Source organism: Acinonyx jubatus, chromosome B4 (genome assembly GCF_027475565.1).
Source record: "Acinonyx jubatus isolate Ajub_Pintada_27869175 chromosome B4, VMU_Ajub_asm_v1.0, whole genome shotgun sequence".
Classification (NCBI taxonomy): domain Eukaryota; kingdom Metazoa; phylum Chordata; class Mammalia; order Carnivora; family Felidae; genus Acinonyx; species Acinonyx jubatus.
This window is the reverse complement of record NC_069387.1, coordinates 73,288,264-73,508,792: the sequence shown is the minus strand read 5'-3', so window position 1 is coordinate 73,508,792 and position 220,529 is coordinate 73,288,264. Positions and strand designations below refer to the sequence as shown.

The 220,529-nt window shown below is 44.7% G+C and overlaps 5 protein-coding genes, 1 long non-coding RNA gene and 1 pseudogene across 19 annotated transcripts; 4 read left to right on the top strand and 3 right to left on the bottom strand.

Annotated features, from left to right (window-relative positions):
• Positions 1-13,629: 13,629 nt before the first annotated feature.
• Positions 13,630-16,761, bottom strand: CCDC184 (coiled-coil domain containing 184). Its single transcript, XM_027036008.2, has one exon. The coding sequence runs from the start codon at positions 15,464-15,466 to the stop codon at positions 14,879-14,881; it is 588 nt and encodes a 195-aa protein (XP_026891809.1). The 5' UTR covers positions 15,467-16,761; the 3' UTR covers positions 13,630-14,878.
• Positions 16,310-41,043, bottom strand: LOC128311022 (ERO1-like protein alpha; annotated as a pseudogene).
• A 466-nt stretch (positions 41,044-41,509) lies between these two features.
• ASB8 (ankyrin repeat and SOCS box containing 8) lies at positions 41,510-50,008 on the top strand. Of its 5 annotated transcripts, none has more exons than XM_015065818.3 (4): positions 41,511-41,667; positions 44,492-44,655; positions 46,108-46,212; positions 48,057-50,008. In XM_015065818.3, exons 2-4 carry the CDS (start codon positions 44,527-44,529, stop codon positions 48,687-48,689), a joined length of 867 nt encoding a protein of 288 aa, XP_014921304.1. In that variant the 5' UTR covers positions 41,511-41,667; positions 44,492-44,526; the 3' UTR covers positions 48,690-50,008. The 5 variants fall into 5 exon arrangements, with proteins under 5 accessions (XP_026891807.1, XP_014921304.1, XP_014921305.1 ...); XM_015065819.3 differs by having other exon boundaries at positions 41,520-41,667; positions 44,496-44,655; XM_053226167.1 differs by having other exon boundaries at positions 41,575-41,662.
• Positions 50,009-51,078: 1,070 nt separating this feature from the next.
• Positions 51,079-94,611, bottom strand: PFKM (phosphofructokinase, muscle). 3 transcript variants are annotated; one of them, XM_027035994.2, is made up of 24 exons: positions 94,521-94,611; positions 93,747-93,869; positions 71,269-71,361; positions 65,028-65,101; positions 64,107-64,184; positions 62,287-62,476; positions 61,910-62,075; positions 61,137-61,181; positions 60,603-60,711; positions 60,415-60,510; positions 60,088-60,180; positions 59,350-59,475; positions 58,131-58,195; positions 57,570-57,639; positions 56,668-56,817; positions 56,178-56,248; positions 55,729-55,816; positions 55,502-55,654; positions 54,850-55,014; positions 53,763-53,824; positions 53,422-53,533; positions 52,021-52,120; positions 51,834-51,939; positions 51,079-51,609 (listed from the first exon to the last, which is right to left on the bottom strand). In XM_027035994.2, the coding sequence occupies exons 1-24, from the start codon at positions 94,600-94,602 to the stop codon at positions 51,465-51,467; spliced, it is 2,562 nt and encodes an 853-aa protein (XP_026891795.1). In that variant the 5' UTR covers positions 94,603-94,611; the 3' UTR covers positions 51,079-51,464. The 3 variants fall into 3 exon arrangements, 2 of the variants coding, with proteins under 2 accessions (XP_026891795.1, XP_014921301.1); XR_003413078.2 differs by lacking the exon at positions 51,079-51,609 and adding an exon at positions 52,354-53,057 and having other exon boundaries at positions 51,922-51,939; XM_015065815.3 differs by lacking the exons at positions 93,747-93,869; positions 94,521-94,611 and adding an exon at positions 74,694-74,807.
• A 1,007-nt stretch (positions 94,612-95,618) lies between these two features.
• SENP1 (SUMO specific peptidase 1) lies at positions 95,619-145,304 on the top strand. Of its 6 annotated transcripts, none has more exons than XM_027035996.2 (19): positions 95,620-95,930; positions 99,660-99,707; positions 101,156-101,286; positions 102,994-103,078; positions 103,931-103,972; positions 108,486-108,645; positions 112,731-112,902; positions 119,610-119,713; positions 119,796-120,082; positions 121,587-121,641; positions 126,019-126,057; positions 126,922-127,006; positions 127,242-127,397; positions 128,477-128,608; positions 140,652-140,855; positions 141,684-141,763; positions 142,705-142,789; positions 143,308-143,403; positions 144,354-145,303. In XM_027035996.2, exons 1-19 carry the CDS (start codon positions 95,717-95,719, stop codon positions 144,414-144,416), a joined length of 2,238 nt encoding a protein of 745 aa, XP_026891797.2. In that variant the 5' UTR covers positions 95,620-95,716; the 3' UTR covers positions 144,417-145,303. The 6 variants fall into 6 exon arrangements, with proteins under 6 accessions (XP_026891798.2, XP_026891797.2, XP_053082134.1 ...); XM_015065816.3 differs by lacking the exon at positions 95,620-95,930 and adding an exon at positions 95,942-96,565 and having other exon boundaries at positions 144,354-145,302; XM_027036001.2 differs by lacking the exon at positions 95,620-95,930 and adding an exon at positions 95,942-96,510 and having other exon boundaries at positions 144,354-145,301.
• Positions 145,305-145,349: 45 nt separating this feature from the next.
• On the top strand, positions 145,350-168,107 carry LOC128316392 (uncharacterized). Of its 3 annotated transcripts, none has more exons than XR_008300229.1 (4): positions 145,350-147,078; positions 150,400-150,527; positions 151,021-164,232; positions 164,530-167,520. It is a non-coding gene; the product is annotated as an uncharacterized LOC128316392 (long non-coding RNA). The 3 variants fall into 3 exon arrangements; XR_008300230.1 differs by lacking the exon at positions 164,530-167,520 and adding an exon at positions 167,571-168,107 and having other exon boundaries at positions 145,353-147,078; positions 151,021-158,534; XR_008300228.1 differs by having other exon boundaries at positions 145,356-147,078; positions 151,021-151,198; positions 151,472-167,520.
• Positions 168,108-186,829: 18,722 nt separating this feature from the next.
• COL2A1 (collagen type II alpha 1 chain) lies at positions 186,830-218,041 on the top strand. The gene is made up of 54 exons (XM_027035991.2): positions 186,830-187,082; positions 191,194-191,400; positions 192,815-192,831; positions 193,265-193,297; positions 193,404-193,436; positions 193,535-193,588; positions 193,755-193,856; positions 195,072-195,149; positions 195,795-195,839; positions 195,943-195,996; positions 196,428-196,481; positions 197,242-197,295; positions 197,715-197,768; positions 197,887-197,940; positions 198,234-198,278; positions 198,823-198,876; positions 201,518-201,562; positions 201,996-202,049; positions 203,528-203,626; positions 203,936-203,980; positions 204,074-204,172; positions 204,368-204,421; positions 204,771-204,878; positions 205,274-205,327; positions 205,409-205,507; positions 205,664-205,717; positions 206,154-206,252; positions 206,646-206,699; positions 207,076-207,129; positions 207,465-207,518; positions 207,732-207,785; positions 207,985-208,029; positions 208,214-208,312; positions 208,495-208,602; positions 208,923-208,976; positions 209,216-209,269; positions 209,645-209,698; positions 210,045-210,098; positions 210,396-210,503; positions 211,099-211,152; positions 211,647-211,700; positions 212,436-212,597; positions 212,788-212,895; positions 213,132-213,239; positions 213,575-213,628; positions 213,802-213,909; positions 214,098-214,151; positions 214,299-214,406; positions 214,685-214,738; positions 215,141-215,248; positions 215,604-215,892; positions 216,367-216,554; positions 216,752-216,994; positions 217,454-218,041. Exons 1-54 carry the CDS (start codon positions 186,998-187,000, stop codon positions 217,598-217,600), a joined length of 4,464 nt encoding a protein of 1,487 aa, XP_026891792.1. The 5' UTR covers positions 186,830-186,997; the 3' UTR covers positions 217,601-218,041.
• The last annotated feature ends 2,488 nt before the right edge of the window (positions 218,042-220,529 follow it).

Sequence of the window (220,529 nt, the reverse complement as noted above, 5' to 3'; positions counted from 1 at the left end):
AAACAATAAGAGACTCTTAACTACAGAGAACAAACTGAGGCTTAATGGGGCAGGGAATGGGTGATGGCATTGAGGAAGGCACTTGTTGGGATGAGCACTGGGTGTAGCGTGTAAGTGATGAAACATGGGAATCTACTCCAGAAGCCATGAACACACTGTATACACTGCATATTAGCTAGCTTGACAACAAATTATATTAAAAATAAAATAAAATAAAATAAAATAAAATAAAATAAAATAAAATAAAATAAAATAAAATAAAATAAAAAAGGGATGGCTCCCAGGTCATTGAGAAAGACCTTCCCTGGGTCTGGAAACTAGCAAAAGGCTTTAAAGGAGATTCATATACATTTCAAAAGGGGCACAGAAAGATTGGCAATTACAAGTTTTCTAAAATAAATGCTCTGAGAAAAGGGGCCAGGGGCCTATACTTGAGATGAAACCTGTCTAAAGTTGTCAAGCAGAAAGGGAAAGGATAGGGCCTTCGTGGTCACCATGGAGAACAAAAGAAGTGCTTATTCTTCCCCCTAGGATCTCAGCTTCTTCTCCAAGTTTGAGAATTCCTATCTCAAAGAGGCTTTAAGAGAAACAAACAAAAAAGTAAGAAAGGAAAAGAAGAGGGTGCTTTTTGCAAAGTTTTCCAAGAAATTTCTTGGCTTTACATTTGCCCAACACTTTGTACGCTGACATTGTAACAAGACACAGTTCTGGCTTTTAAGCTCAAAGTTTAATAGGGCAATATAATATAATATATTAATGGTAATATAAAGAACAAACGTTATAAGGGGCCTATACAAAGTATGTTGGGAGGGCAGATAATAACAGCAGCTCACATTTATCAAGCACTTATGTTCTAACAGCTCTACATTTGATCTTCACAATACCCTGGAAGTACATTACCTCCATTTTAAGAGGCAAAACTGGGGCTCATAGAGGTTAATTTGTTCAAAATCACACATTTCAAATGGCATTTCTAAGTGGGCAGCAGTTCCAGAGCCCACATTTAGCCTAAGGATGTAACTGAATAACTGTCCCAAAGAATGGAGCAGGCTTTATACTGAGGAGATGGTATTAGAACTAAGCCTTAAAGAATAAGCAGTGAATTGTAAAGTGGGGTGGGGTGGGGCGGGGAGGCTAGAAGCTGGGGTTGAGTAACTCCAGGTATAACGAACTGCCTGATTCCTTGTTGAAATGCTTTCAACGTGGAAGGTGGAGGGTGAGTATGGCCAGGAATGTTGTAAAATCGGGATGAGCGACCTAAACTGTCTTCTCAAGGGCGAGCACTTTCTCATTCAAGGACCTGGGCTCTGGGAGGCTGGGGCACCAACGGACCTTGCAGGGGCAGGGGCGCGGAGGCAGCGCTCCAACGCCAGACAAGCCGACGCCTTGGTGGTGTCTCCTGCTTCAGCCTCTGCCCCGGTTCCTGAGCCCGGGAGGCACACGAAAAGCCCCCAGAGACTGCGAAAACGCACGTAAATGCAACAACCAGAAATCACTCCGAAATGACCGTCTCGTCCCAGCCCCCTCACTATCCGTATGCAAAACCACTTGTCGCGGGAGGATGCACGACAAGCCTCTAAGGTTACCACAGTTCAGCCCATGCCCTGAAAACGTGGGGAGGGAACCCAGGAATTCTAGCTCTGGTTCCAGCTCTTCCAGCCTTCAGGATCCCTCCTAAAACCGACGCCATGTTTCCCAATCTAGCGTGCCCAAACTACCCATGAGGCTTTGGGCCCTGACCCGATTGCGGAGGGTAAAGAAGATGGGCGTGGTCAGCACTAAACAAACAAACAAACAAAACAAACCTGCGGCCAATCACCCTTCCCCAACTTCTCGGATCACCGTTATGGCAGCCAATGAGCGTCTTCTTGGCCGCGCTGGGGCGGGATTGCGCTAACCTGAAGACCTCCCGGGAACACGAGCTATTCTGGGAGACTAGGCAGCAGCCGGGCCCCGCGGTAGCTGCGTCACTTGGGTTTGGAATACCCTCCCAGCTGAGTGGAAATGCTGAAATGCCGCTCCCCTTTGGTGGAGGATGGGATGCGCTGGGATGGGATGGGATGGGGGCGGAGCAAGGTTGGAGGCTGGGCTGAGCATAGATCTTTGCCTATCACGTCGAGTTCTCCTACCTCCTAGTCTAGTCCACCGATCTGTAGCTTCGATATTTTCAGTGATAGTGAATCATTGTTGGGCTCCTCCTCCCTTCTAGACAACGCCGGTGTCTTCGGAACTTCTTTACCTCCCTTTGCAGTTACTCCAGGAAGCCTTCCTTGACTCCTTCCCCTTTCTGGATTCATTGGGCTTTATTTGGGTTCCCTTCATAACCAATGCATTTTCCTAACACTGTACTCTTACTTCTTTACTTCTCTGTCTTCCCCACTGATTTATGATTCATTTATGCGTCCTTAGCATAGTACCTGGAGGTGTTGTAGCGCTATTTTCTCAATGTAGCAGAATCCTGATGTTTTAAACCAAAATAGCAAAACTCTTCTAGTAGGAGTGGAGAGGGAGTGTGCAGAGCTTTGAATCCCCCAAGGAAGCCCCTGAGGCATTCATCATTAGTGACTTAAGCTAAATATTCACTTTAATATCTAGAAATATGGCTTACCCAGGACATGAAAATTAAACATGTCTAGATCCTCTATAGGGAACTCTTAAAGTCTTATCTTTTTGGACTTCCAATTTGATTGCACGTTTGTTTCTATTTTCTAGTCTACAGGCCTAGATATCTCTTTGCCTCTGCAGATCAATTCCTGGCCCTCTTTACCCAGCTCTGGGCTTGGGAGGCTGACCTGCGTGGAACCAGGTCAACAGATCCCCTGACCCCTGGCTTTCTATTGGGTTCAGCCAATGAGTAGTATAGGCAGAAGATTAGAGGGAAGTAGGAATGTGAGGTTAGGCTATTTAATCCTCTGGCTCTTTCCCTGTGGCATTGTGGCAAGCTCACTTGAGTCCCTTTAGGTAAGATCTCAGCTCTTGTCATTGTAGCCTTCTCTACCTAGTTATCTATTTCTAAGTGCTGGAACTGCATCTCCCATTACCTCTTCAGGCTTAGCCCCTCTAATACCAGATTTGGGGTACTGTAGCTCTGCAGTTTCCCTACAACCTACCCACACCGTTATAAATAAACCTTTATGAAATTCCCCAAACTATCCTAATTTGAATATGCCATCTGGTTTCTGGAGATACCCAATATAAGACCATTCTCTTTTACAGAGGTAATGAAATCAGTTTTTTTCAAATGGAAACATTTTGGAGCTGTATGATGTAGTACAAAGAGCATGGGCTTTGAAGTTAGAGAAAGCTGAGTTTCATGTCATTCAATTATTCATTTGTTTGGCAAATATTCCACAGTCCTATTGGCCATGGGAGATACTTTAGAGGGTGCTATGGCACTCAGCCCATTCTCCAAGAACCCTCTTCTTCTCCCACTGGGGTGAACCCTGGCAGTCAAGTTAGTACTATGGAACACCACACCCCATTATCACCACAATCAGTGCAGCAAAGCTAGATTGATTAAGTCCTCTTTCCTAGGAATTTGGAATTGGTATGCAGCAGATATACCCACTTTGGGGCTGGAACAGGCAGATACTCAGATATGGAGCCATTGTCTTCTTCCATGTATGTGAAGAAGCAAAGAAAATTGGCAGGTAGGGAGAATAGATTGAAGTCGGAGGACAGAGAGAAGCAAAGATAGAAAACCATACCTTCAGAGAAAGAGCCTGAGATAATGGTTGCCCTGGTTTCGTCAACCTTGGAGGGCCAATTGCATTTTTGCTCTTGGGTTTTGGAGATAACCTGGCGTCTTTATAATAAACTTTTTTCCCTCAAAATTATTATAGATAGGTTTACATTTCTTGCAACCAAAAAAGTTCTAAGATATCTACCTCATGTGGTTATGGGGATTAAATGAGATGAGGTATTTCAAACATCTAAAATCAGTGCCTCCAAAAATGTATATAGCACCCCATGTGTTCTGAGCATCAAAGGTATCAATTCTTTGTATTTCTTTTTTGGAATAACAAGCCTATTTTGCTGTCAGTATTTTTACAAGTTTTTCCTCATTTCGGCTTTTTCTTCTCTAAGTGCTATTCTGTTCATGGTTTAGTGCTGATAAATTTGTGTTTGTGTTTTCCTGTGTTTTGTTTTGAAGTTTTTGTTCCTTGAAGGATTGAGTTCATCATACTCCTCAGTTCATGGTACACCATCATTGTGCCTGCAAGGAAAAACCCTCGTTTTATGTCTTTATTTCTTTATTCCATCTTTACATTCTATCTCCACTCCCATTCTTCCCCAACAATAGGCAATTTTCTGATGTGTTTAGTGTGTATATTTCTGTTTAAATGTGTTCTTAGAAAATAGTTATTATTTGGTAGGCATGTATTTTTAAATGTATTCCAAAGCTACTGAGTTATAGGTCTCATTCTGTGTCACGTTTTTCACTAAGCACTGTTTTTCATCTCCATCCATCTTGCCATATGCTAACATTTAATCTGTTCTTTCACACTGATGCCATGGTGTGCATTTGCCATGCTGTACTTCTCCACTACTCCAGTGATGAACACCCACATTGCCCCCAGCTCCACTTCACTACAAATAACTCTGCAATGAACATCCTCTTATTAGCCCCCTTCTGAACTTGTAAAGAATTTGTTTTATGTTATTTAAGAGAGAGATTACAGGGTTATAGGGTATGAATCTATTTAATGTGTCCAAGTAATGCCAGCTTGCTTTCCAGAAGTGGTGAAACCAATCTTGTAGCAGATTTCCACATCCCTGACATCTGTAACTCTCTAGATTTCTAATTTTTGCTGGTGTGATAGGTATAACCTAATATATTATTGTTGGTTCAATGTGCTTTTGATTATTGATGGTTTTGATCAAATTTCTATATGCATATTAGCTTTTTCCTATTTTTTAAATTGCCTGTTGATATCTTTTGCACCTTTTTTTTTCTATCTGGTTGCTGTTCATTTGTAGGAGATCCATATCTATTCTAGGCTATTATATCCTTGTCAGTTTTAGACAAAGCAAATAGTTTCTTATTCTGCCATCTACCTATTAGCTTTGTCCACGCTGGCCTTTGTAGAACATAAATCTTTATTTTGTAATCAAATCCCCCAGTGTTTGCCTTATAGTTTGTGCATTTGAAAGTATTGAAATATATGGACTACTCTCTTAGTTATGCCTACTCTCTGCCTGACATCTCTAAATCTGAGTTCATTGGCAAGGTCCCTGTGATCATTCATTCCAGTCCTCTTCATTGGACTCCAAAGCAATTGTACTGACTAAATTTTATTCTTAAGAGAATGCCATCTTCTTTGAGCCTTTTCCCCCTATAGAGTTGCAGGCTATAAAAATCATACCTTCTAGTTACTTGAAGTCAGGCTTCAAGTAGCCCTGGACTACCTCTTACCTTACTTCCTTGGCTATCAGGAAGAACCAAAATGCAATAGTTACTTTCAATATTTTCTTCACCCTCATTTCACCAATCAATTCCATCTTTGTGGGTCAGAATCTGACCCAGAATCATCTTTCCTCTGCCATCTTCTTCCTTCTGAAGGATTCTATTACATTAAATCAACTTCCCCTCACTTCTGGAACTTCTTTGTGCCAGTTTCATAATTTGTTCCTGGGATCTATAATCCAGTTCATCTGTTTTGGTGGAATCTAGCACATTTTTACAATAATATTGCTTCTTTTCCTCTCCTTTACCTTCACCTAAATAATTCATTTCCTGTTTCCACTCTCAAGGATATAAAATCCCATATAAGACTGTCTTCATGATGTAAAGTGCTACTCTTTTATCATTTTCTTTGTTTTTTATTGTATTCCTCCGCTTACTTTCTTATGTCTCTTTCTTTCTTCCATTCCCTACACTTTTTCTTCCTCTTTTCCTTTCTGAATTTTATAAATGCTAAGAGCAGGGGCTGACTTTCTGTAGATCACAGCAAAGAAGCTGCTTATGTTCCCACATATATGTGGTGTGGATCACATGACTGCCAATTCCTTTCCAGCTGCACATCAGATCCCAATTGTTTATTTGGAACAATGTACCGCACCTTTTCTCACTGCCGTGTCCCAGACATGAGTCCCACCCTACCAAGTTTCTTTATATCTGTGAGAATTTATTTTTCTCATTGTACAGAATCTCAGGTTCTATTTGTATATTACCTGTACTTTGTGCACTGGTGTAGAGGCCATAAGTATTTTTCCCCAACCTCTTTCTACTTACTTTTTCCAGAGAAGTATGAGATGCCAGCTCAGCTACTGCTTTTCTTCCAATGTTGTACTTGATGTCCTCTGTAGTATAAATTTTTGTGCGTTTTCTCAGCGTTTCTTTACTTTTGTCCTCTCCATTTTACCTTGTTTCCCCCACCCCCTGGCCCCCATCACACACATACACACCATTTCCATTTTAAAATTGAGGTACCTTAATTCAGTTGACAATGCTCAAAGAAAACAGATTTTCCCTTCAATATTCTGAGAAGTACTCTCTCCCAATTTGAGAGAACACCATTCCCTTATCATTAGACTATGAGAAACTTAAGGGCAGAGACCATGACTTCTTAGAGTCTGCCCCAGTGCCTACCACCTTCCATGATACATAGTAGGCAGTTGGTAAATACTTGTTGGCAAATTGACTCAGTCATGGTTTCCTTCTTGGGTGTCTTTTTCCTTCATGCTTATAAGAATTATTCACCTGCTCTAAAGGAATGTTGACTTGCCCTTTTTATTATTGAAGCTGAACCACCAGTTAGTATATTATAACTACTAATAGCAGAGACGGGGCACCTGGGTGGCTCAGTCGAGAATCCTACTTCAGCTTAGGTCATGATCTTGTGGTTCATGGGTTTGAGCCTGCTTCAGATTCTTTGTCTCCATCTCTCTCTGTCCCTCCCCCCCCCCTCAAAAAACAAATAAACATTTAAAAAGAACTACTTGTAGCAGAGAAATGTGCAGTACCATTTAATGGGTTAAAAAAACAACACTGATCTATATAATTTAGACAGAGTTCTGGTTCTGATATTGTCATTAACTATGAAACCTTGGGTATGTCATCTCATCTATTTCTTTAGTTATATGCAATGGCATCATATATTCACTGCAGGAGACTACACTTTTTTATAAAGTGCTTGGAGTAGAATAAGGTAAATTTCTCTCATCCAGGCACTAAATGGGAGAGAAACTATTTTTCTCAAAATAAGAGAAAGAATTTGCTTGTTACTCTGGAGCAGGCAGGAGGAAGAAGAGAGTAAAGGAAGGATAGGGTAGAGGAGCCTGTGAAAGGCATAAACTCCTCAATGGGAATTCTCCTTGTGATCACTTCTCCCTCATCTTTTTTTATTCAAGTCTACAGTAAAAATTTTTCAGTGCCTAGTAAGGTTATATTTGTTATTGAAACCAGTGAAAGGGCTGTTTTATGTGTCCCAGAGCTGATAAGAAGTCAAACTGAGGCAGCTTGCATGGACTCAGGATTGTGGATGCAGAAAGAAGCAAAAGCAAAATAAACCATAAGATGCTACAGGCATGTATGGAATCCTGTGGAATTCCCAGATTTTGGCATTTGAATTTGGACCAAATTTAATCAGATCTCTAAGGGACATAGCAGCCTCTTCAGACATCTGAGTTATACATAAAATGGTTATATTGGGGTGCCTGGGTGGCTCAGTCAGTTGATCATCCAACCCTTGATTTTGGCTCAGGTCATGATCCCAGTGTCCTGGGAATGAGCCCCACGTTGGGCTCCATGCTGAGCATGGACTTAAGACTCTCTTTCTCTCTCTCTCACCCTCTCTCTCCCTCCACCCCTCTCCCCTGCTCATGTTTGTGCTCTCTCTCTCTCTCTCTCTCTCAAATAAAATAAAAATAACACATAAATAAATAAAATGGCTACATGATCATCACTAAGATTTCTTTCAGCAGTAACACTTTTGAAGATTCTAAGAGATGGGGACATATTTTTTTATTACCAGTTCTAAAATTCTGTATTTTTTTAATTCTATATTTAAGGCTCAAACATTTATTTCTGATTATAAGGAAGCTCCCATGCTACTTATTTCATCAATTCCAATTCCCACTCCCCCATTTTAACACTTCTGAAATGGGATGTGTCTCATAATCAGTAATCAATGTCAGCTTACAATTACTGTTGGCCAAGCAGCAGTCATGACATTGTTGTCATTGCCTACACATGCCTGGGCCTAGTTGTTATTCTAGGTGGTATGACTGGAAATCTACAACCCCTTGGTGTTTCAGTTAATTGACCATTCAAGGACCATTTGAAGGAATATTAGTTCTGGTTGTTGTCTGAAAATATTCCTTGAACACTTTCTGGCAAGATCAAAAAGTTCCAGCTTTAAAACTTGCAGAATAGATTTTTTTTGGCCTGGAATAAATTGCCAGAGACAATAGCGAAGCTCTCTTTTTAAGAAATGCTGCTTCGCTAACACTCAAAATGACCCAGAGAATATAATATTTGGAAAAATAACAGACATCAACAACCTTGAGTCAAAAGTGATTCAGAAGTGTCAGACTAAATATGAAGAAATTATAAGAATACCATAATGACTTTAAATTATATTTGTGTGCTTTGGAGTGATACAAAAAAAAAAACCCCGTCTCTTTCTAAATAAGTCTTTCTAAATAAACTTTTTAAACGGAATAAAATTTTTAAATAAAATTGATAAAGCATAGTGAAAGTTTAATTGGCAGTGTTTTTTTTCTTTCTTAATGGCACCTAAAATAATTATGTGTCACAATTGATGATGCCTTAAAGTCAATAACATATGGTAAATACTTAAGAGAATATAAAAATTAGAAAGAAGTTCCAGCCCTCAAGATATTCATAATCTGGAAGGGGGGATAACAAGCACATAACAGAAGTGAGTAAATAAACAATAGAAGTAAGGAAAATATAATAATTATCCCCAAAAGAATTACCAACAAAAAGATTTGGATATTCATGGGGTGCCTGGGTGGCTCAGTCAGTTAAGCTTCTGACTTCAACTCAGGTCATGATCTCACGGTTTGTGGGTTCAAGCCCTGAGTCCAGCTCTGTTCTGACAGGTTGGAGCCTGGAGCCTGCTTGGGATTCTGTGTCTCCCTCTTTCTGCTCCCCTGCTCATGCTCTGTCTGCCTCTCTCTCTCAAAAAAAATAATAAACATTTTTAAAAGTTTAAAATAAAAGATTTAGATATTTAAAGGAGGAAGAGATCACATTAGGAAAGACTCCATGAAGGAAGTAGCATTTGAGAAGGACCTCAAAGAACTGGTAGGATTCCAACTGGCAGAGACAGAATGGAGCAGGAAGAGTAAAGAGAATGAGCAAAGAATCAGATGTGGGAAAGTGGGAATTTCTGGGGAATGGTAAATAACTTATTTTGACTACAGGGTTTGTTTAACCTTTCCGTTTTATAGGTCTCTTTAAGAATTGGATGAAAGCAATGAATTGAATTCCTAGAAATAAAAGCACAAATTAATAATCAAAAAGTTTTACATACCCCTTCTGGGGACTTAACCATTTGCAGGTAGCATAAGAGAGAGAAGAGGGAAAAGCAGCCTTCCCAGACCCCATGAGAAACTGGTACAGGTGACCAAGGCTGCAGAAATCCCTTTTCTAGAGGAGATATTTGCATCTGACTGCACTTGGGAAGAATGACTAAGAGAAATGGAGTCAAGGGCCAGGAGGGACTCGTCCAGTCTACTCATCCAAAGATTAAAAGAACTGGGATACCCTTGGGAATCATTTCTAGCTGACTGGATAATACAGACTTCCAAAGATGGAATGATGGCTAGAAAGCGTACCTGGGAAATAAATGTATGGGTTAAAAAAAAGTATGCCAGGGTCTTATCCAAGGGGACCTTGACTCCCTACAACCACTGGATTTTATACTTAATTCAAGAAGTAATAGGGACATGATGTAGATTTCTGAGGAGGATAAATGTTCAGAGCTGTGGTTTAGGAAGACTTACCTTCAGGATTATAGGTATGTGAGAGGCCAGGGGAGACCAGTTAGGAGTTTATTGCAGTTGGGTTTTATATTGTTCAAATACATTCTATTTATTCAGCTTCCCCTGCCACCCACTATTTGGCAAAGAGCCAGGCCTTTAGTAAGCATTTGGTAGGGCTTGCTGAATTGAAAGCCATAAATTCAGAGGGTCTCCTTGTAATGTCCCTATTCCTCGCCAGGTGGCACCATGACAGCATTATTTACAGAGCCGACTTCCTTCCACAAGCACAGTGCTTCCAAGCAGAAAGGCTGTGCTTCTGTGAGGGAATTTACCTTCTGGGGACAATCTAGAAGTTGGGGGGAAGTGGTAGTTGGGATAAAAGATTCAAGAATACTCTTTTTGTACTTCTATATAATTTCTTACTGTCACAGAGTATTTTGGCTGAATTTCTATCCCTAGGCATGTACCTGTGGAAAGGTGCCTAGGAAAACCTGCCTTTGCAAAGATGCAGTTTTCTGTCTTGCAAGAAGTATAAAATTGAGTATATAGGGGAAAGAACTGTTTCTTAGTTCTGGGAAAACTTCTAAGTGAGCCATTTCATTACACATATCAAGCAGAGACCATAGTCTGTGGTAACACATAAAAATGCATATTTATGTTGGAGGCCATTTTGTATCTCTTATAAAAATAAGTATTGGGGTGCCTCGGTGGCTCAGTCAATTAAGCATCCAAGTTGATTTCAGCTCAGGTCATGATCTCCCAGTTCGTGGGATTGAGTCCAGCATCAGGTTTTGCACTGACAGAGTGCAGAGCCTGCTTGGGATTCCCTCTCTCCCTCTCTCTCTCTGCCCCTCCTCCGCTCACATGCCCATGCTCTCTCGTGCTTGCTCTCTCTTAAAACAAATCAACACTTAAAAATAACAATAATTATTTCTCTAGAACAGAGTTTAGTTGTACCAGGCTCAAGTTGTACCTTATTTCTATGAAGTTGTAGGTCTTTTCATTTTGAGATTAAGAACTAACTCTGAGAGATTTCCCTTAGAAATCAATATCCGCAGCAACAGAGTTATGGTGAGTTACATGCAGTGCCATGTTAGGCCCCAACATAAAGTGCAGCACAAAGCTTTGGGGGGACAGGGTGCATCTCCTCACCTTTACACATCAGCAGTGCTCTGGCAAACTCCCAAGTATGAGAAGACTTGGAAATAATGGGAGACAGGATTCTTAGCACATTTTAATGTGTGTTGATATAATTTGAACTTGTTGCATAGGTGGTGAATAATCAGATTTATGTGAAGATTTCAATTCAAAGTAGGAAATACTCTGGAGGTCCCAGGAGGCAAAGGTGCAATACAGTACCAGTTCGGCAGGGTAATTTCTTCTTTGGTATTTTTCAAGTTAAAAAGCCTCATTATTCTTTAGCTCAGTGATTCTTTTTTACTTAATTCTTACCTTTAAGAATTACATTGAAACAACGGATCTCTCTAAGGAATATTGATACTTACAGAATTTTGCATTCAATTTCAAGAAGCCGTGTCCCGGCGAAGTTCAACAGGGACCCTGTCCATGAGTCCCAGGTTAGGAATCTCACCTGAAACTCACTCATCAGGAGCACCCCAAAGGAGAAATGCAAGAGGAGGATAGGGAATAGGGAGAAACAACTGTGCTGCCCCCCCTAGGAGATGCTGGTGCAGGTGACTTTAAAAAGCTGAAGGACTGTTTTTTTCTGGGGAGATTTTAATCTGGACTTGGGAGGAATCGCTGGAGAACTTTTAGGAGGCCCAGGCCTAAGGGACTTATGACACATTTAGGACAGTGGGCATAGGAAGGAGAACTGAAATGGAGCCAAACGGTAAAGAGCTCAACCAGACCTATAGAGCCTAATGGGCTAAACTGCTTGTGATTCCTGTCAGACTCTGCAGAATCTGAGCCACAGGACACAGGAAAGAGGCACAAGAATGAAGCCATGGCGGGGAATACCCGGGAGCATTGGCTCCTTCCTCTCAAGAAGCAGGTCCGGAAGGCCATCTTCTCAGTGCCATCATTATGTTATCATCCACCAGACTCTGATGAGAGCCACTAACCAAAACTTGAACTTCCATTTCTTATTCTGAGAAGATGAAAAGAGACCAAACCTAATGCTATTTCCTTTTCAGGACTCTGAGACTCTTGACTGGGGAAATAAGGGGCCTGAAGATCTAAATAACAGAGCAATTAACATAGCAGTTCCAATTTAGGGTTCTTTAAGTCAGAAGACCTGGGTTTAAGTCCTCGTTCTTAAAGCCGCCGGCTAAGCTAAGCCAAGCACTAGCTGTGTGACCTTGAGAAAGTCTTGGCGTCTGTTTCTGAAACTGTTAAGTGAGAATAAAAATAGTGCTTCCTTCTTGTTGGAGATAAAAGTGAACAGTGTCTGGCACACTGTAAATGCTCAGTAAGTGACAGATGTTATTGTTATTGGTGTTAAATGCTGGAACTATAACAGGAAACTATCTCCCAGCCTTTGGGGATAGTTCCCCACAAATATGCTTCAGCTACCCTCTCTAGGGCCCCAGCACACATTCCCCAACCACTGAACAACCCACAGCTTCCTCTGGTTATCCTATGTATACAGGGCTGGCCCCGAAAATCTTTCTGGCCTGTAACTGCATGACATTTATGATGAGGCCCATATCTCCTCGGGAATCTTATCATACGCCTTTATTTGATTCTCCTGAAAGTTAAAGAGTTCATTAGACAGGGAAGGATTATATAAAAAGAGAGCTTCTAGCACCTTCTCAAGGTAGTTTTGTTTTCCCAGAGGAGCCAGTCACTACCATCCCCATCCCAAGAAAACTATAAAAAAACTAACATTTGCACAAGAATTTCTACAGGTCTAACAACTTCTTGTCCCCATTTTACACACGCAGAAATTAAGTCTCAAGCAGTAAACCAAGTCTCAAACAGTCATTCAGTGTTGGAACTGAGATTCAAACCCAGATCTGTGATTCCAGTGCTCTTTCAACCTCTCCACAGCAACCAGTAGCAAGAACACACACACACACACACACACACCCCATGCACACCACATACACACACAGAGCATTCCAACTCATTCTTCTCCCAAATTTGTTTGGGACAGCCTTGGGAAATTCCATTGCCCAAGGGAGCAGACTATAGCTGATGTCAGTCTAAGCTCCACGGGGAATACCTTACCAGCGGTCTCCACTAGAGGCCTGAGGCAGTTATTCGTGGTTTCTTTTGTGATGTGTCACTCTACTCCCAGAGATCCCGGGCAATCCCTCCCAAACAATACCCACAATACCCCATCTCTAACCCTCCCATGGAACAGGTGTCATGCCTGCCATTCCAGGACTCAGATTTGGAAGTCATCTCCCAGGGACCAGGTGCTTCACTGAAAAGAAGTCACTTGCACACCTGGAGTTCAGCTACTAAAAACTGCTGTTAGTTTGGGAGTCTCAACACATACCCTCTCCTTCTCCCCTGTCCAGCTTGAGTTCAAGGTCCAGGATGGAAGGGAAAGTAGGTTGAGTTGACAGTGCGTGTCCTGACCAGTGCAGGGTCAGTCAACTCCTTGGAACCGGAGGTAAGGAGAGAGGAGGGAAGGCATGGCTTGTGCAGTCCCAACTAAGCCCTGGTCCATGTAACGGGCCCAGAAGCCCCACCCTGACATCCCCCTAGTACCAGTCAGCAAGGAGGGGAGATGACGCCTCTTTATTAAGGTTAACACCAAGGAAAGCATTGAGAAGGAATACACAGTGGAGGAGAAAGGGCACACAAAGTCACTACTCGAGGAGGTGGAAGGGAGGCACATCAGTTAAGAACCTCAGGACAGCCACATGCTCCATGCCCTGGTTGTGAGGGAAAAGAGGAAAGGAGAGGGGAAAGCGCCATGATAGCCTGGGGCTCACAGAAGGGTCTGAGGCCCCCTGAACCTAACATCAGAGCCACAAGCCCTGCCCCTCAGGGCTCACACACTACTGCACAAGTCGACATACGTAACACACACAAGACATTATGGAGGCAACACCAAGAGGCAGCGGGCAGGGACAAATTGACAGGAAAAGGAACTGAAGTTAAGCAGGTGTAGCCAGGAGAGAGACAGTTTTTGGCTGCAGCCTCCAAGAGTCCCTCAAACGTCCCCTAAATCTGGGCTGCTGCTGAGCACCCCCAAGTCTCTGCCTGTGTACTGGGCTCTTTGTTCTCTAAGCCCCAGTGAGTGGATAAAGCAATCCCAGATGAAGTCAGTGACAAGGCAGGATCCGCTCTGCATGCAAAAATCCTAGAGGTTGAGCTATTATGTCTTCATGCACATTCATAGCCAGCTCCTCCCAGCCCAGGGGCCCTTGGAACCCCATTCACTTAGATTCCTAGGGCTGCAGTTCCCTCCTCAAGCTTCCTTTACCAATCAGCAGCCGCAGAGATCTGTGAGGGGGAGAGGCTTCTGCAGAGCGCTGAATATCTTGGATTTCAGCAGAAGGGTAAATTTTCTGTTGCCAGAACAGAATACCCCCAATTCCTTAGTTTCTAGGTAAATCGTTAAGAGATTATTTGCCATAGTCCTAGATAAGTCCTTTTTCAGAATAGAAAAAGCAGAATTTTATTTACACAATTCAGGGGTTCTCCTGTTGGCCGGGGAGGGGGAATGGGCAGGGTAGGGGGTGGAAGGGAGTCCAGAGATGGGCGCTTCCTCTCCCGGAACCTCACCTTTCCGCAGTTTGCTACGTCTCCCTCGGTTGGGCAGAAGGGATTCTTGACGCTCCCAAAGTCCTTCACCCTATAAATCCTTCCTCGAGGGAGTCTCTGCCTGACCCACATGAGCAGCGGTCGGAGTGAAGCATGCTGCACCGCACCGTTCAGTCCCCTCGCGTCATGCACTCGGAAACCCAAAGCCAGCCCGGGAAAGTAGTGCCCCCTCGGAGTCCCCTCACAGAGAGGCCTCGCCCTCCAGCTGCAGCAGGGTAATGTCGGGCAGATCGAGGGGCTCCACAAGTGGCCCGTCCCCCCCAAGGAGACCAGCACAGGGGCTCTCGGGGCGCTCACAGTGACTAGTGGGTGTGGCGGAGCTGGGCATCTCCTTCTCCTCTTCTTCATCGTCGTCCTCGTCCTCAGGATCGCGACCCAGCAAACCGCTGTCCCCGATCCCAGGCGAAGGGGTCTCCGGCTCTTGGCGGGCACCCGGGAAGCTCCCCTTGCCGCCGACCACGCCCAGACCGCCCTGGCGGGGCGCCGTGGTCATAATCTGGCACATGGAGACGATGGCCCGCTGGTTGGCGCACACGTCGTCCGAGAGCACCTGGATGTGCGAGGCCTGCTCGTCCAGGGCCCCCCGCATGGCCCTCACGTCCTCAAACAGGGCCTGCAGCTGGGCCTTCAGGTGCTCCATCAGTTCCTTCATGCCGCCGTTGTACTCCCCGGAGATCACGTCCCCCACGGCCGGCACGGTGGACACCTCCAGAGGTGCCGGCATGTCGCCGCCGTCCTTGGTCATGATCTCCAGCAGACCGTCCTCCATTGAATGGCAGAAGCGGGCGGTGGCGGCTCTGGGTCCGGTCCAGCCCGGCCTCCGGGGTTGGGGGGTGAGGTGGGGGAGAGGGACGGGGAAGGGGGAGAGGTCCCCGGAGGGGCGGGGAGGAACTGAGGGCAGAGGAGGCTCCCGAGAGGGCGGGGAGCCGACGTGAGGAGACGAGTCCCGGGCGGAGGGCGCGGGCAGGATCGGGGGAGGCCGGAAAGAGCCGGCGGGACGAGGACCCGGCGAGAGTCCCGGGCCGGCGACTCTCCGGCTTGCCCCGGGGCGAAAGCGCCCAGACCTGCCTCGCCTCCCGAACTGCGCCCGTGTCAGCGCCGCTCTCCCGGCGCCACGAGCTGCGAGGACCCGCGGGTTCTCTGGGTCACAGAAGCGCTCGCGGAGGGGCCCGGGCGGAGGCCAGCAGCGGATACCGCTCGGGAATACCCCCGGCCATTAACTGGCAGCGCCCGCGAGTGTGCTTGGAGTGGCAGGGGCGGGTCTCCCGGCCTCGCCGCGGATGCTCCCCTGTTTCCAAGGCGACGCACGGCACGTAAATGACGTGTGTCTCCATGGCAACCAGGAAGTAGGGAAGAAAAGGAAGGATGGTTGCGAAGCTGCAGTGGGGCTCGGGAGTCGGAACGGGCGGGTGGGGCTGGAGGGGAGGGGACGCCGCAGTGGCCTCCGCTGAGTGGAAAGAGCGTGTGGCTGCGATGTTTAATCGGGCAGCATGAGAGAGCAGTTTGCTGCATGAAACCCCAGGTCGGGGAGACATCGTCCCTCCCCCCGTCTGGGTGCTAGACCCTGAGCGCGACCGCCTTGGAAGGATTTTCACCCACCCGCAATCCTTTCTCAGAGGACGGCGCCAGAGCCGGGTCCTGCTTCTGTGTCCTCCAGCCGTCCGCAGGAGAGCAGAGAGGGTGGAGAGGCCGACGCTGGTCCCAGACTGGAACTGGGGCGCCGCGGCGCCCCGGCGGTGCAGAGGGTGGGGAGGGCACTACGCAGGGTGTCTGTCGCCTTTCCCTCCGGCTCCTTCAGTGAATCAGCCCTCGCCGCGTGGTTAGCACAGAAGCTAAGAAACGGTGGGATTCCCTCCCGTCTGAGATGAGCCCCAACCGTTCCTACCGCACTGGGAGTTTCTGCAGGATGGTGGGGCAAAGTATTTAAGTTTTGAGAACGAAAGCTCCATAAGGGCAGAGATTTTGTGTCTCCGCGCCCTCAACCGCGGAGTCCCCAGCACCGAAAATAGTGCCTGGCACGTAGTAAGTAAATGCTCTCTGTGTATGTTGAACGAATATTTTAACAAGAACCACCATGCCCCCGTTCCCTCATCCAGAACTCCGCAACCCACACAGAGTTGAGTTTAGGAGACCTGAATTCAATTTTGTTTCTGCCATTTAATTCAGAAGCCTTGGATAAATAATTTTCCTGATCTGTTAGGGCATTGGACTGGGTAATCTAGATTATTCCTAACTCCGAATAACATTCTGCATCAGCTCACAGGTAAAAGGGTAAACTGTTGGCTGTGTGTGGAAGGGATGGGTAAGGACATGGGGGGATGGGTGTGAAGGCAGTTTCCCCTCCGCAGGCCCAGTGGCCACGTACAGACACCCACTGAGTGTCTCAACCTTTGTGACAACTCCTTTCCCTATTGGAGAGGTGGAGTGGGGAAGGGGGGTGGGTAAGAAAGAAAATTTGAATTTAATATATTTACAGATGACTTGAGATTGAGAAGCAAAAGCACCTGGTCAGCAGCATACTAACTAGTAAATGACCCTAGTAAATTGGAGACTCCAAGTGGCCGGAAACTAAAAATGAATTTCATGAGAAGAAATAAATCTAAGGAGGAGAAACAAACTGTATCACTTCAAGATGGGGAGGAGCTAGGTACAGCTGAGTGTTTTGCACACTAGTAGTTCAGCCTTAGCAAACGTGTTACCTTTGGGTTTCCCTGGTAAGGAAGAGTGGGGCTAACCCAAAGAAACTTTCCCAGCGCTAAAGAACCGTTTGGCTTATGCCTGTTTCACTATTAAAATAGAAATAAGTGGGGAAATAACCTAAAAGTAGAATATTTAACCTAAGGCATTGCCGATATAATCAAGTACTTAACAGCCTTTAGAAATTTGTTTTCCCAAAACAACTATATGAACAAATCAAAACCCCTACGGTGTGATATTTCCTAAAATAAATGATGCAGTCCTATTTGCTTGCTCATTCCTTTGTCCATTCCCCAAACTTGTGGCTCTCTCACCTTGGTTATTACTTCTGCCTCCACCCTGTTCCCCACGGGTTACTCCTAAAGCTTAGGAGACGACAGAAATATTTGGCTTTCCTAAGCACAGCCAAAGTGGACTAGTATTTACCAGAAAAAAAAGACTTTTACCAGAAAAACTATAGGAAATAGAAACAGAGACAACACACACACACACACAGAGAGAGAGAGAGAGAGAGAGAGAGAGAGAGAGAGCTGAGCTTCTACAGCATAAGCTTCTAATCATAAGATAGCAAGCATATTCTCAGGCATACAGGTTCAACCCCACTGTTCATCCTTTCCTGGAGAGTTCTGCTATAGCCAGAAAAGACATGAATTTCAGGTTTTTTTGCCAGGGTCTGTGACTTCACATTCTTGACCAGCACTTCACGTGGTTGATTGCATCTTGCCAGCTTTCTCACCTTTCAGGTGGGTCCCTGCCTTCTACCTGTAAAGAGTAACCCTGTCCCTAGTATAGGGCCTCCCATCTTAGCTTTAATCTTACATTAAACATAGTCCCCATATAGTGAGAGCTGGGTTATGTCATCATATAGGGCTTTTTGCCACTATTGTTGAGGATACCATGTATGTTAAGGCTTTTAAGCATAAGATTACATCATGCTGCCCAGAGATGTTAGCATGAAGTCTGCTGAGAGTACAGGGGGTCTGAGCCTAGAGGGAGGGGAAATTATTGGAGAAGCACAAAAGAACATGTGAGACAGATGCAGAGATCAAGGGGTGTGACTGATCCAGTCAAGTTCCAGGTCAGACATTTGAGAGCCAAGGGTAGGCGGGAAGTTGGGGAGTAGACTAGTAGCAGGACTTGAAAATGTAAGGAGGAGACAATCGGTGCATCAGATTCAGAACCAGATCATTTTAGGAATTGTGTGTAAAAATGGGACTAGGGAAAATGGGAGAAGGGTCTAGCCTCTGAAAAATAAGAGAGACAGATGCAGAGAGTGAAGGAACCTCAGTCAACTGGCCGGGTTTCAGAGCTGGGACCTCTGGACACCAGTGCCCTAGGGTTTGTTGAGTGGGTCCATTCCCATGCAAAAGAGGGCTGAATGGGTACTCCGGCCATGTCATTAGAGTATTCACACATATCCTGTATGCCACATAGCAAAAAAAAAATAATAATAATAACCCCTTATGCTTCCTGTCTTTCTCTTACCTTCCAGAAACCACCTTAGTTGTTCTATTCCTTCATCCCAGTCTCATGAGCCAGTGGAGTGAAGAGATTCCATGGAGCATAGATACAGGTCTCCATCAGGTACACCTAGTTCCAAACATCACAGCCTCACTAGAATGGTAATTGTCAGTAGTCTGCCATTTTCCTCTAACTGGCATCCAGTTTATTTCCAGTTTCTCTTTAATATAGCTGGTATACTTTTTGCACTGTAACTCCAACAGCCATGATGAAGATGCTCACTTGACCCAGATCTAGAGTGGTGATCAAAATCAAAGTAGAACTGACTGCTATACCTTAGGTCCATGATCCCAGACAGTACTCCCCAGATGTAAGTCTTACGGCATTGAGTTGCCTTATGGCATCTCAGCATGATGTCACATTCAAAAGAAACCCATCCAATAGCCAAAAAGAATTAAAAAGCAATTTATATTAGTCTCTGGGACTTTATTATAGTTTTTTATTCTTTATTTATTATTCATTATAGTTTATTATAGTCTCTGGGAAAACTCTAAAGGAATTTGCATTCCCAGCACAGAGCAAAAGATCTTCAACTTTTCTTCCCTCCTTCTCTATTCATCCTGTACATCGTGACATAGCTGTAGCTGCCATCCCCTCTCCTTTCTCTGCAGACACCCCCAAACTTTCTGTCAAGCCTAGCCTTTGTTTTCTCATTCCCCTGCTTACTTCACTTCTTGGATGTATTCTTCTTCTCTTCTGCAGGAAGGAACTCCTGGTCCTTGTTTCAGCTCCTTTGATTTTTGTTCTCCATTCTGCACCATTCTCAGTGACAGGGGTCTCCTTCCTAGGGGGCAAGAAAGACTGAGAACACCCATTGTTGTGAGTTTGGTCTCTTACCAAACTCTGCCTGGTGTTACAGACAGCCTGTTTTGCTCATTTCCTTTACTCTTGTACAGAGAAATGGGCATGGTAGTTTGCAAGGACCCTGAGCTAGTATGAGCCTCCAGCTTGGAGAGGGTGTCCAACCATCCACACTCTCAAGAACTCCATTGTCACAGACATGACCATGAGGTTAGACACACACACACACGCACCTACGCACCCACACCCTCACTTAAGTCTGAGCAAGACTTTCAGTGGCTTGCTCTATGCCCTTGAACTATTTTTAGGAGTCTTAAAAAGACCATTCCCCCTACATTTCTTTCTCTTCCATATCAGCTTTACTCAAAGCAAGAATTCCAGGGGACCTTCCAACTTCTTATGCAGTCCGAATTTCCACTACAAATAACCCGTCATTCCAATTAAACTTGTTGTGCTGGTGTTCACCCTGTCTCCCCTTTCTGCATTACCCACTGCAACAGCTTCTTTGTGGCAACACCAGCAGAGGCTTATTTCTTGTCTCAGTGTATTATGTCCAATCATTTATTATGTGCCACTCTGGCAGGACTAGTTCCAGTCCAAGTGTTGCTGGGTAGTTGGCCACAGACTGGCATTTGGAGCTCTGGGGCCACCCATGATGCCTGGTACAGGGCCTCATGCACCCTCCATCATTTCCATGTGTTTTCTGCACCCAGAAAGTTGCCAACAGCTCAGGGACTGGTTTGGCCCCAAGTCAGAATCCTCAACAGGCACTGATGATGCTTTACCACCCGAGAACACTCATAAATTTTTGGTGCCATAGGACAATTTTGCTTGACAAATTGCCTCTCCCAGAGTATCGGTCCAATTTGGAGGAAACTCTGTCTAAGCATCTGGGCAGGGTATGGACTCTGGTATGTCTGCCCTTCCATTTAAAGGAATGTATAGAAATATAGTGTTCCTCTATACTGACTTATGCAGACTTCCCAGCCTCTTCCCGCCTGTTGTATCCTGAGCAAGTCTGTAGTATTCTATTGTAGACAACTCATACAAAATGTTGTGGTCTCACTCTTACTGTTACATCTAGTTATGCTCTCTCTCCATGCCTCTCAGAGACCCTAAAATAGTATCAGAGGTAGCTTCTACCACTTCCTTTTTGCTACGAGGTAGTATCCCAAGGATAAGCAAGGCATTGCCAACTGCATTTTAGCAGCGACTATGAGGGTGCACTATGCTTCCATTCCATTACACACATGTGGGGACCACACTACTATTCGTGATGGTGTCACACACTGGGTCCCCAAAAGGTGTCCCACATCCTCAAAGTACTGCAACAGTGCGGGATCTTAGACAGAAGTGAGGAGAAGGGTCCTCTCCCCACCTTTTTCACCCAGCCCCTCAAGCCACTGTTTTAAAAAGTCTTACGTGAAAACAGCTCCATCTTCTATGGTCAACCATAAGTTTCACGGTTTACAGGCCCAATGCCTGCTTTGTTTTCTTTAAGGTGCAAGGATCCCCTTCACTCCAGAACTCTCTAGTCCTTTCATTTTGCTTTACTTTGCTCCATAGCAGTTAACATCCATCATACTGTATTTTACCTGTTTGTTTGTTTGTTTATTGCTTTTCCACGAGGGAGTGAGCTCCATTGGGGCAGAGGTTTGACTTTGTTTGCTGTGATATCTCCGACACCTAGAATAGTGCCTGGCACATGTGCTGAGCTCAAGAAATACTTGTCAAATAGATTAATGAATGAAGGCTGAATCCACATCTAGGAAAAGAAACATCTCCCTTAAGGACATGTAGCCAGCAGAGCTCCAACTCTGGCTTATCTTCGAGAGCAGCATCGTTTTTTGTTTGTTTGTTTGTTTGTTTTGGTTCCAACCATTTACTTTCATGATTTGTAGCTTATGTTCACCCAATTAAATGGCCCTGTTAGTGACTTATTTCTTTGAACAAAGATACTTATTATCAGATACATAGAAGTAGCCACTTCCTGCAAAACAAGCGTTTGTGGCTTTGAAATGAGAATTATCACCTGCCTACCCACGTGAACCCCCGGTGGTATATTCTACCACTCTCTCCATCTCTCAAAAATAATGGGGCCAAGTTTTGGTCAGAACTTAAGGTCAGAGGACTGCATGCTCTCTCCTCCCCTCAATGTTGTTTGAGAATGGGATGATGCCAAGCAGTGTATCCCCATCCTGTATGTCAAGGAGAGCTCCTGATTTATACTCTTAATCTACTGGAGACAGGCTCCAAAAAAGTACCAAGCTACTGGTTATAAGATTGATAGCTAACTGAGAGGGGTGTTATAAACAAAAGGGTTGCTGTGCTTTAAAAACTAGTGTTTCTCTTCTGTTTGAGTTCCTGAACTGGTAGACTAGTAACGTAGGGTAATGTTAGCCCAGGATACTTTTTACTGTAATAAAATGTAAGCCTTTTTTTCCCTCTTGTTTGTGCCTGCTCTACTTCTAAAACCAAATCAAACCAACACAAAAATTCTCCACATTCATCAAATACATAACAAAGGAGATCTAAGGATCAGTCTTTCTAGAACAGTAAAACCAAAGTAAAATGAAACGTCACACATGGATCAGAAAAACAATATTCCAGAAATTGAGGTTAGTCTCTAAAACAACCCAAGGAGAACAATTTCAATAAGATCTTGCTTTTCTCAACAATGTTGTCTAAGTCTCTAAGAAGCAGAGGGAAATTTTATGTGAGTTCACTGGTGATTGCCAGAATGAATGCACTAAGCTGGGGCTTAGTTTCCCTTAAAGTACGATCCTGAGTTACATATCTGTTTTCCTATCTATCTCAGTTCATCCATCACTGTATCACACAACTGCTCCCAGTTGCTTCTTATATTACTAAAAATCAGTTCCCTCCTACCAATGGCCCTAGTGGTTTTTGCTGCTCTGCAAAATAATGAGTACCATTCAAGACACCTGCAGGTGTGATAACTAATAAACTGCCCACAATTTCACATGATTAGAACATTGAAATTGCTGATGTTTAATTGTAATGAGGTCTGTGAGACCCCTAAGTCTCCTCTACTTCATACTTGTGGACTTTTATTAGTGTTTAGGAGGACATTCTCGTCATTGGAAAGAGTGCTTATCAAGAAAGGTTCTTTGGAGTGGAGCACGAGATGATGCCAGGGTGTAATTTGAATTTAAAGTCTAATGGAGGAAAGGAAATAATCAACAGAGATGTGAGAGAGAGGGAAAGGCTAGAAAGAAATTCTCAGTAAATTTTTAACTCTGAAACAAACTAGCACAGAGAATAGGTAGCAGCATCACTCCCTGATCCACTGTGCGGGCAAGACACAGGATGAGGCATTTAAGTCAGATTTTTTAAAGGGCTGCTTTCTTTTTTTCACGTTTCAAGTTTTTATATAAATTCTAGTTAGTTAACATATAATGTAATATTAGTTTCAGGAGTAGAATTTAGCGATTCACCACTTGCATTAATACCCAGTGTTCATCACAAGTGCCCTCCTTGAAACCGACCACCCATTTAGCATCCCCTGCCCACCCCTCCTTCAGCAACCTTCAGTTTGTTCTCTGTAGTTAAGAGCCTCTTATGGTTCGTCTCCCTCTCTGTTTTTTCCTTCTCCTATGCTCATCTGTTTCATTTTTTAAATTCCACATATGAGTGAAATCATATGGTATTTGTCTTTCTCTGACTGACTTATTTCACTTGACATAATACACTCTGGGTCCATCCACATTGTTGCAAATGGAAAGATTTCATTCTTTGTGATGGCTGAATAATATTCCATTATATTCCATACACACACACACACACACACACACACACACACACACACACACAACCACATCTTCTTTATCCATTCATCAATCCATATACATTTGGGTTCTTTCCATAATTTTGCTATTGTTGATAATGCTGTTATAAACATTGCGGTGCATGCGCCCCTTTGAATCAGTATTTTTGTATCCTTTGGGTAATACCTAGTAGTGCCATTGCTGGGTCATAGGGTAGTTCTATTTTAGTTTTTTGAGGAAGATCCATACTGTTTTCCAGAGTGGCTGCACTAGTTTTCATTCCCACCAACAGTATAAGAGGGTTCCTCTTTCTCTGCATCCTTGCCAACATCTGTTGTTTCCTGTGCTAATTTCAGCAATTCTGACAGATGTGAGGTGGTATCTCATTGTGGTTTCAATTTGTATTTCTCTTATGGTCAGCGATGTTGAGTATCTTTTCATGTGTCTTTTAGCCATCTGTATATCTTTGGGAAAATGTCTATTCATGTTTTCTGCCCATTTCTTAACTGGATTATTTGGGGGGGGGTTGGTGTGGAGTTTGATAAGTTATTTATAGATTTTGGATACTAATCCAGAATACTCCAGAGACTTGTCTAGTAGGAAGTTGCTACAGCCAGTGTCAGAAAAGTTGCTGCCTTTTTCTCCTCTAGAATTTTTATGGTTTCCTGTCTCATGTTTAGTTCTTTCATCCATTTTGAATTTATTTTTTGTATGGTATAAGAAAGTGCCCCAGTTTCATTCTTTTGCTGTCCAGTTTTCCCCACACCATTTGTTGAAGAGACTGTCTTTTTTTCCACTGGATATTCTTTCCTGCTTGATCAAAGATTACTTGGCCATATAGTTGTGGGTCCATTTCTGGATTTTCTATTCTGTTCTATTGATCTATATGTCTATTTTTGTGCCAGTACTGTCTTGGTGACTATAGTTTTGTAATATAGCTTGAAGTCCAGAATTGTGATGCCTCCAGCTTTGTTTTTTTTCTTTTTCAAGAGTTCTTTGGCCATTCAGGGTCTTTTGTGGTTCCATATAAATTTTAGGATTGTTTTTTCTATCTCTGTGAAAAGTGCTGGTGGTATTTTGATAGAGATTGCATTAAACATGTAGATTCTATGAGGCCAAGCCTTACCTTGATTCCAATATCAGACAAAGACCCTAGTGAAAAGGAGAATTACACGCCAATATCCCTGATGAACACGGATGCAAAAATTCTGAACAAATTCTAGCAAATTGAATCCAACAGTACATTAAAAGAATTATTCACCACGATCTAGTGGGATTTATTCCTGGGCTGCAAGAGTGGTTCAATATTTGCAAATCAGTCAACATGATATACCACATTAATAAAATAAAGGACAAGAATGATATGGTTCTCTCAATAGATGCAGAAAAAGCATTTGACAAAGTACAACACCCATTCTTGATTTAAAAAGAAAAAAAAACCCAACCCTCAACAAAGTAGGGATAGAGGGAACATACCTCAACATCATAAAAAGCCACATCCAAAAGACCCACAGCTAATATCATTCTCAATGGGGAAAAACTGAGAGCTTTTCCTCTATGGTCAGGAACAAGACAGGGATGTCCAATCTCACCATTGTTATTTAACATAGTGCTGGAAGTCCTAGCCTCAAAAATCAGACAACAAAAAGAAATAAAAGGCACCCAGATTGGCAAGGAATAAGTCAAATTTCTTTGAAGATGACTTTTCTACATAGTTTGTCACATATTTATACAACCCTAAACAAGATAGTGTGATTTTGCCTGTTTTTGAATTTTATATGATGGAATCACAATGAATTTGTTCTCTTGAACTTTATATGAATGGAATCACACAATTTATTGTTTTATGTCCTGCTTATTTTCCTCTTTTTCACAATTCTAAATTTGTGAAAGTCATCAGTTTTGGGGGGGTACCTGTGCTTCATTCGTTTTCATTGTTTTACTGTATTCCATTATATGAACATACTGCAATGCATAAATATTTGTATTCTGTTGTGTTCTACCATTGATAGTTCAGTTGTTTTCAAGTTTAAGACTATTACTACAATACTGCTATAAATATTCTAGTACATGTCTCATGGTACATATAACAAGTTTTTCTAAAATAGAAGTTTTTCTAAAGTTTATACATATGGATGGACTTGCTGATCATAGAATATGCTTATCTTCAGCTCTACTGGAAAATATCAAATTGCTTTCAAACATGGTTGTCATAATTTACACTCCACCAACACAGTAAGAGTTCTCATTACCCCATATTTTCTCCAACCCTTGGTGTGTCAGACTTTTAATTATTACCTTCTCTCTGATATAATCCCAGGTGCCTAGAACAGTACCTGGCTCATAGTAAGTATGCATTACATATTTGTTGAATGAATCAATATTTCTTAATTAACATGAGACTTTTCTAATTGTCTTTTTTGTTATTAATAGCTTAAATTAATTGTAGTTGAAGAATACTTACTATACAATATGAACCTTCCAAAATTTGTTGAAATTTGCCTAATAGAGAAATTTTTATTTATAATCACTACATACATACATCATGAAAGAATATGTGTGTTGCATTTGCTGGATGCAAGTTTTAGATATATACATTAGTACAAATTTTTAAAGAGATTTATAAAGTGTTTATAAAAATTTTCTATATCCTAAGTTATTTTGCTACTTATATTACAAGTTACTAAAAAGGGGTTATTATAATCTTCCACTATATTTCTGAATTTACCTTCTGATAACTGATATTTTTTTCTTTATGTATTCTGATGCTATGTTATAAGTGTAATCTAAATTTTTTAATTGCCATAATTTCCTAGTGAATTGAATCATTTTCATTATTAGGTGGTTTTCTTGTTCACTAATAATGTTTTTTGCCTTAAAGTCAATTTTGACTGACATTAATAAGAGTTGCACCCGCTTTCTTTTGAATGGGGTGCATGATGTATCCTTTTCCATTCATCTACTTTCAACCTGTTTCCTTAAGTGTTTTATTTGTTTGTTTGTTTGTTTGTTTGTTTGTTTTGAGAGAGGGAGCACAAGCAGGTAAGGGGCAGAGAGAGGGAGAAAGAGATTCCCAAGTAGGCTCCATGCTGTCAGCAGAGCCCCACATGGGGCTTGATCTTACGAACCATGAGATCATAATCTGAGCTGAAATCAAGAATCAGATGCTCAACTGACCGAGCCACCCTGATACCCCAATGTTTCCATAAGTTTTAGGTATTTTTCTGGTAGGTAGAATATAATCAGATTTTGTTTTGTTTTGCTTTTTATCCATTTTGACAGCCTTTGTCTTTTATCTAAAGCATTTGGTCTAATTATATTTAATATCAATACAATTAATATTTGGTTTAAACTATATTTGTAGACTTATCTATTTCTAATGTCTATTAGATCTTACTTCCTATATTTTGAAACTCTTTATTAAGTGATGATTGTTATGTTCTTTTGCTAAACTGACCACTTTACCATTATGAAATGGCTTTTCTTTATTCCTGGTAATATCCATTGCTCTAATATTTACTTAATCTCTATTAATAAAGCCATTTCAGCTTTTTAAATTAGCATTTGCCTGGCATATCTTTTCCATTTTTTTCTTTTGTCATATGTATGCCTTTATGTTTAGAATATACTTAGGTCTTACTTTTTATCTAAACTGACCATCTCTACCCTTTAATTGGGATATTTAGACTACTTACATTTACTACAATTATGATAAGATTGGTTTTCAATCTCTCATCTTGCTGTTTGTTTTCTGTTTGCCCCATCTGTTCTTTGTTTCTTTCTTCTTATTTCCATTCCAGTGTTTACATTACTTGAATTTTAAAATGATTCCTTTTTACCTTCAATACTGACTTAATAACTCTCCTCTTTTCTTTCTCTTTTTCTCTTTTGCTTTGCTGCTAGTATTGCTTTAGAACAGTGCTTTCCAATAGAATTTTCTGAGATGATGGAATTGTTCCATATTTTCAATGTTCAGTATGGTGACTACTAGCCACATGTAGATATTGAACACTTCAAGTGTGGCTAGTGTGACTAAGGAACTAAATTTTTAATTCTATCAAATTTTAATTTTAATAGCCACATGTGGCAAGTAGCTACTGTATTGGACAGTGGAGCTATAGAGTTTATAATATAAGCCTGCACTTTATTACAGTCAACCTTGAAATAGTGTTAAGTACCTCACAACATATTTTCATTTCCTCCTTTATATCCTGTGTTTTTGTTGTTATATCTATTAGTTGTACATATGCTAAAATATCAGGTACATTTTTATTATTTTTACATTAGTCACATCTTTCCAAGAGACTAATATGTGGGAAATATTTTTTATATTTTATTTTATATTTCATCTTCTGTTTAAAATGCTCTTTATTTTACATTTGTTTTTGAAAGATATTTTTGCTGAATAAAAACTTCTGGGTTGGCCTTGTCCTCTGCCTTGCATAGTTTTTATAAGAAATATGCTGGCATTATTTTCTTTGTTCTTCTGTAGCAGAATGGCAAACTTTTCTGTAAAGGGCCAGATAGTAAATCTTTTAAGCTTTGCAAACCATAAAAGCCTTTCAGACCACTGCAACTACTCAACTCTGCCATTGTAGCACAAAGCAGCCATAGCAAATACATAAATGAGTGTGTGGGGCTGTGTTCCAAATAAACTTTACTTACAGAAACAAGAGATGGGCCAGATTTGTCCCACGGGCCATAATTTGCCAACCCTTGCTCTATATGTAATACGTCTTCTTTATCTGCCTGCTTTTAGAAATTTTTTCCTTACCCTTGGTTGTTAGCAGTTTGATTAATATGTGCCTTGGCATGTTTTGTTTAAGTTCATTCTACCTGAATTTCGTGCGCTTTCAAATTTGGAAATTTTTTAGCCTTTAAGTTTTATTTAAATATAATTTTAGCCCCCAACTCCTGAAACTTAAGTTGCATATATATTAAACTGCTTGATACATCTCAGAGATCACTTTTTCTCTGACTCTTTCTTTTTCAGCCTTTTTTCTGTCTGTATTTCATTTTAAATAGTTTCTATTTCTGTGTCTTAAAGTTCTCTAATCTTTTCCTCTGTAGTCTATAATTTGCCATATTCCTCCTGTAAAATTAAACAACTTTTATTTATTTTTAAAAAATGTCTTAGGGGTGCCTGGGTGACTCAGTCGGCTAAGCATCCGACTTCAGCTCAGGTCACGATCTCGCAGTTGGTGGGTTCGAGCCCCGCGTGGGGCTCTGTGCTGACAGCTCAGAGCCTGGAGCCTGCTTCAGATCCTGTGTCTCCCTCTCTCTCTGACCCTCCCCCGTTCATGCTCTGTCTCTCTCTGTCTCAAAAATAAATAAACGTTAAAAAATGTCTTTAATATTTATTTAGTTTTGAGAGAGAGAGCAAGACAGAGACAAAGTGTGAGTGGGGGAGGGGCAGAGAGAGATTGAGAGAGCCACAGAATCCAAAGCAGGCTCCAGGCTCTGAGCTGTCAGCACAGAGCCTGATGCGGGGCTCAAACCCACAAACCGTGAGATTGTGACCTGAGCCGAAGTCAGACTCTTAACCGACCGAGCCACCCAGATGCCCAAAATTTAAAAAATTTTAAATTTGATAATTATGATTTTGTTCAATATTACATTTGAAAATTTGTGTCACTCAAGGTATTATTTGACTCACAGTAACATTTTACATATTTAAATTCAATACAACCACAAAATAAAACTATTTACTTAAACAGTATAATTCTCCTTTCATAGAAGTGGCTTTGTGTAACAAGTTTGATTTCAAACTGTCATTACCATTCCGCTCTTTGGCCCCCAATGTCCAGAGACAGGCACATTTCAACTCATTTCTGTAATGAATATTTTGTAACCAGCTCCCGAAGTTTGCCATTTCCTTTACCCTTGTAGAAATTCTTTAAAATGCATTAAACAGGGATACTATTTTTTGTCTGGTTAGATGGAATCCATAAGTGGACCCACTTTCTGGCATGTCCGCTATCAATTTCTCTGAAAACAAGGCCTTCAAAGCAGTGCCCAAACCCTGAGTCGGAATACTTCCCTACAGTTGACCTTTAAGCCAACAAACACAATCCATAATGTTTGAAACATTTCTAGAAGGCAGCCTAAAGTCGCCTTTAGTTAGCTTGCTCCTTTTTCTATTCTAAGCAAAAAAAAAAAAAAGAAGAAGAAGAATTTGTATAAGAATGCAAAAGAATGTATTTAACTTTATGAAATATTTCTAAGAATATCTACTGAATCTTAAACCTCGTTTCCACTGAACAGGTGAAAATTTGGGTGCTCAGAGAATGGTAGCACTTGAGATAAAGGCCTTAATTCGTTCATGTAGAGAACGTACTAGTTCTTGAAATTTCCATCAAAACCACTGGTGAAATTCTATAATGTGCATCCCTATTTCTTTTCCAAACAGGTATATTGTGAGGTCTGCCTTACACTCGGATGCACATCAATGCTTGCAGGCAATCCAGATATAAGTTTATTAAATGCCCCTGCCCCTTTCTTTTACATGGAGCCCATCTGTGAAAAATGTTCTCTTCACATTTCCCTCGGCCAGAAGCTAAAATATTTAAAAGTATTAAACAATTTTCTTCATAGATGATGATACTCCTTAACTTCCAAGTGTCTGATCCTTTATAACTGTAATTCTGTAATGCTCAGAATTAAGAACAATCTAATTTTCAGTATCAGGGCACTATATGTCATCAGCTTCACAGGAGTTGTCTGAGGAATCGTGAAGTTCGGCCCACGGAAGATGTCTGTGATCCGTCACTCAAAGATTCATCCATAGCTCTAAGTCATTCAGCTTGTTATTCTTCAGTAAGATTATTGCCTTCTTCAGAATATCTATGGCTTACAGATTTAATTTAACACTCAATTTTTAACTTATTTGATTTTACATTTTTATTACTTCTTACACTGAACTTATTTTTATTTGCGTTCTCCTATACTGTACATAAAATGTTTCATGATACCAATATTGGTATTAACAATAAAATTACAGAATGTTTAGGATTCTTCACAGTTTGTTTTATTAGGATATATTCCACCAAGGAAGGACAAAGTCTTGCATTCAAAGGTCATTTGAAAGAAATCTTTTGTGTGTGTGTGTGTGTGTTACCAATCACACACTTAGGTTTACTTAATTTGTTTTCAGTTTCAGGGATTGCCCTTTTTTCCCCCCTCTTTTTGACTTAATTTACTTTTTGAATATGTAAAATAATTACATGATTCTAAAGTCAAAACTATATCAAAAGGTTTACTCAGAGGAGTCTCTCTTCTAATCCTACCCCTGATCCTGGTTCCCCATCTCCACCCACCTATAAGTAACTATTGTTATTCATTTCTGGATTATTCTTTAATGTCTAATTTTATATAAGAAGTAGCTATGACAAACATGGATGGAACTGGAGAGTGTGATGCTAAGTGAAATAAGCCATACAGAGAAAGACAGATACCATATGTGTTCACTCTTATGTGGATCCTGAGAAACTTAACAGGAACCCATGGGGGAGGGGAAGGGAAAAAAAAAAAGAGGTTAGAGTGGGAGAGAGCCAAAGCATAAGAGACTCTTAAAAACTGAGAACAAACTGAGGGCTGATGGGGGGTGGGAGGGAGGGGAGGGTGGGTGATGGATATTGAGGAGGGCACCTGTTGGGATGAGCACTGGGTGTTGTATGGAAACCAATTTGACAATAAATTTCATATATTAAAAAAAAGTAGCTACGACATATACTGCTCTTCACCTTGCCTCACATAATGTATTGTGATGATCATTTCATAGCAATGCAAAGAAATATTCCATAGTCTGTATGACTATGTCTACTATGTACTATAATTTACTGAATAGGTAACTATTCAGTTCCTCTCTTAATGGCATTTGGGATATTTATAGTCTTTTGCCATTAAAAATAATGCCACAGTGAATAACCTTGTGCATGTATCATTCCAAATTTGTACAGATGTACTTTTAGAATAGATTCCTAGAAAATGTGCTTGCTGGGTTAAAGGGTGAATGCATCTATTTGTAATTTTGCTAGATAGTACCAAATTCCCTTCCTTGAGGGCTAAATCATTCTACACTTTCAACGGTGGCATATCAGTATGTCTCTTTCCCCTGTCCTTCGGCAACAGTGTGTTCTCAAACTTTTGGATTAGTGCCAACACGGTAAGAAATGCTACCTCAGTGTAATGTAATTTGCTTTTCTTTTTTTGAATGAGCGGAGTATGTTTTACTACTTTAAGGGACACTTGCATGAATTTGTTAGCTATGTTTATGTCTTAGTATCTACGTGGATGTGGAAAATACATGATTTATGTCTTTTTATTTCTAGGAGTTCTTTATATGTCAGATTAACTTTTTCCCATGGCTTAAGTTGCAAATATTTTGTCCAGTGAAACCTTTGTCTTTGGCCTTACATGTGGTATTTGAGTCATGCAATTTTTAAAAAATACTTATGTAACAGAATTTATGTCTTTTATTGATTCCAGATTTTGAGACACAGAAATGCTTTCCTACTCATGTTTTCTTCTATTATTTTTAAGGTTTCCATTTTTGTTTGGTTTGGTTAACTAATCCATGTGGAGTTTATCTTACTGTGCAGTATAAGCTATGAATCCAATTTTACCTATGTCCAAATGGTAGCTGGATGTCTCAGCAGCATTTATTACAAAGTCCATTTCTTCATTGTTTTTGCAATATCTTTATTATATATTAAATTCCTTTATTACTGGATTTCTATTATGTTTCAGTAGTGTATCTTTCTCTTCATGTACCAGTTCTACACTTTTAATTATGAACACTTCATTGTATTTCAAACGTCTGGTAGGACTGGCCCCTCCTCATTGCTCTTCTTTTCAGGGCTTTTTCTTGGAAAGTTTTGTTTATACAAAGATAAACTTGTTTATTAAAAAAGTTTCATATGAACTTAAGAATTGATTTATCTAACTAAAAAAAAAACTTGTTAGAATTTTTATTGGAATTATATTAAATTTGCAAATTAAGGTATGTCTTTCATTTGTTAAAGTCTACTTTTGTGTTTGGGGGGAGTATCATAAAGTTTCCCTCACTGGTTTTTACATATTTCTTAACTTTATTCCTAGGAATCTTATAATTATGGCTGCTATTGCAAATGGGATGGGGAAGTTCTCTTCTACGTTATTGTCTCTATCTCTCTCTCTTTTTGAGTTTATTTATTTACTTTGAGAAAGAGAGAAAGCTGGGAGGGGCAGAGAGAAGGAGAGAAAGAATCTCCCAAGCAGGCTCCATACTGCCAGCGTAAAGCCTGATGTGGGGCTCGAACACCGCACAAACCGCGAGATCAGGACCTGAGCTGAAATCTAGTCCGGCGCTTAACCCACTGAGCCACCCAGGTGCCCCACTTCTACGTTATTTTCTGCTGGTTCTTCCCTGTATGTATGATGCCTACCAACTTCTGTAAATTGCTCTTTTATCCTGCTACCTTACTGGATCATCTTTTTATTTACAGTAGTTCTCCCATTGCTTTGCTTTCATTTTCTAGACACACCGTCATATTATCTGCAATTCTCATACATCTAATTGTTTCCTCTGTATCAGTGCTGTGGCAAACACCTCCAACCCCATGTTAGATGTTATAGTAACAGTGGGCATCCTTGTTTTGTTTCAAACATGAGCAGAAATGCCTCCTGTGTTTTCCCATAAAAATAATAAGATGCTGGTAAGCAAGATGCTTTATGATATTAGGAAAAAACTCTTTTATTCCTCTTTTCAAAATTAGTTTTATTAGAAATATACCTTGAATTTTCTCATATATTTTTTCCAGAATCTATGGAGATAATCACAAGACCTTTCTTCTTATATATAATAATATTAATAAATATATTAATGTATTTTTTAACATTGAAACATTTTTGCATTCCTAAAACAATTTCCACTTGGTCATGACATACTGTGCTGTTTGATTCCATTTGCCAATATTTTATTTAGGATTTTTGCATTGATTGGTCTGTAGCTTTTTTTTTTTTTTTTTTTTTTTTTTTTTGGTCTGTGGCTTTATATTTTGTATAACCTTTATCAGATTTTGGTTTCAATGTTATATTTATTTCATTAAAGAATTTTTGAAGTGGTCCTTTTACTGTGCTTTGGAATGGAGTTGGGATTATAATTCTTTAAAGAATCCTATTTGAAACATCTTGGGTACTTTTAAAGGAGATTTTTAAAAAATATTCTATCCAGTATTTCAATTGTTTTCAGCAGATGGCTGAATCAATTCCTTCTTTTTCCGAGAGGAAAAAAAAAAAAGTCCACCTTTCTTTACCTTACTTACCCCTAATCCTTTAAGGCTCTGTTCAGTTATAATCTTCTCTAAAAAGTCTTCTGTGAGCCCTCCAGGTTGTGCTAAATTGTCCCTTTTCTGGGCTTCTATTGGGTGGCATTTATTCTTGCATAGCTGCATAATACTGAAATAACTCATTAATATTATCATTATCTTCCATTAGTCAAAAGTTTCTTGTGGCAGGAATCCTGTATTGCCTCCATTGAAAATAAATTTTTTTTAATATTTATTTAATTTTGAGAGAGAGACCGAGCGGGGGAGGGGCAGAGAGAGGGAGACATAGAATCCTAAGCAGGCTCCAGGCTCTGAGCTGTCAGCACAAAGCCTGACGTGGGGCTCAAAGTTGCAAACCGCGAGATCATGACCTGAGTTGAAGTCCAATGCTTAACTGAGTGACCCACCCAGGCTCCCCTTGCCTCCACTTTTTAATTTCCAGTGTCTAGTGCCAAACACACTGACTGAAAGTTAGTAGGAGCCTTAATAAATATTTCATGAACTGATCTTTGATCAGATCCCCTCCCAACACACATACACACACACACACACACACACACACACACACACACACACACACCTGTTTCCTCTCAAGTTCCTACCTTTGTTAATGGCTTCTCAATTCACCTAGGAGCATACAGAAAAAATCTAAGAATCACTGTTGGGAAACTGTACCCTCTCATCTTCAGCCTGTAGTCAATCACTCAGCCCTATTAATTCTAACCTAAAGTATTTCAAATTCACTTTTCTCCCTTTATATGGCCACCACTCTAGTCCAAGTCCCCATCACTTCTTGCCTAGATCACTTAATTGCTATTTTTCCTATTTTAGTCTTTACTCTGACCCTTCTATAATCCATTCTTCATCAGAAACTCAAAGTGATCCTTTAAATACATAGACATGATTATGTCACTTGCATAAAACCTATCAATAGCTTCCTATTCTTTTGGGATAAAGTTTAGAACCCTTAACATGTCCACCAAGACCCTGCCTGATTTGGAACATCTGTTCCTTTTTGGCCTCAACTTGTGCCCTTGGTCTCCTTATCATTCTGGCTTCTTATTCTTCTTCCAATTTCGTAAGCTTTTTTGCTGTCACAGTCTTTGAATACTCTTGTCCATTTGCTGCAGTGCCCACTCCCTTCACCTCTGATCCATAGCTTTTATCTGGTTATATCCATTCATTTTCCAAGTCTGTGCTCAGGGAAGTTTTCCTTTACCTCCCACTGTTATAGAGGCTCTCTATTGAGTGACCATATTACCCTCCATACTTTCCCTTTATAGAACGCTGTCTAGGCATTTGGGTGATTCTTTATCTAATGTTTATTTCTGACACTAACTATAGTTTCCCTGGAGGCAGGGACCATGTTGATCTTATATTCAATTGTATCTTAAGAATCTATAATAAGGAACAGCACAGTAATAGAATTTAATAAGTATTTATTGAATGAATGGTTGAATGATGCATGAATGAACACAGAACTACTTGCTGAACGCTGAGCAAGAAGCCTGAAGGAACAAATTTTCTATTTCTCCTCTAGGGGGAGACCTACTCCTACTAGAAATAGCATGGACCTCAAGAGAGCACAAAATCATGAAGTTAACAGTTAGTAAGCTTCTTAAATCCCTGAAATTGATTCAGAGAATCCAATCATTCCTTGCTAGTAGAACTCTCCAGATCAGTCTGGACCACCCAGTGGTACCATAAGAGTGAGCATTTCCTGTGTTAATTTCCCTTCCTTGAATGATCTTAAAATCTCTCCTGCTAGTTGTCTATTCCAGTCTTGGTTTGCTAGGTGATTTAGCTGTAACTGATCACATTCTTGGAAAAATAGTATCTATGTATATCTAATTTATATATTATCATTAACATTGTTATTTGTATTTTTACTGCATTCCCCCCTTCCAAATCCCTCAAGCGTTCTTTCTCTGTGAAGTCTCAAAATGTCTTAAAATTATTCTGATAGTGTAAAATATTGGTAACCTATAAGGCCAAAGTAATTTTCAAAAAGTAGTTATTTGTAAATTTCCCTGAGCCTCTGGGGAAAGTTAAAGGGAAAAAATAAAAGAACAGTGTGAATATTGGGAGCCTGTCTGCCTCTGAGCAGATTCTGAAAGAAGTTCTTGTTTAATCCTGATGACATGTCTTGAGAGACTACCCCTGCTGCACATTAATTCGGTTCTTTTCTCTGCTGAACTACTTTCTCTTGGACAAGGTTTAAGTGTATAAAAAGCTTCAGGAGGCTTATATTTCTCTGAACTTTTTTTTTCCTTTGCTCTATTTCCAAAGTTCCTTTTCAAATTTCCCTTTAAATGTAACTTCTGACATCTTTCTTGGGATCAAGGACCAGTACGTAGAGGCATTCTACTATTCCTGTCTTTGGGAGGTCAGTTCACTTTAGTTCAATCCTGTTTACATTTATCCAATACCTACTGTGTGCTGTGGGGAAGGGAGCAGTGAGTGCAGGAAATCTAGATCTGTGCCTTAGAGGCGTTTATGGTGCAACTGGGAGAACTAGACAAATACAAAATATTACAAAGATGACATAGATAAGAACCAACATTTATATAGCTTACAAAACCACCTTTCACAAATGTGATCTAAGTTTTGTGAAATTAACTCTTGGGGTAAGTGTTGTTACTCTTGTCCTGTACAGATGAGTAAACTGAGATTTAGGTAGTGTAACTTGCTTAGACAAGCAAAGTAACTGGAACTACTGTCAGAACTGGAAACTTAGTCCCTATGGCATTTGCAGATTATGATGTCTCTAAAATAAGAGATATGCAATAAACAATAGCTCTAAAAACTGAAGAAATTCAAAGAGAAACACTATTATATTAATGAAGCAACACTATTTTTCCTAACTAGTCTGACACTTAGATCTTATTTTTTCTTACCCTACTTTGTTAATTTTGACTGATCCCTTCTCTCTCTTTGGCTCTTAGGATATCACAAACTTCCTTTTGGTTCTCCTCCTCTTCCCCACCCCCTCCCCCACTTTGGTGACAAAAGCTCATTTGAAGAAATTACTTCTTACTTAAGTCACTTTCTCTAGGAAGCGTGTCAGGAAAACTTTGCATCAACATTAGCTAAGTGGCCCCTGAAGAAAGATGAGTCCTTTTCAGACAGAAGAGGAAGAGATAAGCTCTGGCCAGAAGCCAGAAAACTGTTGTGAAAGGCTTTGCGTTACCACTTACAGAAGCTGCAAGACAGAATTCCTCTCCCCCAGCACACTGTCACTCTAGAGGATAGCACTCAAAATCAGGAAAACGTTTGGAGCCAGCAGGTGAAGAGAGGAGTTTTTCACTCCAAGAAAAGGAGTTGCACAAAGCCTGTGCCTGTTAGGTAGCCGCCAAACTCAAAAAGTAAGACACCCAGATCTGTAACCTGGGACACTTCAATGGCACCTACCCAGATACCGGACGCTAATACATGTTGAACAGCAATGGCATCAATCGTTACAAGCAAAACAGCATTATCAAATTTCTAGTTACGTTTATGCCAAGGTCTGAAAATAGGAACACTAGCTGTACTGTCAATCAACACCATCTAATGAACACTTCTTGAGAGCAGGACTGGAATTAGCAGGGAAGAGAAGACAACATAATGACCTAAAAGTCGTATGAGAGACACACAACACATTTAAAACAAGCAAAAAAAACCCAACTCATTTGTAATCAAAGCACGAAGATCACAAATAACAGACTAAAATGTATAGGGATGGAGCTGGAATGTTGAATGCAAAATTCACGGATGTGATCAAAATGCCATCTTGGTTTTTGGCTTTTACCATCTTTTAAAGATACGGGGAAGGGATAATCTTCCCCTGCAATTTTCCCTGAATGGAAAATTGGGCAGATTCCCTGACTTTTTGGTTCATTCTTTGATAACTGACAATCCTTTAAGTAAGTCACTTTAAGTCAAGAAAGAGTCTTGATTTGGTATTTAGAATGTTTCCAGTCCAAGATGGCAATCAAATACTTCAGTCTTCATTCTAAGCACTAGTTTAAGACTTCTCCTCCCCCTTCCCCCACATAAGGCTTCTTGTGGCTGGTGGCTGCCTGCCTTCAGCTTTCTCCTTAACCTACCTCCTCCCCCTCTAGCTAGCTGCTGTTTGACTTGCTGTGTAAAAGTGGGAAGCAAGACAGCTCAGGGATATGACAGATCTGTACTACCTGGGCCAGGCAGATGATTTAAGTTGAAATTTTCCTGTAGGGTACTTTAAAGGTTCTTTGCAGATTGCTCTCATCAGAGACCTCTCACTCCAGTCTTTTTGGCCTAAATAGATGCAGATGGTTGCCTCTGACATCCTCTGGGTATTCTAGGATTCCTATGTTTGTTCACCTCTAACTTCTGGTCACTGGGTCTCTCCACACCTCTAGACAAGCCTTTTTGAGTAAACCAAAGGCAACACCATGCTGACTGTCTTCTGTATGGCCCATATCTGATCTTGGAAACATTCACACATTCGTCACTGCTTTGAATCTGGGAGTGCTGCAGATCCCTCTGCAGCCACCTCCGTCTTGTGGCTACTGCCTTTAAATTTTAGGCAAGAGCTGGTGCAGGCCACTGTGTTTCACAACTGTGGGAAACAGTTGCCAAGTTCTCTGGTCCCACAGAAATCCCTCTCTGGTCTGGAGGGCAAGGATGCAGCACCAGCACTATGTCTCCTTCTGGGTGGGAAGGTAGTGGGAACAAATTGAAGAAGCAAATTGTTCCTCAAGCAGAAACAAATTGTTCCTCAAGAAACGTCTTCACAGACCCTTCCCCTCTACTATTCTTTTGATCTCACTCTGAAGTAGAACTGTTCTTCACCATTGACTTTGCACGTGAAAACTTTATTGAAATTATTATCCTGAATTGCAACTGACTGTTTGCAAATCTATATCCAACCCCTGAAAATAAGGGAATGTGTTTCTCCATCACTGTCTTCCCTGCACTGTGAGCCCTGAGCCTGGAACAAGATAGGTGCCAGCAAATGTTTGATAAATGTATGAATGAATGGACCTGAAACTTCCTTTGGTTGTGCAGTGGATTCTCAGAAACATTATGAAATAATCTGCATAGATGGCCTATGCGAGTCTCCCTGGGAGACAAATAATTCTATATTTATAAGATGTTGGGAGTTTCGCAGAGTTTATACACCTCAAAATTTACCAGTGAAGAAATTTTGAGAAATGAGACAACACAGGGAAAAATTCATATTTTTCAAGGAAGAAATGGATAAATAAACATGAGATAGTTCAATTTTTAGAAAACTTATGGGATGTCAAATCAAAACATCCCCCCAAACTGTGAGAAGTGTGGATATTGTCTGAATGGTTTAACTAAAAACCCTAAAGCTGAACAAAACAACAAAGAAAAAAATGATTTAAAATAATTGGCAAAATGTTACTGTGTTAAATATAGATGATGGATAGGAGTTCATCATACTATTCTCTCCAGTTTTTTCAGTATGCTTGAACATTATATAATACCAATGACATTTAAAAATTGGAAGCTTGGAAACAGCACTGTCTTTACCTTGCTTTAGAAAGGAGGCAACAGAAGAAGCAAAAATGGAATGGAAACTATGTAGACTTTGGCATCCTATAATTAAGACTTCAAAGGTCCCATTAATATAGTAGTATTATGATAGTCATAAAACTGTACTCGTTTGATGAAAGTAAAAAATTTTGGAAGCAGGAACTTTTGCTTAGGAATTAAATAGATTCGGAATTATAGAAATGGAAGGATATTCAGAAATGATTTCAGCCAATGCTCTCACAATGAGAAAACAGATGCCCAATGAAATGGAATGAAATAACTATCAGTCTCAGAGCCAGGACAAAAGCTAGACCTTCTGTACTCTGGGTACAGGATGTACTCCACCATCCTGGGTAGTATATGACATTGAACAAAAGCAGCCTGCAGTCACCATCCCCTCAATAGGTCAGTTGTCTGAAGCTCATTCTCCACTTAGAGAAAGCTATGGATGGTGCCAAGCAGAGCATCACTTTACTGGATCTAGACACAGGGAGACTTAGCACACCTGGGCCCACTGCATGATGCAGTGGAATTTATTACACATCTGACTCTCACCTCATTAATTCCCCAGCTAAGTAGGATTCAAGGGGATTTGGAGGAGAATATACCATTGGGGTATTAATGTGAGTCACACAGTTCTAGACATAGGGATGGGAGTTTGAGAGGTACTAACTGAACCGAGGTTAGGTTTGACAACACATGTAGTGGCTTGATTTTTCTATGATCTTCCCTGCTGGTGGCCAGGAAGGGTTTAGGTTCACAGGATGAACTTACCCATTTGTGATTAGCACCAACACAGGTATCTCTTGCCCTTGTGTTTGGAGATTTAACAGTCTTTAGAGCCCTAATACAAATTTCTGGTTTAGAAGCAATGGGCACAGAATCAAACTGTTTCCATTCACTGAATTTGATCAAATGCTTTAGAGCAGCTTGCAGGGGAGGGGGGAGGGGTCTAGCCTCCTTCAAGCTTTCCTAAGTAAATCTATGAATTAAAAGCAATGTAGTTAATATGTAGCTACAGCTTCAAGTCAACTCCCCAGAACCCCTCCCAATCAGAGAGCTACCCCTAAACCCTTCTTCCATAGAGCTGTCAATGACCAAAGCAGCCTTTAATCCCGACCAAAGCAGCCCTTTCTTTAGAGTATAGAATTGATGGCTTACAAGGCTGAATGTTGCCTGCTTTCAAAATGATTTTTTTTTTTTAATGTTGCCAATATTTGCAACTTGGAGGATTCAGTTGTTTAAAAAAACTGGGTATCAGCTTCTTTGGAAAAATTGAACAACCTCACCACAGCAGAGTGGCAGAAGGTGGGGGACACATTCCTGCATGGCAAAAATCTTTTGAGTTTGGAACGCAGGGGAGGCTCACTCCTCAGACAAGGCGTGAGATTCTCCAGTTCACCATCCCCTCATTGATGTTCATGAACTGTCTGGGCCCTGCTTTATTCTCAAACTGGTTGATGCTGCTGCTTAGAACAAGCTTTGGGGAGTAGGTGTTGGCTGTTCTTGGTTAAACAGGCAGCCAGGTAGATCACTGCACTTAGAGTCAGCCTGTGCAGGCTGCTTCACTCTACCTGCACCACTACGTGCTGCTGGCTTCCAATGTTTATGCTTTTGCTTGGGAAGGACGTCACTGAGACGCTGCAGCATCTCTCTGGCTGGGAAGGGTTACTGTCAGCGGGTACATCGTTTTCAGTCTTCGACATTTGGACTACTACGCCTCTTAGGCGGTTTATTTTCGGTATAGTTCCCTTTGAGGAAGGGTGGACACTATCCAGGAGGTTTCAGAAAGCACACGTTTCCAATATTATGAATAATGATGGAAGTCTCTTTTATTTTCCAAAGACACTTCTTACTAACAGTTTAGTCTCCTAAGCAACCGAACCAATGTAGCAAGGTTAGAAATGAGGTGCCCAGGCCCTGTCTCAGCTGGAGACCGTGGGAGGCAGCGGAAAGCACGGAAGGACCCACTACAGGCCTGGTCCACATAGGGGCGGCCCCACAGACTCGGCCCAATAGCCGGGGGCGGTGAGCTTTTTGCCTAGAGCTGCGGACCCAAGACCCCGGGCAATGGCAGACAGCGCTACATTGCGCCGGCGCACAAACCCTCCGGCAGGGAAAGAAAATAATCCGTTAACTATGCCTGGGTAGGACGGAGGCTGCCTCACGACTCTGCGCAGGCGCCCCCCGCCTGCAGCCATTGGCCGGTGCGCAGGTGCCCCAATCGCTCTTCACATCCTGTAAACAGAGGCCAGCTGGAGACGCCAACTTCTGTTTCCGGGTCACACCTTGACAGCGGCTTTCACCGCCCAGCTCTGCCCCGAGGTTCGGTGAGTGCGTCCCTCGCTGCGGGCCTGCCTGCAGCCAGGTTCCCTAACCCGTGGCACTACGCCCAGTAACTCCTCCGTTCCCCGCTCGGGTTTCGTTAGCCCTCGCGGCAGAGACAGGTTCCCGGCCTTGGGGAAATCAGGGAGGGGGGTGGTTAACCTCCGGGGCTCCACCGGTGTAGGTTGCGCGACCCTCTTTCACCCCTCGTTCCGGGAGACCTGCCGGGGTTGCTGCGATCTTTTCGGATCCCATGCGCAAAGTAACACCACACGTCCTCGCATTTCGTGTCCTTGCCCTTCGGCCCTTTGCCTCGGCAACACGTAGCGGCCGCGAGCTCTCCCCCTCAGCAGGTGTGGTGGGGTTGGGGGCGCCTCTGACTAGGCTGAGGGTCTCTCAGCTCGGGCGGAAGCTGAGGCGTCACTAGCACCAGAGCTGTTGAATGTCGCCTCTCTTCCACTGTGCTTCTAGCATCGCAGTAGAATACCTCTTGGTGTTTTCTTTGGATCCGAAGTGAAAGAAAATGTGGGAGAGAGGACTCTTAGTTCCAGCAGAGGAAAGGGGCCACTTGGGGTCAAACCGCGCACGGGCTGCTGTCGGAAGATAGGTCAAGTTTACATTGCCTTGACCCTTCCCGACAGTGCATATCGTCAATGTGCCCCGAAGTTTCACTCTTTACCGGGAACTTCGATGCAGCAGCAGAAGACCACTGGTCATACCCTGACTTAGGAGTTCTTAGCCTAGAGTCCCAAGAACGCCTCGAAAATGATTGCAGGGTTTAGTTTCTTCAGATCATCCATTGCCCAGAAACGGTTAACAGAGCCAAGTCCAGTCTAAGCCTTCCACTTTAGATGCTCTGTCTTCTGCCCCCTTGCTTGGGATCTCTAGTTCAAATGCACCGGCTGCTTTTTTTCTCCTTTCGCCTTGCAACAAAGAAGTGTAAGATACACACCCTTGTTTCTGAGTTTAGTGGCTGTTAGATTAAAATTATGTCAAGTCTAAATTATCTAGAAAGTTTCAGAGAGACATATAAACAGGTGTACATGTAAGCTTATTCATTCATAATAACGTAGGGGAGAAGAATGCCTGATATGAATTATTGATACCTATGAATTGACTATTTTAACTTGCATTCTATTAATTAATACTATACAGTATAAACAGATACTATACAGTTTAAACAGATAAATAGTAAAATAGAAACTATTCAAGTATAAGGAGATACTTCATTACAAAAAGCAAAATTTACATAATTTGAAATGACCAAAGTCATTTTAGGTTTTTTCCCCTTAGTCTAAGTCATATACATAACATTTTTGATTATGCAAGTCTTGAATTTTTAAGGATCTAAAGTAATATTTTTTACATTAACTCAACAAATATTTATTGATAAACTGCCGTGTGCTAGGAGCTATTATATTTGGGGCACCTGGGTGGCTCAATCGGTTGAGCATCCGACCTTAGCTCAGGTCATGATCTTGCAGTGCACCAGTTCGAGCCCCACGTTGGGCTGTGTGCTGACAGCTCAGAGCCTGGAGCTTGCTTTAGATTCTGTATCTCCCTCTCTCTGCCCCTCCCTTGCTTGCCCTCTCTCTCTCTCTCTCTCTCTCTCTCTCTCTCTCTCTCAAAAATAAACATTAAAAAATTTTTTAAAAAAAGAAAATAACACTATATTTACCCCCAAGGAGCTTATAGTTTAATAGGAACACTTATTCCTAAGCAGTTACACCTAGAGAGCTGATGCTGCATAGTATATCTTCTCTGCAGTTTTTGATATATGCCTTTTCATGTAAATGTTCCACCTTGTTTGTTGTAATTTTAAATGTTTCCCAATTAGCATATGGCTCTTATATAGCCAAAACTTCTATCAGTTAAATTTAAGTACATTGCATTATGTTCTTTTCCATGCTAGAACCCTCTGTCATATTGTGGTTTGAACATATATTTGCCCAAATCTATTTCTCAGTTGTCATGAATGGCCAATTATTAAAATTTTTAATTCATTTTGCACTCTTAAATCTGCTTGTTTTCCTGCAGCTACAAACATATGTCGTTGGTGTGAACTTTGATTTTTTTTCTTATCTACATGACTAATTATATTTTGAGTTTTTTGTTTTAGAATACCACTTCAAATATTTCCCACTTTTTTCTTTGCTGAAGACATTTTAAACTGTTTCACAGATGTCTTGCCATTGTTAACATACATGTATTTGTTCCATAACCTTTTCCCTCTCTTCTCACAGGTATCGATCACTTCTTAGCCTTTAGTCAATCAACCGGTATTTATTAAATACCTACTTTTGTGAGCCTCTGTGGCTGGCCTTACATGGACAATAATATAGAAGACAGGGACCTCGCCTTCTAATTGATTACAATTTAGACGAGAAACAATATAAACATAAATATACTGCAGGGCCAATTGTAACAAGTAAGCTAAAGGTGATGCTGATCGTAAAGACCACAAAGTCCAGAGGAGGAAAAGAATGTTTTGTGGCATTTTCTGCCCTTAAAAAATATCTTCTTCCTTGCCTGGTCTTGTTTGTAAGCTACACAGAGCTCCATAAGGGTCCTAGGGCCTCTTGAGGAAATCTTGTTCCAGACTATTCAGAGAGTAGAATTGAGGTGCTGAGGGTCAAAACATTTTCGTCCAGGTTTACCCAGCGCCCTGAACGACTATTGTAATCTATTTCTCTGTGATTAAGAAAAAATATTAATTCATCATTGACCTCTTTGAAACCTACTTTTACTATTGGGAGGGCCTCAGAGAACTAATCCCAGGGACAGGTATGCTCAGTGATATTGTATATGCCTAAAACTTCTTTGTTTCAGGCAGTTTGGAGCATGTGAACATACTCTGAGCCTTGATGAGTTCCAGTATGTGGTATATTATGCAGAGCATTCAGAGCAAATACTCTCTCTCAGAGCGCTTAATCCGAACAATCGCTGCCATTCGTTCCTTCCCACATGATAATGTAGAGGACCTCATCAGAGGGGTGAGTGTGCTGTATTGATGGAGAGTACTTTGGGAGGTGAAGCGGGAAGGTTCCTGGGGAATCGTGATAGATTACAGATTTGCAGCATTGACTCAGCGCAAGATGACAAGGAGTTTTTACAGTCCTCATACATGTATTAACTTGACGATGCAAATACATTTTCCTTGTGTTTTGCTTCCCTTTCCTTCTCCCTTTCACTTTGTGCATCTGATATTTTTCTTCAGGAAATATGTTCTGGATGACCCTAGTGTCACGTTCTTTGTAAAATCTCTGTCTGGATATGATGCATATGGGATCCAGCAAGCTCAAAGTCTCCTACACGTGTTCTACTAAGGGAGGAAGGAGACGAGCAAAGCAGAAGCAGTTTTCAAATCCTTGTGGTTTATAATAATCACATAGAGAGATATCACTTGCCGTCTATCTTAACAACAGCTACCGCTTTTAATTCTGTAAGGAATGTCAACCTTTAAATGCAGGGTAATTTTTGACTTAAGAAAGCATCTTAACATCTTTAACCACTGCCATTCAGTGACTGTTATACAACTAGTATCCTAGACAGTCTTTGAGATCTTTTCCTGAGTATTATTCCTGCTGAAGAGAAGTTACAGGGTAATTTTTTGATCACTAGAAAATGCATCCAGATGGTTGCTTTTGTACATTTCTTTTCAACAGCAGTGGAATCCTTCTTTACCGCCTGGAGCTCTGTAGCTGCTTCAGGGTTGTGTGGTGCAGCTTTGAGAAGGAATAGTCATACAGCGTTAACTTGTTCTCAGCAAAAGTGGTACCAGAGGATTCAGCAGTAGGAAGTTTGTCACGTTCTAATTCTAGCTCTGCTGCTGAGTCATTCGGCGACTTTGGTCTGACTGTGAGATCCCCATCTCCTTACATCACATTTGAAAGAGCCATACCTCCGGAGGCTAGGTGGCAGAGAATGCCTGTACTCAGAGGCTACTTTGAAGATGCTTATAAACAAAAAGATAACGTTAAGATGACCTTACTATTAGTGATGGTCATCCGTTGAATGACAAAGAGGGTGCCAGGTCTCCTGGTTTCAGTCTGACCGACTCACTTTCTGGACTTTTGTAGAGCATGGCAGCCGTAGAAAGTGGATCGGTTTTCCAGCTTTCCTGAGTGGTGAGAAGTTTCCCATTGCTTTTGCACATAAGGTTATGTCCTCAGTGATGCCTAGATGGCCATCTGGCAAGTTACCTTGTGGAAAAACTTAGTAACTTGATCTAGGGAATTGATAGCTTCTTTTTTTCATCTTCAGTGTGTTCCCTTGGTTTGGATATTAGCATTGTATTTTAATATGTAGTAGAAACCGAGACTAGTAGTATGTTTCCACCACAGTCAGAGGTAGAGCCGTCTTCCACCCTGGACTCAGTTCTGAGTCTCATCCTACTCAGTGAGCCAGAGCTGAGCACACTCACTGAAGTTTCCTTGTGCCCGTAGGGAGCAGATGTGAACTGTACCCATGGCACACTGAAGCCACTGCACTGCGCCTGCATGGTGTCAGATGCTGACTGTGTGGAGTTACTCCTGGAAAAAGGAGCTGAGGTAATGTTTTTAACACTATCGCGTTAATGAGCCACTACAACTTGAGCTTCACGTTTTCTTAAAATTTCTGTCTCTTCTCCCGTCCCTTCCCACCTTCTAGCCCATGGTAACGTTGGCATAGCCAATATCAAAGCAGAATGTAATGGTAAATATATATGTAGTGATCCAAAGGATTTCATCCTTTGCCTTTCTTTCTTAAGTTGTCCCGGGCTCCAGGAAGAGGGAGTTTTATCTCCCCTTTTTCTCTCAGCCTTCTTTCTGGAGTTGCTTGCATTTCCATTCAGTGCTCTCACGGCCTGTTGACTGTCCAGGAGCTCTAAGTACCGAGGCCCCTGGAGTGATTAAATCTAAACCATTTGACACCTGCTACCAGACATGCACTTCTAATACCACTGTTTCTGGGGGATAGATGTCATTAGGTAACCCATTCCTCAGGATTGGGCTACTTGTGCTAGTTCTGCCCACTAATTATTTTCCGTTTATTGTATCCTGTTCCTGTCTTCTTTCTGACGTATCTTAAGATAAGAAACCTAGATTAATTTATATCGGCATCAGCAAGAAGCAGCATGGTATAATGAAAGGTTAAAAGAATAGACTCTGGAGCCAGACTTCACGGATTTGAATCCCAGCTCTATCACTTCCAGCTGTGGGACTTTGAACACGTTACTTAAGTTTTCTTTGCCTCGGTTTCTCCATCCGTAAAACGGGGGTGACAATGGTATCTTCTTCATAAGGTTGTGAAGTGTTTAGTACACTGGCATGTAGTAATTGCTAAGTAAGTGTTTGTTAAGTAAATAAATAAGTAAGCAGTTTTGACTGTTTGTAAGCAATCTGGAAGTTGCACGTGCTGAGGCGCCAATTGGAATCAGACATGCCGCGAAGCTGGTGTGCAGGCCCCAAACATATTGGTCAGTAAGCCTAAGGGGCCAGCCCGCAGCACCATCCACCCAGCCATGTTGTTCTCTACTTGTCATTATCTGTTACATAACTCTTGTGAGTGACCCTGAAATGAAAGCCAGTGATTTAATGTCAGTGATGAAAACTATCCCCGGGGGCGTGGAAAGTTTTTAGCTAAATAGAAAGTTGAACTGAGTTAAATATATCAGCTTATTTTTATTGCATTTTATGGGGGAAGATAATATGTTAGTCTTAAGTTTGGGTTTTGGAGTCTTTATTATAGGGAATGTTGATTTGTAGCAAGTCAGCTGCTTTTGCAGTATTGCAAGGTTGTGCTCTTCTCTTCACATGCCTTTATTGAGGTTCTCTTATGACTGCATGGCATAGTTTTGCAAGGGGCTGATCGGATTAACAATTTGAGCTTCTCGGTATGGTTAAAGAACGCGGCAAAGCTATATGGGTGGAGTTTGGCCTCATTATTTTTCAATCTGGTTGCCATCAGCCACAGGTTAGAGTGAGGTGGGATAAGTAAAATAATTCAAAACCTTTACTCTGGCTCATGTGTTGAAAGTACTTTCCAATAAATATCTCCCAGAGTAGTTACAAGGATTTAGACGTCATCTACTCTTTCTTTACCCTTTACCCCATGGTAGAGATCCTAGTGAATAGTAAAGAATGTAGCAGAAAAACCCTAAATAATGCAGGCCAGCTGATCAGTGCACATAATAGAGTGCTGGTTGTTTTGAGACCGCTCTCTTCCTATTTGCTCCGAAGCTCCTGACATCTCTCCGTCTCGATCCCCAAGACTCCCTGGGAATTGCTTGTTGATTCTCATATTCAGAACATGACAGAGCGCAGGTCGTGGATAAACACATGCAAGCTTCTTTGCCCACCCATCTTCCTCTCAGTAGTCTAGCTACTGTCATATAGTTCCTCCGTCTTTACAGGTGAATGCCCTGGATGGTTACAACCGAACAGCCCTCCACTATGCAGCTGAGAAAGATGAGGCTTGTGTGGAGGTCCTCTTGGAGTATGGCGCAAACCCCAACGCGCTGGATGGCAACCGAGATACCCCACTTCACTGGGCAGCCTTTAAGAACAATGCTGAGTGTGTGCGGGCCCTCCTGGAGAGTGGGGCTTCTGTCAATGCCCTGGATTATAACAACGATACCCCGCTCAGCTGGGCTGCCATGAAGGGAAATCTGGAGAGTGTCAGCATCCTTCTTGATTACGGAGCGGAAGTCAGAGTCATCAACCTAAAAGGCCAGACGCCCATCTCCCGCCTGGTGGCTCTATTAGTCAGGGGACTTGGAACAGAGAAAGAAGACTCTTGCTTTGAGCTTCTCCACAGAGCTGTTGGACACTTTGAATTAAGGAAGAATGGCACCATGCCACGGGAAGTGGCCAGAGACCAGCAGCTGTGTGAAAAACTGACTGTTCTGTGCTCAGCCCCGGGAACTCTAAAAACACTGTCTCGCTATGCTGTGCGCCGGAGTTTGGGCCTCCAGTATCTGCCAGATGCAGTGAAGGGCCTTCCACTGCCAGCCTCTCTGAAGGAATACCTCTTACTTGTGGAATAGGCTGGAGAAGTTGTTTGCACCATCAGGCAGGCAACTCTGGGTGAGATTTTTCCCTGTGGTACTGTCTCTTTGTCTTGGAAAACAGGAAAAGCAGTTGTTCCTGTTGTGTGGTTTATATTTAGAGGCAACATGTCACAACAGTCACCTCCACACCACCTCCCCTCCCCAAACCAAGCAACCAAACAAACAAACAAAAAATCCCTCACTTTTGTTTTCTCTTTATTGCTTACTTGGCTTTTTATATTGCACCCTGCAAGCGAAGAGGTCTCCCCCTACCCCCCTCCCCCGTTTAGGGAAAAAGTCAGCAATGCCACTGAATTCTCTAGGAAGATGAAGAGTATTTAAAGAGTGTGTGTTTAGTTTTCCTTTGGGAACATGATTAACATTTCAGAAGAATCCCTCTAGAAACATTTTAACTGGTCAGTGAAGAAGTCTAAGAAAAGTCCAGCTAACAAATGTGGCCCAAAGGTGAAGATACTAAAAGCTCAAATGGTGTGCAGATTCACAGTTGGGCTGGATGATATTCCTAGAGTGCCACGTCATGGAGCATTCAGAAGGGACTGGCCCCCTCTCTCACCATCAAAGGAAACAGCGGTCTTGGCCTCTTTTCCATGGGTGTGCCTGAGGGTTCCAGTAGTTCAGCAGTGTTATTTCAGAACTAACATTTTCTTACTGCTTTCCACATAGTAGAAGAGGTAGCAGGTTCTGAGCAGTCCTAAGAACTTTTCTAACGCAGTTCTTTCTCTTGGTGAACACCAGTTTGCGCCAATGGGCTTATTAGCAGGTGCTCTTGCACCTTAGATGAAGGTGTTTACTCTAGCAGGGAAGGAGATGGGCTGGGCTGCCTTTTCCCATGGGTCGTCTTCATTTCCCTTTAGGGAATTCACACTACTAAGGTTCAGAATTATTTTCCTTTCAGTTGTTTTGGCAACTTTGCTTTTTACGGATCTATACAAGACTTTCGGGGAGGCCAGCGAGTGGGGGAAGAGCATTATAAGAGCTGCTTTCAAGCTGGCCCACCTACTCAAAAAGGAACTGTTTGAGTGAACCATACTTAGTCAACGATACTCTTCCTTTTCATGTTCCTAAACTAGATCAAGTAGTTATTATCTTGGATGACCCAGATGCAAATTTGAAAAACTTTTTTTAAGTTGATCGGGAACTACAAATAAAAATGACTGCAATCTGCTGACACAGCTAATTTGAAAAAACATGTCTGCTTTTGCCCTTTTGCCATTGGTGGGTTTTTTTTTTGTTTTTTTGTTTTTTTTTTTTTTTTTTTGCTCACTTAAAAAAGAAATAAACACTTCTAAAAGCAAGTTTGGCAGTTTCTACTGTTCCTGCTTTTCTCCACATTGTTTAATCACCCGGAGCCCCGTTGTCCGTAACTTTGAAATGGGCTGTCACCACCTCTCTCATAAGCTGTTTTGAGGATGCAGTGATACCAGGGCTTAATATTTACTGTTAACTTTTCTTCCCCTTAATGAACTGCACAAAGAGCATTTGGCTGCCTTAAGTCTGGACTCCTGACAAGCCTTCTCAGTTGCTGTTCAGAACTGTTTTCAGGGTGTAAAGGTAATACTTTGGATAGCCAGCAAAAGTGACATATTAGAGATCATCATTCCTCCACGGCTGGTAAAACCTTGAACCTCTTCCTGCTTCATCAGGCAGGTGAGGAAACTGGGTTGGGAGGAGTATGTACGCTTGTGCTGAGAGTCAGGATCTGGTTATTGGAGGCTAAGCTTAAACTTGGCATCAACAGGTGCCATCCTGTCAATTTGGGTAAAATCTGCGGTCTCGCTCCTGAAGACCAACTACATTACATGGTTACTTGGCTGATGAGGAAGAAGCTGTTGTTATGGAATAGAAAACAAATGGAGCTGAATGAGAACTGACCGCTTTCTCAAGCAGTATTTCAGCCAGCCCACCAAACCGGGTCCAGGAGTGGGGGTCTCTTTCCCAGGCTTTCAAAATGTGCAGGTCTCCCCACAAATGGGGTCTGCGTTTCATCTAGGAAGGAATAACAGGGGAAGAGTTGAGAAGGAAGAACCCTGAGTTGTCAGAAGAGAAGTAGAGATCATGGAATGGCTGGAAAAACCCCTAGGTAATGGGTATATGATCACGAGGTGAAACACAACTTCATGCTTAAGGGAGACTGGCAGGGCACCTTATGGCTACAGAGGATGCAGGAGGGACTAGTGTGCGATAGGGGGTAAGGACCAGTATATGATGTTCTAGGACCATATATGCAGAGCCAAGAGATGGAGAGGAGTACATGGGGTGATCATATGGGCTGCATTTTCCCACATGTCTGTCTGAGCAGGGTCTGGTGCTTTGGGTTGACAGTATGACATTCTACTTACAAAAGTGACAACAGGAGAACCAAAAGCACAGTGACCAGTTGGCCTTTATTAGTGTTACTGCAGTCAGAGTAGTAGAGGAACCAAGACTTTGTTATCACAAGAAATAAATAGAGCTTATTTTTAGGAAGATTCTAACGGAGTAGTTGAAATCTAGCAGTAGCACTAGAGGAGCCCAGTCTTGTGTGACAGATGAAGCTGGGGTAGAAGTGATGATAAATTCTACCTCAAAGGACCTTCTACGCACTGCCCACTGCCTCAGCTCCCTGGCCAGAGCTGGTCATGGCTACAGGTGCAGATTAAAAGGAAACCTAATGGAAAATGGGCTAAAACACTTGAGAATGCATGGACTTGGATCTATCAGGGGGTGAGCTGACCATGATCAGACAATCCATTACCCTCACTCCAAAGAGGGTTAGACAGACGCTTCTCCAGATCGCTTCCGGCTGATGTGCTCCAGGTGGGCGTGCTCTGAGGTGTCCAAGTCAATCTCATACTTGGCTAGGATTTTGAGGATGGGCCTCAGCTTCAGCCACCACTGCTCCTTGGGGATGCGGTGGCTACAGAGGAATGAGACAGATGATTTAATCTTTCAGCACCCCAACTGATTTCTATCAAAAGCTTATAGGAACAAGTGGAGCAGAAGAGGCTGGATTTTAGGACCTGGCCTAAGATCCGAAACGGGTATGAGTCCAGGTGTTACTCCTAAGATAAAAGGATCGAAGACAGCGAACAGGTTGGGAAGAGCAGATCCTGAAACTACCGGGGAAGTAGATGCACTCACTCAAAATCCGTCTGCTCCTTCAGCTCAGTCACCGGTTGAAAGACCAGAGCCCTCTTACGCATCCCCAGAACACAGCCTGAGTCTGGTGTATTGGCGAAGATCCTCCCTGCAATACAGGATGGTCAGTAGGCTTCTATAATGGGGAACCAGCCACTATGGGGGGGTCTTACCCTTTTACCCCACCTACCATTACGGTAACTCTCTTTGATTTTCCCAGACATCCAGTTCATAGCCTTGGCACCCATCTTAGTGGCAAAATTTCTGTCAAACGGAGTTGGGCTTCCACCCTGGAAAAAGAATCATAAAAATTACAGAGGGAAGGACTCTAATGAAGTGGCAGAGATACCTGAATACACACAGAAAAAAGGAAAGTACAGGCCCCAGGTTTGCAGCTGGAAACAGGAATCCAAAAGTCTAACCATGAAGGAAATCCTGAGACAGCGCTGAGAACAGAGTGAGCTGGCACAGCTTATTTGGCCATTTACCAGGGGTAAGAGTAACTAATTAGATATGGGGGGACCTGGTCTCACAACCGCCGCCTCTAGCTCCACAGCTGCCAGATCCTGTTCATTCACTTCCAGTCTGATTGGCCAGTCGCCTCCTTGCCCCTCTTCAGCCTAGCAGCTTTTGTCAGTCACCATCATCGACAAAAGTGTTCCTTGTGAACCAACATAGATGTCCTTGGTAGCACCTCAGAATAATATAAAACATCATGCAGATTTTCTCTGAACTAAGTGAAAGGAGGTGGGAAAGTGGGGAATAGATCGCCATGCTTTATCCAGTCAGACCCCATTCCTGCAGGGGCTAATAAGCTCATTCAAGTTGAGGATACTGGGAATTCATAGGTAGGTAGACAACGGTCAAAGGTCCATACTTAAGCAGAATCAGCTTTGGGATGGGGAGGCCTAAGACCACCAGTACCGTCTGTGAGCGAGGCCTGCCGTAGGTGGGGATTGAATGTGGATAGCAGAAGGGAATTCGTTTCCCCCGGAAACCCCGGTTAGTGCAGACAGAGCCCAACACCAGCAAGGTGGCTGTACTTCTTGCACAGGAAGGCAGCGTGGCATGCTGGGAAGAGCACTGGAGTGCATTCTGGCTCTCACCCAAGTTTGATGAGCGGCCCTAAAAAAGTTGTTTCTCCCGTCTGGGCCTCATTTTCTTCATCTGAATTAGTGGTTCTCAACTGGAGATGATTTTGCCCCCCAGGGGACATTTGGCAAAAGTCTGGAGACATTTTGTATTTGTTACAACTTAGGAGGGAGGTGCTACTGGCATCTAGTGGGTAGAGTCCAGGGATGTTGCTAAAGCATCCCGCAATGGCACAGAACAGCCACCCGCAACAAAGATTTATCCAGCCCCAAATGACAATGGTGCCAGTGCTGAGAAGCCCTGCCCTAGGAGGGATCACATAACCTCGAAGGCCATTTCCAGGGTAATGCTGTTTCGATTCTGCGACAGTAAAAACTGCAGGCTCGTGCTCTGTGGTGGCACCGACAGCCTCCAGCAGATTGGGGACCAGTGGGAGACCCAATGGCTATCGGGGATTGTGGCCGTCTGGTGAAGGGTATGACTGGGGTGTCTTCCCGACCTGCTGCATGTGCCCAAGCACATTCTTCCTGCTGTCAAATATGCCCTTCCCCTCCTCAGAGTACAGGTTGAAGATGAAGTCCGTGGTGTAGTTCTCATTGCACTTCTCATTCCTGCCAGGTAGAGACCAAAAGCCTGTGACTTTGGTTGTCTCCCCATCCCTCCCAACCCTTTTCTGCGTCAGTAGGCTTTGTTCTTCCCTTTTCTGTCTCCTCCCATGGCTCCAGTTCTCTCACTGTGTCCCCAAATTCCTCAGGGCATCCCAACCATGGATTCATTCTGTGGGCTAGAGCCAAAGCCTAACTGTTCTCTTCACTTAGAAACACACCATGGATGAGGTACCTTAACACCAAGCCCCTTTTCACAGTGGTTTTCATCTTATGCACCAGATGTTCAACATTTGCCTGAAAATAAGAGAGTAAATGTTAAGCCTTGCCAGGAGTGGATAAGGCCGGGCAAGTGCACAGATCTCTTGTTCCCCACCAGGCCTCTCCAGATGGGGAGAGAGACTGGAAGAGAGCTGTTTACAATCTGTGCCTAGTCCCTGTGAGAAGTTCAGTGCATGCTGCAGTGTGAACAAAGACTCCAAACGAGCCAGGCAGAACTGGGAGAGGGTGAGTTAAGGACAGCCATGGTAACTGCCGGTCTTCACCTTTCCACCTGCTCCCAGTGTTCCCTTCCCTCAGAGGGGCGGGGGGGGGGGGGGGCACTGCTCTCAGTGTTGGCCTTTGAATGGGTTGCTTGTCGGTGCAGCTTGGGAGGAACCAGTTCCTTCATCTGGGCTTTGAGCTGGGGGTGAAGGAGGAAGACTCCCACCTTCCATATCTAGCAGGGACTTGAGTTCTTGCATGAGGGAGTTCCCTCAGCCTGCTGCCCCTGCACTTTGTGGCTCTTCTTCCCTCCAGTGAACTGAGATCTTAGAAAACTAGGATCATACAGCCCCTCTGAGAAAAAGGAATCAGAGCGCCCTACCCCAACCCTGGAAGGGACAGGAATGAGAAGAGTCTGCTTTGGTAGCAAGGGAGCCCAGGGCGGGTGGCATGATCAGTAGAGACACCACCGACTTTCTCTGTTAGTTAAACCTACTCACAAGTTTAGAAAAGTCTTTTAACCTCTCTAAATCTTTCTCGTCTGTAACACGGAGATAATAATAGCTCCCTTGCACATGTGTTTTGAAGACAAAATGCAAAAATATGTTGAGAAGGGCTTAGCAACGTGGGGCCTTCGAAACGAATGCTCCAGAAACAGCAGCTGTGGTCATGCGTGCGAGGTTACACCGGAGATGCCCTCTTGCTGCTCTTTCTAGTTTCCTCTCAGGGCCCCAGAGACCAAGCAGCTATCCTCATCTTGAGCTCTCACAGCTCAAGATGCTGTGGGGACAGACTAGGGCAGGGGAGAGCTGCATAACAGGCTCTGAGTGACCATCTACCTGTAGGTCCCGAATGGTGAAGGGCTCCTCAAAAATGTAGGCAGCATCGGCCCCAGCTGCCAGTCCTGCCATGGTGGCCAGGTAGCCACAGTAGCCACCCATCGTTTCGATGATAAACACCCGACGCTTGGTGCCTGCCGCTGACTGCTTGATGCGGTCACAGGTCTGCAAAGACAGCGGAGTCTCAGTTAGAAAGACAGAGTCCGGGGTCTGATCCTTGTCACTTCTCTGGCCCTTGCCATAAACCGGCCCCGGAACGCCACCCTCCCCGGCTCAGCCAGGCCCCTATGCCTCATCAAGTTCTTGCCTTAGGGGGTGGCCGGCACACCTGCCAACTGCCCTGTGGAACTCGCCTCCTGGGAAGGAAGCTGTACTTACCCTTTGTAGAGTTCAGGGCAGGGAAATTAGGCTATCTGACCTCAGGACGGAAAAAAACATTTGGGACGCAGAGTACTGATGCGTTGGAGGCTGACAGGTGAGAATGAACACCGTAGCGTGGAGAAATAAAGTGCGTTAAGGGCCTGGGCTCGAAGAGGCACCGTTCGAACACTGTCACTTGGTTAGTACAAAAACAGTAGCTCACTCTCCAGTACACGTGGTCCAGGGATTACAGAGCTGGCCAGAGGCCTGGGAAGCGGGGGCGGGCTCTCACCGTGCAGATAGTATTGAGTGCTGTGTCAGTCCCCACGCTGAAGTCCGAGCCGGGGACGTTGTTGGAGACCGTCGCGGGGATGACCACAAACGGGATGCACAGCTCATCAAACAGCTTCCTGCCCTCCATCAGTTCCAGGCCCCCTGTGTAAGCCTGAGAAGGAGGGTGGCAGCCATGAGGGGAGAGGGAAAAGTGGGGAGGAGGGGAACAAACGGGAGGGCACTCACCTCAAAGCCCCCAATGATGACAAGGCCCTGAATGTTAAACTTAGTGATGTTGGCACTGATCTGCTCAAAGCTCTTCTTGGGTAGAGTCCTAGTTGATTGGGATGAGGCGGGGTGGGCGATGAGGTGATGGAATTTGGAGAATTAAGCAAAGTTGAGGGAGAAAAAAAGCTACAATTAGAATGTGCTTTATGTATAACTTCTTGACCTGTGCCCCCTTCCCTGCCACCCCTCTCATGGCTGTGTAAGTACACATCCTGGGGCTTAAAACTGCTAGAGCTGCTAAGAGATGTCTAGATATGCAGGCCTTCCCTCACTGAGGCAACTGTGAGCTTGGGGACAAAAGATGCAAACTACAGCAGTGTAGACGCTGACCTAATGAACTGACACCCACATTCCAAGGGACATCTTTAGGGGTGACTAGGAGGAGGTGCTTCCAAAATGCCACTTACCTTTTAGTCCCAAGTTTGGAACCACCTTGGCCAGTCCAGCCCCCAACATAGCTCCAGCCAGCTTCCTCGATCTGCAGGAAAAGATCACACAGGTCTGCCTTGTGGACTGAATGCTACTTCCTGAGTTCTGATCCCACCCCGACACCCCCCTGGCTGGAAGAGGAACACCACGCTTCGGCTTTTCCCCACCTCAGTGAACTTCCTCTGGTCTTATTGCCCATTCACAAATAGTAAGCACCTACTTATGCCAGGCACTGCACTGAGCTTTGGGACAGAGAATTAAACAAGGTGTGTTGCCTGTAAAGGGTTCATTTCAGTGGCTCCTGCCTACTCATACTGCCCTAAAATTAAGCATCTACTTCTGCTCAAACCCTGAGAGGAAAGAAAGGGAGAGAGAGAGAGGGGAGGGGCCAGGAGAAAGAAAAAGACCGACAGGTCACCCCTGCTACGTGCCTCAGAGTACGTGCCCTCCTCCTTTTAGTCCCTGTACCTGACCCTTGGCCAGGCCCTCGAAGCCATCATGTACAACCAGCACCCGGTTGCCCTGGATGAGGCCAATCCTCACGGTGGAACGGACGGCAGCGTTCATGCCTGCGGCTGGGGCCCCCACGTTCATCACGGCCACTGTGTGTATGCTACTCTGGGGAGAAGAAGTGGAGAGGGAGCAGGGCGAAGAGGGGGACAGGTCAGTAAGGGAAGCTGAACCCTGTCTCCCTCATGGTCCTAGGGTCAGGACATGTGCCTCTGGACAATGTACCCCCTCTCCAGGAATGTCAGCACAGCCTGTTCCCTCATCCTGTGGAAGCAAATTCTTTATCACAAATCAATAAGGAAAACCGCTGTCCCTGCCCGCAGATAGCATTACGTAACGAATGAGGCCTTCCAGAGCAGCATTTCCCAAAGTGTGATATTTGGACTGCCTGATCTAGGGAGCCTGTTAAACCAACCTATTCCTGGCCGCAACCCCAGAGCTAAATCCTCTCTGAGGGAAGGATCCAGCAATCTGCACGTTAAATAAGCAGCCCAGATGATTCTGATAGACACTCAGTACCAAGAACCACTACTTCAGGGGAAGAAGTGGCTGAAGTACACTCATATGCTCATTCCCAGGTCTGCCCAAAGGATTAATCCGTAAATCTCTTTCCCAGTCCTTGCACGCTACCTCGTCGATCCTAAATTGGATGTGGGCCTTGGGGCAGAGACGTCCGGGGCACATTAAGAACATGGGGCTGGTATCTGGGGGGCCTAAGAGAAAATTTCTTAGTAGGGTCAGGGACTCGGCACTGGAGATTTTAGTGGGGCGAAGAAGCTGGCCAGGCTCTAGGTTATACGAGTGGAGGTGGCACTTCATGGAGGGAGACTGAGAGACAGAGTCAAAGGGAGAGAACTCACCGGTCCCTTAGAGACTGGGGGTCTGACATGAGCCAGAAGCTTGTACACTTCCCAGTTGTTCATGAAGCTCCTGGAAAAAGTACAGGTGGGGTGGGGGGTCTTCAGGCCGCTCCTCACGGCCAGCAGCCAAGGGGATCTAAAGTTCTGTTCCCAGTGTGAAGTCCAGCTGGGCAAACCTCAAAGGACATAACTGGGACCTGGCAGGGATTGGGCAGGGGCTGAAAAGGGGCCAGTGACCTATCAAACCCTCCCTGAGGACTCTTCTCCCAGGCACTGCACTCAGCACGACACGCTGTCCCTTGGCTAGAGAAACTGAAAACCTGGCTGGAACCCACACAAAAACCACCGGATTACAGCAGGCCAATCCCAGGAAGAGCATCCCTGGGACAAACTGTGCCTCCTGGTCACCTCACAACCAACTCTCTCAGGAAGGAACTGTCACAGAGACAATAAGAACAGGGAGGGGCAGAAGCTCTTATATTGGGTATGAAACCATGTCCGTTTTTTGCTCCATTCCAATATCTGATTTCTGTAGCTAGTGAGCTTCCAGTCATTCCTCACCGGCCTCTCAGCTTCAAGGCTTCATCAAATTTCCTGTCGTTCATGGCCTTGGTCACATCTTTGGTCTGAGGGAGGAGCACAGCAAGAGTCATGACTACAGGGCAGGGTTCTACACAGCTGGATTCCTAGCCCGTGGTAACGCTCTGTCTCAACTCTTATGCCTGGATCCTACCCACCACGCCTCCCACCTTTGCTATGCTCCCCAAACATTCACAGAAAGCAGCATCTTTGTTTTTCCTTAATTTTCGGAGAAATGAGCAGCCAAAGGAAGGAGCTGATTCAATGCTCTACTTATTCGAATATTTTTCAGAGTGGAGGAGTGCTCACAGATAAAATAGCATCTTCCTCCATTCCGCAACCTGAAAGTAGCCTCTAAACTGAGTGTATGAAGAAGACCCTATGGATCCCAGTTAGGAAGAAAAGCTGATCCCTGCCGTGTGTCTCCCAGCTACTGATTTCTGCTCTGTGAGCCCGCGCTTTAGCTTTTGGGATACATAGTTCCAAGCAAGGCTGGAGCCTGTCTAGGCTGTAGGTTTCTGGGACTCCCAGTTTGAGGGAGAAGCAGGCCAGGAAATGGGGAGCCAGCCCTGAGCATGCAGGCCAGTCCTAAGAATCAGCCAGACACCTCAGCCCCAGACACACTGCTCTGTGGTATCACAGGAGTGATTCCTTTGTAATAAGAGCCATTTCCTGAGCACCCGGTATTTTCCAGATACTGCATCAGACCTTCTACAAAGCTTCCCTCTGCTCCTTACAGTAGCCCTCAGGGTGAGTGTTAGGAACCTCACGTTGTTTCAGAGAAACCTGTTCAAGGTAGAAATCATAGAAACATACGAGCTAGCCAGCCAGACCATAATACTATTCCCTGCTTTTAATAACGTTTGGAGACATACTCCGTTTCTTTTCCAACAAAGACATGGCAAAAGCATCCGAGGCTGGATATTGTGCGACGTTGGGTCTCACTACTTGGTAAGATGTAGCGTCTCCCACGTTTCTTAGGAACATTTAACAGATGGGGACACTGAGGCTTAGAGAGGGGACAGCTCCTATGCAAAGCCTACTGTGCCCTTTCCTCATTTGACTCTTACCTACACCATGCTGCCTTCCCATCTCCAACAGGAGTTCCAGTGCCCTTCGAAGTTGGTCTCTTTCCCTCTAAGCTCTAGCTCAAAGACAGGGGCTTGGGCTGTTAGGACGGGGAGCTGAGGTCGGTACTTACCATTTGGACACACTCCATGAGGGGCAGGCGCACAGCCTGGTTCCCAGAGAGGCTCACCACACAGGCTGGGGTGTCTGGAGTCCCTTCCAAAAGTGCCATCACTGCCTCCACACCCATCCTGCTGCCCTGCAGGAACCCAGGCAGCAAAGACAGTCTGGTTCAGGCCTCCCCATCTGGACTGGGCCTGGAGAGCCAGGGCACCTGAGGCCCTTCCAGATCACAGGGTTGAATTGCACATTTAAGGACTACAGCTAAGAGCTTATGGGGCTTTATCTCCCTACCCAGATTTCATCTAAAGCTTGATTCTTCATCCTCTTACCATTAGAATTCTATTTGGTTCCAGAGAAGCATGTCCATTGTAGTAATCAAGATTACTGAGGCTTAATATGCCCTTCTTATTGATAAAACAGGGGAGAGTATTGCCTCTCTCTTCTAACGAAAGTAGGATGAGAGGGTTCAACCTGAGTGTCTAAGGTTAGATCTTAATAATTTTACTAATGATCAAAGCTGAGATATTAGACCTCACTATTTGGAGAGCATATAATTTCCCATCATTTTTTGCAACAGAAGAGAACTCGGGTGGATGGGAATGAGTCAAGGGCCACTGCAGTCCAGAAGCTGGAGGGAGGCGGCATGGCCAATGGTGTAAGCCCCTGTCCTGGGAAGTGGGATTCTGCAGGGGAAGGACAGCAAGTCCTGGGTTCTAAGACGCAAGGGCCACAGAACCCCATGACTTACCAGGATCCGGTCAAAGGCTGATGGTGTCCCACCCCGCTGCACATGCCCCAAGACAGTGACCCGGGTGTCATATCCCAGACGCTTCACCACCAGCTGAGGACACCAAAAGAGGGACAGAGAGATACAGAGTCAAAGAGAAAAAACAAGCAGAGGCTTAGATAAACCACGATGGCTTAGCCTCTTATCTTATATCTTATCTTCCTGGGAAGCCAGGGGGCAGGAAACCTGGGGAGAGATGTACAGAAGGACTAAGGGGAGACTCAGAAGTCACTGGAGAAGGGGGTGGGGGGTGGTGTCCAAGGCCTCTCTGGTTTCATTCATACTAACATTCTTGATGTCTTCTGAGCTTATGGGTTTCCCAGTCTTGTCGATGGCACCCTCAGCCACAATGATGATGTTGAGACGAGAACCACGGGTCCTTGTCTGGTCAAGAACAAAGAGGAAAGATGGAGGGGAAGTGCATCATCAGTGAAACAGGCGAGTGGTTTTTCAAGGGCAAAATAAAGTGCCAGTACCTCGCTGAGCCGGCGACAAAGATGTTCCTCCCAGTTGTCATCCGGTGGACACTCAGGAATAAAAACCCAGTCAGCCCCACAGGAGAGAGAGGTGACGAGGGCCAGGTATCTGAGATGAGAGGCAGAAGCGTCACACTAGGAGCCACGCTCCACAGACTGCCTAACCCGTACCTGGCAGGTCTGCCTGTTCCCATAGGTGGTGAAATGTGTGAGGATCTGTGCTTTCATGCTTGGGGTGAGGGTAAGAGCACCGCTGAGACAGCCTCTCAGTGAAGTTTTGTCCCTGAAGGGCACCGTCTCTTCATGCTCACCTGCCACGGTGGCTTCTAATCTCAGAGCGGTGTCTGTCCTGTGCACGGGCACACAGGCACACCCTTGCACGCATGGGTACGGGGGTGGGGAAAGGGGGCCATAACCGAGACAAGCATGGACACCTCTGAATCTGCTATCCCTGGGAGACCTCTTTGGACTCTCTGGGGAAGAGAAGGCTACTGCTGGCTCCACAGAACAGATGAGTCGAGACGGGGATCTTACCCACAGTGCCGGCCCATCACTTCTAGCACAAATGTCCTCTGGTGGCTGCAAGAGACAGACACAGAACGTTTACAGTCCAAGTGTCCTGATGGTCCCAAGCCGCCACCCACATGTAGGCCGCAAAACCTCCCTGGGAGACGCATTTATATTGTTAGACCTCCCAGCAGGTGTCTGGAGAGACCAGGAAGACCAGGCTGACTAAAACATAGCAGTAAAAGGTGTCAGTACTGTGGCTCTGTTCCAGGGAGCAATGGGGTCCAGGAAAGGAAAGAGAAAATAGGAAAAGAAGTGAAGAAGTGAGGACTCGACCAGCATCAGCCTGGAATCCCCTAGGATGACCCTGGCAAACTGTTACCTTCCGCCTCCCATTCTCCCACACTGCCTCCCTAGGCCGCCTATTGAGCAGCGGCAGTGACGGCCTCTACAGTCTACACTATCGCTGAAAGGGTGGCTAAGGTTTGGAGCTCCCTGGATTTGTCTCAGGTTGGACACTGATCATTTGGGAGACCCTACAGGTATCAAAGCCCTCAGAGCTACACTGGACAGTGGGCAAGAGAGTGACAAGGGGCAAACATACGGCCTGTAGACAGCAGTGCAATTTCAGGGCTTTAGGGAGGCTTCTTCATTAAAGACAGTGTTCCCACCCCAGAAAACGGGTCATTGGGGGTCTAGAGCCCAAGGGCATTAATCTTCTCTAGACGCCCTAGCCCTGTAGCCTGCCCCAGCTGCGATCCTCCTCCACTGCCCCACCTGCCCCCCGCAAGTCCCCTAACCTCTGAGCAGTGGTGGTGATGGCGTCCACAATCTCTATGATCCGGTGCAGGGCGGAATCAGTGCCAATGGTCATATCAGTGCCACAAAAGTCATTGTCAATTGAGCCCACCAAACCCACGATATTCAGATAGCTGGACTTCGTAGCCTCCTCCGCTGTGATCTTACCTGGCAATGAGAAGCAAACCAGGAGCCACCTTGACATGCCTAAAGAGCAGATGACTGGAGAGAGAAGGAACTGCAGCCAATGGGAAGCATAAGCAATGGCAGAGAAAGGAGGGCAAAGACCTCCCTTTTGTGTCTGGGTGATGATTTCCTCCAATGGGAGGAGAGGGGTGTGTGTGCATGCGCACAAACAGTACTTATGACAATGTCTCACCCGCTTTCTGGAGGTCACTCAGTAAGTCACTCCACTCAGAACGGAAGGTGTCAGCCCCAGTGAGGCTGCCATCACCTCCGATGACACACAGATTAGTAATCCCACGCTTCACCAGGTTGTGGGCAGCGCGGAGTCGTCCCTCTCGTTCACGGAAGTCCTTGCACCGGGCACTTCCAATGACTGTGCCTCCCTGTGGGGAAGAAGTAGAAGTCAGCTCCCCAGATGACACAGCCAAATTTGAGGTCGACATGCTAAGATTTCCCCTATTCCAAAATCGTGATGAGCTGTCATAACTACCTGGCTTTCTAGGAAGTGCCCTGACATCCTTAAGAGTCATTTGTCCTTTCTAGGGGCATCTGGGTGGCTCAGTTGGTTAAGTGTCCGACTCTTGATTTCAGCTCAGGTCACAATCTTGCAGTTTGTGGGATTGAGCCTTGCCTCGGGCTCTGCGCTGACAGTGCAGAGCCTGCTAGGGATTCTGTCTCTCCCTCGCTCTTTGCCCCTTCCCCACTCACAACTCTCTCTCAAAATAAATAAATAAACTTAAAAAAAAAAAAGGCATTTGTTCTTTCTAAAGGAAAGGGAAATAATTCTGGCTGAGCTATCATAGGGTCATTCCTATATTCTGCTACACCTCTTAGAAGACTGCTAAGATTAACCCATTTCATTGAAGGCTTTGTCATCAAAGTGATTATCCTCAAGGAGAGCAAAGGAATACATACATGCTGTTGGCTTTTGGACAATCTCCATCTTTCACATGTTCTTAGAAATGTAAGATGTAGCACAGACTTTAGTCTTTGGAAATTCTCCCCAGTGGCCTGACTTTATTGGATTGTGTCCACACTATAATTAGCAGTTCATCCCAACGTGCTTGGTCATCCCAATGTGCTTTCCCTCTTGAACTCACTGATTTCTAATTGTAACCAGGCCCTGCCAATCCTTTCCCCTTCACTCCTCGGGATCTATGGTGCTCGTGGAAGGAGACACAATATCCACATATTCACAGGAAAAGTAGTTCTGAGTATAGAAAGCCTTAAATCCCCAGGGACTTATAGATGCCCCAGGAGAGGTAAGTATACTTAGGGTTTTCACAAATCGTACAAGCTTCTGGCATTCATGCCTTTGGGAGTACTGATAGAGAATTCTGACTCATTTTCAGACCACTTAACAGCAGGCACCATTGCCTATAAAGAATCTTCGCTAAGTACTGCATATTGTATTTCTTCCCATGGATTTTTAGAGGACTGCGGTAAAGAATGGGGGTACAAATGTAATTTGTGGATTTTTCAGTAAATCAGAAAATAGGTATATAATGACTTACGGAAAGTAGCACAAAGGGTTATGGATACAATCCGCATAATCTTAAGGTATTTTTGGAAACTCTAAAAGGCTGTGCTGGTTCCTTCCTCCCTCAAACAGTGTGGTTTCAAGTGACCTTCTCACCATCACATGAGGACCGGCAGATTTCAGCTCTACTTCTGGCTCTGGCTCCAGGCCTCTGGGAAGGTTATTTTCCTGGCCAGACCCTCCCTGTGACTCCAGAGCAACTCCTGCTTACGTGCCAGTTCCTTAAGTCTTGCCTGTGACCTTTCCATAAAGAGCAAACTGTCCTGTGACCGCATCCCCACCCCCATGCCACCCTAGGAAACCAGGGTGATGTTTTCAAATGCAAAGAGTAAAGGGCAGTCGTGGCACCTCTCTTGTCACAGAACCCTTCACGTTGAGCCACGTGGGGGGAACTTGAGCAACCATGAGGCCAAACCAGAGTGGGGTGGGACAAGGACAGGACAAATAAGGAACAGGAGTCCTCTGGAACATACCAGCTGAAGCATCATCGACACACTCTCCCAGGTGGCTTCCCTGATGTTATCTCCACCATCCACCAGGCCTTGATAACCCTGTGGAGCACATTACACCCATTCAGCTTCTGCTAAGCCAGTTTTCCCTAAACCCCCATGATTAGGACAGGATCTCTGGGAAGCAGTTCTCTGAGAATCAAGTCATCTCCTCCCATTACTGATCCCTGGATGCCCATGACACTGTCATATTTAACACAGTCCAAGGAAGAAGACATCAACTTTTCAATACCCTCTTCTATTTCCCTGCAATCTCAAAAGGTCAGGATGTCCTTCCTAATATTTCATCCTAATTCTTCTTGCTTCTGGTTTATCCCATGTCCTCCAATCTGCTTTCCCGGGGAACTAAATAGCAGATAGTTTTGATAACAGTAGAGGGAAAAGAGAAGGGTGGTGGAAGAATGGCAGGAGAGAAATGGGACTTGAAAAGATACAATTTAGGAGAAGGCAGATAAACCTTACAGGGAAAAGAGTGGGCAAAGAATGAGAGGGAAGGGAGAGAAGGAAGAGGAGTTAGAACTTCAGAAGGTACAGCAAACTGCAGAAATCTGATGAGACTTTGTTCTTTCCAAAGGCTCTGTCTCAGGACATACTAAATTTTCTCTGAAATACTCATTTCAGCTTCTCTCTTTGTTTTGGTGGAGGTAAGGGGAAGAGAGAGTTACTTCTTCCTTTAAATTGAACGGGCAACATGAGGACCCAATCTGTAGATCCCTATATCCTACCATCATTACTGGAGACTGGAGTCAGGGAGAGACACTCTTGGAGACAGGGAGCTGAGATAGGTCAGGCATAGCATGTAACTGGGAGGTGAGGAAACAGGAAGTAGGGAGGGGGGAGCATAAAACAGAGAAAGAATGATGGAGAACAAAGTAGAAAACGAACCTCATGGACAAAGAACACACGGGCACCAGTAAAGATACCAACTCGAACCACAGCCCTGACAGCAGCATTCATACCTGAAAGGAGGGAAGGAAGACGACAGGAAGAGGTTACTCCTGAGAAAAGCAGCCTGGACTACAAGATATCTCAGTCCTTCTCTTAGGCTTTTCTCTGAATCTAGAATACTCTTCTCCTCCAAGTCTTCTGGCCTCCACCCCCCCCAACACTAAATTATCGTGTTCAGTGTTAATGTAGCTCCACATACCTCCAATTCATCTCCCTTCCCCCCCCAATCCCATCTTTCTTAAGACCTTTCCCTGCCAGGGCAATCTGGGGAATAATAATCTTGAATGCTTACAGTAGGGTTAGACACTGCTAAACGCCTGTCAAACCTCATCTCATTTAATCCTCTCCACAACCCTGAAGTTACCTCCATTTTACAGATTTGGAAACTGAAGTTCAAAGAGGTCAAGGTCACAGAGCCCAGTCTCTCCACTGGGAGATAATCAGGACTAAAATTAATTAGGACTAAAACAGAGAGGAGAGCCTTTCCCCTCTCTCCCATGTTAAGTAGTCTCCCTTTCCGGTAGCTACTCAGTGACGAGAACTGTCTCTCCCAAGAGTACTGTGGAGGAACCACCCTGCACAGCACACAACACAAGGGGGAAGCTATAACGTCCTCTGTATTAGAAACAATGCTACTGATAATTGTGCTGAGCAGAACTTCCCCAGTGAGACATGGAACGCATACCTGGGTCTTGATCCCGGTAACCCCATCCTGCCCTGTCATGTGAGAAGGGGCTCACGGTGATGCTCAGGGAATCTCAGAGCCCTGATAGATCAATTTCTTGTGAACCATTTTAGCCACCTGCCCTCAGATACCCCAGAACATTTTTTTGTTTCAATCTACAATCTATTCCTAGGGTCCTTAACCCTGCCTGGAGAAATATCATGTGCCAGTGAGCACTAGAGAAACCAGTAATTAGAAAAATCTTCTAAAATCCATCATGAACTACTGTAAATTCCAAAGCTACCTGGAGCAGAATAGAACCAACAAAACCAAAATGTCTATTTTGGAGGGTTTTTTCTGCAGGCTGACGAAAGTTGGTGTTAGATGACTATAAGCACCAAATCAAATTGAAGGCCCATTCACTCACTGAGCAAATATTGACTAAATACCTACCATACTCCAGGCACTATCTAGGCACTAGGGAAACAGCAGTTGAATGATACAGTCTAGGGATGCAAAGATACAGGAGACGGTAATGGTCCTCAAGACTTGTGAAGAATATAACATGGTTACAATATGGATCCCTATGAAGGAGATTTGTACAAAGTGCAGTGGGGACAAGGAGAAGGAGCATCCAAGCTGCCAAAAAGGAAGTCAGAACAGGTTATACAGAAAAGACAACATTTGACCTGAGACGTAAAGGACAATTTCCTTATAAATCTTTTATGTCAGGTGGCCACTTTGGGGGACAGTGCTCTAGGCAGGAAAATAGCACAAATAAAGGTGAGGGTCAAGAAACAACCTTAGGTAACTGGGTATTACAAAGGATAAAACGTAAGACAGGAAGTGGTGAGCAGTGAAGCTTCAAAGGTAAGCAGGCACCTGTATGCCACGCGAGGAAGCCTGGCTCTTATTCTGTAGGCCAGGATTTGATTGGGGATCCATGGGTGATGGTTTCAGGAAATCCATGAACCCATGAAACTGTATGAAAAGTTTTCTGGGCACGGGAATTTCCTTTGGGAGAAGTTCCACAGCTGTCATTTGATTCTTAAGGAGGTCTTTGGCCTAGAAAACAAAAGTTGCAAATGATGGAGAATCTCTGAAGAATTTTGAGAGTGGAGAGACATGACGCTATCTGTATATCAGAAAAGATCACTGGTGGCAATGTGGAGGACGCTGGGATAAGATGGCTCTCTGGCAGCCTAGATGAAATGAGGGCCTAGACTGAGAGAGTGGCATTTGGGACAAAACAGAGACACTGGACAGGAGGCAATGGGGAAAGAGAAGCACAGCACTGTGGTTAGATTTCAAGGTGTTGGAGAAGAAGATGGAAAGGCCCCATGACTGACAGGCAAAGAGTAAGACTGAGGTGCAATTAACTAAGCAGAGGCAAGTTTTGATTCAGGCAGGTAGGGGTGTGGATGATACATTCGTATTTGGATATGTTGAGCTTGAAGTTCTTGTGGGACACCCATGTGGACTTGGGAGAGATGGTCTCACAAGAATATGTAGAATTAGAATGGGAAAGGCAAGGAATGGAACGCTGAGGAAAACCAATGCTGAGGGAATGGGCAGGGGATGATGGGTTCCATGAAGGAAACTAAGGAGCAGCAAGAAAGGCAAAAGGAAACCCAGGTCTTAGCCATGTCTTGGAAGCCAAAGGGAACAGTTTTGAGAAGTTGTAACACTGCCAAATGCTTCCAATAATCAATCTAAGATAAGAACGGGAAGGTTGGGCTTGCCAACAAGAGGTCACTGGTGAGCACTGCTGTCAAAGCCCACTTCTGCCATCACTAAGGCAAAGTCACCTAAGTCTAGAAGTCTAGGTTCACATCCTCAAACTGAAGGAATCAAAATGGAAAACTCTGTGATGGGAGCAGGCTTCTCAGAAGCTTTAGGAAAAGCCTGCGTGTATGAAAAGAACAAAGTCAGGGTCAATGCAAAGCCATCAGTGCCTTAGTAAGGATAAATCAGTAGGTCAGAACAGAAATGAAACTATTGTTGATTTATTTTCTAGACTTTCACAATGCCTGTGGGCTTGTCTATTGGATACCTACAGTTCTGGAGTATGAATTTGTAATCTTAAGAAATAAGGAAAAAACACTACTGAAATTTATAGGTTGGAATGCTGTTTCCTACTCCTGAGTAAGGGTAGGGAGAAAAGATTTAAGAAAAACAAATGACTTAAAAGGTTTTAAGTACAAAGTAAACAATACATGGCAGGTAGGAAATATCCAAATCTATTGGGCAGAAGAAAAATCCCACAAAAAAAGAAGATTCTTTCTCTTCTCTCATCCCTTTTTACCTTCTTACCTCAGTCTTATCAACCTCCAGAGGTCATCCTGCCTCTAAGCTGGACAACCGTTTTCCTAGAAATCAAGTTTTAGGACCCTAGTTGTCCCCTATACCTGCATTTCAAAACCCCCAGTTCCCTAGAATTCACCGACCAGTATGTATACACATAACTTATGCTAGGGAGTCCCAGTAATTCTTTGGGCTCTTCTACTTAACATCACTGGCCTATTCTGGCCTCAGACCAGTCCTGGCCAGGATCTCCTTAGCCGTACCATGTTGCCCTAAATAACTCTCTATTCGCAGCTGTCTGACTTATTAGAAGCAAGACGAAGGATAAGATTACAGGCAACACCCAGGGGGTATTCTGGGTACAGCCAGGAGGGGCTCTGGAGAACATCAGAAGCACATACTTTGGAGTTTCTAATTACAGCCTGTAGGCAAGAGGCTTTGGGGAGAACTATGGGTAATGAGTCTCTATGACATGAGATAGAAAAAACTAATAAATGACTTGGTCACTATCTTTTTGAAAGCAGATGTTAGAAAGTTTCTACCTTAATTGAACTTTGAATAGGAAAAAAAAATCCTTTAATTCCAACATGAAAAATAAATGTTAGATCTGAATTACACTTCTGACAAATATGTAATTAATATTATGAATCCTAGAATAGCAATCCAGAGAGGTAATAGAATCCCTGTTCCTGTAATCCTTTAAAAACAGGATAAACATGTATTTGGAATGGACTGCCCATCTGAAGGCAGAGGGCTAGAGCGATGACTGAGATCCTTTCCAGCAGAATAAGCCAATGTTGTGTGGGCAAATGTGGTATGGTTTAGCAGAGCTGGGGCCATTCCTGGACTGGAATTTGTATCTACTCAGCCCAGTTTCTGAGCTCAGGGTGTCTGAAATCTGGCCTCTCTTCTGCTTTAAGAGGTTTTTGGCTTTGCTAAGCTCAGGGAATGACAGAGCTGTGGCCTCTGTGGATTTTACAGAACCCAACCTTCACTTTCCCATGTGGCCCACAGCCTCTGGGTTAAAAGTCATTTCTGTGCCCTCTCCCTCGGAGAACTGAAGATCATTAAACCTATCTCTGGGCAGGCCACTACTTTATTTGAGCTGCTCCTTCAGCTGAGACCTCTCAACTCTACTTTGAGTTTTCTGCTTTGCTTCCCTGTCTCCCTTAGTTTCTTCCTGTACCACCTGGTCACATGCACCTGTGATGTTATGTGGCCTCACAGTGGGATATTTCCCTGGGTACACTGTGCCTGTCACAGGATCCCCTAGGCCTTGGTCCAGCTGGCCCTCCAGAAATCAGCTTATGCTAGCGCCTGCCTCCAAGAATGATCTTCCCTTAAAGCAGGTGATGGTCCCTCTAGAATAAGAGGGTTTCTGTGCTCAGGATCAGAAGCTGAAAGAGCTCTGCTGCTCTTAGACCCAAGTTAAATCCTAGCTCTCTCTCTCTCCCTCTCTTTTTTTTTTTTCCTCTTTCCCTCTCCAGAGAGCCCTTCTTTTTCATAAATTCTTAACTTTGTATGCCTCACTTGGATTTTTAGCAGGCTCTTCTTGCTTCACTTAATCCAATTTCACAGGCCACCCTACCAAGGTTTTAGGATCAACACTCAAGAGTTTGTGGAGCATGGGATTCTTTCCAGGAGAGAGCAGAGAAGCAATCGAAAAGCGAGGTCAGCCTCAAGTAGGGCTCTGCATTCCTAATCTGGCCACTCTTCCTGAACTCAGACCTCTGTGCCCCTCTTCCTAAGTGTCCTCATTCTGGCATTCTCATGTTCATAATACATATCACAATTACAATTAAATATACATTAGATAAAAAATATACTTAAAGCCTAGATTTACTAACATATAATGAGGATCATAAGAACAATGTGTAACTTTTTCATTGATGTATCCTTAGTGCCTGCCATTCTGCTTGAAATGCAGGTGCTCAATAACGTCCTTTGCATTTAACTAAGAATACGTTTATATAGCACCTACTTTGTACACCAGACACTGTGGAATGAAGAATTCATTCAATGAAGAGTTCAGTCTCTTGAAATCTACCTTCTCTGTGAACTCTTCCCTGGTTAATCCAACCAAAGCCTGTCTGTTCATTATAGAAGTGGGCTCTACTTGGTTAGGCACACTTGATTCTTGTTATTTATAAGCCTTACATAAGAATTCCAGTAATGTATGCTATCTTTTCTCCTAAAACTATAAGTTTCCAAAGGAAATTAACTTCTTCACAACATACAAGGCAGGGCTCTAAGCAAAGTGGGTGCTTAACACAAAGTTTAGGAAGCCTACAGAGAGTGGTGCAGAGTGAAGGGGAGACTGGCTGAAATCTCTTTCCTTCTCTATTTTTCTCAGCACAGTCTCCATGTCCTGGTATCCCTCTCAAAGAGATTCTGAAGGTAGATTTCAACGTATTATAAATTACAATATACAAGATCATCAGGAGGAAAAAAAAATCACACATTCCCTATCTCCCACTTCATTTTTCCATATACCTGATTTCCCTGACTTCCAGGCTTCTGGGACTCAACCCAGAAAGGGGTTCTCTCTGGCTTTGCTTTCTGCACCCCCCCCCACCTCACCCCATGGGTCTGTACCGATTAACTGCTGTTATTCCTGCTTATTCGAGGGACAAAGGAATGGAAGAAGAGGAAAGGCCAGAGAAAACTAAGCATGAAGCAGAACTGTGCCCAGTAGAAGGAAATGTGCTGTAGGAGTGTGGTGCCGGACCCTGGTTGGTGCAGAAACTCTACGTACCTCAGAGGTAACACCTAAAGATCTAGCTAGGGCCCACCAAATACCAATTTCTGCATCTCCCCCTTTCCCCACCATTTTCAATGTATTTGAAGTGAATCCACCTACTGCTTTCTCAACAAGTTTATCTCTTTAGTCTCTTTCTTCCTAGTGATGCTTGAGAAAACACCAGTCTTTTAGGTACCAAAGGAACAAAATGGTCCCAAATCTTCAGAGAAACTTAGAAAGAAGTTTTATAAAGATTTGAGTAAATTAAGGTAGAGGAAATAATATCCAGAAGCACTTGGGGACTTAGACCTGACAGAGACTCTTGGGAAAGCCCAGGATTCCAGTGTGAATCTACAGCAGGAGGACATTAAGGACAGTGCTATTCTACAGGCTAAGGGAGTTAAGAAACTCAAAAGGGCCTACCAGCCATGGTTTTTTTGTCCCTCCCCAAGCAGGGCCTTCCTCCTTACCTTGGGCATCTCCACCAGAGGTTAACACGGCGATGGCTTTGCCAATCCCCAGGGTTTTGGCTGCATGGTGCTCTTCATGGGTCATGATCCACTCTAGAATTCAAGAGCACGATCAGTTAAGACACAGGTGGATTGAAGTGCTCAGGAAATGGCTCTGTTAGACTGGCTAGAGCCACCCCAGTCAGGCTCTCCTACTATACTAAGTTTGAGCTTTGCAGCCTGGGTGTTTTGGACTTCTTCCAGAAGAGGGCCACGCCCCCACAAACCGACAAGCTGAAATGTCACAGTAATCAAACCCAAGACTGCAAAGGTCCCGGCTAATCCCTCCCACCTGAATTGGAGTCTATTTGGAGAACAAGCTAAGGTCAAGGGGAAGGGCAGTTGACTGAACAGAAATGAGAAAAGAAGGAGGAAAGTTAAGGTGGCCTCAAGGATTCCTTCTTTTAATGAAGGGAAGGGCTGCTGCAGACGGTAGGAATCGGGTGAGGTTTGGGGCACTGATGAGAACCAGCCAAGTGGAAGCAGAAAAGTGAGGGAAGGCAGGGTTATGGTGAAGATGATGGTTTCGTTTTATGGAATTGGGCTAAGCTGGAACTGGGGTTTGAGGTTTTACATGCACATTTGAGCCTGCACAAAATGATGGTTCAGGCTCAGGAATGGTTAAAGACATTCTATGCCTTCTCCCATCGCTCTCAGGCTTCCTGCCTCCTGAGCCTCTCTTGACTCATCTTCAGGCCTTGCCCTTCACACTACATGCTATCAAATGGGAAGAACAACACAGAATCATAGCCAGATATACATAGATTATGTACACACGCCATGTGAACACCTTCCTATTATTGTCTTTAGGGCTTATCTCTCTCAAAGGAACACACAAGACACACTTTTGTGTCCACAAAATGTCAAAGGAGTCATCACTCTACCAGTTATCCAGGTTAAAATCTAAATTTTTAAATTGATCTCCTCCTTACTCTGAGAGTCAAAAGTTACCAAGTCCTATTCTTCTCCCTTACTATCTTCCCTTATCCTTCTCTTATTTGCGATCCTCGGCGCCTCTCTCCACCTGAATTGCCTACTACAATAGCTGGTCTCCGTTTGTGTTTCCCTTCTCCACTCTACAAGAGACATAGAATAAACCTCTACGGGTAGGTCATAGGACCCTGAGGATGCATTCACCTGAACTGGGCCAAATCACTTGAACCGGGGCTGATGACCTTTATGCACAGCTCATGTTTCTGCTGTGAATCTGGGGAAATCAGGGTAGCCGCTGATAAAGACACAGGTCACATAAACACACAAATCTGCATACATACCAATAAAGTACATGCAATGAGACACTCGTGAAGACATACAAACACAAACATATATAGCATTATTATGGGACACAGCTTCACAGACATACTACATATAATCCATTCTGATGGATAAAGTCCAAATCCTTGAGTTGGCATTCAAAGCTTCCATGATCTAGCCCTTGCCAAAGCTTGAACCTTTGTTCCCATGAATTTTCTGTCCCATCATCACCTGAACATTACTTTGCTCCTTCCCATTTGTGTACCTGGGCACACTGCATCCCTCATCCAGAAGGCCACCTTGGCCCTTTCACAGATATCCCACTCCATCATTTAAGGCCAGGCCTAGCTGCAATCCTATGAATATTAAGACTATTAACTCTTCACTGATTACCATAGGAGGGATTCTTTGTGGACCTCCTCTAATCACATACTGTCTGGTATTAGATCATTCATTTAGCACTTAATTACTACTTTATATGGTATTTAAATTGCTTCTTATATATTGACAATAAGGTTGGACTGGATCAGGGGTCAACAAACTACAGAGCACAGGCCAAATCCAGCCCTTTTTTTGGTTTTGTATGGCAGCAAACAAAGAAAGGTTTTTACATTTTTATTTTTCTTTAAGAAACTTTTTTTTAGAGAGAGAGACAGAGAGAGAGAATATCTCATACAGGCTCCACATTCAGCAAGGAGTCTGATGCAGGGCTTGATCCTACAACCCTGGGATCATGACCTGAGCCAAAATCAAGAGTCAGATGCTCAACTGACTAAGCCACCCAGGTGCCCCAGATTTTTACATTTTTAAATGGTTTAAAAAACCATTTCAGGACATGTGAAAATTACATGAAATTCAAATTTCAGTGTCCATACCATTCTCATTCTTTCACACATTATCTGTGGCTGCTTCTGTGCTACAACAGAGTAGATTATTGTGACAGAGACCAGATAGCCTGCAAAGACTAAAATATTTACTCTCTGGCTTTTTACAGAAAGTTTGCAGACCCCTGGATAGATGACTGCTACAAGCCACTTTCCCTAACTAGACTGAACAATCCTCCAGGGAGGGATCACGTTCATTTTTTTAAAACTTTCCCACAGCTTAACCAAAGCCTAGTGAAGTCCATGCACATAACAGTTCAATAAATCCTTGTTGAAGGCATTAGTGAACTGACGAACAATACAAAACGCACACAGACCTATGAAAGCTTTTATTTAGTATGCTTGGATACAGACAGCTCCATATTCTATTTCTAACGCATAGAGATACAAATAGGACTTAAGAAAGCATATAGTGACAGTGAAAGGAATGTAATAAACACATATGGATACAGACACTCTCCTATTAACTGGAGTGTTCATGTCCAAATTTCTGCTGTTCTCAAGAAAAGAAAAAAGACTAAGTCACTGGTGCACATAAGAAGGCAAACATTTGGAAATGAAAGAAGAAAACATGAGTATGCTGATCCCATTTTCCTTGAGTTTTTTCTTCTCATTCACTCTGGGAGCTCATCACTGACAAACTCACACAGGGATCTGCCACCCATGGAGTTTTCAGTGAGGGAGAGAATTCACCATTAACAAGGGGGAAGGTTAGGAGTGCTGACCTGCAAAAAAGAACCTTCTCCTGTATCTCTAAACCAGTTATAAGAGGCACAGGACACAGAAATGCACGCAGATTCATATATAAGCAACCTTTATAGATCCACAGTGACACACACATAGAAACACACAGACATAAAACCTAAATATAAAATCACATGTGTGAAGATAAGCAGGCGGGAGGGATAAATACAGGGAGGCAACATCATAGGTGCACTGATTTGAACTGGCTGAGTGCCAGGATAGGAGTGAGGCAGCCAGGGGTAACGAGGTCCGAGCACCACCCACCCATCCCTGCTTCCCAGGGGCGGGGGCTGTGCGTGCTAGCGGAGGGAAATGAACCGAAGGGCTAGGATTCTTCACGGCTCCCCTACCCATCCCCCCTCTTCGCTCCAGCTTCTGATGCCATACCACCTCTTCTTTTCCCATCCGCTCCTTCCAGTTCTCCCCAGCGCCTCCTCCCAGCACGGTCATCCCCACCTCGCTCTCGGCTTTCCCCCGCGGTCTTTACTCCAGGGCCCCTCTTGCCTTTTAGTCTTAGCTCTCCTCCGACACGGCTTCCTTGCAGACTGTCCTTGGGGAAGGGGGAGGGGAGCTTGGAGAACGCGGGGAGGAGCCAGGTGGAGGCAACAAGGGAGGGGAAAGAGGAGAGGCTTCCTAACCTCCACTAGCTGATGCTGGCCCGGAGGCTCCGCCTCCTCCTGCTCCTCTTTCTCCACCCCTCCCTCCTCCTCCCAAGGACAGCTCAGATATGGCATCAGCTTCTCCTCACTCCCCAGAAGGTTCTCGGGTCCCCATCTCTGTCTCGGGAGCCATCAGCTCCTGTACATAGTGGGAATCAGAAATTATTTAGTTGCCTCTCATGTTGTCTGCCGAGACAACTGTTTCCTAGCCAGACTGAGACTCCTTGCATTCAAACATCCTCAACAACTAATACTAAACCCCCACTGGCCTTATGCATTATCTCACACCTCTGTCACTCTTTGAACGAGCATTCGTGGAAAGTCTTTGCGCCAGGTTTTGTATTAGGTGCTGAGGATGAAAAGATAAATGAAATAGAGTCCCTGCCCTGGAGGAACATTGAACACCGGTATTATCTGTAGAGGGACGCCAAAAACTCCTTTTATATTTATGTACCTTTCTCTGAGAAAATACAGGGCTACAAAGCAAACAGTGTCCGTGGAGGCAACATGGGCCAAGAACTCCCAGAGCTAAGGGTGCATCCTTTCCTCAGATCCTCTTTACTCTTTCCACTTCACCCAGGTCTTTGTTGCAATGCCTCTCCACAGGCATCTCTCCTCTCCTGACTTCCTATGCCCTCCCTCTTGCTTACTTTTTTTCTGCCCCTGCATATTCTGGCTGCAAACAATAAGAATAAAGATAAAACCACTGGAATACACAAAAGTAACTTTTGTGATGCAAATGTTACCATCCAAAGACAACCTAAAGAATGGAAGAAAATATCTGCAAATCACATATGTGATAACAGATGGATAGGTATCCAGAATATATAAATTACTCTTGCCACTCAATAATAAAAAAGATAATAACCTTGGGGCACCTGGATGGCTTATTCGGGTTGAGCATCTGACTCTTGATTTTGGCTCAGGTCATGATCTCACAGTTCATGAGTCTGAGCCCCCCCTCACTGATGGTGAGGAGCTTGCTTGGAATTCCCTCTCTCTCTCTCTCTTTCTCTCTCTCTGCCCCTCCTGCATGCACACTCTCTTTCTCTCTCTCAAAATAAATAAACAAAGAATTTTTTAAAAGATAATAACCCAATTCAGAAATGGGCAAAAGGTCCGAACAGATACCTCACCGGTAAAGATACACAGATGGCAAATAATCATATAAAATGATGCCCAGCATCGTATGTCATCCGGGAACTGCAAATTAAAACAGAGAGGTACTACTACATATTGTTAGACTGGCTAACATCAAAAAAATTAATAATAAACCTGATAGTACCAAAAGCTGACAAGAATGTGGAGCACCAGGAACTCTTATTTTTTGTTGGTGGGAATGCAAAATGGTACAGTCACTTTAAAAGACAATTTGGCAGTTCCTTACAAAGCTAAATAGAGCCTTACTGTATGATCCAGCAATCACATTTCTCTAAGTATTTACCCAAATGAGTTGAAAACTACATCCACACAAAAACCTGCACACAAATGTTCATAAGAGCTTATTCATAGTTGCCCAAAACTGGAAGTAACCAAAATGTCCCTCAAAAGGTGAATGGATAAACTGTGATGCATCAATTCAATGGAATAGTATTCAGCAAGAAAAAGAAATGACCTATGAAGCCAAGAAAAGATATAGAGGAAACTTAAATACATATTGCTTAGTCAAAGAAACCTGTCTGAAAAGGTTACATACTATATGTTTCCAACTAAGTAACATTCTGGCAAAGGTAAAACTATAGAGATAGTAAAAAGATCAATGGTTTTCAAGGGCTTAGAGAGGGAATGATAAATATGTAGAGCACAGGGGGCTTTTAGGCCAGTAAACCTATTCTGTATGATGCTATAATGCTGGATACATGACATGGCATATTTGTCAAAACTCATAGAACTTCACAACACCAAGAGTGAACTTTAACATAAACTATGGACTCTAATCAATAATAATGTATCAATATTGGCTCATCAACTGTAACAAATGTACCTCACTAAGTAGTAATAGTAAATGGAAACTGACCACAGGAGAGGAAACTCTGTGTGCAAACTGCTCAACTTTCTGTAAGACTAAAACTTCTGTAACAAAAAAAGTCTACCAATTTAAAAAACATATTCTGTTCAGTGAAATATCTAATAAAATTGTAATATTAAAAAACAAAAAATGGGCAAGGGTTTAGACATTTCTCTAAATAAAATATACAAATAACCAATAAACATATGAAAAGATGTTCAACATCGCTAATCACTAGGGAAATGCAAATCAAAACCACAATGAAATTCCACTTCACATCTATTAGAATGACTATTTTAAAAAAAGGAAAATAACAAGTATTGGAGAGGATGTGAAGCAAGTGGAACTCTTGTGTCTTGCAGGTACAAGTGTAAAGTGATGTCGTCACTATGGAAAACAGCTTGCCAGTTCCTCATATTAAACAGAGTTACCATATGACCCAGCAATTACACTCCTAGGTATATACCCAAGGAAAATGAGCACATATGCATACACACACACACACACGCACACACACACACATGCACACACACACATGCACACACACACACATGCACACACATACAAATGTGTACACCAGTGGTCATGGCAGCATTATTCATAATGGGCAAAAAGTGGAAACAGGCCAAATGTCTCCCGTGATTAATGAATAAATAAAATGTGGCATATCCATATAATAGAATATTACTTGCCAATAAAAAGAATGAAGTACGGATACCCTGCAACCATAAAAACATTACGCTGAGTAAAAGAAGCTAACACAAAAGACCTCATACTATATGATACCATTCATATGAAATAGGCAAATTTATAGAAACAGAAAGCAGACTAGCAGTTGCCTAGCACTATGGGGAAATGAGAAGTGACTGCTGGTGAACACAAGATGTCTTTTGCAGGTGATGGAAATGTCCTAAACTTAAAGTGACTGCAAAACTCTATGAACATAGTATATACCATTGAATTGTACACTTTCATTTTAATGAAGCTGAGCTTATCAATTGTAGTTGGCCCTTGAGTCATGTGGCCCCTATGCAATCAAAAATCTGTGTATAAATTTTGAATCCCAAAAAACTTAATTGCAGTTCACCCTTGAACAACATGGGTTTGAACTGCATGGGTCTACTTGTGCATAGTTAATAGTTACTACTGTTAGTAATTAACTTTTGGGGGAGTCAAAAGTTATACGCAGATTTTCAACTGCATAAGGGGTTGGTGCCCTTAAGCCCTGTGTTGTTCAAGAGTCAACTGTACTAATAGCCTACTGTTGACTGGAAGCCTTACCAATAATGTAAATAGTTGATTAATATGTATTTTGTATATTATACATATTATACTGTATTCTTATAAAGTGGGCTAGAGAAAAGATTATTAAGGAAGTCATAAGGAAAATACATTTATAGTACTGTACTGTAAAAAAAACAAACAAACCTGTGTATAAGTAAGTGGATTCACACATTTCAAACCTGTGTTGGTCAAGGGTCAACTGAATTTCCTTCATGAATAATGTCTTCGGTATTGTATCTAAAAAGTCATCACCATACCCAAGGTCACCTAGGTTTTGTCCTATGTTATCTTCCAGTAGTTGTATATTTTTTCATTTTATATTTAAGTTTATGATCCATTTGTAATTAGTTTTTGTAAAGGGCATAAAGTCTGTGTCTAGATTCACTTTTTTGCACATGGATGTCCAGTTGTTCCATCATCTTTTGTTGAAGAGACTATCTTTGCTCAATTGTACTGCCTTGACTCCTATGTGAAAGATCAATTGATTGTATTCATGAGGGTCTATTTTTGGGCCCTCTATTCTGTTCCACTGATCTAGTTGTCAATACTTTGACCAATATCACAATGTCTTGATTAGCTTCACAGTAAATCTTGAAGGTGGGTAGGGTCTGTCCTCCAACTTTGTTCTTCTCATTCAATATCACGTTGGCTATTCTGGGTCTTTTGTCTCTTCATATAAAGTTCAGAATCAGTATGTTGATACCCATAAAATTACTTGCTGGAATTTTGATTGGGATTGCATTTAATCTATATATTAAGTTGGGAAGAACTGACATCTAGACAATATTGAGTTTTCCTATCTGTGAACATGGAATATTTCTCTATTCAGTTCTTCTTTTATTTCATTCACCAGAGTTTCTAAAATTTTCCTCATAAAGATAATGTATATATTTTGTTAGCTTTATCCTTAAGTATTTCATTTTGGGAGTGCTAATGTAAATGGTAGTGTGTTTTTAACTTCAAATTCCATTTTTTCATTGTTAGTATACAGGAAAACAATTGACTTTTGCATATTAACCTCCATCCTATAACCTTCCTATAATCACTGATTAGTTCCAGGAGTTTTTGTTAATTCTTTGAGATTTCCTGTGCAAACAATCATATCACCCATGAACAAAGACACTTTTATGTCTTCCTTCTCAATCAGTACAGTTTTTATTAGCTTTTCTTGACTTGTTGCACTAGCTAAGACTTCTAGTACAAGGTTGAAAAGGAGTAATGAGAGGAAGCATCTTTGCTTTGTACCTTATCTTAGTGGGAAAGCTTCAAGTTTCTCAATATTAAGTATGATTTTAACTGTAAGTTTCCACTGATATTTCTTATCAAGTTGAGACAGTTCTCCTATAATCCTAGTTTACTGAAAATTTTTATTATGAATGGGTGTTGGATTTTGTCATATGCTATTTCTGTATTTATTGATATGATCATGTGATTTTTTCTATTTTGATCTGTTTATGTGATGAATTATATTAATTAATTTTGAAGTGTTGAACCGGCCTTGAATACCTGTGATAAATTACTCTTGATCATGGTATAGAATTCTTTTTATACTATTTTGGATTCAATTTGCTAATTAATTGATTTTCAAATGTTGAACCAGATCAAATGGCTTTTGATCATGGTATATAATTCTTTCTATACTTTATTGAATTCAATTTGATAATATTTTATTGAGGATTTTTACATCTGTGTTCATAAGAGATGTTGATCTGTAGTCTTCTTTTCTTTTAATATCTTTGTCTGGTTTGGGTATTATGGTAATGCTGACCTCGTCGAATAAGTTAAATGTATTCCCTCTGCTTCTATCTTCTGAAAGAGATTATAGAAAACTGGCAAAATTTCTTCCTTAAATGTTTTATAGAATGCACCAGGAATCTATCTGGGCCTGGTGCTTTTTTGAAAAGTTATTTATTAGTTCAATTTCTTTAACAGATTTATGCCTATTTGGGTCATCTGTTTCTTCTTGTGTGAGATTTGGCACATTGTATCTTTCAAGGAATTGGTCCATTTCATTTAGGTTATCAAATTTGTGGGCACAGAGTTGTTCATAATATTCTTTTGTTGTCCTTTTAATTTCCCTGGAATCTGTAGTGATGTCCCTCTTTTATTTCTGATAGTAGTAATTTGTGTCCTCTCTTTTTTCCCCTTAGTTAGCCTGTTTAAGTCTTACTGATTTTATTGATATTTTCAAAGAACCAGCTTATGGTTTCATTGATTTTTTATTTTCAATTTTATTGGTTTCTGCTCTAATTCTTATTATCTCTTTTTTTCTGCTTACTTTGGATTTAATTTGGTCTTCTCTTATAGTTTCCCAAGTTGGAAACTTCAGTAATTGCTTTTAGACCTTTTTTTCTTATATATGCACTCAATACTATAAATTTCCCTTTAAGCACTGCTCCCACTACATCCAACAAATTTTGGTAAGTTGTGTTTTAATTTTCATTTTGTTCAAAATATTTTTAAATTTTTCTTGATATTTCTTCTTTAATCTATGTGTTATTTATGTGTTGTTTAGTCCCCATGTATTCAGGATTTCCAGTTTTCTATTATTGGTTTCTAGTTTGATTCCATTATGGTCTGAAAACAAACATTGTAGAATTTCTGTTCTTTCAGTTAAGGTATGTTTTATGGCCCAGAATGTGGTCTATCTTGGTGAATGTTCCATGTGAGCTTGAGAAAAATGTGTATCCTGCTGCTGTTGGATGAACTGTTGATGTCATTTATATCCATTTGATAGATGGTGTTGTTAAGTTCAACTATGTCTTTACCTATTCCCTGTCTGCTGAATCTGTCCCTTTCAGAAAGAAGAGTGTTGAAGTCTCCAATTCTGATAGTGGATCTATTTCTCCTTTCACTTTTGCCTCAGGTAGTTTCATGCTGTGTTGTTAGGTGCATATACATTAAGAAGTTATATCTTATTGGAGAATTGACCCCTTTATCATTATGCAATGCCCTTCTTTATATTTGATAACTTTTTTTACTTTGAAGTCTGCTCTGTCTGAAATTAATAGAGCTATTGCTCCTTTTTAAAACTAGCGTTAGCATGATATATTTTTCTCCCTCTACCTTTAATCTATATGTATCTTTATATTTATGGTGGTTTTCTTATAGTTAACACATAGTTGGGGCATGTTTTTGTTTAACTCTGACAATACATTAATTGATGCATTTAGACCATTGACACTCAAAGTGATTATTGACATAGTTGGGTTAATATCTACCACATTCATTTCTGTTTTCTATTTATTGCCCTTGTTCTTTGTTCCTATTTTTGTCTTCTACTCTTTTTCTGCCTTTTGTGGTTTTAACTGAGCAGTCTATATCATTCCATTCTCCTTTCTTAGCATATCAGTAATGCTTTTTTACTTTTTCAGTGGCTGCCCTAGAGTTTGCAATATTTATGTACAACTAATCTAAGTCCACTTTCAAATAGCACTATACCACTTCACGAGTGGTGTGAATACCTAAAATAACAAAATAATCCTAATTCCTTTTTCCTATCCCTTGTACCATTGCTGTCATTCATTTCAGTTATATATAAACATACATAAGCATATACAGTTGATCTTTGAGCAACACTGGTTTAAATTGTGCAGGTCCACTTATATGCAGATTTTTTACAGTACCGTAAATGGATTTTTTATTCCTTATGATTCGCTTTTTTTCTTATGATTTTCTTTTTTTTTTAATTTTTTTTTCAATGTTTTTATTTTTTTTATTTTTGGGACAGAGAGAGACAGAGCATGAACGGGGGAGGGGCAGAGAGAGAGGGAGACACAGAATCGGAAACAGGCTCCAGGCTCCGAGCCATCAGCCCAGAGCCCGACGCGGGGCTCGAACTCACGGACCGTGAGATCGTGACCTGGCTGAAGTCGGACGCTTAACCGACTGCGCCACCCAGGCGCCCCTTTTCTTATGATTTTCTTAATAACACTATCTTTTCCCTAGCTCACTTTATTGTGAGAATATAATATATATAACATACAAAATATGTTAATTGACCACTTATGTTATTAGTAAGACTTCCAGTCAACAGTAGGCTATTAGTAGTTAAGTTTTGGGGCAATAAAAAGTTATACATAGATTTTCAACTGTGCCCTTAACCCCCAAATTAGCAACAAATTCCCTCAATTAGTCTGAGAAAGTCTATTTCTTCACTTTTAAACAATAGTTTTGCAGGGTACAGAATTCTGGTTCTGATTTATTCTCTCTACATTTCAAATGTTTCACTTCACTCTCTTCCTGGTTGCATAGTTTCTGAGAAGAGGTCAGATGTAATTCTTACTTTGCTCTTCTATAGGTAAGGTGTTTTTTTCCTTTGGCTTCTGGTACTTTTTCTTTATCTTTGATTTTCTGTAATTTGAAAATAATATACCTAGGTGTAGGAGCTTGATTTTATTTATTTATTTATTTATTTATTTATTTATTTATTTATTTAGCATATTACTGAGCTTCCTGGATCTATGGTTTGATGTCTGACATTAATTTGGAGAAATTATCAATCATTGTTGATTCAAATATTTCTTCTGTTCCTTTCTCTCTTTCTTTTCTCCCTCTGGTATTCTGATTATGTGTATGTTACATCTGTTGTAGTTGTACCACAGTCATTGGGTATTCTGTTATATGTTCTTCAGTCTTCATTCTCTCTCTCTCTCTTTTTGGTTTTTGAGAATTGTACTGATATATCCTCTAGTTCAGAGACTCTCCTCAGCCATGTTTAGTTTACTAATCCAAAAGGTATTCTTCATTTCTGTTATAGTGGTTTTTTTTTTTTTTAATTTCTGGCATTTGGGAGGGGGTGCTTTTTCTTAGGATTTCCATCTGTCTGCTTACATTGCTTCTCTGTTTTGCATGCTATTTTATTCATTACAGTCCTTAGTACATTAGTCATAGGTGTTTAAAATTCCTAGTCTGCTAATGCCAACATCCCTGCCATGTTTGGTTTTGATGTTTGCTCTGTCTTTTCAAATTGTGTTTTTTGCCTTTTTATATGCCTGTAATTTTTTCTTGATAGCCAGACATGATGTAATGGGTAAAAAGAAGTGCTGTAAATAGGCCTTTAGTCATGTGGTGGTAAGATGTAGTGAGGAAAGGAAGCATTCTATAGTCTTATGATTACATTTCAGCTTATGCCTCTAGACTGTGAACTTCACAAGCATTTCTCAGGTTTTTCTCCCTTTAGGTGGGACAGGATGGCTAGAATGGGCTAGAGTTGGGTATTTCTCCTCCTCAGGTCAGTTAGGCCCTGGTTAACTAGTTTCCTCTGAAGGCGGGGCTTGTTAACAGGAAAAGAATGCTCTCATGTATTTCAAATGTTTCCTTTTCTCCTCACCCTGTTGGAAGTTCCAGGGGATTTTTCTGATATTGCTGTGAGAATCTAATTGAGCTCCTGAAAGTAAATCTCACAGTATTATGGGGACTCCCTTTGACTCGGTCCCCCTGTAGTTTTTAACTCTCGGAATTCTACACTGAGCCTCCAACAACTTGTTACCTCATCACTGGTTCCGAGAAGACATCCGCTCATGGGTCTCTGCTCTAGGAACCTGTGATTAACTCTACTTGCCTATCTGTCTCTCCAACTTTGGGGCTAGCAGTTTCTTATGAATCCAAGAAGAACTGTTAATATTTCAGTCTTTTTACTTTTACTTATTACTTATTGATGTGGTGATGACTTCCAAGCTACTTACATGAGGAATGAGAAGTTGGAATTCCAAAGCCCAAATTATATACTTTAAGTAGGTGAATTTTACGATATGTGGACTATATCTCAATAAAGATGTCAAAGTTTTGGGAAAGGAAAAGCTGGAAAAGTTCCCCCTACATTCTGGAGTTTCTAACTTTAACATAAAGATTGAAATTTGAGAAGAAATCCATTCCTGCCTCCTTCTACCAAATACCAACTCTTTATTTATTTGTTTGCTTGTTTTTTAACTGTTTATTTGTTTTGGGGGGAGAGACAGAGAGACAGAGAATAAGCAGGAGAGAGGCAGAGAGAGAAGGAGACACATAATCCGAAGCAGGCTCCAGGCTCTGAGCTGTCAGGACAGAATCTAATGCAGGGCTCAAGCTCATGAACCATGAGATGATGACCTGAGCCAAAGTCAGATGCTCAACTGACTGAGCCACCTAGGCACCTCTCAACTCTTTTTTTAAAAAAATATTTTATTATTAGGGGTGCCTGGGTGGCTCAGTCGGTTCAGCGTCTGACGTCGGCTCAGGTCATGATCTCGTGGTCTGTGAGTTTGAGCCCCGCTTCGGGCTCTGTGCTGACAGCTCAGAGCCTGGAGCCTGCTTCAGATTCTGTGTCTCCCTCTCTCTCTGCCCCTCCCCTTCTCATGCTCTGTCTTTCTCTCTGTCAAAAATAAACATTAAAAAAATAATAATAAAAAAACTTTATTTTTAAGTAATTTCTATATCCAATGTGGGGCTCAAACTTACAACCCCAAGATCAAGAGTCACATGCTCTACCAACTGAGCCAGCCAAGTGCCCCTACCCAAAACCAACTCTTAAGTCTTCATTGAAAGTGTATTACTGTACATTGAAAGTGTATTACTTCATTGACTTACTGTATTAATTAGTCTACTTTAAGTAGGTAAAAGCAAGGAAATGTCACTGTTACTTATAGTCTTATCCCAAGACACTTGATCCTTTAGACTCCTTTTTCTGTCCAGGGATCAATCATGCCCAGGAGTTTCTGGAAAACTATGTAAGCACAAATCAAGGAAATACTATCTCAAAAGGCACGTAGGCCACTTTCAAGTCAGTTGGGGGTGGGAGTGCCAGAACAGAAGCATTTTCTCAGAAGTACTTAGGCCTTGCTTATGGTCATCTTAGTGCAATCTCCAAACTTGAAGATGTTATTTTCTGAGAATTATGCTAGTAAAAACCAACACAAAATAGAGACAGCTGATGGGAAAAATACATCATATTGAGAAATAGCTATAAATGTCTTCCACTTTTTAAAATGACTTTAATTAATTAATTAATTAATTAATTAATTAATTAAGAGTGTGTGCAAGCAGAGGAGGGGCATAGAGAGAGGGCAAGAGAGAATCCCAAGCAGGCTCCACACTGTCAGCTCAGAGCCAGAATCAAGAGCCATCCAGGTGCCCCTATATAAATGTCTTCCTAATAAGAATCTTGAGAAATCCCTATTCATTATTAATTCATACATTCAACAAACATTTATTGAGGACTCATTATATGCTAGCCACTGTGCCAGGTAATGAGTTATAATAAACTCTTACGAGTTTAAATCTGGAGGGACTATCAAAGGTTCACAGGAAGTTTACATTTCACTGGACCTGGGATACAATTAAAGAAATAAATAACCCAACTAATAATTATAATGTATCAAATTCTTATGACATGAATATATTAGTTGAGGGTAAATGAATTAAGAGAAAATAGAACCTGGATAGTAAGAATTTGGCACTGTTTATTTGTACTGTTCCTGAGTAAAACACTAAGGGATACAAATATTCCAGCATTAGAGAGATGGATGAGATAATGAAACAGTGATTAGCTCTTTAAAAATAGATTTTCTTATCAGGAGACTATAGATGCTGGAGAGGATGTGGAGAAACGGGAACCCTCTTGCACTGTTGGTGGGAATGCAAATTGGTGCAGCCACTCTGGAAAACAGTGTGGAGGTTCCTCAAAAAAATAGACCTACCCTATGACCCAGCAATAGCACTGCTAGGAATTTACCCAAGGGATACAGGAGTACTGATGCATAGGGGCACTTGTACCCCAATGTTTATAGCAGCACTCTCAACAATAGCCAAATTATGGAAAGAGCCTAAATGTCCATCAAGTGATGAATGGATAAAGAAATTGTGGTTTATATACACAATGGAGTACTACATGGCAATGAGAAAGAATGAAATATGGCCCTTTGTAGCAACATGGATGGAACTGGAGAGTGTGATGCTAAGTGAAATAAGCCATACAGAGAAAGACAGATACCATATGTTTTCGCTCTTATGTGGATCCTGAGAAACTTAACAGAAACCCATGGGGGAGGGGAAGGAAAAAAAAAAGGAGGTTAGAGTGGGAGAGAGCCAAAGCATAAGAGACTCTTAAAAACTGAGAACAAACTGAGGGTTGATGGGGGGTGTGTGGGGGGGTGGGTGATGGGTATTGAGGAGGGCACCTTTTGGCATGAGCACTGGGTGTTGTATGGAAACCAATTGGACAATAAATTTCATATATTGAAAAAATAAAAATAAAATAAAATAAAAATAGATTTTCTTTAATTTTAATCCTAAATTCCAAGACCATATGTTTCACTTTTACCTACTTTTCTGTTTATCAACCAACTTTTAAATTTCAAATATAGTTTCTAAGGAATGTGAACAACTTGTAAAGGGTATTTTAGCTGGCTATGGTTGATTTATCTTACATATCAAAATTTGGATACATAATTTTATGGTAGATTGATGATGGGAGAGAATTTTGAGATCTGGGCAGTTGTAGGAAATATGATATATGTCCAACCCTCATCCCTCTAATGCGGGAGGCTGAGAAGCATCCCTCAGAACAGGTACATGAAGCCTACAGGTAAACACAGTATGGTGGCTAAGGAAGAGGGGGTTGAGGAAGAGGTCTAAACATTGCCATACAAACTAGGGTGCCTAAGAAAAGTGTCAGGAGTAAATTGCACAGCTTATTAGAGTTTAGGACCAGGAATTACAAGAGCAAAGCAGCAAGATAGATAGACAAAAAAAGAGATGAGACCAACAAATTCTCCAGGCAAACAAACTAAGCCAGCAGCTGAATTTGAACTCATTCCAAGATTACTTTCATTGCTGGTGTGGTTTAATGGGGCTGAAAAAGGATACCCTGGACACTTCCTCTAAAGGAGAAAGCTGAAATGTCCTCGGTTTGCACTGGGGCCCTCTGATAGGCTTCTCAAGGGGGCCTATGCCTGTTCTAATGATTTAGGTAACTAGGGGGCTGGTGGAAATCTAGAACTTTGTCCAACTATAATCAGCTTTATTCAGTTGTTGCGGTTGGTAGCTAAAATTCAGAATTTAGAGGACTTGGCAGACAATGACGGGAGAAAAAAAGGACTGAACCCAAAAGAGGGCCAGCTGGACTGAGAAGCCCATGTGGTTAAAATCCACTATTTCTTCTTTCTTGTACTATCTGGTGGTGGTCTTCCTGTTTTCAGCATGTCAGGAAAAGCTAATATGCACATAGAAATGCCAAATGATATCTCACCTCATATGTCATGCCTTGGTAACAAACAATGAAAGGCATATTCTTTATATTAAACAGGAAGAACAGGAAGGTATTTAGAAGGTCCTCTTGGACTTCACAGAACTCTCCAGATACCAGTTAGCTACTGAGATGTTGGCATGAAGTCTAGGCAGAGAGTAGGTGCAAAAATTATAGTTATTATAAAAGAAGGCATTCTGGAGGAGAGAAGTGTCCAAAGATGTTTAAAGACAATTCTGCAACACCTAGATAGGTGCTTTGCTCTGCTTTATTTTTCTTCAAAGCACTTATCACTACTTGATTTATTTGTTTATTATCTGTTTTCCTCACTAGAATGTAAGCTCCATGAGGACAGATCTTTTTTTTTTTTTTCCATCCTGGATCCCCTTGAGTCTAGAACAGTGCCTACCATGTAATAGGTGCTCAGTATTTGCTGACTGAATGTGTGAAACCTAGAGTAATGCTATTTCCTATTCTTCTGGGTTAGAGTCATATCTGGACAACTGCCATACCTACTTCTCATTCCCAAATGTCCTGGTACACCATTACTAGCATCCTGAGCTAGTAGGGCACTTCAGTAAACCAGCTGAAGTATTCTAAAGTATGTGGTTCATATGCCCTGACCATTAGCTCTGCTAAGTAGTGGGTAGGTAAATGAAGATATAGAAAGCTTTGGACAGTACCCTCCAAACCAGTATAAAGCTAGACATTATTACCAGAAAGTTGAGTAGATCATGAAGACAGAACATCTCTTTGACAATGATTACCTAACGCTGGCACAGATTGGGGGGGGGGGCAATAAAGAGGATGATGTATGCCATACTCATGAGCCCATTCATTACCACAAGGATGGTGTCATGACTATGGAATGGGTACAGATCTACATTTAGACCACTGTGATGAGATGATGAAGATGATGTTAAGGATGCTAGTAATGGTGTACCAGGACATTTGGGAAAGAGAAGTAGGTATGGCAGTTGTCCAGGTATGACTCTAACCCAGAAGAATAGGAAATAGCATTACTCTAGGTTTCACACATTCAGTCAGCAAATACTGAGCACCTATTACATGGTAGGCACTGTTCTAGACTCAAGGGGATCCAGGATGGAGAAAAAAAAAAAAAAGATCTGTCCTCATGGAGCTTACATTCTAGTGAGGAAAACAGATAATAAACAAATAAATCAAGTAGTGATAAGTGCTTTGAAGAAAAATAAAGCAGAGCAAAGAAGCAGAGTGACAGGGGCACCTGGGTGGCTCTGTCAGTTAAGCATCTGACTCTTGGTTTTGGCTCAGGTCATGATCTCGTGGTTTGTGAGTTCGAGCCCTGTGTTGGGCTCTGTGCTGGCAATGTGGAGCCTGCCTGGGATTCTCTCTCTCTCTGTCTCCCTCTCTGCCAATTCCCTGCTGTACACCTGCTCCCTCTTAAATAAGTAAACTTAAAAAAAAAAAAAAGCAGAGTGACAGAGGTGCTATCTTAAATAGGGTGGACTGGAAAAACCTTGCTGAGATGACATTCTAGGAAGAGGTTTGAACATACAAGAAAGAAAACCATGCTACCTTTAGGGAACAGCTTTCAGATAGGGAGAATAGCAAATGCAAAGGTTCTAAAGCAGGAATAAGGTAGGAGTGTCATACCAGAGGATCACTAAGATTTCCTTTGGACTTGACTCAGAATTGGAAATGGGCTACAATGATGTGGTGGGTTGATGTTGTGAAATACATGCAGCAATTGGGTATGAGCCTCTCTCTGAGTTGGAACATCTATCTGGTCCTCTCACTCCTACAAAACTCCTAGATCTCATCTAGTAATTATCTGTTTCCTTCCACCAGAATGGAAAACTCCTTAAGGAGAGACCCTGGGCATAGACAGTAAACCACTGTCTGCACTGGAGAGTCATCTTTGGCTCTGGCTGGGAGAGGATGACTCCTGGAGACAGAGCAGCCGCCACCAGCCACTGATACTAATGTTTCTGATGTAGGGCACTGGTTTTAAGACAATGCCAGTCTAGCAGATTCAGCATCATCTGGATATTTGTCAGAAATGCAAATTCTTGGGTCTGACCTGGAACCTACTGAATCAAAAACTCTAGGGGTGGGGTCTCAGCAATGTGATTTAACAAACCCTCCAGGTATTCTGATGCACGATAAAGTTTGAGAACAATTGTTCCAAGTTGTGGAGGTCTGAGAACACCATCACTTGAAAAATGAACTTGCATGCCAAAAAGGCTTGAATAGGTCCTATGAAGTCATTTTCACCAATTACTATCAAATTCTTGGGAAAGCTAGCTCAGGAAAGAAGTCACAGGTGTCCAGATGACCTCTACTATAGGCTGAAGGCACTAACTTCAAGCCTTAATTAAGGCAGAGGAAAATAAACTCTTCAGCTAAGATATGTAGCCTCAAGCTTAGACCAGATAAACTTTTTCTTTCCTTAAAGAGGTAAGCTTTGGGGGGGGGGGGGTGGGTATCAGAACAGAGAAGACAAATAATAATTACATAAGACAATCCTGGGAGTCTTCCACTTCAGATCTACTAATACCTCATCAAGCATGTGAAAGGGTTAGATGTCTTAGTAAGCACTATATTCCAAGGAATATATATTTAGTTCTTAAATCTATTTATCTGGGTTGACTTGAGAGGCAGTTTGATAGGGGACCTAAGAGGATGCATGAGATTTTTCTCTATTAATCAATAAAAGATGGGGGGAAAAAGTGTTCCACAGGTCTAATGGTATCCTTGCATATTTGACTGAAAGAAGAGAGTTTGTAAGGCTATTTTCTTACTCAATGATCTTCCCAATTCAGTTTACATTTGAAGAGCCCTGAGAGTTTCAGCTTCATGAAAACTTAAGTTCTCTGCAGCTAGTCCTAGAAGGTTGGGATCAGGAGATCAATGTTGAATGGCAACTAGTTGAGACTAAGATGATCTTTATAGAGGCAGAACCCCCACTGATTTTCCTTCAACAAGGGTACAGGTTCTTGGATCACTTATAACATGGCATCTGTATATGGAGAATCTTGTGTCTGATGCAGAAAACAGTATAACCTGCTTGGAAGAAACTTTGGCTATGGTGACATCTTTACGTATCAGTTGCATTCACAGTGTTGGAGAAACTTTGCATCCTGGTCTGCATAAACCAGGGCGTGAGCAGGTTTGATGGTCTCACTGTTAAAAGAACAGAATGATGGGGGGAACTTCGGCAATGCTGGTGACAGATAGCCTAACTGAAGTGAGGAATCTGGTAGTAAGGTCTTACCCTTCCAAGGAGAAGTGGTAACACGGGGGCAGATGGGTGTCTGGTATGCTCCCTCATTTGCAGCCCAATATGTAGTCATCTCAGGAGTCACAGGTTACTAAGGCCGGCTGTCCATCAGTGAACAGGAGTGGTATATGCAGAGGAGAGGCTCTAGGTCTAGTGGGCAGCTGGATCCGCTGGACCAGAGTCTGGCCCACAAAGCTACCTGCTGCCCATGAGCCATTCTGCTGGAGATGATGGTCTTATACTCTCGGCTCCCCGGGAATTCTAACCACCATTCTTTGCAAAGGTTAGGGCCTAGGTGACTCACTCCTTTGCTGTGCCCCAGTGTGGGAACCAATGGCTTCCCTATGTTAGGAACTGACCCTCTAAAGGCCAGAAACACACACACACACACACACACACACACACACACACACACACACACACAGCCTGCCTCATCATAGTACGGGCAGAGCTGTCTATTCTAATGTGCAGGGATTTGGAGAAAATAGTAACTGCAGCTGCTTCCCTGCCAAGTGTGAGATTAGAAACAAAATGTGTTCCATTTTTCTTCAGGATTAGAGCTCAGCATGTCCACATATAGCTTCACTTGGGGCAAGAAGCTGACCATCCTAGAAGAAGTCCCTATGCATTCTTCAGGCTGGCAGCAGCAGCAGCAGCTGAGGGACGCCAGGCCAGGTTTTGGGGGTGTTTTGGCATCAGTAGCTCTGGGCTCACCTCTGCCAACCATGCTATTTGATGGCATGATTTCCTCACTCATGCCCTACGTGAGGAATGGAGCAAGGCAGTGACATTTCCCATCCCACCAGATCAGGTGACCACTCTTGCCCCCTCCAATTCATTCTTCAACCCAGGGGCCAGACCTGTCACTCTTCAGTGATTTGACCTGGAAGGCATAGCATGATTTGGCTTTTATACTATCCTTATAGTTCACTCTCCAGCTACTCTTCCCTCACCCAAGTTCTACTGGTCTTCTCTATTCCTCTAATGAGCCAAACTCCTTCTCAACTCAGATTCTACTGTCCTCTTTCCCAAAAAGCTTTTCTACCCCCTCTTCCTGGCTAAGTCACACTCATCTTTCAGGACTTCCTTAGAAAAGGTGTTTCCAACCTCTCAGGCCAGGTTAGGTACCCTGTTTTTACATTCTAATTATGTGATATTATTGTTTTCCATGGTACTAGGACCATTCGAATAATCCCACTGTGTGTGATTATGTGATTACTTCTTACTCCCACAAGACTAAAACTTCATGCAAGTAGGCAATGTACTTGTTTTGTTTGCTGCTTTATTCCCAGTGCCAACTATAGTGCCGGACATAGTATGCGCTCGACCTATTTTCTTGGAAGGAATAAAAAGAAGGAGGGAAGTAGAGAAGGAGGAAGAAAAGGAGGAAGGGAAGAAGGAAGGAAGGAAACAAAGGGAAGCAGGCAGGGACAGAGGCAGATAAGGAGGAACAGAGGTCCCAATATTGATTCTTCATCTCTAGTGGGAAAGCTGGAAGGATTCACTGTAGCTCTTACCTGGGGTCTCAGTGCTTAAAGACAGAAGTTAACATCAGAATTTTTTTCCATGGGATAATGCTGAGTTCAAACCACAGAAGCAGGTCCAAATGAGTCATCAGAGCTAAGGGGGTCTGAAGTGAGTATTAGGTATAGAGCAAAATGAGAATGAGAAAAGCAGGGAAGATAAAGGAATAAGAAATAATCTATACAAATTCAAGGAACTGTAGGACAAGGCCACCAGCTGGGCTTATTTCTTATACCTAACAGCTGTTTATGGATGGGCAAAGCAAGTCTGATTAAAGGGACACAGACCCCACATCGTTGTCATATATAGATACATATTACTCCAAAGTCATCATAAGTTGATATTCTTGTGTATAAACCATTTTCTTGTGAGTATGGTTAACTCTAGGTTCACTTATGAGACTGAATTAAGCTATAGTTTATGCATTTCAAAGCTTAGGACTGGCTCTTGGACCATAGTGCCCTGCCTACATGGTGCCCTGCTAGAGTTCAGTGAAGCTCTGCCTAAGCAGTCAGTTGGTCCCTCCCTTCCCTACATCTCTGTGGCATCCTCTTTTGAAATTCAACATTTTGAACCAAAGGTATCCAGCCCTTCACTTACTTACTTCACTTACTCACTCGCTCATTTCAAACCAAAGGTATCAAGCACTTCACTTACTCACTTACTCAAAACTATCAAGCTCTTCACTTAACTCCCTTCTTGATCAGAGGCTCCTGGGGGAAAGGGAAAATGCTAGTTTATGTTCACAGCTATTGAGCCTAGAATAATGACTTTGAATAGTAACTGCTCAAAAGATTATTGGATAAATGCTGCAATATATTTCACAGGTACTGAGAGTGATTATTCCAATGAATTTAAGTTCTTGAGGAAGATCACTTTAGACTTGAATTTCTCCCTGAAATATAAGGAGTTGGACTAAATAATCTGGACTAATCTGTCAAACTGTAAACTATTAGAAAAATGACAAAGTTATGTCTTATATGTATAATTTGTACAATGTCTCTATCATTTCTAGTCTATTTTGGGGCACATGTGGGAATGCAATGTTTGCAGTGAACTGACTCCAATATAGATATATTTCATTTGAGAGGAAACCTAGGGATGTGTTTCCAATGTTTCATATAAATTGTGAGTTAAACACTATTTAAAATATACAACAGAAATTTGTTACTAAATGGATTCCTAAGGTGAGTAGTTTTTACAATATTTGGAATCACTTTGCAATATAATAACTCCTTTATATAATCCATTGAGTTTCACATTTTTACATATCCAGGTTGCTAATAATAGTATAACTAGATTAGTGCCTTACAGTTATGAGCCAGTTGAATTACTATTGACTAAATTAAGGTGTTCTTCATAGAGAGAACTGTCCCTCTTTCTAGTTTCCCAGATGATCTCCTACTTTCTCTATGTCCCCTCCACCACACACACACACACACACACACACACACACACACACACACTTTCTCCCTTGTGTCTTAATTCATATTTCAAATTTGGTAGCTGTATCCTAATTTATAATGTATGCATAAACTTCATTTTCCAACACTCCTTTCCACCTCTCCCCACCCCCTTGTTTAACTACATGCCTCACCAGTTTTCAAAATAGGTATGCCTTCCACAGTGTCTGGACCATCCGTAGCATGTAGATACTTCATGTTGTCTATCTCAGGTGGTGGCTTTTGTATGAGCATGCTGGAAGTTGAAGCTTCTCTCCCTGAAAAGCAGTATCTCTAGGTTACTTGAGGTTATCCTCAAGGTGGGATTCAGGGAAGGAAGTGCTACTTATTCTCCTTCATTTTCTCTGTAACTCTCAGCTGTCCAGGGCCTTTTTTCCATAATTCAGTGAAAAATTAGAGAAGTGATGACTTTTCTCAATATTATCTTACCTTAAAAAGGTTCTACTCCTTTGACATAAATGAGAGAAAAGCAGAACATATCTCTAGATACTTTGAGACTGAGATGTAATAGAAAGCCATTTTTCTTTGGGACTCTATCTTATAGGTTTTAGAGTATCAATGACAATTGTAACCAGGACTCCCACAGATGAGCCCAGAAAAGTTAAAATAATTCACAAAGGACAGAGAAATCAACTACCAGGTGATGTGCTATAAATTTTGTTCTTCCTTAACTCCCAAGTCCTCCTTACCTGCCTGGGCCTATTTCCACATATCAGACCAAAATCTCAGCTGATACTTGTGCAAGGAAGAGACATGACTCAGTGACAAATATTTTACGATAGTGGGGGTGGAATAAAGTCAGTTGACCCCTAAAGCCTACATTTAGACTAGTAAGTTTTACATCCTGTATCGAAATTCCTGCAAGAGAACCCATTTGTCACTGGTGTATAATCAGGAGACAATGGTACCTGTGCTCTGAGGAGTCCTGACTAACCCGCGAGATTGAATCACACACATGAAAAATTTCAGATGAAATTCCTCCTTATGCATCGCTGTCTCCTAGAAATAGAGACGGAGTTTAAGCCATATGAACAGATCTATGGAATGATTTAAGATGGACAAAACTGATACGGATCAGGTATGCCCAATACTACATGACAATATGTAGTATCAGCATGTGACGTGATGCAAATAATCTACTTTTATGTATTTGACAGGGCAAGATCTCCTGAATTCAGCAAGCATCTCCTTTTTTCCAGAGTAGGTAAGAGGCTGGGGCCTACAGAGACTCCCGTTCTTTTAATAAAGTCTGAGCTCAGACTTCTGAGGTCTAGAGGGTCTACTCGGAAGCATTTCTCCAAGACTTCTAGACAGGGCCTGAGTCCAGAGGCCAAGTTGAAGGACTTTGTAAAAAGTCTGAATGAATAAACATATTTCTTCCAATTTTTTTTTTTTTTTTTTAAGTAGAGCACAGATTGTATGTTAATCCATTCAGTCACAGGAGCAACACCAGGGCCATTTAGTTCTTCAGAGGGCAGACTCCTGGATCCTTTTCTATTTTTACTCGGAAAAGTAGGTCTTTGGTGGACCGCCAATAGCTTTCCTCACACCTCTCCCTATGTTTCAAACTCTTCCAGAGGTCTGTAAAGTGCCACAAGTTTCCAGAATCTAACTTAAACTAATCCCAAACTGCTTTTTTTTTTTCTTCTCCCGAATGGCCAATCAAGCATGATGTAGTGCAAAGACTACAGGCCTGCAAATTAAGAAACTTGTTTCCTAGTCCCAGATCTCCCATGCACTTTATAACTTTGGGAAATGACTTCACTTCCCTGAAACCGTTAGATTAAAATATTTCCTACAAGCACTAACGTTCCGTGATTCTCAATGAAACACGGTATAGAGCTCGAGTTAGCTCTCAGGTCCACATCCGTCAAAGTGGCCACAAGTTTCCTCCGATTGACGGCCACAGCAAAAAGCTGCCATGGAAACCTGAGCGAGAGCAAAAATCGCCAAGCGGAACCAGAAGACGGCGTGCAAGGGGATCGAGGGAACAGGAAAAAGCGAAGGACGACGGGCACACTAACAGTAATCCGAGAACGAGAACGGGAACGAGAAAAAATCCCAAACTGAAAGGGGAACAGGGAAATTATGACTTCAGCCTTAGATGGTCCCCGGGCTTCTGAGGCCTGGCCACACTGCGCAGGCGTCCCCCGAGTCCTCAACTCTGCTCTTTGACCTCCCGCCCCACCCCCGCCCCTCCACAGCCACCGGACGGCTCTTCCGGTGTTGTGGAGGCTGTTCCGGTTCGCGGCGGTTCCCGGGTTTTGCGTTCCGCGCCCGGCCGGAAACCCCTTCGCATAGCAGCCGGTTCCGGTTCGGTGAGTGGCGGCGGGAAGCTGGGGGAGGGGTGAGGATGGAGGGAGCCTGGGCCGGGAGGCAGTGCCGGTCCGGGCCCAGCGGCCTGGGTTGGGCTGGGCGGAAGCTGGGAGGGCTGTGGGGACGGCGCTTTTTCCTCTGCCCCGCCCCCTGGGACCACCTCCCCTCCCCCCGGCTATCCACCGGCCGGGATGTGGCCGGCGGCCGTTAGTTAGGCTTCCCGAGGCCGTTCCTTCAGGCCTCTTTCTCCCGGGCCGGCGAGAGGCCGTCTCCCTTGTCGTTACCACAGGCCCCATCTCGGCGCCCAGCCCTCCTGGGGGCAAAAAGGCCGGTTGGGATTTCGGGGCTTTCCCGCCCGAGTAGGGTCTTCTCTCACGGGAAAGCTGTTTTCACCGGGAAGCTCAGCTTTCTGTTACACCTGCTTCACCTCCCGCCTTCCTTGAGACCTGAGTGATATTTCTCGACTACTTCTGCGTCTCACGTAAACATTTCTCCAACTCTTTTACTCTGTGGTATCTCCCTGAGACGTGATATCGCTAGTGTGCCACCACCAGAAAGAAACGTCTGGACCCTCCTGCCCAGGTTATGAAAACCCCCTTAACTGCCACGGTTTGCTTACCTGGCTCATCGCCTCCTGGTAATTCCCTTGAACCGTCTCTTTCTTGGTGTGCCCTAACGTGGTCTCTCTGGGCATATGTCCGGCTTCTCTTCAGTTTGGTGATTTCTGTTTATCGGTGCCTTTGCAGTATTTTCACTTATCTCGTTGGCAATAACTTACTCCTTTATCACTTTCAAGTCAGCCTTGTTGAGGTCATTTCACTTCACGTTTGGTACACTTATTTGGGGGGGGGTGCTTATAAAATTTATATAAAGCCTTATAGAGGCTACCACTTACTTTACTTCGCGTCTTTGTTCTAATTGGATATTCTGAATGGAGTAGATCACACCATCTCCTCAGTCTTTGTGGAGCTAGTTGGTGTCACGGGCTCCTGTTGAAAGGTAGATTACACAGAATTTGGAATTACAGTTACAGTGAAACCTTATGCATCTCTCTCTTAAGCATGATCCCTGAATCTTCTTCCAATTTAGAGATCCCTTTTTCCCCTTTAGTCCCAGTCTGGAAGCCTCATTTCATTTTTCTCTTGAGAAGTCTCTTTCATTCTCCCCCTTCCCCCCCATTCCAATTCATCCCGACTGCAGACATGGTCTTCATGTCACCCATCTGATGAGTTAAGTCTAGAGGGAGCAAATGGATTAAAAAACAGGTTCTGCCACTTCAGGCCAAGGTGATGTAACTCGACTACTGCTTTGAAAGTCTTTTCTTTACCTGACTCCCACGCCTCCTACCAATTGCACTGGCTTTATTTTCTTGCTATGAGGATCTTTTTATGGATCTGTTCCCCCCCCCCCCCCCTTGACAGTGTTTCAGCAGCAGGGACCATGTCTTACTCATCTTTGTATTCCTAATACCTTGTATGTAATTGGTACAGAGTAAATGTTTGTGTATGAAAGGAATTGAATACTCAGTGTTTTAAGGCGTTACAGTGTTGAGGTGTTAGAGTCTAACTGGGAGAGATGGCACGTGAAAATACGAGAAACACAAGCAAATACGTGGTGTATACTACGAACTGTACCATATACATATCCAGAGTTCAGACTAGAATGATTCACTTGGTCATTTCCATATTTCCATTCCCTTCTCATATCATAAATTATTCTAACCGCATTTGGTCCTGGGTAAAGCTAATCGCCTCTCCTCAAGTAAATACTTTCTAGTAACTTCATTGTGGCTCTAGACATTCTCTTTTACAGTCACCTGTTTGCGTGTAAGCTTATACATGTTTTGCCATACTTGTTACATTTTGTTACTGTCAGGACTTCGCCATCTTTTTTTTTTCTTTCAAATTTCCTATTGTTTTGTGTTCAGCTATTGACTTCACCTGAGTAGCTGTAATAGCTTATATTCTTTTAGTAAATTAAATGAACAATGTGTGAACTAGGAAATATTGTTTGAATACTTTTTTAAAAAGTTTATTTTTGAGAGAGAGAGCACATGAACTGAAAAGGGGCAGAGAGAGAGAGAGGGAGAGAGAGAATCTCAAGCAGGCTTTGCACTTTCAGCGTAGAGCCTCACAAACCGTGAGACCATGACCTGAGCCGAGATCAGGAGTCTGACACTTAACCGACTGAGCCATCCAGGCACCCCGGAAGACTTTTCTTAAAAGGCAAAAAAATCTTAGGGTTACAAGAGTTTGGTGGCATTAACGTTTCCAGAATCTTGGAGTAAGATATCCCTACTTCTAACATAAAGGCAAATGCCAAAGAGAAAGTAACATAAGCACACTGAAGAAGCTGGATGCATTTGTGTTACAATGTAAATGTGGGGCTTTAATTATTAATGTGGAACCCAGGGGATTCTGCTTTATTTAAAAAGGAAGAAGAGGAAAGAATACCTGGAAAATTTCCAGATAGAAGCCTTTTGTTACGTTGAGCATTTGGAAATATATTTGAAGCCTGAATATAAGGCTTAAATTCTTTGGGAACCCTCCCCAGCAAGACTGGGTAATCAGATGATTGCTCTGCTTAGTCTGTAGCTATGCCAAGAAAATCTCAAGCAGGCTTCCTTTGTGCCTGCATTTCATTATTGTGACCATAAGGAATACCTGTTATCATCATCTAGCCCTTAGTAGATTGAAGCCCTGATATTGCTAAAGTTGATGAAGTTGATTGATAAGGTTGATGACAAACTAAAGTTGATGATATGCTCAATCTTTTTAAAATATGGTGGGGCGTCTGGGTGGCTCAGTTGGTTAAGCGACTGACTCTTGATTTCAGCTCAGGTCATCTCAGAGTCCTGAGATCGAGCCCTGCCTTGGGCTCTGTGCTGGGCATGGAGGCTGCTCTGGATTCTTTCTGTCTCCCTGCCCCTCTCCTGCTTTTGCATGCATGCATGTGGACTCTTTCTCAAAAAAATAAATAAACTTTAAAAATTTGGTAATGAGATTATGACGGTAATAAGTGTGACTGCTACCATCCCTAGTCTCCTCTTCAATCTGCCAAGAAGCTTGGGTGCCGAGGACATGTTTATTAACCTAGTTCCACGCAGTTAGGCTTCTAACTTCCTTTTTCTGGGAAAATTGGATACATCAGAGGAGAAAATTTCATGTAGGTAAAGGGGCTTTGGTTTGTAGCAGTTTAATTAATGATGGGAGAGAAAGTACTTTAGTACAATTGGGAAATATTCCTTGATTGTTCTTAGAGTGTCAGTAGCTTTATGTTTGGCCACTGAGTAAAACTTCTAGAAAAGAAGTCTAATAGGACCACCACAAGATCTATCACTTTTTAATTAAATGGTTTAGCATGAGGTAATAAAGGAACAGTTTGTGAAGAATTTCCAGGTTGTAATTTCAGTTCAGTCACTAACTTTATGACCATATAGATACAAATCAATCTTTAAGGTTTGGCACTCCAACTTGCTTCTTGCTGTAATGGTCTGTCATTCTGTGGGTAGTCTGTAATTGCTGTCTAATACAGCTCAGGTTCTGGAAATGTTTCAAATTGCCTCCGGTTAGTTTTAGTGTCTGTTTTCTCTTTCAAGTCATCTCTTCTTACCATTTTATATTTTCCTTTCCTAAGAACACAAATGTCACTTTGAATGGCTTCCTATTCTGTAATTGTATGAAAGAGGTGTTCCAGTATGTCACATTTCCGTTTTCTGTCTTCTTTTATAGAACTTTGTATCTTTGCTAAAGTCAGTGATGTGAAAAGACCTGACATGGGTAAGTCTAACTCTGAAGTAGTAATTGAGTCTTTTAGTTACTCTGATTAGTTAGGTTGGAATGAAAAATGTTGTTGTTTTGTTTTGTTTTTAACATTTTCAGTATTTGCATCTTTGTGCTTAACAATAATCTTAAGAGAGATCTCAACTTAATTATGTAATACTGTAATACTAGACAATACTCTTGGTTGGGACATTGTTTATAGCATCATTTGGAACCATTTTCTCATTCATTGTATTGAAAAAGCCAAATACACACTAGCAAACACTTACTATGTGCCAGGCCCTATTCTGAATACTTAAAATATATTAATTCATTTAATTTTTTACAACTGTCTTACAAGGGTGTTTAATATCAACAAGGAAAGTGAGACACAGAAGTTAAGAAACAACTATAACTGGCAGAGCCAGAATATAAACTCAGGCAGCCTGGTTTCAGAGTCCCGGTTCTTTTGTACTATGTTATACCACCATCTATGTGATAAATAATTTGATTAGGGTAAATTTTAAAATTTCACTTAGCTGGTAACATTGAGAATTCACTATGAATGCAACATTTTGCATTATTCATAGTTCTTCATGTCTAGAAAGGGGATCGATACAAGGTCAGGACTAGTAGCCAATTAGGAATAGGTTGAACAGTCTATACAGTTAGATCTTACACATCTTATAACATCTCATGTGCTCCTTTTAGATTCACGTTAGTCTTCTCTCTTGTTTCTGTTTTTTCCTTTTGCTTAGTCTACCGTCTCTCTTACCTGGTCATTTGTTTCCCTTTTCTCTAATTGCTGATGTCAGTATAAGTCACTGAATTCTGTCACTCTCATTTGCTTCTATTCTCTTACATTAACAAAGGTCTCAAAGATGGTTATAAAGTAAGGTTCTGCCACAGTATTATAGTAATTGAGCTGGTATCTGTCAAGAGCCATATGTATACATTATACTTTTTGCAGAAAAGACAGTTCAGGTGGATTCATTTTTAAGCACTTTTTGAGTTAGACAAAGGAAATAAACAGTTATGAACTGTTTTTGAATGTTTTTGAATGATGAGTTTTTTTCCCTGTGTGTGTGTGTGTGTGTGTGTGTTTTTTTTTAAGTAGTTACTTCTCTTCTAGTTAAAACATTCAACATTTCTGTGGGGAAAATTTAATTTTTTAAAGAAACTTTGAATTAAATGTGGTTTTGTTTTTTTTTTAAATACTTGTACAGGTTTTGAACTGTTTGGCAGATGATCTCAGTCAATTCCAAATGAGCCAATTTCTGCACATGGGCCTCTTTTTGACAATGACATTTTGAGATTGCTGGCCAATGGTTAGTTATGAAAGAGGTTTTATTTGACTATAGAGCTGTTCTTTGGGAATCATTTTTATTAGGTGAAAAGATTTGTTCATAGGAAAGTAGTTATTGAAGAATTATATGACTTGAACTAATTTTGGATTCTTTTCGCAGATGATATTGCTGATAGGATGAGGATGGATGCTGGAGAAGTAACGTTAGTGAACCACAACTCCATATTCAAAACCCATCTCCTGGGACAAACAGGTTTTCCAGAGGACCAGCTTTCATTTTCTGACCATCAGGTTAGGAATAATTTTCTTCCCTTATTTAATGAATTATTTTGGTTTCAGTTTTCATCTAATGTAATTTAAATGCCATACTCAAAAGGACGAATGTATATATAAACTTCTTAGAATTGGTATTTCTGGTGTTCTGAATTTTGTTTGATATATTAAAGTTAAAACAAAAACCAGGCTAGTATGAGTTCTTTGAGAACTGTTTATTTTAGAAAACATTTTATTCCTATGCATATTATAATCACGAAAACACAGGTCAGTGTTCTTTTAAACTAGTGTCTTAAAATTGTTGGGATTAAATGGGTAATTTGTAAATATTCAGAGGCTCTGAGATTTCCCAGTGCTATAAAAAGTGTAGTTTCTCAAAGGACCAGCAACAACAGCATCCCTTGGGAGCTTGTTAGAAATACGGAATCTCAGGCTTCACCCCAGACCTCCTCAGTCAGAATCTACAGTTTTAAATCTTTTTATCTGATAAAGAGAAATACCATGTGATCCAGTAATTCCTCTACTGGGTATTTACCCAAAGAAAATGAAAACACTAAATTAAAAAGATGTATGCACCCCTGTGTTTATTGCAGCGTTATTTACAATAGCCAAAATATGGAAGCAACCTAAATGTCCATTGATAGATGAATGGTATACATATACAAATGGAATATTATATAGCATTTAAAAAGGATGAGATCTTGCCATTTGTAATAGCATGGATAGACCTAGAGAATATTATGCTAAGTGAAACAAGACTGAGAAAGACAAATATGATTTAGCTCACGTGCGGAATCTAAAAAACAAAACAAATAAATGAATAAACAAATAACAGAATAAGATCTATAAATACAGAGAACAAACTGATGGTTGTAGAGAGGGGAGTGGAGCAAAATGGGTGACGGTGAGTGGGAGATAGAGGCTTCCAGTTATGGAATGAATAAGTCACAGAAATAAAAGGCACAGCATAGGGAATATAGCGTGACAGATGGTAGCTAGATTTGTGGTGAGTATAGCATAACACATAGAAAAGTTGGATAATTGTGTACACCTGGAACTAAAATGAATACTTTTTTTTAAAAAGGAAAAAAATCTTCAGCTGGTTATTTGCACATTAAGGTTTGAGTAATAAAGCAGTTTTTCTCAGTAGGAAAGCCATTACTAATATGGATGAGACAATTCTTTGCTGTGTGAATCTCTTCCAAGCATAGCAGAATGTTTAGCATTCTTGACACTTGGGCACTAAATACCTGTAGTATCTGCCCCCAATAATCATTTTTAATAATTTAACTGAATATATATCCACACATTTCCAGATTGGTACTGGGGTGCAGTACCCACCCCCGATTAAGAACTTCTGTATGAAGTTATCAAAAGATTCCAAACAGGTACATTTTGTCACCCCCTTTGATAAATGATACAGCTGGCTTGCAGAACAGGATATACCACATGCACGTTTACCTTCTAGTGAACATCCTTTGCATTAAGTCGTGTAACAGATACTTTGCCCATTTTTCCCCTTGAAGCCTCAGTAGTTCCATCAAACTGTTTATGTATTTTTCTTTCTTATTAGTACGTAGTTTATTTATAGTATATAAAAATACAATTATATTGAATTTTGAAATATGTCATAATCTTGTTTAATGGTACATTTTTCCTAGTATAAATTTTTATCCCATTTTATTGTAAAAATATGATTTACGAAAAATCTTTTGCTTTGTTTAGATATTACCTTCCAGGGAAGGAAATTTGGACCGATCTTATACATGTTCTACAAGAAGTGCAGCTTATAATCCAAATTATTATTCAGGTATGACGCATTGCTTGGAGTCAAGGCATTTATACCATTCAGATTTCTTCCTAGCAAATTGTTTGTGTTTACTATCTCAAAGTGAAAACATTGTCAAGAGCAAAATTGTATTTTCTCCCATAAAACATCACTGTGTGTGTGAATGGGGAAGGAGCATTGCTATAATACTTTACTGACCTAGTCTCAAACCACATATTTTTAATGGAAAAGTTTTTTTTTTTAATCCATTTCCTTACTTGTTCATTATGTCATTGTGAAAAGCAGTACAGCTTTGGTTTTGGCTTTTTTTTTGTTTTTAATATGCATATATGATGTAAAGGATATTTGTTTTGGATGGATTTAAAGCACAGAGCTAGCCTATTTATTTTGCTTGAAATCATGAATCCTAAAAAATTATTTCTACACAAGCTTGTCCCTCCATCAGGGCAGGAAATGTTAACTATATGTTTCTGTCTAGCACCTGCCACAGCCATGCTTGCATATTCAAGGGCTTGCCTATTCAGCTTGTGATCCATGACAGAAGTCCGCATTCTCTAGGCTATTCCTAGTCCTTGGCCTGCCTGACTTTCCATCTGCCCCCTTCCTAAGGTTAGGACTTACAGTTATCTTCTGGCTCTGTCTTGGGGAAACTAAGAGGTTTTTGTTGGTTAGCTTCCTGGCACTACAACCCAGGAAGATGATGGTGGTCTTCCCATGTCTTTTCACTACTAATTCTTCTATCTCCTCACCTTACCGCAAATATGGGAATACTAGTAATACCATTGAGCCTGCCCTAATGGGATTTTTATAAGGATAAATTGAGATTATAAATATGAAATGCAAATAATAATTATTGTTATTTGGCTTCCTCAGGATTCTTTGTCAGCAAGATGAGATCTCCTCCCCTAAAAAGACGTTAGTATGATGATCTTTTAGATTTATATTATATTTAAATGTCATTTAGGTGGGTGGTACTTTACCCTGGGCTCTGGATTTCCTCTCCTGGTATGGGAAATGGTCTCCACATAGGGTGTGCATAATTTGTATGGAAAAATCCGTTAACTGGCTCAGAAAGTAACTGCCATCATTATTATTGGAAAGGCCTTTCTGATGAGCAGAGAGCCTGAAATCTGGTTGGACAGCTCATTCTAGGGGAAGGACAGTTGAGTGGATAATGAAATGAGATCATTAATGAAATGAGATCATTAGTATTTCAATTTGAACTCAGGCTGTGTTTGCTTGTAATTTCATATGTTGATTTAACATTGGGTAGAATATTTGCTTGTAGTTTAAAATAATTGCTTAATAATAAACAGTTACATGAAATTATACTCAAAATCTGCTGACCATAACAACTCAACTCTGGCCTTTTCTAATTTTTATCTGTGTACATGCTTGGTATACATCGTATGATTCAATACATGTAATCTTTTTTAGCCCATATATTTTTATTTTTACTTTTCCATCTGTTTACATGTTATTCTTTGTATCTACCTTTTTATGCTCATTTCTAATAATCCATGGAACTGATATGCACATTCACAATACTTTATGTACATTTCTAAAATCCAAAAAGCTCTGAAAACCAAAAATTATTTTCTTAATTCATTTGGTATCAAAAGTGACCTGACCTGAATTAATTCCTTGGCAAAACCTACATGAATTGACCTGAAGCTGTTTATGTCTTTTATTTATCTATAAATATGAGTATTTATTTCACTGCAGATCCATCAATATGTTTGATTACAGGGTGCAGCTTCAGATTATACCTTGAAGTGCTACCATAGTATATACCAGGATATCTCTCTAAAATTCCAAAAATTTTAAATTCAGAAATGCAGTGGGACCCGAGGGGCTATGAGTTAGGATAATGGGCCCATGCAATCATTTGCTTCATTATTTTCCCTATAGTTTAGGTCCCCTTCACACTTACTGTTTTTAGCTATTGTAAATAATATGACTTAAAAACATCTGTATATATAGCTTTTTTTCTTTTTTAAAAAAATTTTTTAATATTAATTTATTTTTGAGAGACAGAGCATGAGCAGGGGAGGGGCAGAGAGAGAGAGACAGAATCTGAAACAGGCTCCAGGCTCAGAGCTGTCAGTGCAGGGCCCAATGTGGGGCTCAAACCCGTGAACCATGAGATCATAACCTGAGCCAAAGTTGGAAGCTTAACCGACTGAGGCACCCAAGCACCCCTGTATATAGCCTTTTTTCTTCTAAATTTCATTAGACCCTTAATATTCACAAAGGATATATCTGAGATTATCTCAAATCCTCATGTTCTTGACTGTGGTGATATTTGGCCAGATTCTTAGCTTTGTACTCAGTGACATGATTCTTGAGAGTTAGATTTTTCCTGTTTGTCCTCATACCATAAATTGATCCTCGTATCAAAATCTTACACTGAAGTTTTTCTCTGTCGCTTGAAGGCCATTTTTTTTAGGAAAAGCAAAAAAATAACTTCATAACAGTTACTGTATATGTGATGAATAACAAATAACAACAGCCATGTTGAAATGGGGATGCTGAACTATTAGATTCATTCTCTAAATTAAAGCGTGAAGCAGAGGATTCAGATTTGTGCCTACCAAATTTCATCTAATCCCTGACCAAGCAAAGGTATGGCATGTCACAGACCTCCAGGGTTGCTCTCTGACCATCAGAATTTTTAATCTGTGAAGGCTAAGAGTTATATACTTTTTTCTTGTAATAAAACGTTCAAATCAAACCTACTTTTTATTGTGTACTTTTCCTAATTTCGTTCTCCTGCCACACCCATTCCAATTGATTTTAAATCCTGCAGAAGTTTGTCTCTACTATCTCTTTTGTATCTCTTTTGTATTCTTTTCCAATAATCCCCACATTAATTTCTGTGGTCAGTCACCATGAGCTTCACTGCTTGATTGGACTAGATGTGGGTATCCCATTTACTGCTTTAGTCTTTTCATTCTGACTCTCTCAGCCTTTCATTCTGACTCTATTCTCTTTTCCATCAAGGTGAAAAAGAACATGGGAAAGCCCCAAAACTTTAGAATCTAGGGTCTGGAGCTTACCATTTACTGCTTTACTGGCTCTGCCTCTCTATATCAAGCTTTTAAAAAATCTGCTTCTTAATCCACTCAAGATTAACCTATTTAAAAACATTTAAAAAAATCATTTTTAGAAAGCAGAGAAAATGTAAATCTTTCCGTTAATAACTTAATGTTGCTCAGACTTCAAGAGCTCTTGATTTTATTAAGAACACAATTTATTGTGTTTATTATTAAGAACACAAAAGAAAATTAAAACATTTTAAACCCTAAACAAAGAAAAGTAGATAAAGATGAAAAGAAATGATTTTGCTCAAGCTTAGAGTCATTATCAATGTCTTATCTTTGGAAAATATCTTAAACTAGGTTGCCACACTGGCATTTAGTAGATAATTTAAAGCATCCTGCTATTTATAACTAAATAAACCTGAAAGTTAACAAGAGCAACTGATGATGGTTACTTTCATAGTAGTGATTGCTTGATCTACATTTTTTAAAATATAAGAGTTTATTTCATTTTGTTCATAAAATATTGCCTTGTCCTTGTAGAAAATTTGTAGAGAAAGTAGAAAAATACCTATCATTCTGTTATTGGAACACAACTAAAATTAAATTTTTGGTGTATTTCCTTATAGTTTTGTGTGTGTATGTGCACATAATAAGTAATCTTAATTGTGGCATTTGCAATCTGATCTCTTAATGATGACAGAATACCAGGCTAAACCAACACCAAAAAGAGAGTGTCTGCAGCCCTATGTTGGTCCCTCTCTATCGCTGCTTGATTACATCAGCAATACTGGACTATTCATTGCTTTCATTGAGTGGGGATAGAACCACCTTGTTCTGGTTAAACAGACTGCCTGATCCTGTGCTTTCCCCTTGCATTTGAAAGCCGAAGCCTTTGTCAAATGCCATTGAGGAGGCTACTCTGGCTTCTCCTTGGTCTCAAATTTCACACTTGTCAGGGTAATTTTGCATTTTTTGGTAGACTTATTCCTTAAGTAGACATCTCTAGGCAAATCATTCCCTAATCATATTGTAGCAAAACGTGTGAGAGGCAGATTTCTACTGTTATTACTTTGCATTTAAAGATAAAAATGTTCTGGCCTTTAATAATACTCATTTTTATTAGTCTTATGTTTCTCTCCTTAAAGTAACAGTGATAGATGTTATGCATAGATACTGATTACAAAGATAAAAGGTTATAATTCATTTTGAAAGTAAATATAATTTTAGATTAATTTTAGATTAGGTTCATCCACTGGTGGATCAACTGGTACTAACACCACCCTTGACCACTGCTGTTTTTCCTGTCTTATTCATCCTAAATCCCGATATTCCTGATCCTAACAAAACAAAACAAAACAAAAACAAACCTGCAATACAAACTTATTTTTGTCACCTGGTCTATTTTTTGGATACAGTATCAAGAGCTACATTAAATATTTGAAATAACATAATATTGTGCAGAATTCTGTGGTAATTTGCTTTGAAAGGTCTTCAAAATGATGTCCACATTAGGCAAAAATTCAAGAAGTAGACAATTATCATTCTCAATTTTCCACTGGTGTTCCTCAGAGTTCCATAACCTAATATCTGAAGTTATTTTGAAGGTGCTGTTTTAAGTTGTCTGATCCTGCTGATAGGAAGACGTGGGTTTAGAAATTATTCTAGTCCTAGGTGAAATTTCAAGAAACTTTTCTTACCCCAGCCTGTAAGCCACAAGTCAGAAGATTCAAATATAATTCTTACTTAGTCTGATTGCAGTATCACGCATTGGAGGGAGTATTGATATGTCTGATGATTATGACATTAAGTGACTGAAGATAATCATACCAGAACCAGATGCATATGATGGGTCATTCCTGCCATAAGCCAGCCAGAATAAGCAGCAATGAGGTTATCTCTGCTCTTAGAGAGAGCCCCTGAGTCGTGAACATGGTAATTAAAAACAAAGTGACACCAGCTGCTTATTAAGCAATAACTGTTGTTCATTTGAATTACAATTCTCCTTGGCCCTCCACCTGCTTTCTTACTGGTCTGGCCTACCTTCTTTCAGGCCCAGGCCTGGGAGTGCTTGCAAGATATAGTTGGGGTAAAATGTTGACTTTTGGTGGACACCACGGAGTCACATTGATGCAGATAAGGCACATGGCTGTGGCAGGATTCAGCTCCTTCATCAATTTTCAGGTTAGTATGGCTGAATCAATTATAGTTTGTAGAAGTTCCCTTATTGCAGACTTTACTGGCAGTTGAGACTGGGATCTTTCTTCCATGAGAGACATGGTGCTATGCCACATTACTTTGGAATACAATGTTGGACATGGTTGCAGTCATATGGAAAACTACTACTGTCGGTATTTGTCTAATTATTCAAACTTTTATTCTTTTAGACAACCCTTCCTCAGACAGTTTTCTTGGCTCAGGAGATTTAAGAACCTTTGGCCAGAGTGCAAATGGCCAGTGGAGAAATTCCACTCCAGCATCAGGTTCAACTTTACAGAAATCAAGAAACAGCCGAAGTCTTTACCTCGAAACCCGAAAGACCTCAAGGTAGGTATTCTGGCTGCTTAGTTCACAAGTCTTTCCTCTGGTATAAGAGAAAATGGCCATAAGATAGTTGTTAACATTGGCATTTTAAGGGTGTAACACCATTTCTGAACTTTAAACCATGAAAATATGGACAAATGTGTTTTAAACTTTCAACTTTTAATTGGTGCTGAATTTTGGTGACATCCAAAGCTTCTCATTAGAGGAGAGTTTTGAGGGAAATCTTGGTGCATATGAATGAGTATTTATTTTGGGATTAATATGGCTATTATGAATCTTAACGTGGAAGTCGTTCAATTTCTACGACTTCAGTAGCAAAGAAATCAGCGCATTTTTATAGGCTTTCACATGAGCAGAGACCTGGCTCAAACCAAAGAAACTCTGCACCCCATGGCCTCAGGGCTTTATCCTTTCAGCCCAATTTCATAAGCACTACCTATTCCCTCACTAAGCTTATAAAGGTTTCCCTCAAGAACTTTATTAGTAAAATATTTCTTTTTTAAAATGGTATTTATGATTTCTTAAATTTTACTCTAGTGATGGATTTTAGGAATACGGTATCATTTAATTTCCTGCTTAGTTAAAGCTAAGCTTGCTGGCATTGATAGAAACCAACGAGATGGCTTTTATTTTATGATTATCAGCACATGGACTCTGGAAACGTGTCAATACTCCCAGGGATAGTCTTCTCCACTCCTTATTTTTTTTAATTACACAAGAATTCATTAATGCATTCACATTGTAAAAATTAAAACATTGCCCAAAAAGCCGAAGATCCCTTGGTCACTGCTCACAATTTTATTCCCCTCCCCTTGGTGTATTTCCATCCACACCTTTCCCTATGTTTGTTTCTCTTTTGCTCTTATATAGCGTGAGATATATGCATGTGTACTATGAAATGTATAATGTTATTTTGTCTTCATTAAAGATTTTCTATATGCATCATTTGGCAAGTTGCTTTTTTTACTCAGTAAGACTATACTGTTATTTTTAAAAATAACATTATTATAGAAACAAGTACATGTGCTTTGTGAAAAATCAGAAAATACAGATAGGTAAAAATAAAAAATAAAAACATCATGTTTCCACCAGTTAAAGATCACCTCTGTAATATCTTAGTATATTTCCTTCCAGATGTTTTGCTCTGCATTTATACACATTTTTTCAAACATGAATTCATACTGTGCATACTTTTATAATAATCTGCTTTTTAAGTCAATCACATCTTCTTTTCCATTCAGTAAATTTGTCTTGTACACTAAACTGTATTTAAATTTTCCTAGTTGACCCAAAATATCCTTTATGGCTTCTTTGTCCAAACCAGTATATAATCTAGGATTGCATCTGGTGGTTATTGCCTTTAAGTCTCTTACAATCTGGAAAACCCCTTTTTTTCTTATGACATGACTTTTATACATAGTGTTCCACCCTTTGGATTTGACAGGTTTCTTCTTCATAGTATTATTTTGTCATTTATCCTCTGTATTTTTTTGTAAACTAGATTTTTGTCTTCAATAAAAACTAGTGATGTGTTACATCACATTAGAAAACCTCTAAATCTGGTTCTCCTATCATTAGTGATTCTGGAGTAGAGAGGTAACAGTCTGGTCCTTTAGTACAGTTAGGTATTCCCCCTTGTGACTAGAATATAACTGATGTAAATGATGTTACTTTGGTGTTCTATCAATGACCAGTTTCGTATCAGCCTAATAGTTATTCACATCAATTGATAATTGTTATCTGATAATTTTTTTAAATTGAGGTATATTTGACATATCACATTATATTAGTTTCAGGAATGATTCAGTATTTGTATGTATTGCAAAATGATCACCATAGTAAGTCTACTTAACATCTATCACCATACATAGTTACGAAATTATTTTTTCCTGTGGTAAGAACTTTTAAGACCTCTCAACAACTTTTAAATATGTAATATGGTATTAATTATAGTCATCATGCTGTACATTACATCCCCAGAACTTATTTAGAACTTGGAAATTTGTATCTTTTGACCTTCTTTGGCCTGATAATAATTTTATTAGAGTTAATGAAATAATACTTTTCCAGTGTTATCATTTCTTCTACACTTATTGTCACTCTGCTGTGAAGGAGAGCTTTTTTTTCTCAGTAGATAGGGTTGTTTGGTTACCTTAAGATACATCTACTGGGAAGGCAGGATATACGATTAGATCTTCTTTTCCATTACCAATTTTCAAAGTGAGGTTTTTTTGTTTTTTTTTAATAGCCACTTCATGTGGTTCAGAGGAATTTTTCTTTTCTTTTTTAATGTCATTACAGATTCAGTGTGTTTCAATCTACCACCATCATTATTCTTGTAATGTTCACATTCTCACAGCTTTATCCAGTGGGAGTTCTTTCAAGCTTACTGCTGTGTCTGGCCCAACCTCATTAATTGTTGGAAGCATCCTTGCTCTCTGGCATTGCAAGATGTTCTCCCACTGTTTTTTTGTTTAGAAAATAAATCTTTTGCATTAAACACACACACACTCTAGGAAGCATCAATAAAAAAGACATTGTGAAGAATTCATTATATCTTCACCAAGCCAATTATACTTGCCTTTCTTTTTGTAGCTGCATCCACCCATCCTAAGGCCTATTCCCAAAATTCTGAGTCCTTGTTCCTTTCCCCACTCTAATACACCTAGAAACCATTATAATTTGAAGAGTTAGAGGCAGAGCATGTAAGTGCTTTTTTTTTTCTTAAGTTTTTAATTCCAGTTAACATACAGTATTATGTTAGTTCCAGGTGTACAATGTAGTGATTCAGCATTTCCATACAACATCCAGTGCTCATGAGAAGTGTATTCCTTGATCTCCATTACCTATTTCACCCATCCTTCCACCACCTCCCCTATGATAACCATCTGTTTGTTCTGTATAATTAAGAGGCCGTTTCTTGATTTGTCTCTTTTTTTTTCCCCTTTGAGAGAGCATGTAAGTGCTTTTTGATTTTCTTTAGACTAGTCTGATTTCATTTGGATCCAGACTAATTGTACTGATTTAAAGAGTTGTTTTCATTGAATTCAGCTTAGTCAGCTGTGTATTCTGCATCCTCAGCAAAAAAAAAAGAAAAAGAAAGAAAATTCAGTATGCTAAGAGCAAGTACCTTATACTTACTGGGTAATAATAGATGAAAAAGACCACATAGAAAGAACTTTAAATTATTAATCAAGTCTTAGAGATAAGACTGGGCTTTAAGTTCACAAAAGCACTTTTCCTGCCAGTGTTTTCCTTTATTTGGGGGCACAAACAGTTTAAAGAAACAAAAAAATTCTCCTTCAGAGGAGGTAAATAGGCCAGAAGGAGAATTGGCAGAGAGCGATGCAGCCTAAAAGAAAGCCTTCTGGTTGTTTTTAATGAAGGATGGGAGCCCTCTGTTGGCTTTTTAGGAAATTTTAAAATTCAGTTTAGATTTTTTTTTTTTTTTAACATTTATTCATTTTTGAGATAGAGCACAAGCAGGAGAGGGGCAGAGAGAGAGGGAGACACAGAATCCGAAGCACGTTCCAGGCTCTGAGCTGTCAGCACAGAGCCCGACGCGGGGCTCAAACTCACGAACCGTGAGATCATGACCTGAGCTGAAGTCAGGGGCTCAACCGACTGAGCCATCCAGGAGCCCCTAAAATTCAGTTTAAAAGCTTCTTTGAGAGGCTTTAGCTTTATCCATCTTTGCATAAATAATTCCCCACAAAGGGCTTGAGGGAGGGGGTTGCAGCAAGTAAATAGAAAGTGTAAGATATATAGACCCCAAGTTTACTGAAGAAGTCTGACCTGATATACTTTTTGTCATACTGCACAGGTCTTTGGTTCCTGACCAAAGGAACTGTAAAGTTAAGAAATGCAATTTTAGATGTTTGGTAATTATGTAGTATGGTAATCTAGGACTTCTTAAGTTGCAGAACCTGGTGCAGCAACCCATGCATCATTTCTTGTATATGTCCCTCAAATGGTACATCCATTATTCTACCTGTTGGTGTTTTGTTTTTGGTATTTCTTGAAAGTGAAAATCACTAGGTTGGATTTTCTTGCTGTTTTTTTCTTATGAACTTTTTTTTTTTTTTTAGTGGATTATCAAACACTTTTACAGGAAAGGCAAATCATCACTGCCATGTGTCTGCATACGAAAAATCTTTTCCTATTAAGCCTGTCCCAAGTCCATCTTGGAGTGGTTCATGTCGCCGAAACCTCTTGAGCCCCAAGAAAACTCAGAGGCGGCATGTTAGTACAGCAGAAGAGGTAAGGAAAACCTGCGACAAACGCTGCTAAAGGTTAGAATCTTTCCCTGTATTCTGCCGTTTGTTCCTCTGATTCAAACATTTACTAACCATCTGTTCACTTAGTCCTTTTTCTGCTTTTTGTTTCTTAATTTAGATTTTAGGAGGACTTCATTATTTTTCTTATCATTTTCTCTATTCCTGTTGGGCAGCAGACTTACTTTTCAGTATTTCCTAAATGAGTTCTCATATATCAAACTATCTCTGTTTTTTTTTTTTTTGGGCCCTTCCTCAACTCTTGTTTCATATGGCAAAACTGTTAATCTTGCTGGGTTTGATGAAATACCTGCCTTTATTTCTTATTAGGACAATTTTCCCTTAGTGTAAGAAGAAAATCGAGAAGACAGCTAAATAATTTACAACCCTTCATTGAGTAAGAAGATCTTTGAGATCATAGATGTTCCCCCCAAAAAAGATGTTTTGTTGACACTTTGGTTGTTATATGCATTCAGTAAGCCTAAAGGAGAAATTCAATTCTGTAAATATAATATAGCATATAACTTATGTGGTAGGAAATGTGCTTGTACCTGTTAAGTTAAATACTATGCATCTAGTCAGCTTTGGACTGCTTGCTATGAAGATACAAATAAATAACAATACCTTACATTTATATTGTATATAGAGTTTCCAGTATGCTTTCCACATGTATTACTATGTTGAGTCATTTTAATGCTGTGAAATAGGTAGAGATGATATGCACATTTTACATATTAGGAGAGTAAAGGTGAGAGGTCACACAGTAAATAGCCAGCCTACAACCCAGGTCTTTTGGAGTCTAGTCTGGTATGCATTGTATTATACAACCCAGCAGTATGGCTCCAGCCCATTGGAGCTTACAGACTGGAGAGTCAAGAATATAGCACTATGTGCCAAATAACTAGATAATTTGTTAATGATGATTGTTTAAGTGGCAGAACTTGATTATTTGTGACATGGTTAGTAAAAATGCTGTGCATTTTTTTGGTTTTAAGTTTGCATTGAATCTAAAATAGTCAAGCAGAGGGTGGCAGAACTAGTAAGTCATATTTAGTAGGTAAAGGATAGATAAGAAACTGGCAGCAGTTGCCTTTGGTGATAAGAGCTGAGCAATAGTAGAGATTTATTTTTCACTTTTGTACTATTGAATTTAGCACCATGTATGTATTAGTTATTGCATACATAAATCATATTTTTTTAACTACTGGGGCTGTGCTTCTGCTGGATCCTAGGCAGCCTATGGGGTATAGAGAGACTTGTGGGGGAGGAGACAGCAGCATGGCAGCTGGATACTGGCCTCCCAACCCTCCCCTGCCCCAGGTGGCTGCTGCTGAGATCACTAGGATCCTTAAGACTGTGCGTTCATTGTAATCCCACTAGCTAACCAGTCCTTTGGACCACTCAGCCCCTCCTCCTTTCACCTCTGCCTTCAGCCTGAGGACTTGGGCTAGGTGAATAATTTTATCCTTCCAACCAACCCTCTAGGCCAATGTCCAGGGTGGGCCATTGGAGGACATGAAGGTGGAGTTTTTCTTCCTTCTACAGTGTCAAGAAGATGCCAAAGATTGAATTTATTCTGTGAAACGAGATGCAGAAAATTTTGCCTCATTTGTTTTTTAGGTCTATATTCTGATATGAAAATCAAGTCACTTGTAGTACAGGAATATGGGATTGCCCATATAATACGAGTAAAATAAAATATTGGACCAAATTTTATTAAACTATCAACAGATTATTCAGATATTTAGTCTTGGATAGTACTAGATAATCTGGATTAAAATATAATTCTTTTTCTTCCCTTGGGAATAAAGAATTTACTGATGGGAGCTTACAAACTGAAGGAAAAATTATTTTCCATGGAAATGTTGGGATCTCCAAGGGAGATACAGTTTCTTATGTTAAGGAAGGAAAATTAGATATTAATCTTACTGCTGGATTTATTTATCACCTTCAGGAATATAAAGTCATTTATAAAATTAACATGATGTTAACCACTGCATTGTTCAGCCTTACAATAGAAGTTTAAAAAGAATACATAAAGAAGAATTTGGAAATATGTAAGTGATGGCTAGACCACTACTTGGCTGAAGGCTGATTCAGGGATATCATTAAAGAACGGTACTAATAGGGTAACCACTAGCCATATGCACTACTTAAATTAATTCAGATTAAATTATAATTTATATATGTAATATAAATAAATAAATGTATAAATATAAATTAAAATTTCCTTTCTCAGTCATACTAGCCACATTTCAAGTACTCATTAGCCACATATTGCTAGTGGCTACCATACTGGACAGTGTAGAGTATTTCCATTTTAACTGAGAGTTCTGTTAACATTGTTTAGAGGAAATGAATTTCTGTTTGGGAAAGAGAAAATACCAGGGACAATAAAAATGTAAAATGTTAAAAACACATGTAGTTTCTTTTCACTGATATGTTGCTTCCAGACATCCTTCTCTGCAACATACTGAGCAACATTTTAAGATGTCAGGCTTTCTTAATAGACAGCACTGATGGTTTTATTCATAAGAAAACCCAAAACCTTTTACAGTACTGGGTTTTTTTTAAGCTTTTTAAAAAATGTTTATTTATTTTTTGAGAGAGAGAAGGGAAGGAGTAGAGAGAGAGGGAGATTGAATCCCAAGCAGGCTCTGTGCTTTCAGATGTGGGGCTCAAACCCACAAATCCTGAGATCATGACCTGAGCTGAAATCAAGAGTCGGATGCTTAACCGACTGAGCCACCCAGGTGCCCCTACAATTTTGTTATAACCAAGAATTTTGGACTTAAAAACAGAAGGTTGTTGAATTATGTACCTTTGATAGTTGAGGTTTATATAGTATAAAGCTTTTACTTTAAAGAGAATCAAAATTGGAGTACTTACGAAGTTTTTTGAGTAATTTGTAACAAAAAGTTATACCAGTTTCCTACAATTTATTTTGTGTTCTCTGTTAAATTTTTATAATCTTACAGACAGTTCAGGTTTATGATGGAGCCTCTTACAGACGCATTTAAGTACCAGAATCTGGCACATATTTTAAAAATAGAATCCAACACCTTAATTACCTTTATACTGTTTGAAACTTTCCTTGGTCCTTTATTAGGTTTAACACATAACATTATCCAGCTTCTTTTATTTTAACATGTTACCAATTATTACTTCCTTTCATCTTAATTTAATAATTTGCTTACTCAGTAGAAATAGTTTGATAAGTAATATACAAAGAAGGATGTTTTGTTTTACTTTATTTGTAATACCAGATGCTCCAAAAAAGAATTGTGTTTGAAGTTTCAAATGACTTACCTTTTTGTATTTTCTTTTGGAAAAGTCAAATATTACATATATGTTCTTTTGAGAGTTGCATGGACTATCTTTTCTTTGCCTGAAATGGTTCTAAATAGAAGATAAATTCTTGTGACCTCTAAATTAACATTTAGAGGCTTAAAGAGACCTTTGATAATTGTTTGGAATATAGAACATCTATTCCTGTTCATTTTATGTTGTCTAATAACTGTGAGGTTGTTCAGGCTTAGATAGAAGCTTTTCTTTGAAGATACATGTACTGGGGAAAATGATTTGTGGGTGAGTTATGTGTGTTTAATAGACTTTTAAAAATCAGTTCTTACATTAAACTGAGGGTTACTGGAGGGGTTATAGGAGGAGGGATGGGCTAAATGGGTAAGGGGCATTAAGGAATCTACTCCTGAAATCATTGTTTCACTATATGGTAACTAATTTGGATGTAAATTTTAAAAAATAAAAAATAAAAAAAAAAAGAATGAAGACTAATTTAAAAAAATCAGTTCTTACACTGAATTAATATAGGTGAGTCACTTAATGGCACTTTGTTTCTTCATGTTTTATTTATAAGGATAAAAACTTATTCCAAGAAACCATTTTGCTATGTGTTGGGAGGGAAGAGAGAAGCATTTTTAATTTTATAGGGTTGAAGTCAGTTTATGAAGGTTGAAGGGTACCACAAACAAAGATCTTTTCTATTTCACTGTTCTCAGTGTGCTCTTGAAGTCTTCATGGGATGGGGATGTTTCTCTACACCTTGGTGTGCAAAGTAACCTCTTACACCAGTTTATCTGCTTTATTCTCCTTCCTATGATGTGATAATGCAGTCAAAGCTTTTTAAAATCTAGTTTAGTAAGGAGGTGGAAATGAACTAAAACGACTGGTTAATTAAGAGTTATGGGTGCCTGGGTGGCTCAGTTGGTAGAGTGTCCAAGTTTGGCACATTGGGCTCTGCACTGACTGTACGTAGCCTGCTTGAGATTTTCTCTCTCCCTCTCTCTCTGTCTCTCTCTCTGCCCCTCCTCACATGCATGTGCTCTCTCTCTCTCTCTCTCTCAAAATAAATAAACTTTAAAAATAATTTATGGGCACCTGGGTGGCTCAGTCGGTTAAGCGTCCAACTTCAGCTCAGGTCATGATCTCGCCGTTTGTGAGTTCGAACCCCGCATCAGGCTCTGGGCTGACAGCTCGGAGCCTGGAGCCTGCTTCGGATTCTGTGTCTCCTTCTCTCTCTGCCCTTCCCCCACTTGTGCTCTGTCTCTCTCTATCAAAAATAAATAAATGTAAAAATAATTTTTTAAAAAAGTGTTAATTTCCATGACCCAGGTGGTATTATTCTTCTGATTTCCCTTCATGCCCTCCATTTTACCACTCCTGAAAACGTGTTAACCCCATTGTATTGTGGATTATGAATTCGGTTATTTGGTATAGTGGGAAAGTGGAGTCAGAATTTACATTGGGAGGTATTGAAAAATTTCAGTCATGAAAGTGCCACATAACACAGCTTTCCTGTGTATAGATCACTATGTAGTTGGTTGTCAATCTCTTACAACCTAAATAATTGTAATGATGCTTCATTCTTCAGACTGTCTACTTAAAGAACCTTTATGATAGCAAATTTAGGTTTTAATAAAAAAAGACATTTTAATTACAGTTTTCAAATTTATCTCTCAGATACTCATGGCCTCCCCAGTAGAATAGCTAAAAACTGCAGATTTGGTAATTGATATTAATGTATACCTATTAATGGTCTTTTTCTACATGATAATTTTTGTGCTGTCACTGAAGTGCCTGTCCAATACTGCAGACAGTCTCTTCACAAACACTAGAAAAGAGTATGTCATCATCTTAAATACAGTATTAATGTATAAAGGATAAAATAATGGAGTTTATTTTCTTCATATAGAAAATTGCAATTTGTTTTTCCTCCGGGTCTATTTTTCCACCAAATGCTCAACTAATTCTACTTATTTTCTTATTACCCATCTATTCAAATTTTCTCATTACTCATCTATTCAAATTTAAGGATAGCTCTTTTTCATAAGGAGTATTTATTTACTCATGCCTCATAGTTCAAGGTGAATCTTGTTAGAACAGTAACATTATAGTGACAATGTAATTGAAATTTACTATGTAGGAAACAGTGATCAAGAAGAGAAAACTTAGTGTCTGTTTGCCTTTGCATAGATAATTGCTTAATTCATTCTATTTTTAGCAAAATGCTTCTGCACATATTGAAATGTCACAGTGCAGGATGCTGCAAGCCTTGCCACAAAGTATTAAAGTTATTTTTTGAAGATTGGTGGTTATATTAAACTGTGTATAAGATTTTTTTTAAGTACCAGAGTATATTATTTAGTGAATGCTTCCCATTGTTTCTCTGGATCAGTATAGAATAGATGCTTTACTATAGTTACAAGTCCTTATGTAATCTGGTTCTCTCCTGAGTGACCTCATTTCTTACTGCTCTTCTGATTCACGCTGACCTTACTTTTCCTTGAACACATCAGGCACATACCTGTTTCAGGGCATTTGTATTTGCTATTCCTCTACCCGGAATAGTCTTTTATAAATTTCTATGACTTACCTCTTCCCTTGATTTAGGTTTCTATTGAAATATCACCTTTTTAGAAGGGTCTTACCTTTTGCTGCTATTTCCCCTCCATCACTTTCTATTTTCTTGTCTTTATTTTTTCATTTTCATTTTCCATAATTTTTGATTAGTCTCGCTTGCCAGTCCCTTTAACTGTAATATAAGCTCCACAAGGACAGGAATATTACTTTATTCAGTGCAGTATCTCTAGTGAGTGGTGCTTAGTAGGTATTCAAGTCAATACACGAGTGAATGAATATTATGGAGTATGTGCTTTTCCCTAAACTTATTATTGGGTTTAGGAAAAAAGAGTAAATATTTGAGATAAAAACCATCTTTGGAAAATACTTACAATGTTAAAATTGGACAGGATAGAAAACAGCAAGGTATCCCACTCTGATCTTGACTATTCTAGTTGCTTCCTTGTGACTTTTTTAGTAGATGTCAGGAATCATGGGGTTTCTTGGAATCCTAATTGAGAAATCCTCAAATGTTTTGTTTCTGGGACTGTCTCAGTTGACTCAAAAGTGATTGCCTATTGGCCTTCTGGTTTCATATCCTATAGTTTCTCTGCACTATTATTTACATATATGTCCCATAATTTTCCAAAATATATCTGGTATTTATTTCATTTAATTCCTGTTATAATTTTCTAGATATCCCTAATGATAATTCTTAATTATCTTGAAGGACTCTGCCTTAACTTTGGCAGAGCTTCTGGGAGTCTAGATGCTGCTTTGAGAAAAAAGTTGCCTTATTGGATGTGTTTAAAATTTCTTCTTTTTTTTCTCTAGACAGTCCAAGAAGAAGAAAGAGAGATTTACAGACAGCTACTACAGATGGTTACAGGGAAACAGTTTTCTGTAGCCAAACCCACCACACATTTTCCTTTACACCTGTGAGTCACAGAAACATATATCAAATGAATTTAATTCTGTACTTTGTTATTTGATATTAAAACTATATTCTCCTCTTGCTAGGTCCCGATGTCTTAGTTCTAATAAGAATACTTTGAAAGACCCACTGTTTAAAAATGGAAGTTCTTGTGCAGCTCAGATTATTGGCTCTGATACTTCATCATCTGGATCTGCCAGCATTTTAACTACCCAGGAACAAGTGTCCCACAGTGTGTATTCCTTATCGTCGTATGCCCCAGATGCTGTTGCATTTGGATCCAAAGATTCTGATCCTCTCCATCAACCCCAACATCACCACTCTCTTCTACATCAGCCAGACAACTTACCAGCTTCAAATACACAATCGGAAGGTAACAATGGTTTCGTATATTTTCAGTAATAACAACCAGTTAACTGTTTATGGGATCTATGGGAATTGCAAGGTTGTAATGTGCATGTAATTTAATTAACATGTAAGATACTTGAAATATATATAATTCAGTTAGCCGTACCACAAATAAACTAAACCTATAAATAATTTACTTTTTTCTTACATGGAAATGCAAATGATTTCATATAATATTTTACTTAAAAAGATTAACTTCCTGAGCAGCGTCTAGAGTCAGAGTATAATCATCCCAATTACTTCAATACTTTCTCTGTTTCTAGTACTTTGCAATGAACATTAAGTACTCTGAAGTTCTAAGTTTTGGAACATCAATTAAGTGTTGAAGTAAAAGTTCTTAACCAGGTAATACTTAGTAGAAAACCTGCATAGTAGGTTTATGCATTTTAGAATGGTCATCAGCAAATTTTGGAAACAAAAAGTTTTCTGTTTAACTTTTAGCTAACCAAAATATCCAGACACTTAGCATTCCAGTTAATTAAGGTTTTCTATGATAATTTTCTTTGTTTGCTTAGTTTCCCCTTTCTTTAGGTGTGTGTTATGTGTGTTTATGATAGTATGTATTTAGGTATATAACTTAAAACGAGTTTAAGGTTAAGTGATTAGACATTAGGGATCTTTTGATCAGTCTCTAAGGCTCTTTCCTCCTTCCTTAGCTTTTTTTTTTTTTTTTTTTTTTTTTTTTTTAAGATATTTCTCACTTTCTTAAAATTTTCACTTGGGGATTAAAATTGTTAGTGGCATCACTATATAGCTATACATATTCATGAAAACCTTTATAAAATTTTGTGAGATGATTTACTGGGAACTACCATTAAAAAAAGCCTTTAACCTCAAAAACATAACATTGTATGACAAATGCTTGGCTACAACTAAACTGAAACGAATATGCTATAGTACATTGAATGTTTCATTACTTTCCTTGTACCATAATAAATATCCTAAATGAGGTGTCAGTCATTTAGAAGGACATGATTCCTGCCTTTATCAATAACACAAAATAAATGATAGAATTTGTACTTTTTTAGACCCTGCTACTTCTGTAGCTTTTTCTCTTTCTGCCTCTGCCTCCTCCTCCCCCCTCCCCTCTTTCACCTTATTCAGTCTCATGGTAGTTCATGAACTAAAGACTTTTGAGAAGTTGTGGCTTATTTTTGTTCCCCAGGAACAGAAAGAAGCAGCATAGGAATCAAGTACAGCCCAGGAGTAGATGATGAAGGGCATATATACTTGTATTTTTGGAGCGACTTCTTTCTTTGTGAGGCAGGCTCTTCCCTAAGCCCTATTTCTGGCTCAGTGAAAGTGGACCTGCCTCCTTTTGTCTTCCATCTTACCTTTGTCCTTGTGCTGCATTATTTTTATGAAAACAGAATACACTGAAGTATGGGAGCTTAAACTATAGACACCTGGAGTGTATAACTGGGTAGAATTTTTTAAATAATAATATGCTGTTGTGTTTCTTTTTTTAGGATCAGACTCTGTGATTTTACTCAAAGTGAAAGATTCCCAGACTGCAACTCCCAGGTAAACTGTGGAAAAAAAGACATTCTTGATATATTGTTTTCTTTTCCCTCTTTTTAATCACAATTTCTTCACTGAGAGTTGCATAACATAAAAGTAAAACTGCCTCAATTCAGATTTCTCGCCTGTGTTATTTGAATTATTTCAATGACTTTTTAATTAGTCGTCTTCTTCCGTCCTCCTTGTTGTGCTTCATTCCATCTTCCGCCATATTCTCTAATCCATTCTTTGCCTGTTCTTTTCCATCTTCCATTCTACATCCAGAGTGGTCTTTCTACAATGCATATCTGATCATTCATTAAACTCCCTCAGGAGTGGCTATCAGACATAAAATCATGCCCAAACTCCTTAGTATGGTATACAAAGCATTTCCTCCACATGCCTTACTTCCTATCACACATTCTTTCCTTTAACAAGTACGAATTGATAACCTACTGTGTGCTGTGTCCTAATATAGACATTGGGGATAACAGCAGTGACCAAAATGAAATCCCTGCACTCAAGGAGCTTACATTCTAGTTGTAAGGGGTGTAAGGAAAGAGGTGGGGGACAAATTATGAACAAATAAATAAATGTGTATGTCTGATAGTGATAAATGCTGTGAAGAAAAATAAAGCAGGGCAATATATAGACTGGGGTTGGGGGGCACTGTTTATTTGGGTGGTCATGGCAAGGCTGAGAAATGACATTTGAAGAGAGACATGATAGAGGTGAGAGAAGGAGCCATATGGGAAGATGGGAGTCTTTCATGTGTTAATTACACACACATTAGTAGTGTGTGATATGTGCTTTCTTACCTGCATAGTCATTGTTCCATCTGCCTTGTATGTAACCCTACCTCAACTTGTCTATCTAAAGAAGCAGGAGTCTCTTTCTTAGCTTTTCAGTCTCAATTCAAATGTAATTTTCTATATGATACTTGACTTCTATATGGAACTTCTTGCTCTGTAATTCAGTAGGTTACTACTTAGATTGCAGTTTCTTTGCCATTAGCAGTTCAGTTGCTGGAATGAAAATAGTATCCATTTTCCATTGAGAAAATTAGGAATAATGATGTTTCTCATCTCAGTTTCTGTACTTCTTTGCAACTCTCCTGTGTGTCCTAAATTTTAGATATTTTTAAAAAATTCTGTTATAATTTCTCAAGGAGACTTTACAGTTTGGATTCCTTATTCTTTATGTGTGGGTTTTATTTTATTTTGTTTTGTTTTTATTTTGAGTCAGACCTGGGTTCTGATCTTGTCCAGGCATCACATAACTTTAGACAAGTTACTGTTCTGAACCTAGTTTCCTTATCAATAAAAATGCCAGTGTTAATACGTTACTGTTTATTGAATTGCTGTGAAGGTTAACATACAGAAAAATACTTACAATGAAAGTGTTTTGGGGTGCCTCAGTTAGTTGAGTGTCCAGCTCTTGATTTCAGCCCAGGTCATGATCCCAGGGCTGTGATATTGTGCCCTGTATCCAGCTCCTCACTGATACGGAGCCTGCTTGAGATTCATATTCTCTCTCTCTCTCTCTCTCTCTCTCTCTCTCTCTCTCTCTCTCTCCCCCTCTCTCCCTCTCCCTCTCTCCCTCTCCCCCTCTCCCTCCCTCCCTCCCTCCCTCCCCCACTCTCCTTCTCCCTCTCCCTCTCCCCCTCTCTCCCCCTCTCTCCCCCCCACCCCCTTCCCTGCTTGCTCACTTGCTCTCTCAAATAAAATAAAAGTCGTTTAATGCGTAGTGCACAAAAATAGGTATTCTTTATTGGGAAAAAGTCGATCTCATGTAGAGAATGCTTTTAATTCTTCAGTAGTTCTTTACTCTGTGTGCCTTTCCTTTATGGAGGATTTCTATTAGTGATGCCTGAAGAATGAGAGGGAGGGAGAAATGATCTGTTGGATAAGGCCAATTGAATAATGCTGTTTATTGCAGTTGGAGCCCGCTTTCCCAAGTCTTGGCCAATTGGCTCTTTATTCTTAATCTCCCCCCACTGCCTGTCCATTAAATTCTAGCAGTGAAGATCTGCCCTTATTTCCTAGAATATAGCATGCTGTTTCCTGTTTTTGTGCCATTGTACATGCTGATCCTAACCCCTGGAATTTCCTCTCTTTCCTTGTCCACTTGTTAATCTCGTTTTGCTTTTCAAAATCTGACTCAGGTGTTATTTTTTTCTCAAGACATTACTCTGACTTCTCCAGATAGTATTAGTCTTTTCCTCTGGTACTTTTATCCCTATATCTTATTTATTACTAATACTTTTGCATTTATCATCTAATGTGGATCATAATGCCTGGCACATGATGGATACTTAGTAAAGAAATCTTTGTTAAACAAATGAATTTCCTAGAAATCCTAAAAGGCTCTCTTGCATAGCCCAAGAACTCATCATCTTCATGTTGGTTTAAGGCTTTGGTTTATTGAAAGGTATGTTACAATAGTAGAAATCACAGTCTTTGGAATTGGACTCATCATCTTCATGTTGGTTTAAGAACTCATCATCTTCATGTTGGTTTAAGGCTTTGGTTTATTGAAAGGTATGTTACAATAGTAGAAATCACAGTCTTTGGAATTGGACAGACACAGTTTCTAATCCTGACTCTTCCAAGACAGTTGATCCTTCTGAACTTCCCATTTCCTCTTCTATACACGAGTAATAATTCCTTATTCTATATTATATTGAGGTTTAACTAAAAGAGAATTATCATGAGGCTTAACTAATATAGAGCTTAACTAATATAGAGGCTTAATTATCATGAGGCTTAACTAATATAGAGCAGAATTTCACACAGAGTACTAAGTAGGTGCTCATAAGTAGTTGTAGTTATTTTTACTGTATGCTTCAATCATAATGAGAAATAATACATAATCTCTTTGAAAAGCAAGAAGATTTTGTTTTTTCCTCCTGCATTTTACTTTCCTAATCCATCAAATACCTACGTCTACTGAAGAGAAATACTTTTCCCTTACATTATTCACGTATTCAATAAACACTGAGTACTTGCTGTGTGCCAGGCACAATTCTTGGTGCAGAGGATACAGGAGTAAATAGAAAAGACAAAATTCCTATCCTCATTAAGCTTATGTTCTAATAAAGGAAGCAGACAAATTTCAATAGCAAGATCTACTACTATGAAATTCTGGGCAATTCCTGTCACTTTATGTTGTGCAGTCAATGTGTTTTCATGTTCATTCGTTTTTAGTATCACATACTAAGCCCCTCACAGTGCTACCACTGATCTTTGTGGCTTTCTATCTTGGTTGTTACATCAGTATCCACTGTGCCAAAGGCATAGGCCGCTTCTCCTATGTTTTCCCCTTATTAACCTCAGTGACAGTGGGGAGGCAGTAGAACAGCATATTCATTGCCAAACCCTAGCCTAAGGATGATTGGGAATACTAATTCTCAAAAGGTAGTCTGGGGAGCAAGGGATACCTTCTGAGTCCTTGTTCTTGCCTTCACTAAGACAGACTGTAGCAATTCAAGAACTGAAAGGGATTCTAACCTCCATGTTTTACAAATTTGAAGCTAAGGACCATGGAAATGAAGTGACTTGTTCAAAGTCACACAGTGAATCCGGGTCCACTCCAGGAGATCCAGGTCTCTTAACTCCCAATTTCATGCTCTGTGCACTTCTTCTACTTGTATCTGAAAGTTTTTTTTGGAAAAGTGTTCACTCTTCTGTTTGTTTCTGTGAGAGATCACAGTTAGGGATTGGCAAGGAGATGAGGATGTGTGAGAAGAGCAAGAGGCTCTGGAAGAGGGAACATGCCTGTGACTATGCTAAGCATTATTCATTTGGGTTGTCAGCAAGAGCCGCGTGGAATAGAATTGGTTTCTCATCTTTGGAGTGGAGCTGTATCTTGCTAATTCTCCGCTTTGGTTCATTGGCTAACTAACCATCTTATACAGACTATTCTGTCGGTGGGGATTTTCAATATCCATTATGACTTGGTTGAATATATTTTGATTCAAGTAGACTGACAGGAAGAAGTCCAAGAAACCATAAGGTTTGACTAAATCGTTAATAAATCTGTCAGTCTAAACCATTTTGGAAGAGTAACGTTCTAGCTTAATATATTATCTTGACAAGTGATGTACTCTTTCGCGTTGGGTTGGTCTCATAAGGAGCAAGGTGCAAGTAAGGACCTGTGTTACAGTTAATTTCTCTGTTGAACTTTGGGCCATCTTTTTAACTACTATGTATGTGAGTGACTCATAGCTGTATTCCTTTAGTTCCCAGTTACAATTATTTTATGTAATTTATGACCTTCACTTTATTGTATACATGTAAAGCATTCTTTTAAATTATTTCAATCATTGATTTTCTTGGTGAAAATATTTGAATTTTCTTATGAGCCTCCTGTTCATTTGCCATTTTTTTTTCCCCACCATAGTCCTGCGTTTTTCCAGGCAGAGTTGTGGATCAAAGAATTGTAAGTTATTGTTTTTGGTATCATTTTTCTTTCTCAGTCTCTTCCTTCTCAGAAGAAGTCAATTAGCCAATCACCCTACCTATTTTTAGTCAGTAAAAATTCCCTATTTATATCTATTTATAAAACAGCTTTTAAGTTGTTGGGTTTTAAAAATTCTCTTGGGGTTGGGGCATTTCTATGCTCAGGTTTATTAAATATATAACAATTGCTGAAGCTAAATTGAATTGGAAAACTATTTTGATATTAAGTATTACATAGAAAGGAAAATAAGTGCCCTTACTTTTACATTGGTAGAACTAATTTATTGAATAATTCACATTTCTGGAGTTTGCAAAATCACTAAAAGTTTTTAGTTTCCAGTTTTAATAACTCTAAGGTATTCAGATCCCTGGACTTGTTCACTGTTTTTAGAGAAAAAAATAAATCCATATTTTTTCTTTTGGATCATAAGTACAGTATTTGAATTAAAACCTCGATAGTATCTTGTATTATTTGCTCCTTTGGGATTCAATCACATTTTTGGATTTCTAGAATGAAGCTTCAGTCTCTCCATAATCTTAGAGATTATGTTAATCTCTAAATTTTAATGTTAAAAAAAAAGTACTACACATTTACACATAGCCACAAATATCACCTGTTCACATTTAGCAACAAACTAATAATTTCATCATTTGATTAAAAATAGTATGATAATTTCAAGAACACCATGTGGTTTCACTCTGTCTTAAATAGCGATAAGGTTAGTGTAGGCACTTTAGACTTTCTATATGGAGGTTTTATGTTTAGTGCTCATTGTTCATCAATAACATGCATGATGCTAAGACAGTGGTCTGCATTTGTGTCACATTCCTTTTCATTTCCTAGAACTAGTGTTTATGATTCTCGAGCACGGGAGAGATTGCGCCAGATTGAAGAGCAGAAAGCACTAGCATTGCAGCTTCAAAACCAGGTAAAAAACAAAATTGGGGATAAGATTGTAAATAAATAGCACATCCAAGTTGCAACTAATTTGGAAGATTACCTGGATTTGGGATCAAAGTTGTAATTGCGAGCTGCTATGATAGCATAGCACTTATATTGTGTGATTAGTCTATGTGCTTGGTCTCTCCAGATGGTTCTACTCAGTGTATGTAGACAAATAGTAGTTTTCTTTATCCCACTTATTCTAAAGTTCTGTTTTGCAGAGACTGCAGGAACAGGAACATTCAGTACATGATTCAGTAGAACTGCATCTTCGTGTACCTCTTGAAAAGGAGATCCCTGTGACGATCACCCAAGAAACAGAAAAGAAAGGTCATAAATTAACTGATAGTGAAGATGAATTTCCTGAAATCACAGAGGTAAATTACGTACTATGGATTCTTGTGCTAACAAGTGTGTTTAGAAAAGATACTTAGAATGAATTTCAAACACAGAAATAATAGAATACCTGGCATTTAAAGTATCCATTGTATTGCATACTCCCACTTTCATTTGTATTACTAATCTTGGCTTTATTTTTAAAGGATTACTGAAAATTGAAGAAAGAATTGTGAGTGGTTTTTCATGACTTCAGTGAAAAAACATTTAATAAATTTGTGTTTTATGTACATTTTTACTTTTAATGTATATGTACGGATAGTTTGACATCAGATAGTAAGTTGAGGCTTACTACTTTTTTAAGTAACAAAAAATCAGTTAAATATATTAAAGTCTGTACATGTTTTTAATATTTATTTTTGAGAGTGTGTGTGTGCATGCACAAGCTTGGGAGGGTCAGAGATAGATGGGGACAGAGGATCTGAAGTGGGCTTTGTGCTGACAGCAGAGAACCCAATGCAAGGCTCAGACTCACAAACCGTGAGATCATGACTAAGGCTGGGTTGAATGCTTAACTGACTGAGCCACCCAGGCACACCAAAGTCTTTGTACATTTTAAGATAATCTGTTCCTTGACTCATTCTTCTGTTTGAAAAACTATCATATAGTTAGTAAGTATAACACATGTATTATAGTGTGCTGGATTCCATAATTTACATTTTAAAAACCCAAATTTGTCTAGAAAAATGTCTGAAACACACTACCTGTATCCCCTGCTACCTTTTGGGAAAGAGTCTATTTGTTAAGAAATTGTGTGGGCCGAAGATATGAAGTATAATTAGGTCTTCTTGTAGACTTAGAAAATTTAATAGCAGAAGGTTATTTCAGACTTTAGGAATAAAAGGAAGAAAGGTCTGAAGTGTTGTGCTGCAACGAGAAGGGGGGACAGGATAGAATGAAAGGAGATAATCCAGGAGATTACTGGAAAGAATAAAAACCAAAATGTTAGAAGTGAACAGTTGATTACTGATACAGTCTGGGGGTTATATGGGGTTTGGTGAGAAATCTAGTGTGTCTGTAGCCATGTACACTTCATCTCTGGTACCTCTTGGTTCCCTAGGAAATGGAGAAGGAAATAAAAAATGTATTTCGTAATGGGAACCAAGATGAAGTTCTGAGCGAAGCATTCCGCTTGACCATTACACGCAAAGATATTCAAACTCTGAACCATCTGAACTGGCTCAATGATGAGGTAATCTCGCACCTGTTTTTATATTCAAATAGTAAGCATTAAGTGGAAACTAAGTCAAGGTGTTACCTCACTGTTTCTTGAAATGTGGTCCTCAGATGACCTGTGTAGAATCAGCTCTCTTAGGGTTTCTCCATTCTCCTGAATAAGTATGAGACAGTGTGGTGGAGATACTCATTTTAAGCAAATACCCCAGTTTATTTTTTTATGTACCTTCAAGTCTGAGAACTGCTGATTTACCATTTTATGTATAGACAGTTTAGACACTGAGGGAGAGGACATTCATTCTCACTCTCTTTAAGGCACCTACCCAGCAGTTCATCTATTGAACAAATATTTAATAGTGGACTGTGTTGTAGCATGAAGGAGTTCTTTGGGATTTCCATTAGGGATTCCATTTCTACTTCCTTTTTTATCTCTACTTGTTCTAGATCACTTAGGATATGAGAGATAAGCTTTCTCAAGTAGCCTACATTTATAAGTAGCCTACATTTATTACATATATGATATATATATTTTGGAAGTGCTTATTTTTGAGAGCGAGAGTGCGCATGTGTGTGCAAGTGGGAGAGGGGCAGAAGGAGAGGTACACAGAGGAACTGAAGCAGGCTCTGTGCTGACAAAAGAGAGCCCAATGCCAGGCTCAAACTCACAAACCGTGAGATCATGACCTGAGCCAAAGTTGGATGCTTAACCGACTGAGCCACCCAGACACCCCCGTGATATTTTTTAAACTGACATTGAAAAAGCTGTATTATTAAATATTTGATGTACTGGGTTGAAAGAAAGGAAAGAAAGGTATGGCTCTCAGCTTCTGCTAATAATTTTAAGTAGATTAATTATACTACAGTCTTTAAACAATCTTAAACTTGTAGGAGCCTATTTTATTTCAGAGCGATATTTTCATGGCAAAAGAAGAGAACTGGGTTGGGTTTTTTCCCTGAGTAACTTCTTCCTTTCTTAGGCCCAGAAGAAACATCCTTGCCTGATATATTGAGTATACTCAAAACTTCACAGCTGTGGGAGATTTTTAGAAACTCAGTATAGTATGCACTAGCTATTCTAGATACCTAAAGTTTTGTCTTGCATGCTTACAGTCTTCCAAATAATAATATTGGCTAACATCTTTTGAGCATTTACCTCATGCTAGGCACTATTATTGTAAGTGTTTTATGTGTTCTATTCATATAACAGTCACCACAAACCTTGGAGAGGTATATACTGTAGTTTAACTGTCTCTGTTTTATAGATGAAGAAACAAAGCCTGGAAAGATTAAGAAACTTCTAAAGTTATATGGCTAATAAGTAGCAGAGTCAGGATTTAGACCCAAGCGTTGGATCTTATCTGTTATACTATACTGCCTCAGAATCATAAATTGGATCCTGTCTTAGGATTAGATGTATTGAATGTGAGAGCCATATGCCATGCCCAGCATGTTGATTTTCTTTAGGGCCAGCTGGACTAGCCCCATTCTTTTTGCCAAAGGTCAGTTTCTAAAATACAAATTTCAGAAGTTCATCACTCCCTGAATAAATCTTTGAACAAAAATGTTAAGGAATATACGGTTTGACATTGTCTTGCTTTAGGGGAAACCACCCTTGCTCAGAATAGTGATACTAGAACATTGGATCAAATAACAGAAAGAAAAAAAAAGAGTTCACCAAATCAAAGGGCAAAATAGAAATCAAAGACAGTCAAAAGTATCCACCAATTAAATGTTTTTGATTTTAAGACATTAATCTGTGGTTTCTTGCCATTTTTTGCCTACTACTGCTAAATGGGAAGAGGTCAGTTCTATTTGGCTTGTAGCTCATTTGTTGTAAATTACGCAAAACCTCCTAGAGGGCAGCAATGAGTAGGATATGAGATGAGTCCTTGCTATTTACTGTGGCAGTTACCTCAGTGAGATACCTTACAGAGGCGGCATTCATCAGGACATATTTTCCATTCCCTCGGCCCATCAAAGGTTTGGTTTCTAGCAAGCAAAGTTAATGGAAATTACATTATGTAGGAGAGTCGAGGAGAAGGAGAGATTCCTTGTCTACTTTATCTCTACTACACCTACCCATAACTTGTGTAGGGAGTGCTTGCTAGAATTATGTTAACCTTGAAAGCAGGTACCAGTTCACATGTCTGTGATGATGATAACTATTTTGAAGTGCACCATTGTCAAAGTACTGTATTTTTCAGGCTTTTAAGGTTACTGTTCTTGAGAAGTTAACATTCTGATGAGGAAATAGTAGATATCCTTAAGTATTCATGTTCATTTAAAAATAAGTTATTCGTTTCTCAGTTGTGAATTCTCAGTTTTCTTTTGCAAGTAATTTGTCCTCTCTTCAATCCTATTCTTCCCTCAAATATATATTTTCATTATAACCATTTCTCTTCTTTCTGTATTTCCTATCACTTTTATAGGCTGCTTTAAATATTTCTCCAAAATAAGGTAACTGATATAATATTCTTACCATTTTATAGACAAGGAATGTAAGACCCTGGAAGTAAAAGGGATCAGATTTAGTTTAATAAGGAAAATAAAACCTAGAAGTCCTGTATTTAGAATATGTACAGAAAGCTATTAGGCTACCCTTTGTCTGATCTCTTTACTAAAAGAAGAGTTGGCTACATTACCTGTTCATAAAATAACAGCTTTCAAACATATTTTCATGAGTGGATTTATGTATAGATGAATAGTTAAATTCTGTATAGCTTCAGAGGACTAATGATTGACAGGATTGACATTTTAACTCACTATAAGAAAATGAAACTTCTCAAAAATGGAATGTGGGAACTGGCTGCCTTTGTAAAGAATACAAAAGGAGGCTGGAAGGCTGATAACACCAGGGACATTATAGATGGGGATTTCTATACTGGGTCTGGCAATTAGTTTTGAATAGAAATATCTAAAGAAAGGAGGTCAGGGTTAAGAAGAGGTGGAGTTAGTTGCAAAACTAGATTAAAAATCACAATCAAGAAACAAAGGAAATGTTTTAAAAATATTTGTTTACTTTTAATATAATTTATTGTCAAGTTGACTAAATAGTATATACAGTATGCTCTTGATTTTGGGGGTAGATTCCTGTGATTCATCGCTTACATACAACACCCAGTACTCATACCAACAAGTGGCCTCCTCAATGCCCATCACCCATTTTCCCCTCTCCCCTGTCCCCACCCCCAATCAAGCTTCTGTTTGTTCTCTGTATTTGTCTCTTATGGTTTGCCTCCCTCCCTCTCTGTTTGTAACTGTTTTTTTTCTCCTTCCCCCATGGTCTTCTGTTAAGTTTCTCAAGTTCCACATATGAGTGAAAACATATGATATCTTTATTTTAGAGAGATTGAGAAAGAGAGAGAGAGCGTGAAGAGGGGAGGGGCAGATAGAGAGGGAGACATCAAATCCGAAGCAGGCTCCGGGCTCCACACTGTCAGCACAGACCCCAGTGTGGGGCTCAGACTCAAGAACCATGAGATCATGACCTGAGCCAAAGTCAAATGCTTAACTGACTGAGCCACCCAGGTGCCCCAAAAAGGAAATATTTTTAAATGGATGCCAGCACTAGAAATTATTTGTTGATTCCTGGCGATTGATTTAGGTAACTTCTGTGATTCAGTGGCTTGATGTTTGTGCTTTATAGCCTGATGATTCTACTTCTTAGAGGGCTTAAGCATTGTTTTATAAGTCTTCAGATAAATTTAGAAATACATGGAAATTATGTAGGCATACAAATAAATGGATCTGACTTCTGTTTCTGGTCATGATAAAATAAAATGGACGAGGTTTACCCTTTCAGTTTAGCTAGAAAACTGAACAAAACATGAGACAACAATTTTCAGATGGTGGATAACAAGATCCCTGAGAGAAGGAAAATGAAAGGGATGAGCTGATGATTTCCCCACCTCACTAGGGTGGTATGTTGAGGGTAGAGAGCTGGAAGAACCTGGAAGTATCTGACAGTCTTGCCAAGTGGAGGAGACAATTCAGACATCAGGGAGGTGAAAGTCACTAAGGTTTGTGAGGTACAATACTGAAGGGAGGGTGGCTGCACAAAGAGAAAGTCCCAGAGACATGCAGAGGCCCCACTTAAATCTTTGAGCATTGATCTGTACGTATATAGAAAGAAAATACCAGAGGCTAGGGAAAGAACACCAGAAAAAAGGAATCAGAACAAACCTCAAAGCTAACACAGGTGCTTAGAGTAGTTCGTATTCCAACCAGTTAGAGTGGAAAGGTCATGAGGCATTGAATAGAGCCTCAAAAGGATATTACCTCAGGAGCTGGGCCAAACTGGCCCTAGAATAGAGGCTACTCTGGACCTATGGTAGCAAAGTTTAATTTAAGCCTTGAAAACTTGAAAATAAGTTGAATGACTTACCTGTATCACAGAACAAAAGCCCAACAATATTTAAAGAAATACAAACATATTCTGGTAACAACAAAACCTAGTGACATGAAATCACAATATCCAGCATCCAATCAGATGTTACCAGGCATATAAGGTAGAAGGAAAATGCAATTTAGAACAAAGGAAAAAACAGTTACTAGAAATACCCAGAAATGACAAAAATGATAGAACTAGCTTACGTTGGCAGGATATTAAAGGGGATATTATAAATACATTCCATATGGTTAGGAATTTAGAGGAAAATTAACATTATGGTGAGAAAAATGGAAGATGTCAAAGAAGACTTCAGTTGAACTTAACAGGGATGAAAAATACAGTATCTGAAATAGAGAATGTAAGAGGTAGGATTAATAGTAGATTGGACCCTACAGAAGAAAAAAGTAGTGAATTACAATATATGGCAACAGGAACAATCCAAATGAAACAAAAGGCTGAAAAAAGATGAGTATCAATGAGCTGTGGAGCAATATTAAGCAGTCTAAGCATGTAATTAGAATCTCAGAAGGAAAGATGGGTGTAAGTGTTATCAGAAAAAATGTTTGAAGATACAATGGTAGATTTTCCAACTTTGGAAACTTAAACACTGGCAGATTCAAGACATTCGGCATACCCCAAGTAGGAGAGACACCACACCAAAAAGTATAATAATCAAGTTGCTGAAAACCAGTGGTAAAGAAAAACATAACAAAAGCAGCCAGTGGAAAATAGATACATTATATACTAAAGGAATATATAATGTGTTTCCAACAGAAGTGAGTGTAGGCCAGAAGACAGTGTAGCTACCTTTTTCAGATACTGAAGGAAAGGGGTGCTTGGGTGGCCCAGTCAGTTAAGCGTCTGACTCTTGATTTCTTCTCAGGTCATGACCTCATAGTTTGTGGGTTTGAGCCCCACAGTGGGGCTCTGCACTGTCAGTGCTTGGGATTCTCTCTCTCTCTCTGCCCCGCCCCCATCTGAAAAAATAAACTTAAAAAATTTTTAAGGAAAAGGTACTGAAGGGAAAAGAAAACTTGTCAACTTACATTCCATACCCAGCAAATACATCTTTCAAAAAACAAGGGTGTACTTTTTTCAGACAAACAAATGCCAAGAGAATGCATCACTAACAGACCTGTCTTATAAGAAATATTAAAGGGTATTCTTCAGGCAAAAGGAAACTATGAGGTAGAAATTTGAATCTATACAAAGGAATGAAGAGCAGTGAAAATGTCCTCATTTTTTAATACCTCTGTAAGACAGTTGACTAGTGAAAGCAGAAATAAGACAATGTATTGTGGGATTTGGAATATAAGATATGACAGTCATAACACAAAAGAGGGGGGAAGTGAAAGTACATACTAGCATAAGATTTGTACACAGTATGTAAAGTGGTATAGTGTTATGTGAAGATAGATTGTCATAAGTTAAAGACCTATATTAAAAATCCTAGAGCAACCACTGAAAAACAAAAATAAAAAACAAAGAGGTATAGTTAATAAGCAAATAATGAAGATAAAATGGAATAAAAATACGCAATCCAATGGAAGCCAGGAAAAGAAGAAAAAAGATATGAAGAACAGACCCAGCAATATCAATAATCACATTAAATGTAAATGGTCTAAGCCAGCACACCCAATAGAAATATAATGTGAGCCACATATGTAATTAAACATTTTTTTTAATGTTTATTTTTGAGAGAGAGAGAACGAGCAGGGGAGGGGCAGAGAGAGGGAAACACAGAGTTTGAAGCAGGCTTCAGGCTCTGAGCTGTCAGCACAGAGCCCGACACGGGGCTCAAACTCGTGAACCATGAGATCATGACCTGAGCTGAAGTTGGATGCTTAACCGACCGCGCTATCTAGGTGACCCTTAAATTGTCCAGTAGTCACATTGAAAAAAGTAAAAAGAAACAGGTAAAATTAATTTTAATAGTATATTTTACTTAACGTGATGTATGCAAAATGTGTCATTTTAGTGTATAGTAAATATTAAAATATTCAAGAGATATTTTTACGTCCCCTTTAAAATTTGTACATGGGGGGCCTGGGTGGCTCTGTCATTTGAACGTCAGACTCTCGATTTCAGCTCAGGTCATGATTCCAGGGTTGTGGGATCGAGCCCCACACCCAGCTCCGCTCTGAGTGTGGAGCATCCTTAAGATTGTCTCTCTCTCCATCTGTCCTTCTCCCCTGCTTGCATGCAAGGTGCTGTCTCTGTAAAAAAAAAAAAAACAGAACTGTCACAAGAAAGAAACCCATTTTGTTTTATTATTTATTTCAAATCCCTGTTTTTGCTTTTTTTAAATTTTTTTTTGGTAATCTCTACACGTAACATGGGGCTCAACTCACAGCCCTGAGATCAAGAGTTGTGTGCTCTTCCCACTGAGCCAACCAGGTGCCCCAAGAAACCCATTTTAAATGTGAAGACACAGACAGTTAAAAGTAAAAGGATGCAAATACTAGTCAAGAGAAAGATTAATATAACTGTATTAATATCGTATCAAGTAGAATTCAGAGCAAGGAATATTACCAGTGACAGACATTTCAAAAGGAGTAGGTTCTTCAAGAGTACTTAACCTAGGTATGTATACACCTAGTAACAGAACTTCAAAATATGTGAAGCAAAATTGATAGAACTGAAAGGAGAAATAGATAAATCTTTAATTACTGTTGGAGACTTTCGCATCTCTCTCAACAATCAATAGAAGAAGTAGAAAATCATAAAGGATATAAAAAGCCAGAGTAGGGGCACCTGGGTAGCTCAGTCAGTTGAGCATCCGACTCTTGGCTTCAGCTCAGGTCATGATCTCGCAGCTTCATGGATGCAAGCCCCACATTGGACTCTGTGCTAACAGCACAGAGCCTGCTTGGAATTCTCTCTCCCTTTCTCTCTGCCCCTCCTCCACTCAGGCTGTGTCTGTCTCTCTCAAAATAAATAAATAAACTTAAAAAACAAAAAAAAGCCAGAGTAGGTACCCAAATGCTTGTGGGCAGGAAACACTTCCTTCTCTACACAACACTAAATATGCCCTATTCCATGTGGAGAGACAGGATGATGCTCTCGGTCTCTTTATTTTCCCTCCAGGACCCTGTTCTTCCTATCATCCCTTACTATTAATTTACATGGATGAATTAGGAAAAGAGCAAGCAGACATGTCTTTCCTTATTAATTATTGTCAATTATTTCCAAAGTGCAAAATCATTAGACTGTTGGAATTTTGTTTTTCTGACTTCTTTACAGCTAGGGAAACACCATAAGGAAAAGACTCATAGCATTTATGGGGAGTGAGGGAGTACAGGTGAATTAAGGTAGAATATATGTAGCAGACTGACTACACTGATGACAAACCTAACTAGCCAGGCAGACTAATTACCTATTTTGTAAGTCTCATCTCTGAAAGGAAAGAAATGTCTTTCAACTATCCTGTATCACAGTAGCCTTGTGTATAGAGAAGTTAGTCTTACTTGATTGATAGTAGGGAAGTAAGAAGTAAGACTTAATAAGTGATATACTAAGATCATCTGACTTTTATTGCAGAATCAGCATCTGAAATCAGAGCACATAACTCTGCCTAGCATTCTGACTTTTGTAACAAAAGTGGAAATGGAGAATTAGTAGTGATTGCAGCTTCCTGGTTGTTTCCAAGAAGCCGTTAAATTTAAGTGATGCTCAGTAAAGCAAAACATTTAATGTAAAACATTAAGCCCAACTAGATAAGCCTAGCACAGGGAATAGGTTTTCCTTAGGGAATAAAAAGTGATTCCATAAGAAGGGGAAAGAAACTAGGCAAAATGAGATAAATTAGTTAGGTGAATATGATGTGTCTACCATATGCTCTGTACTCTTACATGTAGAATAGTGATCAGATTGGAAATTTCAGTGTTTCTAACATGACTTACTGGTAGGTTCCACATCATTGTAGTTATCTCTTATAGGTGTTTCTTAATAGAACTAGTCCTTTTGATAAACCAGGGATTTATGCAGGGTCATAGGGAGAATAGTAGTTGCAATTATCACAACTCCATAAAAATAGATGTTGTCTTTGTCTAAAACTTTGGCAGTAATTCTAATAAATAATTTGTTACTTGAATTTGCATGTGAGAAAAATCCTGGGTATGTGTTCACAGTGAGGGATGCAATACACAGAGCTTACCTGAAGTCTGCCTTCTGTATTAATTAGGTTAGATCTTAGGGGCAAATGACCTGACTCATAAGTGCTGCTGCTTGTCTTCTCTTTGTGGTTTGTGGTTGACAAGGATAGATTTAATTTAACCATCAGAATAGGGAGGTCAAGTTGAAAATGTAGAGAAGTAAAACAGGGAAAATGGCTCCCCCCAAACTTGCCTTTGTCTCTGCTTAGGAGCACTGCTAAGCCCAGGACTTTCAGAACATTTTCTAAGCCAGTTAGAAAGGTTTAATGTGTAGAATTGGGAAGGGTTAAAAGTTAAGATAGTATTGTTATTGAGATGTTTTACTTCTAAATGGATGATAAAACAATAGTTTAGCTGGTTTACTGGGTGAGAAGGAAGGTACAAATAGCAGTGGTCATTTATGTCATTGTGGTAACATACAGGAAAAATATTGAGTCCTTAGTTTGAAAACATTGTAGGCTTTTTTTAAAAGAGAAGCTTTTCCAGCTTCATCCTGGCAGCTCTTCAAATAAAATCACAAAGGAACAAGACACTATAAACAACAGTCCCACCCCTCAAAAAGCACTGCATAGACAAGCAGGCGCTCATGGCCAAGGCTGTGAAGGCAGGAGGAGGGGCAGCCCCTTAGTCACTGGAGCCGCAGCGGGCATACAGACAAGTGTGGGCCCCAAAAAGAGTGACAAGTGGACCAACACTGGCAGTTGTCCCCACATACTGGTATATTGGCAAGACAAACACAGCACAGGGCTGATTTACTACTTTTAGCCCCCTTATTTCAAGGGGAATTCAAGATCTTCTGGCACTAAGAGAGTCTTGTGTGCAAAAAAGCTCTCACTATAGGAGGGGAGAGACCCTTGTCTTCACAAAGCAAATGCTCTATCACTGCTTCTCTTTCATCTTAAACACTGTGATCCCTTCTCTCATTTCTTTTTCCTTCATCTTCAGCCCTCCTCTGTGAGATGACATGTAGGATTCTTTTTGTTCTCTAACTCCTAGCTTGTTTTTTTTGGTATGATTGTGTCTTGGCTGACCTATGGCAATTTTCCTCATTTGGACAGAGTAATAGCTGAAAAACTGAGGAAACTTGGATCTTCGTTCTGCCTCAGATGTCAGATTATACAGCCTCAGTTAATGGGAAGGAACATTGAGGCCACCAAGCTCCCTCCTACTGGGATACAGGGGAAGTGAAAAAGAGCCCAGATCACTCCTTAGAGCTAATTAACAAGCTGACTTTGGAGGAGGTCCTTTCCCTCACAGTGGACAGACCTTGGTTGGAGGCAGAACTGAAGCGATGGAAGAGGGATTCTCAAAGGAATTAGACAATGTGGTATCCTGATCATTAGGTCTCTTTTCTTCTAAGTTGGGTTGGTCTTCAGCTTTATAGTCCATGCTTTTACAATTGAAACATAAAAATAAAAAACCTAACAATCCAGGCTGTGTAAGTCTAATTTCATTGGTTTCTAGAACTCCTTCCTTCTAGGAAAATCATGGGTAGCATGATACTCATTTATGTCATCCTTTTTTACTTCAGGGTAATGATCCCAAAGGTGATGCTCCTCTGATAGACACCTAAGGGAGATACCTCTTCATGGCTTTCATGTGCTTGGGCCTCCTTATCTCTGCCTGATTCTTTCCATCTCCTGCTCGAGTCCTTATTGCCTTTTAGAGTACATGACTTGTCTGCACCATGGAAAATTTGGCTTACAGTGAATGGCAGTCATCTGCCTATTCATTTCACCCCTTGGATTGAAGGGTTTAGCCTCGTAACATGGCTAATGCTGTGGGATGAGTAGAATACCAGAGGAATCAATCCTTTCTTGCTGATTTTTTTCTCACTAGAGAATGTAGTTTATAGCCTAGAAATCTGTGCCTGTTGGACAAGTCTTCCTGCATTCCTGGCTGCCTTTCACAGGCCTAGAATCATCGTTAGCACCATTATCCTTGGGGGCAGAATTAGATTGAAAGCCTCCATTTGAGAAATCTGTGATCCTAATTATGTTTTGATTCATTATCATTATTTAAAATAACTGAGCTCCTGTTATCTATTGGGCATCACACTAGGCAGAGGATTAGCCACAACCCAAGTCCTCTGGACCTGTTGGGCCTGTTGCTCAGACTTCAGAGATGCAGGCAGAACAGTGTCTGTCTTCAGTCCTAGTCTTCCCTCCCACCCCCACCCTCAGAGCTCTGCTTCAAGGCGAGTGTGGTTTCCCTGCAACTGCCTAGGCGTCCTCTTCTATAGGCCCTTTCTCTAGTCTAGACCATGTTTTGGTGTGTTCCTGGCAGTGTTCCCTGCTGCCTACCCAGTATGTAGTTGCCTACTGTTGGGCAGTAGCTCACTGCTCTGGCATCCTAGTGTGTAAATATTTGTCAAAGGACAGGGGCGTTTTCCCATTCCCCAAAAAGCATTCTGAAAAATGTGCCTGTTTTCTTAGTCATATTTCCAAGCTGTGGATCAGTTAGCCCATTCATTCCTTGCAGTTGACAGACACTGGCCTGGCCTTAGCTGGCCACATAAAGTCAGTATGCAGTAACTTCCGGCACGGTAACTTTCAGGCTTGAGTACCACGGTGTCTTGGACCTACAGGAACCATAGTGGACACGGTCAATATTAGAGAATACGTTGTTTCATTAACAGAAAGTATCACGTATCTTCCATAACGTGAATTAAATTTCTTTCGCTCATACTTGATACTGGAGGCATAAGTAGAGTCAACAAAAATGAGAAAGCTAACCATATAAATTCTGGAGGAGAACTTTACTCTTCATGTTTGTGACTGGGCTTTCAGGTCTCATGTAATGTAGGTTTTTATACAACATCCGTGTCTGCCTCTGTAAAGGTACAGTGCTGAGCTGTCAGTTTAGAGGTGTTTTTCCCAGTGCAGTTGATGGTTTATCCTGTCACTCAATTCTACTTGAGACCAAAGCAGTTTGCCTCTGCAAGATGGCTTATTAGGCTGAAAAGGCAGTCTTTAGCCATGGAACAGTTTTCTGTCTGTGCAAAATCACGTGACCCACATGTAAGGATTGAACTGTTGGTCTTAGCTATTATACTAGACTGTGAGCTCAGGATTTCTTTAAATTGTTCACCCAGCCTCAGTAGATTAAAGTAACTACTAATGTGTCTTATCAAAATGTTTGGCTCCTTCCTTTCCTTTTCTCTTAAGTCTCGCCTTCTAGCACCCCTTCCTCCTCACTCTTGTTTTTTGACCTAATCCTCAGTCTTCTACAGATCTGACCAGCATGCTCTCATATGGATCCTACAACCCATAACATATGTGTGTGTGTGTGTGTGTGTGTGTGTGTGTGTTCACTTTTTCTGTTTTCACTGTTTACAAGTACCTCAACCCTCCAGAATTTGATCTAGGGGCATGAGGCTGTTGGGTGTTGAAGTCTTAATTGATTAGGAAACAATAATATATGCTGTGCAATACAGCAACTGCTTTTCCTTCATAAAATACAACTGTTTTGAAAGGACTGAATATCTATTTTAATACATAAATTTCTTCCCATAGATCATCAATTTCTACATGAATATGTTGATGGAGCGAAGTAAAGAGAAGGGATTACCAAGTGTGCATGCATTTAATACCTTTTTTTTCACTAAGTTAAAAACGGCTGGTTATCAGGCAGTGAAACGTTGGACAAAGAAAGTGGATGTGTTTTCTGTTGACATTCTTTTGGTGCCCATTCACCTGGGAGTGCACTGGTGTCTTGCTGTGAGTACCTCTCCTTTAATCAAATTTAAAAGAAATCTACATAATTATAGAATATACAGAGCAGTGAGTAGTAATTCTACATTTTCACTGGATGATTGTGAGAAAGAATAGTATTTAGTTGGCTGAAAATTGGATAGATCAATGAACTTCCTGTCAAGAGTGGGAGATACTTAGACTTTGAAGAAAGTTGTGGAATTTCCTTTTCTGGAAATATTTAAAAGGGAGTTGTAAGTCTATAAACAGCCTCAAGGCAAGGCATGGGGAGAAAAAGTGACTTTTTATGATGCTGCCAACTCAGATTCTGTGACTATTGTTTTCTGCCTAATCATGATTTGCATACTTGGTAATTTAATACTTTTTATGACCCTGAGAACATGAATACATTAGCTTAATATATTAACAAAAATATAAAAGTTATTTCACAATCTATTTTGAATTACATTTTAAAAGCATAAAGCCAAAGAGAAATTCTGTACATAAAGAACAAAACCCCAGATCTTTTACCATCTTTCTGACACTGTGTGGAAATGATTTTATTCATCTTACAGTCTCTGAAGAGCATGTGTGTCTTCACTGTTGTCTACATTGCAGATGAAGAACCTACATACAAGAAAAAGATTTCAGGGCCACTAATGAGGTCACCATAGTTCCATGTAAATAATCCCCTTCTTCTTTCCTCACAGCTTAAGCATGGTATAATGCAGAGTATCAGTTAAACTTGTTGTGATTTCACAAGAAATCTGGCAAAAGGCTCTAAATTCCAGGGAAGGGAAAAGCTGAGAAACTACTTTTCTTCATTTTATAAACATGCAGATTTTTTATTCCCAGGTTGTGGACTTTCGAAAGAAGAATATTACCTATTACGACTCTATGGGTGGAATAAACAATGAAGCCTGCAGGATCCTCCTGTAAGTAGGGAGTTGAGGACAAAAGAGTTTGGTGTCAGGGCATATGTTGTGTTTTTCCAGCTGTTGAACTCAGTTCTTTTGTTACCGTCAATGGAGTGATTAATAAAGAAAATTTTCATATTAAGAATGGATATTTTATGTCTGAGTAAGTCAAGTTTAATAGTAATATATTGATACCCAAAATATATGGGACAACTATTGTCCCAATGCACTAAAAATAATGAGTGAGTCAATATGTATATATAGATAATAGAAACTACTTAGAAATCATCTAATCCACCCTCCTAATTTTTCAGATGAAGAAATCAAGACCCACAGAGGTGACTTTGATATGCTCAGGTCCTACTAGTTAGTGGCTCAACTGGGAACCAGAATGCAAATCTCTTTATACCCTTTATCTGTTTCTCTTTCCAAAATGCCTCTTCCTCACTGTACCACTGTACCACTCTGGTGGCCAGGAGGAGGTAGGTTCCAGAATGGTGAACAGTTTGCACTTAAGAAGAGTGCTGTATATGAGGTATGCACTCATCAAGTTGTGATTTGGATTGAATTTTCACACAGGAGAGTCAAAACTAAAAATAGTGAATAAATGTCTTGATATTGCTAGAGAAACCTTCTTCCACGAGACTGAGTTCTAAAGGACCATATAAACCAGGGAAAAGAATCAAAACTCATTCCTCAGGATGAGTAGCAGGTAGCAGGAACCTGGGTGTCAGAGGCAGAGGTCATGTTTCTCTTGGGTTGCCAGGGTGGGCATGAATTATGGGGAGTTGCAGGGGAAGTTTAGGAGTCCAGAGATTCCCTGCCCAGCATTGCATTATATACTGTTTTCCCCAGAAGTGCAAACAAAATCCTTCTTAAGGATTGTTAGCCCCATTCTTAAGGTGGCAGCTGTCCTCAGTGTTCCCACAGCTCATCTCATTCTCTCCCAATGCCTTTAGCCAATACCTAAAGCAAGAAAGCATTGACAAGAAACGGAAAGAGTTTGACACCAATGGCTGGCAGCTCTTCAGCAAGAAAAGCCAGGTACATTTCATCTTGATAAAGTAGAAATCCTGGGAAGGAAAGGGTTTTACTGCTTGATTCCCAGGGACCTTCTATCTGAGTGTCTAGCCTGACTTCAGCTTGGTTGTTTGGTTTCTCAGGGAAGATAGAGTAAGTTCTGTGGGAAAACTGGTAATGTGTTTCTCATGCAGAACTAGGTTTTCTAAATGCCCAGCTATTTTGCTGAGCTTTTCACTCCTGTGGGAAATGTTTGCTGATTGGCCATTGTGGGAGGGACTAGTCTTTACATCCTTGGGTGTCATGGAAGTCTAAGAGAGTCTCCTGTGTTATTAATATGAAGATTAATATTAATATGAAGACCTGACTGAGATGCTATATTTTTTCCTCTGAGCTTCTGTTGTTCTGGGTGGTGGACTTAGGGTCATCTCTTCAAAATTCAGGGAAACCTATAACATTTATATTCTTTGGTTCTTATTTATAATCTAATTAGAAGGAAAGAAGCTTGGAACAATGTTACCTTTTTGTTTTTGATCTTTCAGGAAATTCCACAGCAGATGAATGGAAGTGATTGTGGCATGTTTGCCTGCAAATATGCTGACTGCATTACCAAAGACAGACCAATCAACTTCACACAGGTGAGCTGAGCCTTCAGGAAGGAGCCCTGTGACCACCCTGTCTCCAAGGCTGCCCGATAGATGTATTTTCATCCACTTGCTCTGCTTATGGGACTCTGTCTGTGGCTCATAACACTGGTGGTTACTGCCTGTACCACATCACAAGAAAAAGGATAGTGATAGGCTATATCCTGGGTTATCTTACATCACGTATTGTAGTCAAGGAATCCTGGTCATTAGCAGATTCTTCTTCTCTGTCTCTCTCCCCCACCTACCTCAATTCCTATAGGAAACAGAGAACTGGGACCAGAGCACGTTTTCTTCATTTTCTCTTTATTTAGTTAGCAGTCAGGTTTTGTAACAGGCCACACCTTGAACTCCTAGTGTATTTGTCATGTTGCTTTCCTCCTCTCTGCCCCTCACCTGATACAGCTGATCATTCTTCTCTTAGTTTGTGATTGTTTATTTCTGTCCATGTGGTCCTTCAGAGACCAGAGTGGATTGAGACTAGAGATTATGGTTTATTCTATGTCCTTCACTTCACATTAATGGTTTTACCAGACTTTTCCACCATAGCCCTTGAGTGGAGCTGATCCTTGCAGTTCCTATAACTCTTCCCCTAAAAAGTGAATTTTTGATTTTTGGGCCTTAGACTCCTACCTTCTTCAGGGTTCAACATAGAGGACTTGATAGACACCATTCTCAAAATTCTTAGAGAAGTTCAGGTATAGCCTGGGGACTTCTAGCAATGCCCAATAAAATTTGTAAGGCCACAACAATGGAAAAGAGCAATAGAGATAGCAGTAGAAAACAATAGAAGAAAATTACATGTAATCAAGAATTGAGCAATTTGAAAGATCAGAAATGCAACTGAGGCTCTTTTAGTTGTAAATCTTGAGAAGGAAAGAAAGGAGTATTGGGTCTGGGTAAAAACAATGAAAAAAATTAAGTGTATCTCTGTGTCCCTACAGCAACACATGCCATACTTCCGGAAGCGGATGGTCTGGGAGATTCTCCACCGAAAGCTCTTGTGAAGACTGTCTCAGTTAGCCGACATTGACCTTGCGGGGGACCAGCTCTTTGTTGTCTATAGCCAGAGACCTTGGAGACAGCTGCTCCCAACCCTCTGTTCTTGTAAAGCCCTTGATCCTGGACCAGGCCCTGGCGAGATGCATTCACAAGCACATCTGCCTTTCCTTTTGTATCTCAGATACTATTTTTGCAAAGAAACTTTGGTGCTGTGAAAGGGGTGAGGGACATCCCTAAGCTGAAGAGAGAGACTGCTTTTCACTTCTTCAGTTCTGCCATCTTGTTTTCAAAGGGCTCCAGCCTCACTCAGTCCCTAATTTGGGGGCCGAGAGAAGCTTGGACAGATTCTTGGTTTCATATAAACTCTTGTTAGGCCTTACTAAGAGGTAGGAAAGGGCATGGGCAAAAAGGTAGGGATGAAAACCACCAGCATATACACGCACACATACATACACACAGGATTTTCAAGATGTGTTGTCAGGAAAGTGACTGTAAACTGGACTTTGGGTCACATGCATAAGTCCCTCCTCCAGGATTTTCCCTATTTATATGCCTCTTTGTGAAATCCGTCTGCTTCTGTACAAGGCTATTTTATCATCTGTAGCTTCCTCCCATCCTGAGGCACAGCACATGAGCCCTGGGTGGACCCCAAAGTCCCAGGCAGTCCTTTCCTTAAAGCAGGGGTTTGCATGTGCTCACAACACATGATATGGGGAAGACCCACCCAGGGAGCGGTTTAGTGGAGCAACAAAGGCACCACTTTTACTGCCGCCTACTTCTGACCAAGAAGAAGGACCTCAGTCTTTAGCATAAAATTCCAGCATTGGATGAATGCAGGTCTAGTTTGGTCTGTGGCTAGTTAGTTTAAATGTGTTTCTAACCACAGAGAATTTTATATATATATATATATATATATGTGTGTGTATATATATATATATATATATATATATATATATATATATATTTCACAGGGATACGTGTTTTTTTAAAAGGCTGAATGTGTTCACCACTTTAGCCTGTAGATTTATTTCCATTTTCCAAATTTAGCTCTAGCACGCACAGATCCCAGCCCCTATGTGTAGGGTGTTTGTGGACTTCCTAACAATATTTTGAGGCCTGAATGAACTTTGGCTTAGGGGTAGAGGTTACAGAGGGAGGCAAGATTTTCAACTGGAAAACGGGTGGAATTTGGACTGATCGACTTGAGACTAAAAAAACCGCTATTCCTTTTGTTCTTTCTAGCATCTCCCCCACCCACCGAGCGCTCCTCAGGCTAGATAGTGAAACGATCCAATGCCGGTGTCATTTTGTACTTCAGTTCCAAAATAGGAACGTTTTATACTTTTTTCTGTATTGTAATAGGTAGTTTTGTATGAAATATTTTCTCTTCTTCCCTTGTACCCCATCCTTTCCAACATTGTGCTTTCTCTCTGGGCTTATTTGAAAATTTTACTCTGTTTTATACCAAGCTTGTTTAGTACATTTTTCTATGTTTTACCACAGGTTACAATTTGAAAAGAAAACTATTTTTTTTAAATATTCCATTGTTAACTGAATGTTACTGTTTCCACTCCAGCAACTAGATGTCCTACCTTTTTCATAACTGCCTGCCTTTTTGGGGAAGACCACCTTTTCTTTCTTTCTTTCTTTCTTTCTTTCTTTCTTTCTTTCTTTTCTTTTCTTTTCTTTCTTTCTTTCCTTCCTTCTTGTGTTTTTCTATAGGAAATAAATAGCTTTCTATTTATGAGTTGCTGAGACCTTTCACATTCTCTGTTAGAAAGCTGTGGCATGCAGGCTCATTGTAGGACTCCTGTACATGGATTCTTGGTACTTAATGTATTTCAGTGGCAACTTGAAAGGTGGCAATATGGTATAGATTCTGATTATGAATCAGAAGACCTGAGTTTTTTCAGGTGCTCTTGCTACTGTCTGGGGGACTCAGAACAAGATAGTTCTCTGTATTTATTGTTTGTCCATTTAGATAACATCTGTCTTACCTTCCTCACAGACTTTTTGTACAGACCAAAGCAACAAATATTTATTGCCATGTATAACAGAAAATGAAACATGCAACAAAAGCACTTTGAAAAATATATAAGGAATTGTTGAGCCTGTGTGAACGTGGACCCCCTTTCTGGTCAATACATTTTTGTACAAGGGGAAGTTAGTGATCCTGAGACCACCCTACATGGGTGGACCAAGCTGAGACATAGGTTGTGGCCCAGGGTGGCTCAATGGGAACCACCCATTTGACTATATTTGGGTCTATATTTGACTTCTGTAGTGGGCTATTTTTCCAGAGAGCTAGCCACAAGATCAGGACTAGCATCTGGAAACTTAATTTCTCCTTTATTTAAGGGTGGGCTTTGATGACCAGGGAGGGGAAAAAAAGAGGTTCTTGCATTACATGGCTAAGGGCATGCTACCAATATCTTATCTAAATTGCTTTAAACTGAAGCCTATTGCTTTCCTTTTCTCCTATCTTCCATTCTTCTCTGTGCTCAGTGCTCGTAATGACCTACCTCCCCTTAAAAAGGAACACTCGAGAGATGATGAACTCTATCTAGATATAGAGCCTTCAACAGAAACCACAGTCCCAACAATCACTCCTGGACCCTGTACAGAGAAAATCAGAATATTTGAGAATACATGGCCCAAGGCATGGAGGTTAGTTCTGTCCCATTTTTTTGCCTGGGACCCATCGTTGCTCCTGGGAGTCCTGTTTGGGGTTGAATGTAAGAGTTCTTTTCCCTCTTCCTCTCCATCATGGAGACTGTGTATAAATGTGTAAATTGACTTCTCTATATATGAGATGCTTCATACATGTGTGTGGTATCAAATTTTCTTTAGCCCCTCTAATTGTGTAATTGTGCCAGCATCTTCTACCCACTGTCCCTAGCAATGTTAGCCCCAAGTTTTAGTGTCCTGGGGCAGACAAAGGTAGCCTGAAAAAGTACTGCCAGCAACCCCATCCCATAGTCTGTCCATCACCACCTGGTTTCACATGGCTTATAAAAGACCTAGAGGAGAAGGAGAGGGTTCACTTAAGAGCACCAGTGTTTTTAATGTTTCAGCTTCTGGTCATTCTCCCTTGCCATCCCTCCAGCTCTCAAATATGTCTTCAGAGTAAGAGAGACAGATAACTGACACTTAGACTTTGTCTTCTCCCTTGCTCCACCTGGATGGGCCAGGGCAAGGTAGAATATACAGTCTCAGGCCCTGTTGGTGATTCAAACAGGCTATATGCTGAGCCCCTGGAGAAGTTGCCATGTTTCCCTGCCCAGGAGGAACCTGCCCATAGCTTCAAATTCATCCTAAAATTTTGGAGGGGACAAATAAGGCTGAGCCAGCATCTTTCCTTATAGCCCAGGGCCTATTTCACCTGTGCTGAGTCCTAACACTAGCTATCTATTAAAGAGCCCATCTAGTAAGACTACCATTCCCAGCTTTGGAGATGAGGAGAGACCTAAGGGTATGTGGGGTCATGCTGGTCATCCACTCATGAATCCCCTGTAGAATATAAAAGAGAAACTAGAAGACTTTGAGCCAGAAAATAAACCTTAAGATAATGTTAGTGCAGGCTGCCTCTTTGGTCTGTTGGGGATAGGGTAGGGATAATTCCAATTATGAGTGGTTGGACCAAATATCTAGAGTCTTGTCAAAGTCTAAGATTCTGAAACATTGAGGGCCATAATCCTGCTTGGAATAGAATTCAGTCAAAGTAAAGATTCAAAGTTTAAGGCCAGTATGAATATGGCTTCGTCATAATAATAAGGCCCAGGTCAGAGTCTCATCCTAATGCAACAGATCATGGCTGTTGCCTTTTCTCCATTCTCAGCTGACAAGTAGCCATCAACTGCTTGACTCCTGGAGAATGTCCTTCCCCCTCTGCAGAACCGGAGTGTCCAGAAGGGAAAGTTTGAGAAAGAGAGGTACATGGAGCCCAGGGTCTTCAATCCACTGGACACCCTTCATTCAGTTTACTCCTGTGTTCCTTTCACAAGTACCTGTAGAGCACACACAGACCCAAATCCCCATCTGCCTGAAGCCTTCCTGATTGCATTATCTTAAAATCTCTTACTAGACCACTGCAGCCCTTATAATCAGAATGATATAATTCCACATGGTATTTGTATTGTATTCTTTAAAAAAAAATTTTTTTTTAATGTTTATTTTTGGTTGAGAGGAAGAGCATGCATGAGTGGGGGAGGGACAGAGAGAGAGGGAGACACAGGATCCGAAGCAGGCTTTAGGCTCTGAGCTGTCAGCACAGAGCCCGATGTGGGGTTCAAACTCACGGACTGCGAGATCATGACCTGAGCTGAAGTCGGACACTGAGCCGTCTGAGCCACCCAGGCTCAGGCACCCCTGTAGTATGTCTTTTACATCAGGAATGGTCTGAGACCCATTGCCACAGAGGGCAGGTGAATGATTTGGTGCCTTTTCTTCAAGCCAGGAGTGCGAGCTGCTTCTCTGGCTGACCAGGGAGGAATGGGGGTAATTGCATTAAGCACTGACTCAGAAAGACAGCATTTTGAGGATCAGAGAACGAGGGCTGCCTATGGCAGCCTGCAGTGGGGCTGTACCTCCTTTGTGGTTCCAAACAGGTCATCTTTGGTCCAACACCTAAAGCCCCACTCGGCCCTTGCACATCTTCCTTGGCAGGTTAGCCTACCCTTGTGGGGTCATAGTCTCTGTCCCAAGGGGCTAATCAAAGTGTTTTTTTTCTAACCACACATCTTTCTGGTTTTCTCCATCTTTTTTTATTTCCAGTGATGTACATCCCTTGTAGATTGAGACTGTGACTCCCTGTCTTTCTGCCTTGCCCTTTAAATGGACCATTTTACGTGCTGCCTGTCTGTGTCTTGTCTGTTAGCCAGAGCTAAGTTCCTGGAGGGCGTTTGCCTCATCTGATACTCTGGGGAACCCCTTACACTGGGTCTTTAATAAGCATGTGTTTAAAGCACTGGACTCAGGAGCCCTGGAGGGTGGTGTGAAGATTTGGTTTGACCAAGGAAATAAAAGCCACCTGTCCTCAAAGGCCATAGAGTCTAACTAGTTTGGAGGCTAGGCAGACACCAAACAGTGGACCTCATCAAGAAGGCCGACTCGTAGGCACACGGTCCACTTTGAAGCTGGCTGTGGATGATGGAAGGACAGAGGTGGAGATAAGTCAGGGATGGTGTTGCATTTATCTACTTACATGTGACTCTCCCTACTTCTTAAAGGTTGATTTATTTAAAATAAATTCTGTGGATTTTGCTTTCTTGCTTTGACTGGAAACTCCCTGGTAAAAAAGGACTTGGTGGTGTTTGTCTCTCTAAGACTGTCTCTCTGTCTCTTTGACTGTTTATTCTGTCTCTGTGTCTGTGTCTCCTGATCCAAGTGGGACCAGTGATTGGATCCTCAATGTGGTCTGGATTCCTGAGTCCACCCCTTAACCAGGAGTCTGAATACTGTTCATTCATTCATTTCATTCCACATACCTGGAATTGAAGCCTGGAACGCAAATAACATGCAAATCCGTGGCTCTCCGGCACTTTTTAAAACCAGACCTGTCTGTGGAGCTGGCCAGAGAGCCCTCCTGAGCCAAACACACCAGTCAGGACTTCCAACCCACTCTGCTTAACAGCATCCCTTGTCTCCTTTCCCCTCTCCTGCACCCCTTCTTCCTCACAATCTAAAAGAAGTGCTCTACCTGTAAAGTTCACACTCCAGAGAATAAAACATAAGGAAGCACCAGCTTCTGAAAAATCTTCCACTATGTTGATAAAATGGTTTTATCTGTGTGAGTTAGAATGAGTCTCTTATAGCCTCCAGGATATTCTTGAGTTCTGATATTTTTCTAGGCATGGTTAAGATTTTTTGGCCATTTGAAAATGGTTGGAGCAAGGAGGGAAGCCTTCAAGCCATTCTTACTTTCTGATTCCTGAATGTGGTTAAAGGTAGCTGATAATTGCCTGGATCTGCATGTCCATCACCAAACAGGGAGAAGACTCCTTCAAAGTGGAACCTGGATCAGATCATGAGTCAAAGTCAACCTCTGTCCCCAGCTGCTCCTGGGATGCCTGGCGTGGCCTTGCACTGCAGAAAGTTACAAAGGGCCTGGGGAGAAGGTGGGGAGGCTTGTTCTGTTCCTTAAGGAATTCATGTTCCAGACACTCTTCTGAACTCCAGGGAAACTGTTTTGCTTCCTTGTGTACCTGTGTCCCATTTCCCATCAGCCTATCACCGGTCAGTGATCTCTGCCTACCATGGCCTACGAGGCCCTACACTGTGGGCCCACCACCCCTCCAACAGCCTCCCCCACCCCTCAGCTCAGGCTCACTGGTCTCGGCCACACAGGCCTCCTTGGTGTTTAACAAACCAAACTTGCTTCCACCTCACAGAGGTTCTACTTCCTGCTTCCTGTGTCTGGAGGGCTTTTCCCCAGATAGACTCCCTTGCTTCCTACAGGCTCTGGTGCACTGTCAACCCCACACCTCAATTCTCACACTCCCTGGCTCCATTGCTTTCATTCCTTCTCCATAGCATTTCCGATATGACTCTATTATTTACTCATTTGTTCTGTCTGTCCCTCACTAAAATCCTATTCATTCTGTGTCCCAGGTGCCTCGAACAGTGGAAGGAGAGGATTGTTGAAGGAGTGAAGGAATTACTCAGCGTCCCTTCCATTTTGACAGCCTCTTCTCCAAACCTTGGGTCTGGTTTACTGTAAAAGCCGGGGTCTCTGGCTTCAAATGCATTATCCACCTAGCAGAACTATCTCCTTCCAATAACATTAACAGTAAGAATAAGCATTTATTGAGGCCTTTTGTGCCAAACACTTTATATACATTACCTCATTTAATCCTGACAAGTGCATGACGTAGGTGCTGTTACTATCCCTATTTCTCAGATGAGAAACCACAGAGCTTAGGGGTTGGCTAAGTTAGCCCAAAGTCTCAGAGTGACAGTGATAGGAAGAGGGACTCCAAGCCAAGAACACATGTCCCCAAATCCCTTAGAAAGCCCCATGAGGTGCTGCTTCCACACAGCCAGCACTGTTGCATCTTAACAGGGCAAGCACCTGACGTGGACATCATGGGAGCTCTATCAATGTGAAACCAAAGAAGAGAACTTTGGTGAGGTCTGCAAAGGCTAACCCTCCCTCTTTTGTCTCCTGAGAGGGATTGAGGTCCTTGTCTCTTCACCTTAGATTGGAGGGTCAAGCGGCATGGTGGGGTCCCTCTGCCTTTGGGTTCATTTCCTCTCGGCTTCTCCAGAAAGAGGTACCGAGGAATTCCCTTCACGCCTCCTACCACAACCCGTTCTCCCACTGCCTTTCTTTTGCCTCCCACTCTCATCCCCAATTCTGGGTTGCCCACATTAGCACGTTTTCCTTTGAGGCCTCTGGTCCTAACCTAGAAGGGGGAAGGGCTGAAGATGGGAGGGTGATGAGGAGGGAGACACCAAGCAGGTGGGGCTCATCCCCACAGGGGCCCAGGAATCAAGGGTGTGTGCGTGGGGGCATCTGGAGACATTTCTGGTGTTCCACAGTGTTCCATTTTGTCTTTTCGCTTGTTTCTGTGTCTCATGCTCTGTCCCCTCAGTATGGAGTTTCCTCAGCCATTCCAACTGGTTTGAGAATCTCAGGAATGTGTAGCCCTGTGCCCTCCTGCTCCCCACCCCCACCTCCGTACACAGAGCCCCTGTAGAGGTGGAACTTAGTTCAAGCTAGAGGCCGGCCGAGTGGGGGAGGGTCCTCCTCTTTTACTGGAGAAGAAAGACAACACACCCTTCCTCCCACCCTCTCTCTGATTTCTTCCCCAAAATCAGTCTGCCACTTGCAGCTCCCTCTCACACAGACTGGCCTTTCCCACCCTCACCCCTCACTGGGGGCCTCTGTTGATGGTAATTACTCCTAATTGTTTTCTCTTGGCTCACGAGGCCTTCCTTGCCTGCCCTGAGCCAACAGTTCTGTGTCTGCTCAGAAAATGGGCTCAACTCAGACCAGAGGCAAGCCTCTTTGGGTCTCAAAACCCAGACTTTAGATCTAATACAGAGGGCAGTTTTGACCACGGGTGAGCTGTAAGGAAGGCTGCTGCTTGGACTCAAGGCAGATTGCAGCAAGAAATACTGATCAGACTTCAGGAGCACATTCCAGCAGCAAGGCTCCTGGAGAAGCTCTAAGCATTTCCTTCCATGAGGATCTTAGTAGCAGAGAGCTTGGGCCTGGCCTGGGGGACTGGACTCCTGAATGGGGTCTCTGAGCCCTGCAGCTGAGACCTTGGTGGTATGGAGCTGCCTATCTTACCGTCCAAGGCCTTTCTCCACCGGAAGACCAGCCTCCGGCCCCATACATCATCCTATGCCAGTGGGGTGAGCAGGCCTTTTGCCAGAGCTTGAGACGAGACCATCACAGTCACACACATGTAAGCATGGAGGCTTTGTATTGCTCCCTCCTGGTGCCCCCAGCGTCTGGATCAATACTATGGTAACTGGTGTAGGGAGGAAGATGAGGGTGAGAGAGGGGGACTGGGGATGGTGGGGGTAGACATGCACACACTGTCCCTTTTTCCCTCTGCAGGGCTGCTGACCCTGATTCATTCTACCTCCAGAGGAAGATCCTTAGTGATCCAGGGCTCTTTAGAATCCTATATAGCCCTTGGAAAATTATTTTGGGGTGTTAGCCAGAGAGAAGAGAGGACATAGAAGTGTTTAATTAATTAATTAATTCAAAAATAACTAAGTGCCTACTCTATGCCAGATCCCTGTGTTAGGTGCTGGAAATGTCCTCAGTCTCCCAGTCCAAGCACATAACACTTTGCTCTGGTCCCAGCCTAAAACATTTTGTCCCCAGGCCCTGTTCCTGGCACCACCACCATCAGCCTGAGCCTCCTCTCTCTGGTGCATTCCACGCCTCCCTGACTCACTGCTACTTTGCTCAGCTGCAGAGCACATTTTCTAGTGAGCAGAGAAGCCTCTGCAAGAAGGGGCCTGAGGAATAGACATGAGGATGGAGAAAAGGCCAGTTTCACTCAACCCCAGACCTCCAGGGGCGTCTCAAAGACCTGCTATAAAGGGTCTGAGCTCAGAGATTTCCTTTAGATTCTGGAGTAAGATGGCTACACCGTCTAGACCTGGGTCTCTCCTTCCTTCTTTCCCATGATTGGACCAAGGAATCAAATTAGGTTTGTTACTTTTTTAAAGTAAACTCTGTGCCCAATGTGGAGCTTGAATTCACAACCCCAAGATCAAGAGTCACATGCTCTACTCACTGAGCCAGCCAGGCACCCCAAATTAGGTTTTTATCAGAATGTCTACTTGGATCTGAGAGTGTCTTTTTATTCATCCATCCACCCATCTACCCATCCGCTTATCTATCTTCTGTTCATTCAACCATTCACTCATCTATTTTTTTAGGACCTACCCTGTGACAGGAACTGGGAAGAGAGGGATGAACATGGTATGGTTGTTGGTCTATTCTTTGGTCCCCAGGCTATCCCTCTCAGTCTCAGCTACTGCCTCAGAAGCTAGATCTCTCTTCTCCCCTCACATGGGGGGCCAGACTCCAGCTGAGGAGGTCTCACGATAGGTAACTAGGAGTCCTGAACCAATGACCACTGGTAATCGGGGCCAGTCAGGGGAGTGGGGGCCAGGCTAGTGGTTGGAGGAATGAGGAGGCACTTGGCCAGGCCACTGAGCCCATCACTGTGGTTTGGCTCCTTTGGTGAAAAAATAGCCAGTTTGGACAAGTGTCTGCCTGTGTCCTGAGCTCTGGGTTGCTCCCAGACAGGAGTCGCTCCATTAAACAAACCACAGCCAAGGGCAACAGGGGCCCAGAGAGGACTAGAAGGGGGAGTGGGAACATAGGGCTCAGGACAGGACTTGAGCCAAGTCTGTCCATCCCAGGCATAATGGTGCAAGTGAGGCCTGCTTGGTGGGTTGGAGGTATGCGTGTGCATCATGAGAGCTGCAGGTGAGTCTGGAGAGAGAAGCCAAACCCAGACTCACAAAGAGAAGACAGCTACAAAGGTAAATAGGATCGGCAATCTAGAATCTGTTTTAGGACAAGAGTTGAAGATTCTTCACCCCAAAGCACCCAGATAGGTACAGAAGGTTATGACGGCACCAGAGGGTGTGTGTGTGGTGTGTATACTCTAGTCACATATGAGTTTGGGTCTTTATTATTTATTTTTTCTATGTCTTCCACTTCATTCTAAAATCAGAAGGACTCTGAGTGGTTTCGGCTTCTCTGGGCCTCTCCTCCCCTTCCCACGTGTGGCTGAGGGCGAGTTAATGGGACCTGTACACACAGAGGCTCACACAGCCTTGAAGACAGAGGCCCATTCATACCAGGACACTGCGGCACCTCTCTCCCAGGCTGGCCTGCGGTCCTGCTCCTGTGGTACCAACACGCACAAGTGAGAGACGTGCGCCTTTGCACATGCAACCTTGCTCTCAAGCACACACATACAAAGCCACACTCAGGCTCTGTTAACCCTTCACTTCCATGTGCAGGGCCTCTGGGCTCTTAGTATAGGATCTGGCTTTGCCTTTCTCAATCCCTTTACGCAGCCCAAGTCCCATCTGAGTTCATCCTTGAACAACCTCGTCAGGATCCCAGGGAATCCACCATGGGCTTGCAAAGCCTCCCAGTGCCCAAGACGGGGAGTGAACACAATCTCAATCAGAGACAAGATGGAAGCATTTCCCTCAAAATCAAGGACTATTACAGTCTGGGTTCAAATCACTGCAAGCTGTGGTGCCTCAGACAAATTATTTAACCCCTCTGGGCGTCAGTTTCTGAACTGATATGAGTACAGGAAAACTTGAGGTCCACAGATAAGCCTACTAAAATTATATGTAAAACATATAGAATTCTACATTTTGCTAGAAAGAGGCTTCAGAAGTTTAGCCAGCTTCTCATAAATCCCTTGAACACCTCAAAGCTTAAGAACCAGTAAACTTATTTATTTTATCTTATTTTACTTCATTTTATTATTTTTTTCATCATGACACGTATACTCTTAATCCCCATCCCCTATTTCACCCATCCCTTCACCAACGTCTCCTCTGGTAACCATCAGTTTGTTCTCTATAGTTAAGAGTCCATTTCTTGGTTTGTCTCTCTCTCTTTTGTTTCTTTGCTCATTTGTTTTGTTTCTTAAATTCCACATATGAGTGAAATCATATGGAATTTGTCTTTCTCTGACTTATTTCACTCTCTAGCTCTATCCATATTGTTGCAAACAGCAAGATTTGAAAAAAGATTTCATTCTTTTTGATGGCTGAGTGATATTCCATTAGGTATGTATGTATACACACACACACACACACACACGTACACATATACACATACATTTCTTTATCCATTCATCAGTCAGTGGACACTTGGCCTGCTTCCGTAGTTTGGCTATTGTAAATAATGCTGCAATAAACATAAGGGTGCTTTGAATTAGCGTTTTTGTATTTTGGGGATAAATACCTGGTAGTGTGATTAATGGATCAATTATAGGGCAGTTCTATTTTTAATTTTTTGAGAAGCTTCCATACTATTTTCCACAGTGGCTGCACTAGTTTGCATTCCCACCAACAGTGCAAGAGGAACCAGTGAACTTTTGGAACTTTTCCAGAACTTTATAGGAGTTGAGTGCTTGTAAGTGATACAAACATGGCCATTGAAAATCCACTCAATCATCTAAGGTCAGTGTCAAACCCACCCTGTACTACTTAGTGCCTGAAGTTTTCTCACATGACTCCCACTCCTATACCCCCAGCTTGGGGAACTGCACACCTTATATCTATGAAGAGCCCAGGTCAGGCTCAACTGAGGGTCTCCCATCTGATGGACTTGGGATGGGGTCACACTGGGGTCACACTGGAGGGTCAAGCCCAGCAGGGTTTAGGAGGAAAGAAAGAATGGTGATAGATATTAGAAATAATAATCATGATTCTGATGTGTATTGAGTGCTTAACATGTGCTAAGCATTGTGTAACCAACCAATGAAGTGAATATCATTATTCCCATTTTATAGATGAGGAAATGAGTTCAGTCAAAATTGTCAATTGCTCAGGATCCCTCCACCAGTAAGTGGTAGAAGCTAACACTGACAGCAAGTCCGTTTGACTCCAAAGTCTTAAAAAGAGAAGGAGCGAGAGGGCATTGAAGGGACAGCCCCATCCCTGGTGACATTTCAGGTGAATTGAGTACCTCATTGCAGCATTTGGGGCACAAAGCTGCATCAGAAATCTCCTCTGGGGAGAAAGGGCCAGAGCCAGCAGTCTGCCTGAGCCAGTCCTTGGGGGTATGAGGACAGCAAGCAGGCTGGGCTGGAGGCACTGGCTCTTGAGGGCTTTCACCAGGTCTCAAAGACCTCTTTGTTCAGTGCTCCGACTTCTACAAAGAACTCTCCAACCCAGAGTCCTCTGGAACCTTGGCCTGATCCACCAGCATACAAGGGTCTCCAGTCCCACTCACCCTCTGCCAGAGAACAGCTAGCCCCCATGAAGCCATGGGGTCTCTAAAAAGGTGGGTGGCTGAGGAACCAGGGCCAGACAGCTAGGGACAGGGAGTGGGCAGGAGGGACTAGGTCAGGGAGAATGAGAGTGGGGGGGGGCTGCCTGCTGGCTGCTCCCCAAACAAACACATTTTCTCCTTTTGAGGCAGAGAATCAAAGAGTTACCAGCTGTTTATTTTTACATTGCTTAAAAGAGTTTTGCAAATTCTTACCAATTGCTGTTGAAGAGCTCAGAATTTCCCCCAACCACTTGATACAGTTCCCCAACCTCTTTCCACAATCCTTCCCATTGCCCCCTCAGCCTCTGCAATATCAAAATGAGCAGGGGAAGGGGCATCTGGCTGGCTTAGAAGGTAGAGTATGTACGCTTTGATCTCGGGGTCATGAGCTGAAGCTTCACGTTGGGCATAGAGCTTATTATAAAAAAGAAAAAAATACAAGAACAGGAAAAGTAGGAAAATATGACAGTTGAACTCTTAATGGATGTCCTTGCACTTAATTCCAGCCCCTCATCCCCAGACTGGAGTCTAGAAGGAACTAGAGAACACAGGAAGGAGCCCTAGTCCCAAGGAACTCTGGAGGATGCCATGGATCCCCTAGGGACGGGGAGCAAGGAATCTCCAACTCCTTTCCTAGCCCCGCTGCTGGACCCTCCTAACACCCTCCTCTGCCATTCTTGTCACTCTTTTTGCCTTGGCCCTTCTGGATTTGGGCTCCACCTCCTTCCTGAGGGTGAGGATGGTGGTCTTTGTTGCATTTTCCCAACCCCAGAAGAATATGACTTATAGCTCTACCAGAGCCTCATTTCTGTGACTTTGCTTCCTTGTCCTCCTTTGCAAGGGACAGTATGAGGCTGTTCTCAGAGAGCTTTCGTTTCTCCCCACTCATGGAACACTTCCTGCAGGTGCCCTGGTCTCTGCTTGCAGTCACTTCCTGCTCCAGCACAGGCATCTTCCCAGCCTGATAGCCTGGCCCAATTTCACAGCCAATTCCAGAGACTTCCTGTCTTTGCAGAGCAGTGTGACCTAGGGGCCTCAGGGACTGAGATGGTTCAAATGCGGGCTGGAAACTACTTAGGACACCAGTAGGGAGTGGGGACACCAAATAAAAAATTAATCACTTAATTTCCAATATTTGACTTATTTTAAAGTCTAGAAGTAATCACCATGATAAAAGTCACAACTTTGTTGGACTTCGTTACATTTACTTTACCGTTAGAATTGCTTCTATTTTGAATACCAATCCTTTCAAAGCCGGCACTTGTAATGGTTTTAATCTAGCTCCAAGGGCTCTGTGTTGTCTCTAAGCAAGAGAAAAAAAGCATCCTGGAAAAGTCAGCCCTCTGTGTCCCCAAAAAGGGGGGTGGAGGGATGGTGGGGTACCACAGAAAAAGGGCTGAGGATTGTGGCCGAGGGCCTTAGGTTCAACCCCAGAACCGTCATTTGCTACTTGAGGCTTACCCTCTCTGGCTTCCATTTTCTCCTGTCTAGATGGGCATAAAGTTATCCCACTGTCTACTTCAGGGTATTATAATGAAGGTCAGATGGGATTGCAGATGTCAGAGCACATTGAAAATAGTCACAACATCAACATTAATCATCATTAGAGCAAAGAGTGGAGGTAAGATCCTGGAGAGACACCCCAAAGATTTATAGTGGCATTTTGCCCACCTCTTGGCCTCTAAGCCAGCCCAAAGATATCCAGGAAAGGAGACCCCAGGCCTCCTCTCTAATTCTGGCCTCACAACTTTGTGAGAATGGTCTCTGTATTGCTGATAAGCACCTTTTGGTTACCTGAACAACATGTACATTGAACAACAGTGGTTTACGTTTAACCAAGGCCCATTTCCAAAAGGCCTCCCTTGCTAATGACAAACAGGTCTCTCCAGTCTCCAGGGGAAGTGAGCCCATTTGAGGGATCCCTGACCAGGTAGGGCTTCGTGGTCCCTGTGCTGTTGACGGGGACTGTCACATCCAGGTTCGCTGTCTTCCTTCTGGCCGGGGCAGAATGTGGCCTTGTGTGCAGTTTCTATCCCGGCAGGCGCACAGGCGCAACCCACCGGTTGAAACTCGGCCCTCCCTGGACAGCCCTCAAGCACTGCATTTTTTTTCAGTTGCTCTCACCAACCCCACAAATGAAATTATCTTCCCTGCTTGTGCCCTTTGGCTGTTTCTGTTTCAGGGAACCGTGGGCTCAATAAGCTCCACTGTTCTACCCAGCTGGCCAAACAGCCTCGTCTCTGTTTTCCTGGCCAGACCCTGGGGCCTGGAGTCCTGCCTCCGGGAATTCCAGAATTCGAGAATGTTAGAGCTGGAAGAAACCTCAGCCCTCACCCAGTCCTGCCCTAACCGCTGTACAGATGGGGAAACTGAGGCCCAGGGAGGGAGGGGAAGGCTTTAGGAGCTCAGAGCCTCAGCGTTTCCTGTCAGCCTAGCTCATGCAGGCAGCAGCCATAGCCACCATCCCTGGCCTGCTGGCCTGCCTGCCATGGAGAGCTCAGACTCTCCCAGGTAGCCCGCCCCATTGCTGGAACAATAGGAATGTTCTTCCTAATGTCGGGCTAAAATTGGCCTCCTACCTCCGTTTAACACTCACCTATCTGTGCAATCTCCATGGAGATACGACTAGCCTGGACAGAACAACTGGAAGTCAATTCACCATCAAAGGGAATGGAATAGACTGTCGGGGACCATTCTTGGGCAGCCCCTGCCTACAGGACTGGAGAGAAGGCCCAGCGTCTGGATCAGAGGGACCCGGGTTCAGTTTCGCTCTGTTGTTTCAGAGTTGTGTGATGATGGTGTGTTACTTAACCTGTTTAAGCTTCAGTCCCTTGTCTGTAAAAACAGGAATAATGGTAGCTGCCATCTCGAAAGGCTGCTGTGAGGATGCTGTGGGATGAAGTGGAGAGTGATTTGGCATGGAGCTGGTGTGTGGTCAGAATACAGCCGCTGTGGGTTTCATTGATGCTGTTGTAAGAGCACAGGCTCTAGATTCACATTGCCTTCATTTGAATCCCAGCTCCTTCACTTACTATGTAACTTACTTGACATTGGACAAGTTACTTAACCTCTCTGGGCCACATATTCTGCATCAGTTTGGATATTTTTGGTTGTAAGTTACAAAAAAAAAAGGAAGGAAGGAAGGGAGGGAGGAAAGAATCCAGCTCAATTTTCTTAATAATGGACTTTATTAATTCACATGAAAATCCTAAAGTCATGAGAGTTTCAGGAATAGTTTGATCAGGACTTCTGCTTATTCTCTATGATTCTTCTGGCTTTGCCTTCCTGATGTGTTGGTTCATCCTCAGTATGGTTCACCCATGATCCTAAGATGGCTGCAGACAATTCTAGGCCTCCCACCTGTACATATCACAGTCTAGCATAAAACAGAAAGAGAGGTCTTTTCTTCCATCATTATTAAGTCAAGTTCTAGTCTACACTTCACTTGGATCAACCTGAAGGTGTTCCTCTGGCATGAGCTATGGGGTTACCCTGATTGGCTCAGATCTATTGGGGCCTACCCTCAGACCTGGGCCTCCGGTCAACCCTGCCTAGCCTGCAAGTCTGCTACACAGTGTGGGTGGGATATGATGATGGCTGCATGGAGAGGCAACCACCATGCATTTGTAAGGACTAAATGCAATAATGCATGCAAAGCTTTTAGAGCAGTTGTCTGACACCCAGTAAGTGTTAACCGTTTGTCATTAACTATTAATGTTATTCATATCCTGAGCACATTCCATCAGTCACTTTTCAAAGGCACTGCTGAGGGCCAGTTTGGGGGACTGTTCCAGTTGTGTCACCAAGCCCTCTCCTTTCTGTTTTTGTTTTTGTTTTTTTAACATTTATTTATTTTTGAGAGAGGCAGAGATGGAGTGTGAGCAGGGGAGAGGCAAAGAGAGACAGAGACACAGAATCTGAAGCAGGCTCCTGGCTCTGAGCTGTCAGCACAGAACCCGATGCGCGGCTTGAACTCACAGACCGCGAGATCATGACCTGAGCCAAAGTCAGATGCTTCACCAACTGAGCCACCCAGGCTCCCCAAGCCCACTCCTCTCTACCTCACAGCAGCCATGTTGCTGCAGCCCTCCTCCCTGTTTCTTTCTCTCTTGGGCCCCTCCTCAGCCTCAAGCCATTGGGAATGCTTTAGGCCCTGCAGTGCCAACAGCCTGCTCTTGATCATGGCTTCTATAACTCCCTAACCCTCTCCTAGCTCCAGGGTACAGCTGTGCTGCCCAGCTCTTTGTCCCGAAAGTAGGGTTTCCTTTATAGTCTCTCCACATCTTAATTTGTCCCTCCAAAAGTTGCTTTAAAGCATCCTGGACCCTAACTCCATTCTCCCCTTTGATCTGTGTCATTCAAAAAACACCAGCTCGAAAATACAGGGGAAAGATAATACATCATCCTCTGCTGGCTCCATAAATTATCCCAGGAGAGATCAACTTTCTCCTCTGGACAAAAGTTTAAGGGTGTCCTTAGTGGCATGTGTTCTACCAACCTGAGTCTAGGCAGATTAAACCCAAGTCTTGGTGATGCAAAAATGCAGGAGATTTCTTACAGGAAAGAACTTCACATTCATGGTTAGTATTGGAATCTATTATTTTCAGATGACTGATGCTGTGAGCTTCTCTCTGACCTTCTTGCTACAGCAGAGAGAGCATGAGTGGTGCTGGTTACCAAGACTCTGGTCAACACTAGCCCCTTGCCAGAGCCTGGAGAAATGTGTCTGGATCCCTTCTTGTCTTACTGGTGCCATACAACTCAGTCCATTTGGTATCTTTCCATGGATCTGCCCAATGGCCCTGGGAGGTGGTGGTGGGGGGCTTATATAGTTTACAGGTAAGAGTGCCAGGCTGGATGACTTTACATAGTTTGTATAAGATCACCTAGCTAGGGGTGTCTGGGTGGCTCAGTCGGTGAAGCATCTGACTCTTGATTTTGGCTCAAGCCATGATCTCACGGTGGTGAGATAGAGCCCCGAGTTGGGCTTTGTGCTGGGCATGGAGCCTGCCTTGGATTCTCTCTCTCCTTCTGCCCCTCCCCCCCTCAAAAAAAAAATCACCCAGCTAAAAAGTGAGAGAACTGGGACTTGAATCCACGCCTCCTGAATGCAGTGCCAGTGTTCTCTCACTGCTGCAGATCCACGTCTTGCCTTTGGACTGGTCCTTGGGAAAGAATACCTTGAGAAACTGGAGTCAGGCCTGTGTCTTCGTGCACACCCCAGCCTGGGCCAGAGCAGGGGCTGGCCAGTGCAAATGATCAGGGAAGGGCCCTAGAGCCAGCTCTGACCCTGCCTGGCCTCTTCTCCCAGCAGGGGAACACAGTGGGGGATCCCAGGAATTAGACCAAATCCTTAGCTCCATCTGTAAACATGGCTGCAGTCTCTTTCAGATTCCTTGAGCTCCATTCACATCTTGCTGGGTGAATCTCTGTTTTTGGCTTCAGTCTCCTCCCTATAGGTCTCTCTTCTCCATCGGACTTTGATCTTCCTCTCTCCTGGCCTGTTAGTCTCTTGATATCCAGTGTATCTTGGTTGGCCTTTATCTCTTGTTGATGTCACCTTTCTTCCTCTCCCTCAGTTCCTCCTCCTGAACTTCCGGGTCAAACAGGCAAGGGGGGGCTCCAGGAGAGGGGCTGCTGAGCTGCCTCTCCTCCTTCTCTCTCCCCCACCAGTGCCCTCCCCTGGCAGCTGCCCTGCACACTTCTCTTGGGCCCTGGCTCCTCATCACCATAGCCAGGTCTTCCTTGATGTGTGGGGCTGAGACAAGGCACAGGGAGGCCGTTAGAGCCACTTCTCTGGATACAAAAGCCTCTTTCTCCCCCTCAGAGATGAGGTTTCCAGGCAGGTTATTTTTATAGCAGGGCTCAGGCAGGATCCTTCAGAGAAAATAAACAAAGTCCCACACACCAGTCCTTCACACCCCTCAGTCCCTTCCCTGGAGAGGGGTCTGGCCTGGCTGTGCCCGCACAGGGACGCCCACCGCCTCAGAGGGGCTACAGGGGCTGCTGCCTGGCTGGGAGAGGCTGGGAGGTCCAGCTGGGGAAGGAGCACTTGGGAGGGAGACAGACAAAGGTCCTCTGCAGCTGGCCCCAAGGGGTCCGGGAGGAGAGGGCTGAACTCCTGGGGACCCCATCTCACAATGTGGGAAGGGGTCTCCGTTCCATATCTGCAGGGGAGAATTAAATTCAAATTCAGATTTAACCCAAATTTTCTAAATGCCTACCAGGCACCGTGCTTGGAAGTTTCAAACACATTTCGCTTATTCCTCATGGTGGAATCCAGTAGAATTCAGATGGACAAATTGCCATTTTGTACCCACTGCTATATGCCCTGTTTTAGGTGCTTGAAAGACAAGAATAAACGAGACACGTAGGGGGCTGTTCTCATAGAGCTTTCCAACTGGTGGGGGTCTAGATTCCTCAGTACAAAAACGTGAGGTAGGTAGTATTATACTCATTTTGCAGGCGAGAAAACTGAGGCTCAGTGAGATGAATGACTCATCCAGGGGAAGCTTGGGCCTCAGAAGTCAAGGGCATCAGGGATCAGCAATCTCTTGGGGACAGGTTTCAGCTAAGAGGCTGTAAAGGACAAAAAGCCTGAGCAGGGATAAGGGAACAAGGGACGAATCCACATCCAGCCTTCCCGGGGTCCCCGGCCCCCATCATTCCAGATCTAGGGTAGGGCACATGAGGTTCCTAATCCTTGAAGGTAGGCAGGCAGGCAGTGATGCCTCGTCTAACAGAGCCCCAGAAAGGAAGGCCTTTCATAACTAGGTTCCCTGGAATCCCCTCAAAGCTCCTTTATGAGGCAGCCTCAGGTTGAAAGGACTTCATAAATCATGTGCATTCCCCGTTTGGCGACAAAAATACCCAGCCCCTGCACGTCCCTGCCCAGCGGAGGCAAACAGAACTCACTGAAGCAAAGTGCGAGTCCACACAGGCAGCCACTGTCCTCGCCTCCCTCAACAGAGTCTGTCCCAGGACTCAGACCCCTCTCCCTCTCTGGACACAGAATTCCAGATACCAACCATTCACACTGATTACCCTTCAGGAGGAGTGAGCTTCCTTCCACGTGCTTCCTCAGCCCCACTGTTCCTTCAGCCTTTTCATGACTAATAGTGGAATGAAGGAATGTGTTCAGAAGTTCCAAGTATCAGTAGGTAGAGTTCTAGAGCGTTCTTGAAGAGCCAGAGGAGGCCCAAATAACACGTTCTGGTATCTATACTTCGTCGTCTTTAAAATGGAGCTAATAATCCTTGTGTTGTTGTCTTACCAAGAGCTTATACGCAGGCAGTGTTTAGCACAGTGCCCGCCACATGGTGAGTGCTCACAGAGTCCGAGCCACTGTTGGCCCTCCTCCCCGGGAAAAGGCTAAGTATTCACTCATTCATTCAGTTTATTGAGTGCCTGTATGTGCTGGGCACTGGGGGCTCAGGGTCTCCTGACGCCCAGCCTCCGGCCTCCGGGGGTTCACAGAGTGGAGGCTGTTCAGACAGACCTTACCCTCGGGACTCCCAGGATCAGGCAGGGCCGAGTATGGGGCATCCCCTTTAAAGTCCACCGGTTTACTTCCCACCGCTTTCCCTGGTTGCAGTTTGTTGTTTTCATTCTGCTAGGGGCTGACCTCAGCATGGTTTAATGGCCTCGCCTCCTGTGGCCCCTCTCAACTGACACCTGGAATGCCACTCTGCGCCGCCTGGGCCTCGCTGTCGCTGCTAATGAGGTTTCCTAACAAAGCCCTGCCTCGCTGGAGTCTGCTCAGAGGGACTTCTGGACTGCAGCCTGGGGACCCGGGCTCTGTGGGAGGAAGGGGATGTGGCGAGGGGGGAGGGCCGAGGGAACACACATTTCTTTCAGAGAAGGCCGAGGACCGGGTGGGGGAGGGAAGGCCCGCAGCTCCTCTAGGCCTGTGGCCACTGGCCGGTCACTGGGGCACTGATGCTAAACCCCAGGCTCTGGGGCCGTCTCTGTAGTCAACCAGAGCAAGGGCTGAAGGGGACAGGACCAGAGGTAGGGCCTGGGCCTCCAGGGCCACACCTAGCACAGTGCCCTGCACAAGGGGGCCCTGGCTCAGTGTGTGCTGGTGGCCTCTCTCTAGTCTGCAAGATGGCCTTGTGTGTGCCCAGCCGTTGTCCCCTCTGTCCCCTCCCATCTGCCCCGGGGAAGCTGCATGTGCCACCGCTGCCGGTCTTGGCTGCCCCGGGAAGATTCTAGCGTGAGGCCAAACTTGAAGGAAGAAGAGGTAGCTCCACAATGAGCCCTCAAGACCAAAGAGGACTCACCCAGAGAAGAGAAGGCGGTGAGATGGTCCAGGAATAAATGCGTTTCAAGGCTGCAGAGGACCTTCAGACCTGGGAGAGGGAACACTGCTCTCGGGCTCCGCGGAGCCTCTGATCAAGAGAAGTATGTAGAAAACACATCACAGGACATCCACCATCAGTCGACAAATACCTATCAAACACCTACTCCCTGTAAATGACTGCCAAAAGGCTGCTCTTGGTCAGAACTAAACTCCAAGTTCAAGGAAGGGCAGCCACCGCAGGGTACTTATTGCTGCTGTGTATCTGGTGCTGTGCCAAGGGCAGCATCTCATTCAGCCCTCCCAAAAACCTGGGAGGAGGGAGATGTTGCTGTCATCACCCGTCATTACAGATGAAACAACTGAGGACTAGAGAGGGCAAGTAATTGGCTCAAGGACACACAGCTGGTAAGCAATAGTGCTAGAGTCACAACCCCAAGCCTGGCCCTGAGCGTTGTGCTAGACCATCAGTCTGCCTGTTGGGAGGAGGAGATTCAGAGGCCTGGGAGGAGGCTGAGGAAGCATAGGACAGGTTGGAGGTGAGTGGACAATGTACATCGGCAGAGCAGCTGGAGCAGAGGGATCGCCAAAGTGGGGGCACCAGATTTCCAGGCAGTGAGTACATGGGCCTGTGGCATAAACGGAAAGGTGGATTGAGAAGGGCCTGAAGTGCCAGGCTGAGGAGTTGGCCTCTATCCCGTAGGTAATGGGGAGTTATGGAGGGCTCTTGAGTAGTTTGAATTATGGGAGTAGTATTTGAGGATAGCGAGGCCGGCCAGGTGCAGACCTGTATGGGACGGACGGAACCGCATTCGAGGGAGCTGTGACACGTCCCTGGAGCTATATACAGCCCCTCTCCCTGGCCAGTTCAGGGCTGGACCATCCTGCTGACATCAAAACCGTGTCTGTCAGACCGCCATGTCTCCAGGAAACTTCAGATGAGGGCTGAGAGCAAGTGTGCAGCATTCCCAGAACTATTTGTCAGATCTGAGGACCACTTAGACTTATTATTCATTTAATAGCTTCCTTAAATCAACTCTCTCACTCTCTTTTGCTTTACTCAAGGTTACTTGAACTGAAAACTCTGTATCATGGGATTGACATTCTACCTCTCCCTCCAATCACATTGAAATAAATACATTTAAAAATAAATATGTAACTATTAAAATGAAAAATGTTTATCCAAGTTCCGTCTAAAGTCACCCCAGGGACCTCTGCACTTAGGAAATATCGCCTTGGTGACCCTCCCCTCGCTCCTTCCCCGGTTGAAATGACCTCACTCAAAGATTTCACATTTGGAAAAAGCAAGTCAGAAATCATTCAGAGCCAGGGGAGGGGAGGAGGTTGGGCACCAGGGGGCCTCTGCACACCAGTCCCAGTGGGGCGTGAGATGGAGGGGCTGGGGCAGCTGAGGGAGCTGCCTGGGGAGTGAATGAGGCCTTGTTTCCCGCAGTGGCAGGCGGTGTGCAGAGACCGGGCTGCAAATGTAAAGTTTCCAATAACTTTCGTGGATGGTTTTCCAATAAACATGTATGCCGTCTGTCTGGACCAGGAGATGTGCAGTCCCAGGTGCCTGGCGACGGGGCTGGGTGGGGGGCTGCTCTCTGCAACGTCAGGCCTCTGCACCCCTCCCACCGTGTCCCCCCTCCCCAACCCCGACTTGTCCCCTTGTTCGTTCTTTTCGCTGAGATTAGAATAGCTTGCATTTGCTGAGAGCTGAGTGTGAATTCTCTTCACATTTTATCTTACTTAATCCCCACAATCGCTTTATAAGGTAGGTGTTAGCATTGTGCCACTTTCTTTGGTCAGGAAACATGGCAGCACATCAGCCCAGGAGCCCTTTGGACCCAGGTCCGTGTGACCCCAAAGCCCGTGGTCTCAGCCACCTGCACCCTATTTCCACTGCATCGCTCTTCCTCAGCCTCATCAGCGCACCGCCCTCCCTCTCCTCCTCTGCGTCTCTGGTCAGAGCCAGTCTCAGCCAGAAACAGCACGAGAGAAGCTCCTCTCACAACTGACACCACTCATGAATACAGAGGGCTGGTCTGCAGGTCAGTTGAGCTTTCTGACAGGGGACTGACCAATCTAATCTCAGAGACCTTTTTAGCCATTGAAAGTTATTTAATTTATTGGCTCTGGCTTCAGATGAACAGAATAAATAAACGTCAGCTGAAAAGGAAATGGTTTCTGTGGTCTTTCTCTGAATTTGGTCCATCAAAGCCAAGTTCTAACTCTGGTTGGAAGCATGCTCTCAAAAGCATCTTCCAATGGTGTCCTTTCTTTGTTTAGTTGACTTATCACAGGGCTATATGAATTGATAATATATCTTTTTCTTTTTTCTTTTTTTTTTTTTTGTAGATGCTCAGTGGGCTTGTTGGGTCTATCCAAAGACAGAACATTATAGGAGAGGGAACTATCTCAAGAAGTGAGTTTCTCAGATGTCAAGAGACAGAAATGGTGGCCTTGAAGCATTCCAGCTACAGCCCTAGCAAATACTCAAGGCATCGTAGCTTATAATGAATCAATCAGCATGTTGCATTAGCTCCGCTAGCACAGGCCAAACTGACTTCAATCCTCTATTTCTTGGGTCGAGCTTTTTGTAGGGTCCAGTTGATCTGTCAATGTGTATAATCTTCACAAACTCCCAATGTGGAAGCAGTCGGCTGGTACTTTTCACCCATGAAAAAGAGTCTGATCCTCTGTGCAGAAAAAAGTCCATCAAGGATAGGGGTGCCTGGGTGTCTGAGTCAGTTAGGCGTCTCACTTTAGCTCAGGTCATGATCTTGTGGTCTGTGAGTTCAAGCCCCGCATCAGGCTCTGTGCTGATAGCTCAGAGCCTGGAAACTGCTTTGGATTCTGTATCTCCCTCTCTCCGCCCTTCACCCCCTCGCACTGTCTCTCTCTCTCTCAAAAATAAATAAACATTAAAAATTTTTTTTAAAAAAGAGTATATACACCTTTGAGGTGCCTGGGGGGCTCAGTCAGTTAAGTGACTCTTGATTTCAGCTCAGGTCATGATCTCACAGTTCATGGGTTTGACCCCACATCAGGCTGACAGCGTGGAGCCTACTTGGGATTCTCTCTCTCTGTCCCTCTCCTGTTCATGCTTGCTCTCTCTCTCTCTCTCTCTCAAATAAACTTAAAAAAAGATTAAGAGATTTGCTATTTAAAAACAAAAAGATTAGTCACACCCTAGATCAGTCAGTGCATATATGTGTTGTCAAAATCTCAGAAATAGCAGAAGTAAAAACAATGAATCACCAAAGTAGTAATTAGTAGAAATTTATTGTGCACACCAAAAAGACAGTTTGAGAGCAGAGAATGATAGAATCAAACAGTGGAATGAGGCTCTGGGGTATATTGTTGTAAAGCAGCTTATATAGCAAGAAAGCAGGGACTGCTAATTCTTCACGGTGATTGGTTATAGTATTAGAATTTCTTCCTTTTCTTTCCTTTTCTTTTCTCTTTCTTCTTCTTCTTCTTCTTCTTCCAATATTAGAATCTTCTTAACTGACAGGGAATTGGTCAGTGGTTATCTCATATCAACCTTGGGAAACAGTTCTTTGCCTAGGATTTCCAGAGGCACAAGCAAGAAATAATCCAAGGCAGGTTAGTTCTGCAAAATAAGTTACATTCAGCTTTGTTGGTACAAGTAAATTGGTTTTGTCTGCTCAGGGAATTTTCAAGATTGGTCTCTATTTTTTTATTTTAACAGTGTGCACTCAACCCTGCCTTATGACCTCTCTTATTTTATGTTTGCATGGAGATTATAAGCTCCCTGAGGGCAGAGACCACAGACTGGGAAAGTCCTTCTCCTTCCAAGATGGAGCTTAAGACAGGCAGGGCTGGCAGAGGAGGGGGGCAGCGCTCAGGCTCCCTGCATGCCATGTCCACACCTTAATGCTCTGATGCAGCATCTGACAGCGTTGCTGGGCTCCTGGGCTTGGAGCACCATGTTTCTTTTACTTTAACACAAGCAAGAGAGAGAGAAGACAAAAAGATAGGCAGCTAGGGGATCTCAATAGCTGCCCAGCCCAAGCACCAGCAGCCATTGGATGGGGAAGACCGACCAGGAGTGAAGCCTGAGAGTGGGTCTGGTTGCTCCCCTCGCCTCAGCTGGGAAGGTTGCTCAGAGGAAAGAAGTGCGGCCCTAGACTCTGAAGGGTGTCATCGTCACTGAAGGACAGAGGGCGCCTGTTCCAGCAGCCCCTTTGGGGCTGGCATTCCTCTTCAAGCCCCAGCACCTATGGTCATTTTTCTTCCTGATTTATGTTTCCTGTGGAAAGTCTGAAGAAAAACCGTGGAGCATCTTTTGAGTTTGCCTTTGGAAGGGAGAAAATATGCTCCTTCTCTGCTGGGCAAACATCACAAACATTGGTGCTTTCACAATTCAAACACAAGCTGGTTTTCAAAGCCTCCCCGCCTGGCGGCCCGTGGAGCTGTCGCTGTCAGAGGGAGGACGGGCTGCAGCCACCTGGGTTGGGGAGGTTTGCTTTGGGAGCGGAGCTTGGAATTTGTGAATTTTCTACTCCAAGCACATCCAAACGGTGCAGCCACAGTCCCCTTCTGCACAACCTCGTTCAGGCAGCCGGGGCTCCATCTGCCTGGGCTGGGGTGGAGAGCCAAGGGCCTCGGATGACTCCCTGCCCCACCACCCCCCCAAGCCTGTGGCGGGGCAGGGGGAGGCTTAGCGGGAGGACAAAGATGAACAAAGATGCCCTCAGGGACTCTGGTCCTGCTCTCAGGGTGATGCTGAGCACAGAGGGTGGAGGTGAGAGTGAAGGGGACACGCTTCTGCATCCACACATTTTCCGGCCTCCCAAACACGAATCAGGGCAGAAGTTGTTCCTATAAAGTGGAATTGTGAGAGGCAGCTGCAGACTGTGGGCTGTCTGGCTCTTTCCATTAGTCTGTAACAAGGGTCTCCTTCCTTCCTCCAACCCTTCCTCCCTCTTTCCTCCCCCTCCTCCTTCCTTCCTTCCCTTCCTTCCTTCCTTCCTTCACAAGAGAATAATAACTGCCAAGCACCCATCAATAGCTTTAACAATTATCAACTCACGGCTAATCTTATTTCATCTGTAACTACACCTACCCCAGCCACTCCCTGAACTCCCACTGGAATGTTTTGAAGCAGATTCCAGGTATCATTTTATCCATAGATATCTGGACTTTTTTTTTTTTTTTTAAGTATTGGACTCTTAGGAACACCAAGGACCCACCCTCCTCTCCCACCACTTAGAAAAATGCTCCCCCCAGGCTTACCTATAAATATTGCAAATCACTGCAGGGGTCCAGGGAACCTCTGAGGCACATCTGAAGACCTTAAATTGAAAACCTCAGGTATATAGGATAATTTCTACCTCCAAAGGAGAACCTTCCTTTTGAAAGCTTGGAACTATTAGCTGGTCCATCAAAGGAGATTTGCTCTCTTATGTTATTTGCAATATTTACTGAGTGCATGGACCAGAGCCGGGTTAGAAAAGGGGCCCAAAGCAGGGCAGCTGCCAGTGAGGCACATAGGGTCTGGTTGGGGAGGAGCTCTTGGGCTGAGAGAGCAGGAGCTGAGGGGGCACTCTGAGGGAGGGAGGGAGGGCGAGAGGGAGGAAGGTTCTGCATAATCTCTCCTGGGGATTTGTTTATTGGCCCGCATTAGTTTAGTCTTTTAGTGGCTGTTAATGTGTTTGTCTAGGGTCTGTTGTAATGTCTCTAAGATAAAGACCAGCTCAATTTACACTCCACCAGCAATTGCTGGGTTTGAGGCTCGAGGAGCCTGTGGGGGAAGTCACTCAGTGATCAAAGCCCTACTTCAAGGTGTCCCCAAGCTCCTAAACTTGGAAGGGAAGCCCCGTTTCCCCGAGAACATCGGCAGAGTGCACAGAAAATCAGGGGGTTCCCTCCGGGCCAGACAAATGGCTTTTTAAAATGAGGAATAGAACTTCTTTGTTCTTTTTGTTTTTCTTTAGAGAGGAAGTGTGGGAGCAAAACCATTTTAGATGTGGGGAGGCTGTGGAGAAAGCCTAGAAGTTTTCTGATGTTATCCAACCCTTTTGCTATTCCTCCACCCCTACCCCATCCCAGTCCAGTGTCCACAAGCCCAGGGACCTATAGTCAAGTCCAAGTGGCACAGAAGGAAAAAGAGAGGGCCTGGTGCTGGTGCATGGGTACCTAGGCCAATGAGGCACCAGAGGAAGAGCTGGGACAGGCACAAACAAACCTTGGAATTTATTACATAGAGAGGTGGCATTTCACCCAGTGAGGAGAGAAAGACTTCTCAATAAATATCCTGGGGAGACATTGGGGGAAAAAATAGAGTCAGATTCATACTTCACACCTTTAAAGGAAATGAGTTGCCTGTAGATATAAAGCTTAAATGTAAAAATCAAGGGTACCTGGGTGGCTCAGTCAGTTGAATGACTGACTCTTGATTTTGATTCAGGTCATGATCTCAGGGTTATGAGATTGAGCCCCTCAAGCCCTGCACCAGGCTCCACGTGGAGCCCACTTAAGATTATCTCTCCTCCACTGCCCCTCCCCTGCTTGCGTGTGCGTGATCTCTCTCCAAAAAAAAAAAAAAAAAAAATATGGGGTGCCTGGGTGGCTCAGTTGGATGTGTCTGATTTCGGCTCAGGCCATGATCTCACAGTTTGTGGGTTCAAGCCCCATGTCAGGGTCTGTGCTGACAGCTCAGAGCCTGGAGCCTGCTTCGGATTCTATGTCTCCCCCTCTCTCTGCCCCTCCCCTGCTCGCACTCTGTCTCTCTCTCAAAAATAGATAAACGTTAAAAAAGTAAAAATCAAACTCTAAAAGAGAATTTTGAAATCTATGAATGAAACCAGAAATCATAAAATAATGATAAACTTGATGATAAAAATAAAAAGGTTTGCCTGGCAAACAAAATCACCACAGGCAAAGTCAAAAGACAAAATGTCAAACCACAAAGAAGTACTTGCTATTCTTACCCTGGACAAGGTCTAATGATCTGTACAAAGAGTGTGCACAAATCAGATACTACACAAAATACAAAACACAATAGAAAAGTGGGCTAAGTATATGAAAAAAAAAGAGCTCCTAGAAAATAAAAACAAAATAAAGCCCAGTCTTAATAAGAGAAATACAAATCAAAACCACACTCAGACACCATTCTTCACTTTTCAGATAGGAAAAGGCCTGAAGGGTTAGTCACCATACAGGTGGCTGTTGTGAGATTTCTCCTTAGTAAACCATGGCAGGAGTGGCTGGAAAAGTTTTGGTCAAATGGGCACTCATACCCTGCTGAAGGGAATGGCATGTGCAATGTTGAAGGGAACTTAGCAATACCTGTCAGATCAGGTTCCATGTTCAGCGCAGAGCCCAACGCAGGGCTTGATCCCACAACCCTGGGATTATGACCTGAACCAAAATCAAGAGTTAGACGTTCAACTGACTGAGCCACCCGGGCGCCCCTACCTGTCAAACTTTTTAACGCACATCAATTTTGACCCAGCAATTCTGCTTCTAGGAAATTATCCTACAGATAAATGTGTGTATGTGCAAAGTGACATATATACCAATATTACTGCAGCATTTCTTCAGCAAAAGACTGGAAAGAGCTCAAATGTCCATCAAAAGGGGACTTGTTAAACAGATTGTAGTATGCCATACAATGAAATAGTAAAGCATCATTAAAACAATGAGAACATATTTAATGGGTTGGTATGGAATCATCTCCAAGATACAAAAAAACCAAAGTCCTGTGTGAAGACCAGTATATGGAGTACGTTCCCATTTGCGCTAAGAGAGGGGAGGGATGACTTTTTACCGTTTGTAACAGGAGTGGGAGATTTTATGCACAGATGTTTGGGCATGCTTGGAATATCTCTGGACAGGTACCTGAGGACAGGTCAAGTTGGTCCCCTCTGGAAGGGGAAGTAAGTGGCTGGGAGGAGACTTTACCTTCTATACCTTTGATATTTTGAATCATGAGAATGAATTACCTATTAAAAATAATATTAAAATTATGATTTTTTTTCTTAAAAAAAAAAAGAGAATAATGATGCAAAAAAGGGAGAGAAGAAAGACCAAGTGTACTTTCCTTTCTTTGTAGCTGAAGCAAAGCTGACCCAACTTGGTTCCCAGCAAGGTGGCTTTCCTTTCTCCTTTTTGGGCTCTTCCAGCAGCCATGCTCACAGACACTTTAGGAAATGGGGTGTCTGTAACATCTCACCACCGAACCACACTTTCCATACTTTGGGGTTTAAGGTCTTCCCTTTGAGTGGGGCACAGCTGACCCTATAGGTAGGGGACATGAATCCCAAGCAGCACTGATTCTGGGCAGGGAACATGTACTCTTTCTGAGAAAACTATGTGCATTACATACCTCTGCAATGCAGAACCCTGGAGGGAAAAAAAAAGGCTTAACCCCAGCCAAAAAGTTAGGGGGAGAGAGAAAGAGAGATTGAGAGGGAAAGGGGAGAGCAGGAAAGGGAAGGAGAGAACAAAGAGAAGCAACTGGATGTCCATCAACATGGTGCCGCCATACCGAGCAATGCGCCATGTCACGCAGCCATTACACAGAAGAGGTGATCCTTGGTGCTCAGTTGTTGTTTATTGTTCATTTGCCATGTCCCACGGCTGTGCTCTATGCCAGGAGCATGGGGTGAGTAAAAGAACCACAGATGTGGTAAAGCTTGATCAAAGAAACAAAACTCTTGAAGAATGTCATCAGCCTGGGTTTGGAAAGAATGGAAGGGGCTTCCTCGCTTGGAAAGTAGTACAGGTGAGAGAGAGTTGGGCCGGGGAACTAGTCCACATCTTGGAATGTGTCCCCATATCTCTTATTATCTCACTGCAGTAACAATAGCTTGACACAACCATCAACAGCAATCCTCTATTTAGAGAATGATTTTGCAGCTTCTTGAACTTGTAAATATTGTTTCTCTGGTTGGACAATAACCTTATAAGGGTGTCATTATTCTACCAATTCATCTCCCTGCCCACTGGAACTTTCCACTTATTTGGAGAGATACGATTTGCACTTGAAGTGAACATAAAAGAAGGAAGTTCACAGATTTGGAAGACCCAAGTTCTCCTTTGGCCTTTGGCCAAAACTAGTGTCATCTTGAGCAACTCTTCCTGCCAGGGCCAGGCCTCAAGTCAGACACTCACCTCGGGTACAAACTTGAAGGGGCACCAAAAAACTCAGTAGTTAAGGTAGAGAGGATTTTAAGGCACTGTTTTCAAAAATTAATGCAAAAAAAAATCCATAATGAACAAAATACCAAAGTTTTCAATAGATATGGAATCAGTATTACTGATTTCTCCTTTAGCTTCAGGCTCCAATATGCTCAGAGCACTGCTTCCTGGGCCCCATTTCCCCCATCTGTGAGTCAAGAGTGTTGGACTCTTTGGCCTCCAAGGAGCCTGCGGGGTCCTGATGCTTTATGGCATGGTGATGAAGTGCCATTGAAGAATTAGCGAGCACTTAGCAAAGTGCTAATTGTATAGCCCAGACGTCATTGTAGGTGAGTGACACCAAGTCTTCAGAGAGACAACAGGACAGCAATAGAGTTAAGAAAGCTGGAAGAGATAACATTTGGCCAACTTTCTCTCTTTTCCCTGGGCACAACCTCGCCTAGGCAACCATGGAGGGGAGAAAAATCCTCTCCCTGCCTCCTTCCTAATCTTCCCCAGGAAATGGGCTCATATCAGCCAGAGCACAGAGAAAGCCTCATTCATTCATATGTGGCTTGTGGTCTAGGGACCTGCTGCCTAACAAAGCTTTTTAAGGATATCTGGATATCTGGAAGATGCTTGGTAACCTACGGGTGAAGATGGACCTGGAGGTGGAGAGAAAGCAGAGAGGCATTTGCTCTGGTTGTCCTTGGAAACTCTCAGTGCTGGCCTTGGTTCCTCCCTTGCTCCAAGATGGGCGAAAATCATGGCTGGCTCTCTCATTGTCTTCCTAAAGACACCCTTGTATTCGCCGACTCTCCTAAGGTCAGCATGCAATGCATGAGAAGAGCTGTGGATTCAGAGCTTAAGAAGTTCTATGGATATGTCAAGACAAATGAGCCAAAAGTCACATAGTTGAGGATCTCATTTCCAAAGTGAATCATTTGCATCTCCATATCACCCGAGTCAAGGATGATGTTCCTCAGTGAGACTCTGGAAATCAACACCCCACGCAGGGGCTGCAGCTCCATCCCTTGGGATAGTCTTGCTTCTGGTGGGACCCAATTTCTTCAGACCCCGATTTCACATGTGCTTTCCCTGAAACTTCACCCTCTGGGAGATGAAGAATCATCTCTGCAAATGTCATTCATCACTAGAAAGTGGCTGGGGCCTCTCAGGTCTTGTTCAGATCAACAGGATGAGAGTCTGGCTGTTCAGGAAAACCCACCTTTTCTCTTTGGCCCCAATGACCCTTGGGCACTTGCTGAGCAGCAGTAAGGGACAGCTGAAGACAAGTTGCATTGGAAAAACCAGCCGCCTCCACCCTGAGTGGGAATAATAGCTCCCTTCATGGGGCTGCTCTGGGATGCCAGGGTATCCGGGCCCCAGAGTGAGGAAGTGAATCAGCCCTTCCCAGCCTTCAGTGACCCGGCTGGCTCAATACCCTTTGGTGCTGTGGCATTTGGACGTGTTTTGTCAAAAACTAATGAACATCTCACTTAGGCGCTGGAAACAAACATAAACCCCAGCCAGTTCTTACACTTGCTGAGAATGAATAACTCCCTTTGGCTTCCCAGGCAGCTGGGCCCAACAAGTGAATTTAGAGGCTAAGGCTGAGTCGCTGGCCCTCACATGGACTCATCCATCAGAGTGTGACCCAGGCTGGCTGCCTGGCCCCAGAGTAGCCGTTCTCAACTTCGTGTGCACGCTGGGATCACCTGGGGGCTTAAACAACATGGGTGCCTGGGTTTCACCCCCCACAAATACTGGTTTCATTTGTCTGGGGTGCAGTCACAACCCGGGGAGTTTTAAAAGCTTCCTGATATGTAAGTGATTCTAATATGCAGTCAAGTTGGGAAGCAGTGCCCTAGCCCAGTGCTTCTCAAACTTGATGTACAAACAGATGACCTCAGGATCTTATTCAAAGAAGGTTCTGATTCAGTAGGGCTGGGGCCCGAAATTCTGTATTTCTGACATGCTCCCAAGTGATGTGATGTTTCTGGTCTGCAGGACACATTTTGAATAGCAAGGACATGATGCATGGTCCAGTATGATAACTACTGGCCACATATGGCCATTTAATTAAAGTTTTAAAAATCAAAATTAAATAAACTTAAAAATTCAGTTCCTCAGTTGCATTAGCCACACTTCAAGTGCTCAAGCACCACACGTGGCTAGTGGCTACCATACTGAACAGCACAGACACTGAATGTTTCCATCATCACAGAAAGTTCTATCAGGTAGCTCTGTCTTGAAGGATCTCTGTGTCTCTGACACTCCATTCGAGGGGCCAACTCTTGAAATGTGATTGAAGCTCTCTTGAGGGCAGGGACTAGAATGCATTTCTTTTGTTCTCCTTGCAGAGTGCGCATGCTCTGGACCTGTAGTAAATGCTCAGTTAATGCTTGCTCGGGTTAGAGCACTAATGCCTTTGTCCATGGACTACCACCATATAAACACTGGTTGATTAATTGATGTCTACTTGGGCATCAATTACATTCTTGTAGATTTGCAACCAGGACAACTCAGCATGGCAGAGATGAATCACCAGGTTGCACTGGAAATGCTCCCCTACCTCTGGCTGGCCCATGAATCAGGCAAAAAAATGCAGGGCCCCAGGTGATCCCTGTCAGAGCATCTGTCATCATTAGTCATTATAACCCAGAAGATGGGCTGAGATGCACCCACCTTCCACCCAATTCAGAGATGACAAATCTGGACATGCTCTCTCTCTCTCTCTCACACACACACACACACACTCTCTCTCTCTCTCTCTCTCTCTCTCTCTGCCTTTTCCCCTGGGTCTTGGGGAAAGGGAAGTGTCTGGAGACATCCTGCTTTCTATTTCTCTATTTCTGGGTAACCCCTCTGCCTCTTCTTGGGCAGCCAGCATGGGCCCCCAGGAGACAAGTGGGGCTGGGAGAGAGGTGCTGAGTCCCAGGGGGAGAGGAGCTTCTGGGTGGGAAAACTTTCATCCAGTTGATCTCTTATTTTAGCTCATTTCAGATTCCATTGATAGGTCCTTGATAGTAAAACTAAATTCTGCTAGGACTAGGGTCAAGGGGACAGGGAAACAGACTAGAGCTGGTGCCTCTCATCACAAAACCACATGCAGCTACCCTACTTTACAGATGAAGCCTCTGAGGCCCAGAGAATAAAGCAGTTAGATCAAGATCACACAGCAAATTAAATGCACAGGTCAGTGCAAAATTTAGAGTTCCTAAGTCCAAGGCCAGTGTTCTTTTCACCGCTTCATGCCCAAGAGATTTGCAAGAATGTACATGCCGTTCAAGAGAAGAAATAGAATATTGCATAAATTTGTGTCTCTAAGACCATACATAACATAGGTGTTTTTGAAATATTTTCTGGAAAAGATGGTAAATGAAATTGCTTTTTTCCTGCCTTCTCACTCCCACTCGTCACATCCTACTGCTGGATTCACCTTGCACACACTCCTTCTGGGATGACTAACCCCCTCCGCTGCCCCCACATATCTCAGCGTTAAAGCAACATCTTTAATGAGTAATTCATCATGCATAAAGAGGTTGTGATGAGCACTGCAACCACAGAGAATATTTCCAAGCTGGTAGAGAAGGGAAGCTCCGTTTGTGAGCCTACGGATACACACCCCTGCACATTCGCAAGCTGTGCAGCCCAAGGCACCAAAGTGGTAAAAAGCCAGCTCTTAATAAACATATCCTCCAGCATTTCTCAAATCTCCTTTCTTTCTCCCTACCCTGGCACCGATCATGTTACTTACCAGTTCTCAGGCTAGACAACTATCCCAGGGTTATCACCATTCAGTGTTATCTCCACTGAGAATCTGTGCTAGACAAAAGGAATCCCTGCCCTTTAGTTTAATTCCAAGAACAAATACACCAGACTGGACAGACACTCACAGGCATTAATATTAGGGGACTCTAACATCTGCTAAGCGCTGTCATTTAAAAGACTTCTGGTAGGTGCTCGCCAAGAATAAACACAGTCACTGAATTCACAAGGAGAATGTTAAGTATTTACAACCCTTATAGAAGAGTGATGTGACCTCCACTGACATTTGCTAAATCACACTCCTCAGCCCACAGGCTCCCGGGCACTTTGCCTGCAATTGTGACCCTCTGCCACCAGGTGGATATTCGGTTGTATCTGTGGACAGTTTGAATAACCTGGCACATGCGGTTTTCTATTTAAATATACCTTCCCTGACAAAATAGAACCCTCTGTAAATGCAGTTAAGTATAAAGATTACAAAGAATCAGAATACATAATTAAAATTTTTTTTAATGTTTATTTTTGAGATGGGGAGACACACACACACACACACACACACAATGCAAGTGGGAGAAGGGCAGAGAGAGAGGGAGACACAGAATCCCAAGCAGGCTCCAGGCTCTGAGCTGTCAGCACAGAGCCCGAGGCGGGGCTCAAACTCACAAACCACAAGATCGTGACCTGAGCCGAAGTCAGACGCTTAACTGACTGAGCCACCCAGGTGCCCCAGGAAAATTTAGAAACAAAGCTCCATAATTCTAAGCAAGATTTAAAGACATAGAAACACCGAGATAGGATGAGGCATCTTTTTCACTCATTTTGAATCGTTCTCCCTCCCTGGAAAACGTCACACTGTCGCTATCCTGACCCGAGAAGAACTAACTTCTCCCTCTCTTTGAGTTAGATCCTCTCAAGCTCCTCATCCAACCGGATCAAAAAGCCTTGCAGGTGGTTTCCCCCAAATCTTATCTTTCGACAGTCAAATCAAACTTGTCTTCTTGTTTAACCTGATAACGGTGGAGGTCAGCTGCTATTTTCGTCTTCCCAGCCTCCATGACAACGTGACAAGGTCCCGGTCTCCTTCTTAGGGAAAAGCTGCGCCCAAGTATCAAATCCACATATTCCCGGTGCCAAGGATGCCTTTCAGGTAATACTGAAAGTTTGTGCACCCAGAGCTTGTGTTACGGATTTTAAGATAATTACAACGTCTTCAGCTGAAAGCCTCAAACTGCAGGATGTTCGTTGATCAGCCTAGATGCCGTTAGTTGTAATCCGAACTTGTGGAGACATAACCGGTAAGACAAAAAATGTTAATGCGACTTGATTAAACACAGAGAAGTGGTATTGTTTCTGTATGGGGTGACAAGACAGACGGGATGAGGGTCAGTAACGAGGGCAGTGACCAAGGAAAGCGGTGCTGAGGATGAGAAACACGACTCTGAGCCTCCTCTGTAAAGCACTCCACATCTGTTACTTGATTTGTCCTCACCATGAGCCCATGAGCAATTGCTGTTATCCTGGTTTTATAGATGAGATTTAGAGAAGCTGCGTAATTCGCCCAAGGGGGCAAAGCTAGGAAGTGCACTTGCCGTGTTGAACCTGAGCGGGTCGAAGGGCAACCCTCGTTTCTTTTTATGTGTACCCAAGAAAACAGTAAGGATAGATGTGTTTCTAGGTACTGCGAGGGTGACACTAGACTGATGTCCTGGCAGGCTGGCACAGGTGACAACCAGATGCCCGCGGGATTCTTTACTCTCGCTTGATTGCATGGGAAGGAAATGCTCGGACAACCAGCGGAGGACTCCAGGGCGGGGTCCCTATGTGACAAGGAGCAAACCCCGTTGTGGGGGCCTCGCTGGTCACATAGCTAAGCTGCCACAGGAAGAGACTTATCATTGGGGGTGAAGGTGGGGGTGGAAGAAGGCATATCTCTGGAGCTCGGAAGGAGATTAGTAACGCCGGTGTAGCACAGGTGTGACCAAACTGTCCTCATTGCCCAAGGCTGTGTCAAGAGCGAGTCTCAGTTAAAGGCCAGGACAGAGTGCTTCCGTACAGGGCATGGCCGTCACACCTCATCACAACATATTATCATGTATTTACCTCTTAGTTTGGCTTTTTATGTGAGTATCTCCTGGGGGGGGGGGGTGGTAATCTCCTTGAGGATAGGATCCATATTAAATATATCTTTCTTTGTGTCCCCCAAACCATTTAGCAAGTGCCTAGGGCATAGCTGGTGCTTAGCACAGTGGAGCTGAAGGCACAGGAAGGGGAGGGGACAGGAAGGAGGATGGGGGGGGGGGCAGTCAAGAAGGACTCCAAGGCTCTGAGGGAGGGGTTTCAAGGGCATCGAGTGGGTGTCAGCCGAGGAGCTGGCCTGCAGGCTAGAGCTGGTGCGGGCGTGTGGACAGAATGGTGCTCCGGCTGCCCCTGGACAGGTGCCTCAGGCAGGGCAGACAAGGCGCCCTCGTTGGGTTTGCGGTGTGGAGAAGGGCAGTACACAGTGTCCTGCTCCCTCCAGAGGTTGTTTTTGGCAGGGGAACCCACTAGAAGCTTGCCACAAGTTCCCTTGAGCTTTTCAGGGACTTCCTGGAGGGCAGGCCCCCGCCCCCCCCCCCCCCCCCACCGGGGCAGAATAAACGTGGCTTCCAGGCGCCTGGCTTTCTCTGAAGGGTGCGTGCCCCGCTAGGCCCAGAGGCATCCCTGTCTAGCTCCTCGCTTTCCGTGCCGCTTCCCACCCAGGAAGAGTTCATGGGTGAGCGGCCCCGGAGAGGCAGGGCTGAGGCGCTTGTTGGGAAAGGGGTCCGATGTCAGCCTCCACACTCGTCTCCTGCTCTGCCCTGACGCCGTCTCCACGGAGCTCAGGCTCTTCCTCGCGCTGACCCCATTTCCCCTCAGAAATAGAACACAGGGAAAGTGACCTCCCCCCTACCACAGAAGGAGCCGGCCTTTGAGAGTTAACACGCTCACACCCTCAGCAGCAGGCCTTTCAAAGCGGTGCCCCCTCTACAACCTTCTGTCCATCCCTCTCCCTCAGCTCCTGTCCCCCAGCCCTGGACTCGGGCCCCCACCCTGCCATGCCTGCAGATGCAGGGCACGTGGGATCCCCACCGTCTGCTAACTGCAGACCACGCCACTCCATCAGCCCGGGGCGGGGGGACTGGGGGGGGGGCACAACTCACTAGCCATCACCACCAGTCCTTAGACGGGCACTTCTCTAGCTTTAATGGGCATCTGAGTTATCTGGCGATCTCGGGAAAATGCCAGTTCTGACTTAGTAGGTTCTGTTTTTCTAACAAGGCCCCAGGGTAGGTTGGGGATGCTTGTCCACGGACCACACTGCCAGTCGCAAAGATTTAGAACACTCAACTCTGTTTCGGCACCTATGGAGACCCGCCGTGTGTACGTTATGGCCCCTGGTCTCCAGGACATATGAGAAGAGAGTCGCGTAGGATTTCTCTACATGCGTGAAGAATAGATGAGGGAATGAACGAACGACTCAGGGCACAACCCCACGGTACTGGCGATATGTAAGTGAGGAGTGCGAGGGAGGGAGAGAGATGGGAGACAGAAGCCACCTACTTTCACTTGTCTGGCAGGTTTGGGGCCCCTCCAGGGGTGCCCCTGGAGCCACTGCGCTGTGCCATTCATTGCTGGACGAGTGCCCAGAGCAAAGGCTCTCTGGCTCTGGGACACGGCGGTGGCTGGATGACCTTCCGATGCAGAACCGACTGCCTCACTCACAGCCTCTGCTGGGAGTGCTCAGACATCTCTGCATTCAGGCATTTGTGTTTTTCCCTGCACCCCAGCACCACCAAGGACTGATGAGAGAGACACACGTTCCTTAGAAGCCAGAACACCATGCACTTTAAGAAAACGCAAGACTTGGTATGAAAGGCTTATGTAAAGGAAGGAAGGAAGGAAGGAAGGAAGGAAGGAAGGAAGGAAGGAAGGAAGGGAAATGGGAAGATCATCTCTGTATTTCTTCAAAAAGTAAACCTTAAAAAAAAAAAACAACAACCCCAGACATCTTTCTCTCTTTTTCCGCAAAAGGCCTATCTAGTGGGAGACAAGTTGAAGTGGGAGAGAGGAGAAGTAAGAGAGGCAGGTCTGAGGCAGACTCAGTGACAAATAGCGGCATTCATGGAGTCCTCTGCGTCTGGCCTTGATTTCATCCGGATGGCTATGTCTAATTCCCGGTGGCCCCCAAGGCTGACTCCACACTTCTCTGGGAGCCTTGCCATGTCTTCTGCTTCATTGCCTGTTTGCCTTCTTATAGGAGCCAACCCGTGCCCTTTCTATGCCTCTGCATTTTCAAAACCCTACCTGTCCCAGAGGCAAACTTCTCCCAGGAAGCCTTCCCCAGCGTTGCTCTCTGCTATTCTTTCTGTCCTTCCCTCTCTCTCTCTCTCTCTCCCTCTCTCTCTCTTTGTGCGGTTTCTTTTCTTTTCCTTTTTTTTTAGGAGGGTACCTTCCTTCCAGCATTTCTCAAATTCCTTTTTTCTCTTGTTTCCTTTACGAGAATTCAAAGGCAGTCTCTTCACCCTCTCTATCTCGCAGTCTCGTACAGAAGCGCTAAGCTGGAGTCACACGGGGCTGAGACAGGACGGAGGACACTGAGTGGGATTCTTGATGTTGTTTGCATTTGAAGACACATAGTAACACATTTATGCTCCTATGCGATGGAATGTACACCATGAATCTGGAAACCCTATCCTGGATAGTCCTGATTCTGTTACTCTGCCCCCAAAATGCCAAAGGAAAACATAAACACATCTTGAAAGGACGTCTGAACTGAGCCCAACCGACAGAAGCTGAATGTCACTGAACGAGGCGGACCCGCCAGCCCTCTACCACGGCTGGCCGGCCGTCTGGGTGAAGTGCGGCTAGAGGCTGAGTGAAGTGTGCGCCTTCACCACCTGCCATATTTGGGGTGGGTTTACCTCTTTGGAATGCGAGTCCTTCCTCACTTTATCACTATTTTTAAATGGAATTTGTGCAGAGGGAGAGAAAGACCCTTTCTTTCCAGTCTACCTACAAATATCTTTCCCAGTGAGTCTGTGTCTACGGAAGTCTAAATTTAATATGCCCATAAAAAGGAAAAAATAGTTGAACGGTTAGTTTGTCTACACCATACAAAAATGACTGGCTTCATCCATCTGTCTCACCGCATCGATCTGATCTGGGGCAGATGCACCGATTGTGTCTGTTTGATTGCCAAATGTTCTACCTGCTATCAGGCGTGCTATTCTCCAAGGTGTAAGTGGATGACGAGGCCACGTGGGACCTTTGTCCTCAGCCATCCATGCTTTTCTTCCACCGAGAGGGGGAACCAGCAGCTCTTTGATACAGTTCTGCAGTTGAAGGCACCGCGGCGCTTCCGCATCTATTTTGCACTGCTAGGACAGGAGATTTTTTTTACTTTAAGTGAACAAACATTTATTTTCATTATGTTTCATGGAGACCTTTCTAAAATGTAATGCGTAGCTCCCTGCCTCCTCAAAGGGACCATATTAAACTCAAACGAACATTTTCCTGGACATTGAAGTTCATCACTATGAACCACAGCACTGCGGCAGATGCTATGAAGCTGGATACCCCCTGGTGCCATTGAGGACCATGGAGCATTTGACCCCAGCCCTCTTGGCCCCAGGCTACCATGTCCTTTATTCACTGTGTCAACTTCATATTGCGTTTTCTATCTTCTTTTCTTGTCCCTTCTTGCCGTTCTTATTGTGCTTTCGTCCCACAACTGTTTTGCTATCTTACCTCTATCTTTCTGCATCTAATTGGTGAGGTCAGATGACATTACCTGTGAATGCAATATCTAAACCATGACCAACACACCCAGGGCCAGAGGGGCTGTACTATGCATAAAATGCATATGCTTTTAGTCCGTGACGTGAATTATGGCTGCTCAGGTTTCCGAGTGGTGCTTCTTCCCCTGCTCACCGGTTTATTTCCTCTTCTTTTGAGCTTCTTGGCTATGTTCTGGATAGTGAGATTGCTGGGTAAGTAATCTCCAAATCCATGATTGTTTTTTCTCTTTTTGCCACATACAGGTTCAGTCTTAGTCTGAGTCACAAACTAGAGGTTTTGAAATGGTAGTTGTTTGGATTCACGAATGGGTAAAATATTAATATTGGTGTTTAGTTGGCTTTAGAATTTAAATAATTGCCGTAATTTATTTCGGCTTTGTTGATTTAAATTTTAAATTTTATTTTGCTTTGCTCAATTCTCATCTCTGATGAAAAAAAATCCACCCCCCCACCCCAGCAAGTGGAGAACGAAACTGTATTCACAGATGAACCATGATTCCTGGGAAGAATCCAGAGTTCTTATATGTAGAAAGAGTTCACTAGCAAAGATGAATCACAGCGACAGAGGATGAAATCAAGAGCAACTTAGCTCAGAAGTATGTGGCACTTTGCCGCTGGTCAAACTAGATCACTTTGAAATAGGCTTTAATTTTTTCATATATTTTAGTGTTTTCCCCAAGACTTTGTTTTCAGTTGAACTTTTATGGCCATTTCTATTTGAGGTCAGTTGTATGCATGCCTAGCTTGATAGCTGCCTATGTATTGCTTGCATCAGAAAAGAAATCATATTTTGCAACTAAATGCACTAGTCCACAGGGGGTGCACCTAAGGCATTGCTCTTGTCCCAAGGGGCTCCCAGGCTCCTTGCTAAGATAAGACCAGTTAATGCAAGGGTTAAAAAAAAAAATGAAAACCACACAGAAAACATATGTATCTTACAGTGTAACTGTGGATACAGGCTACAAGTGTCAGAGGGATTCAGAAAGGCAGGGAGACATTGTGTTCTAGAGATATCCAAGAAGGCTTCTCAGAGGAGCTTTCACCCAGGGGGTCTTGGGATTTGGTCATCCTACCTTCCCGGTGGAAGATGGGACCCATGGCCCCAAGGAGGGCACTGGGACACTGTAGGCCTGAGAGCAGCTTTCTCTGGGCAGAGGCTGGGGCCGAGGAAAGGCTCAGAGCTTAATGCAACCTCCTTGAACAGGAGGTGAGGAAGAGAGCGAAGGAAGGCCCCTGGCGGGTAGACGAGTTGGAACCAGTGATTCAGTCCCTCACCCACCTCCATCCGGACTGCACGAAAATGTGGAGCCATCTCTTTAAACAGTGACAGTTCTTTCTCTCTCTGGCCAGCACACATGCACACAAGTCCTGCACTCTTGGAATTCGGGGCTCTACTCGGGGAAGCTTCATAGCATGGGGGAGTGGAGAGAGGGAAGGGAAGCCCAGAACTCCCTGTGTAGCTTCTTCCAAGTGCCCTCAACTTCCAGAAGGAAAGCACAGCCGAGGAGGGGAGATCCGGGCAAGTCAGACCCCCAAGTCCAAGTTTCACGGAAGTTTGTATTTTTCCTAAAGTTGTTTGAGAGACCTGACAGTCCTCGGGGACAGAAAACCATCTGGTCAGGAGGAAGAAGGTCTGTTTGGGGTCCTTTCCTCTCTAATATCAATGGAGTGAGTCACCAGGAGCCAAGAGAAGAGCATGGCTGAGCCCTGAGAAGGAGGCAGCATCCGGCCAAGATGCCCCAAGGGAGCTCACCGGGGAAGGTGAAGTGAGGTGGGAAGCAGCAAGAGGGCCAGGGGGCCAACTAGGAAATTCTGGCTTCTCCCCTGGCTCACAGAACTCGGTCCAGCTGGAGCAGCCGCCTCACTCCCTGGACGGGGCTGCAGCAGTGACCAATGTCCCTGGCCAAAACTGTTCAACCCCGGGCGGCAGTGCCCACTCCCCCCCGGGGCCCTCTCCAGGCCCCCGGCCAGGAAGAGCAGACACCACGTCTGAGCCTGGAACTAGACAGTCCCCCACCTCGGCAGCACGCACGGTTTAGTCTGGGCTCCCTCCGTCCTCTGTAGCTGCTCAAGCCCCCTTCCCAGGGCCTGCCCCCGCCCCCACACCTTCACACAGGTCTCCCTCTGTGCTGTAACACACCGGCCCCTTTCCTGGCGATTGGCTCCGGCCAACTTCTGCCAAGGCTCCAGAGGAGGCTCTTTCTTCGCAGAGCTGGGTGGGGGAGGGGCTGGGGCCTGTCGTTCCGAATCTCCAGGTGGGAGCCCCGGGGCCAGGTACTCCGGGAAGCGGTCAGAAGGCTAGAAGATAGGCCGGGACACCTCCCCAAACTTGGCCTTGCTTGCCAGTTTCCAAGAGTTGGATTCCGGATACCATCGCGAGCTCCCCCTGCGCCCTCCTCCCCTCCCCCTGCCCTAGGTCCCAACTCGGAGCCCCGCTAACTCTCCCCCGCTGCTCCTTTCTACCGCTTTCCCTCCTCCCTCCCAAGTCTTTTCCGTCCACGGTCTAGGGCTCGCGGCCTGCGCCTCTGCAAACACCCCCCGCCCCTCCAATCTGGGCAGAACTCCGAGGGGAGGGGCCGGAGGCCCCCCTTCCCGCCTGTGGTCGGAGGGGGCAGCGCCGCAGCCCTGGGTTGGGGGGAGGACAGCAGCCGTCTCTGCGCCCCGCCCGATCAGGCCACTCGGCACACTAGGGGTGGGGGGCGGGAAGCAGTGCTAGCGGAGAGGGGGGTCCGGCCCAGGCAGGTGCGGGCTCTGGCTGGGCCCAGGCCGGCTCTGGGGGCGGGGTCTCAGGTTACAGCTCGGCGGGGGGCCGGGGGCGGCCCGCGGTTTGGGCGAGTTCGCCAGCCTCGAGAGGGGCCGGACGCATATAACGGGCTCCGCGGAGGCGAGAAGACGCAGAGCGCTGCTGGGCTGCCGGGTCTCCTGCCTCCTCCTCCTGCTCCGAGGGCCTCCTGCATGAGGGCGCGGTAGAGACCCGGACCCACGCCGTGCTCCTGCCGCCTCGCTGCGCTCCGCTCGGGCCGGCTCCGCCAGGCCCCGCGGTGAGCCATGATCCGCCTCGGGGCTCCCCAGACGCTGGTGCTGCTGACGCTGCTCGTCGCCGCTGTCCTTCGGTGTCACGGCCAGGATGTCCGTAAGTCGCCCGGTCCCTGCCTGCCACCCTTCTGTGCCGTCCCTTCGCACCCTCCCCCGGCCCTCTCCCTCTCTGGAGCCGGCGGGTCCAGGCTAGAGTGGCTCCCGGGGTCATAGCGCGCCGAGACTTGGGCGCATGATGCGCAGGGGCTCACCTAGCGGAGTTCTGCAAGTCAGGGGCTCTGTTGGAGCGTCGGCTGGTGCAGGTCGCAGTTGGAGGCATTTGCAGGTCTCTACGTTGCGCAGGAATTTGAAACGTGCAAAGTGTCGGGTCGAGATGTTTGCGCATAGATTTAAGCGCGCTCTTTTCCACCAGCTTTGGTAGTAAGCAGGCGCACACCCACCCAACTCACCTCCCCGAAGCACTCGGAGTGCAGCAAAACAGGTCGTGGCCCATCGATCTTAGGAGAAGTTGGAAAGGGCTCTAACGAAGGGACGAGCAAGCGCCAAAGGGTTGACCTCGCAGCCGCGTCCAGGGGTTGGTGGCTGGAAGGTTCAAAGGGGAGTTAGACAAAGGAGATGCTCTGAATCTGGTGGGCTGAAATCGGAGGCCACAAAAGAGAGGCTTCCGAGAGGCGCTCTGAGATCTCAGCGCCTCTCGCAGTTTCCTCCCCCTCCCGGCTGGCGCAGGAGCAAGGTGCAGCCCTCGTTCTCATCTCGGCTTTGGCCGTGCCTCTAAAGGGTACAGAAACTCCCCGTAGGAGAGGCCATCTGAAAGGCGATAACATTCCAACCAGACCGTGCTTTTTTCAAACGCCCCAGAAAATAGCGCCCCCTCCCCGCCGTCTTCGCCTCCAAACCCCGGAGGTACTACAGTGAGTTACTCTTCTAAATTTCTGGAACTCACCGGGCTAGGCTCTGTGTGTGTGTGTGTGTGTGTGTGTGTGTGTGTGTGTGTGTAGCAGAGGAAGGGGGCACAGTTGGTCAATTGCTATAACAATTTCAGCCGAATATAGTTAGAGATGGCAGTTTTACGGTCTAGTCCAAAGGCGGTTCGGATCTCACCTTTCCATCGTCTCCTTTGGTAAAGTCCCACTGTCTGGGATTATATTCAGGACAAACGAAGCCTGGAAAGTGTATTAGAGAGGTAGAGAGGATTTTTTTTTTTCCCCACGTGTTTGGGCACGTTTCCGATGGCTGGGATTCCAGCCCTGTCTTTGTATGTCACAGATTGTAAATCAATCGCAGAGGAAACTGTTTGGGGAGGCGGGATGGAGGTGGGGGGGGGATCAAAATCCCTCTGCCGACGAGGCTCTATTTGGTGTCTCCTGCCACCAGGCTGTCTCCAGAGACGGTTTGGAGGGCTCTGGGCCCAGGAGGACTTTCCGTTCTTTAGAGTGGCTGACCCAGGCGGGGGCAGGACTGGAGCCCGCGGCGCAGTCGCAGCGAGCCCGGGGCAGGAGATTCTGGCCGGGTCGTCGCGTGCTGCGCTAACCTGGCGGCGCGCTCCCGGGCACTTGCTGGGATACGGTGTGTCCATCAGTGTTTCCGGCTCGGACTGGCTATATTTTTGTCCTCAATTTCCCTGTACACCCACAAAGCTGTCTTCTTGACTGACCTCTGCTTAGTGCACAGTGAAATTAGCTAAGTGACTTTAAAATAATTCCCAAATTCTCCCTCTGTTATTAGAGGCGCTCACTTAAATGGCAGAGCGCTCCCACCGCCGCAACTTTCCCGGGAGTGAGTGAATTCCACAGTTTCTTGGGCCCAAACCTTCCAGTCGCTCCTCCTCCTCCTCCTCCTCTCCGGGGTGGGGGGGGAGTGCATCGGGGCGGTTGACTTCGCTCCCAGGCGCATCCGAGCCTCGTAACCCCCTCCCCTGGGTCGGTGGACCCAAAGAAGTGACGTGGGGAGAGGCACAGTCTGCGTGGACGTCAGGAATGTCAGAAACCTAGAGCTCGGGCACGCCCCTCCTCCCTATCTGTCCACGACTTTGAGAAACTTATTGGAGGCAGCGTCTTTGACCCACATCTGCATTTCACAGCCCTCGCCTGCGAAAGTGCCCCTCGGCTGAGGGGAGAGACCTCAATCCTCCTTTGTGAGGCTTGTTTGCGTTGGGAGATTGGCAGCGATGGCTTCCAGATGGGGCTGAAATGCTGCCCGTATTTATTTAAACTGGTTCCTTGCGGAGACCTGTGAATCGGGCTCTGTGTGCGCTCGAGAAAAGCCCCATTCATGAGAGGCGAGGTCCGGTGTGTTCCCCCGGACTCCCTGACCCCCCTCTCCACAATGCCCCCCTGTGCCCGCCCGCCGCCACCTCCCGGGCTCCAGCCCTGCGCAAAGCGGCGGCGAAGCAAAAACAGTTCCCCGAAAGAGGTAACTTTTTAATTGGCCTGCCACAAAGGAGCACTTATACCGCGCTGCGGTAATGAGGGGAACCGGATCAGGCGCGCCGGGATGCTATCGGCAGCGGTTTCGAACAGCAATTATGGTGGTGCTGGGCTCCTCCGTCCACACCTAGGGGATCCGGTTACGGGGCTGGCTCCTTTCTGGGGCAGTCATTTAATCCCACTTTTCACCCTCCCAGTGTCTGTGGGCGAGCCGCGTCCAGAGCTGCTGCCAGAAGTCACCCAGCGGCTCCCACATCCCGCGCTGCCTGGCCCCGCCCCCGCGCATCCCGGGGCCGCCCTTCCTAGAGAAATCTGACCCGCATTCGGGTGCACCCCCTTCTCCCAGCGTTTTCTTTTTTCACCCTGGGCCCTCTTGGGTGAAGGTGGGCTTTTCCTCGGTCCAGACGGGAGACCATTAACCTCTGCTCCTTCTCCTTCCCCACCGCCTGATTTCTACCGTTCCAGCTAGTTTAGCCGTGGGCGTGTCCCCGCAACTTCTGTGTTTACCCTGGGATCCCCCTACTCTGGCCGGGATTATCTTGCCTAAAGGCTGAGCGGATTTCTTCTGGTGGCAAGGGGAAAAAAAAAAAAAAAAAAGGAAGGTTTATCTTTAGGTTTTCAGAGTCTCCTTAAAGAGCAGGAGGCAGGCCCATTTCTTTCTCCGCCCACCTGGTTTGTGGCGCTTTCCTATTATTCATCCCCTGCAGCTGCCTTCGCTTTGGGGATTTTGATGAGAAAAACAGCGCTGGGCGCTCCCTAGCACGTGGTGCGGGCCCTTCAGCCCCTGGCGCTCTCGGGAGCGCTCTTGTCAGCACAGGTTTCGTTTGCAGGGTGAGTTCCAGACGGCAGGGCGCTGGTGGAGAGGGACTAGTCCGTGCCGTTCTCGGTCTTCATTCTTGGAGGAGGCCAGGCCCGGACTGGCTAATCTTAGCCCAGGCCAGGCATTCAAAGCCCCCAGCGCCCTCCCCGCCCCCCCACATTGAGGTTTGTCTTCAGATGAAGGTAGGGTCTCTCCAGGGAGGGCTACAGCTGGAGGTCAGCAGAGGGGAGCCCCTACGCCCTTCTTGTCTCCCAAGGCATTTTGTTAGCCTGCTGGGGGTCCCAAGGGCATTGTTTGAATGGGCCCCTATCCTCCTCCCCAAATTGGCCCGAATTCTAATATGATTTAAGTCGTGGGACATGATCCTATTTCTAACCGCTCCTCCTTTAACCCCCACCCCGTATATCCGCTTTTGGAATCTGGTTGTTTATAGATTCTAATTCTTGTGGGTTGAATTTTCTACATGCCTCTTGCATTGTAGCTGTCAGTCGTATTTAGCAAATCCCGTAGTTCCTAGAGGAAGGCAGAAAAAAGGCCTCTGTTCCTGTGCTGGGTGGGGGGTGGGGGGGTCTCTCCATTTTCCCCTCTCCTCTGGACAGTTCCTGAGTTCCCACTCGGAGTCCCCGCCCCCCCAACACCCTCGGGTCTGCCCCAGGCATTCGGAAGAGAATATGCTAACAGTAGCACCCCTCGCCCACCTTCACTGCTGGGGCAGGGTTTTCACTGGTCAATAGATAGCACAGTGCAAGGTGCACAATAAACATATGTTGACTACACAAAAGATTGAATGATGTCTTAGAAAAATGATTTCCAAGTTCTCTACTTTTGGATGGCCGGAGCCCACATTCTTCAGCGTTCGAATGATGTCAAGTTGACTGCAACCTCTTTCTCTTTTTCTCTTCTGGCTCCCCACCCCCTCCTTCCCTTCACTCTCTGCTTCCCCTGCCCCGCCCTTGGTGCAGAGAAGGCTGGCAGCTGTGTGCAGGACGGGCAGAGGTATAATGATAAGGATGTGTGGAAGCCCGAGCCCTGCCGGATCTGTGTCTGTGACACTGGGACTGTCCTCTGCGACGACATAATCTGTGAAGACATGAAAGACTGCCTCAGCCCTGAGACCCCCTTCGGAGAGTGCTGCCCCATCTGCTCAACTGACCTCGCCACTGCCAGTGGTCGTAATTTATTTATTTCCTCTTCCACATAAATAAATTACTTGCAGGTGCAGCAAACCTCCCATGGATGCTGGTCATCTCTGCGCGGCAGAGGGGCTGGTTATCCATGGGACCCCGGCAGCTGAAGCTGAAAGGAAAGGCCACTTCTTGCCTGCGGGTTGAAAGTGAATGAGCCTGGGACACTAGAGGGGTCCCTCCTCACCTAAAACCTCCAAAAAAGTACGCTTCCAAGATACGGAAGGACAGATGTGATTCCACAAAAGTATCCTCTCTGATCACTAGAGCCGCAATGGAGAGCCCATATCCTGTGGGCCGAACCCCAGATTAATTCCCCAGATTACTTAGTTACCCACACCTTGTCTTCTCTGTAGATGACCACTAATGGTCTTCAGTGGGGAGACAGGGCGGGCTCCCTCTTTGAAATCTGGAACGTTGTGGCAGTTGCCTTTTGTTTTCTTTACCTCTCTTGGAGTTAACTGCCAATTACCAAGCGAGTTAATAGGAGAAGGAGGGGCTGGGCTCTGAGAGATGGCGCTGGGCTGGAGCCCTGCAGGCGTGCGCTCTGGTGGGTTTACTCACTCCCAGCCAGAACCAGTGCTGGTGGACCACATGTGTGCACGTGACCCCTCCCCAGCACTTGAACATACGCCCCATCTCCCTGCGGGGGGAAAGGGGGGGTGGGGACGGGCACATGCCTAGGTCTCTTGGGTGGCCCTCACTGTCCCCTTCCTACTCAAACCGAGAAGAAAGTTGAAAGGGAAGCAAGGAGTTGCCCTTCCTTAACACCTTCACCAACACTGGCAAGCTGCTTTTGTGGTCTAGATTTCCCGATCATTTCTGAGGCCCCAGTGGGGGAAGTGGTGAGGGCCTCACTGCTTTGAAGGGGGAAGGGATCATTGATTTGGTGGGGGGGGGGGGGGTGCTGGCTTCGATGCTCTCTATAACTCCTCTGCCCTGCTGTGTTTTTGTGCTCGCTTCAAGGAGACCCTGCTTGAACGTAAGACCCTTCTACCTCCCTAACCCTTCTTCCGGGAGGGCTTGGGCTGTGTGGGAAGGGCTTCCTCCCCTGTGAGGAGAGAAGAGACTGGACCTTCTGCCACCTTCTGGTGCTTCCTTTCTTGGTGCTCATGAGATCTTGAGCTGCTCATTTTCTCTTCATACGCCCCGCTCCATTCTTTTGCATGCTGACTGCTTTCTCAATAACAAAGTCTGGGTCCTCTCCATTCCTCGTGGGACCTCCAGCAACCCCAGGACCCCAGTGACCCTAACATCCCAACAGAGGGACAGGAAGCTGCCTCCTTCCTGGGTTGCATCCTTGTCTTTGTTTAATCCATTAGAGAGTGTTTGAGCACAAGAACTTGTGCTAACCCATCTCACAAATCTTTCATTCTTCTCTATTCTTTCCCACTTGCAGGGCAACCAGGACCAAAGGTAAGGGTTTTTTTTTTTTTCCTTTTTTTTTTTTTTAAGTTTATTTGAGAGAGAGAGACAGAGAGACAGTGTGAGAGGGGGAGGGGCAGAGAGAGAGAGGGAGGCACAGAATCTGAAGCAGGCCCCAGGCTCAGAGCTGTTCGATGCAGGGCTCGAACTCCCGAGCCTAGCGGGGAGATGGTGACCTAAGGTGAAGTCGGAGACTGAACCGACTGAGCTACCCAGGTGCCTCTCTTTTCCTTGTTTTGTTTCTGTTTTTGCTTTCTTCAGGAGCAATGTTGTGCTCACCCAGCCTGTGATTTTGTAGGCAGCAGGCAGAGCTCTGTGTTACGGGGCGGGGGGGACCTCAGTGCTCAGGCTGCAGGGCAGGGTTTCGTGCTGGGGGCTTTAGTGGGCTTGTGTGGCTCCGTCCTCACAATGTGTCGTGTTTCAGGGACAGAAAGGAGAACCCGGAGACATTAAGGATGTAAGTACACATTGTCCTCACGTCGGTTGCCTCCACTGCTCCGAGGGGGTCGGCTTCTTGGGCTCCCTCTAACTTGCCATCCTCTGGGTCTCTGTCTCTCTCGCAGATTGTAGGACCCAAAGGACCTCCTGGGCCTCAGGTAAGAAAGGGAGAAATCCCTTCTCCCACCTCTTCCTCAAGTCACTGCTCTGCAGGCCCCTGGCCATGCTGTCATCTCATCATTCCCTTCACCTTCAGGGACCTGCAGGTGAACAAGGACCCAGAGGGGATCGTGGCGACAAAGGTGAAAAAGTGAGTAGAGAAAAGCTGCCCGATTCCTGTGGAACGCCCCAGATCCTCCGGGCATCCCCCCTGCCCCCTCCCATGTGCATGACCACCTCCTCGGGGGCAGCCGTGGCCAAGGGGGTTCTTGTGTAAATCCTGCTTCACACGGGTGCCCTTCTCTCTTTCTGCCAAGGGTGCCCCTGGACCGCGTGGCAGAGATGGAGAGCCTGGGACCCCTGGAAATCCCGGCCCCCCTGGTCCTCCTGGCCCCCCTGGCCCCCCTGGCCTCGGTGGAGTAAGTATCCTTATGTCCCCTTCCTTCAGCTGCCCCTCCAGAAAAATGTGGCTTCTAAATTGCTACTCCTGCTTACCTGGCTGGCTCCCAGGCCTGCCAGCAGTGTGTGCACAGCCTGCCCGTGGGCTTCTCCCCGGGCCTGTAATTTAGCGGAATCACATATTAGGCATCAGACTGTGGCGCTAAGGGATGACTTTTTTCACTCACTGGGTTTCTGCAAAGAAAGTCTTCAGTTACCTGGCTCCCAGGCGTCTGTACTGTGCGGTTGATTCTTGGGCATGGGTGTGGGGCTGGGGGAGAGGATGACTGGGCACTTGTAGTTCCCTGGAAGAAGAGAGACCACTGTCCTTGGAAGACATTTAATCGTGGCCCTTGCCAAGTACATTCCAAGGGACTATTCATTCTCATGAAAGAGCCCCACTGAGTGAAGGTGTGTGGCTCCAGTCATTTTTGGAATTAAGCCAGTCAACGAATTGTGTTATTGTCCAGTTTTTGCAGGTTTGCCGTTTTGATGTTTGTTGCGTTTCAAATTCTTGAGTGGCTCGCAGATGCCTGCTACCTTCCTTGCTGAAAAATCTTAAGGTTGTGGGTTTTAGTCTTTGGCTGGACGATAAAGACCTGGAAATTTTTTTCTCTGAAACCCTGAGAAGCGATGTTTGAGTTACATTTCTCAACGTAGGTTAAACAGCCTACTTACCATTTTAGAATTTATTTTTTTTTAACGTTTATTTATTTTTGAGACAGAGAGAGACAGAGCATGAACGGGGGAGGGTCAGAGAGAGAGGGAGACACAGAATCGGAAACAGGCTCCAGGCTCTGAGCTGTCAGCCCAGAGCCCGACGCGGGGCTCGAACTCACGGACCGTGAGATCGTGACCTGAGCCAAAGTCGGCTCAACCGACTGAGCCACCCAGGCATCCCCCATTTTAGAATTTAAAGTGTAATCCTGTAAAATGAAATACAAGTCACGGATGCTTCTCCAAATAGCACTGCATCTTCCAGGGAAATGAGTGCGCCGCTGTCATCTAATAACACATTTCCACACCCGGTTTTTCAGGAATCGTTGGTAATTCTATCCGATGCTAGGTTAGTTTCCAACAATTAGAGTTTATCTGAAGTTAAGGTTTGTTTGTGTTTTTTTTTTTTTCCGATACCGATTTACAGCGGAACTACACGGAGCCTGTCGGGCTCCTAATGTGGTTGGGTTTATTTGCAGAACTTCGCGGCCCAGATGGCCGGAGGATTTGACGAGAAGGCTGGTGGTGCCCAGATGGGAGTGATGCAAGGGCCAATGGTAAGACACGACACCAGTTTTTTGGGTTTGGTTTTTTTGGCAGCCAAAATGGCAGGCGGTGGCCCGTAGCGGAGTCAGGGAAGCTGACAACCTCACTTTACAGAAAATTGCGTAGAGCAGCTCTTCTCCACCGGTTATGTGACCTCCTATGCGGTTAGCCCAATGCATTTGGGTTTTAATGGTGACGGATGCCGGTTTCAATGATGCGCTGGAGTGACCAAGAAGAATGAGGATAGAGAGACACATATAGGCTGGTCTGTTGCAAGGCTGGTTGCTACTGCTCTTGGACTGAGAACTGAAGAACGCAGACAGCAGCCACTGTTCTCCAGCATCCGCAAGGCTTCCAGCAGGAAATCTCGGCCCTGCGGCTTGCATTTGGCACATGCTAAATGAAACTCGGACTTTCGTAAACGTGGCTGCGGGCCAGGAGAGAGCAAGGCCAGCTTCTCTATCCAAATGGTGCCTATAAATAAATAGATTGTTGTGCGGGGAGTGGGAAATGAGAGGGAGCAGCCACTGGATGCCCCCTCCCCATGGGGTACCTTTGTGTCCTTTGTCTGGGCCCTCGGCTGGGAGGAGGTGGCCCGCCGGAGGCCGCTGGCGAGCCAATTCCACTGAGCTTCCTCCTTTTCTGTTCCGATGCAGGGCCCCATGGGACCTCGAGGGCCTCCAGGCCCTGCTGGTGCTCCCGTAAGTACTGGGTCTTTCCTGGTGGTGGTGGCGGCGCGGATGCTTTCAAGCTCTTGGGTGTCAGTTTGTAGGGCTAACCTGGTGTCCTCCTGTTACTTTTTAGGGACCTCAAGGATTTCAAGGCAACCCTGGAGAACCTGGGGAACCCGGTGTCTCTGTGAGTGCCAGCGCCGGGCCCTGTCCTCCCCCTGGGGAGCCTCCAGTGATGGACCACCCAGCTCCTGGCACTGTCACCTCCCTGGCTCTGCCCAGAGCTTTCCCAGGGGAGGGCCCCGAGGAAATCTAGATGCCACTTCTTAGCTCTGTGGGATCTCTGACAGAGAGCCACGGCAGGCGAGGACCACCAGGAGCTCTGTCACAACAGTCCCCTTTCTGGGCCGCCCCTGGCCTGTGCCGCCTGCTGCCTTCCAGTACAGTCGGCCCTGCACGCTCGCTCTCTCTCAGCACAGAGTGGGAAGACCCCTGCACCCCATCTTTCTTCCTTATGGGGGGAACTAGATTCCAGAGGCTACAGTCCCAAAGTTTTGTCTACCGATCAGGTATCTTCCCGCTCCGGCCATCTCTTAGACTCCCTCACTTTGTTTGTAGGGTCCCATGGGTCCCCGCGGTCCTCCTGGCCCCCCTGGAAAGCCTGGCGATGATGTGAGTATACCTGAATAGTCAAACGAGTGGATGCCTCCTTTGAGAGGGTCTGGAGGGGGTGTATGTGCTGGGGCAGAAGCGCCCTTGGCTTGGTCCGGGGGAAAGTGTCCTTAGGGGCAGAACTGGTCAGTCGGAGTCTCAGACCCTGTCTACTGTCTACATTCCCACTTGCGAGTGCCCGGGGACTGCTTGGGACCCACTGGGGAGGAAAATAATTAAAACATCATTAGCTCCACGAAGGGAAATTGAGAAACAAGAGAAGGGAAAGGGAAAACACAGAGGGACAGATGTAGAGAAGGAAAAACAAAGGAAGACACTCAACAGCCCAGCATTATCTTACTTGTAAATGAGTTAGGAAAAGCGCAGCCTGAGTCAGGATGTCTGCAAAGGATGCAAACGAAGTGAAGGGAGTTGGCTCTCGAACTATTCTTATGAATCGCATTAGACAGTAAAAAGTCTCTCAGGGTAAGGCAACGCTGGCCCTATCAGCAGAGCCTAGGAGGGGAGAGAGAAAAGCCCCCGGGGGCAGCTGGGGGCTAGTGGGGACAGAGAAGCTTGCCCAGCTGTCTGAAAGAATGCATGGTGACCCAGGAAAGGCATTCAAAGTGTGGAATCTGAAGGAGGTGGCGGGGGCGGGGCGGGCAGGGAGTAAGCAGGTGGGCAAAGGCATAGAAAACTAAGAGGAGAGAGGTGATCTGGATCGTGCCAACTGTGCTACCTTGTCTTCTGGAGAAGCTGAAGTACATCTCTCTCCCTTCAGGGTGAAGCCGGAAAGCCTGGAAAATCTGGTGAAAGAGGCCCTCCTGGCCCTCAGGTAAAGCCCTCCCCGCCTTTCCCAGCCCCGAACCTCATTGTGAGTCTCCCTCCTTTGCAGCCAAGGCAGTGGCCTCGCACCCAGCTCATCCAGTTGGGTTAGCGCACTTCTAAAGCAGAATTCCAGCAGCCCCTACGTACATCAGACCTTCGTGCTGATGTTTAGGATCCTAACACAGGCCCACGGGGTGGGGATGGCTAGGCAGCTGTTGTTTACAGCCGTTTTCCCATAAGATGGGGGAAGCACGGCGAGGGGGGCTCTGGGATCTACTGAAAGAACTGTCCAAGTGCTGGGCTTCTGACCGCCCCCCCTCCCGCCCCGGCCTGAGGGAGCTGGCTTTGGAGACTCTCTGCAGTGCGGGTCTGCCTCTCCTGGGCCCTTCCGCACTGTGCCTTCAACGTCTCCTCTTTGGATTGCAGGGTGCTCGCGGCTTCCCGGGAACCCCAGGCCTTCCTGGTGTCAAGGGTCACAGAGTAAGTATCACGGACGCGGGTGTTGGGAGGAAGGAATTGCCCTGGGGAGAGAAAAATCATTTGGGGGGCATGAATCTTCTTCCAGAAGTGTGATCGAATGTTTTCTCCTGTCCCCTAGGGCTACCCAGGTCTAGATGGTGCTAAGGGAGAAGCTGGTGCTCCAGGTGTGAAGGTAAGGACCAAGAAGCACATGGGGACAATGGAGGAGCCTTTCTTTCCGGTCAAGGAGATGCTATTGAGTCCGTGGAGTTAGGATGTCAGAACGGCTTTGGTTGGGAACACCCAGTCCTGCATCCTGATGGATGAGCAGGAGGCCTGGAGAGCTCGGGGAATTGTCCCTCACAGAACTGAACTTTGGGGGGGTCTTGGTGGTAGCTGAGTTGACCAGAGATTTCAGCTTCCTCCTTGGGAGTTTTCTGGGGGCAGTGGGGTCCCGCTCACTGACACTGTGCATCTTTTTTCCAGGGTGAGAGTGGTTCACCGGGTGAGAATGGTTCTCCGGGCCCAATGGTGAGTGTGAATATCACCCCCGGGGGAGGCCCTCGGGACGCTCTTCAGACATCTTCTAAAGCCTAGTAGATGACTCTGCTATGGACACCACTGCTCCCTTTGTGCAGAGGAGATACTCGGTTTTGTAGATTTGATCTGGTTACGATCAGATCCAAAAGCTAAATTTATCAGCTAGATGATTTGTTCAAGGTGTCACCAGTGTTTCCTTGAAATAGCCCGTGAACACACTTAGGATGTGCTTCAGTTTTTTAAAATTCTGTTTATTCTCCACGTTTTGAGGGGGGTGTTCGTCTATTGCACAAAGCAAGGCACGCCTGTGACCAGACTCCCGACAGTAATGACAGGAGCGTGTGTGTGATCTGCTGGGCAGAAGAACTTTGATGTGATATGAGAAGTTCTAGATGGGTCGGGAAGGCAGGATCAGGGGCATCCACACCTTTGCCTCCCGGGCACACGCACGTTCCCCACTCCGGTGTCTGGGAAGGACTTGCGGAGCGTCGTTAAGCCGACTCATGCGTGTGTTGTCCTGGTGTGTGTGTTCCAGGGTCCCCGCGGCCTGCCTGGTGAGAGAGGACGGACTGGCCCTGCTGGGGCTGCGGTGAGTAATGACAAGGCCAAAGGCCACCTTTTGGCCAGCCCTTTAGAGATTACAAGGCACTTGCGTGGGTGGCTGTTTTGCTTGACCCTCAAAATGACCCCGTGAGGCGCAGAGAGCACTGTCACCCCGTGAGGATTATCTCTGACCCTGCTGCAAATCCCCAGGCCGAGTCTGCACCGTTGAAGGACAGCGATGGGAGGGTTGGTTGGTGAGGGCAGGATTCTCTCTTAACCAGGCTGGATGGTGCAGGTAATCCCTTTCACAGGGCCCCCCCAACCCCCACGCCCCCGGTCAATCCAGTTTGAACTTATGGACAGACTTACAGTGCTGTGCTACTCTCTGTTCTTTCTGGCTTTTGAGATGATGCCCTATTAAAGCATAACAGTCTAGCATCAACTAGGCACATGGGGTCCTTATACTTGACATTGCTGCTGCCGCTGGTGATACTGTGATAGATAATCCCAGTGGCCACCCTGCCACAGGCACTTCCTTGGGTTAATACCTTACATGCTTTGTCTCACCGAATCTTCCCTCATATCCTGTGAAGTAGATTCTGTTCTTCTCCCCATTTTAGGGAAGGAGAAACCGAGGCACAGAAAGGTTGCATAGCTTAAGACCCTGCTCAGCAGCCTCCGCCTCTGGTGGCCTCTTGTTGACGTGGGAAGTGAAGGGCATGGGGATTTGCAGGGGATTTGCGGCGGGCGGCGGAGGGCGCAGGTGTTTATTTCTGATCCCTCAGCAATGAAGAGCCCTTGTAGGCGCTTGGTCAGGCGAGTGATGTGATGAAAGCTGTGTTTAAGAAAGATTATGCTTTCAGTTGAGCTCATACCCCAGCCACCCAGGCTCCGAGGCCCCTCCTCCTCATAGGCCGTTGCAGGGCTGGCCAAAGTAAATCAGCTTCACTCACTCTGCTGCCTCCTGCATAATGTGTCGGTTTGGCAGAAATTTCCCTCCAGAGCAGATCAGTGAGATACAGGCAGCCCCGACCCCCGTTTGTCCCCCAGAGCTGCTGAGGTGCCTTGTCCCAGGGTCACTTTGTGTGAGGGGATTAGAGAGTGCTGGGGCTGCCAAGAAACACTGCTATTTTTGCAGATTATTAGGACCTGGCCTGTGGCTCTTTGGCCCGGCCCGGAGCTGTGGTGGCCGCACCCTGTCAGGGGCAGAGACGAGCCGCATCCCTGTTCTTCCTCCTTCCCGAGCACAGCAGGCCTTGCTCCTCGCTCCTCCCCGCTGGTTCCTGTCCCCGCAGTAGTCAGGCTGGCAGGCTGCGTATAGGCTTTGGCATAGAAAGCTGACAACGTCACGCAGTTCTAAATGCAGGCCTGGTGTCAAGGCTGGGCCCGGGACGGGGCTGGGCTGGCCTCTGCCTGCTGTGGTCACATGCCCCCTTGGGCCAGACTGTGCCCTCTCCCAGCTCTGCTGCAGGGAGAGCCACCGACGCCAGCTCAGGCCTCGCGGGTCATGCTGGGCCCCAGGTCTCTCCTCTGGCCAACCCCCGGAGGGAGGGTGCTCCATAGCTTCCCGAAGCAGCCGGCCTGGCCCAGAACGGGCCGTGGCCAACGCTGAGGCTTTATGTTCCCTCTGACATTTTTTTTCTGTCAAGTCTCCTCTTGCGTTCCTGTTTAATGCCAGTCTGGAGCATCTCAGTCAGGAGAAATGGATCATAGCCAGGAAGAAGATTTGAGTCTTATTTAAAATATGAGCTCCCCCCAAAGCATCCTTCTTCAGCACCCTAGAAGAGGCAGAGGCAGGCAGGCAGGGCCCAGCTTGGGAAAGGTCGCCTTCTGGCCTGCTCCAGTCCCCTGCCAAGGACCAGGTGCCGGGCCTAGCCTAATGGTTCCTAGAGTTTGGGTAAAAGTTCCCTGGGCCCTGAGGGGCCTTGAGAGAGAAAGGCTGGGGGGGGGGGGGGTGGGTAGAATGTGCTCACCACAAACCTGGGGGGAAACCCTCAAAATTAGTCCTAGAGAGCGACCTGGCGGCCCTGTCTTTCTGTGTAAAGGACTCTCAGGGGCAAGAGCTCAGATGTGTTCCTCAGGCTGTGCCCAGGGCTCTGTCCCTATCGCAGAACACGGCTTCTTCCTGGGCCAGCGGCAGCATCTGTGTTTCCTTAGACATAGGTTGTCTACAGTGGGTGGGGAGAGGGCGGAGCCCAGAGGCATCCCGGACCTAACCAAGGGGAGGCCTTAACCAAGCCTCAACCAAGGAGGAGAACCAAGCCCCTGGAAGTGTTTCCCCCTGCGAGCAGGTGGGAGGAATTGTGTGAGGTTTGCTGCTTGGCTGCTTCATTGTCCTTTGGCCTGATTCACTGAGTCTTTAAATGATAACTTGGCCTTGATGTTGGGGATATTTGGGGTCTAAATGGAAGTTTAAGAAATGATGGAATAGCTAGGAGAGCACCAAGCTGTGTTTAAGCTCAGAATTTGCCCGCGGCTGCCCCCAACACGGAGGGGTTCTGGGGCTGCTCCTCCCTGGGGGGCTGCGCTGCACCCATCCCTGGCCAGCCCCCCACTCAGCCCTGAGGCCCCTGGGGCCCAGCGCCGCCCACATTTTCTGTGGGGGGGCGGGCACTGTGGGCGGGGAGGGCCTGGTCTCTTGGTCAGGCACCTCTCACCACGGCCGCTTCTTCCCCCCCTGCTTATAGGGTGCCCGGGGCAACGACGGTCAACCAGGCCCTGCTGGGCCTCCGGTAAGTGCCTGTCATCTGTGGTAGGTTTACCCGAGTCCCTTTCAGCAGCCCAGTGGGGTTGGCAGTGCTGGTGCTTCTTGGGCAAAGGGAGAGGAATCCGTATCACCCTAGCCTGTTGATAACAAGCTTTGAAGCAACGGTTCATTTTTCTCAGCCATCCTCTTGGCATTTTTTTGAGGAGGGATAGATAGGGAGGTAAAAGAATCATCTGCTTCTCACCATGTCTATAGTTAGAAACCGGCTTTGCCTCGTGAAGCCAGGCTCAGGCAGAGGGGGCGGTTTTTGCCCAGGGACTTTGAGCCACGATGGATGTAGTGCAAAATCAGTACAAAGGTGGGGAGTGTGAGGTGTGGGGGTGGCTCGCTTTGGGGGTTACAGAAACACTGCCCAGAAACAGCATTCTCCTCTCCCCCTCCTTCCTTCCTTCCTCCAGGGTCCCGTGGGTCCTGCTGGTGGTCCTGGCTTCCCTGGTGCTCCCGGTGCCAAGGTACGTGCCCTGCAGGTGGAGTCGGGAGCCGCCCCCTCCCCACCCCATCACCCTCACCGACTGCCCCCTGGACAGTCCCCACTTCCCTTCTGAGGAGTGTGTCCCACCCCCACCCACTGCTGCCCTCCGCGGAGGCAAGGACGAGCCAGGCGGTTCAGTCACCAGATGGAAGGGAAAGTAAGATGTAACGATAAGATGCTGGAGGTGCAGTTACAGCGTCAGACCGGGGAAGGGAGGAAAAGATGGGGAGACACTGGAGATCTGGGAGGGAGCAGAAGACCAGGAACTGGAGGACGGCAAACTCTAGACCCGGAAGAGAGCTGGAGGAAGTGGGCAAGGAGATAGCTCCAAGCTTCCCTCTCGCCCCCACCCCATCGGGGGCCTGGCTCTTCCAGGCAGTGTGAACAGAGTTCTTCCAAGGATTAATAGGGGCCAGTGGGAGGCCAGCCAGTTCAGGGAAAGGCCCCTGTGGCCCAAGAAGGATTCCAGTGCGCACGTTCCCTGGGAATTCTCTCCCGGGGCAGCCGGGAGATGAATAAGGAGCCTCCATGTGGTCACTGGCATCAGGTTGCCTTTCCCCTCCTGGGGGTTTCCATGGCAACCAGACAGTGTCTGAGGCCCTGGGAGCTGGGTGAAGGAGACCCATTGTGAAGAGGGACGGCGGAAGGTGAGGGGGCCTGACCTTTAGAAAATAATAATTACAAGAGTGGAGCAAGAATGTTCTGAGAAGAAACCTGAGGAGGCTCTGCCCCGCCTCCAGGTCAGCAGTCCTCCCCAGAGGACTCGGCCGGCCAGAGAGTCCGGATCGCAGCCAGTTGTAACTTTCAGGAAAAAAATGAAAGTAAAAGCAGAGGCCATTTTGGGGGGTTGCGGGACCTGCCAGAGGCCGAGGAGGACTGGACTGTGGTCAGAGCAGGGGCAAGTGGAGTGGGGCGCTGGTCCCAGCTTGCTTGCGTCCTGGCTTCCTGGCTGGCTTCAGACAGGCCTGGGCCGGAGCCTGGGGGTGGCGGTGTTCGCACATTGGCCAGACGCAAGTGGAGTGGTGCCCTGAGCCCAGATGTCCGAGGGCCTCCCTTTCCCCGGTGAAGGAATAGGTGGAGAGTGGGAGGTAAAGGCTGCCCACCTCAGTGGCCTGTCTACCAGCTCACACCCCTCAGCGTGGGCAGGACCCCCCAGCACTGGCCTTCCTGAGGCCCAATGCCGTAGCACGGAGGTGTGCATTTGCTGTGGGGGGTTAAGGTGTGGAGGGGAGACGGAGAGCGGAGGAGGTGTGGGGGGAAGGCATCAGGTTGGCGAGCTCACTCGGGGCGGGGGGCGTGTGGGACCACGTGGGGAACACGGTCGCGCACGCGCACAGTGGGTGCGGTGTGTGCAACTCTGCTTTCTGTCCCTGAGCTGTTGCTGGCCAGGGAGAGGTCTTTGCCCCCCACCCGCCCCCCCGGCGTCTCCTCACTCCACCCCTCTCCGTCTCTATCCAGGGTGAAGCTGGCCCCACTGGTGCTCGAGGCCCCGAAGGCGCTCAAGGTCCTCGCGGTGAACCTGGTACTCCTGGGTCCCCTGGACCGGCCGGTGCCTCTGTAAGTACAGCTTCCCTTTGGCCTGAAGTCTGTGGCCTGGGTGCTCTTGACTCTGTTTACCTCTGAGAGAAGTGGAGCCCATTTGGAGCCCCACCAACCAAACCTTCATCTAGGCCCAGCACCTGCTCCCTGATCTCTAGGGGCAGGTCTCCTTCCAACCCCATCCTGTCCCAGAAACCCCCAGCAGGACCATGTCTGGGACGGCCAGCTGCTGGCCCAGCCCCTGGGCCTGTGGTCTGGGAGGGCAGGGAGGTAGCTGGGGTTTATTCTTTGCTATTTATTTCGTAATGACCCCATCTCTTTCCTCAGGGTAACCCTGGAACTGATGGAATTCCTGGAGCCAAAGGATCTGCTGTGAGTGTTGCCCTTGGATTTGGCTCCTCCAGGTGGGGTCAGTCCCTCCTTGCCCCCTCTCCTGATGCCCCTCTCTTCTACTCATGCTGACAGGGTGCTCCGGGCATCGCTGGTGCTCCCGGCTTCCCTGGGCCCCGTGGTCCACCTGGCCCTCAAGGTGCAACTGGTCCGCTGGGCCCGAAAGGTCAGACGGTAAGACCCAGAGTGAACCCCAAGTCCCATCGATACCATCGGGGTCAAACCCCGCCATCCCTCCTTCCTGCACTCACACCAGTGTCCTTTGTTGGGGGCTGGGGGGGTGGGGCATGCCTTTAAGGGTTTCTGGAGATGGGGGCAGGGTCCATGGAGAGAACCCAGCGTGACAACCTGCCTCTGTCTTTTCTCAAGGGTGAGCCTGGTATTGCTGGCTTCAAAGGCGAACAAGGCCCCAAGGGAGAGCCTGTGAGTATCTGCCCACCAGCTCTTGGGCCCAAGGCCATCCCCCCGCCCACTGCCCTACTCCTCCATAGCCCTGTCCCCTAATCTGGGACCCCTCAGGCTGTGTCTGGGGAGGGGGACATATCGGGGTTGAGAAGCTGATGCAGCTTCAGCTCCCATTTTGACCCTCACACCCTCTCTCTTCCCACTGGGCCACTTCTGCTCTTCCTGGGCTGACCCTCTATGGCCCCTCTTCCCCAAATCCCCTAGCCCTGAAATAATGGCCAAGGTCACTTCCACCACATGCCAGGTCAGTGATTGACCCGGGGCCAGGTGAAGACTCACCCTGTTTCTCTTTTGTGCTGGTTCTCAGGGCCCTGCTGGCCCCCAAGGAGCCCCTGGTCCTGCTGGTGAGGAAGGCAAGAGAGGTGCCCGTGGAGAGCCTGGTGGTGCTGGGCCCGTTGGTCCCCCTGGAGAAAGAGTAAGTGGGCTCTTACTCTAGAGGTAAGGGGACTCCTAGTCCCCACTTTCTGTGGGTGTGACCTGAACGTGGAAGTGGAGTCTTGGTGGTTCTGTGTTCTTGTCCAGTCCTGTGGCCTGAGTATCAGATTCCTCTCTTCTCCACTCAATGCCACGGGGACAGGGAGCCCTTCTTATTTGTACCCCATGCCCCCAGGAGGGCATGAAATGGTTTGAGCTACTCCCCAGGTCAGGCCCAAGAAGTTACTCTCTCGGAATCTTGCCGGCCATAGCTACAGCCCCACAGAAACTGTGGGTTGGTGGGACTGATCCCCTGAAGCCTGGCTGGGCTCCCTGGAGTTACCGTTGGGTCAGGGGCCATTGTCACTCACCACCTGCCCTCCCATTTCTTCCTAGGGTGCTCCTGGCAACCGTGGCTTCCCAGGTCAAGATGGTCTGGCAGGTCCAAAGGTGAGTGGGGGAAGAAGGGCTTGGGGTCCCTGCATGGCTGGTCAAATGGCCTGCTGATGACTGCTGCCTCCCCTTGTGTAGGGAGCCCCTGGAGAGCGAGGGCCCAGCGGCCTTGCTGGCCCCAAGGGTGCCAACGGCGATCCTGGCCGTCCCGGAGAGCCTGGCCTTCCTGGAGCCCGGGTAAGTAACCCAGCCGCCTTTGTCCTTGACTTCCGACTGTGATCGGGAGTCCTCGTGCCCTTCCCCACCTGCTCTCTCCAGCCCTGTGCTGAGGATCGGGAGGACCTGGGGCCTGCCCCGACGCCCGCCCACCCTCTGTCTCTCTCCTCAACAAAGGGTCTCACTGGACGCCCCGGTGACGCCGGTCCTCAAGGCAAAGTTGGTCCTTCTGTAAGTCTACCATTTGGAGTTGTTGGGAGAGGTTGAGGGGATATCCTTGAGGAGGCAGGTAGGAAGACAGACAGGAGTCTGGGTGGGGGGCAGCCCGTGAATTTTGAGAACAGGGGAGGGGTGCAGATGGTAGGTACCAGGGCCGGGTGTGGAGCCCTGAAAGTGCCACCCCGTTGTGCATTTGGGCCTTTCCTCGGGGGAAGACGAAGCCTGGCGTGCACCGTGAGAGGCAAAACTTCTAATTTAAGCAGCACCTTGCTGCTGACGGGGGTCCACATGTGCGGTGAGGGCTGCTGGTCAAAACCTTGCTCAATCCCTGTGCCGTGCGTCTGGTCATTGCCTTGCCCTGTGCCTGCCACATAGTAGGCACTTAGTAGCTGGATGGACGGATGTGGGAAGAGCGTCTACATTCTGAGAACGGTGTCCTCTCTTTCAGGGAGCCCCTGGTGAAGATGGTCGTCCTGGACCTCCAGGTCCTCAGGGTGCTCGTGGGCAGCCTGGTGTCATGGGTTTCCCCGGCCCCAAAGGTGCCAATGTAAGTAATAACCCGCCCTTCCATTTCCTTCCACATGGTGCCACCTACCTCCTTGCCCCCTGTGGAAAGGACTGGCTCCTAAAGAGAGTTAACCAAGGGCAGGTCTGAGTGGGATTCTGGGTGCCATGGGCAGCTGGGGCCTCCATGTCCCACAGGAGTGCATGTGATCTGGGGAAACCCGGGGCTCCTTAGAGCTTCGGGACATCTCAGCCGTGACATTGTTCCATGGGGCAGTGCTGCCATACCCTCTGAGTGTAAGAGAAGGTGCTGATTCTCAGCTTGAGCTTTTCCTGTCCATCAGGCTGTGGCCCCAAGCCCCAGGCTCCCCCACCTGCTCTACCCCCCTGCCCTCACCAAAACCCTCCCTTCATGGTCCTGCACTCTTTCCTCCAGGGCGAACCTGGCAAGGCTGGTGAGAAGGGACTTCCTGGTGCCCCTGGACTGAGAGTAAGTACTCCGTCTCACTACCCACGCATTGGTGCTGGTTAGACACCCTCAAGGGGAGAGGAATCCCGTGGCATGCTCCTGGGGTCCCTAGTTAGCAGCGTGGAGTCCTGTGGCTGAGCCCATGCTTCTCTAGGGCCTTTGGGAGTCCACACAGGATGACTTCTAGTTGCTATTGGTCAGTAGCCGGGAGATGGGGAAGGCTCCCATGCTGAGAAAGACTGGGAAAAGGAGGGGCTCAGGAAAGGAAGTGGGGAGAAATGGAGTTCAGGCTGGGGGATCATGGAAACTCAGGGCCACCGACTGTGCCTGCCCAGTACTGGGGTCCACAGAACTGAAGAGCATGTGTCAGGACCTCACCCTTTTCCCTTCCTTCTAGGGTCTTCCCGGCAAAGATGGTGAGACCGGTGCTGCGGGGCCCCCCGGACCCGCTGTAAGTACCTGCCTGGCCTCTCTAGGTGGCCCTGTGGGCATGGGGGCGGTGGCGTGGAGGCCGAGGCACCTCAGGCCCGCTCAGCGTTGAAACTAACAGTTTGGGTGTGGGCTCATGCGGGACACCAGACCCACTCAGCCAAGGCAGTGTGGACCGCACCCGTTTCAGGAGCGCAGGTCATTGGTGGGAGAATAGCGAGGCACACACTCCTGCAACCCTGTTGGGCGGTGCAGGGGGGGTGTCTGGCCTGTCCTCCTGCTGGCCACCCCGGTGCCCTGTGTCTGAGGCTCTTAGATTCTCCGGAGCACTCGGGTCACGTTTGTTTCCTTCTGCAGGGACCTGCCGGTGAACGAGGCGAGCAAGGTGCCCCTGGGCCATCTGGGTTCCAGGTAGGTGGCCGGACTGGGCCCCCTCTTCGGTCCTTTCCAAGCCCGGGGTTCTGCGGGCGGTAGTAGGCACTGCGGGTGGAGGGCCCGCCGCTCTCATGGGGGCCAGGGGGGTGAGGCTTCCCTGCAGTCCTGGCTCTTGCCTTGTGCTGGGCCTCCCTGGAGGGCGGGAGGAGTAAACTTACTCTCTTGCTAATGCATGTCACTGCCTTCTAGGGACTTCCTGGCCCTCCCGGTCCCCCAGGTGAAGGTGGAAAGCCAGGTGACCAGGTGAGTGTGGGGCTCTTTGAACCTGCAAACTATTTAGATGGGAAGGTCTCTTCTGCTCTGCAGGAGGGCACGAGGAGCCCCACGAGGCCGGGAGTGTCCAGGCCACATCCCAGCTCAGCCTCCAGAGGGAGGGATGCTCCTCCCTGGCTGCAGGACATCAAATCTCCCCCTCTCTCACACGTCTTTGTTTGTTCTCCAGGGTGTTCCTGGTGAAGCTGGAGCCCCCGGCCTCGTGGGTCCCAGGGTAAGCATTGGCCGTTTCTGGTGGTCCCCTCGGACCTGCTCTTTCCTTGTGCATTTCTGCCAGTCTGGCCCTGCAGAGCCGCGCCTGGGTCCCGGGGCCCCACTCTGCTTGCTGCCCCCCTGCCTTTCCCTGGGCCTCTGCCCCATCACTCTCACTTGACTGCCCCATGGTGTCTCTGCCACAGGGTGAACGAGGTTTCCCAGGTGAACGTGGCTCTCCCGGTGCCCAGGGCCTCCAGGGTCCCCGCGGCCTCCCTGGCACTCCTGGCACGGACGGCCCCAAAGTAAGTGAGGCTGTTGGGTTGTCTGGGTCAGCCTAGGAGGCCCTGCTGGGGGAGGGGAACAGGAGAAGGGAAGATGGAAGACAAGACAGAAAGGAGGCCTGGCAGGGGAGGAAGGGGGGTTTGGGTGCTGGGGTCCTGGGCAGGTGCTGCCCACCACAGACTCCTCTACCCCCACCCCACAGGGCGCATCTGGCCCAGCCGGCCCCCCTGGGGCTCAGGGCCCTCCAGGTCTGCAGGGGATGCCCGGTGAGAGGGGAGCAGCTGGCATCGCTGGGCCCAAGGGAGACAGGGTGAGTACCAGGCCGACTGTGCCTCCCCCAAAGCCGCGCTCCCCTGTGCCACACTCACCCCCTCCCCACAGCACCTGGGCGGGGGGTCCCTAGTTAATCCTCTTGAGGAACTTGGAGACCTCCCCGCCACCCACCCACCCCAGGCACTATTTGTCTTTTAGTGACCCCCTCTCCCAACCCTTTCCTCCATCTCACGCCTCTCACCCTGAACCCATAGCCATTCCTGCTGGGCCAGGAGCTGAGCTGTGCCTGCAGCCTCAGCCAGGGTGACACGGAGCCGGAGCCCCCTCCTGAGGTGGTCCATCTTCTCTATCCCACAGGGTGACGTTGGTGAGAAAGGCCCCGAGGGAGCCCCTGGGAAGGACGGTGGACGAGTAAGTGAATGCTGGCTGCAGGCACCCTGGGGACCCCGTGGGTCTCCAGCCCTGCGCTCTGGGCACGGAAGGGCAGTGTGTGAGCACAGCCCCTGTCCTATCTCAGTTGTGCAGGCTGGGCAGCTTTGGGACTCTCCTGACAAGGCTGGGGCCACGGGTGTGAGGTCCCCAGACTCCCTACTGGGCTCCAAGTCCCTGGTCAACTCTTCCTCCCTCACTTTTGTCTCCTTTCTCCCTAGGGCCTGACTGGTCCCATTGGCCCCCCTGGCCCTGCCGGTGCCAATGGTGAGAAGGTGAGTCACAGCTCCCTTCGCTCATGGCTCCCCTCCCCTATCACACCTGCACATCTCCTGCCAAAGACTGCCATCTCTTCTCCTCAACAGCTGGCACCCTCCTGCCCACTAGTAGCTGCAAGGAGTGAGGGGTGGGAGTCTTCTTAAAAGCAGAGTCAGGGGCTGTGCACCCCGTCCAGCGGAGCTGTTGCAGGGAGGGAGGGGGCCGGTAAACCAGCATTCAGCAGAGGCCCCAGGAAGTACCTCTCGGACCGAAGCTACAAGGAGAAAACAGGCCATCTGCTGCAGGGCTCCCTGGATGCACTTTGCTCTTTAAGGTCCCCACTCTGACCCCCACCCCTTACCTGTGGCTCTCGTCTCCCCTCCCCACCCTAGGGAGAAGTTGGACCTCCTGGTCCTGCGGGAACTGCTGGTGCTCGTGGAGCCCCGGTGAGTATCTGCCCCTGTCCCCAGGCCCCTGGGAGCAAGAGAAGCCGCCCTGCCTCTCAGCCTGGCCCTTTGGGTCTGGGGGAGGAAGCAGAGACGGAATGGAGGGAGAAGGCCTCATCTCCATGATGCGGTCGAGGTGGAGGGCCTGCAGGTCGCCAGATCCTCTGACCAAGAGAGGTCTTCTGAAGTGGGTCCCTTGTATTTAGGACAGAGCTTCCTGGAGGCTGTCTGCGTGTCGTCTCTGGGCTTTCTATGCAAGGGCTGGGCCACAAGGGACTGGGTTATAGGAGAGGACAGAAGCAGGCAGGCATAGGGCCTTACCTCTCCTGGGCCCTCTCTCCCACAGGGTGAACGTGGAGAGACCGGCCCCCCCGGGCCCGCTGGATTCGCAGGACCTCCCGTGAGTGTCCCTGTCCACCCTCCTTCCCACCCCTCTGCTCAGGCCAGCTCTACACCTGAGGGCACCTTCTAGCCTGTGGGGGAGGGAGGGAGGGAGGGACAGAATGTAAAGAGGAGGGAAATGGCCTCTTCCATCTTTCCTTGAACCTCCACGCTGATCTCACAGTCCCATCTTAGAGCAGCTCGCTCACTCACTCATTTACTGACCCACCCACTCACCCAGAGCTCTGGCCCTTTTGGAAGAACATGGAGTATCTGGCTTGCCTCTAACTCATCTGCTTCCTCCTCCTCGGGACAGGGTGCTGATGGCCAGCCAGGTGCCAAGGGCGAGCAAGGAGAGGCTGGCCAGAAAGGTGATGCTGGTGCCCCGGGTCCTCAGGGCCCCTCTGGAGCTCCTGGACCTCAGGTGGGTAGCAGTGAGCTCCCCCAGGAGCTGTTCCCATGGGATAGGGATGTTGGGGTGCAGGATGAGGGGCCTGGACAGGAGGCCTGGGTGTCACCCCAAGCTGAAGCCCCTCTACCTGGCAGATGTTAGAGCCTGCTGCTGCTGCTGCCCCAGCCCCAGAAGGGAGCAGCTCTGGGGACGAATCTGTACTTGGGGATAGAGGTTCAAAAGGAGTTAACTGGCTTATGTCATCTAGGGCTTGGGGGCCAGGAGATGACACAGAGTGCAGGCTAAGGATAGATGACCAGGGAAGACGCAGCCAGGATCCTGGGGAGGGAAGGGGGAGACCTCCAACCAGCTCTGCAGATGTCTGCCAGGCCTCCCCCCCCCCCCCGCCCCGCCGAGGTCTCCTAGAGCACGAGTCTCTCTTGGAGGGGGTGGGCAAGCCCACCTGTGATGCCTTCTCCAGGCTGGGATTTTAGTGACAAGAAAGCTACATCTCGGAAAACTAACCCCTTAGGAGTCGGCTTTTGGGGGTCAGACAGGCCCTATACCCAGAAGCCCACAGCTCTCCTCCGGGTGACTGGGCCTCACTGTCTCTCTCCTTCCTTCCCAGGGTCCTACTGGTGTGACTGGTCCTAAAGGAGCCCGAGGTGCTCAAGGCCCCCCGGTGAGTGAGGTCCCCGTTCCCACCAGGTGGGGTGGAGGGCGCCTTGGGGGCGGCAGCTGCTGTCACCAAGAAGGCCTGGCCAGATGCTCCCATGGTGGTGCTCTGGGATTTACTCACCCCCTTCTTTCTTAGCCTTGCTTCTGCCCCCAGCCTGAGCCCATCCCACAGCCATGTGGGAGAACGGGCGCCCCTCTCTGCCAGTGTGCCGTGATCCGGGGAGGTCTGTGGTCCTGGGCAGGCCCCCTGCTCAGCTCCCAAAGCACTGGCTGTCCCAGCTGAATGCACCTCCTCACCCTACCCCCTACAGGAGCTAGAGGCAGAGAAGCTGCAGCTTCCTGATCCAATAGCCAGACCCCATGGGGCCCTTTCTCCTTCTCTAGCTCTCCTTGCCCCTTTCCACACCAGCCTCTGAGACACCCTTGTCTGTCTCCCAATATGATTCCTAACGCTTCTGAGGGCCTGAGGGATTCAGAGTCTTTCTTCTCATCCCATAGGGAGCCACCGGATTCCCTGGAGCTGCTGGCCGTGTCGGACCCCCAGGCTCCAATGTAAGTGATGCTCCTGGATGGTTCTTACCTTACTCTTGGCGTGGGGGGCACAGCAGGGGTTGAAGAGCCTGGCACAGTCCCAGCAGGGCTCCAAAGAGTGCAAGCTGGCCTCCATCCCTTTGTGCCTTTTCCCACTCCTGGGAGTAATTGATCATGGGGACCTGTTCTCGTAAACAGCTGCGAGCAAGGGCTGTGGCCATGGGCAACCTTCCCTGCTGGCTTGGGCTTGGACCCTCAGATTCCTGGCTCAGTGGGCAGGACAGGCTGGCACGATTGCCTCAACACATTTCTTGAGCGCATTCTGTGTTCCCGGCCTGTACAAGTTCTACATTTTGCCCACAGGGAATCTGCCATGGAGGGATGAGAGATGGTGAAAAGTCACCAGTTTACCACCAATCAAGTGCAGGGGGAGTGGGTGCAGAGGTTTAGGGGTCCGAGGAGCTACGTTTGAACTGTTCCTTGAGGGATGGTGGGATTGAGATTTCTAAAAGAAAGGAGGCAGGAAGAAGTCCAAGTAGATCAGAAAAAGCAAATGTGGGGCTGGACAAGCCAGGGCTGGCTGCTCAGAGCTCCCTCCTGGGAGGGAAGGTGGAAGAAGCAGACGGGGTGGGGGTCAAGCTTCCTTTGTGTGGAGGGAGCCACAGAGGGGAACTGCTATCTCTGGGGCCACAGTGGCTTTGGCAGTCTGGATGGGGCAGGGTGAGATGTTCTCATTTCTTGCATTTGCTTTTCTAGGGCAACCCTGGACCCCCTGGTCCCCCTGGTCCTTCTGGAAAAGATGGTCCTAAAGGTGCTCGAGGAGACAGTGGCCCCCCTGGCCGTGCTGGCGACCCTGGCCTCCAAGGTCCTGCCGGGCCCCCTGGCGAGAAGGGAGAGCCTGGAGATGATGGTCCCTCTGTAAGTCCTTCCCAGGCCTGGGCCAGGAAGTCTTCTGAGCTCACAGGGCATGGAGGAGGAGGGGACACCATGGAGGGGGCCACTGCCAGGGAAGAGTGCTGGGACCTGTGAATGGCGGCCAGGCTGGGTGTGGATGGCTGGGCCACTCCCTGTCAGAGCTCAAATTCTCACTCTCACCTTCCCTCTCTAGGGTCCCGATGGTCCTCCAGGTCCCCAAGGTCTGGCTGGTCAAAGGGGCATTGTTGGTCTTCCTGGGCAACGTGGTGAGAGAGGATTCCCTGGCCTGCCTGGCCCATCGGTGAGTGAAGGATGCCCCTTCCTCTGGTGAACTGGGCCCAGCCTGGCTCTGGCTGGTGTTCTTCACTCAGTGCTCTTGGTGGCCTGGTCTCTGAAGAAGCAATACTACCCCCTGAGATTTCCCCCTACTCTGCACCCTCAGCACTGTCTGTCAGCCCTTTCTTTGGAAGGGCTCAGTATGTCCCAGGACGGGATTCTTAGAGTGCACACTCATCCTCTTTGTCGCTGTCCCTCCAGGGTGAGCCTGGCAAGCAGGGAGCTCCCGGAGCATCTGGAGACCGAGGTCCCCCCGGCCCCGTGGGTCCTCCTGGCCTGACTGGTCCTTCTGGCGAACCTGGACGAGAGGTGAGCAATGGGACCCACTGTGTGTGTGGCCCTTCCCAGGGAGAGGCGTGCCGGGCCAGCCAGGCCCAGTCCTGGTGCCCTGGAGGAGGGGATGATGGGATGGGCCCATAGGCCCAAGTGCCCAGCTGCGATGGAAGGTCGTGATGGGAGAGAGAGAGGGACACAGACACTAAGAACTGGTACGTGGGCAGGAAGGCAGAAGGAAGCTTGTTGAGCTTCCAAAGCTTTAGCAGGATGGAAGGGAACAAGCCTGGGGCTCCCGACGGGAGAAGGGAGGAACAGAATGGGAGTCTGGCAGGGGCAGCTCTAATGGCATCTTGTTTCCTCTTGTCCAGGGAAGCCCTGGTGCTGATGGCCCCCCTGGCAGAGATGGTGCGGCTGGAGTCAAGGTGAATATCTCGGTGTCTCTATGAGCAGTGGGACAGGAGAATATTCTGTTGGGCCTACCAGGTCAGCCCCAGGTGGTAGGCTGGAGTCAGAGTCTTGTCTCAGTTTCAAGGGCCTTTTCTCCATGGATTTTCTGGAACATTCTTCTCTAAGCCTGAGACCTCTCTCCTGACAGGGTGATCGTGGTGAGACTGGTCCCGTGGGTGCTCCTGGAGCCCCTGGGCCCCCTGGCTCTCCTGGCCCCGCTGGCCCAACTGGAAAGCAGGGAGACCGAGGAGAAGCTGTGAGTATCCTTAATTCAGTAAAAGCTGGAAGGGGAGAAGGGTGGCCAAGTGAGCTGGGAGCTCATCCACTACGTGCCTGACTCCCAGGCCCTGGATGCATCCCTGGGTCCAGGGAGTCTTGGGGCCCAGTCTGGGCCATAGGCAGAGGAGGGTTTTGCTGACAGAGTTCCCACTCTCTCCCTCACAGGGCGCACAAGGCCCCATGGGCCCTGCAGGACCAGCCGGAGCCCGGGGAATCCCAGTGAGTATCTGAGTGTCCTCTGTTGGGTTCCTAACTGGGGCAGGCTTGGAGGTCAGTGGGGACTGTGTGGATCCTGGGACTCCTTGGCTCAGGTGAGGCCAGCAAGAGGCCTCAACCTGACCCAACCTGTGTCTGTCTCATTCCCAGGGTCCTCAAGGTCCCCGAGGTGACAAAGGAGAAGCTGGAGAGGCTGGCGAGAGGGGCCTGAAGGGACACCGTGGCTTCACTGGTCTGCAGGGTCTGCCCGGCCCTCCTGTGAGTATTGCTGTCTGTGCATGTCTCCCAGGTGCCTCCCACTGCTCAGAGCTCACTTGAGTGTCCCATGCAGCTAACCCAGCTTGGGATCATCCTAAGAAATATCCAGGACCAAAAGAAAAATTTCCAAGACTTCCTCTGGGTTGGAGGGAGGAGCAAATGGAAAGGAGAGGGGAGGGGGGACATGTATCGTATGCATATTTAAGAAGGCTTCCCATCCTGGAAGATGGGGCCCTGTCTGTGCTGACCTCTGACTTTTGCTTCTTCCTTCTGCACAGGGTCCTTCTGGAGACCAAGGTGCTTCTGGTCCTGCTGGTCCTTCTGGCCCTAGAGTAAGTGAGATGCAGTGAGTCCTTCCTCGGGGGTGGGGCCAGGTGTGGGCGCTCTGATGGGGAGGGAAGCCTGGGGCTCAGGGGGCCTCACTCGGAGGTGGAAGGATGACGGGCTCAGGGTGACTGTGGCCAGAAACCCCCTGAGATCACAGGCTGGATGAACATGAGAACAGCTCTTGGCTGTCAGCTGGGCCCACTGGGAATAGGATTCGACAAAGAGGAGCTCAGGATAGCAGAAGAGCCGTGAAGCCATCCTGCTGGTCCCTGGCCCAGCGGAGACGAGTCTGGGCCCTCCGAGAAATGTGAAGCTGCAGGGCTTCCCATCAGGACAGCCACCCGACCAGCGCCCCTTGCCCCTCCCACCCCTGCCTTTGCTGACGGCTCCTCTCTCCTGGCCTGCAGGGTCCTCCTGGTCCCGTCGGTCCCTCTGGCAAAGATGGTGCTAATGGAATCCCTGGCCCCATTGGACCTCCTGGCCCCCGCGGACGTTCGGGCGAAACTGGCCCAGCTGTAAGTGTCCTGACTCCTTCCCCGCTGTCTGGCCTGTCCCCAGCATCTGGGAGGCTCGGGCTCTCTGGTGCCAAGGGCCTCTTTCAGGGCATCCGTCTGCAGCTAGTGAAGATGGCATCCTGTGTCCTGGGTCTTCCCTGGAGGTTCAGAGGGTCCTGCTTGGTGTTGGGAAGCAGGAGAGAGGGGCTGATGAAGAAGTAGGGAAAGTGCTGTGATTTTTCTTGGTCCTGGGCTGCTGCACCCCTCCCCCCACCCAGTGTCTGGAAGAAGACACTAGTATATTCTAGCAAGTGGGGATGTACACAGGAGGGGCACATCCCCACAATTCCTGGCTGATTTCCGTTTCCTGCTACAGGGTCCTCCTGGAAACCCCGGACCCCCTGGCCCTCCAGGTCCCCCTGGCCCTGGCATCGACATGTCTGCCTTTGCTGGCCTAGGCCAGAGAGAGAAGGGCCCCGACCCCCTGCAGTACATGCGGGCTGACCAGGCAGCTGGCAACCTGAGACAGCACGACGCCGAGGTGGATGCCACGCTCAAGTCCCTCAACAACCAGATTGAGAGCATCCGCAGCCCCGAGGGCTCCCGCAAGAACCCCGCTCGCACCTGCCGGGACCTGAAACTCTGCCACCCTGAATGGAAGAGCGGTGAGGGTGCAGGGCAGGGCCCCTGGCCCCGGAGAGCAGGAAATCGGCCTGCTGGGCATGGCCTTCAGAATGAGGGAGGAGACCGCTCTTAGCACAGGCCAGAGCCAGGCCTGGAAGGTTCTGGTGGATGGTTGCTCCTCCATTTCACAGCAGAGATACCTCAGCCCTGGCTCCCGTCCTGCCATGGCTACATGGCAGACGTGACTTGAGGGTAGAGTTCCATCCACCAGGCAGGCGCTGCTCCTGCCCTGTTGCTTGTGCCCCTGTTTAGCATCAGACTCTCCCGTCCAGGTCTCCTTGCTCCCAGATCCCTGCATCTCCCCTCCCTTTGGCCACATGTGACCCTCACAGCCTGTGCCTCTCCCCCTTGTGTCCTGGGAAGCCTTTCCGTCTCTCCCAGGCAGGTCTGGCCCTCTCGGGAGTATGTGTGTGCCTGTCTGAGCCCCAATGGGGTACTGCCTCCTCCCCCTGCAGGAGACTACTGGATTGACCCCAACCAGGGCTGCACCTTGGACGCCATGAAGGTTTTCTGCAACATGGAGACTGGCGAGACCTGCGTCTACCCCAACCCAGCGAGTGTTCCCAAGAAGAACTGGTGGAGCAGCAAGAGCAAGGACAAGAAGCACATCTGGTTTGGAGAAACCATCAACGGTGGCTTCCACGTGAGTACCTGGCTGCTCTGGGCCCCAGACGGCTCCTCAGAACCCTTCTCTTCTTTCTCCCTTGAAGTTGGTGGCACCTCGCCCACCACTTTTCTTGGAGACTTCCTCTTCTTCCCCCTCTTCTGAAGAGTATTCTTAACCATGATCCCACCGGACGCTGCCCCTGGGCCTCATGCCATCGCTCTCTGCCCTGACAGTTCAGCTATGGAGATGACAACCTGGCTCCCAACACTGCCAACGTCCAGATGACCTTCCTACGCCTGCTGTCCACCGAGGGCTCCCAGAATATCACCTACCACTGCAAGAACAGCATTGCCTACCTGGATGAAGCGGCTGGCAACCTCAAGAAGGCCCTGCTCATCCAGGGCTCCAATGATGTGGAGATCCGGGCTGAGGGCAACAGCAGGTTCACATATACTGTCCTGAAGGATGGCTGCACGGTGAGTCGGGCTGGCTGGAGCAGGCAGAGGGTTGGTCCACAGCAGGTGTCATAGGCCTAAGGTGATAGGATCCTCGAGAGGTGAGTGTGAGGGGTTATGTAGAGAAGGCGCGTGGAGTGCCAGGGGAGGGAAAGGTGCCATTGTTGTATCTTCTTTACTCCCTGGGCTCAAGGGAAAGAAGTCCTACCTGGCATGTCCAGTTACTCTCGTAGGAGTATTCATGGTGTGTGTGTGTGGGTCTGCCTTGGGGATGGAGTGAAGAGACGCTCACTGTGGGGGAGGGAGCAGGTGGAGGGGGCCTTGCTGGAAAGGACAGGAGCTGGGGTAGAGAGGGCTTCAGCAAGCCAAGGAGAGGTCGGGGGAGCCCTGAGCGTGTTTTACACTCTGTGTTCTGTGATGCTCCTTTTTGGGGTCCTGGGCAGCTGGCGTTGGACAGTGTCTCCTCTCTTTCTCCCCTAGAAACACACCGGTAAGTGGGGCAAGACTATGATCGAGTACCGGTCACAGAAGACCTCACGTCTCCCCATCATTGACATTGCACCCATGGACATAGGAGGGCCTGAGCAGGAATTTGGTGTGGACATAGGGCCTGTCTGCTTCTTGTAAAAACCCGAACCCACAAACAACACAATCCATTGCCAACCCAGAGGACCCAAGTATTTTCCAGTCCCAGTCACTCTAGGGCTCTGCACTGAATGGCTGACCTGACCTGATGTCCATTCATCCCACCCGCTCAACAGTGTGGACTTTTCTCCTCTCTCTTTCTGAGAGACCTGAACTGGGCAGACTGCAAAATAAAATCTCGGTGTTCTATTTATTTATTGTCTTCCTGTAAGACCTTTGGGTCGAGGCAGAGGCAGGAAACTAACTGGTGTGAGTCAAACGCCCCCTGAGTGACTGTCCCCAGCCCAGGCAAGAAGAGCCCCCTTCAGGTGCCGGGCGCAGGAACTGTGTGTGTCCTACACAATGGTGCTATTCTGTGTCAAACACCTCTGTATTTTTTAAAACATCAATTGATATTAAAAACAAAAAAATTATTGGAAAGTACATACCGACTTGTGCTTTGTTCATTTTTCCTTTAGTCTTTGATACTGTAGGCATGACCAAATGGCAGTCCTGAAGGCCTTCTTCTATTGACTTTTCAACCAGGAGGGAGGACTCTAGAGTCACACTGCCTGGTTTAGTGACCTCACACAAACACACATTTGCCTCTTTTTGTAACCTCTGCACTGCGTGGAATCCAAGAATAAACTGGGACCGGAGGGCAAGACTTGAGAAGGGAGGCAGAAAACAGGAACGGCCTTGTTCTTGAGTAAACACAAAACACAACTCTAGGGCGTGGGGATGGACAGAGGGGATGGGACAGTGTGTGGGCCACACCTTGCTGGATGAGGGAGATCAGAGATGCTCCCAAGGGAGGGTGGGGAAGAGGTGCGGGAGCAAGTCCACAGAGGCCTGTGACGAGTACATACCATCAGCCAACCCTGGTGATCTGTTTATCTGCATCTTTCTTTAAGACTTTTAGGTCAAGGAGAGGTGGGAGTGTTATTCACCTCTACCCCTTATTCTGTTCTCCTGAGCCCTCCTCTGGCCCCTCCTCTCTGCTTGCCAGGCCTACACTTAGAGCTTCCATGGACTTCCTCCCAACACCAGGCTTCTGAATGGATGGCCTCCCATTTCTCCCTGCCATCAGGGGTCCCTTGCTTTCCAGTGACTCAGGGTGGCACAGTGAGGAAACTGTCACCTTCTCTACTAGAGGGGGGGGCACAGTGGTGGCGATGTGTGAGGTGGACAGGAGACACGAAACCAATCAAAATCAATGACAATAGTATCTGGCAACATAAATTTCAAAAGCTACCCACCACTACTGATAAACCAGAGAAACTGTCCCTCTCTCAGTCCCATTCTCCCATCCCTGCCTGTCCCTTCCTCCAGAGGAAGGTAGACAGCTTTTCTATTAAAGAAACAGAAAAAAAAAAAAAGATACATAGGGCATTTCTGTTGGACTGTATTATTAATACCCAACTTACAGTGTAAACTTTGTTGAATAAAGGGTATCTTATCAGGGCTAGTTCATGAAAAACTAAAGGAGTAAAATGAAAACATAATTAAAAATACCTAATTAGAATAGCTATCTCATAATTTAAAACAGCCCTTCCATCTACCAAGAGAGCTAAGGTGGGCAAGGGGAGAGCAGCTTTTGAAGGTGGACAAAGGTGGAGCTGAGTCACAGAGTGTGGCTCTACCCCACAGCCACTCTCACCGAGCTCACACTGCTTCCTAGCCCACCTCGCTTCCCACAGTGGTGTCACAGCTCCTGGTTCTTACTGAAGCAGCTCAGTAGATTGTGACCATCAGCTTGGACCTTTGTAAGAGAAGTCCCACTTGCACCAGGGTATCAAGGTGATCCCTCAAAGCCCATCCACTTCCTGGGTACCTAGTAAAACCTAGAAATAAGAGCTCAGACTTCCTCAAGTCACCTGGATCCTAGGTAAATCACAACAATTTCTGGAATTGGTTCTCCTTCCAGCCAAGTGAAGGAACACAGAGAGAATCTTAAGACTGCTATCAAGGCGATGAAGAATCTTATTTATAGTTACTTCTGGGGAAGACTGCAAAGTAGGAGGACCCTAAGCTCACCCCATCCCACAGATACATCTAGAAACCCACATCACTGTAAATAACCCAGAAAATGACCCGAATGCTAGCAGAACAGACTCTCCACAACTAAATGTAGAGAAGAGGCCGCATCAGAGAGGGTAGGAAGGGCCAAGATGTGGTCTAGAGCTAAAGGACCTACAGGACTGTCCAAGGGAGGAAGGGACACCAGAGGCATGAAGAGGGGAGAGAGAAACAGACCCTCACACCAGAAATCCCAGGCATAATATTTGGCTTTGAAAACTACAGGGACATAACATTGTAGTTCTTACAATCAGCAGGGGCTTATATGTGGAATTTTAAAAATCATCAGGCTCAGCTCTGGAAGAACTGGCGTGGCAAGAGGGAAAAAGTCCCCACCCGTAAAGAGACGGCACAACCAACAGTCCTTCAGAGATACAGCACAGAAGCAGTAGTTTGAAAGTGCCTGGGGTATATGGACAGAGATTTGTTTGCTAATCTCAGAGCTGTGCTGGAGGAACAGGAATCTTTGGGAGACTTTTCCAGGAACAAAGGAGCTGGCAGGCAGCATTTCCGCCCCCTGCATCCCAGCCCAGAAACAAGGACACCTGCGTTGGGAACCAGTATGACATCAACGCTCTCCACCTAGCTTGCTTACAAAGTGCCCACTCTGGCGTTCTCCTGTAGCCAGCCTTGGCCAGAGTTTTGGGCAGGTACTTCCCTTCCCATAGTGGATGGGTGCAAAACTTACTGGCCATGAGCCCTGCCCCCATGCTCTCCTGTGGACCTGTCCCCTCCAATATGCCCTTGGCTGAAGCCTATCCAAAGTGGTGCCACAAGCCTGGCAGTATGCAAATAGCCCCAAAAGGGGCAAGTGCCACTCCAAAGTGACTCTCGCCCTAGGGAGAGGGGAAGA

Coding starts and splice junctions, on each gene's coding strand:
- CCDC184 (XM_027036008.2), bottom strand. CDS start 15,466: ATGGAGGACGGTCTGCTGGAGATCATGACCAAGGACGGCGGCGACATG.
- ASB8 (XM_015065818.3), top strand. CDS start 44,527: ATGAGTTCCAGTATGTGGTATATTATGCAGAGCATTCAGAGCAAATAC. Junction 44,656..46,107: donor TAGAGGACCTCATCAGAGGG/GTGAGTGTGCTG, acceptor TTGTGCCCGTAG/GGAGCAGATGTGAACTGTAC. Junction 46,213..48,056: donor TCCTGGAAAAAGGAGCTGAG/GTAATGTTTTTA, acceptor CCGTCTTTACAG/GTGAATGCCCTGGATGGTTA.
- PFKM (XM_027035994.2), bottom strand. CDS start 94,602: ATGCATAAGGAGGAATTTCATCTGAAATTTTTCATGTGTGTGATTCAA. Junction 65,102..71,268: donor CTCTGGTGGAGATGCCCAAG/GTAAGGAGGAAG, acceptor CCCTCCTTTCAG/GTATGAATGCTGCTGTCAGG. Junction 59,476..60,087: donor CAGCCTTTGACCGGATCCTG/GTAAGTCATGGG, acceptor GGGTTCCTGCAG/GGCAGCAGGATGGGTGTGGA.
- SENP1 (XM_027035996.2), top strand. CDS start 95,717: ATGGTCCCCGGGCTTCTGAGGCCTGGCCACACTGCGCAGGCGTCCCCC. Junction 103,079..103,930: donor TAATCCAAATTATTATTCAG/GTATGACGCATT, acceptor TGGCTTCCTCAG/GATTCTTTGTCAGCAAGATG. Junction 108,646..112,730: donor GAAACCCGAAAGACCTCAAG/GTAGGTATTCTG, acceptor TTTTTTTTTTAG/TGGATTATCAAACACTTTTA.
- COL2A1 (XM_027035991.2), top strand. CDS start 186,998: ATGATCCGCCTCGGGGCTCCCCAGACGCTGGTGCTGCTGACGCTGCTC. Junction 204,173..204,367: donor TGGGCCCGAAAGGTCAGACG/GTAAGACCCAGA, acceptor TCTTTTCTCAAG/GGTGAGCCTGGTATTGCTGG. Junction 213,629..213,801: donor ATGGTGCGGCTGGAGTCAAG/GTGAATATCTCG, acceptor CTCTCCTGACAG/GGTGATCGTGGTGAGACTGG.